The sequence below is a fragment of the Anopheles arabiensis genome, chromosome X (assembly GCF_016920715.1).
Source record: "Anopheles arabiensis isolate DONGOLA chromosome X, AaraD3, whole genome shotgun sequence".
Lineage (NCBI taxonomy): Eukaryota > Metazoa > Arthropoda > Insecta > Diptera > Culicidae > Anopheles > Anopheles arabiensis.
The window spans coordinates 13,584,438-13,817,302 of record NC_053519.1 but is presented as its reverse complement, the minus strand read 5'-3'; the positions used below and the strand labels follow the sequence as shown (position 1 = coordinate 13,817,302).

General features: G+C 46.9%; 17 protein-coding genes and 1 long non-coding RNA gene across 42 annotated transcripts in view; 7 read left to right on the top strand and 11 right to left on the bottom strand.

Moving 5' to 3' along the window:
* Positions 1-5,285: 5,285 nt before the first annotated feature.
* On the bottom strand, positions 5,286-49,636 carry LOC120906754 (signal transducer and transcription activator). Of its 11 annotated transcripts, none has more exons than XM_040318673.1 (10): positions 49,297-49,617; positions 46,947-47,574; positions 23,395-23,821; positions 22,350-23,323; positions 22,160-22,283; positions 20,717-20,840; positions 20,147-20,636; positions 19,729-20,068; positions 19,295-19,312; positions 5,286-11,070 (listed from the first exon to the last, which is right to left on the bottom strand). In XM_040318673.1, the coding sequence occupies exons 3-10, from the start codon at positions 23,520-23,522 to the stop codon at positions 10,992-10,994; spliced, it is 2,277 nt and encodes a 758-aa protein (XP_040174607.1). In that variant the 5' UTR covers positions 23,523-23,821; positions 46,947-47,574; positions 49,297-49,617; the 3' UTR covers positions 5,286-10,991. The 11 variants fall into 11 exon arrangements, with proteins under 11 accessions (XP_040174607.1, XP_040174604.1, XP_040174601.1 ...); XM_040318676.1 differs by lacking the exon at positions 5,286-11,070 and adding an exon at positions 15,056-15,150 and having other exon boundaries at positions 49,297-49,616; XM_040318670.1 differs by lacking the exon at positions 19,295-19,312 and having other exon boundaries at positions 5,286-15,150; positions 49,548-49,636.
* Positions 49,637-52,080: 2,444 nt separating this feature from the next.
* Positions 52,081-54,498, bottom strand: LOC120906568 (serine/threonine-protein kinase ULK3). Its single transcript, XM_040318335.1, has 2 exons — positions 54,188-54,498; positions 52,081-54,090 (listed from the first exon to the last, which is right to left on the bottom strand). The coding sequence occupies exons 1-2, from the start codon at positions 54,272-54,274 to the stop codon at positions 52,645-52,647; spliced, it is 1,533 nt and encodes a 510-aa protein (XP_040174269.1). The 5' UTR covers positions 54,275-54,498; the 3' UTR covers positions 52,081-52,644.
* A 1,780-nt stretch (positions 54,499-56,278) lies between these two features.
* Positions 56,279-64,535, bottom strand: LOC120906147 (mitochondrial coenzyme A transporter SLC25A42). Of its 5 annotated transcripts, none has more exons than XM_040317620.1 (10): positions 64,407-64,535; positions 63,654-64,332; positions 63,478-63,558; positions 61,181-61,384; positions 60,954-61,100; positions 58,414-58,588; positions 58,097-58,282; positions 57,746-58,011; positions 57,467-57,653; positions 56,279-57,390 (listed from the first exon to the last, which is right to left on the bottom strand). In XM_040317620.1, exons 5-10 carry the CDS (start codon positions 61,042-61,044, stop codon positions 57,234-57,236), a joined length of 1,062 nt encoding a protein of 353 aa, XP_040173554.1. In that variant the 5' UTR covers positions 61,045-61,100; positions 61,181-61,384; positions 63,478-63,558; positions 63,654-64,332; positions 64,407-64,535; the 3' UTR covers positions 56,279-57,233. The 5 variants fall into 5 exon arrangements, with proteins under 5 accessions (XP_040173554.1, XP_040173553.1, XP_040173555.1 ...); XM_040317619.1 differs by having other exon boundaries at positions 63,658-64,332; XM_040317621.1 differs by having other exon boundaries at positions 63,820-64,332.
* A 1,892-nt stretch (positions 64,536-66,427) lies between these two features.
* LOC120905529 lies at positions 66,428-67,706 on the bottom strand. The gene is made up of 3 exons (XM_040316387.1): positions 67,071-67,706; positions 66,776-66,996; positions 66,428-66,691 (listed from the first exon to the last, which is right to left on the bottom strand). Exons 2-3 carry the CDS (start codon positions 66,923-66,925, stop codon positions 66,617-66,619), a joined length of 225 nt encoding a protein of 74 aa, XP_040172321.1. The 5' UTR covers positions 66,926-66,996; positions 67,071-67,706; the 3' UTR covers positions 66,428-66,616.
* A 1,214-nt stretch (positions 67,707-68,920) lies between these two features.
* On the top strand, positions 68,921-83,864 carry LOC120905527 (anoctamin-2). Of its 5 annotated transcripts, none has more exons than XM_040316381.1 (7): positions 68,921-69,107; positions 75,205-75,797; positions 80,558-81,524; positions 81,602-81,834; positions 81,909-82,536; positions 82,603-82,808; positions 82,885-83,864. In XM_040316381.1, exons 2-7 carry the CDS (start codon positions 75,447-75,449, stop codon positions 83,515-83,517), a joined length of 3,018 nt encoding a protein of 1,005 aa, XP_040172315.1. In that variant the 5' UTR covers positions 68,921-69,107; positions 75,205-75,446; the 3' UTR covers positions 83,518-83,864. The 5 variants fall into 5 exon arrangements, with proteins under 5 accessions (XP_040172315.1, XP_040172314.1, XP_040172316.1 ...); XM_040316380.1 differs by lacking the exon at positions 68,921-69,107 and adding an exon at positions 72,883-73,612; XM_040316382.1 differs by lacking the exons at positions 68,921-69,107; positions 75,205-75,797 and adding an exon at positions 75,976-78,114.
* Positions 83,865-84,118: 254 nt separating this feature from the next.
* LOC120905528 (phosphoglycolate phosphatase 2) lies at positions 84,119-85,775 on the top strand. The gene is made up of 2 exons (XM_040316386.1): positions 84,119-84,752; positions 84,828-85,775. Exons 1-2 carry the CDS (start codon positions 84,653-84,655, stop codon positions 85,655-85,657), a joined length of 930 nt encoding a protein of 309 aa, XP_040172320.1. The 5' UTR covers positions 84,119-84,652; the 3' UTR covers positions 85,658-85,775.
* A 14,436-nt stretch (positions 85,776-100,211) lies between these two features.
* On the top strand, positions 100,212-102,618 carry LOC120906382 (integumentary mucin C.1-like). Of its 2 annotated transcripts, none has more exons than XM_040317995.1 (2): positions 100,212-100,344; positions 100,440-102,618. In XM_040317995.1, the coding sequence occupies exon 2, from the start codon at positions 100,686-100,688 to the stop codon at positions 101,658-101,660; it is 975 nt and encodes a 324-aa protein (XP_040173929.1). In that variant the 5' UTR covers positions 100,212-100,344; positions 100,440-100,685; the 3' UTR covers positions 101,661-102,618. The 2 variants fall into 2 exon arrangements, with proteins under 2 accessions (XP_040173929.1, XP_040173928.1); XM_040317994.1 differs by having other exon boundaries at positions 100,214-100,349.
* A 2,938-nt stretch (positions 102,619-105,556) lies between these two features.
* LOC120906191 (fatty acid hydroxylase domain-containing protein 2-like) lies at positions 105,557-107,240 on the bottom strand. The gene is made up of 3 exons (XM_040317695.1): positions 106,870-107,240; positions 106,000-106,630; positions 105,557-105,916 (listed from the first exon to the last, which is right to left on the bottom strand). The coding sequence occupies exons 1-3, from the start codon at positions 106,979-106,981 to the stop codon at positions 105,775-105,777; spliced, it is 885 nt and encodes a 294-aa protein (XP_040173629.1). The 5' UTR covers positions 106,982-107,240; the 3' UTR covers positions 105,557-105,774.
* Positions 107,241-107,400: 160 nt separating this feature from the next.
* On the top strand, positions 107,401-113,409 carry LOC120906190 (fatty acid hydroxylase domain-containing protein 2). Of its 2 annotated transcripts, none has more exons than XM_040317694.1 (4): positions 107,401-107,515; positions 111,523-111,791; positions 111,870-112,574; positions 112,645-113,409. In XM_040317694.1, exons 2-4 carry the CDS (start codon positions 111,523-111,525, stop codon positions 112,799-112,801), a joined length of 1,131 nt encoding a protein of 376 aa, XP_040173628.1. In that variant the 5' UTR covers positions 107,401-107,515; the 3' UTR covers positions 112,802-113,409. The 2 variants fall into 2 exon arrangements, with proteins under 2 accessions (XP_040173628.1, XP_040173627.1); XM_040317693.1 differs by lacking the exon at positions 107,401-107,515 and adding an exon at positions 109,726-110,675.
* A 2,741-nt stretch (positions 113,410-116,150) lies between these two features.
* On the bottom strand, positions 116,151-135,358 carry LOC120905622 (adenylate cyclase type 9). Of its 4 annotated transcripts, none has more exons than XM_040316587.1 (6): positions 133,861-135,358; positions 130,873-131,213; positions 124,510-124,790; positions 123,148-124,425; positions 121,496-121,596; positions 116,151-121,408 (listed from the first exon to the last, which is right to left on the bottom strand). In XM_040316587.1, the coding sequence occupies exons 2-6, from the start codon at positions 130,879-130,881 to the stop codon at positions 118,038-118,040; spliced, it is 5,040 nt and encodes a 1,679-aa protein (XP_040172521.1). In that variant the 5' UTR covers positions 130,882-131,213; positions 133,861-135,358; the 3' UTR covers positions 116,151-118,037. The 4 variants fall into 4 exon arrangements, with proteins under 4 accessions (XP_040172521.1, XP_040172522.1, XP_040172524.1 ...); XM_040316588.1 differs by having other exon boundaries at positions 135,059-135,358; XM_040316590.1 differs by lacking the exons at positions 130,873-131,213; positions 133,861-135,358 and adding an exon at positions 127,321-127,468.
* A 20,534-nt stretch (positions 135,359-155,892) lies between these two features.
* Positions 155,893-208,453, top strand: LOC120906335 (uncharacterized PE-PGRS family protein PE_PGRS10). Of its 2 annotated transcripts, XM_040317917.1 has the most exons (6): positions 155,893-157,401; positions 175,689-176,027; positions 192,690-193,022; positions 203,649-203,731; positions 203,829-203,950; positions 205,854-208,453. In XM_040317917.1, the coding sequence occupies exons 1-6, from the start codon at positions 156,194-156,196 to the stop codon at positions 206,109-206,111; spliced, it is 2,343 nt and encodes a 780-aa protein (XP_040173851.1). In that variant the 5' UTR covers positions 155,893-156,193; the 3' UTR covers positions 206,112-208,453. The 2 variants fall into 2 exon arrangements, with proteins under 2 accessions (XP_040173851.1, XP_040173852.1); XM_040317918.1 differs by lacking the exon at positions 192,690-193,022.
* On the bottom strand, positions 193,532-195,242 carry LOC120906337 (cytochrome P450 4d2-like). The gene has a single exon (XM_040317921.1). The coding sequence runs from the start codon at positions 195,131-195,133 to the stop codon at positions 193,604-193,606; it is 1,530 nt and encodes a 509-aa protein (XP_040173855.1). The 5' UTR covers positions 195,134-195,242; the 3' UTR covers positions 193,532-193,603.
* On the bottom strand, positions 195,640-197,461 carry LOC120906336 (cytochrome P450 4d2-like). The gene has a single exon (XM_040317920.1). The coding sequence runs from the start codon at positions 197,195-197,197 to the stop codon at positions 195,653-195,655; it is 1,545 nt and encodes a 514-aa protein (XP_040173854.1). The 5' UTR covers positions 197,198-197,461; the 3' UTR covers positions 195,640-195,652.
* Positions 208,454-209,278: 825 nt separating the features above from the next.
* Positions 209,279-209,977, bottom strand: LOC120906338. The gene is made up of 3 exons (XR_005740075.1): positions 209,723-209,977; positions 209,487-209,519; positions 209,279-209,388 (listed from the first exon to the last, which is right to left on the bottom strand). It is a non-coding gene; the product is annotated as an uncharacterized LOC120906338 (long non-coding RNA).
* Positions 209,978-218,458: 8,481 nt separating this feature from the next.
* Positions 218,459-221,817, top strand: LOC120905969. Its single transcript, XM_040317332.1, has 4 exons — positions 218,459-219,172; positions 220,691-220,914; positions 220,996-221,178; positions 221,254-221,817. Exons 1-4 carry the CDS (start codon positions 219,164-219,166, stop codon positions 221,573-221,575), a joined length of 738 nt encoding a protein of 245 aa, XP_040173266.1. The 5' UTR covers positions 218,459-219,163; the 3' UTR covers positions 221,576-221,817.
* Positions 221,818-224,778: 2,961 nt separating this feature from the next.
* LOC120905970 (BTB/POZ domain-containing protein KCTD5) lies at positions 224,779-227,064 on the bottom strand. The gene is made up of 2 exons (XM_040317333.1): positions 225,910-227,064; positions 224,779-225,809 (listed from the first exon to the last, which is right to left on the bottom strand). The coding sequence occupies exons 1-2, from the start codon at positions 226,126-226,128 to the stop codon at positions 225,360-225,362; spliced, it is 669 nt and encodes a 222-aa protein (XP_040173267.1). The 5' UTR covers positions 226,129-227,064; the 3' UTR covers positions 224,779-225,359.
* Positions 227,065-228,708: 1,644 nt separating this feature from the next.
* Positions 228,709-231,446, top strand: LOC120906364 (translation initiation factor eIF-2B subunit epsilon). Its single transcript, XM_040317974.1, has 2 exons — positions 228,709-228,942; positions 229,051-231,446. Exons 1-2 carry the CDS (start codon positions 228,838-228,840, stop codon positions 230,965-230,967), a joined length of 2,022 nt encoding a protein of 673 aa, XP_040173908.1. The 5' UTR covers positions 228,709-228,837; the 3' UTR covers positions 230,968-231,446.
* A 1,251-nt stretch (positions 231,447-232,697) lies between these two features.
* The window catches only part of LOC120906198 (exostosin-2), a 5,263-nt gene continuing 5,095 nt past the window's right edge, over positions 232,698-232,865 (bottom strand). Inside the window, exon 3 of the mRNA XM_040317703.1 lies at positions 232,698-232,865. This exon is cut by the window's right edge and continues 2,737 nt beyond it. The gene's annotated coding sequence lies outside the window, so the exon portion shown is untranslated.

Below are 232,865 nucleotides of genomic sequence, written 5' to 3'. Positions count from 1 at the left end.
AATGCGAAAAAAATTAAATATATCCACTATTTTATCGAGACAAAATTCGTAAGATTTTAACAAACTCAACAAAGACAACCGCATTTACAAGTATGCACATTATATAACAAATAGTGCATTTTAGACCGATTTCAGTTAGTTTAGATCGCTTTCAATGCTTTCCTGTGGGGAATTGTTTGAAGTTCAAATGTGTTGAAGAGCAGGCCTTGAGTGAAATACAGTGGAACGTCGATTATCCGGGTAGCTCGGGACCGGGCGGTTGCCGGTTAATCGATTTGCACGGATAATGGTCCAAGAAATGTCAAATTCATATAAAAATTAAATAATCCACTAGTTTTATGATAAATTCACCTTGAATCCATCGAAAAATCGTTAGTAGAATATTATTTTAATCAATAACTATAGGTTGAACCACTGTTCATGAACAAAAATAAATTTCGAATACACCACTATACACTACAGAGCTGCACAAAAAACTGGTTGCCCACTTGACTATCGCTGCAAATGTTCGCTGTACGTTTGAACAGCTGTCACATTTATGCGCACGGTTAAGCCGCCCGCCGGTTAATCCGTCTCCGGAAAATCGACGTTCTACTGTAGTAAGTTATGATTATTAATGTAAGGTTCTTAAAATATAGTCGTGTTCCAACCAGCAACCTTTACACAGCTACGCTCTACAGGTCATGGGCACAGATCCGAAAATTTATTAATGATGCAGAATATCGAAGAAGCGTTTCCTGGCTCAATTTCCTCGTTAAGGCCGGGCTACATTGATCGTACTCCATAGCGTAATTTCGATTTTCACTAGCGCATCCGGCGGCGGCTGGCTGAATCATTTTGCCAAACAATTTGTAGCCGCATCAGAAAATATGTTATTTTTCCATGTTTTTTTATTTAAACTGGTTTGGAAAAGCTATGCAATTGATAGATAAATATGTTGTGCAAGTATTTCAGCCATTTTCGCATCAAAAAACGATGAAAAAACAACTTAAATTTGAGATCTGGCATGACCATTCCCTCGACGACCAAAAAAAGCTTCCACCAGCTTCCGCCAGATGCGCTAGTGAAAATCAAAATTACACTACGGAGTACGGTCAATGTAGCCCGGCCTTTAAGTTTCGTTTGTTCGACAAGTATTCCCTTCATTGAACGTCTGCTAGAGGTCGGGAAAATTGGACATCCTGGAAGTTTGCTGCTAAACACATTGTTACAACTCGAAGGACTTGGGGAAGTAGTAAAACCTGCGCAAAAAGAGGATGGAACTTTCGATACGGTGGATTAAAAAAAAAGGATTTGCAAGCCAGATTGAAGCTCATCCTTTTACTCGAACCAACAATCTATGTCCATATTGAAGACGGCGGAATCGGCTCGATCTGCTTGGGACAAATTGGAAATGGCGTTTGAGGATAAAGGACACTCTAGGCAAATCGGCTTGCTTCACAAGCTGATTAAGTCTGATTTGGATAAATGTGGCTCAATGAATTCCTACGTGAATCAGGTAATATCCACGGCAAACCAACTAAATGCCATTGGTTTCAAATTGGCCCGACTTGTGGGTAGGAATGATTCTTTTGGCTGGTTTACCAGAAGAGTATCGACCGATTATCTTGGCTATGGAGAATTCTGGCGTTGCAATCACAGGCGACTGAATGTGAAGACACTTCAACTTCTTCAAGAGAGGCCGTTGCTACGTAACGAAAATGTTCAAGCGTTAGCCACTAACAAACGTCGTGAAGGTTTCAAGCCGAAACAGTAGCCTTCTTCGTCAAAAGGTCCACAATACAGGAAATGTGGCCAGTATGGTCATATTGCGAAATTCTGCACGGATGATCGAAAAGGAGGAACAACGTTGTGTACGGTGCTATCGACATTTGAAAACAGTGAAGCTAACGAGTGGATTTTGGATTCGGCAGCGTATGCACACACGACAAGCAGCAAGGAATTATTGAGCAACCTACAAAACGAAACAGGTAAAGTAGTTGTTGCTAACGGAGGAACTCTGGACATTGTCGCTCGTGGAACTGCTATAATACAACCGAAATGCATGGAAGAGACTGTAACGATCAGTGGCGTAAAGCTGATTCCAGGTTTAACATCGAATTTACTTTCGGTTAGCAGGATGATAGAAAAGGGATGTACTGTTCAATTCAACACCAAAGGTTGTAAAGTATATAACCCTAGCGGCAAGTTGGTGCTAACTGGTATTCACAACAATAATCAGTTCAAGGTGGAACAGGTAACGAACTACATGCAGAAGGCTCTTTCGTGTAACACAGCAGAAAGTTTCGAATTGTGGCATAAACGGATGGGGCATCTGTGAATCTCAATAAACTTGCTGGTGGTTTGGCAACCGGCATCACAAGGAAAAATATGGACGGTGCGGATTGCAGAGTTTGCCCGTTAGGATTGCAGTGTTTGACCGTTTCCGAAGAAAGGTTCTCGAGCTGAAAATGTTATGGATTTGGTTCATTCGGACATCAGTGGGCCGATGGAAACGAACTCGCATGGTCCACATCGATACTACATCACGTTCATCGATAACAAGACAAGGCGTATATTCATTTATTTCCTCAAGACGAAATCTGAAGTAGAAGTTTTCAAAGTCTTCAAGAGATTCCACGCGATGGCGGAGTGTCAAAGCGGAAGGAAGCTTAAAACACTACGTACAGATAACGGTAAGGAATACATGAACAAATCCTTAACAACATTCTTGCAGAAAGAGGGCATCCGCCATGGAACATCGAACGGATACACACTACAGCAAAATGGACTGGCGGTACGTGCCAACGGTACGTGTTCCAAGGAAACAATGACCAAAGGTTTTAGGGCGGAGGCGGTTTCAGCAGCAGTTTATCTTATCAATCGTTGTCCTACTCGTGAACACAGTTTAACTCCTGAGAAAGCGTGAAATGGAAGAAAACCTAACCTTTCACATCCGCGTGTGTTTGGCACGAAAGCGATGTTGATGATTCCGTGGGAGAAGCGACGTAAATGGGATCCAAAATCTGATGAGTGTGTTCTGACTGACTTTGAAGAAGAAACGAAAGGATATCGTCTGTATGACTACAAGAAGAAGTAAACGCCGCGAAGTATTTTTTCTAGATGAAGGTTGTTCAACGGACGTGAAAGGTACAGCGATGCAAGAGCAAAGAAGAGCGTTCGTGCAAATCCCGGTTCCCAATTTTGCATTTGATGCTGGATCAGACAGTACGTTGGAAGAAAATGATGCAGAAACGGATTGTGAACTCGATGAAAGTATGACAGACGACAAAAACAACACTAGTACAGTAACGATGGTACAATCTGAAGGCGATTCGAGTGATTTTCTTGGGTCTTCCGGAAGCGATTTCGATAGCTTTGTAGCAGTTGCATCTGGTATGTACAGTGGAACAGGTGCTGATCCTGTTTCACACCAAGAAGCACTCGCTAGGGATGATAGCAAAGAATGGCGGACTGCCATGCAGGAGGAGTATAACGCTCTGATGGAGAACAAAACCTGGACGCTAGCTCCGCTCACTAGGTAACGCTAGGTAAGATCATTATCGTTGCTATATACGTTGACGACATGATGATCTTTGTAGTTGTTTCCGCATGAAGGATTTAGGAGCAGTTCAGCACTGCCTAGGTATAAGGATTCAACGGGCAAAAGACGCCATCAAGTTGGATCAAGAAGTCTACATAGAATCTATTTTGAAGAGCTTCAATATGGATAAATGTAAACCAGTGGCAGTTCCAATGAATAACAGTGAGAAGCTGACCAAGCAAGAAAGTCCGAAGAGTAACACTGAAACTGCTGCGATGAAAGATGTGCCGTATCAAGAAGCCGTTGGGTGTTTGATGTATTTGGCACAAAGTACTCGATCAGACATTTTGTACGCGGTGAACATGTTCAGTCGATTCAACAAAAATCCAGGACTATCTTCGAGGGAGTTCTAATCTCAAATTGGTTTACAGAAAGAATGAAGATTCGAAAATTGTCGGTGACCGTGATGCTGGTCGGGGGTCTGATCCAGATGAACGAAAATCCACCACTGGCAACATCTTTATGGCGGTAAGGAGGAGCTATTACATGGATGTGCAAAAAGCAACCGACGGTAGCCTTATCTACGTGCGAGGCAGAATACATGTCTGTATCGGCGGCGGTACAGGAAGGCTCATGGTGGCGCGGACTTTCTGCGAAACTGACATTTGCGGAGTAAAATAGTAAGCTATGGTTATTAATGTGAGGTTCTCAAAAATATAGTCCGGTTCCAACCAGCAACCTTTACACAGCTACTCTCTACAAAATGTTCTATATAAATAAGAATAATTTCTTCCAAGCATCCTAAGCACTGCTCGGGCAAAACTGTGAAGAGGTTAACTACAACCGTTTTCGCTATCTAATAGTATTTGTATGTAAAGGAAATTGTTTTTTGTTGCTGCACTTAAAGGAGGCAACATTTCACAATAACAAAACAAACGCTCTGAGCGCGTTCAAATTTTACTTATTACTTTACTCAGGAAGGAGTTTTAAGGTCCTCTTATTTTATCTTTACTCTAGGTTATCTGTCTCAGAAATTTATCATAATTCATTCACATATTTCATCGTTATATACCCAGGCTAACACACACACTCGTTCTCAACTTGTCTAAAATCGCCTTTGAAAAAGAAAAGAAAAGGTCTGTCAATGTAGAGCAAGCTGTACACACACACATTCCTGCTCCTTACAACGCCATTAACCCATCTGTTCGGTGATCCAGTCCATCGCTTTGGCCATAATTCGTAATTCACATAATACTGTAAAAAAAAACAAACAAAAAAAAATGCATATTAGAACCCATCGAACTCCAACCTTGGGGGTATCGTCCACAGCTTACCGAGATTGCGTCCACAGTTAAGAGATATCCTCAAATAATATATATTTGTCTTCAATGTTGCTGAACAAGGGGATGACTTTCTGCTTGGGCAACGGGTTGGCGTTGCGTACAACTGAACCGAGCAAATTGTTGGGCAAGACATTAACACTGGGTGTAACGAATCGTGGCGTTGGAGGGAAAAAAAACCATTAGTTTGTTGAATTTTGATTTTTCTAGATGCCCGCTACAGCATCGAACGACAGAGAGTGTCTGAGGCAAACACATCTAAAACTACACAACAGCTACACACACACACACAGACACATACAAAACTACTACAAACCAGTTCACCATTTGATCTTCCAGACGCTGCCTCAAGCAGGGTTTTCTCAATATTTTGCATGCAACCCACGGTCAGAACACGCCAACGCCGAGAGGACGGCGGATTATACCTTTTTACACAGAATTTATTTTTTAAACAGATACACAATTGTTGGTTTTGTTTGTTTGTTTTGTAGCAACAATTCCAAAGTACACGAGAGACCACACACACACACGCGCACACACACACACACGCGCACACACACACACACACACGCACACCCACACACACATATACACGATCATACGTTTTGCTGCATTTTCCTCCCTCACATCGTTCTAAATCGCTGTTGCATCGTATACCCATTCATTGTTTAGTACAGTCTATTCCCGAGTTACGTGGCTTTATAAATTTTGACAGATCATGTGTCACAAAAATCAGTATACAATTACATAATACATTTTTGCTAAAAAAAATCAAGCTGCTTTAAAGTCACAAAACCTCTTGCTTTCCGCACGAATCGTGTTAAAATAATAAAGTATATAAAAGCACTAAATTTAATCAAAGGAGGAACGCGGATGCCTCGGGAACAGACTGTATTAGGTTAATCTTTTTGCTGCTTAGAATCAATTCTCAACATTCCACCTGCCTCCCTTCCCCATTGAGTGTGCACGTGCACACTTTAGACCAGGCGAGATGGTGATATCGCGGGGATCGGTATGGTAGGGTAGTTGCTTAGTTTTAAAATTTTAAAAGCATTTTGCTCCGAACTAGGAAAATATAGAAAATGAAATACATCTTTTGTTTTTTTTTTTTTTGCTATCTCTTAGTACTGCCAAAGAAACCGATCTGAAGTAACTAGTGACAATTGCATGCCAAACCGGTCCACACTTAGCCTTCTATTGTCGTTTTTTGTAGTTTGCTTAGGACAGAGATCAACGATGTGGAGCCACCAATGTTGTTTGTCTTGCTCGCTCCGCCAGTTCATCCTGTCTGTCTCTCCTGCAATGCAGAGCAGTGTGTATCTTCTGGTTGGTGCGCGAAGAAGGGGCTAAGCGTTGTGAAGATTACATTATTTGTGCTATGACAATCTTGTTTGTTTGAGCGCCCTCCTCTTCCTCTCCTCACATTGATGAAGCGCAGTTGATCGTACCGGTTATGAAGTATAACATTTTACCTAACACATATGCAAAACACCCTGTAATTCCTGCCCGTACACGCAGCCCCGCCCGTTTTACTAACCATAAAGCCCCCTTTAGCTTTTAGTTTGAAACCAAAAACCGTTCGTGCTTTCGTGCAAAAAACCCTAACTAAAACAGCAACAACATTTGCTATAAAACTCTGCTCAATCTAACGTTGAATAATGCACCTTAACAGTGGCTTCGTAATAGGCAATATAAAAGGAAACACTAACTAAGCAGTAGGCAATCTGAACAAGCCCCGCAAAAGGGTCCCCCGCCGCCCCACACAACATCATACCGGTGTGTACGTGTGTGTGTGTGTATAAATAGCAAAAAAGCTCGTTCGCATAAATTGTTTCCGTACATTTGTGTTTTGCTTCGTTTGTTTACTGACTAACCCCTACTAACCACACACTAACTGAAGTAGTTCTGTATTCGTTGCTGCAAACTACAAACAAACCCCATCGAACGGCTGCTGGCATGGCCGGGGCGTGCTGTCTCATGGTCCTCTTCTATTCCTCTGGCGGCATTGACTAGTGCGCGCATAATAAACTTATTTCGTTTCTATTAAAGTGTTTGAATGTGCTATATAAATCAATGCATGCGTATGCGTGTGGTTTACTGGGTTAGCAGCGAACGTTATGGCATTTCTCATATATCTGGCATGCTTACTTGTAGGCTCGCGTTCAAGGTTTGCGTTGTGCTTGTTTTGTAGGGCCGTTTTTTGTTTTGTTTTGCCTTTGTGGCGTCTGCGTAATCTGTGAGAGGAGGGGGGGGGGGGGACTAGGATTTATCATCGTCCATTCTTAAGGGGTAGTATAGTCTAGCGTTTTTTTAAGCCGTGAAACAGCTGTTTGGGGGTTCGTTGCTTACACTCTTTCTCTCTCGCTTTCTCTCTCGCTCGCTCTTCCGATAGCCTGTCAATTCTTTGGACGATACAACGCATTTTTTCATTTTTTGCATTTCATATGCACCCACACGCACACACGCCATTTTGTTATAATTTTTGTAAGAAAGAAAGAGAGAGAGAGAGGGCTATGGAAAATTTTACTTTTGCTCCATCCCTTTCTTTTTTATAGAATTCTTAGCTGTTTATTTTTTCTTTTTGTTGTTGTTGTTGCCTGCCATAACTACATCTAACAGTGTTTAGCTCGCTAAACGGAGAGATCAGTACACGATATCTCTTCCACCCCCCCCCCTTCCGTGCCTTTTTTGTTTGCCGCGAGCCATTAAACACCATTGCGTTTGCGTGTGTATGCATGTACGTGTGCATGTGCATCTTCAGAAGATTGTTCACTTAACCAGTAGGGGGGAAACACCATTGCACAAAGGACCTCCGCACGGGGAAGCGGGGGGCTAGAGGTACACACACTCACACATGTATAAAGCAACCCGAAACATGCTGCTGCATGAACGGGCACACACACACAAATACACGCAGCAGGGGAATCTCTCCAAATCGTTAACGCTATGTGTATGTATGGTTTGTGTGTGTGTGTGTGTGTGTTTTTCTTCTTATCATTCTTATGCTACTTCTTTGCTATTACTATTTCTATTTTCTCTCTTTCTATCTTAATATTCGTTGTTTTTTCTCTGCGTATGCGTGTGTGTGTGTATATCTTTTTGTATTACTATTACTCCTCCTTTTCTCTCACCGTCTCTACTTAAAGAACGATAATTTGCCTTTCCCCCCCTGTTGGCCCGAGCGCCGCGAAAAAAACACTACGCAGTAAAGTAGCAACTACTAACTATGCCCTAGCACTTCCGTGCACAGTGACGTTAAACGCACAACGGCGCCGGATGGACTATGTCGGTATATAATTTGCACATTTCGATTGGACCATTGCAGTTGCATGCCAGGCGTTCGTTCATCCCCCTCTCCCCATTGCAGCGCATGCTAGGGGTTTGTTCGGATTCGGGTTTTTAAATGCCTTTGCTTCACTCCACCTACTTACACCCACACACACACATCATAGTATTCTAGTTTTGACAACAAGGTTAGTTTGTATGAACGGAAACATGTGTACTCAATTCCATTCCTTTTTTCGCTCTTGCCTTCTCTACCTATAGCCTGTTTCGAATAATTTTATTTTTTAATATAAATTTCAAATCTGTTTAGCTTTTCTCATTACAGGGTTTTCCAGGGGTTCTCATAGGAGTGGGACACTTCTTTGACACTTTCCTATTGGAAGCGAGCTTCGTAAGCTGGAAATTGATCTCTATGGCCCGCTTTTTGGACAGACGCCTTGGAAATTCCTATTGGATTTGTCCAACAAGGGTGCTCCAATTCCAATTGCTATTGCTTTAAGTTCATTTCACGTAAGAAAGAGTTCATAAAGAGTCCCACAGCTATGAGAACCCCTGGGGAAAACCCTGTAAGCTTCCCCCTGTATGTATGTGTATGTGTGTTGGTTTCGGGTGTATCCGGCGGTACCGATATTCCGAATACGGGGCGCGCCGGAAGGTAAATAGACAAGTGTAAATAAGAATCAAAGCACAATCATCCTATCCCCAAGTTTGCCACATACGTTTTTTCCCTACCCTCCCTTTGCTTCATCTATCAATAACGGTTGACGTTCTACATTTCGTTGGCTCTAGTTTTGTGTTTGTTTGTTTGTTTTTTTGTTTAAAATTTGGATGAAACCGATCATTTCTGTGAGCATCTCCTTCAGTCGATTATTGAAGCGGGTCGCTCGACCTTGCACAAACGCCCGATCCCTCCTCTACTGTACATTCCTACGATTCCTGTGTTGTTAGTGTGTTGAATAGTGTTTTTTTTTTTAACTTTAATCTACTTGCAGCACACCTCCGTGCAGGACAATCATATACTGAATGCATCTTAATATTGGCTTGATTTCGTTTAACCTGTTTTTTTCATGTTTGCTAGGTTTTATTGTATTTAACTTTTCTTGTTTCTCGTTGAAGCATTTATGTACACACACCCAGTATGTCGCAGGGCTCTGACGTCTGGAACTGCCCTCCCGCCCCCACATTGTTTTGCACTTTATAATTGCATAGCATTAGGCGTACTGTATATGCGCAAGGTTGCATCGGGGAACACATGAAACATACACGGACACCCACAAATACATAATAAACATACGCGTAAACATCATCTAGTACGTAGCAGGAGCGCATAACCTTAGCAGTGGTATTACTAGTATTATAAACGGGAAGTTCGTTTCGTAACGGCTAGACATTGTTGACTCCCTTGAACTCTCTCCTTAGCTACACTCTATACTATACTATACGTATAATTGCGCACAAGCACGCACACACATACATACACAAACACGCGCAAAATACAAGAGACGTACATTGTTTAGCATTAAAATTCGTAGCCTTCGTCTCGCCGGAAGTGTCACCGCTTTGGAAAAGATTCCGCAAACGTCTGTCGATCGTGTTCCTCTCTCTCTCTCTCTGCCCGGCCACCGTGCTGGAGCTGAGAAGAGCTCGACATGTTGTAGAACAGGATTGGATGGATTGTCTCAAACCCAAACAAAAAAAGGCATCCGAAAGCATTTTGTATGGCACAGTATAATAAGCTTTTTGAGTTTTCAATTTCAGCTGTTTGCAGAGATTTAGAGTAAAAAAAAACCCTTTTTTTGTGCTCGAGGCACATGTGAATGTTGGATTGAGGAAATTTCGATAGAAACGCTGTCACTTTTTTATCGAAGCTTGTCGTATTTTTTCACAGTGAAATGTGTTTCGTGGGCACACACAAAACAAGATTACGTTTAGCAATTACTTTTGGTTTTAAAAAGAAAGAAATGTTACAAAAATTCAAAACAGCTATGGCAATGGACGCACTGAATATTAAAAGAAGACGCACAGTAAAACGGAACAAATCAATTTTAGCAGGAAAAACATTGCACAAAGCTAATACTGACTGTGGGGCTGTGACTGCTCCTGACAAGAAAGGTTTTGAAATGCGCCTGCACGACTGGGAGCTGCTTGCACGGGATTACTTTAAACATTGCACCACTCCTTGGGTAGCAAGAACGCACATAAAAAGGCTGATTCGATGTAAGAAGTTCGTATCGTCGGTTTCGAGCAGAACAGGCGAGACACGATTAACGTACGCGCGCGCATCCATCGTTCCACGGTGCTTACCGAGATGAAGCCGGAAAGCATAGAGCTGGCGTGTGTGTGTTTGGCTGCAAGCTGTGTGTGTGTGTGTGTGTGCGTGTGTTTGTTTTATGGACCAAAGATTCCCACCCCTTCTATCCTAACAGACATAGCACTACTACATATAGTGTAAATCGTAACACGCTGCTCCTTAAGCTACAGGTGTGTTGGCTTAAATGTACAATCAAGCTTCGCCGTGTGTTGCCATAGCATGTACCGCGCGGGTTCGTCGCCTACACACCGGGGGCTTTACTACACTCCTTTTCTTTGCATCCCGCTGTGCACCCCCACCCAGAGACACCTACATTCCCGTGTCCACCGTGTCGTCAAACTTGCTTTAGCCGAAGTAGTAGCCGGATGGTCCAGAGATTCAGGGTCCAGAGTGGTCTAGCGGTCTCGAGCATCAACACACACCCGTGGGGGGGTGGGGTACGTGTGGCGCGTTTACTATATCTCAACTGGTGCTACGAGTTGGCCCAAGACACCCGATGGCGGCGCTGTGCGTCGGTTAGCCAGCGCTGGCTTTAGTGGTACTGCGATGAAAACATGCCAATGTTCTCGAGCTCGAAATCGGGCACCTGACCGTAGTTTGTCTGACCGTAGCTGCAGGGGTGTGGGGTTTACGTGGTTTATAACCCCATTTTGGTTGGCATGTGTGTCATACAACGAATCCGCACACCATATTGTCGTGTTGTGTTTGTAGTTGTCGTGTTGTTCGAGTGTTGAAGTGTGTTGGTTTGGGGGGAGATTGGGGAGAACGGCCACAAATCGGTCGGTGCGAGTTTTGGTTGTTGTTTTGTCATAAAAGACACACATAAGAGAGAAAAAAGGAGTAAAGATACAACAAAAATCACATTAAAACATAATATCTCCATCAGGCAATGTAGTGGTGGGTGCGTGTGGATGGGATGGGTGTTAAAGAGAGCAAGAGCGTGCAGAAACGAAAGAAGATGGTAATGTAAGTGACCCGAGCAAAGGGTAGAAGTAGAGAGACTAGATCAAAACAAGGACATGAAAACGTAACGGGGATTGACGGCGCCCCAACAACGCAGGAGACGAACCCGCTCCTGGCGCATCAGAGCCTAAACTAAAGGGAAAGGTAGCAACTGAATACTTACAAACTGTGCTTACGCGTTGATTGTGTAGGTGTGTGTGTGTTAGTACGAGCGGCTGTGTTAGTGAGAAAAGTTGTACGTGTATGAGCGTGTGTTATTTTTTTTTTTGTTTACATTCTACAACGATAGACAAATACTTCTCTCCCCGCCATGGTTACACTACACCGACGTTCACATACGTTCACCGGCAGCAAAGGAAGCTAGCGTGTGCTACTACTAAAACGTTCGTTTTGTGCGTGTGTGTGTTATCGGCTACTTTAAAATTCTCTCCCCACACATTCTTGTGTTTGTGTATATTTGCATTATCTACTCGAGGGCCGCTTAATTGATACCTCAAAAACACGAAATCAAGGATCCAGGATCCATATTAGCTCTACACTATCTCTCTCTCTTTCTCTCTGTCTCTTAAAACTATTGCACCTAGTGTGCTCGCTTTGCTTGCAGGTTTTTTTGAACATTTCTGTTCAAACGTGTGCGCACAAACTAACCAACACATGAATCATTTACTATAGTTTTGTTTTGTTTTAAAAGGTACACTTCATACCGTATTTGTGTGTGTGTGTGTTTATGATGAATGGGGTTTTTTTTTGTTGCTTCTGCTTTGTCAGAGTGCAGTGTAGTGGCGTGTACTGGCGCGCACGTGTGATGGGACACTTATGGTTAAATTCGAATAACAGTCATGTGCAAACTTCTGCCACAATAAGGTACGTTGAAGGACGAAAGCTCTCACATCTGTGTTTGATATAAACATCACAATTAGGTTTTTGTTCTTTTTTTTCTTCTTCTTCATCATCATCATCTTCTTCCTATCATATGCCTCCTCTAATTCCCGCCGGATGCGGAACACATATTATATACGGCTAACACAGTTTGGGGAGACGCCGTCGGGGGTGTGTTGTGATGGGGTGGGGTAAGGCGTATGGTTTAGAGTAAGGTATGGACGCCTTCTTCTTCCCCTTCTTCTATTTTGTTTTATCTTCCCATTTTGTGTTGCTACCTGTCTTGTTTTACAGCCCAACCGACAGTATAGGCGCAACAGACCTTTGATACATTTAAAACATACAGTGTTTTTGTGTGTGAGTGTGTGTTGTTATGTGCTACCAAGTCCCTTGGGAAGAGCGGTTGCACAGACTCGCCCCCCCCCCCCTTGCAGTTACAATTTACAGAGAGTAGTAGTATGTGTGAACCTGTAGGTGGTGCATTACCGACTAGCTAATGGTAGTAGTACGTAGTAGTAGTAGTGGTATCTTACATGATAACATTTGTTTGTTTGTTATTTCCCTTCAAAACCAGCGTTGGACAAACGTTTCCCCCCCCTTGTTCGGTTGAAATGTTTGCTTTGTGCATATGTCAGTGTGGATTGTGTGTATGACTAGAATACTCTTCTGAGCGTCCGCGCCTACGCCCGCACACGTGGGGCGGGCGGGTGGGGCGGTGGGACTATCATAAAATCGGTTTGCCTATAGACTAAGAGTAACGAAGAGAGCGAGAAAAAAGAACAACAACAACAACAACATCCATCAACAGCAACGCAATACTAGCACTATCTTCTGCTAACGCTGTAACGCTGTAACGCGTTACAGCACGAGTTTCCCTATAACGCTAACACAGAGTAGTTCCCCCCGGGGGCAAGGAGTGGAGCAAGTGATGGTTAGGCTATGTCTTTGTATCTTGCTTGTTTGCTAAAAAAAACACCTGGAGCGTACCTCGAAAGAGCATTGACAGTTGGGACGACAGGCACAGAGCTGCTGCCGCTTACTACTTTGCGATGTGTGGCTTATGCTCAATACACATATACTGGTACCGATCATCTCTATATCTTTGCCGAAGTTCTCGGGGTTTCCATGTACAAGCGCAGTCGGCTGAGGGGACCTAGTTCTATCACTGACACCTCCGGCACACAGTTTTCCTCCGGCGACCCATTATTCATTAGACTACGTTAGTAACATTTGTGAACCCGATGGGCGTTGCAAGGGCGGGGTTTACAACACGTAGGTGAAACACATCAACGATACAACAATAAGGAAATTGCATCCGCCAATTCTTCTGAAAACTGCTCCAGAGGGGCTTTGCGAGCTCCTCCAGAGCTCCGGCGAAGGTTGTCGCCCTAACCAATCAATCGGACAATCAATCTACAGCAACGGCACTGTCCCCTCCCTGTGTCTGTGTGTATGTGTGCGTTGCTTCAGTTCTTCCGCTCCTCGTTCCATCCCGCAGTGTGCTCTCCACAAATCCCAGCGCACGCTCATCATGACGTCACCCATTAGGCTATGTTCGGCACGGTGGGGGGGGGGGGGGGGCAAAACAAAAGAAACCGGTGGCGCTCGGGGGCAAAACCGACGTGGAATTTATTTCGAAACAAACTTAACTCGAGTAAGCAGGGTTAACGTGCAACAGGGTGTCCGCGCCTTCCAAGCGACCAAAAGCAAAGGACGAGGCTTCCTAAGTCCGGGGACCTAACCTAACACACCTCGCTTTCTCTCTCGCACTCGCGGGAGCTTCTTCCCGCACTCCGCAGCCGAAACGGTTCGATAGAGAGAAATACCGAGATACAGAGAAGGAGGTAGGCGAACGAATGGGGGGGGGGGGTTGGGGAGAGGGTAAACGTGTGCGTGTGACCGAAAGAGGGACAGAGGGAGAGAAAGAATTAAGGGGCAAACTTGCAAATCACAAAGCGCACAGAGGACGCGGCTATCATTCTTTCGTCCCGCCCGTACCACACACAGCCTCCTTACGATCTCATCCACCCCCTACGAATACCGACCCACCATACATTCCCCCCCGATTCGTTCCCGCTCATGACCAGCTGGTGTTGTTGTTCAAATCGAGCCAGCTGCTGATATCCTCCAAACCGGACAGCTGCTGCTCCATCGCGGTCGAGGCGGACGAGAGCGAGGTCGTGCGGGAGGATGCACAGGAGATACCGTCACCGCCACTGTCCACTCTTCGGCTACTACTGCTGCTGATGGAGGTGGTGATGGCCGCCGGCACCGCTGCCGCCACCGTACTGTTTGTATGACCGGCGGACAGTTGAGGCAGCTGGACGTTCGGTCCGTTCGGCTGGTGCTCTACTGGCAGATTCGGTCGCTCGCTGCCGTTCCCGCTGTCTGCGAAGGGTCGGCCGGTAAAGGAGAAGGCGCCCGGCATGGACGGTAGCGACCGTAGCTCGGTAGTGCCATCGTCACTGAGCGACATCGTCGCGTCGTCAAACTGCTGCTGTGGCAGCTGCGCATGGTTCTGACTGCCCGTTGCTGGACTGTGGTGTTGGTTCGTAATATGATTGTGAAGATGGTGGTGGTGCTGCTGCTGCTCCATCAGCCCTTGGTGCTGCTGGTAGTGGCCGCCACCGGCGGTGGTGGTGGTGCTGCTGCTACAGTTGCTGCTCGTCGACAGCACGCTCAGGGCGGGCGGGGGCCGCACCAAACCGGACAGTGTCGTCCCGGTCCCGGCCGCCAGCACGGACTGCGCGAAGCCGTCCGACTGCACGTACGGCTCGAAGCTCGACACGTACCGGTGCTGCAGGCCGCAGGACGCCGAGGCGTTGCTCGCTCGTCCACTCACCGAGTATCTGCGCTCACAAGGCAGTTCGCGCCACAAGGGTGGTGGTAAATGGTGGGTGTTTTTGGTGCGGGTGCGCAGTGTGTGGAGGTGTGTGGGTGGGGGCAAATTGCACGCCCGACAGACACACACACACAGTGTGTTTGTTTGCATTGGGTGGTGAATGAGACACACCGTTGCGCGTCGTTGCGAGTGAGAAATATGAGGAAAGGAACGAGAAACGAGAAAATTAATGGAACTTTCGTGCGCGATTGGTTATCCCCCCCCCCCTGCTATGATCACATGATACACAGGACCCACACACAAACACACACTTATATTGAACAAAAACGCGCCAAGAAGCGGTATGCCTTTTTTAAGGAAGAGAGATGATTTTGGCGCTCAAATAGGTTTAATGAAGGTATGAGAGAGATGGCACAAAACACGTGAAGGAATGGAACATTTTAATTGTATTTCTCTTTTTTTGCACTGACTGTCCTCCCAATTGTAGTGGGTGGTTGTGTGTGTGTGTGGATGTATGACGAGATAGAGAGAGATAGTGAGAAAGATAGACAGTGTGAGATATAGCGCAAAGGGTGTGCCAGAGAGCAGAGCCGCCGCGTTTGAAAATGGTGGTATGGATTGGACGTAAAACACACAAAAAAAACCGCGACACCACACCACACACACACACACACGAAGCAAAGCACCACACACACACACAGACAAGCGGAGCCGTTACTTTCTTCTCCCCACTCTTCCGGGTGTTTTCCAGTCACGGTGAAATCCGAGCGAGAGCAAGATGAGTGTTTGCAGGTAAACAGTAAGAAACAAGGCAAGGGACATAAACACACACAATTAACATCTTGTACCCGGCGCCTTTTCACCAAAGGGTTTTTTTGTGTACATGAATGTGTATGTGATCATGCACCCTCCCCCCACCAGGAGGACATGGGGACAACGCGTGAAAAGCGAGACACCACACAGCACTCATGAACCTTTCCCTCTTAATGTACTTTCCACAGCTTGTGGTTCGAATAGAGCCAGAGCCAGAGGTGTCGAACCTTTTTGGAGCGTATGTGACGTCATACACGCTTCTTTAAAATGAACTGAGAGAGTACAACAGGTCTGGTAGTCATGAAAAAGCGATTGTCTGCTTGTGTTTTGCGGGGAGCACCTAAGCACAGAACTGAAAAGCCCAGAACCACGCACAGTAACACACATGGCATGTTTTTTTTGTCCTGCATTTTGCACGTTGCTCTTAACGCACACATACACACACACACACAAGTTACTAATTGTTGCGGCGTTCCTATCGAACCGGTCTAAGAGATTTTGTCGCTGCACAACTACAACTACACAAAGCGGTGCTGGCTTGCGCCGCAGTTCTAGAGGTTTTGTAAAACACGACCAATATAAATGCTTATCATATCAAGAGGCACGCTCTCCTCACAACCGCTCGTTGTTTTTTCTTTTTGTTCTTCTTCTTTTGTTTCCTACACTTGCAAAGCTTCCCGAGGTGTCCCATTTACTACTTATATAAGACATATATATATATATAGAAGTATTTGTTTCTGTTCTACCATTAGCTAAGTTTTACAGACAGTGTGCTGCTTGTGTCCTTCTCCGTGGGTTGTATAACAACTCATGCATATAATTTGATGGGGGTCCATGTGTAGGTAACCCGATTCATTAGGCTTCTGGGGCTAAACACACAGTCACACACCCACTCTTCTGTGTTCAGATATAAGTATACATATAATAATAATAATTGTTTCATTTATATCAAGCTCTTAAGAAATCAGATGCGTTGCACTGTTTTGTATGTTTGTTTTCTTTATCGACAAGTATCAACTGTTCTTGAAACCGGTTTGTATTTAGGCTATCATGTGTGCTATTCTTCTACTCCATTTCACTTGAGCACTTCGATACTCTTTCCCCTTCTTTGGTTCGTTCCGGATTGGATCCAATCTACACATCCACACCACACAGTGTTGTTTGCAACAGGACATTGTTTAATACACATAACTGGGAACCATTGAAATCGCATCAATATTGGGTTTTAAGTGTTTTTTCTTTGCAAATCACCTATCCATTTGGTTGGTGATGGCCCGAATGTCGCACACAGACGACAGGAATCATTTATGCATTTCCCTTTAGTACGTTTTTTATCGTTTCTTTTGTTACATAATTTTCTGTGATTTGCGCTGTTAAATACACACTAATTTCCCCTCTCATGGTGAAGGATAGAGAATCATAGGAACCTACCAGCGCAAAAGCGGTCAATTAATTTTTGTTATTTTCTTCTTCTACTTCTTCTTCCTCAGCTGAACTATGGTTGACTTCTACTTTCTCCTGCGCTTTTGGCAATACATCACAATTTAATTGAAAATCGTTTTTAAACATCGTCCTGCAACGCGCCCTGCGCAACACATCTCATGTCCCTACCCGCGTCACAACACAAACCGGACGCAGCACACACTTGGTGGCGAAGGGGTTGAACGTGCATGGGTGGATGAGGTGTGCGCAAGACGGCAGACAACGATCGTGCATATAGATACTTTTCAGCCCCACTTTCTGTTGCTTTCTTGCCGGCTGGGAAGGGGCGTCGCGCGCTGGAGCGCCTCCGGCCGGCCAGCCACCCACCGTTTCACACACTGTTTCTTACGGTCCGTGCGCGCATCCCGGTGCAGTAGTAGTAGTAGTAGTATTAGTATTAGTTGTTTGCGTTAGTGTTAATTGAGGAGCGCTTAGTATAAGTTTAATGACTAAAGGTGCATAATCGTACTGTTCTGATAGCTGTAAATGGAAAGCAACACGAAAGAAATGGTTTGGTTTTTGTTAGCGGTGCCTTGATCGGTGCGGGCCAAATTATATTACGCAACGCACACAGACACAAACATAGACACAAACACACACAACATGGAGGGTACGTGTTAATATAACACCAAACAATACTAATACATGTACAACAACCTACAAAAAGGCCTACACAAATCTCGCATAATAATGTATGAGAATGATCACACCAAACTGCCGCGTAACATTACAGGGTTTTCCAGGGGTTCTCATAGTTGTGGGACACTTCCTCAACTCTTTCTTATGGGAAGTGAACTTCATATGATGGTAATTGAAGTCTATGGCACCCTTTTTGGACAGGTTTCTTGGAAATTCCTATTGCATTTGGCCCAAAAAGGGTGCCGTAGAGTCCAATTTCCATCATATGAAGTTCACTTCGCATAAGAAAGAATCAATAAAGTGTCCCACAGCTATGAGAACTCCTGGAAAACCCTGTATATAAGATTAATGTTTTACTATTTTTCTTCTCTTCATGAAGAAATAAACAAAAATATTTTTTTATAAATAATTTTGAACTAAGTAGAGCCAAGACAAGAATTTCAAGCATATTTATTTAAAAAAAAAAGTTGTTTTGAAGAATTAAAAATAGTCTCTTAAATTCTCCACGTATGAAACTAAAACAATAATGTCACACGTTTTACTAATAGACGCGATTGGTTCGATATGACCAAATTTTGGCGACGATGATTGTGAATATTCAATCACACTATTACTAGATGACGGCTTTTTGCCACAGTAGCATGAGAAAACATTATGTACATTTTTTTATTTCATTGTTTTACAATTTTTATATAAACTTTCGCAAAAAGCTGTCGTCTAGAAACAGTGTTAAAATGGAAGTAGTTACAAACTGAGAAGAAAGTTATATAAAAAAATGTTTAAAATTTGGATAAAATATAAAAAAAAAATGTTGTTTTTGCTTGTTTGAATGGCATACATTATAAAACAACATTTAGCATAAAAAATGTTTTCATAAGCATCAGATGCAGTGATAATGCAGCAGTTGAGAAAGCTTAGAAATAATGTTTGTTAACGGTGCTGCATCAATGTATGAGAAAACTGATATTCAGAACATTGATACTAGCAAACAATAAAAACCAGTCTGCTCCAGGAGTTTCGTCAAAACGACGAGTCAAAAGACAATTGAATAATAAAATAATACAAAGAAATCGTTTTAAAAGCGTGTGCTACAGGAACATGCATCATGCCAGGCAGAATATGTCTATCTACAATCTATCTACAGTGTAATGAGCGGTAGGGAGAACAGCAATGGAGGGGGGAGGGGTTGAGCAAGCACAGAAACTTAGTAATAATACCAATGATATGCTCTCATGCTGAAATGAAAGATGAAACGATAAAACTGATAAATCATAAGGGAATAGGGAAATCATTGCGAAAGAGGAGAAAATGGGGAGAATGGGGATTTTTTTCTAATGGCAACATAAAAAATACAGTTTTGCAAACTAAACTAAACATCAGCTAGCTAACACCCGCGAACCATCTTTTTCTCTCTCGCTCACACAAACATGCATTATGTAGCATCCATTCGATTTCCTCATGCTTTCCTGTCCTTTCTCTCTCTTTTTCTCTCCCTTTTCTTCTCTTTCGCAGGTGAATCTACGCATGCAGAAAGCGAATCAAGGTAAAAAAGATGAAAATGAAGTTCGAAAATGACGTGCCCGTGGAGGAAAAGGCGAAATATGCTTTTCGCTCCCTCCATCTGCGCCTCCTGCCCCGGAGCAGTACTTACCCGGTCGAGGGCGTATCGCGGGACGCATCCGGCGACTGGATGTTGTAGGACGGGGTGTTCGGGAAGCTGTTCATCTGGTTGTTGGTCGGGCCGGGCATCAGTACCGCCCGCACCTCGGACGCGATGTAGTTTTTGTTGCGCGGCGGCCCGGCCGGCGTCGTGTACCGGTCGAACGCTTCGTGCTTCGGCTTGTTCGGGTACAGGTAGAAGAGATCGTCAAAGTCGCGGATGCGGTCGGACAGCGACCGGGTGGAGAAGTCTTTGGCCGTGAACGGCTGAATGTGCAGTATCTGGGGCTGCCCATCGTTGCCCTCGTTCACCCAGGCGATGGTAATGCCACCTGAAATGGGTGTAGAACAGCAAACAAAAGGTTGCAGATTCGATTCCAAAAGCCGCGGTGCGCCGCACGCCCACTTACCGAGCTCGCTGTCGGAGAAGCGCAACAGAAAGGTACCGCGCGGGCACTTGAGCAGATAGTCCTCGGCCTTGGACTTGTGTATGAAGCCGATAATGCTGCCGTCCATCCACGGGCCGCGCAGATGCTCGCGCGTCACCTTCATCGCCGCGTAGAACCAGTCCCAGAAGGTGAACGAGCGGTCCGGGATCGGCTCCTTGCAGAACTGCGACCACATGATGGTCAGATCGTTCGGCACCGGGAACGGCAGGTTCGTTTTGAACGCCTTCTCGCACAGGAAGTGCATATTCTCGGCCGTGAGCGACCGTCCGGTCGACGCGCGGAACTTCATGTTGAGCGCCTCGGCCAGCTGGTTCCAGATCACCTTGTCCGGCACCTGGAACGGAATCCGGTTGATGTCCGCGAACGCATTGTCCCAGGTGATGGTGGCCCACGACTGTGGCTCCTGGTTGCCGTGCACGATCACGACCACGGGCAGGGAGATGGTCCATACCTGGAAATCGTGGGGGGGAAGAGGGAAGGTTAATGGGTAAGCGATGGCTTGCTCCGTTAACGGGCGTGCTATATACAGACCGAAAAGACGAGATCGCCATGGCCAACGGCAAAGCTGGACTGAAACAGGAGCGCAAACTTTTCATCCATCACACACTCGGTGCCCTTCTTCTCTGCGCGCTTGATCTTCTTCAACTGCATGTTTCTGGTGAAGAGATGGAAAAAATGGCGTTAAAAATGTACTCCGTTTACATAAGCCTGTGCGAAACTGGAAGCTTTATTTTGTAATTTGGCAATGCAGTGGAACTCTTCATAACGAGTACCTCTTATTACGAGTTTTTCATAAAATGAGCGAATCTAAATGCTCAACAAATACCTCGCTTAATGAGTAAAATCCAGTGCTGTAAAATGTCATTGTCAATGTCATGCAAAAATCTGACTGAAACCAAATCCATGTCAGCATCACGTACTCAATTGTGATAATCAGAGGTGATACTCAACACGATTGGTGTAACCAATAAATGCTTCGTGACATTTTGGCGACCAACACTTTTTCAGTCACTATGACATGACTTTTTTTTACGGTGATCACTTCTGCAAAATGTCACTGACATAGTAATGACAAGTCCGGATGAAAAAAAATTATGTCATCGTCACGAGCTCTACTGTGATGATCAGAGGTGATACTCGAACAGTTGGTGCGACCATCACACGCTTGGTTACATTTTGTGCAACCATCTTGGTCGTGACATTTTCTGTCGGTGAACATCACGACATTCTTGGAATATACTTGGCGTCCCAAGCATAACCAAGTGAGTGGATGCTAAACAAATTGTCATCAACATTGTGATTGATCAACCAACTGTTTGAGTCTTACCTCTGATCATCTCAGTTGTGTACGTGATCTGATTTGAGCTTCATTTCAGTCATGAGTGTTGGTGACTGAAATGATAGCATTCATTCGGTAGCACTGTTCACAACCAGAAAAAATCATGATTATGCCTGCGCCGGCATTAAGCTCACCTTGTGAATCAGAGAATCGCTTTGGACTCAAGCACTCGCATATCGTGTTTGGCATGTCATGACGCACTTTCATTGAATATCAGCAATGAGCATCAAGCCACCACGGATTTGTTCATTGTTTTCGTTGGTGAACATTTCGTGATGCTCGTAACATTTTGCAGCACTGCCCCTTATTACAAGTTTTTCGCAAAACGAGCAAATCTTAATGCTCAACAAATACCTCTTTTAACGAGTAGAATCTTGAATAACGAGCAATATCGTTTGTCCTGCTGATACATTGTTTGCTGCCGACGTGAAATCAAGTTCACAGTTGTTAGCTTAAAACATTTCTATAATTTTATGTATTGCTGTGGTAAACGATAATTCTAATACTAATTCTAGTTTGGAGCAGTTTCGTATGACTACAAGTTTTTTTTTTATAGATTTGATGCTAATTGATATATTTGATGTAATGGCTAATATTAGGTTTTTTTTTATTAGAAACCGTCCCATTTTGCTTACCTGAAGCTCACCGACAGCTGCTTGGTCGTTTCGTTGTACTCCAGATTGCCGATGTTGTTCATGATTTCGCCACACGACTGCTCGGAAGCTTTGTTGGTCTGTTGCGTCTGCTGTGCCTGTGCCTCTGTAAGGTACGAAAAGCGTTAATCGTAAGGTCGTCAATGGTACCCAAACCCACCAACCCACTCACCGGAAATGATGGACACCTTCACCTGCGGGTTGACCATCTTGATGTTGAGCGTGTTGCCGACGAGCAGGCGGACCGTCGCGGCGAACCGCGTGTTCGTCTTCATCACCTGCGGCGGCTGCTTCTCGATGATGAACGTGTTGGTAATGAGCATCTTCAGCAGGTTGGTCACGTCGACCATCGCCTGCGGCAGCAGGTCCGGCACGTCCTCCTGCTCGACGTGCAGCTTCGACTTGTTCTTGATCGCCAGCCGGATCTGATCCTTGGTGCTCCAGATGATCTCGGCCAGGCTTTCGCACCACGCCTGTATCGTGTCGAGGTTGCTGGCGCTCATCATCGACGCCCCGTTGCCGGCAAAGCCCTGGTTAATCTTCCACTGCGACAGATACTTGTTCAGCACCTTGTTCTGCACCTCGTCCGTGATGAGGATCGTCTTGCGGAAGCCGTCGACCAGCGCGAGCCGCTTCCCGGTGCACAGCTGCAGCCGATCGTTCACCATCTTCTGGTGCTGGGCGAGCTGGTTGTGCGCGTGCGCCCGCATCTCCGCGTTCTCGATCGTCTCCAGCTGGGCCCGGTTTTTCTGCAGCTCGTGCACCTCCAGCAGCAGATGCTCGTACTCCTTCATCAGGTTCCGGTTGTCGTTCTCGTTCGTGCGCACCATGATCTGCAGCTGCTGGACCGCGTTGAACACCTCCGTCACCTCCGGGTCCTGCACGTTCACGCACTCGTCCGGGTAGGCGACGCACTGGCGCTCCCGGTGCAGACAGTTCATCAGGTGCTGGTACAGCTGGGCCGGATTGTGCGAGAACAGCTGGCGGAAGTTCCGGGCCGACTCGTTCAGCCGTATCTTGATCGTGAAGTTGCTCTCCGGCAGGTTGATCGCCGTCCGCTCCAGCTCCATGATGAGCTGGTTGAGAAAGTTGGCCGCATCCTGCTCGTACACCGCCTCCTGGTCGTTCGTGTACACCGGCGCGTTGCTGTGGAGTGGAGAAAAAGGTGAATTTGATCATTTCATATCGAACGCCTTCGTTTCGCAGAGCATGCTTACAGCAATCGTTCCTCGATCCAGTCTGCCAGGTAGTGCCGCACCTCGATCGGAAAGTTGCTGCCGTAGATGAAGCGTATCTGCTCCAGGATCGGCTGCGGCAGCTGGTTCACCCGGGCCCACAGTGACATCTTGCCGGCCGTTGGGGTTTGTTTTTGCTTCCTCTTGCTCTTTTTATGAACGCTTCCTTCCCTTACTTATTGCACACGCGCCCCGCCAAAAAAGCACGACCAAGCACTCACCGCAAAATGGGGGGGTTGTTGCGGAGCGGACAACACCAACGCCACACCAAGCAGGCGGTGGTGGTGAGTGAGCGTGTCGCTGCGGCGATCGATTCAAACAACCGTTCGGTTCTGAGAGCTTTCCGTCTGATTCGCTTTAATTACCGGCACGCCAAAACGGTCCCGCTCTAATGAAGCACGACTGGGCGCTGCAAAGGGAGAATGGAGAGTAACATTAAGATTAGTGTTGAGTGTATTTGCAGCAAACATGCACACAGAGACATATACACACACATATATATATCGAGAGACTCGAGCCTGCACATCCGCCCGTATTTTTTTTTTTCAACTCTGCCCTCCCACCACCTCCCAACAGCTGCAGCAATGTGCAGTGCAAAATACAGTTTAGCACGTCAGCAACGGTCTATCTATCGGGGTGCGCGCATTTGTTGTTTCTTGAGCGAGACTTTCCAGTTTGAACTACATTGGTCTATCCGCCGACTTGCTAGAATGCCACCCCCACCACCCTCTGTGTAGCAGAACGCTCGCACGCACACAGCGGCTGATCGTGGAACCGATAAGTCAACGGCGGAAAGGGTGAGGTGGAGTTTGGGCTGAGGGTACTGCACTTGAACGCCGCTGCAATTATGCACACAGAGACACACCGATACTTGGACCAGTTAGGGCGGAGAGGGCAAGTGTGGCGCGTGAACTATTATTCGCTGCACGAACCGCCGCCGCCTCTCTCCCTGCCCAGCCAGGGGTCGGCAATGTCATTTGACCACTTGAAAGTTGCATCAATCCACAAAGATAGAAAGTGAAGAGAGCATTCCGATATTGAACTGCTTAAGGTTAGAGCCTCACCAAGGAGATATTCTTGTGATTGGCACATTGACAACATTCTTTTTGGTTATGCTACAGCAGAATGCATTGAGTGGAGAAAGCTATTGGAGCACTTGCTCACAAGTAAACAGCTACTTTCGTCATCTGTGTTCACTTTTTGGATCATTTCAACTGTTTTCAATCAATTTGAAAAGACATTCTGACATACTGCAAGTGTCTTCTTGATGTCTCAGTGGAATATCTTCATCACATATCTACTCTGGAGGTCTAACCTCAAATTTTTGTATCATCCCAAGACGTTCGTCGCCTGCGCTCTGGAACGTTCTTCGTCTTTTGCATCACGATTTACACCTTCCAAACTGCACAATTCATTTTGGTTATGCTACAACAGAATGGATTGAGTGGAAATAGCCGTTGGAGCACTTGCTCGCAAGTAACAAGGAACGTTCGTCATCTGTGTTCACCTTTTGGATCATTTCAACTGAATTTAGTCGATTGGAAATGACATTCTGACATACTGTAAATGTCGTCTTGATGTCTCAGTGGAATATCTTCATCACATATCTACTCTGGAGGTCCAACCTCAATTTTTTGTATCATCCCAAGACGTTCGTCGCCTGCGCTCTGGAACGTTTTTCGTCTTCTGCATCACGATTTACACCCTCCAAACTGCTCAAACAGTTCCAAACTGCATAATCAGTTGCTCAGTTATAGTTTGCCGCCCACTGATGTACATGTGTGTGTGTGTGTGTCGCATCAAGATGATCGAAAACAGGCCTGCCCGGGGATTTACCGCACAGTGTGGCAGGGGGGGGGGGGTGCATGCGTGCATTCTAATGCCTGCCGAAGGACCCACACGTTCCAATCGTGTGGCAAAGATCTTACAAGACTCCCAGACCCCCTTTGAACAGTGCTCTCCCGTAGGTCCCACAGTACACGGGTTTGCGTGCAAGGGGGCAACTATATAAATGCATCCTCCTCCTCCTCCTGCTCCTCCCACCGGTTCCGGTTCTCCTTTCTGCACCTCCCCTCATTCGGAGCCCCCCTGCGTTTTGCTAGCGTCCCCGATGCAATTTCCAGGAAGTTTGCGTGTTGTTGTTGTTTTTGTGTCGTTGTTTAGGGCCGCGCGTCACTTATTGATTGCAGCGAGCCCGCGTGTTCTAGCTAATCACAACCCGGGAGGCATGTTTAGCAAACTCTCCTTCCCCTCTCCAACACCCTTCCGGTCCTCCCCTCCGCCCCCCCCTGCCCCCCAAAAGCTGTAAAGAAATTTTTAAAAGGTTGTCGTTGTTTACTTCGTTCCCTTCGTGCTGTGAGTAGAAAGTAGCAAACAACCGAGAAGGTCCTTCTCGTCATCGTCACCTCTCTCACACACACACACTTGACCTTGAACAGCAAAACAGGAAACAGGGTGTGCGCGATGGAGGTAGGGGTAGGATTGTTTCCGGTTTTAAATGGAGCGAGAAAAAAAGGCAGTGGAAAAAGGGAAAATGTGTAAATTGTGTTAGAGAGCGCACCGTTACGTTTAGGCCGCGAACCCTGATGCGATGAATGTTTGAATGGCCACTCTTGTTATTCTTCACGGGGTGTGTGAATGTGTGCTATATGTTATTTTTAGCGCCAGCTCCAAAATTATCGCCCCCCGTAAGACGGATTTGATTTTTATTGGCGAATAGAGAGAGAGAGAGAAATCAGATAATCGATAATTCAACGCGCCTCAACATTACTGTGGTCGTGGGGTGTGATTGTGGAGGGTCTAATTTTGTAACTTCCATCGAGGAATGAGCTTGAGATGGAGAGCTTTTTTTATAGCACTTCACCCCCTCCCCCGTCCACTCTTACGTTGCCAGTGATTGTAATTTATTACCATTGACAGCGGTGCTGGCTGCAATTTTAACGAAGTGTGATTGGTGATCCTTTTCAATCTGTCTCGCACAGAATAGATAAAGAATGGTTCGATTGCTCAATGAGGTTTGAGTTAATTTGCATTTCGGTATTGATTTTGTTTTTTACGCGGTACCTATTGCCCTTTCTTCTTCTCACGTTCATTTCAGGGTGATCAGGCAGGGGGGGATGGCGAGACTCATTGAAGCGTGAAGGAGAAGATTATCTAGAACTAGAGTAATGTGATTCTTCCTGCTCCATCTGAAGAAGATGTTACGATTCTAGGCAGTTTATTGTATCTTTTATGAAGTTTGACATTTGTCAGCTGAAATGACGTCGTCACACGACACATCCGCAGGAAAGCCTCAGGAACTGGAACTGTTTAGCGAATGTGTGATTGATTTTTGTTTTTTTTTTCTGCTAGAGCACACATGAAACATGTGAGATAAAATTAAAACCAACTTGAAACATTAATTTACAAATTTAGTAAATGTATTACAGGGTTTCTTAGAGCTTTTTGAAAGATTTCTCAAAATTTTTTGGGAGTTGTCAAATTATCATTTGGATCATTTGTATTGCTTTTGAGTGGGATGACTCCAAAGGGAACATTAGACGAACCCAACAAATTACGAGAACGTGCCAGTAAATCGTGCGAGAATCCCTGTAAATCCTATTTTCAGCAACATAAAAAAGCAAGAAACACAACTGAAATTAGATTACCAATGTACATTTGATCATAAAAGTGTCGTTTTTGGATTGAAATCTGAGCCTGAGAAGGACTGCTTCTTTATTGCACACTGTGGGCCTCAAGGATGATTTGAAGCTTTGGTTAAACTTATCTCTATTTTTACCAAAACCCAGAGCAGTCATATCTTTGCAACATTGCGGAATACCTCTAAGGATCATTATTTGGATGCCGAAACTACCAAATTCGACCAAATTTCAACATCATAATTTAGTACTTTTAAATGCACAAGTTTAGAGAAATGCACAAACCAAACTCTCCTCTCCTTCTCGATTAGAAACTCTGTGCACTTGTGTTTACAGAAACGGAGCGTGATGTTGGTGCGCCACCCCACCAACTCCACCGCCATCCAGAAGCAGCAGCAGCAGCAGCAGCAACAACAACAAAAACCCACTGGTCAAGAAAATTAAGCCATCGCGCGCGGTTTCATTCCGTGGAAAAGGCTGATGTGTATCGATGCCGTGGTGCACCGTCCTTTTTTCCATGGTACAAGCGTTTGTGCGCGTTTCCACCTCTGTCTCTCTCATCCCCCTCCGTGAATCTGCATCTGTGCTCTAACAAAAACAGAAAGAAGCACCAAATGGCACCACCACCATCATTTCGCTGAGCAGGCACGTTCACAACAAAGGCTCGGAAAGGGTCGCGGCGGGCGGGTCTGAGCGACCGGGTGCCGAGCAAAACACATATCGAATTACGCACATCGGCACACAAACGCGGCATAAATAAAATAGAGAGCGCGCGTGAGCTGTTTGATGTGTGGCGGGGGAGATAAGGGGGGGCGTGCGGAGGGAGTAGATTCTGAGGCCTCTCCCGTTAGGAAGAGAAGTTTCTGGTTGCAGCCGAGCGGGGCTCCCGGTTCCAGAAACGAAACAGGCCAAGGGAAAAAAGTGAATCGCCAGGGGTCAATATACCAGGAATTGTTTATAGAACTGCCGGTACGTATGGGCAGTCCTCCCCCCACACACCTTCACCGTGCAGTGGAAGGGACTGCTGAGCACAACACATAAACACAATAATGCTCTGCTGACTAATCGATAGCACAAACATTGAACCTTTCTTGAAGCTTTGGTAAAAAAAGGCTGAAAGGCCTCTGTGTGTTGGCGAGGAAGGACCTGGGGCTGGGCGTTGACGTGTTGCATTGACGCTATGCTGCGGTGAGAAGTAGACGATGGTTGGCACACAAAGGTAATTGAAAGATACAAACTATGTAGCAGAACAGTGAGTTTGAATTGGAGATTACTGACTGATTATGACAAGGAGTTTTCGAGCAGCAGCAACACGATGTTTGCGAGGCCCTATACTTGGCACACTTCATTAGTGTAGGGTAAATCAGATTCAGATTCATGAATCTGAATGAATCTTTGGAATGATTCAATGAATCTGAATCTCGGTTGGAAAGATTCATGAATCTCAAAGATTCGTGAATCTTCAAGGATTCATGAATATCGAAAAATTCAAGGAGCAAAAGATTCATTAATCTCGAAAGATTCATGAATCTCTAAAGAATCATAGTACTTGAGCTTTTTATTGTCCTTATTGTTAGCGTAACTACCTACGTGGTCATGCCAGCATATACAGGATTTGATTTTTGATAGTTTGTTTTGCTGCGGGGAGATGATCCATGCGAGGCTTGAACCGACAACGGGCAAATTCTACATTTTGGAAATCATACATCCCTAAAGATTCATGAATCCTGAGAGATATATGAATTTTGATGGATTTATGGGTCTTATAGAATCATGAATCTTAAGAGATTCGTGAATCCTTGGAGATTCGCAAATCTTTTGAGATTCATGAATCCTTGAAGATTCGCGAATCTTTAGAGATTCATGAATCGTTTAAGATTCGACTCGAGATTCGAATCACTCATCACTGAAGATTCATATGAATGCATCTCAACGAAAGATTCATGCAACCCAACACTACGCTTGATCACTGGCCGGGTCCAGGTCTTGCACTTCCAGTACGCAAACAAATTTGCTTCTTTGAGCGTGCAACTTTTACCAAGCCACGGCTGGTGGATTGAAACCTCCTTGTCTGTGCAGCATAATCTCTTCGCTCGTAATCTCTCATGTCACGCGGTCACACAATTCTAGATTGATTTCAGTTTAATTGCTAACGCAATCTGACCTAGTAAAAGCCACTTGCCGTGCCGTATGTAATATCTCTTGTGTCAAGTGTCAAGTATTTTTAAACCCTCCCATCGCTTAGGCAGCAATTAGAGCTAGCGTGAAGGTAAAGAATGGGCGAAAAAGTGGCATTTAAGTTTGAATTCTTGGGGGAAAAAGAAAACAAACCATTATTAGTTATCATCATCATATGACAGGTGGCAATGGAATTGTTCGACGTGTAAAAAATCAATTAATTGCATGTCAAAATCAAATCTCCCTCGGAAAGCTCGGTTTTACAGAAGATGAGCGAGACAAAGATTCCCTGCTAACTGAGGTTTTTAATTTCGTAATGCGTCGAACAAAAAAATCCATTAAACCAAGAAGTTCATGGACAAAAGCTCATTAAATAACTCGGGTTTATTTATTCTTTTTTTTTTTCAAAACATATCAGCCTTCATGAGCTGACCGGACAGGACGTGACACAAAAAAGCAAAAAATTCTTTCAAGTTTTGACCGAATCTTTTGCTGTAATTGCGCACTTGGATCTTCCCATTTTGATTTCCAATGACATGTGTGTTGTGTGTGTGTCCAATTACGTATGCACATTAACAGGGTTTGCTACCAATACATTGTGGGGGGTTGTGTGCTGCATCATATTTTGTGCCAGCTAATTTTGGTTTTAAGGCATCAATTTTTGACAGTGCGCATCAATTTTTAACTCTAACTCTTTTGTCTGTAAATCATCAATTATTGACTGTTGTACGAATCATGACCATTTTTAAGATATTTGAGCAGATTTTTGCCGATTGTAATTTTACAATACAAAATACAATACAATACAATACAATATACGATACAATACAAAAACTATTTAAATTGATTGTTTTTTGAGAAACAAAAAATTTAAATTTTTTAGATTCTAAAGCCATTGTTTTACACCTGAATATACATGCCTTTTTCACTCTATTAAAACATCAAAAATTGGCAGTACAATTGTTTCATTTTAAATTATGTCAATTAAATTATTCGCTACTCAACTTAATTTCAATAATTTCTGAACACACAGTGTCAGAAACTACGTCAAATATTGGGTAAAAGTAAGGCTCAGCCCTCTACGTTACACTAGCGTTACGCATTACGCCTGTTTATCGTAAACCCAAGCAGCATGTTTGAACGCCTGTTTTATACGCCGTGGATGAGCACGTTAATAGAAAATCATGCCTTAATTATAATTATTTTTATATGATAATTATAAAAGCAACAATTATTGAACAAACATAAAAAGTACAGCAATCGCAAATAAAAATAAAGTTTATTGATAATTCATGAGTATAAATAAATTATAATATTACTATTATGCTATCATTTTTAACAGCAATCAGAGTTGTAACAACTTCAAGAATAACAATTATAACAATCTAATACATTAAAAAGGATTAATAATAACAAAATGATTATTTATTTATTTACCCAGAAATACATACAAGTATTTATGAAGCTCATTAAACTCACTTTCAAAAAGAGCCCTCGCACCTAGAGTAATTTTTATTCAAAATGGCCGGAAACATAGATCGAATAGGTAATAATTATATTTCATATATTTAATTTATTTATAAATATTTTTATTATTTTATATTTTCTACTCTTAGCAAATGTTACTCGAATTAAAAGCTTTTGGGGTGTTTATGAACTCCCTTCTGTCAGATTATTTTTCATAAACCATAGTGCAACCACTGAAAAATATTAAACCTGTTATTTTAACAGCTTCAATTTACTTTTTTTTCATCGCAATTGAAAATATTTTTTTTTTTTATAGTGTACACTGGTCGGTCGCGTGGACAAAACAGTCAAAAATTTATGTCTTAGAGACAAAAATTGATGCCTTCAAGACAAAATAATAGGTGAGTTAGAGTCAAAATTAAGCGGCAACGACTGTATTCGCACCTTTAGTGAGATAATTAACATTCGTATTTTTTTTTATCAAATCGATGACAATTAGCTACTCTAGGGCTCTTAAATGTGATAAATTGGAGCCATTCTAGCGGCAAGCAGCGTCAATAGCACGGGAGGAGAAGGTGGAAGTAGCTTATCAATTGGCTCGTAAAAAACTTTGAAATGCCAAACTGAGCAGAATAATAAAAAATGATTTAGTCAAACTCATCGAAGGTCGTTTTGACGGGGGTTTTTTCTCCTATTTGTGTATTCGTGTGTCAAAACGGAGAAGAATAGCCCTGACAGTTCAGATACCTTCCGTTGCATTGTAATGTGTTTTTTTGCTTTCCTATCTCAAGCACCACCATGTACGCCCCCCAAACCCCTTCAGGGCAATATTGACGTCTCAATGACACTTACAAAGCTTGCTTTTTCTGTGTGTTTGTCATCGTTCTCTTCCTTTTTTTTTGGCTGTTGTTGCTACATACCTTCATCTGTTAGAATTCGGCACAGCCACAGCATCCCTCCAGGAAAGTCAACCAACGCCCCCGAGAGCAACACAAAACAGCCCCGCACATATATTACGCCGTTACGCGGAAAAGGCTCCACCATCAAACACGGGCAGGATGATTGGCAACCTATTACACCACCACCACCACCAAATAGGCATGGCGAAGAGCAGAACGGAATCGCGGAAAAAAGCGACACCTTCGGCATTTCACGTTGCCATGTGGACGGGGCCAGGGCAGAAAAACCAATAAGCTACAAAGATTAATTGAAGCAAAAAAGACATCCCAACACATTCCCAACCCCCCCTCTTGCTGCCCACTCTGCGAAGTTAATTGAAATGCGCGCTTGATACCAATTGTTGGGCGGCAAGACGCTCGAGCAAAGCAAAGGATAAGGGAAAGGGGGGATGGGGAAAACTGTTACTAATTAGATGAAAACAGATGAAGAAAAGTGCGTGGGAGTATGGGTTGGTATGCTGCAGGCGCCACAAATTAGCGCACTGGCCTGCTTTGTCGTGGTGTTTCTGGGTGTGCTTGTGTTGGTAGACAATATAAACAAGTGAAGAAAACGGCAGCAGACAAGCGGGCAGGGGACACACAGCACCAGCATCAGCGATTTGAAGCGACAGCAGGAGAACAGCAAAAAAAAAGAAAAGAAACCATCCAACCTGTTGCTTTTGTTAAGGATAAATTCGTGCAAAAATGAAGAAGATACAAAACATCCATTTTGCGGTGACAGAGACAGGGGACACGGAGAGAAAGCGCCGAATCCTTGCCGCCCGGCAGCCCTGGGAAGAGCTGCGCTGACCTAAATTCATCAAACCTCGCGAGAGTTCCCGTCTCTCTCTCTCTCTCTCTCTCTTGTATTTGCATCTCGCCTTCCCCCTTCCCCTGTATTGCCCTTTTCCTCCCCCCCCCCCCCCCCCATTAGTGCCCGGGGCACGAGTGCGCGCAGGACACAACCATCAAAAGCCGGACCGGAGAAACATGCAAATGGGGCTTCGATCTTCTTAACAACTCTCTCTGTTGAGTTCCAAAAACCAAAAACCAGAGGGCAAAAAGCAGTAAATCAAACAATCCCGGGGGGGGGGTCGATAACAACACACTTTTGCCTCTCTTTCTCCCAGTTTCTCTCTTTGTCGAACACTCTGTGTGTTTGTGTGTGTTTGTGTGTGTGTGTCCCTATCAGCTGCTGTGTAAAAAGGGCGCATGCTTCCCGGGGCCGGGCCACACAGGCAAAACAGCCCCTCGGAAAACGGAGAACCCTTAAGTTTTTTTTTCTTCTTGTTTTTTTATTACAGGAAATCGACCAAGGTGAACAACAACAACAAAAAAGGACACTCACAAATCGACGACAAGAAGGGGGAGTTCGGTGGGTGCTGTAATAATAGGGCCCGGGCAAAACACACACACCCACACACACACACACCCTACTTGTTAGGCGCGCGAACAGGTTCCAACATTAATCATGGATGAACATGGGACACATTTGAAAAGGGAAAATTATTACCAACATTATTACAATGTATTACAATTGCTTTTTTTATTCCTTCCAGGAGTACCGAGAGAGACAGATAGATTGTAATGCATAGCGAAGTAGACAGAGAGAGAGAGAGAGAACGAGAGCAGAAAAAGTAAAAGACGTAATGTCGTCCTGCAATAAACCGGAACTGAAGTTAGATTTCCCGGGGGAGACAAGAGAGACAGAGAGAGAGAGATCAAGAAAGAGAGAGAGAGAAAGATAAAAAGAGAGTGAAAAAAAACACAAACAAATCCCCAGAACTACTAGGCGTTGTTCGTGGGCTTTTTTGTTTGCCCCCCCCCTGTTTTTTGCTCAACATTTGCTTGCCAGCCCTTCCCCCCCCCCCCCCCACCTATCCCACCGACCGCGAGAGAAGTGGGCTGAATGGTTGTGTTATCGAGCACAAAACGAAAGGGATAATTCGCAGCATCATTCACTAATTGTGCCACTGATGAGAGTGGTGAGAGCCCGCAACGCAAGCGTGTGCGCCACTCACGCCGGCACTCACGGAGGCAAACCACGTTGCGCTGGGCTACTACTACTACCATTACGTTACACGTTAGACAAGCGGAAGAAGGAGGAATGGAATGGATTTTTGTTGAGATTTTTGATTGAATTGTTACGTGGAAGATAACTCAAATGAAGTAAAAAAAAAAGTTAAACAAAATGTAGGGCCACAGTTGCTTGGTGCGGGTTTTTAGCACTAGAACTACTGCCAAGCGTTTTAAGCGTTTCTGGCACAAATTTGCTAGCAATTGTTTCAAAAGACATTTCAACAAGCAGCTTAATTTTGGATTGATTTAAAATACATTCTCATCTCATGTCACTCTTTTGCTAATGAGTAAACACAGCTAGTTGAATTTAAGCGTTACCAGTCACCAGCCACTAATCCGGTAGTTCTAGTGTTAAGCAGCTGCTCTCTAGCGAAGATTCGGGGTAACATTCTGGGGACACAATTGCAGTGCAAAACCAACTGTGGAAACCGATCAGACAGCTCTGGAAGCTAAATCAGGGCACCGGCCCGCCTCCCGTATTACAAGCTCGACACGGGAGCATCGCAGAGGGGCGGCGGGCGGTGTTGGTTGATGGTCGAACGTTTGATGGCCGAAACGGGACCACACGGTTGCATATCCGAGGACCCTGGGCCGTTGTCATGGTGAGCTGCTCTCCCGAGCGCACCGGAGGCATCCGTGCGACACTGTCTGACGTCATCATCAGCGGAGCTCGGTCTGCTCTCCACCTGCTGCTGTGTCAACTACTTACCCGCTCTCTCCGTCACGCTCGCGCTCTCTTTCACAAACCCCGGATGTGGATATCTGTTGCTCAAGTCCGCTCAAGTGCAGGAGCAAATCCGACCCCCCCCCACAACTCCCATCCCCATCTTAAAGCCCTATACAGAGAGCTAGAAGCAAAATAAAAAATAAATGCTCCAGCTGCTGTAACAACACAGCACACACACGCTACTAACCGATGCAACATGCCCCATCACACACCTCACTCTATCTCTTTCTCTCTCTCTTCTCCATCTTGTTGCGCCCCCCGCACAGCAAAACGCCGTGAACTTTATCAATTATGCAAATTAAATCGCATTTTAAACCGCCAACAGTTTAACTGCATCCGTGTGTTCACCAATGCGCACACACACACACATACACATACACAGTGCAGCGCGCAACAGGAAATATGGCCTTCCCCCCCCCCCCCCCCACCGCTGGTTGTGTGTGTGTGTTGCGGCTGGGGCTACGTGTTGCGCTTTTTGAGCGACTTTGGTTCTTCGGTTATGCGCAGGTACACTTGAGAGTGGCCGCAGGAGAGGAGGGGGGGGGAAAGGAAGGGGGAAGGGTGCTGCACAAGCACCGAAAAATGCACACATTTCGACCGTACATTTGGTGTGGAAAATCAACTGGAAAAGAGCACACAAAAGCAAAAAAAAAAAAACAGGAACAACCTTTCCTTGCTGCGGCTGTCTCTGTTTCCGGGCTTCAGTCGAAGCTTGCTGAGAGCCACTGGTCACTCAGCTAAGTGGCAAAACCAATAGGTGGGCGCGTTAAGCTAAGCTAAGCTCGGTGGCTCTGCCTTGAAAACGCTCCGTTTTGCGAGTATGCTAATAATGCCCGGTGGCCCGGAGGAAAGGCAATGTTTCATTTTTTCCGTCTTGTCGGGCGCGAGCCTAAATTTCGGTGCGATTGGAAAACACGCTGTGCAAACCCTTCAAAACACACCACCCCCATTACCCCCCCCCTCCCCACGCCCCCTCATGGGCGAATGGGATTAAGGTACACATACACACACACATACACACACACACGTACAACTACACAAACACACAGTTAGACGGACCTGGCTTTGCTTTGCTTGGTGTGGTTTAGCACGCGCTCGCGACACGCATTTTATGGGCTCGTCGACACACACACGCGCTCACACACACACACACACACACACATACATATACAGCACAGTGTAACCCAGAGTACGCACCGCGCGTCGATGCGTTACAACATCCCGTACCGTACTGACGTGAGCGGCCGGCCGAACAGTTCGCTTTTATACCGGAGCCCGCGCCACACACTGTGGGGCTGGGCTCCCTCTCTCTCTCTTTCTCTCTCTCTCTCACACATCCGCGCCTGCTCCACACACACACACACACGGGGTCACTCACGCACGGTCTCGAGTTTGCCGGTTGCCCGCCAACGGTATTTGGGGTGAACGAATAGGAGAATTGTGCGAACACCACCCGGATTTTGTGTGCGAGCCTTTTCCGGCAAACACAGTGTGCCGGCAGTCCCCCTCCACCGCCTGTCCGGCGGCCTGCTATCACACGCCAGCACTAGAACTACATTATGGCCAGTCTGTTTGACTCGTGACGACACTGGTTAAATTTAGTAATTATATAATTAGTAATATTTTATTTTAGCTTAATTACAAATTTCATGCTAAAAAGAACTCAATGTTGCTCTCAGTATCTACTAAGCTAGTTTTGCCAGAAACGCTTAACACGCTTGGTAGGTCCCCAGTGCTAAAAACTTAGCAGTTTTATTATTCACCAACGCCAGAGACGCTTTCTCTTTATTTGAGTTATTTATTATTGACCTGTCGGCTTTAAAGCGTTAGCGCTACACTTGATACGTTTAGAATTACTTGCACACTAACAGTGAAGCGTCATCAAGCCGAATCTGAAGCGTTTCTAGGCCAAATTTGACGCAACTGTTGCATACCCAAGTGACATTTGCTCGAAATTGTTTTCCAAAATCTGCTCGATTAGTACTCGATACGCTTGAAATTGTGAGTTTGTGTGTGATCAAGTGTGTTGAAAGCGCCAAGATTTGATGAGTTCGTAAACTAGGCGTGCCTCTATCGATAGACGATGCTGTCGAGCACATTTTTAAGAATAAAATGGGAACCAACTGGCCAACTATAACGATAGGAAACATCATTTCCGGGGGAGTCTAGCAGAAAGTAACGAAAAAGAAGCATTACAGTTGATTTTAAAGGACTTTTTCTGAATTCCCTTAAACTGGTGCAGTTTAAGAGAAGGTTAAGGATCCAATTTAAGGGAATTTACTCGAATTTCCGATTATTCGTGCTCGAAAAAGGTCAATTGGGTATATTCAACGAAAAACGCTTAAAACGACTGCCAGTACTAATGTACTGAACAACGAAGCACTGGGAGAATAGGCTTCTATTATTCATCTAGTATGGCGTCTGTCATATCCGGGCGACATTTAATTTAAAAACTTAGTTACATTTCAAAACGCTTCAGTCTTTGGAAGCGAAACGCTTCGAGTTAGCGATTTTCTATCCAACAAAAGCATCATTGGATTTGGATTTGGATTTTTGAATTTTCTCACCCTAGAAAAAAAAATGTCCCAAATTGCCGCCACAACACGCCAACTGTGCGAACAGTTTTCCGTACAGTTACACAGCATGAGTTCTGGACGGTGTAACAAGGAGCAAGAAAAGTGAGAGCATTTTGGAACTCACAAAAAAAAAAAAAAAAAACATAATCCAAGGCATAGAAATCGAAAAAAGAAAACTATACCAAGGGACACGATAACAAGTACTCCACACCTCTCTCAACGTTCCAGACGCCAAACGGAAGACAGTGGCAGAGAGGGCTACATGAAGGGAGCAGAGGCGTATCCCGACGCATACGCCTACTAACAAGGCGGCACACACACACCGCCTAGACGGGACAGTACTGCGCGAGACAAAACAATTCGCTGAACACTGTGTTTGTTTGGTTCGTTAATTTCCCTCGATTTTCACTGCTCTTGCATCACACACTTGTCTAATATGTTGGGTTTGTGTGTGTACCTGACTTTCCACAGGTTGTGGCGCCTAGCCCACACCACCACATACTCACGCGTGAGACTGACACACGGCGCACGTTCCTCCTCCAGCTCTGCCCTTTGGGCGTCGTTGAAACGATACGTCCACGCGGAGGTGTCACGGAGGGGACACGGAAAAGCCGCTCCAAAAAGAAAACAACCTTCCCAAAACGCCCGAAATGGTTCGGTCAACCGTAAAAAATGTGGAGCGAGGGCTATAAGTAAATAAATAAATAACCCGGCAGCAATTAATGAAAACGCTGCGCCTCTGCCCTACCTGTGCTGCTGCTGCTGCTGCCTACGAATTTATTATTTGATGTTGGTTTTTCCCGACTTTTCTGCATTTTTATTTCGGCTAAATAAAACAACCGTGCGCCACTCATCCGGGAAATAGGCAAACAATTAATTCATTTCACTCGGGCTCTTGTCTCACCTCTTAGGCATTAAATTTTGACCAATCTTTGTCGCCGGCGCCACGGCGATTAATTTGCCATCGTGATGGGGACGGACCAACGAGAGTAGTAAAGGCGGAGGAGCGCCACCAAATTAGGGTTGGTTTTTCCGGCTCCAGCTCGGGGCGGGTTTTCCCCGCCCGAAAGCACGCACCAAAAGTAAGTGAAGAAAGAGAGAGAGAGGCGCAGCTTCGTCGAAAGAAAAGTAGCAATTAGCGAGCGGCCCAGGTGTGTAGTGCGTGCCCCCACACCCTCTCGAGTGCTATCCTTCTTCGCTCGTTACAGGGTTTTCCAGGAGTTTTATTGAGTCTTTCTTACCCGAAATGAACTTAATGTAATGGGAATTGGACTCTATAGCACCCTTGTTGGACAAATCCAATAGGAAGTTCCAAGGAGCCTGTCCAATAAGGGTGCCATAGAGTCCAATTTCCTGCTTATGAAGTTCACTTCCAATAGGAAAGTATCAAAGAAGTATCCCACAACTATGAGAACCCCTGGAACACCCTGTATCATTGTTTGGTCCCTTTTCGTTCACGATTGGGCAGTGAGGAAAGTAGGAGCGTGAAGGAGGAACGAAACAAAACTAAACAAATTATGATCAGAGATTGCAGAAAAACAAAAACAAAAAACAAAAACGCGAATCAAATAAGATATAAAAATTGTAAAAAAGCCACACGGCACCAGGACGAGGGAAAGGAAATGTCAAATCACTTCCCCCTCCTGTGCCATTAAGATAACATCTTCCTCCAGATCCGGGAGCTTACTTTCCGCCGGAAAGTACACACCAACAACAACAACAACAACAGCAACAAAAACACTCACAACAGTGGCCTGGGGGGGTGGGAGAGTTCCCCCCCCCCCCGGAGATGGCTTTACAAAAGCGAACGCGCGCTCAATTTCCCGGGCTTTCCCGCTCGTTCGAAGGAGCTTGGCGGGGGGTCCGTCGGGCGGGAGAAGAAGGTGTGCCATCGAAGTCGAAATTCTGAATTGATGTTTTCAGCGAGGGGTAGGGGGCGGGGGGGGACGGGGAGGTAGGCGAGAAGCTGTAAAAACGCCTGTTGCTATTCGCAACCGGAGCGGCGGCGGTACTTACTTCGGAGCCATCGTCGTCCTGTGAGAGAGTGAGAGTGCAATGAGTGACCGACCGGCTGTGAATGGAGCACGGGGAAGGGGGAAGTTCGAGAGAGAGAGAGAGAGAGAGAGAGAGAGAGGGTGGTGTGCGGCACTCTCGCAGCTGGGCTGCTGCTGGGCTGGGAAGTTTGGAAATCGGTCAAGAGGACGCGCCGCACAAACCAGGATACACCAACCAAGGGCTTGGCGCCGCCGCTGCCGATTCGAGCCTCGAGCGAACGAGCGAATGAGAGCCTCTTTCGCACCAGAAATAGAGAGAGAGAGAGAGAGAGAGAGAGAGAGAGAGAGAGAGAACGGAGCTCGAGCATTATTTTTAGAACCATGTTAACAGGAATGCCGGGTGAAGGATGTAATGATCCGGGGAGGAGGCGACGCGAAGGAAGAGCAACACAAACCGGGAGGGGCGCAGAAACGATGTAGTGGGGGCAATGCTGGAAAAGCGAAGAGCAAATATAGTTGCTTTTTAGTGAAGGCGTCATTAATAATTTAAACCGATCCCGGGCGAGCTTTGTTTTCTGTTCGCAGCGCTTTTTATTTATAGTTTCAGCTCCTTCCGCCTCAAGCAAAGCGATAAAGGGATAGGGTGGGGTGGAGGGGAGGAGGTGGAAGGGAGGAAAAACAGCCACTTCCTCTACTGGCAAAGGGATGTTCCCCCATCCGGTGGAAAACCCCTTCAACCACGTACTGGGCAGTTGCTGTAAAAGTGCAGCTCAAGTGTCCACAATACATGTGTAGTAGAGAAAAGGAAAATCACACACACACACACACACACACACACACACAAACAAACGAGCGTGAAGGACTGCTCCTGTGCGATGCCACTCTCCCTCCCTTGTTGTTTACCAGGAGCCAGGACCAATTCCGTAATTGCCGAAGCTTGACAAAGCAGGATGACCGGAGAGAGGCACAACTTGACACACAAACAGCACGGCCCCCGTAAGCGAAGTTGACAACAAGCATGAAAATAACATTTGCTACGGCGCGAGCCTTTTCCTTCTAACATGCGAGCCGTGTTTCACTGTGAGTGGCGTTTTTTCGCCTTTCCCGGAGCATTAAAAACTGAAGAATTGAGACGAATGACTGTGCTCATACGTTGAGCTTACTGAAAGGGAATTCAGGAAAACATTAAACCCTTTGTGCTCGATGCATGCTATCGCTAGTCAAAAAAAAAAACGCTTGATTATTGTGCAGCCCTAAGTAGCCGAGGGTCAGTCCTATTGGGCTGAAATTGTAATATCTAAATTTTTTGATAATATGTGTTTAATCTTAGAAGTTTATTTTTACACCAAAAAATGAAACTAGAACTACCAAGCGTTTTGAGCGTTTTTTTTTCTCTCCTTAAAACAGAATTGCCACTAATTGGTTCATCAAATACTTCAATGACCTGACACACACTGATTCACTGTGTGTGTGTGTGTGTGTGTGTGTGTGTGTGTGTGCGTGTGTGTGTGTGTGTGTGTGTGTGTGTGTGTGTGTGTGTGTGTGTGTGTGTGTGTGTGTGTGTGTGTGTGTGTGTGTGTGTGTGTGTGCGTGTGTGTGTGTGTGTGTGTGTGTGTGTGTGTGTGTGTGTATGTGTGTGTATGTGTGTGTGTATGTGTGTGTGTATGTGTGTGTGTATGTGTGTGTGTGTGTGTGTGTGTGTGTGTGTGTGTGTGTGTGTGTGTGTGTGTGTGTGTGTGTGTGTGTGTGTGTGTGTGTGTGTGTGTGTGTGTGTGTGTGTGTGTGTGTGTGTGTGTGTGTGTGTGTGTGTGTGTGTGTGTGTGTGTGTGTGTGTTAACCCTCCTTTGCTGGTGGAAGACGTTTTCAGACATTCAATCACTGGTCGAAATCTCAGCCAAATGGCGCTAACTCTGCCAGATGGCGCTGCGATTTTAATACACACTATGTTACATTTCTCGCTTCCCGCACAACAAAATCGAGCAGTTTTTGAACTCGATGTCTAGCTCGCTTTCTGCCGAAACCGATCGAAAAAGCGAACAAAAACGTCCGAAGAAACGATTGAAGCTCTTGATCGATTGAAGCGTTTACGGTCGTTCGAGAGAGCGCGCTGTATGTGTTTATCTCTTTCTGACTAAAAAGCTGCGGTACGCGTCCGTGTTGGCGCAAAAATGATAGTGGCCGAAAAATAGTTCACACCCACGTTCTCTTTCTTCCCATCCTTCCCCTCTTCCCCATCCTTTCACTACGCTTTATCATTATTGGTTCTTGCTCTCTAGCTACATTGAGCGGGAGGCTGAGAAGTTTTCGATCGCTTTGCGCAGCGGGTTTATGATAGTGTTGGGTCTACTGGAATCTGATATTCATTTAGAGAAGTAGTGTCAGTCCTGCATAGCCGACATGGCACACTAAAATGTGTTGATTGTTAAAACTATGAATTAAAACGTTCCACACTTAAGGCACACTTATACCGCTTGTAAAGTGTGTCCAATTGGAGCGATTGGAAAATTCTAGTGTAAAACAAGTGCTCAAAACGCTTCCATAAGTCACAAGAAATTTGCCTCCGTTGCACTTAACATCCTACTGTTTGCCGCACGCGAATCGAAACGCTTCACGGCCCACCACTTCCTTCGAATAGTTTAAATGTTTTACTTTAGTAAGTCAGTGCGCGTAGACATCGAATCGTTAGATCTAGGACATACAAAAATTGTGATCCTTTCAAACTGTTACTCACAACGCAAGCACTACCAAGCGTTTGAAGCGTTTGTGATCATTTAGCTGAGATTAAGTTGGCGACGGTCAATCGATGGTAGCGGCTAGCATTGTGCTGCTGTGCAAGTTGAATGCATTTCCATATTCAAATTCGAACTAATATTATCGAATCTCAAACATAAACCAAAGGTCATATTACGAGTCATGCTTACGCCACTTAACCATCAACTATTTGTGGCAGATTTGTGCACCCAAAAAGCCACAGGGTAGTTAGTCCAGATCGTATTCTACGACTTCTTGTAGACTGCACCCCACGAGACCGCCCAAGTACAGCAGTGACTGCGTGCGTTGTGCGTGACTTTAGACAAAAGATAGCAACCGTGTCTTACGAAATCCCGTTTATCAATTTGTTAAGAATTTGATAACGTCGCCTGACACTAATCATTCGGGTGAAAAGTATCAAGTGTGTTGTCAAGCGTTTCAAATAAACTTTGGGAAGAAACGGAGAGGGGGGGGGGGGGGGCTGTTAATCCTGAGTCACAAAACAAAAGACGTGTTATTACCGGGAGCCATGATCAAGCAGTTCTGCACACACGTCATTTTTTCTCCTTGTCAGTAGGCGCAGACTATAAAAAAAAGTAAGAATGCAACACAAAATGGAAGCCAACATCAAAGCATATACAACGACTAGCTGAATTACCCTGTTTCACACGGGATACCCGGGACAACACGGGATGTCTCGTTTTAATTAAAAATAGAAGAATTTTCAATCCGAGGAGTACAAAAACAATTATTACAATGATTACAATGATTTTATCCCAAAGCATCGATTCTTCTTATCTATCATAATAACCGTAGGTAATTAGGATCTGCTATGGGAATTATCCGTTTGGATACCACTGAGTTTTGGGTCTACCAGGGAGTTTATTGGACCCATATTCCATATAACATATACAGGTACTCCCCGATATATGCTATTCAAGCGGACTGGAGGCAATCGCGTACCTCGAATATTAGCGTAAGTATAATTTCCATGTTTTCGGGCAAATTATAGCTAATTTTCGTATCATTCTACTTGAAGGGGGTTCGGTTTTAGCCATTAAATTAGTTATTTGATCTGATTTCAATTAAAAATTTACAATTTTGTACCATTTAAAATGGTTTTTTTACAATTCAACTTAGAGGGAATTTATTTTGAGTTTGACATTTGATGTGTCAAATTAGTATAAAAACTGTCAAATTAAGAAAATCGCGTATACGCGAAATTGCGTACATCGAGTATGGCGTACATCGAGGGATACCTGTTTTTAAAATACGACCAAAGGGAAGTTATTTTGCATTTGATATGCGATGTGTCAAACTAGTACCAAGTTTGCCCTAAGAACTGTCAATTTTAGCACATACCGTGTACCAAAATCGCGTGTATCGGGGAACATCTGTACCCATATACCAGCGCTGAAAAGCTATCGCGAAGGCGAAGGCCTCATGCAAGCTCGCAAACTGCTCGAATTTGCTTGCCGGGTTTTTAACGCCAGTGTAAACCGCACTTCACACCGAGTGCCAAAGTTCTGCGAACAAAAACAACAATCGTGTATGGGGGTTAGCAAATTGCAATTAAATTATGCTAAGTGTAACATTTGAACATGTAGTAAGTCTTACAACCTATTCCCATGCCACCATGAGTGTGTGTGTGTGTGTTTCGTCGAAAATGATCCAGCCATTTCGGCAGAAGAAGAAGATAAAAGGGATTAAACAACGGAACGTGCGCCGAAGAAGATAAGCAGAACGGTAAGGTCTTGGAACGATGTTTAAAAGTTTGTTCGTTTTTTTGTTATTTTGCTTCAACCGCATACAACCGTACAACTAGCTTGATGGATATCTCTCTCTCTCTCTCTCCCCGCGGAACGTTTGCCGCACCCGCACCACTTGTGGCGTGCCCATCGGGCAAAGACACCCGGTAACGTCCGTCAACGGGCGCCACGAAGGAACGGGATATAAAGAAAACGATTGTTTGACGAACCCCTTGGCTTGCTGCTTCCACGGGCCGCGTTCGCATTAATCCTTCGATTTGTGTTCAAACCTCGTTTGGATCCGCGTCCGATTTTCACCGAAAACCGCGCCACCGGGAGAGCCAAGGGGCGCCACGTTTGGCCTTTACAGGGGGTTTCAGGAGTTCTCATAGCTGTGAGACACTTTATTGACTCTTTCTTACGTGAAATGAACTTAATGTAACGCGAATTGGACTCTATAGCATCCTTGTTGGACAAATCCAATAGGAATTTCCAACGAGCCTGTCCAAACAAAGGTGCCGTAGAGTCCAATTTGCATCATATGAAGTTCACTTCCGATAAGAAAAAGTCAAGGAAGTGTCCCACAACTATGAGAACGCCTGGAAAACCCTGTAATTTCAAGTTAAAAATATTTAAAAAAAAATGGGAAAATATTGTAAGATTTATTTGATAAAGTGCGTTTGTAATTAGCATTAGTGAAGTGGTTTAATTAAAATTATAACCAGACATTTGCCGTCGACCGTGTTGCCAGCCACACCACAGCCGAACCCCCCGAGCCCGCTCCCCTACGGTGCACTACCCGGGAAGACATTTGTGCTGCCTGTGTTGGTGGTGGTGGTGGTGGTAGCCAAACAACAAAGTGCATCATCTTGCGCCAAACCGCTCTGTTTGAAACGGAAAAAGCACGTGCGACGTGCAACACACAACACACTCTCAACATTCCCGTATGACTCCCAGGTCCCCCGCGCCGCTCGATGAGGCTTTCTCGCAGCCCAAAAGGCAGTTTAGAGATAAAGGAAGGGAAACAGAAATCACATAAAACCCAAACACCGTAACAAAAGCCCGCCTGGTAGAAGAAGGATCGGGAGTGAAGGACCTCTCTTCTCGTCCCGGGGCAAAGGGGCACGGCACACAGCGGCAGCGTGATCTTGTCCGGGACACACACACACACACACACACGCACACGACACAGTACGACGATGATGATCGACGGTGCAGGGAGGAAAAGCTATAAAAACCGATTTCTTCTGCACTCGAACGGAAAGGCTCGAACGAAAGGAAGAATACAACACAGTACAAAAGTCATAAAATCAGACGAATTGGGTGTGGAGGAGAGACCAAACAGCTAAAAAAAATACAGACGAAGGAAACCCTACGGTAAGGAAATCAACAACAACAACAACACACACACACACACCACTGAAATAAACAAAAAAAAGGGTTTCTCTCCTTGGGTTCTGTGTTTTGCTCTTCTTTCGTTTTCTTTTTCTTTTGTCAATCAGCGGGCTATCCCAAAAGATGTGTCTGTGTGTGTAGCAGGGCAACATGGAAAGGGGGAAGAAGGAAAGAAGAATATGTGGCCCGTGGTATCGGATTACGCCGATGCCACAGCAAGATTGGCTTTCGCTTAAGGCCGCACACACTCTCTCATGACACTAATACTACTACTACAACTACTATTGCCTAAATCGTTTAGTTTCTACTCTACAAAGACAGATTTTGGAAGCCAAAGTCAAAAAGAGCGATAAAATTATTAAAACAAAATGTCTTCTAAAATTAGCTTCGCTTCGTCGGTTCGGTGAGTTATGTCTCACTGCTGATGTATGTGGCATGAGCTCGAGTAACAGCTTTCTATGATCGTCTCCGTTGATACAAGCAATCACAAAAAGGATAACAGCTTGTAAAGGCCATTTTTTGTTCAAAACTAATATTTTAAAAATTTGCAAACAGCTGATCGAACACATGACCAACATTTTCATTGATTGCTCAATTAGATTGAAAAAGAAAGCATCACTTTTCGAATCATCATGTCAGAGATAACAGTAACAAATGAAAGAAAACATAAAAATTGCAATAGACATGCCATAGTTATTCCATGGTCCTTCGTCAAACGAAGTATTCTTTTTAAAAATGAAAGGGGTTTGATGACATAAAAGCATCAAGTAACTGGTATATCGAGTGCTCAAAATTCCAGTAAGGTTGGTTGGTTTGGTTTGTTTACAGAGATTTTGAGCAGTTGGATCCAGTAGGATTTATTGTCTGATTTGAATAATATTGGACTATCAGAGTCAAATACATACAACATTCTTGTTCATATGATCCAGATTTTTACATTAATTTAATGATTTAACCTGCCTGCACTTGGCCTAAGCTTGTATTTAACAACTTGTATTTATTATAGCTCTTCTTATTGTTTGTTCAATTGGAAATTTTATGTTTTTTTTATCACTGGGTTGAAGTTTTCCTCGTCAAATCGGTCTCCGGAAGAAAAAGAAATAATATTGCTTTTGATAATATTCCTCTAGATATTACGAACATGCCGACGCCAATACTGTGCCACAAAACACATTAGGAACGACGTAGCTCAATAATTAATTTATCATTTCCATTTATACCATTGCCACGTCCAAAATTAGCCTTAGAGAGTAGGTGTTGGTAGCATTGTTTTATTCTTTTTTTTTTTTAAGCTGAATTTCAACAGAAAGGATTTTGTTATACATTTTCCCTGCCGCAAGCCCGTTCGCTTCCTCAAGACCGTGCGTTTGCTGGTGCTGGCTGGGGAGAAACCTTCTAAAAACACTTTTTTGGAAAATTCCAAACAATCAAATACGCTTGTCTCCCCTTTCCCGACACCCCGACCTTCTTAACCCACACACACACACACACAGACACAAGCACACTCAAGCATGCATGCACTCTTGAGGATCGAACTAATAACCCACACCCTCCCTTGGCGACGCGGCGCAATTAATGCCGCGCGCTGAAGGCGCAACGGACTGCACACGGGACGGGATCGCTTGGAGAAGGGAGAGACGGGAGGGAGAGACGCACAGGAAAGGGCAGAGCGATCGTTGATCGGGTATTCCTGGAAACTTACTGTGTTTCTTCTTTTGCGCCCCTTGCTCTCGCGAAGGCGCAGCGCACCACACATGGGATGCGCAGCCCCGACACAGCCGCTTGAGAAAAGCGAAGCAAAGGAGCTAAAAAAAAAACACAAACGCACCACAATATGGTGGTGTGTTTTTTTGTTAATTGTTTGAGTGCAGAGTTCCACAAAGCACCCTAAAAAAAGGGGGGGGGGGCAAAAACACTCTCTTTTTGTAACGAGCAATTGTCCCATTGAATGACGTCACCCGTGCATACGCAACAGTTCAATAGCCACACTGTGCTGCATAATCAATAAGCTTGACAAGAATGACATCCGCGCACAATACTTACCAAGAGCAACTACAATAACAATAGCAGCGGTTTGGATGCGCGCACACACACACAAGCGCACGAACGCACGCGCGCACTGTTTCGGTGTTGCGTTCGGGCGCTGCACAATCGTGCGTGCGTCGTGGATTCGTGGAAACGTGTAAACCACCACCAGCGCCGTGCGTCGCCGATGGAGCAGAAGCCGCCTGATAACACACACACGTTGGGCCTCTCTATTGCTTTCTCACTCGCTCGCTCGCTCTCACTCTATCTCTCTCCTTCAATTTCTAACCTTATCTCGCTAAAGCATTTGCACACACAGACACACGAACGTACGCCACCCCAACCAGTAGGTAAGCGCGACAGTGCGATGCGCGGAATAGATCACTTACGAAATAGAGAAGAGCAGCAATTTACAACGAAACAAAAATAAAACAAAAGAACCACCACTGCTACTGCTATTGCCGGAAAAAAAAACTGTACACTCGAGGCAGCTGAACTGAATACACTTGCGGCGCGGCGGCACACTTAAGCAAACATTTGTAACACTTCCTTCAACACACACACACACACACACCCGCACACGGAGAGAGACCACCGGAGCCGTTTGATGGACGTCGGATGTGAAGGAGGGGGCTCTGTCGCCGCGCTGCGAAGATAGAAACGGGGATTGCGTTGCAATATGGTTGATTGAGGTGGCGGCGCCTACCAAAACACCCACACACACACACACACAGAGACACGCGCGCGCGCACACACACTGTAATGAGCGCGTAACATGATGTACTTTCGATTAGGAAAAAACGTGTGTGTGTGTGTGTGTGTCAGCGTGTATGCGCGCGCGCACCCATGTGGGTATTGTTGTGTGCTGTCACCTTCTACTCCATGCGTGCGTGCGTGCGTGGGTGTATTGGGCGATCCTGCGAGTTTGATAGGGCAGACGGGTCGCTGTCACATTGCTGTGTGCGTGAGGGTGTGTGTGTGTGTGTGTGAGGATATTTGTCACGATTAGGCAAGCAAGGGGAGGGGACATAAGAGAGGCGAATCGGCGCTAAGTAACACATATCATACACATATCACACACTCTCACGCGTTTTCTTTCAAGGTTGGTTTTCGTGCTCGCTTCCTTCGTTCTGGAAAGATCACTGCGCGCGGCGCGCGAAATAAACAAATACCCCGTTCTGCCCCCCGTGTATGTGCGCCATATTCGACACATTCGTGCGACACATGTACGCATCTCCTGCACACCCACACAAACACACTGCGCACTGCGCAGGCAAACTAGACCTTGGCATGGGACGGGGCCTAACGTGTCTCGTCGTGTGCGCACGCGGTTTTCACAGCCTTTTTTTTTTACAGCGCCAACGCGCAATAATACAAAACAGTGGCTCCTCCCGCCCCTGGACAAGGGTCTGTGGAGAAAAGCCGGCCGGAAAAGGCCACGGTGTGCGGGTTTTGATGGGCGCTCGATTGCTTGCTATTGTTATGAATTTGAAGTAACAACAATAGCAACAAACAAACAAAAGAAAGAATGACAATGAGCGCGTGCGACGATACTGAAGAGCGCAGATCGCAGCCCTGTGTGCCGATGTGTGTGTGTGTGTTGGAGAATGCGCTACAAAATTCTCTACACATACACGCACAGATGCACACGGAGCGTGTTGATGATCTAGCGGTGCCGCGGTGGCGATCTTCTCGCCACGCCGGAAAAGCAATCAATGCTGTAGATATATCGAGAGGGCAGGGGGGAGGAGGAAGGGGGGGGGGTCATGGTTGCGGGAAATCCAAGTGGAAGGGAAAATAAAAATAAAAAAAGTCCCAAGGTTAAGAAAAGATGCTGCCTTTGGCGCACGTTACGGGAAAAAGGGGGAGATTTTTTTTTCTTCTATATTTTCCTCACCAGGAGGTTTTACTTCTTTTTTGTTTTTTTTTTTTGTTCGCTATCTCTCCAACAAAAATAAGTTTAAAAGTAATGTTCTAGTATTGGGGCGCTCGTAGATAAACGTTACTACTAACGCACACACACGCGCGCGCGCGAAGAAAACACTCGCGCACCAACACGCACAAACCAGCGTGCAGTTCCCCCAACGAGCGCCCCACAGTGTTGGTTGAGTGTGGTGCACGGGGGGCCAGCGGGGGGTTAGACAAGTGGTATCACACAGTTTGCGACCGAAGGGCACGTAAGATATGGCGAACAAAAAAAGGGAGGGGGGGAGGCGCACCAGAAAGATTGCGCCGCGATGACAGTTTCCGGCAAAACCAAGCAAATGAGGTAGGGGAGGGGGTGTGGATGAGTGGTTCTGCAAAAGTCGTAACTACCCGGCGGCAGCAAATCGTTACAAAATAACACTTTTTTTTTTTGGTTAACTACCTCTCTCAGCCGTTTTCACAGAACACGCGCGCGCGATTCACCGACACACGGGGGACGCGACGAACATCGATAAAAATCGCAAACACTACAAACGGTGAAAAACACATGTACAGAGGAGGGTGGTGGGGAGCAAGGCTTTATAATAATTTTTTGTTTCTGTGACCAACACGTTTGCTTCCGCTCGCTTCCCGTAGTTTTCTTTCACTCGCTACTTGCTGCTGCCAACTGGCTGTAACGCTCTACACACTCACACAACATGCACACCCGACGCTTGTGGGCACAGTGAGGCGGACGACGACGACCGATGACGAAAGGGCAAGTGTGCGCGATCGATACGAGCGGTGCACGGTTTCCGGGGTGCGGTGGCGGGGGCAGCACACTGTCTTAACAGACTCACAAACACACGCACACACACAGTGAGCCAGGCTGGACCATGCGGTGTTGGTGGGCTTTTTTTTCATACCGGCGCCATCTTGCGCGGCCCGTAGTATGGCGGACGGGACTATGACAACCGCCTGCACACGCTGCGCTGGATTGTGGCGAAGCCTAGCCAGGGCTCGGCAAACGCGAGCGGTCGGGGAAGGAAGAACTCAGCTTAAACAGATTGTTTTTGATATATTTTTTTCTTTCTTCAAAATGCTACAATCAATTATGTTTCACATCCTTTCCAGTTTTGTGTAATGCAATGGATTGGTTTGCTAGAATATTTTTATTAGTTTTGATCGATCGAAATTCGTTTCACCAGTGCCAAATTTTTTTTTAGTTATTTATTCAAAGTACCAGTTGATTTTATACTTGCAATCACCATCACCAGGTAAGCACAACCAGACTTCGTGGTTGGCTAACAATTATGGCAATTATCCCAAGTGCAACAAGTCCACTAAACGACCACTAAACGGGTTCTAAACTACTCAAGCTCTCAACCTAAACGGTATCTAAAAAGACTTCGTTTAGCAGACGGCAAACGGCATTATAAAAATAGCATAACAGCTGGTGGCGCCATCTGTTGTTGGGAAACCCAATCAGTGAAACTTCCTCGCTTGGAGAGCTTTTCCAAGCGCCACAGATTAAGCTTAAACGACTGGAAAATTGAATATCCATAGAAAAAAATGAAAGCTCCACAGCTTCATTGGTTTGATCAATAGATGGCGTATTACAACTCATCATTATATTGCCATCCTTTTCTTACAATGTGTTTCGACAAGTTTCATCTTATCATGAGCCTTCTAACTTTCTGAGCAAAAATCTATATGAATGGTCGTGTGGTCAGATACGTGGGTATCAACACCAACGACCATTACTCAACTCTCACTTTCTTCAGTGCTGGTAGTTTCCGTTGGAGTTTAGTATTTAAACAATCGTATCGCCGTTCTAGTTCTAGCGATGCATAACTTCAATGCGAAACCATACAATAGTACAGAGGATGGGCCTTTCAAATAGCTCTTAAGCAGCTTCCTTATGCTACGGTGCCAGGGATTATTTTTCTTTATGTTTTATTTTAAAGCAAAGCTTCATCAACCAAATAAACAACACTTTTTTTTTCTTTTCTTTATGTGCATGTTTATTTGTAAACTGTAAATGTTCATAACGTTCATATTATTTTAAATAATTTACAGTTAACTCAAAATCACTCCACTTAATATTATTACTTCAAATAACTAATCTAACTGGAGCACAAACCACGAGACGGCGTCTGTCTTTGACACTTTGACAAGAGCCACATTGTATCGATGTCATACATTAAAAAGCTATGAAGTTCCACCAATTTCGGTACACGTTCTTAACAAGCCTTTAAGTTCCATCGTCAACCCTACAGAGAGTACTAATCAGCAGCAAAGTTCCAAAGTGGATCGTGTGCTTGTTAAAAAGCTTCATAGTTCCGCAAAGTACCGTTTCGTCGCTTAATCACCCACAAAGTTCGACATCGGACCGATTTTTCGTTAAACAGCCCCAAATTAGCTATGAAGTTCGAGCTATTCGGGGTGCGCTTGGGAACTCCAATGATAGTTGTTTATGTTTTGATAGCCACGTATCTGAACCTGTGGCCACACGACAATTCTTTTATAGATTTTGGCTCGGAAAGTTAGAAGGGTATATATGCCATGATTAGATGAAGCTAGGCGAGAAACACTTTGCACGAAAAGGATAGCAATATAATGATGAGTTATAAAACGCCATCTGTGGAGCAAACCAGTGAAGCTATATGGAGCTTTCGTTTTTTTTCTATGGATATTTCATTTTCCAGCCGTTTAAGCATAATCTGTGGCGCTTGGGATGCGTCCATTGGAGCACATTTTCCAACATAATAAAAGATCTTTAATCAACGCTTTCTATGAGGCGTAGTCAATTATATACTAAAATTAGCATTGTTAAGATCGATATTATCCAAAAGTAAATAGCTATTGGTTTAGTGGAGCAATTCGAGGAATGCTAAGAATTTCGTGGAATTAAAGTTGCTATAAAAAAGAAAAATAATAATAAAAACAAGAGGAGGATACCAAAAAACTATTCGACGAACAATAATCATAGCAAAACACTATTATGGTTAACTAACATACCTATTATAGCTGTTTTCCACCGATGGTTTGCAAACGGCACACCATTCGTGGCATTCAGGTTCGTGGAATTTAATTATTGCGCTGATTGCAACGGCTCCAGCCCATGATCGTGATTGGCTTTATGCGCAAACGTATAATTAATCAGCTTACCCGTATTCAGCCCCACCCAATCCCGTCAGCAACATCATCATCATCATCATCACCAACATCATCCGAACCGATCTGATTGTTTTCACTATAGTTTAAATTTTTATTATCACAAAATCACACCGCGTAATACGATTTACGAGTCTGGCCGCTAATCGCACTTTCGCGAGAAATCTCATCGTGTACATAGAAGTGCAGCTATGTGGTGGTGGGGCATGGGGGAATCTTAGGTTTAGTAGGTCGCTGATGCCGCAACCACAGTCGCCACCGGTGGATTAGCAACAAGCCGTGCAAGCAAGGTGCGGTACGCGTTTAGGAACAAATCGGTTGCGGTTTTTGCCGGAAATACTGACATTCATTCGTGAATTAAGCTTTTAAAAATCTTACTGCATCTTTTGGGCGCCAACGTGCACAAACCCACAGAAACGTTGATGAATGGAACGGACTTACGAGTTAAATTAATTCTGGAACGAGTGCTCTGGCCCAAATGCTGCAGAAGGCTGGTAACTTCCTGTATCCGTTTCCATTGCCATGGTGATGTTAGTTGTCTCTCCCCTCCCAAAAGCATACATTGAGAGAGCGTGAAACAGAGAGAGAGAGAGAGCACAATCCGCGGTTGGCGGTAGGTGAAACAGTTCAGCAACTACTGCACGGTACAGGCGTAGTGGTTCGCCTCGGTGCTCTCCATCTCCTGCATGATCTGGGCCGAGCGGATCGATTTGATCTGCTCCGCCTCCTCCATCCACTGGACGACACGCTGCCGCAGTACCCGCTTCTGTCCGGCGGGAATGTCCTGGTGCAGCACGGGTATGAGCAGGCTGAGCGCCGACGTGTAGCTGTCCAGTGCGGCATCGAGCTTGTTCTCGGACGCTTCCTTCGCCGCCTGCCACCCAATCTCGAGCCCGCGGGCAATCGCTTCGTTGTCCCGGGCCAGTTCGGCAATGCCGGGTTCGTGTGCTTTCTCCACCAGCGTATCGCTCGAACGGCCACCACCACCGCCGCCGGTGCCTTCTTTGCTTGAGCTCGAAGAATGTATGTTTCCCGCACCGGAACGTCCCTTCTCGTCCGGTCGTTTCAACACCGATGCAGCTGGCACGTCCTGTTGCTGCTGCTGCTGCTGCTGCTGCTCCGTCTGGGTCGTCGCGTAAATGTGCTGCTTGAGCGCTTCCGCCCGGTTCAGGTACGTGAGGACGCGCTGGCGCAGCAGCTGCCGCTTGCCGGCATCCGGCTCGGCGCGCGTGATCGGCACAAAGTACTGCAGCCCCTGGCAGTAGGCCCGGTAGGCGCCCGCCAGCTCCTGCCGCTGCTCCAGCTCGATCGCCCGGTTGATGAGCGCGATCGCTTTCTCCAGATTTTCCTCGCACGCCACGTGCGCCAGGTCCAGGTACGGATCGTCGAAAAACTTCTCGAAGCCGATGCGCCGGCCCGGATCGCGCTGCAGCAGGCTGACCAGCAGCTGCCGGCAGTCGGTCGAGATGGCCGGCCGGCACGGTATCGCGATCGGATCGTTCCGGTGAATGCGCTCGGCCAGCTCGTGCAGGCTGGTCGAGCTGTACGGGGCCCGGCCGAACAGACACTCGTACAGAATGACGCCGACGCTCCACAGGTCGGCGGCCGGCCCGTACGAGCTGTTCAGCAGTATCTCGGGCGCCATGTACAGCGGCGAACCCTTCACCGCCGTGTTCTCCTGGTTCAGCTTCAGCCGCTGGGCGAACCCAAAGTCGCCCACCTTCAGCACGTACGTGCCGGACGCCCGGGTCAGCAGCAGGTTGGCCGGCTTCAGGTCGAGATGGCTGACGTCGTGCTGGCGCATGTAGCGCAGGGCGAGCGCGAGCTGCTGCAGGAACCGCTTGCAGGTGCCCTCGTCCAGCGTCCGGTGCTGCCGGATGTAGGAGGACAGGTTGCCCGCGTCGCAGTACTCCATCAGGATGTAGATGTTCTCCTCGTCCCAGAGAAAGTCCCGCATCTCGACGATGTGCCGGTGCTTCAGCTTCTTCAGCAGGCTGATCTCGCTGATGATGTTGTCCATCGCGGTGCAGGAGAGCTTGCTCTTGGCCATCACCTTCACCGCCAGTATCTCCTTCGTCGTCTGGAAGGATGTTTGTGTCGGGGGGTTTTGGAGTAGCAAGTGTTAGTCGCAGCGAGCAGGCGTTTAACGGGCGTTTGAACATTAAAAAAAAACTAACCTTCTTCATCGCTCGGTACACGATGGCGTACGTGCCGCTGCCGAGCCGCTCGAGCAGCTTGTATTCGGTAATTTTGGCCTCACTCATCGTTTTCCGGCTGCCCTTCTGTCCGGGGCTCGCTTGCAAAAGGGGGATTAAATAAATATTTACTACTCTAACATCACAATTTTATATACAAAAAAAGTACAGAAAAACAAAACACAACACAACAAATGATTGCTGTAGCTCCTATAGTGTTGTACTGCTATCACAATGTTTTGCATTTGTCGACGGGCTACGAGTGTAACCAGCAGCTACGGCCGTGTCGTCTGTGCGGCACGCACACATTGACGGGCCGCATGCGTAGCGGACACACTGTCAGCTGTCGAGTTCGATTTTTGTAAACATCATCAAGGTGTATGGCATGTTGGGTGGCCGCTGTTTCTATGCACCTTTGCGTATTTAAATTGTCCGTTGAAGACGATGCAATGGTTAGCTAACGATATTCAGACTTGTTCTATTTGATGCAGGAATGAAAATTGTTTGTAAAAAAGTATGCAACTGCAACCTCTCTATCTCGCTCTCTCTCTCTCTCTCTCTCTCTATCTCTCTCTCTACATCCGGAGTCGTTCGGAGTCGTCCGGAATATGTTGGAGTCGGAGTCATCCGGAGTCGGCATTCGAAACAAAGGCCTGTACATGAAGTGAACGCGCAAAGTGAAAGATAATAAAAAAACACAGCGAATTGAAATGCCGGATCCCAAGTACATTGCATGGGCTCCCGTTAGCTCCGATCCACTCTGAAAGACTCTGAATGATTCCAACTCCGGACGACTCAGGCCAACTCCGGATTTTGCCGGAGTCAGAATCGGACTAACAATAGCTGGAGTCGGAACGGAATCGTGGGTGCGCTCCAAAGAGCACGTCACTAGTCTGCATCCTTCGCTCGGATGGTCCATGACTCGTGTCCATAGAGGACCACCGGGCGAATCAATGTCCGATATATCCCACAATTTGTGCGGGCTCGAAGTCTTCTGGATCTCAGCAGTCGGTGCAGCCCATAGCATGCACGATTCCCCTGCACAATGCATCTCCAGATTTCGCTGCTGATGTCGTTGTCCGAAGCAACGACCGTCCCGAGATAGCAGAACTCCTACCTCGAGCTTGTCGCCGTCAACGAACAAGCTTCCCAGATGGTCTGAGTCTCCGGCAAGCAGGTACTTCGTCTCCGTCGCATTGATTCTCAATCCGATTCTTGCTGCTTCGCTCTGCCGAATGATGTCGATGTCATCCGCGAAGCCAAGAAATTGGAGAGACCGGTAGAGGATCGTGCAACGGATGTCGTTGTCTAGCCCTGCGCATTGAATGACAGCTTCCAGGGGGATGTTTGAGAGCAGACAGGAGAGTCCGTCAGCAGTGCCTCAGACACCAGTGAGATTCGAGCGATTCTGACGTCAAGGTCGACACTCTCACCTTGCACTGCACCCCGTTCATGGTGGCATCTAACAGCCGGATCAACTTCCCAGGGAAGTGGTACCGCTGCATGATGCTCCATAGCTCCTTCCGGTCTATGGTGTCGTAGGTCGCCTTGAAGTCAATGAACAGGTGGTGCGTTGGGATCTGGCGCTCTCGGCAGTTCTGGAGGATCTGACGTAGAGTGAAAATTTGGTCGGTGGTGGATTTGCCTCCAACAAACTCAGCTTGGTAGCTGCCGACGAAATTTGTAGCAAGGGGCGCAACTCTGCAAAACAGGATCTGGAACAGGATCTTGCAGGCGGCATTAAGGACTGTGATGGCTCGAAAGTTCGAATCCGGCATGTCGCCCTTTTTGTAGACTGCGTGAATGATACCCAGCTCTCCGGTCCCACCTTGAAGAGTTCGACTCTCAGCAGACTTATTGCTCTTAAGCTGCTTGATGGCGCTGGCAATCTCATCCAGAGATGGCGGTGGAACCTCGTCGTCTGCGCCAATGCTGTCGCTGGTGTGTCTGCTGTGCTGCTGCTGTGATAGTTGCATACGTATGGAAAAGATAATCGAACAAGATATACAAAAAAAAAACACATTCTATCCTTTTCTTCCAGAATAAATGATTAACCCAGATTTGTAACCTAACTGTTGGTTTTTTTTTAACTTTATTCACTACATTCTGTCCTCCAATAAGAAATAGAAAGTGACAAGGTTCTAGTCTTTGCGTGTGAATTTTACCCACTGCCGCCGTGGCGTGCTTAGCAGCGCACGTTGCTCGACCATTACACACTAGAGTTCACTCTCAGCAGCAACAGGAAACAAGAGAGAAACACGGACTCGAAGCTGCAACGGCCCGTGCCCGGCACTAAAGGCATATTGACTCTGGTTAGCTTTATTTCTCGATCATCTTTTTGAAAGAGACACCGCGCCCAAACACAACCCGCCCGCTCGGCGCCTATTTCTGGCGTAGCACAGGTCTGACCGTGGTACGACACTAAAACACCGATTCTGCCTCTTCGTTTTAGTTTGTTTCTGCAGCCCACTCTATTGGATTTGCCCCCTCCCACCCTCCCCATCTCCTCAAACGTGGGCAAGTGACTAAATAACGTATATAGATTCGTTTACACCTAAAATAGTACATGTTACTCTTTTGTGCAATGGTTTCGTAATGTGCTGGCCTGGGAACAAAAAATGTAAAAAAAAACAATGACGACAGCCCGTTGTACCTTCGCTTCGTTTATAAAAAAAACAGGAAAAAAGCGATTGGTAAAACCAGCTAATGGCACTTATCCGATTGACGATTCGTACAATACGCACACACACACACACTCGCACGCTTTCATGTACACACTCACACACAAACACACACAGCCTGTGCTGTCGGGGAAAGGGATGCGAGGGATGTGGGGCTTACTGGCGGGGTGGGAATTTTCATCTTATTGTCGTGTTGTCCTTTTTAAAAGGGGCGGGTGCTCTCTCCCCCTTTTCCGCTTGCCTGCGTTAATCTCTGCCTAGCTTAAGGATATTCGAAAACGAATTCGAAGGGACAGCTTTCGCCTGCAGCAACCCCGACCCGCTCAGCGTGCCGCGCCCACAGACTATTACCGTGCCTGGCCGTCCCCGCTCCGGATGTGTATGATGTCGCGGAGCAGATGCTTGATGTGGTCGTACGTCGCGAAGCTGATGCCGACAGCGATCGGGCCCTTGATCCAGTTCATGCTCAGGCCCTTGTAGAAGCCCTTGACGAGCCCTTCCTCCCTGTGGGATGGGACAAGTGTGAGTGTGAGTTAGTATTTAGCTTTGTGGTGGCCCTATCCCGAGACCAATGACATACCTGTATATTTTTATCAACGTCCGGCCAATCGTAAGGTACTGGTCGGCGCATTGAGCCGTTACACCGGTGGTTTGCATTCGTCGCCGCACAATGTCCAGCGGGTAGCTGGATGACTGGCCGATCACGCCCGCTACCGCACCGAACGTGAGCGATATCACAGTGTTGGGAGATTTGTCTCCCGTCCTTTCTGCGAACGCAAAAACATTTGAAAAAAAAAAAACCGCCGTTAAAAACGTCCCGCAATGCGCAATCCGCCAGCACGAACCCGTCCACACTTACTGTAGTACTCATTTTTCAGCGTGTCGTAGGTGAAGAACGATGTGCCGGCGTACGGTATTACGCCCAGTATGGTCGCCCAGTAGCCGCGGTACAGTGTGCGCGGCCCTTCGCACTGCCAAATTTTCACGAACACTTCGCGCAGCGTCTTGTAGCCGGAGTACTTGTCCGTCACCGCCATGCGGGCCCGGGCCAGATCGAGCGGGTACGTCAGCGACTGGGACGTGATGCCGGCCAGCGACCCTGCGAGGAAGCGACGTACCTCCGTGCTGGAGCAAGGAAACAAACAAAGCACAAACAACAAGTGCAATCAGAGCGTTGCTTCTGAGCCGCTCGCCGTCTTCCACAACTTACTCCGCGTGCAGATCGACCTGCAGTATCTTCTTCCATTGCTCGTGGGCTGTAAACTGGATAGCCGAGTATGGGATGATGCGCGCCATCGTGGCCGAATTGCCCCGCCACAGGGCCAGGAATCCTTCGCGAACGTACGTGTTTCGCAGGAACCCGAGCGCTGCCCGGAACGTGTACGGGACGTCCTTGCTGATGTGCGTGAATAGCGTAGTGGGGTCGGAAGAGAGAGAGAGAGAGGGTAAGCGAAAGAGAGAGGACAGCAATGTAATCCGATTATTGATAGAAGGGCGGTTAGAGAGTTCGGTTGCGGATGCGTTTACTTGATTTGAAAGTTGATCTTTGTTCGGTCGAGCGGAGCGATGGTGGTTTTGGCCAACGCACCGGCCGTCGCGCCGGCAATCAGGCTGGTCACCACGACGTCCCGGTTGTTAAGGTTCGTGGGCCGAACCGGCGGCACCGGTTCCGACGCTTGTCGATTGTTCGTTCGAGACATTTCTGAAATGGAGGAAAGGATTTTTTAGAATTAATTATGCTACAGAATAGCTATCGGCAGTATGAAATCAACACATACTATGTCCCTCGAAGTGATGTTCGAAGTGATGCCCCTCAAACCCCGTTTTGAATAGCTTTCGCTGCGATTTATATCTTAGAGTTGGAATCCAAAAGCAAAATCTTGACTTGTTATCATGATTTAGTTTCACTACAGGAGCACCCTAGTACCATGTATTTAACAGACCGTGTCGAGGTCCCATTGTCTTATAGTTCCCTTTTAAGTATAGATACCTAGATGACAGAGGAAACTAAGAACTACCAATAGAACACCTGATCACTTATACATTTTTACCGACAGCCTTAGCGCAGTTCAAGCTCTCAAAAACATAAAAGCTATACGGAGCAAAGAATACTTCATCCTCAAAATATTGGAATTGCTGGGATCCTTATTCTACAAGGCGTTCAGGATCTCATTAGTATGGAGTCCTGCTCATACCGGTATCATCGGAAATGAGAGGGCTGACATACTAGCTAAAAGAGATGCTGAACTCGAATGAGAGACCTATTCTTGCGCATGAATACTCCAGCACGGTCAAAGATTTTTTGTGTAATGGCACGCTGGCAAAAAGCGTGTGACGCCGATGATCTAGGAAGACGTCTGTATGCAATATCTTCGAAGGTAACCCTTCATTCGTGGTTTGGAGGACTCACTGTGGGGAGACCATTCATTCGCATGCGCACCTACAGCTCCTACTCCCATAAGGGATATCTTAACTAGCAAAGACCTCGAATCTTCTTCTTCTTCTTTTGGCTCAACAACCGATGTCGGTCAAGGCCTGCCTGTACCCACTTGTGGGCTTGGCTTTTACCTCGAATATGTGAGGATTTTCTACAAATTCGCCAGATACTGTGGTTTAGTCGTGCAATTTTAGATGTCCCGATACCAGCAATGGATTCGGTTGATTGTCTGGAGTATCATGGTATTAAGTGTTATTCTCACGTACCTAAATGTACGACGAACACATAACAACAAACTGGAGGCAGAAGACCTTCCCTCGAACAACGTTCTTGGGAAGGAGGATCCAGGCAGTCGGACGAACTTTATCTGCAAAAAGAAGCAGCACAAAGAAATAGCAATAGCACAACAAGAACGACCAAAGAAGACGACCATTCTCTACGAGCTTAGGAAGCTCCGACAACTCACAACACTGCGAATCATCAAGGACAGCTAACAACCGAGAAAGCCCGGGATAAGGCTGTATTGCTGGAGGAAACTCCTTTACCATTACAAAACATTAGTCGACAATACGGCTGGACCGTAAACATTAAATAAATAAATAAACCAGTAATTAGTGTCCAGACCAAAAATGAGTTATTCCATAAAGAGAGCAAACTCAATGAAAAACCTGTAAAAATGAAAAAAAGGCTATCATCAAAAGTACGTAATTAGGTTAGCAATAAAGTTTTTGGGATAATTTAGTTTTTTTAATTGCATTTTGTAACTGCAAAGTGAGTAAAATATGATTGAGTCTATTTCAATAGACTGAAGATATCGACTAAACCGTAAAGTAAATCGTAATAGGATAAGAGTAATGCTGAAGTCAAATATGTCGAACACTGTTCCGTTGACTTTTTACAAGCAGTTTTCATTCACACACATGTTTGAGCTGGTGAACGAGACAAACATCTGGTTGCAGTTTTCCACCACGATTGTAGTTTTACACCACGAAAGCGGAAAGCGAGCATACAATGCTCGATTAAAATGTCTCATCGCCAAACTCTATAACGTTTGTTTCAACAATCCTCAGCAGGAAGAGGTTACTTTTCAGACAAAATATGAATAAATTCGTACGTAAAGAAAGGAAGCTTCATTATGAAACTATTTTTTTTATATAATATATCATTAGACAACTTTAGAATAACAATTTCTAAATGCAAAGTGGTTCGATTGCAACATTGTAATCATTAAGTTATGCAACCATCTGTATAATGTAATATCGAAAGTTCAGCTAAACAACTTAAGGCAGCTTTACCATACGTTTAACAGCAAACCCCGCCGAGCAATAATAGCTATCGCTGATGATAGCGAAATATTAAAACAAAACGTGTAGCAAAACAACCCACTATTGCCATTGCCGAACCCGCGCCCTGTGCCATCTCTGTGCAGCGACCGCCAGCAGCACGTGCCCGACATCGACCTACGACCTTCCTGTCTCTATTGGTAATCGATTGATTACCCAAGCCCCGCACGCTTGATTACCGCCGCGAGCAGGCCGGCCCTTGCTGCTCGCTTTCCGGCACTGCACGTTGGACCTTAAGATCGGCCGCAGATAAGCGGCAGCCATTTCCGCCGACCCTGTATGCATACCTCGCACCGCATCCGCTGCTGTCCAGATGCCGTTACTGCCAGTGTGCGGACGGACGGGAAGCAATTCGCCGCTAAGCGTGGTGGCACGCATGCACTGTTATGTAAATTCGCAAGCCCAAAGCACTCAAGTACTCCGCTCAAGGTGTCCTGGTAGCAAAGAAGAAAAAAAAGAAGCTCCGTGTTAATGCTCTGGATGGGCAAATTGGGACACGGGCGGAAGTACTTACCCCACCCCCGGGGGCCGCAGTACGTGGGTAGCAGACCGGAACAGACTTCACAGCATCGTCAAGTGCGATCGGGGCACTGCTTTCCCGTGGCTGGACGGTTCGCTGCGCATCGAGCCCGGCGCGGACAAGCAAGCAACTCCCAACTGCTGGGGTCGGATTCGCTACTTCCAAAACCTGTTCCCGTGTGCGGGTGTGTGTGTGGATCTGCAAAAAATTAAAAATGAAATAAAATAAAATAAAATATCGTGCAAAAGCGATGAAACCGGATTCCGGACACCACCATGTCATCATCGCCGCCGCAGACACCGATACACATGCGAGAGCTGTCCATTCGGCTCCGCTTTGTTTTAATCATGAAAAGGTGGCGAGGGGGGGGGGGGAGGTCTGAGTTGCAAGGGATGAGCAACGGGGGAAGCAAACGCAAGATGCTAACGGCCTCGCGACCCTGATATCAACAAAGATACACACAATCGCGTTGCCCCTCGCTCAACCCCACCGCAGTTGTAGGGTTTCCACTAGTGATGGGAAAAATGAAGGATTCGTCGGAATCGATTCCGGCTAGCTCCGAATCGATTCCACTTAGTAGGTCCGGAATTGGCTCTGGAATCGGAATTGGCTCCGGAATCGGAACTGTTTCCGGTATCGGAACTGGATCCGGAATCGGAATCAGTTCCGGAATTGAAATCGGTTTCAGAATCGGAATTCGTGCCGAAATCAGAATCGGCTTCGAAATCGGATCCGAAACAGGCTCCGGAATCGGAATTGGCTAAGGAATTAGCTCCAAAATTGGCTCTGGAATCGGAATTGACTCCGGAATTGGTTCCGGTAACGGAACTGGTTCCGGAATTAGAATCAGTTCCGGAATCAGAATCAGTTCCGGAATCGGAATCAGTTCCAGAATTGAAATCGGTTTCGGAATCAGAATTCGTGCCGAAATCAGAATCGGCTCGGAGAATCAGAAATCGGAGTCGGTTTCGGCATCGTCATAAGAATAGACGTTTGGGTCCAATGATGCTACGTATTGATACGTATTGAGCCACAAAGAATCTGATAGTAAATAATCCATTCTCATGGAGATTCCCGGACCGATTTCGCTTCTGAAACTGTTTTATTTCAATTCAAGAACTGATTCTCATTTCGGAGCTATTCTGATTCTGTTATTGGAGCAAATTGCTATTCCCAGATCGATTTCGATTCCGGAGCCGATTCCGATTCAAACATCGATTCCGGAACCGATTCTGGAGTCGACTGCAGAATCGGCTAAGGAGTCAACACCGGAATCGGCTCCGGAATCAGGTAGGTTCGATTCCGTGCTCCCACCACCAGCTGCCACAGCGCACGTGCACGCGTGAGTGTGCGTGTGGAGCAACTTTTGATGCGTGGTGGAACAGTGGGGACATATAAACCCTCCCCCTCCTCCCCCCTCCGCTCTCCCTGAGGGGTTAACGTTCAACTTTCGTCCGCTGTTGGGATTACGATACTGCAAAAAAAAAACGAAGCGCGTCGTAACCGGGCCGCGTCATTCGTCGCGAAGGTCAAATTCCAATTCTCTTCCCGTTCCAACCGCTCATTCTAAGCATTTGGAAGTATCTGTGTGTGTATGTGTGTGTCTCGAGTGTGGATAGTGGTGTGTGGGGACACACATACAAACCCACACACACACACACACATTGGAATGCAAAAAAGCAACACATTGCTTTTTAAACGTACGCTTCATTGCGGAAAGGCGGGCGATATCTGTTACGTGCTGTTATGTTTTCTCCAGCCTTATGGGGTGAAATCACAATGGGGTGGGACGTTATGCTCCGCCACAACAACACACACACACATACGAGTGCGCGCGAAACAAGCTATAAATAGCATTAATAATAATAATAATGAATTATGCTCATCAACGGGATAAACAACGCTGGTTGGGAGGCTGGCTTGCTCGTTTCCTTCGGAGCGCTTCATCCGCTAAACCCGGACGGTGAACCACACTGAAAATATGCATAGGGGGATGATTTCCAGCTACCTTGCTCTTGCTCAACCCCCCTCCCCCCTCCTTCTGCTGTGATAATTTAAAATAATCAAACACTTGCTTTACGCACCGTCGCGCAAGGGGAGCCGTTTTAAGCACATGAACACACACACAAACACACACACACACACACCCGGCTCGTCTGCTTTTGCGAGGTCGCGAATCGGTTGATTACATAAAACCGTCGACCGTTGGCAGCATAAGCAGTGCAGGTTGTGAGGGCGGGAATAGAAAGCTGAGCGCCGAGGGTTTCGCCCAAAAACGTTTCGATACGCACCGTTTTTCTATATCCTTTTGTGTCGTTGCCGCCGGATCCGGACCAGTGGTGGCGGGAGGGGTGATAGAGAGCCGAGAGGAACTGGTTGGCCAATTTAGCAATGAAAAAAAAAAAAACCGGACCGTCACACGTCACGGTGGTGAAGTAGTGAGGTTGTGGGGATGGCTGCCGCGCACCTACTTCGGATGGATGCTGGCCTATCAGCGCCGGCCACTTGACACACTCTAATGTAGGAGCGCGCGACACGCGTTTGCTGCGTCGTTATCAGTGAGGCCGAGTTGCAAACACACACACACACATATACACGACCATACACATTCACACACACACGGAGACACTTACAGTCCCAAATCCCTTTCGTCGTCGTTGCGGGGAGTAGCAGCAGCAGCAGCCCTGCAACGTTGCGCCGGATGTGCTCGGCGTAGTTCAAGGTGGACCCCTTCTTCTACCACCACCCTCTATATCCGAACGCGCGGACTAACGGCGGGTTTGCGAATTGGCGACGCTCCGGTTCCAGCGTCGAAGGTGGGAAACACTTGGGGGAAAGGGAAAACACGGACACGGACGCGCTCAGTGTGCCAATCCCGGTCGGAGGACGTCGCTGTCGCCACCACTAGGCCGTTCCGTAAACAGTAAACAACACACGTCAATCAGCGCGTGTACACATCCACACACACACACACACACATAAACACTCTCCGTCGCTCTTCCGGAATTATGATTGTACCGTCTCTTGGCGCTGCTGTTGTTGTGCTACTGCTGGCCCCTACTGGCTACTGCTGCTTCTACTGCCTTGAGCGGGATTTTTTGTGAGACCGATGAGGGGCTGTGTGTTTCGCCGTTGTGCCGATTTCGCTACAATGAATCGGAGGAAAAACGTAAATAGAAACCCGTCCGCACCGTGTCCCATGCCGGTCGTGTCGCCCCACCTGCTCTCTGCCTGCACAACACACGCTGGCTATTGGCCCGTCCCAAGGTCCGCGGCGGCTACCGCGACCCGACTTGACAGCTGATTTTGACAGTACGTCCGTCGCTACACGTGCTGTGTGTGTGTTTTTGCGCGCGCGTGTGTGTGCACAAAGCAGGGGAAGGCAAATCGTGCCACACAGGAGCAGGTGGATTTTACCAAGAAAAATAAAATAAATATAGTCTATAAATGTTCGCAATGTTCAAGTCCCGAATGGACCGTGTCCCCATACGTAGGACTGACTATCTTGATATGGTAATAAATAAGTCACTGAAAGCCTAGTCCACTACCCAAGTGCCACAAATCCACTAAACGACCACTAAACGGCTTCTAAATGACTCAAGTTCTCTACCTAAACGGAATATAGAAAGACTTCGTTTAGCAGACGGCAAACGACTCATGCATTCTAAAAATAGCAAAAAAAGCTGGTGGCTCTATCTGTTGGTGGGATACCCCAACCAGTTGAGCTTCATCGCTTGGAGGAGAGCTTTCTCATTTCCTCTGTACTGTTGCATGGTTTCGCATTGAAGTTATGCATCGCTAGAACTAGGACGGCGATACGATTGTTTAAATACTAAACTCCAATGAAACCACCAGCACTGAAGCAAGTGAGATTTGAGTAATGGTCGTTGGTGTTGATACCCACGTATCTGACCATACGACCATTCATAGAGATTTTTGCTCGGAAAGTTAGAAGGCTATATAGGTCATGATTAGATGAAACTTGTCGAAACCAATGAAGCTGTGGAGCTTTCATTTTTTTCTATGGATATTCAATTTTCCAGTCGTTTAAGCTTAATCTGTGGCGCTTGGGTAGTGGTACGGGCAGGCCTTGACCGACAGCGGATGATGTGCCAAAGAAGAAGAAGAAGAACTTTTTTATTCTTTTGTCTGTTCTCGAGTTACACGGTTCTCGACTTACGCGGATTCGGAGATACGCGGTTTTCTAAATTTGACAGATTAAATGTCAAATCAGTACAATTTGCTTCAAGTTAGGTACAGTGAGCGCCGTTTATCCGGGTATGTTTTATCCGGCTGTCCGTTTATCCGTGTTGTTAAGAAATGACAGTTCAATATACAAAGGTGACATTGCGTTCTGAGAAAGATATTTGAAAAAAAAAAAACAGTTATCGGAGCACATTGGCATAACTAAAAACAATATAATTCCTGGCAAATTTTAAATATTGTTGGATAATTTTATTAACACATAAAATAGATTTCAGAAGAAAGTTCAGGAAATTGTGATTAAATGTATCCTTTGACTAATTATCCGTGTTATTCGCATATCCGGGCAAGTTCGAGTCTTGAAGAGCCCGGATAAACTGCGCTCCACCATAGATTAAAATGTTTAACCCGATAGTCAGCATGGCATGCCGGTCTTTTAGTGCCATTTTAACTATTTACAGTACATTACATTCATACAATTAAAAGTGACAAATTATACATTAAAACATATACGAAAATGTTGTATAAAAACGTAAAATTAGATTGAAAGTTCGATTTTTTCATGGATAAGCAAAAAAGATTCACATATAAAATGTATGAAATGCACAGATAGGAGGTTATATAAGTGAAGGTGTATTTTTGGCTATAGAAATGAAGGTTAAAGACATCTGCAGAAAGATAAACATTGTTCCACAAGATGTGTAATACTTGTCACAAACTTTGTCATTTCTGAAGCGGAAACAAAAAGATACAAAAAAAAAAATTTAAGCTATAAATTATACACCAGAAATAAACCTAAATTCCATTAGAAAACCTGTTCATCCTGGCAGTACATTGAAAAAAGGTTCAAAGCAAAAAAAAAGATATTCATTTCATAACAATGAGCAGCTCATAGCACTCACTTTTAAAACAGGGCCAAGAATAGAACACACACGTCCCGAAGCAGTGCCGACCACTGGAAAAAAGGGTGTTGCATAAAGACCCGCCAAATGATGGCCTTGCGATAAACACTTGCGGCTAATACTATTTTAACATCCATCCAGCTTTAAACGCTACTCATGCTTTAATTTATTTCGCATACAAGACCGCCCTCGCCTCCGCCAAACGAATCCCCGATTCCGGGATAGTGCTGCCGGGCGCGAGATGCAAAACAACAACGATTCATATACAAAAACGATTCATGTCGGTGCGCTCCTTGGTGTTGGAAGGAGCAGAATTCCATGCACGTTACTGCGATTTGTCCTGCTGCTGTTCGCTGGACTCTGCTTTGTTGGTGACCCGCTCCCATAGCGCTTTTGCCGCCTGTTTTTGGGATTTTGAAGGGGTGAAAAAAGAGCGTTAGGGGATGAAATGGCCATCGGAGGCTGAGGTATGGGTTTCACTTACGATTACGACCGGCAGATCCTTGCGCTCGTAGTCGGACACGAGGGCTCGGTTGTGCTGCAGCGAGTCCCACGCCCAGTGCAGACCGATCAGCGATGGAATCATCACGATCGTCACCAGGTTTCGCTGCACGAACATCTTTAGCTTTTGCATCTTTAAGTGTTACTGTCCGGATGACTGGGGCGCCGGATTAATTGCCGGATTTGGCACGGGCTGTCTTTATGCTGAAACAACCAAACAAAGCACATTTCATTAGTGGAACCAGTTGAAGAAAGCACCTGTACACCCATGCACCTACCGCTAGATCCACCCAGGGCGATTGGGGATAACGAATTTCGCAATTTTTGGTAAGTTTTTTTCCCCCAAGGTTTGGAATTACGTACTGATGGCGTTTGTGTTTGGCGAGCGTTTGATTGTAGTCCCAGCTAGCTGCTTGTGGGTTGATTGGTAGTCGTTCTGCACCAGGCGAACGGTTCCGCAGGCCTACATGCCCCGTGATTTGGCTCTCGATTATGCCGCTTTGCTGCTAATTCTTTTCTGATTTTGTTGTTTATTTTTTCGGCTACCTATCTTTCGAGCTGTCGGAACGGTTTGACGTTTCGAAGCGGAGTGGAGCGTTTATACTCGCGCGTCACAGATTCACCCGTTCCGGGGGAAACGATTCAGAATTTGTAAATTTCAGCGAATCAAAGCAAAAACGGTGCGTTATTGTTCTATTTTTTCCGTTTGCGCCACGTGTTCAAGCACTTAGACTTTTCAAATCAACTTTGTATGAATAAAGCCAATATTCAGTGTAAAAAATGAAGGAACGGCGCTGAAGATTTTAAACGACAGTTGCAAATGAATACCATTTACAGGAATAGTTTTTCTTTTTTTGGCTGAGATATGAAAATATTTTACGCTTGTTCCTAAGATTACTGTACAAAAGAATGTATTTTCCAAAACAATAGATTTTACTCCAATAAAACATAATTCAGCTGCTAAAGCGAATACGGAAAAGGTAAAAAGTGCATGTTATGATTGAACTTATAACATATTGGTTGCATTAATTTGTTATCATATAAAATTTAAGCTGTTTGTTAAATGCAATACATGAAACACAGATCAACTTCATTGAAAATAGTTTTCTAAATTTTAAGCAAACTCGTGAAATGAATTATGAATAAAATCTTCCTAGACTACTTCCAATAAAAAAAGCAGGCCTTTGCATGCGTATAGACTTCAAGGGCAAACTAGCCAAAAAAGAAATAAAAGCGGCTAGTGACTTTGCAAATTGCACTGATTGAATCAAGTGCCTCCCAGATGGCAAACCCCTTGGAGGGAGCCAAAATTGAAAATGATCCAAAGAATACGATGATATCATTGCCCCCACTGGTACATCTTGGCAATTTACAAACACACGTCTATTGGATATAGTTTGCTTGCTAACATCATGTTTGCATCATGGCGCAACTATAAAACGTGCCGTTTTCCAGCTACTACCGTTTTTGCCCCCCCCCCCCCTCAAAATGTATTCGATTCGTCGAATTAATGGCCACGGTTTGATCGGCACATAAATGTAAAATTTACGAGCCAGAGGGAGGCACAACCGAATGTTTGGCCCTGCGCCAGTGCACACGAAACGGTGTGAATCCGAAATCGAGAAGGAGTTTGGTACAGGCGCAACAGGCACTTTTCCAACAGGAATATAAATAAAAATTCAAATATCCAACACGTGTGCCGGAGGCAAACAATATTGACAAGCGCATACACACACACACAGATGACACGCTACACCCGTACGGGATGGCGGTGTGCGTGCGCTGCCGTGCGCCACCACTACCGACGCACTGTCGCGCACGCACACACGCCGCGCCGCGCTGTGTGCGAAAGTATAAGAAACAACAAAAAAAACCGGACCCCGGAGAGCTGGAATGCGCTCCCTTCCATTCGCGTGACGTTTCAGGCAAGGCCGTCAACAGATGACTGTTCGCTGTGCGCCTTCTGACTCGCTATCAACCGCACACCGTCGAGATAATCGGACGCCCGCGGTCCGGATCTTTATCATCGCCGATTGGGTGCCTTATCGCGAGCGGGCTCCGTACCCTCACACACAAGCTCTCTCTCTCTCTCTCCACTCTTTACCCTGCTGCAGCCCTGAGTGTTTGAGATAAAGTGATTGGTGTTCTGTGTTTTGGTGTGTGTGTGCGTGCGTGTGTTTGTGTGTGCCCTCTGCCCTCTGATTACCCCTTGTGTGTCCCGTGTGGTAGCGGCGACCACTCCATCAATCAACGATCTGGACGCAGAGGACGGTCCAAATTACCACCAATCAGCAAACGCCAGGCCGACAGCTCAGGTAGGTCTCAAGGTGTAGGGAAATCGGCATCTCTGCCAGTCCCGGAAGTTCCGGATGGCTCACTCTGCAAACAAATAATAAAGCGATAGCGAAGCGCCAGATGTAAAACCCTGTAACAGTGGCTGTCTTACCAATATCCAAGACGATGTAAGTTCGGCAGCAAAAAAGAAAAAGAAACCAGAATCCGCGATTTCTTGCGCAGGTTGCAAAAAGAGCAAAAAGAAAACCGATTTGCGTACGTCAATTGCTGTTTGATGCCACATCCCAACTCCACCGGGCGGGATGGTGATGTCACCTCTGGATGATTTCTCATCGTTTTTTTCTCATTAACTTAATGCTCGTGTGTGTTTGTGTGTGTTAATTCAGACAGTAAACTACCCCACGGAGGCCGGAAATTCCGTGAGGAATGGCAAAAAAAAGAAGAAATAACCCGGAATGAAATAAAACCAGCAGTTTAAACAAAAGTACCCAACAGCGCTTGGTTGTCTCGGTTGGCGGCGCATACGAAACAAACACTCCCTTTAGCGCGACCCGACTGGCGCCTACGGCCACAAACACCGGAAAGGTCGGATCGTCTCAAACCCTGCAAGGTAGGGAGAGTCATGAGGCGTAGAGCTAAACACGCTGCTCGCCATTTTTGCACACATATCGTACGCTCCAAACCCACCCCCTTCTGGCCAGGGTTGGTTGGAGCTGGTGGGAAGGGGTCAAGTTGTTGAGCGAATTTGAAGTTGCTACATTGAGTTTTTTTTTTTTGGCACACGCTCTGTCCCGTTAGCACCTCGTCCCGTTATTGATTACACACGCTCCGGATTCATCGACAACTCCCCCCCCCCCCTGCCTCTGTTTTGGCCCGATATCTGACCCCATTCCATGCCGCCGCCCGTCTGCAGGCTCCAAAACGCTGCGCAAAATCGCTCTCGTGGAGTGCGCCTTTTTGGGGGGTTTTTTTTTTTGGTTGCAATCTACCACCTCGTATACTCTAGCACCACGCGAGGGGAAGGAGGGCAGGGTGTCCCACATTCGGGCTTGGCAAGGCAGGGAATGGCAACATGTATCTTTGGTGGTTTTTTTTATATCGTTACTGCTACTGATGGTATCAAAGTTCAAGATTTGAAGATATGGGGACCCTTTCGGAAGTACATCAGAGTGTTAGGAAGCAAAACTAGACATTGGAAAACTACGCGTTTTGGGAGAGTAAGATGCTATAAGGTCAATAAGGGCTATAAGGGACAAATCAATAAGGTAAACTTGTAACAAGTGTGTCCAACATTTTGGTTGAAAGGGAATCTTGAATACTTGGGGTAATAGGAACTGCAAAAGTGACCCAAAAATATATAGTTCTACAATCCTAATAATGAGGATGTTTTTGGACACCTTGACACACTATAGAGTTTTTTGTCGATTTCTAATCGTGCGTAAGAATGATTCATCAAAAGGCAATAACTATAGCCTTGAACCTTGTTCGCATCATATGAAACGGAGCGACCGTGATAATTGAAAATAAATACATAACGAATACGGTCTGTTTTTTCAACATAGATTTTGATAAGCATATGAGTTTAATGATATCTTCTTTGGCATTTGGCGCTACAACACTATCTACTTATTTACTTTATATTAGTCAATGTCAATAAGTTAGTCAATGCCTCCATCTGTCTGAACATTTTTGATGATATGGGTAATCAGAATTGCCTTATGGTCAGATCTGCGTAAGCGACACTCCTTCTCGTCGCACTGACATGGATATTCCACTTCCAGGACACTCACATAATGCTTTCTGCCTGCAGTCTCAAATTCGAACATAAAGATCGTTTAACTTTACAGATAATGAGGATCGAATGGCTTAATTCGTCTTTTACTGTGACCGACTGTTCATAGATACGACTCTCCAGAGATAGAATCCTGAAGATCCGAGTTCGTAGAAGATCTTGAAGCTCCGCGATCTAAAGTTTTGGTCAAAACGTCCACAGAACGCACCTATGGAGCTACGTTGAGTGCGCGAAGCTCCAATGAGCATGTAGAGTTAAAATGAGATCTCAATGTAACTGGCTAATTAAGCTGACTGTGTTGCTATTCACCACGAAAAGTTTAAGTTTACACATCACTGGCCGTTGTAAAAATGTACACAGTGTCACGGATATAGGTCACCTGGAAATGGATATTCTATCGGAACTGCTCATCCGTAACAAAGACTAATTATCTTATTGCGTAGTGTTGTATTCCCGGCTGTACGTCTATCAAGGCTACACATGTCTTACTCATACAATAAAATTAACTTTTAATCTAGAAAAAAGACGACTAGTTGAGAAGAGTCTCCGGCAGATGCAAATACGCCAACAGCATTACAGCTGCATGCCTCTGTTCCAGTGAACCGTGAACAGCAAGCGCAACAACATTGCTTCTGATAAGGCATAGATGGAACAATTTGCATTACTTCAAAGCGTGACGTCACCAGCCTGTCTGTAGTTGCCTCCCCACCATCGTTTATCTCCAGCGCGCTGATCTACCGATCCTTAACATGCTTTAAACTGTTCCAGCAATCTAGTCGTTGCGCTGGGATAGAACTTTCGAGCCGGCATGGTAATCCACAGAAAAAAAAGCTCGACTTTGGAATCAGCTTGTAGCATCAAACCACCTGTCAGTTGGCAGCAAGTAGCGCTCTGTGTTCTAATTTGCGTAGCTGAATTTGAGCGTATCCGTTCGCAGTCCGGTTTCTCACCCCTGCTCCGGCACCCTTCCACCCTGCCCGCTTTGAAGGTTATGAGCGACAGCCTCAGCCCATTCTCCCGTTTCCCCCCCCCAAACCGTTCCGGATATTCGGCCCGAAGGGTGGCCGATTCTGATGGAGCAGACATTGATATACTACTACGGCTGGATTGCCTGATTGTTTCTCTCTTCTCTTCTCACCCCATTTTGGGTGTTTCGCATCTGTGTGTGTGTGTGTGTGTGTGTGTGTGTTGGTAGAGAATTTTATAGATGTCCGTGTGAGCGTTTATGCTTCAATTGCAACCAGCATGGCAAGGGAGATGCAGAGGTTCCAACATAGACTTCAGCAACAACAACACGATGTTTCATCGCCTCCTCCTCTCACGCTCCGACACACGCAAAACATTTCGATCAAAACCATAATAATGCCTACCACCCCACTCCCCCCCCCCCACCCAAGAGGATGGATGCGTTTATCAGCGCGCCTCTCCATCTCCTTCACGCGCACGCGGCTGCCGCAACTCGCGCGAAACGCGCGTTTTCCCGCCATTAGGTACGGGTTCCGCGGAATGTGGAGAAATTAACACGTTTTCATGTGCGCTGGTACGGCGGTGTGCATTACCCCGCTTGGGCGGAACCATATGGAAAATGTGTGGAGCGTATTTTTGTTTTTCAATTTCCACACGCATTCGAGCGCACAAGGTAGCGCATTTTTCTGCCTGGGGCAAATATGTTCTGGCACCCACGTGGCGTTGAGCTGGTGCGAGATGGGAAAGTGCCGCAAAGTGCATTTGCAACCATTTTTTGTTGTTGTTGAGGTGGAGATATGTTCGATGAATTATGAATACAACAAAAAAAAAAAGGAACAACACGTACCAACCAACCGACCGCGTAAAACGTTTATAAAGTATCGCCCAAAATCACTCCCTCCATCCCCCCAGGTGCACACTTGTGCACACTTCTCTCTTTCACTCCACACACACCTATACGCAAGTTCTGTAGCTGAGTGAAACAATAAACAAACACAGGCAGGAAAGGGCAGTAGGGAAATTTAATCGGCCCCTACGCGTTAGTCGATGATCGCAGGCAACCCCGCGAGCGTGTCGTGTTTTTGCGCCCCAGCAGTAGGGAAAGGTTTTCTGTTGTGCCGGCAGATGTAGTTGCACATACTGCACCGGCGGGGTGTTGGTGTGTGTGTTGAGTGTGTGTGTGTGTGGGTGTGGAAGGAAACGGCAGACTGGGGACTTTAACTGTGCCGACGGATGTATGTGATCAGTGTACGTGGGTTTGCTGTGTGCGCGAAGAAATTAGAAAAGTCTGAAGTACATCCGGACATTAACCATTGGTCTGGGGCTGGCGGGCCTGCCTGGAAGTGGCCAGCGACCGATGCGAACCCATGGTGTGGTGTACACGGGATGTGATTTTGAGTGAATGTGGTATAGTCTGGACATGATTCTTTAGAAGTTTTGCGGGGCCTCTTGGACAAAGTGTTTCCAGGGGGAATGGTTGCAACTTTCTCTGGTTTTTTTTTGTTTGCACACACGATTTATCGAACCGATTAGCCGATGCCTAAACGCTGCTGATATCGTAGCGCACGGGTCGTGCCACCGGGGTTAACTGGTCGTGTGTAAGTGCGCATAGATAAACGCGGTACGCCCTTGATTAGAGCCGGGTTGGCGACCACGCACGGTCGCGCGGTGAGCGTTGCAACGTGCAAAGGGATTAGTTTCATTACACTGTGCCAGATAGAAGGCGGGCGACTGCAACCACCTCGGCGGCGGCCATGTATCGGCGAGGTACGTTCCCAAGTAACATTTTGTCCAGTTTGTTCGTAGATTGTAGTTAGGACCATATTGAAGATGCGACTAAGGGTCTTATTTAGTGGTGGAAGCTCGGAATCGGAGTTGGTTCCGGAGCCGATTTCGGAGTTGGTTCCGGATCCGATTACGGAGCCGCTCCGGAATCAGAATCGTCTCCGCAAACGGCATCAACCTGGGAATCGCAATTTGCTCCGGTAACGGAACCAGGCTTGGCTCCAGAAATGGAGTTTGCTCCGGAATGAGAATTAGTTTTTGAATTGAAATAAGAAGTGTGGGAAGCGAAATAAGCCCGGGAATCTCCATGTGAATAGATAATTAACAAGTAAATTTTGATTCTTTGCCGCTATCAACACGTAACATCATTGGACACAAACGCCTATTCCTATGAAGATGCCGAAACCGACTCCGTTTCGAAGCCAATTCTGATTTCGGAGTCAATTCCGATGTCGGAGCCGATTTTGACTCCGGAGTGAATTCTGATTCCGGAGCCGATTTCGATTCCGGAGCCAATTCCGGAGCCTATTCCGGAACCAATTCCGAAACCGATTCCGGAACCAACTCTGGAGCCGATGCCGGAATCGATTATGGAAACTGATTCCGAACCTACTATCCGGAATCAATTCCAGGAAACTTCGGAGCTAGCCGGAATCGATTCCGACGAAATCTTCATTTTTCCCTTCACTAGAGTGGTGGTATTGACAAACAATAGCATATCTCTCGTAGGCTCGGAAGCCTGCTCAGCTAAGGAAAACTACTCTTTGTACTATTTTTAAACTATAAAATGTATTGCAAGACAGTCACAAATCTGCAGCTTGTCGTATTGATTTGTTTTATGGCGTTGATTTATGTCGCATATTTTTTGTAAGGTCACCTAAGCTGTCTGTTTGATGAAATTTCCATTCACGACATGGGGTTTATAAAGAGATTCTCACGAATATTTACCTTACCCGGGTCTACAGATCAGTTCTTCGTTGGCATCTTCATAGTTGATGTTATTCATGTTTTGAAACGTCCAACAAAGTCTTTCAAGCAATAATAAACCGCGTGGCGTTCCTAATCGTCTTATAATCGTCTTAAGGCAATGTTAGGACTGCATTTGTTTGTTGCGAACTAGACCTAGCTACATGCTACATTGATGTGGAATGGAGGAGTTTGAAATTCGACTATTTCGACATATAAAGTTCGACTTGATTAAGCGGCATGGATTGGGCTTTTACAAATATTAATTGTTGGTCAAGAAAATTTATTAACAATTTTGGAAGTTTATTGGAAAAAGCCAATTAAACCACATTTGTATTATTAAAATTCAAAGTTATAGATGTCCACAATACGTTTTAACAATCCTGCAACCTTGAAAACTGGGAATAATCTCAAAAAATCATATCTCCAACTATATCGCTTAGCGCATCCATCAAAAACTCTTAGGATGTGTTCCAGCTTAAAATTCATATCAAATGTTGCTTGGGTTGCAAGCAAGCAACAAAAAACTCTGGAACCGGGGCGGGCTACAATAGACAAAACATTGCTCAAGACGAGTTTTACGCATATTTCCCCTTTTCTCTTTCCAGTGAGCTACCAGGACAGTGACGAGCCGGACGATCCGGCCGAGTACCAGTACCGGGACGACGAGTGCTACGATGTGCTGTGCGATCTGAGCGACTTTCGGGATGCGATAGAACCGACCGGGAGCAGCTGGGACAACCGTACAACGCAGCACCTCGCTGAGCAGGCGGACCGGCTGCGATCATACCCACGGTCGTACTTTGACTTTGGCGAAGGAGACGCGGACAGTACCGACGCCCCGGACGGAATGGACGAGCGGGACAGCATCTACCTGGACGCGGTGTCCGTCTACTCGGACGCGACCAATCGCAAATCGCTGCACTTGTCCCGCCAGACCGTCTACCATTCGGCGGAGGACGTGCGGTTCGGCTCGGTCGATTCGGGCAGCGGTTCCGGACCGGCGACGGACCGGCGGCTCGGCGACGACGGTGCCGGGCTGCGGCAGACGACCGAGGCGCTGCTGCACGACTCGCGCTCGAACGGTGGCCTAGCGAACCTGCCGTACGTGCCGCGGCCGGGCGCGACCAACAACGGTGCCAAGGGCTTCATCAGCGGCATCCTGAAGCCGACCATCCTCAGCACCGAGTACAACGAAAAGGTGCCTAGTGCTAGTACTAGTTACTCTAGCTTACCTTACCGTAATGACTATCGGCCCGGTTCTGAGCATGACAGAACCAAACAGATAGTTACCTATACGCAGTGGAAGTCTAGGGTAAACGTATCATGATTACATTTTCTCAAACAAACGGTGTGCTGGGCTTCTGTCTGTTCGCGGTGCTCGGTGGCAGGCCTGCCTGCTGGTAACATCCTCTGCTCTTGCTCTGTTATTGCACTGTGTACTAGCGGCTCGTGACTAATGATTCTTTCCAGTGAGAGTTGACTCAGTGTGGGCAGAGTGACTTTTGGGACTCGAATCGGTGACGCACTCTTTTAAGATTCATGAAGGTCATCACTCTTTTAAGATTCATGAAGATCACCAGTCTTTTGCGATTCAGAACTCACTGCTAGCACTAGCGGGTCGCTCTGAGTGAGTTGCTAATCGTCAAGGAATGATGAGAAAAATGTAGCTTTGATCAATTCCGGCTAGGTCCGAATTTTCCTGGAATTGAATCCCAGAATCCATTCTGGAATCGGAATCGTCTCCGGAATCGAAATCGGAACTGAAATCGGAATCGACTCTGGAATCGATCTCGGAATCTCCTAGAGAATACAGGGTTTCCCACGATTTATTGGTCAGTTCCCATGATTTTTTGGGCTCGTCTCACGATTCATTCATCGTATCCCATAGATTTTTGGCCCGTTCCTATAATTTATTGGTATCGGCCGATTGGCTATCGATACAATTGAACCAACAAATTTTGGGAATCGGCCAAAAAATCGTGAGAACGCACCAAAAAAATATGGGAACCAACCTAAAATTGACGAGAGCCAACCAATAAATCGTGGAAACCCCTGTAAATCGTTTGCAAGTACATTTCAATTCCAGAACTGATTCCGATTCTAGAATCAATTTCGAGTAAGCAACTGGGTAGATTCTCCCACCACTACACTAGTGATTGGAATCACATAAGAGTTGCTAAAAAGCGTCGTAGAAGTACCTCTCCGTGTGGAGTTGAGTCCCTACCATCACTCGCTCACTCACTCACTCTTGCTCAGGGCGCTCTGTACCTCTATCTATCCTTCTGGAGTCGGCTGTATACATCTAGCTTTCTCGCTTTCCCTACTCCGTTTTTGAAAGGTTGCGGTTGGGCCCACTGCTCGGCACTAATCTCTAATCCCCACGATAAGGGTTGAATTTATTAATTTATGTGTTCTATTTCGCGTGCGTCAGATTACCCATCGCCTTCTCGTTACTAATTTAAATACTCCCCCTCAGCCCCTTCCTTGTCCCGTTTGCTCCCTTTATCTATTTTTTACACACACACACACACCCACATACAAACCTCACGCAAAGCATCTATCGCAAAGGTCACAGAGAGTGTTTTTTTTGTTGTTTTTGGTTCATTCTGATTGCATTTGGCACGGCATTTCACGCGCCAGGTTGGCGTCGGTGTTTCTCTGCGTGTGGTACACACACCAAGAGTAGCAAACACACTCGGACACGATTTCCCGCTGCTGATGACCCGCAACACGCACGCTCCCGGATTTTGCCCGCCCAGGTGACCTCTCTGTACACGAGTAGATTCCTCTTCTCCGGCTGTGTCCACGGTTCGGCGCTGTGGAAGATCCTCTCCTGCGGCGAGCAAACGAGTGTGTGTGCGTGTGTGTGAGTGTGTGTGTCAGCACGTGGGAGATGAGCGGCACAGCATCTCTCAAAATCTGTGGCGCCTTTTGCTGCCGCTGCCCAGAGAAAGGGCGATAATAGACACGATGTAATCGGGAGCTCGTGAGCGTGAGCGGGCGCACAGCACACAAACACTGGGCAGGGGAGATTATAGTCGCTAAGAAAATTTCATCCCAAGGACAGCAGTGCTTCGGAGCAGTGAGGGCAGGAGTGTCAGTAGGAGCCAGGCCGGGCAGGCGGGTGGGTTCTGGGGTGTCGAAAATCTAAGGCCGGCTGCTCCGTCCCGTCAGCTCGCGACACTCCCGCTCTGTGTGTCCGCTTGAAACTGCTTGGCTCGTCGACGAAGCAGAATCATACACACACGCGCCGTTGCTTGCGGTGTGGTGTTGGTCGTGCGGTACGAGCGCAACACACATCGCCCGTGTGTCATCCATTGCGCTGGTGCTCTGGTGCGAGAATGGTGAACGGAAACGATCAGCCAGCGGCGGTGGCGGAGACGACGACGACAGTGCCCGACAGCCAGCCGGAGGCGCAGACCGAACCGAACCCGATCGTACCACCGGCGGGATTAGCAGCAGCAGCAGCAGCAGCAGCAGCAGCAGCAGCAACAACAGCACCGAACAGAGCCCAAGTGAGCAGGTGTTGAGGTGGTGCTTTAGTGACAAGCTGGTCGCAGTTGTCGGTGCCGTGACCAGGATGCCGCGAGCAGCCTGAGAGCGCTTGCGATCCCTTGCGTGGTGTGCAGTGTTTTGCAGTGCGGGGATGGGTGCAAAGGAAGGAGGGGGAATTGCACGATGCTCTAACCTACTACTACCCTCTGCTCTCCCGGTAGCCACTCAATCAATCAAAACCGCTGCTCGTGTGGCTTTCCAATTCTCAAACAGCATTCAAATGGCACCGCGAAGTCAACGCCGAGTCCCTGCTCTGCTTTTGGGGCCCGTTTTTTTGTTGCGTTACAAGGTGATGGTGGCTAATTAGCACGTTCGCGGACAACACGCAAACATATGGCGCAGTGGAACCGGGCGCCAGCATCCCTACAGAGCCGCTATCGGTGTTTGCCGATAATTCTCGCACTATCCGCGTTTTTGAAGCGTTTCTGCGGGCGTACTTGCCCAACCCCATATTCTGTGCTGCAACAAATCTTCCCCTTCACACGTAGCCGGTGTAGTGAGTCAGACGACAACCCGGGAAGCTGTACCTGCTGGTGATGCATGGTGATGATGATGACGCGTGTATGACAGCGTTGGGGTTTTATCACTCCGTCCTAGAATTTACCGGGATTGTGCCTTCGCCCTCCCCCCTAGCTCTGTTACACGATCGTGTATGTGTATGTGTGTGTGTGTGTGGATGCTGGTCCGATGGTGTTCGGGTTTTAATAGCTCAACCGCTTCTCGGTGTTGTGGCAGAGCGCCCGGGCAGGGCACATAAAAGCGAAAGACTGGCGCAACTGGCGGCCCAATGTCAAGAATTGCCGCCGTACCGCGTGGTCTATGTGTGTGGTATTTGGTGTTTGGTGTTTGTGGTGTGTACGCGAAACGGAATCATATCCCCTTCACCGATCCCTCCCCCTCCTCCCACCCCTTGGCAAGCCCAGCGCGAAGTGAGCGCGCGCGCGCCTGGCAGAGACGACGAACCGACCTAACATGATCCTAACCCGGCTCTCCCTAGTGCGCTGGGGCTGCCGTTTGGGTCGCGTTGGGCGCTTGTGCGCTACATGAGGCGAGGCTGGCGTGTTAGTTGATTGAGAGCGTACAACCACCCTTCACCACCACCACCACCACCACCACCGCTGCTTCTTCGCAAAAGGTGTCCAGAGGCAGACGTCCGTCACATCCGGTCCGGCACCAGGAGGCGACGACGAAGACGACGATCAGGCTGCAGGTGCAGATAGGCAGCAAAGGAGACGCAGGTTCCCGCTGGTTCGCCCCGGTTCGGTTTGCGATGTGCAAAATCTGCCGTCGAGTGCACGGACACTGTGCTGGGGTAGGGTAGCAGCAGCAGCAGCAGCAGCAGCAGCATTACCACTGTCCCAACCCGATGTTGGCGGGGACGGATCGGCTTTTGCTTATTTTTAGAAACACCCCAATTCACCGAACAAAAAAAACTAAAACCCGCACAAACCACCATCGGTTTGCGCGCACGCATGTGTGTCTGTGTGTGTGTGTGTGTGTGTGTGTGTTTGTGTTTGTGTGTGTATGTGTGCTTATGTGTTTGCACGCATCAGTGAAGATCTTTCGCTTGAACGTTTCGTTTGCAAACTTTAACAACCACCATCGCGACAGCTGCCAGTGGAACAGCCGATCCAACTTCATCAACCATTCGCCTTTATTTGGGGGATGTTGGGGGGGAATAAGGGGAGGAAGGGAGGTCTTCTAACCACATATGTGTGACGACGACAGCCACAACGAGTCGCCGCATACCGGTCCGTTTTGCTGCACTCCATTCTATCCATATCCGCGCGAATGTTCGGCCGAGACGAGTAGGTTGAGGTCATGATAAGAAGTGATCCGTCCCAGGAAGTCATAAGAATCGTATTTTTATGGAGACGATGTGTGTGTGTATGCGTGTGTGTGTGTGCTATTGCTTGCCTGTTGCTAAATGCTTGAACACTTGTGATAAATGGTCTATTCTGGCTATTCTATCAAGAAAGGCCTGTCCAAACGAGATCCAATGAGGTCCGTCTTTTAACTGGACTCTTACGAGACGGCTTCTTGGAGTCCACAGTACACTCAATTGTTCGGTCAGCTATCAGCACAATAGCTGGCGGTTGTTTTCAGTCCCTCTTTTTCTCCCATTCTAACACTAAGCCGTTAACAAACGGTATCATCTCAGAAAAGTCTGACGCAGCGGCCTAAACTAAACTAACGGCAGGGTGTGACGAAGCGCATGCATTTTCTGCAAATGTACTAACTTTTTTTTCCGTTTGGCGGTAACCCTAGCTGTTTAAAACTCTCACGCAATCGGTTGCACGGGATTGTTCAACGTGCTAATGTGATATTCTTTCTTTACTCTCGGTCCACGAAAAAACAAAAAAACAACAACCCAATATGGCACTACAATGTCGACGGGGACAGACATGGAAGTACTTCCAGGACCAGCGGCGCATCGTCGACTACGTGCTCGCGTTCAACGGCGAGGACGAGAATGCGGAGGCGAAGCAGCGGCGCGCCATCTACCAGCGGAATCTCGAGAGCGAGGGCCTCCAGATCGAGACGGAAAACTGCCAGCGCATCCATTTCGTCAAGATCCACGTGCCGGCGAACGTGCTGTCGCACTACTGCGAGATCATGAAGATGCAGATGCCGATGAAGAAGCTGGAGAACCAGGACAAGATCATAATGCGCGACTTCAGCATCCAGAGCACGCTGGTGCGGCTGTTCCGGCGGCCCCTCTTTAACTTTGTCATCATCGACAGGCAAAAGTTCGCGCCGCCCGAGTACCGGCTGATGTACGAGTACTCGCGCGACAAGCCGTACCTGTTCGACGACCGGGAGCAGAACTTTTTCACGCCCAGCATACGGATCGCGGTCGCCCACTTCATACTCGAGCGGACGTACTTTAGCGAGGCGGTCGAGGAGAAGAAGGACATCGGCATCCGGCGGCTGATGGAGGACCAGGTGTACCTCGACGCGTATCCACTGCACGACGGCTGCACCGATCTGCGGTCGAGCTGCCAGCGCGCGTTGCTGCTGGAGGAGTGGGCCTCGATCAGCAAGTGGATCAAGCACCAGCCGCTCGACCACATCAAGGAGTACTTTGGCGTGAAGATTGCGATGTACTTTGCGTGGCTCGGGTTCTACACGCACATGCTGATACCGGCGTCGGTGGTCGGGCTGATATGCTTCTTTTACGGGCTGCTGACGTACCCGGCGAATCGTATCAGTCAGGAGATTTGCGACGACAACGGGACGATCATGTGCCCGCAGTGTGACAAGTACTGCGACTACTGGTACCTGCGGACGACCTGCAACATCTCGAAGCTGGCGCACATCTTCGACAACGAGATGACGATCGTGTTCTCGATCTTTATGTCCGTGTGGGGTAGGTTGGCTGGTGATGGTGACTGTATCGCTGGTCCTAATCGCTCTTTTATTTTAACTATTTCTCCCTCAAAAAAGCGACCCTATACCTGGAGATGTGGAAACGCTACTCGTCCCGCATTCAGCATCGCTGGGGCATCACCGAGTACTGCTCGCTGGCGGAGCCGCCACGCCCACAGTACCTGTCCCGGCTGAAGAACATCAAGAAGATGATGTTCAACATTGCCACCGGTGCGCAGGAACCGTCGCCACCGTTCTGGACGAAAAAGTTCCCCAGCTTCCTCTACAGTTACTCTGTGATCTTCCTATTTGTATGTATCTGGTCGCTATACCGTAGTAGTGCAGCTTGTGAAGCCCCCTTTTTTCCGGTGGTTCTCGTTTGCAGATTTTACTTACGATAGCGGCCGTCTTCGGTATCGTCGTGTACCGGATGTCGCTGATGACCTCGAAAAACATCTACGGCGACGGTGGGTCGGTGTCGGGCAAGCTGATCATCTTTCCGGCGACGACCGCCGCCATCAATCTGCTCGCCTCGACCGCGCTCACGTACGCCTACCAGTACGTGGCGGAGTACATGACGAACGTGGAGTACCGGCGCACCCAGACCGAGTACAACGAGAGCCTCAACCTGAAGATCTACCTGTTTGAGTTCGTCAACTACTACAGCTCGATCTTCTACATCGCGTTCATGAAGGGCAAGTTCCCGGGCTATCCGGCCAAGTACAACCGGATACTGCACCTGCGGCAGGAGGAGTGCAGCCCGGGCGGCTGCCTGATGGAGCTGTGCATACAGCTCGCGATCATCATGGTGGGCAAGCAGGCGATCGGTGCCATCACGGAGATACTGATACCGTTCCTGGTGCAGAAGTTCAAGGAGTTCCGGAGCGTGCTGGGTATCGATGCGGGCAGTGCCGAGAACGGCGAGCGGCTGATCTGCTGCAACCAGTGGACCAAAGACTTTAACCTCATCAACTGGCACGATCGCAGCCTGTTCAACGAGTATCTGAAGATGGGTAAGCTGAGGAGGGTTGGTTTTGGAATGCAGATGACCTGAACTCTTTGTTGTCATCCTGTTGCAGTCATACAGTACGGCTTCATCACGATCTTCGTAGTGGCATTTCCGCTGGCGCCCTTTTTTGCGCTGCTGAACAACGTGTTCGAAACGCGGCTGGACGCGAAAAAGTTCCTACTCTACTACAAGCGGGCCGTGCCGCAGCGCGTCCGCGATCTTGGCATCTGGTACAACATCATGCACGTGGTCGGCAAGGTGGCCGTCATATCGAGTGTAAGTCCTTTTTTTATGCTAGTTCTGTTGCATAAAAGCTCTGTTCTCTAAGCGCTTCCCGCTTCCTTTCCTGCAGGCCTTTATCATCGCATTTTCCTCCAACTTTATACCCCGCCTAATGTACATGAACGTCGTCAACCCGACCGGCACGGACGAGGGCTTCGTGAACCACACGCTCGCCTACTTCAACGTGTCGCACTTCGAGGCGAATGCGGCGCCAGAGAACAGCACCTTCTCGAACATTACCATCTGCCGGTACTCGGAGTACCGGAACCCGCCGGACGATCCGCGCCCGTACAAGCGGCCCTCGATCTACTGGCAGATACTGGCGATCCGGCTCACGTTCGTCGTGATCTACCAGAACCTCGTCAGCTTCGTGCAGATTGTGGTGGCGTGGGCGATACCGGACGTGCCGACCAAGCTGCAGGATCAGATCAAGCGCGAACAGTACCTCACGAACGAGTACATCATCGAGCAGGAAAAGCTGAAGATGGCCCTGTCCGGGACGGGTGGGTGCGGTGGTGCTGGCGGTAGTGTCGCCGGCTCCCGGTACGCGCAGAACGGGTGTGTCGCGTCGGAGGACAGCAGCCCGGACGACGAGAAGGCTAACTACGGCTCGATTGCGGACGACAACGAGTACCCGCTGCGGATGCAGACTGATGACTGCGAACCGTACGCCGCGTACGGCATAGTGACGTCGCGGGTGTAGGGCAGGAGGCTCTAGGAGCACACGGTGAGCACACAACGTTCAGGAGCAAAGCCAATTCGCGATCAAATTACGCACATGCGCCGGTGTGGTGCAGTTACCTAACGACACGGAGCTTGCTGGTTTATTATTGTTTTATGTTTCTGTTTTTATTCGTAACGCCTGACCTCCTTAACGACGCCTAACCTCATCTCGAGCACGTATTTATCTGCGTGCAGTGCCTCTTTACCCCTTGCAAAAGTGGTATGCCTGCCGCAGGCCGCCGGCAACTTTCTCGATAGAAGTGAAACAATTTTTTGAAGAACAAATTAAAATATCTGTAAATAATTGATAAAAAAAAACACACACAACGAGTTGCTTGATGCTTAACCGAAACGGCCCTTATGTCCAAAATAGTGATGGGTAAGGTTGACAAAATCCGACGTCGCCTTCAACAATGTTGGAACCGACTATGGGAGGTATGTTCGAATAGCATTATTCGGAGGCGGCTGGGCAGAATGGGGCGACTCCAACTACGGGTGATTTTGACTCCAGATGGCTCCTAAACTAACTCCAACTCCAACTCCGGACGACTTTGACTTTGGATGACTTCGTCTCCGGATGAATCCTGTTCCGGATAACTCCAACTATGGACTGCTACGATTGATTCCGGACGGCTCTGACCTCAAATAATTTCGACTCTGATTTCAGATAAATCCAAGTGCGACTTCGACTCCGGATGATTCTGACTTCAACTTCAGACGTGTCTAATTCCAGATAAATCTGATTCCAGATATCTTCGACTCGAGACTACTCCAAATCCCAACGATTTAGACATCGGGCGGCTCTAACTACGGGCGTTAGTTTTGGCGGTTCCAAATTCGCCCGACTCGGAATTGAATTTACCATACCCGTAGCTGGTTCGATACCGTGGATACGTTCCACTCTGACTACAGTCTGCCATCGCTAGCCCAAACCACTGGAAGGGTTGGGGGACGAGAAATTCGATACCTCACGGTGGTTGCGCTCGCTCAATCACGGCGGATTAGCGTACCAATGAAGGTTGATTAGGGAGAGATCAATTGGCTACAAATAGAGCATCGCTTGGGTCGGCCCACCGTTAGTAACGATCAAACCGTTCGCCCGGATACAGCAGAGCATGGCCAAGTCACCGGGCAGCAGGCACATCTTGCAGCTCTCCCAGGAGCAGGCTCGCCACTTTATCGACTCGTTCGACACTGTTCTGCTCGATTGCGATGGTACGGCGTCGTCAAGTATCGATGGGTAACTTAGCAGCACAGAAAATCCGCTAAACCGCAGTCTCCTTCCGCCAGGTGTCCTCTGGACCGTGTTCGACGCCATCCCGGGCGCTGACAAAGCCCTGCAGCTGCTTCAGACGCACGGCAAGCGCGTCAAGTTCATCACTAACAACAGTGTGCGGCCGTTCGCGAGCTACCGGCAGCAGCTGCTCGCACTGGGCCTGGACGTGCAGGAGTCGGACATCGTACATCCGGCCCGCTCCATCGTCCAGTATCTCCGGGCGCGCCAGTTCGAAGGTTTGATCTACTGTCTCGGCACGGAACAGTTCAAGGGCAGCTTGCGGGAGGCCGGCTACCAGCTAATCGACGGTCCGCACCAACCGTTGCCCGAGTCCTTCCGGGAGATCATTGCGACCGTGCACGACGATGCACCCGTGCGAGCCGTCATCGTCGACGTTGACTTTAACGCCAACTATCCGAAGCTGATGCGGGCGGAGATGTATCTGCGGCGCCGTGCCGACTGTTTGCTTATAGCCGGTGCGTCCGACAAGACGATCCACGTGCGGGACGGCTGCGAGATCATTGGGCCGGGCTGGTTCGTGGAGATGCTGGAGCGGGCGGTCGGTAGGCGGGCGGTACTGCTCGGCAAGCCCGGCTACCAGCTGCGGGCCGGTGTGGTGCAGGAGTACGGGCTGGAGTGTCCGGGCCGTACGCTGCTCGTGGGCGATATGCTCGCGCAGGACATGCGGTTCGGGGCGCTGTGCGGTTTCCAGAAGCTGCTGGTGCTGTCGGGCGGTACCACGCAGGAGCAGATGGAGCAGGCTGCCAACTCGCTCGACGAGCCGGACTACCATGCGGACAGTGTGGCGGATTTGGTTCGACTGTTTGAACGAATCGACGACTAATGCTCTGCCCTATATAGGGTAGGGAACATTTAAAGAACCATTCTATGTACTGCTGGATAGTTGAAGTTTTTCTAATGATAATAAAAAGAAGCTTTTGAAGGAGACGTTTCCATTGCAAGTTTCGATTGGGTTTCTTTCATAAATAACAATTTAATGCTCGCGGTATAAATTAGAAGCATGTTTAATGATACGTTTAATTGGACGGTAGATCTTGAAATTAAGTTTAACATAGTGGAGTATAACGTTTTTATATTAATTTATAATTCAACCATGAACGGTTCTCTTGTAGGACGGGTTTCGATTCTCTCCTAGATGTTTTGATAATACTGTAAATAATTAAATAACCAGCCACGGAGCCCAGTGAAGTCCCTCTAATGCCCGGATCGTAGATCGAATGAAAGTGAAAGTGAAATTATATTTTTTGCTATATTTCATTAAATTTAAATCAAAACATGGCTTATCGTACACCGTAAGAAAGTAAATTTAATTTTCCAATAACAGTGGAGCGCCGTTTATCCGGGTACCTTTTATCCGGCTATTCGTTTATCCGTGCTGTTGAGAAATGACAGTTCAATACAAAGGTGACATTGCGTTCTGAGGAGGATATTTGAAAAAAAACGGTTATCAGAGAACATTGTGCAAAACAAAAAACACTATAATTCATGGCAAATTTCAAATAATCTAATTGGAAAAAAACGTCAAGGCTATAAAAATTTGCTAATTTATATTAAAAAATAAAATAATTTTCAAACAAAAATCAAGAATTTGTGCTTAAATATATTAATTGACTCATTATCCGTGTTTTCGCATATCCGGGTGGGGTCAAGTTCCGATGAGCCCGGATGAACGACGCTCCACTGTATTGAAACTATAAAACATGGTAACATAATGAATTAAATGCATTAAACCTTGGCGAGAATTCACTGTGCCTATTTTTGCATTAAGTCTTTTTCGTGAGAATGTTGCAAACTGTAAAATGACCGCTTCTATCATTGTATGCTAAGTTGTTGAAGTACGTTTTAAAATAAAATAAAAAATAATTTATTTTTCCAATATCTTATAGACTTATTGCCAGTGCTGCAAAATGTCATGGGTATCACGAGATTTTCCCCAACGAAAACAATGAACATATGTGGTACGTGGTAGCTTGATGCTCATTGCTGATAGTCAATAAACGTGCGTCATGATATGCTGAACACGACATGTGAATTTATGAGACCAACGCGGTACTCTGACTGACAAGCTTAGCTTAATGTCGGCGCAAGCCTAATCATGATTTATTCTGGCTGTGAACAGTGCTGCCGGTCTGGTGGTACAGTCGTCAACTCGTACGACGTAACAACATGCCCGTCATGGGTTCAAGCCCCGAATAGACCGTGCCCCCATACGTAGGACTGGCTATCCTGCTGTGGTAACGTGAAAAGTCACTGAAAGCCAAGCTCACTTCACTAGTGGGTACAGGCAGGCCTTGACCGACAGCGGTTGTTGTGCCAAAGAAGAAGAAGAACAGTGCTGCTAAATGCCACTGTTTCAGTCATCAACACTCATGACTGAAATGAAGCTCAAATCAGATCACTTACACAACTGAGATGATCAGTGACGATACTCAAACAGTTGCAGAATCAATCACATGCTTGTTGACATTTAGTTTACATTTAGCATGTGTTGGTCGCACCAACTGTTAGAGGCTCGCCTCTGATCATTGTCATGACTATGTCAGTGACATTTTGTAAAACTGATCACAGCAAAAAAAAAGTCATGACATAGTGACTGACCAAGTGATGGTCGCAAACATGTCATGAGCATGTATTAGTCACACCAACCGTTCTGAGTATCACCTCTGATTATCACAATTGAGTACGTGACGTTGATATGGATTTTGTTTCAGTCAGATTTTTTTATGACATTGTTAGTGACATTTTGCAGCACTGCTTATTGCTAACCAGACAGTGAAGTATTGCTAGGGAAGAACGTCCCTGGCGATGCAACGATTTACCTTTCGCCTTCTATGGGAATCGTTTCATGGACCAACCACCATTGGTGCCGCAGCAAGGATGTAAACTTTTCGATATGTTATTGAAATTATTCTGTTTTTTCCTATTTCGTTTTTTTTTTGTTTTGTCACTTAAATACTGTCGAGCTTTTCATATCGACCTTACATAGATATCTGCTTGGAAAGCATCACAACTATAACCATGTTTTGGTTTGTCTACTAACTTACATCAGTCCTGAGGGCCGAACCAGAATTTTGTTTTCTTGACGCGCCATGCTAGATATTTATACATGCTATCACATTAGTGGTAAAAAGTGGTATTATTGCTGCTGTTTGCAATATCATTTTCAACAACTAGTATCTGTTTCTACGATACGAACTACACGCTGCCCCCGAGCATCCGAAATCACTCGTGTGCGAAGCATAATGTATAACTTTCAGACAAATAGCAGCAAACGGACGTTATGGTGTTTCTCGATCTTGATAGCAATAAGAACAATCGTATTAAATCTTAACAATATGTAGAGGCACTTAACTTGTACTAGTACTTGTCACAGCTAATCTGTGCGGATGGCAAAGTTTATCTGGGCGGTCAGAGAGCGGTGAAGCTAACATTTTCTGTCAATGGCATTCTGTTATACATTACACTGTTACGGTACGACTGCCTTAACCTTTACGTTGTTTTGTGTAATTATTTGAAATTGTTTTGGTTCTTCGCTTCATCACATTATAATACCGAATTGGCTGTGGTTTCAGGGTATGTTTCCCGTGTTTGCTTGGTTGAGTTGTAACTTAATATTTTAATACTCATAATATCATAAATATAGTAGTAATAATGAATATATAAAAAAAAGTCGCAAGACTGGCACTGGCAACGGATTTGTCTGTCGCTCGAATCGAATTGGAATCTGAATGAGGTTGTTTTTTACACTACGTCGTGCGTGAAATTGCATCCAAATTTGGCACGATGATTATCTCGTGCTTGTGCCATGTGCCTCCCATCTGCCCGTAACATGAAATACCTACTTCAGATCATACGCAAAAAGTGCCTTAGCCTTGGTCCGTAGAACACTGCACACTGATTCGCGCAAATGAAAAATGTACCGTAAAAAGGCATTATTCAGCACACATTTATCAAAACCAATATTATAACCCTTCGTCGGCACACGGGACAGCTGTCCAATTGTAGCCCACATTCCCTGCAGCACACTTAAAAACAAAACAAAAAAAAAAAAAAAGAATCAAAGTTAATATTCAACAACGCATACTCCAGCGTGAATTGCTTACATAGATGGCGACACGGTATCAGGAGCGCGTTCGCCTCCCGGTCCATGCATATTTTGCACAGTAAGGCTGAAGTCTGTCCGGACCGATTCCCTGCGGGCTGGGCTGCGCCTGCGCCTGATGGCTCCGGCTGGGATGGACTGGACTCGGTAGCGACGATCGGTTCATTTTCTATGTAAGGGCAGTTGGGCGACAACTGAGCGTGCTTCTGCCAAGGATCATCGGTCCGGCGCCAGCCGCCGAGGGTTAAGCCGCAGTCGAAGCAGTGCACCTTATCGTCTACCCCTCTCCAGCAGAATCCGGCATTGGCCAAACGCAACGGATTTATTATGTTTCTGTAGGGCCAGTTCCTAAATGACCGTTGACGCCCTGAACGCACCAAGTACACTACTCTGCGGTCTTGCCGCGCCGCTCGTCTGTTTCGTCGTTGGGAAGGCATTTTGTGCGTACGCAGCTCGTTGGCTTGGTGGAGATGTTTGCTCAAGGACTATAGCACCTTATGCCGAACGACGACGGCCCAAGTAGTACCACTGTACGAGAGTGCGGAAGGAATCGAATTTAGTGTCCCGTACGCCCTTAACTCCTCAGCACTGCCTTCCCGCTAGTGCGGCAAATGGCTGCGCAAGTGTGAGCCAGTTGCGATTATTATTATTATTATTTTGCGCAAAGCCATGAAGCCACCGCCCTGCGGAGAGGCTACTTTACGAGGGCCATAAAACTTACCCCAAGTGCGTATCTGTGCGCTTCCGAAGGCTCTCCTCTGCTTTCTCTCGCTCGCGTGATGCTACACTCGGCTGCTTGATCTCGGCGTAAATTTGGATGTTTGTTCAGTTTGATGGCCGAAAGCTACGTTTTATAACGAAAATTTGTTGAAATTTTAGCACGAACGGTAGCTCGTTTGGCAATGCGAGTGAGTGGCCGGAATGTTGAGTCACAACTGTGTTTCAAACCGATTTTGAAGTTTGTCAGCGGTCTGCTACAAACCGTGCTGCCGGTTGATATTAGCTGCTATATATGCATCGCCCAAGATATTGATACGATGTCATGAGTAGATTGTGCATTAAATTTTCATTATTTAGCCGGTTTAGCCACCATGTCTCACCTTAGCATCGTTGTTGAGGATAAAAGCTGGTACAGATTGAGGTGTGGATCAAAATTTAAATTTAATAACTATTTTGTAACCAGCAATCTATGTGTGATTTTTGAACTTTCATTTCAAAATGCTTCTTTGAGGAAACGGACTCTATCTGTGCTATACCTCGTAGCTGTATAAACCGGTTACAGTACGGGGTGTTTCCCAGAAAACCAATTCGCTTTGTTGATGATCGAGGGGTATGAAACTATTTTTTTATTGACGCTTTTTATGGGACAAGCGTTTGTAGTAGTGATGGGCGGGTCGACCCGAACCTATCGGGTCGGAGCCATCCGTAAGCGACCCGGAGTCGTTCGGGTCGACCCGAAAGGTACAAGTAGGTTCAGTGGGTGCAACGACTCCGGTAGGTGCGAGAAAGCATAAGCGACTCCGACCCGTTGGTGCAGCGAGTTCGGGTCGGGTCGGGTCACGGTAGGTTCAGTTTGACCCGAGGGTGCAGCGAGTTCGGGTCGACCCGATAGATCAGTAGGTGCGAGAAAGCATAAGCGACTCCGACCCGTTGGTGCGGCGAGTTCGGGTCGGGTCGGATCAAGATAGGTTCAATATGACCCGACCCGACACGAACTCGCCGCACCAACGGGTCGGAGTCGCTTATGCTTTCTCGCACCTACTGATCTATCGGGTCGACCCGAACTCATTGCACCCGCGGGTCGGATTTGATTCCGACTCCGACCTAGCGCACCCGCTGCACCCACGGGTCGGAATCGATTCCGACTGGCTTGCACCCGACTCCGGGTCGGGTCGTGAAATGAATCGTATGACCCAACACTAGTTTGTAGCGCCTCGGTTAACCTTCAACAGGATATGATTTTCAGTTTCAGGCTGAACATATTTTTGGGGCCCTTCACGATTCTAGTCAGCTTTTTGTATGGAGTTTGACAGTTGGAGGCTGAAATCATGTAAACACTAGTTAGACCGACTCGCTAGAAACCAGACTGCAAGCTGGCATTCCACACCGGCTACGAGCAGACGAAGATGTAACGCTACACCGGCCACGAGCGGACAACGGCGACATGCGCAAGTAATGCGACACGCAGACCGATCGTGAGAACGGACCAATGCAGCCAGCAACCAGCGGCTTCGTTAGAACATTAGCTCGTTAGGTTTAGTCAGTCGAAGTCGAAGTCTAGAGTCAGCCAGATATAGATCATAGTTTAGCTTTAGTCAGGAGTAATCCTGTTTGTGTAAAATAAAAATCTTTTTTTATGGCCAACCGGCCTAGATAAAGATTAACTGGCGCCCGAATAGGGACCTCTAGTGAAGTGAAAATCAAGTGACGAGTAGTGATCGCGAAAGAGCGTAATCACACCGTGCTTAGAACATCTCCCGATCGCAGATTGCAGCCGTGTGTATGAGCACCTAAGTAGCCGGTAGCAGCCAATAACTCGTTGCCGGAGGAAAGGGACAACGCCGACACACCGAGAAGGAAAAATTCACCGGAGGCCCGAGCAACAGAAAACCAACCCCGTCAGAGGAGGTGAAGCAACCAGCCCCGTAAGAAGGGTGAAGCATGAATTTATTAATGTAAGTAAAACTTTCAATCATAGTAAGTATAAACATTTATTAAAGCGACAAAAATATTAAAACATTATAATCAGTGTTAAAGTGAGTGATTAGTGAGTGAAAAGAAAATCATTATCACAAAAGTTAAGTCAAACTGGAGGAATTAGTTCAATCATTACGACAATTCTCAGTCACAGTAAAATCTATAGATAACGAAGAAAAACTAACAAACAAAGATATGGAGGCACTAGCTGGCAGAATTGCAGCTTTAGAAGCACGTTTTAGTGAAAGCAATGTTACAGATGATTTTCAAGACCCACCACTTTTTTTTACAAAACAAGATGGTAGTGCAGTAGATCCCGAATCTTTCGAAAAAATCCCTGGAGTTGTAAAAGATCTCCCAATTTTCTGCGGTGACCCAAGTGAACTTAATAGCTGGATCAATGACGTAGATGGGATAATCCGACTATACCAAACTATATCTAGCCATAGTTTGGAAAAGCAAAATAAATTCCACATGATTTGTAAATTCATACGTAGAAAAATTAGAGGTGAAGCCAACGATGCTTTAGTAGCATCTAACGTAGGGATAAATTGGAATATGATGAGGAAAACTCTCATAACTTATTATGGAGAGAAGCGAGATTTGGAAACTCTCGATTTTCAACTTATGAGTGTCTACCAAAAGGTCGAACTTTGGAAGTTTATTACGACGAGGTTAATAGACTTCTTTCACTTATTGCAAATCAGATACAGACAGACGATAGATTTAACCATCCGGAAGCTTCGAAAGCTATGATTGGAACATACAACAAGAAAGCGATCGATGCTTTTATCAGAGGTCTCGATGGGGACGTTTATAAATTTATTCGTAACTACGAACCAACATCCTTAGCAGCAGCCTACAGCTATTGCATTTCTTTTCAAAACCTAGAGTGCCGTAAGATGCTAACAAAACCAAAACATTTTAACACACCCCCGTCAGCCCCCAGAAACCAAATACCATTGCCCACACCTCATCTACCACCAAGAGTGTTCCAACACCAACAAAGACCAATGACAGCGAACAACGTAAGACCTCATTTTGCGCACCACCCACCGATTCAAAATTTTGCAGGAAATTTTACACAACGTCCTGTTTGGAATCAACCAAATCAGCAAAGACCAATTTTTCAGCGCACAAATTTTAATCAACCAAATCAGATGAAAAATTTTACACAGCAGAGAAACAATTTTCGCCAAAATGGACCTGAACCAATGGAAATAGACCCATCAATTAGGTCACATCAAGTTAATTATGCGAACAGGCCGAACTCCTCAAACATTCGTCCATTGAAAAGACAAAGAGCTTTCAATATTGAAGCAGTTCCGCGACGTGAATTAGAACCGACTTCATATGAAGATAATCTCTACGATGATGATGTCGAAAGTCAGGCGTCATACGAACGATATATGAGAAATGTAGAAAAGCAAGAAAAACTAAATGAAAATTCTCATTACGACGAAATTTCTCGCGAAGCAGAATTAAATTTTTTAGGTTAAAATCAGCTTTACCATATTTTATATACCATGGTAAGGCAGGTCAACAAATTAAAATTCTAATCGACACTGGATCTAATAAAAATTTCATCAACCCTTTACATGCGAAAATTTCTCACGACGTTATAAAACCATTTTTTGTATCATCTGTGGGAGGAGATTTACTCATCACAAAATATTCACAAGCTCAAATATTTGCCCCTTATTCCGATGTAAATGTCAAATTTTATCATTTGCAGGGACTAAAATCATTTGACGCCATAATAGGTTATGATACCATCAAAGAAATGGGAGCATTTGTAGACGCTAAAAGAGACAATCTAGTTCTTGAAAATTTTATAATACCTCTCTCACTTCATCCATTACAGGAAGTTAACAGAATTGAAATAAGAGACACACATCTTAACCACCAAGAAAAAGAAAAATTACATTTATTTCTTAACAAGTTTCAAGATTTATTCCAGCCACCCGACGAAAAGTTGCCCTTTACAACAAAGGTAGAAGCAACCATAGCCACGAATGATACGGAACCAATTTACTGTAAGTCATACCCATACCCTTTGTCCCTCAAACAGGAAGTGGAAACACAGAAAAAAAAAATTATTAAATAATGGTATAATTCGACCATCTAGGTCACCATATAATTCACCTGTGTGGATAGTTCCCAAAAAGGTTGACGCATCTAACGAAAAAAAATATCGACTTGTGATCGATTACAGAAAAATAAACCTGAAAACTAAAAGCGATAGATATCCCATTCCCGATACTTCAACAGTACTTGCCAATCTAGGAAATAATAAATATTTTACAACACTCGATCTAGCATCGGGATTTCACCAGATTCGTTTAGCAGAAAAAGATATCGAAAAAACCGCCTTTTCCATCAATAATGGAAAATACGAATTTTAAGATTACCTTTCGGTCTGAAAAATGCACCTTCGATTTTTCAGAGAGTCATGGACGATGTTCTTAGAGAACATATTGGAAAAATTTGTCACGTATACATAGACGATATAATAGTCTTTGGAAAAACATTCGACGAACATCTGAAAAACTTGGAAATTGTTTTGAATACATTACGAGAAGCCAATTTTAAAATACAGCCAGACAAATCAGAGTTTTTAAGAACAGAAGTTGAATTCTTAGGATTCATTGTTTCAGAATATGGCTTGAAACCAAATGAGAAAAAGATAGAAAGTATCTTAAAATACCCCGAACCTCAAACTATTCGAGAACTAAGATCATTTTTAGGACTGTCTGGATATTACAGAAGATTTGTTAAAAATTATGCAGCTTTAGCAAAACCTTTAACAAAACTTTTAAGAGGGGAGGATGGCCAAGGCCACTGCAAAATTACAAAAAATCAATCTAAAAATTTTCCGATAAAATTAGATGATGATGCCAAACGCGCTTTCAAAACTCTTAAGGAAGTTTTATCATCCGATGATGTTTTAGCATACCCCGATTTTGATCATGATTTTATTTTAACTACCGACGCTTCTGACAAAGCAGTCGGAGCTGTTCTTTCCCAGAACGTTAATGGTGTTGAAAAACCAATAACATTCATATCTAGAACACTATCAAAAACAGAAGAGAATTATGCTACAAACGAAAAAGAAATGCTTGCTATAGTTTGGGCTTTACATTCTCTACGTAATTACATTTACGGTGCAAAAATAATAATATTAACAGATCACCAACCTTTAACATATGCAATGTCACCAAAAAATAACAATGCAAAATTAAAGCGATGGAAAGCATTCATAGAGGAACATAACTATGAGCTAAGTTACAAACCTGGAAAAACCAACGTGGTAGCTGATGCTCTTTCACGCATACAAATTAACTCACTAACTCCTACACAACACTCTGCCGAAGAAGATGATCTTTCTTTTATCCCTTCTACCGAAGCTCCAATTAATGTTTTCCGAAACCAATTAATTTTTCAAAAGGTACTATTAGTTCCTACGAGTTTGTAAACCCCTTTCCTAAGTTTAAAAGGCACACTTTCATAGAACCACAATTTTCAATCGATTTTATAAAAGACAAACTTAAGAGATTCATGATACCTGGTATAATAAATGGCATATTCACTGATGAGCCAACCATGGGGATCATTCAAGAAACCTTTAAAAATCTATTCAATATATCAACCATGAAAGCAAGATTTTCACAAACTCAAGTTCAAGACATTTGTGATCAAGAACAACAGATAGAAGAAATTCGTAAAATACATAACTTTGCTCATAGAAACGCTAAGGAAAATTCATTACAAGCTGTAAAAAAATTTTATTTCCCTTCCATGAGAAACAAGATAGAACAATATGTTAAAAACTGCGAAACTTGCAAAGTAGAAAAATACGAAAGAAGACCCCTGAATACATACCAGTTAAAACACCAATCCCAAAATATCCAGGAGAAATTGTTCATGTTGATATATTTGCGTATAATGCAAATTTTTATTCATCTCGTCAATGGACAAATTTTCGAAATATTTGAAATTAAAACCAATTAAATCAAAATCCATAGCAGACGTTAAGGAAGTACTGCTACAATTATTATACGATTGGAATTTGCCTAGACAAATTATATTTGATAACGAATGTACATTTGTATCGAACGTCATAGAGCAGTCCATACTAAATTTAGGTGTATCAATTTTTAAGACACCAGTGAATAGATCAGAGTCAAATGGACAAGTGGAACGTTGTCACTCCACGATCAGAGAAATCGCAAGATGTACAAAAGGTTTGAATCCAGACATGAGCTTAATTACCTTAATACAACAAGCCGTGTATAAGTATAATAATACTATTCATTCTTTTACAAAAGAGACTCCCAGAAAAGTATATATTGGAGAGCAATCAGAAGAACTTTCATTTAGAGATAGATCAAAATTAAAAGAAAAAATTGAGAGTAAAATTATAAAAATATTTGAAGAAAAAAATGAAAAGATTAAAGATGATAAGTACCAAGATTACGAACCGAATCAATTTGCGTATGAAAAAATAAAACTATGAATAAGCGTGACAGTCGTTATAAGACAGTGGTAGTTAAGGAAAATCATCCAACGTATATAATAGATTCGAACAATCGAAAAATCCACAAAATAAATTTAAGAAAAAATTAATGATATAATTATGATTTAATTAATTTTCTATTACAGAATCGCGTTTTTCACCCTATATGGTGTTCTACAAGCTAGCATAAACATTTTCGACATAACAAACAACCCATTGGCTATTGTTCCGTTAGGACAAGCAAAAATTAGGATCGGATACTTGAGGACGATTCATCCAATTGATCTTACCGAGCTAGAAGAGATAATTTCTAGAGTTTTTGAAAATAGCACAAACAGTACAGGAAAATCCCCATTGCAAAGTTTAATTAATTTGAAGCTCGAAAAACTTAACGCCACAATTTCTAAGATTAGGCCACGTAGACTTCGAACGAAAAGATGGAACAGTATAGGTACCGCCTGGAAGTGGATAGCTGGCAGTCCCGACGCAGAAGATCTAACGATAATCAACACCACCCTGAATTCGCTCATCCTACAAAACAACGAGCAGCTATTAATCAATAATGGTCTCAGCAGAAGATTCCAAGAAACAACCAATATTGCTAATCATGTTATCGACCTTCAGAATAGGATCCAAAGGGAACATCAAACTGAGATACAACAGATCATTAAGATAGCAAACCTAGACGCATTACAAGCCCATATAAAAACACTCCAAGAAGCCATACAAGCCGCTAAGCATGGGATACCGAATAGCGAACTACTATCAATAGAAGACTTAAACACCGTTGCAGAATTTCTGGCACAAAATGGCATTTACTATACATCAGTTGAAGAAATGTTAACACAAGCCACAGCACAAGTTACCATGAATTCAACACACGTGATATTTATGCTAAAGTTTCCACGTCTATCCTATGAAACTTATGAGTACAACTATATCGACTCTATCATACAAAATGATAAGAGAATCTTAATCAAGCATAACTACATAATCCGGAATCTAACCCATATGTTCGAATTACCGCAGCCCTGTATCGATCAGAGCAGCCACCAGCTTTGCGAAAGTAAAGATCTGGAAGAGCCTTCACGCTGCATACGACAACTCGTACAAGGGGAGCATACAGAATGTATGTACGAAAAGGTGTATTCAACGGGATTAGTTAAACACATTAACAATGCGAATATTCTATTGAATGATGCCACTGCCGAAATTTCATCCAACTGCAGCAATATAAACCACATTCTTAATGGATCATATCTCATACGATTTCACAACTGCAATATCTTTATTAACGGAGAACTCTTTCCCAGCACAGAAGTTTCGATAACCGGTAAACCATATATATCAACCCTTGGCCTTATCGCTAAAGAAGACGGCATCAGAGACGAACCTTCAATTGAACATCTTCGAAACATAACATTGCAGCACAGAGAGAAACTACATACCATCAGCCTGGTTAATAATTCACTCACATGGAAACTTCATATCTTTGGGTCAATTGGGCTAACGACAATTGTTCTGATAACAATAGCAATTTTATATTTCATTACCAGTATAAGAAGAACGAAAATAAGCCTCAACATTCCAACGAACAACACCAACCGACAGGATGTCCACCACATAGAAACCTTCGTGAAAAAACCCACAACATTCCATGCTCTCGGCAGACTTTGAGGGCAAAGTCATCTAAGAAGGGAGGAGTTAGACCGACTCGCTAGAAACCAGACTGCAAGCTGGCATTCCACACCGGCTACGAGCAGACGAAGATGTAACGCTACACCGGCCACGAGCGGACAACGGCGACATGCGCAAGTAATGCGACACGCAGACCGATCGTGAGAACGGACCAATGCAGCCAGCAACCAGCGGCTTCGTTAGAACATTAGCTCGTTAGGTTTAGTCAGTCGAAGTCGAAGTCTAGAGTCAGCCAGATATAGATCATAGTTTAGCTTTAGTCAGGAGTAATCCTGTTTGTGTAAAATAAAAATCTTTTTTTATGGCCAACCGGCCTAGATAAAGATTAACTCACTCCATACAAAACCACACACAAAACTAGCCTTTGATTTTCAGTCTAGATTATTCTAGCCTCAAAGCTAGTATTAGATTCCAGTACCTGCTCGAAAAAATGACCGGTGAAGTTTACATTAATTAATTTTATTAATCTTCAATTTTGGTGACACTGGATCAAGGGAGATGTTAAGGGAATAATTTAGGATTTAGGTGTAGGATAAGTTTTAAGTACTTTATTTGTCACAGCCTCAAAAGTGCAAGACACAATGTTGGTAAATAAATAAATAAATAAATAAATGAATAAATAAATAAAAAAAAATAAACAAACAAATAAATAAATAAATAAATAAATAAATAAATAAATAAATAAATAAATAAATAAATAAATAAATAAATAAATAAATAAATAAATAAATAAATAAATAAATAAATAAATAAATGAATAAATAAATAAATAAATAAATAAATAAATAAATAAATAAATAAATAAATAAAAATAAATCAATCAATCAATCCCAAGGTTCATTGAAGAGATCAGGTGATGGAATATATCATCAAAGTGTATGTAGTCCAGGTGGTCTCATGGCATGTTTTTTATAACCACCCTACCAGCATTAAACGGCTTTGAAGGCATTCAGAAGGCATTTAAGGCCTTAGTCGCCTTAGAAGGCGAATAAAGATTTCAACCGAAACTTTCTCGGCTGTAACGGGTTCTCTTCGAAATCTTTCAACTTTTTGATTCAACGAGAACAGATAGCTTGCCGCCATCTTAGCTTGTTTATATACTGGTTTGGCACCCTCACCAATGTAACTGCCAAATAGAGCAGTGACAACGCTTTTGGTTCCAAACTGAGAAGGCGTGTGTTCAAATCCTGATTTTTATGATTTTTTTCTTTTTTTTTAGTTCTTTTTAAATTAATATTTTCTTGCTATAATTAATACAAACAAAATTTTATGTGAAGCAAAAACATATAATACCTTTTAAAAAACATAATAATTACATTATGTTCACCCTTCATTATCAGGATGGGAGAAATATGTATCTCATTTCTCCTTTTATTATAATTATCGAAATGAAATGAGAATTTATCAAATATTAACACCTTTCAACGGGTTGGTCTTTAACAACCGAATAATGCAGACCATATTTAATAAAGTGAAATAGCTCAGAGCTTAACGCAAGAGAACAAATTTGTACAAAAGATACCTGTTTTACAACAAAAAACTTTAATGCAAAACTCTGTGGCGATATTTCCCAAGCACCACAGATTAAACTTAAACGACTGGAAAATTGAATATCCATAGAAAAAAAATAAAAGCTCCACAGCTTCATTGGTTTGATCAATAGATCAATCTGAGATTGCGCATCGTGTACAGCAATTATCCGTAGTACGCGATACTCGATATACGCGAATTCGCAGTACGCGATTCCTCTAAATTTGACAGCTCCATGTGTTTTTTGCAAATATTTTAATTTTTTGAAATATTTTATGCTCTTTTTGAATTTCCTTAATGTTCTTAATGCATTTTGCATTAAATTTGTGCAAAAGATACCTATTTTATAACAAAAAACTTTAATGCAAAACTCTGTGGCGATATTTTTCAACCCTCGAACCGGTAGTGTAAACTATTTTTCCATAGGAATCCGCTATACGCGAACACTCGAGATACGCTATTGCGCTCGGTCCCGTACGATAGCGTATATCGGATAATGACTGTATTAATACGGATAAAATCGCATCGGATGAGCGCTGCCACGGGCCTATCTTTTCCTTTTAGGTTGAGAGCTTGAGTCGTTTAGAACCCGTTTAGTGGTCATTTAGTGGATTTGTGGCATTTGCGATGCGATAATCATAATGAAAAAGCGAATATTAGATCTAATGGTCGTTTGGTCCAATTGCACGACTATCAACACTATCTTTCATTTCCCGTCGGTGCAAGTTTGCTCGTTCATACCGACCGAGATGTGTCTGTCCTGTCGGATAGTTGTCAGAGCGCAGCCTTAGCGGGCTTTTTGCCGCTTGGGGGATTTTGGCCGCCCGCGTGACGTGACGACGTTAGCGGTGTCACAACAAACCAAAAATCCCCGTCTCGTGCTGCCAGCGCAAAACTTCGCAGTTGGGGCGTTTTGGGGGTGGATACACCACCCATCCTCGAGGGCTGCACGTATTTTGTTTTCCAAGTAAGGTGAGCGGGTGGGCGGACAGGAAAGGGGAGGGAGTAGAGAAAAGGCAAAGAAACTAATCCATCCATTCGCTCGATTCGCCCCACCAACAGCCGCACAAATAAAGCTTGCGAGATTGCGACCGTGTTTGCCAACGATGAAGTAGACCGTGCGTGTGTGTGAGTGTGTGTAATAGAGAGAAAAAGAGAGAGAGAGAGAGAGGGAGAGAGAGGGAGAGAAGACACGGTGGTAACATAATCCAGCCAGGCCAAAGGGGCTCCGCCAGCGTTGTGTTGTTGTTTGTGAAACAGTCTGCCAAAAAGGTGCAACAAACACTTGCCAGCAGCAGTAGCAGCAAGATGCGGACGGCGCTCGTGTACTACGTGTGTTTCGGTGTGATCTTGCTGGCCCGGGGCAGTGGAAGCGGTGCGCCACCACAGCACCCCGACGCCCCGAATGTGAACGCCACCGTGGCGAAGGTGATCGGTGCGATGCTGGCGGACGGTGGTGAGCGGGACAACGGGACGGTCAGCGCCCAGCAGGAGCACCACGCCGACCGGGGCCAGCGGATAGTGGCGCGGAAGGGCGTGAGCAACGATATGGTCGTCCCGGTGAGGAGCGCCGTCCCGGAGCACCCATCAACAGTCGGTGCGTCCGGTAACGGTACGGCCCACAGACAGGCAAACGCAACGACCGGCACGACGCTGCACGAGTCCACGTCTTCCTCCGGCGCGCACGGTTCCACCCTACCTGCAATCACCAGTGCAAACGCGTCCTCAACCGCACCGAGCTCAGCAACGTCGGCGTCAGCGGTACAGCCGCCACCACAATCAAGGCCGCCCACCAGTGCCAACGCAACAACGACCCAGCGAACGGTCGCGGCTAGCAGCAGCAGTAGCAGCAGCACAACCACCACCACCACCACCACCACCACATCAACCACAACGACTACAACGACAAGTACCACCACGACCACCACCACCACCAAACCTCCAAAGAAGCCAAAGATCACCTACTCGATCGAGGACGAGCCGAACCTGCTGCAGGCGGCGAAACCGGGGTACGGGGCGGCACCGTACGATCCGCAGGTGGACAGCAGCGGCCGGCTGCGCGTCGACGAACCGCTCGCCCAGTTCTCCAAGGAGTATCTGCCGCCGGGCGGCGACCTGCCGAACGGCCGCCGGGAGTACATCGTCCCGATCGTGACGCTCATCTTCGCCATCCCGCTGCTGCTCGGCCTGTTTCTGCTGTCGTACCGGCGGGCGAAGGAGTTCTGGCTGACGCGCCACTACCGGCGAATGGACTTCCTGATCGACGGCATGTACAACTACTGAGTTGTCCCTCCCCCCTCCCCCGCATTCCCATGCCCTGTGGCCCTTCATCTTCCTTCCCGCTTCCAGCGAAATTGGAACAGCAAACGTTAATTAATGTGCGATAAAGTGCCTTCTTGAAGCCCTCTCCCTTTAACCCTCCCCCCCCTTCTTACTGTGGAATTTTCGGCCGAGCCGACAGAGAATCTTTTGGGGACGTTGGCGATCGCCCCATCTTTAGACTAGCTAGTAGAAACGTACATCCCTCCCATCCTGTCTGTGAGGTCAGGACACGCAACTAAAACCGCTAACATTTCCGTTTAATTTGCCTTTTTTTGTTCAGTAGTTTTAGAGAAATCTTTCGCGAAGGTGTTACACCACGTGCGCTTGCCCGTATAACCCACAAAAAATCCAGAGCTAGACACGGTTAGGATCAAATCCTCTCTCCTTCTCCACAGCAGAGCAGGCAGACACTGTAGGTGTAGTACAGGCGAAGGGTTAACCGGTCGGGATGAGTCCCCTCCCATCCAAGCCGCCAAAAAAGGGAAATGGAAAACGTGAAACTCATAACAAAATCATAAAAATGCGAAAGCAAAGAAAAAACAAAACAGAAAGGAAGCGTTCGTACGTTTCGTTCATGTCTCTGTTACGCTGGTAGTAGTAGTAGTAGTAATAGTCGTACGTACGAAGGGTAGGACAGGGTAAGAGTTAAAATTTAGCGAAACGATATAGTGAAAAAAAGCGATAACAGAAGAAAAAAAATATGAAAAAGTAACAAAACTAAAAGGTAAACCAATTTTTTGGAACTATTACTGTGAGTTATCTCTAGATCAGAGGAAGAGGGAGAGAAGAAGAAAACAAGTATTGTTAACGTATTTCTTTTTTTAAATATTATTATGACAAAATATACTTCGAAGCGAACAGAGGAACACACTAACACACCAGTTAATAATGAAATGTTTGCTTTGCTTTGCTTTCTAAATCTTTAAACTTCAATACTTTCAAAGGAATTCAGTGCTGCAAAATGTCAATGTCATAAAAGATATTCTGACTGAAACAAAATCCATGTCAGCGTCACGTACACTCAATTGTGATAATTAGAGGTGATATTCAAAACGATTGGTGTTGATCCAATGGTATGCATCGTGACATTTTTGCGACGAACGGCTGGTCAGTCACTATGTAATGACTTTTTTTTACTCTGTGAACAATTCTGCAAAATGTCACTGACGTAGTCATGACAAATTCCGGCTGAAGCAAAATTATGTCCGCGTCACGTGCTCTACTTTGATGATCAGTGGTGAGACTCAAACAGTTGGTGCGACCATCACACGCTTGGTGACATTTTGTGCTATCAACTCTTGGTCAGTCGCCTTGGTCGTGACATTTTCTGTGGGTGATAATCACGCGACATCAAAGCTTAACATTTTTCAATTAGTACTCATTGGGGTAGATCCTTACGCCAAGTACGTGGAACGGGATCTATGGAGGTCATCCCGTAACTAAGTGCCCAACTGTGCACTATTTGCGCTGCCGGACCCTTATCTGTGGCTTGGCCGTCCAGTGGGTGTGATAAAACGATAGTCCCTAAGTCTGGTAAGCCCTCTATACGGCGCAGGCTTCATATGCCCGGTAGGAGCGTTGTGCCACCGAAGAAGAGAAAAGCAGCAAGTCAGCTTTTGATACGACATGACCAACATTTCACGCTCAGAGGCGCACACACACGCACACTGCTCGATCTTATCAGTTTCGTAGTTTAGTTGTTGTTGTTTTGAGCAGATGTTGTTGAGATACTGCTACAGTGGAACCCCAAATGGACCAGCTTGGGGCGTTGGTGTACGCGGGCAAGATAGCCTGCGCTTAACCCTCCACCAGTGGTGGCTTAACCGTTTTTAATTGCTTATTTCTTGGCTGATATGAGCTGTATTTGATTGCGTGCTGGGAGTGTGTGTAAAACACAGCTAAACAGTTAAGATTTCCTTTTGCTTTACCTTGAAAAGCTGATAGGCTTCCTTTATGGTTTTAGTCAAAACGGAAAGAATTGTAAGGTACATTTACAACAGTTACGAATTTATAATAATAGATAAATAGGGAGTACTGTCTCTATTGCTTGGGATATAATGATTTGAATAGCTGATTGACGAGATGTAATGAGTACTGCTCGCTGTGGGGTTTTTTTTTGTGCAAAAGCACAATGAGTGCCATTCACTTAAAATCCCTCTTAATCGATGCATTCACTGCTGAACTGCATCCAAAGTCCAAAGGGCTACACACTGCTGCTCAGCAATTTTTAGAGCGTGAGTACCACTCGAAGATAATTAATTTGATACAGAGCGTCAAAGCAAGAAGTATTGGTTGTTGTTAGTTATATTTAAGAGACCCTAAGGCGATTCTAAGGCAGTCAATTCCAGAACTGAGTCTCACTCCGGAGCTATTTCCATTACTGGAGTTAATTCTGACTTTCGTTACCGGAGCAAATTGCGATTCCCAGGTCGATGCCGATGACGGAGCCGATTCCGATCCCGGAATCGGCTCCGGAGTCAACTCCGGAATCTTCTCCGGCATCGATTCCAGCATCGTATCGGCTCCAGAATTTATTTCGAACATTGCCCATTCTTTTTATTGTATATATAAATGATATTAAAAAGGTCTTGAAGAGCAGTGATGTCAACCTTTTCGCAGATGGTACGGCAGTTTTTGTGTCTCATAAACATGTAGAGGTGGCGGGTAGCATGATAACTAGAGATTTGGAGTCGTTGGAAAAATGGTTAAAATTAAAACAAAAAAATCTTAAATTGAATACTAGTAAAACTAAATTACTCATACCCTCGAAAAAACAAGTCACTTTGCCCAATCACACTAGACTGGGTGGTGCGATTATTGAAACAGTCACGGAGATGAAATATCTTGGCGTGACGGTGGATGAGAGGCTAAAGTTTGTATCTCATATTGACAACACCATAAGTAAAATTGCGAAACAAGTAGGAGTGAAAGTTCGGCTTCGCAACGTGGTCCGTTTATCTGGTAAAATGCATCTCTACCGGCACGCCAGCAACCGGCGACAGCTCCTCACCTTGATTTTTGCGATTCAATTTTATTTCTAGCAAATAAGGCCCAGATGACTAGACTCCAACAGCTGTAAAACAGAGGAATGAGAGCTGTCCTTAACTGTGGACAATATACATCCTCTGCACTCATGGCTAAACATCCTTCAAAGGATGTCAGTGAAACAACGGGTGGTGTATCAAACCATGGTGTTTGTGTTTAAATTAATAAACGGAATGTTACCGGAGTACCTGGAGCGTGGCACGGATGTCCACGGGTATGGAACGCGTTGAGCGAATGCACCACGAATGCCCAACTATTTGTCTGCTCAAGCCAGCAATTCCCTATTCTTCAAAGGCATAAGAACATTTAATGCGCTTCCCACTGGAGTTGTCAATCAGAGGGCAATCGCTGGTGTTAGACGGTCCTGTGCGACTCATATAAAGAGTTCATTTGTTTCAATTGCAATATACAATTGTTTGTGTTTAAAGCGTAATAGTTTCTCCGACATCGGATGATGATAGTGATGTTTATTTTTCTTTTCTTTCCAATTGTCTAATTTATATGAATTTCAATTAAAAAAAAAAAAGAAGAATAAGAATGAGACTGCATAGGTATGATGACTCGCGCGCGTAACGTTGACTTTGCTAGTAGTGGATCGGAGGGAAAGCCGACGAACCAATTCCTCTTCCGGGTTTTCTGGCCTTTTCAGCATGGTAACGGGAGTCCTGTGGAGGCTACGGCAATCATCTACTCGACATACAATTTAATTTTCCTTTAACTCTACTTAGTCTACCATTAACTTCGAGCAAGGATCATTTGCTATTTCAGTTCGGGCACAAACTGCTCTCTCGGAGCACGGCGACAGTACAAGGTTTTTGCAAACATTTTATGTTTATTTTATAAAAATATATAGATATGTACTCTCTTTGTAATTGTGTTTTGCTCCTGTTCCGTTGGTTCAAAACAGGTTTTTCGCTGGGCTTGATACCAGCCAAGCTTAGTCATATAGCGGCTGCTCTAACATAACAACATATTAAATGGTCCTCGGAAGACGATTTCCCCTCTGGACACGCTCGTTGCGTTACAGGAGCTACTGATCGGGATGGGTTTCTCGTACCGGCTCCAGGCTGGTCATGATGTAGTCCCGCTTCGCCTGCTTCGACCGGTGAAACGTTTCGCTCGTGCCGTGCAGCCAGTCCAGCACACCGAGCACGCCGTAGCATTGGTTGAATCTTGAAGAAGAAGAGGCGAAAACATGTGTAAAATAATTGTTCTAATTTGCGTTTCCTCCACCCATTGCCATCCGCTAACTAACTTCAGATGATGGAAATCGTGCTGCTCCGGGCTGGGCAGCAGCGGCAAATGGTAGCCGGAGTGCACGTGCAGCGTGTTCGAGATGGCGAGCGTGAACCACAGCCACGCGACCGAGATGTGGCACCCGGTCGTCCACACGCCGACCGCAATCGGCAGCAGATTGCTGAGCACGTTCTCGACCGGGTGCGCGTACATCGCGGTGATCGCGATCGGGGCCGTCCACTCGTGGTGCCGCTTGTGGATGTACCGGTAGATGCGGCCGTCGTGCAGCAACCGGTGGCTGTAGTAGAACATCACCTCCTCGATCAGGATGCACACGGCGAGCTGCCAGACGACGGTCACGAAGGTGGGCAGCTGGCGGATCGTGTCGCGCGTCTGCCCCGGCAGCAGGTAGTACATGAGGAAGAGCAGCGGCAGCCCGGTGCAGAACTGGTTGAACAGCACCTGCCGGATGACGGTGCGCAGCCGGGCCGGGTCGACCGGTTCGTTCGTGCCGGGCTGCACCTTGTACCGGCGCAGGACCGCCGGCCGCCCGGTCACGTCCAGCAGCGTGTAGGCCAGCCCGATGCTCCAGTAGACCAGCGAGGTGTACACGTACGACCCGACGGTCCAAAGGGCGAGCGGGTTATCACCTGTACGGGAGGGAGAGAGAGAGAGAGAGAGAGAGAGAGAGAGAGAGAGAGAGAGAGAGAGAGAGGGAGAAAATGTACATAAATTGGGCCATGGCGAACAAAAATGCGTTTTGAAAAGCGGCTCAACGATAAGATTATTATCGTGTTGTGATCGGTTGATGGTGTTGTTGTTGTTGTTGTTGTTGTTGTTGTTGTGATTGTTGGATGTTGCACACTCACACCCACACATACACACGTACCGGTGAAGTCGAGGAAACGGTCCCACAGCGACTGCCACATGCTGCCGGAAGCGCCCCAAAGCACCCGGAACTGGTGTGCTGGAAGATCGAACAGCTCCACCGTGAGCGACATGATCACATCTGTCTCTGTTTATCCGTGTATGTGTGTGGTAATTTTCGTTTGTGCGCACTTTGCCCACTGCATGCGCGTTCGCACCGTTCAATCGACTCGCACGTACTGATCTGGCCGGATCGTGCACGGCTTGCAAATAAAGAGATGCGAAGTATTGCGCCCTGATCGGTACACGCCCGGCTCTGGGGCTGTGTGCGTGCGCACCGAGAGAAAGGCCTCTGTGTGTGCGCGATGCTGGCGCGGTTCGGTTTGATTGTGAGATTGTTTTTCGGTCGCCGATGGTGGTGGTGGTAGGCAATTGAAGATTCAATTGCTTTACAATTACACCCTCGCGGAGCGTGCGCTCATGTGTGTGTGTGTGCTCTCTCTATCGCGGATGCGCTTTTCGCGTTGCGTACTCGCGCGCGGATTGTTTCTATTGACGCTTGGATTTTTACGCCGTCCAGAGGTGCGCCGTTCGCGTTTAATGTTGACCGCGAACTTGTCCGTCCCCGCTATATAGAGCGCCAGAGTGCGGCCTAAAGATTAAAAAAGGTCAGACCTTCGCTTTTTTTTTGGGTTTAACGCATTCTTGAGCGGTTTAATCGCGGTCGAGATTAGGCCGGATTGCGCGTCAGTCGCCGGCCCAGCATTTGTAGCAAGTGTTTCGCCCTCCCTGCCCTTGGACGAGTGGTGGTGGGGAGAAGTGGTCAGCGAATTTCCTTTTTTTTATGTCATCGTGTGACCCTGTAAGCAGTAGTGATGGGAAAAATGAAGATTTCGTCGGAATCGATTCCGGCTAGCTCAGAAGTTTTCAGGAATCGATTCCGGATAGTAGGTCCGGAATCTGTTTCTGGAATCGATTCTGGAATCGGCTCCGGAATTGGCTCCGGAATTGGTTCCGGAATCGGCTTCGGAATCGAAATCAGCTCCGGAATCGGAATCGGTTCCCGAATTGGCTCCGAAATCAAAATCGGCTCCGATATCGGAATTGACTCCGAAATCAGAATTGGCTTCGAAACGGAGTCGGTTTCGGCATCTTCATAGGAATAGGCGTTTGGGTCTAATGATGCTTCATGATAGCGGTTGATAGCGGCAAAGAATCAAAATTTTCTTGTTAATTATCTATACGCATGGTGATTCCCGGACTTATTTCGCTTCCCACACTTCTTATTTCAATTCAAAAACTAATTCTCATTCCGGAGCTAGCTCCATTTCTGGATTTAAGCCTGGATTTAACTCCGGAATCGGCTCCGAAACCAACTCCGGAATCGGCTCCGGAATTGATTCCGAACACGGAATCGGATAGGTCCGATTCCGAGCTTCCACCACTAGTAAGCAGTCCACATCTGTTATTTATTTGCAATGGCAGGAAATGGAGCAATTCTCAGCTTCCAGTCTTCCAGTCATTATTCCCGCTTGCGCACGCCTTGATAAGGGCTGATGAAGATGGGATGGGCAACGGAGCGGGAGCGGGAAGGGAGAGAGGAAGCTGATATAAACATAATGCTTCAAGGGTTGCAAAGGCTTTTTCGAAGTTGGTTGGCAACAGCAGCATTAGAACGATTCTCTGTTAGCTCCTGTATTTTGCATTTTTTGTACGCTTTCTTACAAAAACACAAAAAAGGTTGAGTCATTCGTCACCCACAATGTGCAGAAAATGGAACAAAATAAAAGAGAGAGAGAGAGAGAGAGAGAGAGAGAGAGAGAGAGAGAGACAGAGGGAAGAGAACAAAAACACAAAATCTATTCACTGTCCAACGCTTTGTTGTCTGTTGCATTTCTACGCAGCGCATGCAACGCTAATTGGACTCTCCTGCCTGGTCGTTTTACGTCGAAGCAACAAAGAGCGCTGGCGTTTTTTGCGGAATTGTATAACAGTGTGAGACATACAACGACGCGCGAGAGAAAGAGAGGGAAACCCGTGAGAGATATAGAAAGAGAAAGAGAGAGTGCCGGGAATTGGGGGAGAGTGCAAAAGTGCATTCGGTAGAGGACGCGCGCGAATGCACTCGGCGTTTGTGTCGGTTGTCGGTGGGAGGAGGCAAGCGAACCGTTCGCTGGACATTGAGTTGTGAGAAACAAAGAAGTATGGTCTACCGTGATCTGTGCTAAAGTACTCTGCAAGGAGCTGCAAGTTTTATGGATCTGGATCATCGGAGGAAACGCAAAATCATATTTCCTCCATCCATCTATCCTATTGAAGTTACTCAAAGGACCATCCAATGCATGCACAACCTCTAAAATATGACAAACGATAGCACAGACCAGGAGTCTGTACGATGAAAGGGTTTCTGATATCCCTAGTATACACTTATAACAAATCCTAACAAATGAATCAAGGTCACGGACTGAATCAATTACAGGAACTAGACTGCCACTTACTCATATCAATAGGTATATGCATTTCGTCTGGAGAAAGATATTGGCAGAATAAACATGCAGCATACATGATGCAACAGCCTTGCGAATAAATCGATGTTCCTGTTGTTAATTGGAGCTTATGGCTGAGGCACAGTCGTCAACGCGAATGACTCAATAATGCGTCCATCATGGGTTCAAGCCTAGTTTCGATAGCCTGTATAGGCCAGGCATGTCCGCGTAGGATGTCACGCCAAATAGAAGAAGAAGGCTTTCCTGAGATGAAGTTTGAACATCTACGCAGTCCACTCCCCGATGCATGGTACGTATGTAGAGTGAAACTTGTTGTTAAGGATGCCCATTATCAACTTGATCTTTGTTTCGTTAATCTGTCAGAAGAGGTTCTTTAGTAGAGTAGTATACTTTACGGTTGATTTAATAGACTTCCACTAGTAATACGAACTGCAGATGATGCATGACAAGTAGGAATTAATGTAGACTCAGAAATAGTTATTAATTAGATGAGAGGATTATTACAAACAGTCCCAGCTTTTGAATATCGAATTATAGCCTATTGAAAGTAGACTGTGTAATCAAGTCTAGACAATTCAAATTAACAAAAAAAATCGAAATCATGATAAGATCCTGGACATCTTGAACTCCCCAGCTCCAAACGGTTGCTCTTCCCTGAGGGAGGGAAAATTGTCGTCAAAAGAAAGGGGAGAACCATAGCCAGAGAACCAACAGAGATTGTGAAAGGATGCAGGGTTTTAGGTTCTATACAGGATCATCTTGTAAAGGGAGAATGAATTTATCCAAATTTATCTAGAAGAAGAGATATTCCCAGATGTACCATAGGCTTTGTTTACACATTCGAGCGCGACATTTGTTTTGAAGTCCCGAAACCACAAATGCTCACCAGCCTTTCCACGCTTTTTCCTCTGTAGCTCGCTCTCGGCAAAACATTTCTCAAATTTCCCACCCAATGTCTCTCACAAACTCTCACTCTCTCTGCCGTCGGAAAAGCTTCGTCTGTGTTGTGGCGCGGTTCGGACGGTCGGGTTTTGGGGCGCGCGCTTTGTTTGTCCAATGTTCCGGCACACCACACAACCACCAAACGGCAAAACGGTCAATCGCAACAGAGAGGTGGAAAGCACAAACGTATGCATCTGTGGATATGTGTGTGTGTGTGTATGTGTCTCTCGCTCTTTCTCGCTGTCGGGTGCGATGTGGTACGGGCAAATTGCGTCGAATATCCTTACAGCCCGTCGCTAGCGCGACATTAGTTCGCATCTGGTGTCTGGTGTACTCACACATCAGCTGTGCAGCAACATTGACAACATTGTACTGCAAGGTAACTATTTCGTTCACTAACCACACGCAGATTTTGGACCCAAACTTCAGCAAGAAAGAAAGTGCAGCGCTACTATCAACACGCCGTTTGTTGGGAAGATCTCAAGTTGTCTGGTCGGGATCCTAAAGGGACCTAACGTCTTCGAACAGAGCTACCAGCTGGTGTTTTGCAAGTGTCCTATTCAAAACGAATTAAACGCGTGCGATGTGTGCCTGGTCCTGGAGTTCAAGCCCTGTTCAAGAACAATCAAAACAGACACTCCAAAGCATTGCCGTTGCATAACTGAAAGCGACGCGCATTTGCCGTCCAAAACGGAACCCAACGGAACGGAGAGCGGGAGAAAGCGCGCGTGTTGCTATCATCCCAAGCCCCTCGTCTTACTAATTAGTGGGAGCAACGGGCGGTTCTTGAGGTGGAAAGAGGGGGATGTTTTTGTGTTGTACAATACACGCACTACCCTTGACCTTCGGGGCATAATTGATTTATGTAATCGCAACGAAACCGACACGGCCGCGCTAGCTGTGGCTGCTGCTTGGTGCGTATTAAAAATAAATGCGTCATTAAAATGGACCCCGCATCAGGACCAGACAAATGCACGGGAAACGGGGTAGAACGGGGTCACCTAACCACACAGACACCTGTCCACCCAAGGGGGAGGGGGAGGTCTGGATGAAAAATCAATGAATTGATTTTTTGGCATCCTTTCTTCCAAGCCCTTTTTATGCGCGGGACAGTGCATGTGTGTATGTGTTGTGACACGCGGTGTATACAAACAACCTGAGTGCCACGTGCAAGTGCTTGTCTCTCCCCGCTATCTAACCGTTTCTCTTCCTTCCAACTCTCCCAGATGGAGAGCAGTTCCAGTAGCCCATTGCCGGCCGACGACTGTGGTTCGTCGCGTGCTGACGAACTGCAGCCTCATGTCGTCCCACCGGACGGTGCCGAGAGCGCGCCGAACGTGCAAGAGGGAAGGAGCACACCCGGCCAGGGCCCGGCCAGTCCGGCGACCACGCTTGAGCCGCAAAACCCGCGCCTCCTTTCCTCCCTGTACAGCTTTCTCGTGATCGTGAGCTTCTTTCTCGTCGGGTTCGCCGCTTTCCGCAACACACTGACCTGGTGGGTGGTGGCGGCGCAGTGCGCGCCCCATAAAAAAAAAACGAGTCCCTCCCTTACACTGTGTGCATCTGTTTGCAGGCATCTGCAGCGGTTCTGGGGCGCCTCCGGTGACTTCTGGCAGTCGCAGTGGGACCGATTCATCGACTTCACCGGCGAAGATCCGGCCCACCTCTGGGTGGCCAGCACGACCATCTTCACGATGGCTGTATACTGGGTGTTCGGGGGCATCTACACCCTGTTCGACGTGACCTGCCGGCCCGCCATCATCCGCCGGTACAAGATGCAGCCGGGCACGAACGAGCCGGTCGATCGGCGCCGGCTCGCGAAAGTGATCGCGACGGTGCTGCTGAACCAGACGGTCGTCGGGGTGCCGATGGCGTACTGCATGTACCAGGCGATGCGGTTCCGCGGCCTGAACGATCTGCGCGAGCTGCCCACCTTTCACTGGGTGCTGGCGGAGCTGTCGTTCTGCATCTTCATCGAGGAGATTGGGTTTTACTACGCGCACCGGCTGCTGCACAGCCGGCGCATCTACCGATACATCCACAAGCAGCACCACGAGTGGACGGCGCCGATCGCGATCACCGCCATCTACTGCCATCCGGTCGAGCACGTGTTCAGCAATCTGGTGCCACCGTTTTTGGGGATCTTCATGCTCGGCAGCCACGTGGCGGTCGCCTGGCTGTGGTTTACGCTCGTGATACTGTCCACGCTGAACGCTCACTCCGGCTACCATCTGCCGTTCTTTCCCAGCCCGGAAGCGCACGACTTTCACCATCTCAAGTAAGACTGCGGGGGTGATTGGGGGACATGTCGAGCTTATGATTGATTGGTGGCTTTTAATTTTACCCAGGTTTAACCAGTGTTTCGGTGTGCTGGGCGTGCTGGATCGGCTCCACGGTACGGACGCACTGTTCCGCACGACCAAGGCGTACGCCCGGCACATCATGATGCTGAGCTTCATACCGGCCCGCGAGGCGTTCCCCGAACCGGCCAAAAAGGCCTTCTAACTGACACATTTTTACACCTAACAGACACACATTGGATGTCACAGCAAATCACCAAGCATTAGCCACACATAGCCCACATGTACGTAAATCCTGGTCACGGCACCAGACTATCCATTACAAAAAGGAGTGCAGCCGGTTGAGCGAGCTGCGTAGGAGGACACATTCTGCGAAAGTGCGAAAAGGAAGTCGCTTCAACGTTGGGTGCTCAACAGAGTGTTTGGTATACTTCTTTTGCTAGGTACTATTCACGTTTCGCAACACAACAGAAAGACACCCAAACGAACCACACTGGACCATCACGCTAGAAGTCACAGTAGAACAACGTTCGACATGGACAGTCGCGGAAATTTCCCCACAGGGCCAGAAAGAGAGAGAGAGAGAGAGAGAGAGAGAGAGAGAGAGAGAGAAAAAGAGGAAGCTCCTATTATTCACTAGTCTGTAGGATGAGCGGATTTGTTTGCGCTCAGGGCGCCACAAAGAGTCGAAAGGATGCTTTAATAAACTTTGACAGCATAATAAATTGAACGTATGATGACGTCACTGATTGTACTACTGTATGCATAAAATAAATGGAAACGATTTTAGCGATTTTTCGTACGATGACACTATTCAACTGGTGGTAAATTCCTACACACATCGTCAATAGTACTCAAATTTATTGGAAACAACCTAAAAGATTCAAGGAAACCAAGATCACAGAAACAAGTTTGGTGGATATCGATACATCCACTTCTGATAATAGGAATAATATTCGAACCTATGCAAGTCTGTAATTTTGGTACCTCTTTTTTGTTATCCAGTTTAAAATCCGGAAAAAATGGACATGTACAAGAGGTTTAATTTGGAGCCACTTGTAACTTGTGTGCTTGTGACAAAAAATAAACCTCAATACAAAGAGCATAGAAACCTATTCTGAATGATACCGACATCTCGGGGAGTCGAGATCTTGCAAAAAACTTCCATCCTATAACTCCAAAAAGAATCTAATATATTCATCGGAGTCTTGTGGAAGATGTTGAACATTTTGGGTCTCTCAAATACCATACATTCCAGCTGGGATTCAGTTTCTTGTTTGGATTATTTAACATGATGTTGATGTGTTGCTTGTCTCTCTGATAACCAAAACCGGATTCAGTGAACAAACGAGGAGTTATTTTGCCTTTCAGTCATGACTAAAGATGCGTCAGCTAGCTTGATGTCGCAGAGAACGCCATAATGGATATCTCATGGTCATCACTTCATGACAATATTGTTTATCTCAACCAAACATGAGCTGCTGCGATGAACTCTACTTCGGAGGTAATTAAACTCAGTCAGTGTCCATGTAAAAATAATTTGCTGAAGTCGCCTTCTTGCGATGGATGTCATCTTTTGAAGAGTCAGAAGGGTCTATGATGTCGTCTACAAGGCAACGATGGTATCATCTGACGAGTCGGAAAAGTCGGGAGGAGGCTGATCTGCATAGCCGTTCTCAGGTGATGGAATAAGTGGAAAGAGTACATAACTATACATCTTTTTAATTCCTACACTAGAATCAGGGATGTTTAAGAAAGAAAGAAAAAAAAAACGCAATAATCCGCCACCAGGTTAGTCGTTGTGGATATATTTAGTTTCTGCAGTTTTTGACTTTGCATTTTCTTTTACCACGTAGCTTACGAGTTACTTTAGCGATGCTTTAGTAGTGGTTTGTTTTAAATAGGACCCTTTTGTAACCTGTCTGTCGCATCTCTCGTTCTCATTCTTTCGTTTCTAACCCATCTTCTGCACACAAACACACACACAGACACAAACACACGCAAACAAACTGAAACCAACACCGGTACAGTTTCCATTAATACTCGATCACATTTAATATTTTTCTGCAGTAACTGCTCCTAATCGGCGTGTGTTTATGCGTGTCAGCGTCTGTGTGGGTTTGTTTGTACCCTTTTGGTTGTAAAGAGATAACAATATTTTGAGTCCAATGTATGTATCTTACTGTACCGTCCAACTCCATCCCGTTTCTACTAGCTGCTGCGCTGCCTGCTGCTGAAATCTGATATTCTGTAAAAGTCAAACCGGTGCCGGATGAACGGTTTAAACAGCGCGCCGGTAGCACATTTAAAAACGACGCTTTAGTTTGCCCGACCCATCGGCCATTCGTCGGGCAATGGAGCCTTCGTCCGTTAGTTAGTTAAACTTCTGGTCGATTGGTTAGTTAAATATGATTTCTTTTTGTTTAGACACGAATGCTGATTGTGTGTGATGTATCCGTGTACTATCAAACTGCTCGAAAACTGCTCGAAACCCATAGTAGTCCGCGCAATCCGCGCCGGATCGCGTGCTTATCTGTTTAGTTTGATTGGTAAGTATTTCTGCAATAGTTCCTCCTTTTATTTTTTATACTTCTTCACCGTCCTGCTTACCAGGGAGCTCCAGGTTTTTGGAGGAACCAGGGCGTGGGGAAGGGGGAGGGAGGTTGGTCCTATTGCTTTTTTTCTGACACAGCGCACAGTTGCGATAGCATTGCGATTGTGTTACGGCCACAACAATTACTACTATTACAATTAAACAATCGCCCGGGCAACGCTCTTCCTCAGGCCTCCCCCCCCCCCCCTCCCCTGCGTGATGTAAAAATCCTGCGCCTGAACTGCTCGGCAATGGTAAAGCGCCAACATGGCGGCATTGGATGCCACAACCGACACTACACTTAGGCGTACACTGACACAAACACATATACGCAATACAGTTGTGATGTTAACGTCATTGCTAACTAAAGAGTACTTCTTAAAAAAGTATCCAACTGAGGCGCTGTTTTGTCACGCCCTCTGCCCCCCCCCCCTACCTCCCCAAGGTTCGTATAAAGGTTGTGATGTTAATGCAGTTCCAATCACATTTTCACTGACTATAAGCGTCTTCTTGCTAGTGTTATTAAACGTTCGATTAATATTTAACAAAATAAAACGCTACATTTTGCCTTTCCATCTTCTAGACACCAATGATTTCTTTATCTTTCTCTCTCTCTCTATCTGCATTCTCTCTCCTGGTCGCGCCATGTGCTAGGAGCACGCTTCCTCGCTAATGTGTTTTGTGTGGTCGTAACGCGTGAACGGGAATGATAAATAACCGTATACATATATATATATATATTATATTCAAATGTAAATTCTAATCGTCTCTCTCTCTTTCTCTCTTTCTTGCTTCTGTTCCGCGTGGCGTAAATACAGGAGAGACGAAACGAAGAAACGAAGAAACGCAACGAACGAAACTCCCTCGTTCCCTACCGCTTTCTCGATCACAGCGCCACTTGTGTGTCGTGACAGGTCCTTTTCTTTTTGTTTTTAAAAATATAAAAAATATAGTAGATAAATATTTTTAAACGTTTAGTGTGGTGTATATCTATGTTGTTTGTAGCGTATATACGTAACAGCAATGGCATTTAATGGTTAAAACACAAACAAAAAACGCACGTACGAAGCCTTACCCAGCTACTACCACCGTCATCGTTCATTTTGGCAAGAATAGAATAGATTGAAATCTTTACAGGCGACGAGTAAAAAACGGTTCAACAGTGGCGGTGCGCACACACACACGTCCAACTCGACTAATATCCATTTGCCACCCGCCAGTTTAAAATAATCCCGGCCCGGGGAGCTCATAAATTACTAAGCAAAAACGATTAAACGCAACGAAACTATGTACAACACCGGTTGGCACGTCCGGGACCGGCGGCGAAAGGCGCAGAGTCGACCTCTACTTTTGCCCTTTTTGGGCCACCGGTTCCCCCCCCTCCCCTGTCCATTTCATTTTTTCCTATCGCTCGCGCTTCCAGCGACGCTATAATATCGAGAAATCGATTCTTAAACTAAATATTGCAAAAAAAACGTTTAAATTTAACCTGTGTTACAGAGCAAGATTCGCACTTTTGTTTGTGTTTTCTTCCTTTTTTTCCTTTGATTTGTTCTTCTCCCTATGGAGCCTTTTTCCCGTATGAAATCCATCCTAATGCACAATCATCTTCCCCCTTTTTTCCGCAAAAGGGACTAGAAAAAGTTGGGTTCGTGCGCGTACGCAGCAAACACACGCCCGCCCCAACACAGCGCAGGGAAGTAAGTTAAAGTATAATTAGTCCAAAGAGAGAAGGCACGTACGTAGTATCCTTGGGTTGCTGTTGTTTTAGTGTTACCAGTTATGTTTTCCTGTTGTTGTTGCTTGGCGCGTTTTGTTTACTATCCCCAGACGCTTCTATCATCTGTCAGGAGATGTTCGCTCTGTCTACCTTCATTACTAGCAAATCCGTGGCAAATAACAAAACAAAAACAGACATCCTGCATCGCAGTGGTATCGAAGCGCTTCTCTACTTTAGTGACAGATAGTGGAACTAACACAGATAGTGTAACTGTCAGCTGACAGCACGACAAAGATCGCGACAGTGACACAAGTAACATATGCAAGCGCTGCACTACTAATTCCTTTTGTTCGTTTGCAGGCACACCCAGGAAGCGACACAGACAGACAGACACACACACACATAACAAGAAGGAATGCAGGTGTGGTTGTAGGCAGGGTTAAACGCAATGTCCTCGTGACGTACCACTGTGTACTTTTTATAAAGGATGGAGGATAGTCGGCGTAGATGATTGGTCAGCTGCATTGAGAAACCATTTCGTAGAGCTTCCTCTTGAGTCTTCAATGGACGAGGAGCCATTGTTATGGACAAAATGTCTACGCCACCGCCTCTCTTATATTGCCGTGCGGCTCGTCCTATACGTTGTAGCGAACTCGTAAAGTTCTTGTCAAACTCGTCGCGTCATCGTAATCGCGCGCGTGTACACCCTTCGTGCTTGTAGCTTGTGCATCCGTTTACATTAGTGCAGTGCAGTACTCGTCCCACCGTTGTCCGTACTTCGTTTCGCCACTGTCCTTTCGAGACCGTAGAGATTAATGATCAGCGGTTTCTTACCTACACCGTTCGCCCTACACTGGACATCGCTTACTCGACCTAGCCTAGAGGAGTTTGCTTTTGCGCACCCGTTTGCGTTGATGCGGTTGTACCTTCAATTTCGTTTTAGCTATTATCCTTTGCCTACTTAGCTATTTCGGTTGCTTTCCGCGGCTGTTTGCGCTCGCGCAATTAAAAACAAAACAATATCGTTTCGATGTACCAGACACATCGCGTCCCCTTGCCATTCGCCAGCACTCTCCCCGCGCGAATGGTATGTAAATGACTAATAAAAAAGCGATGGCGCCATTGTGCTCAGACGGGATCTATATCTAGTTCTGGTGGTCCCAGTAGGTCCGGTTTCTTGCCAACCAGCAGGTACACTTCCATATGGTCCTTGCCCTTCACGTACACCTTCCCCCGCGGCTCGAAGTCGTACCGCTCGCCGAGCACCGGTATGCAGTCGGCACCGACCTGCACCCGGCCCGCCACGCCGGTCGAGTCCATCCGGCTCGCCACGTTCACCGCGTCGCCCCAGATGTCGTAGTACAGCTTGCTCGTGCCGATCACGCCCGCCGTCACGTCGCCAAAGTTGTAGCCGACGCGCATGATCAGGTTAAACTCGAGCAGGTCGCGGTTGAACGACTCCACCACCTGCTGCATGGCCAGTGCAAAGTCGAGCAGCGTGTACAGATGCTCGTACGTTTCCCCGCGGCTGCTCGGATCGAGCCCGGACGCCGCCATGAACGTGCTGCCGATCGTTTTGATCTTCTCCACGCAGCGGAACTCGGGCCGGGCCAGCAGCTCGTCGAAGTCGCCGATCAGCTCGTTCAGCACGCGCAGATACTCCTTGCCGCCGAGGTACGATTCGTCGTACATCTCGTTGAAGTTGACGATGCTCGCGAAGATGATGCCGATGTTGTGGTGGTTCTCCGAGTACTTGGCCGTGTTCTTCAGCTGCTCCGCCACGTGCTTCGGGATGATGTTGTGCAGCAGCATGTCCGCCTGGTTCTTCATGTTCTGCACCCGGATCTTGTCCTGGTTGGCCACCGCGCTGCCGTGAAAGCTGAGCCGGTAGCCGATCTCGAACTCCCGGTTGAGGAACCAGACGAGCACGAGCAGCAGCAGCAGATCGACGTAAATCTCCACCCGGTAGTTGTTGAACCAATCGAACTGTGCGCGATGGAGCATTTCATTGCCGCCGTCGCCGCCGCCCGCAGCGAGCAGTGCCGTCCCGTTCGCACCGAGTGTCGCCGCCGCGGCCGCCGCCGCCGTGGCCACCTCCAGTGCCTGCAGCTCCACCATATGGCCGACGGCAATGCCGACAAAGGCGGCGGACGTGATGCACGCCATCGCGTTGCGCATCCACCAGTTCAGCTGCGTAAAGTTGCAGAAGTGCACGATGCAGATGTACATCAGGAAGCCGTAGTGGAACTCAAACACCCGGAACTTGGTCACGTCCATCATCGCAAAGTTGGACAGGATCGAGATGACCGGCAGGGACATCAGGATGCCGCCGCAGATGTGCCACGGGTACCAGGCGGAGGCGAGCTGCAGCAGGCAGTCGTAGCAGCTGCGGGTGGCGACCGGGCGCGACCGCCGCACCGTCGGTTTGCGCGTCCGCCGGCACACCTGCTTGGTGCAGATGAACAGCGCGAACAGCTGCACCGTGCTGAAGAAGACGAAGATGCACACCCACACCTTGTACGACTCGAGATAGACCGAGGGCGAGAGCAGAAAGAGCGAGGTCGAGGTCGCCAGGTAGACGACGAACGACACGAGCATGTCGATGTAGGTGTTGTACTTCGGGGTGGCGAGCGTGGGCGGGCTGCCGCCCTCGAGCAGGTCGCCGCCCTCGCTGCCGAACCGGTGCGCCTTCGACCGGAACTCCTGCTCCATCGGGCGCGATTTGAAGCGCAGCGAGATGGGCAGAAGCGGCGGCTTCACCAGGTAGCTGCGCTGGGAGCGGGCATTGTCGCGCACGCAGCGGATCAGCTGCAGGTCGGACTGCTTGCGCAGCTGCTGGAGGCAGGCGGCCAGCGGGTCCGGATGGGGCTCTTTCAACCCCATGCAACACCGAGAGCCGGGAGCGGCGGCTGCGGCGCCGCCGCTGTTGGCAGCAGTGCCGATAGCTCCGGGGCGCATACTGCCGTTCGGTTTGTGGGCGGGCGGAACACCCGCCGCCGACGTCACGATCGCACCGGACAGGCTGGACTGGGAGCTGGTGAAGTAGCCGGAGACGCGATGCACCGACAGCGCCACCGTTTGGCTCATGAGCATGAGCTGGTGCTGGATGCTGGACCGCCGGCTGTTCGACCGGATGCCCGAGTCCTTGCGGGACGTCGCCGATGGGGAGAGGCTCGCGCCGTCCGCCCCGAGGAGCCGCGAGGAGCTCGGGCACACCACGACCGAACCGTGCCGGACGTGCTGGTGCGCCTCGCTGCACGTATGATGGTGCGTGGTGGTGATGGTGGAGCTGCGGGGTCGCCCGAACGTGCCACTGTTGCTGCCCCCGGGCGCACCCGCCGACAGCGCGATCTCGTGGATGATGGACGAACGGTCCGCCTGGGAGCGGTAGCTGCCGGTGCGGGCGAACGGCGAAATGTCGCTGCGCGACTGCGAAATGTACGACCGCACGTCGATGATCTCGTCAAACACGGAGCCTTGGCTGGCGTGCGGATTCTCCCCCACCGTTGGTCCCTTGCCACAGTCACGGGACCGCCCCGCGCTGCAGCTGCTGCTCGCGGTCGGTGCGCTGGATGCGGGCGGGGCGGTACCGCCGTTGGCGACGTCGAGCGTGTGGCAGCTCGGGCGCGGCGTCACGATCACGATCGGCACGTGCTGGTAGCACCCGTTGGTGATGTTCTGGTTATTGCTGGCGCTATTGCTGCTGCTGCTGCCCATCCGCTCTATACATGGCACATCGTCGTCACAGCTCTTGCTACTATCACAGATTCTGCCGCAGTCCGGTTCGGGCGCGCCCACCTTCAGCACCCTGCCCGGTGGCTTGCGCTGCGCCGCGCCCGCCTCACCACCTCCCTCCTGCTTTCTTCGCTCGTTGAGCATCGCCAGCGTCGTGGGCGGTGGCGCCTCCTGCGTCATCGATTGGCGCGGGCTGGCCGGTGATCGCGCCCTGCCACGACCCGCCCCACCACCCATTCGCACCAGCTCGTCATCCTCGTTGCAGCCACCGCCATCGCCACCGTCGTCATCGTCGTCGTCGGAATCGAAACCGTTTGAGATCGATTTGGTGCTGATGATGATTTTCGGCTTCTCGACCACCGGCGGCGGGGCGGGCGGGGTGCGCCCCGCGTTCAGCAGCCGCCCGCCGCCGTCCCCCTTGCTGACGGCCGACCGCAGGAACTTGGTCATCTTGGTGAGGGACGCGATGCGGGGCCGCGGCGTCGAGACGGGGGACGCGTGCAGCGAGGAGAAAAAGACGGGCCCGGCCGGGGAGGCGGGCGGGACGGCCGGCTGGATGCTGGACAGGTTGGTGGCGCTGCGCGACAGGCACGAGCTTTCCGGGTGCTCCTCGCTGGTCGCGTAGTCGCGCAGCTCGTCCAGCGGCGACGGGGACGACGCGCCGAGCAGGTTCAGGTCGACCGGCAGCCCGATGCTGGACAGCCCCTCGGTGATCGAGCCGACCAGGTCCAGCCGTTTGCCGAGCACGAAGTACGTCCGGTGGCCTGCGGACGGCAGTTTTGTGAAACGAAAGGAACGGCATCAGCGATTTTTGCAATGGGAAATGATGACGCCAATGTCAGCTATCTTACCGTCCACCTCCTCGCCCTCTTCGATGATGTAGGAATCGCCCAGGAAGCCGCAAGTTTCCTCCGACACGTGCACCTGGTCCGGTTTCCCGCTCGACTCCATGCTGTGCGTGATTGGGGAACAAATAAAGATGAAAATTAGTTTCCAGTCCTTTTAAGGGTTTAAGCGAGAGTTTTTTGGGCACTTTATGAAATCGTTTAAGCCACTATGCAAGGCAGTGATGCATCAAAAAGGTTATCTTTGATAATTTTTTTTATTGAGAGTTGAGTTCTTCGAGAGAACGAAAAGAAGAAAAGAAAAAGAGTAAATTTATTTCCATTGGCATTAATTCTGCTCGCTAACGAGATGATATTTTCATCTAGAATTACATTAAAAGCCGATGCGATAGAATCTGTTCACTTTGTTCGAGCCTGATCCTTCATACAAACTATATGGCAAAATAATTAGTGGTAGAAGCTCGGAATCGGAACTACCCGATTCCAATTCTGAGTTCGGAATCCATAACCGAATCCGGATTCGATTCCAGAATTGGAATCGGCTCGAGAATCAAAATCGGCCTCGGAATCGGAATCGACCTGGGAAGCGCTCCGGAAACGGAATCGAAATTGACTCCGGAAGAATCAGTTCTTAGATAGAAATAAGAAATTTCAGAAGCGAATTCAATCTAGAAATCTCCATGAGAATGGATCGTTTACAAGTGAATTTGGATTCCTTGAAGCTATCCATATGTAGCATCATTGGACCCAAATGGACCCCCCATTCTTATGGATATGCCGAAACCGACTCTGATTTCAAAGCCGTTTCTGATGTCGGATCCAATTCTGATTCCGGAACCGATTTCAGTTCCGGACGAGATTGCGATCCCAGAACCGATTCTGATTCCAATTCCGAGCCGATTTCGGAGCCGATTGCGTTTCGGAATCGTTTCTGATTCCGGAGTCGATTTTGGAACAAATTCCAGAGCTGATTCCGAAGCCGATTTCGGAGCCGATTCCGTCTCGGAGCCCATTCTGATTCAAGAGCTAATTTCGGAGCCGAATCCGTCTCAAAACCGATTCTGGAGCCAGTTCCGATTACGAAGCTGTTTTCAATTCCGGACAAGATTCCGATTCCGAAACCAATTCTGATTCTGGAGTCGATTCCGGAGCCGATTTCGGAGCCGATATCGGAGCCGATTCCAGAGCCAATTCCGGTACCGATTCCGGAACCAATTCTAGAACCATATCCGGTTCCGGAATCGATTCCGGAAACTTATTCCGAACCTGCCGATTCCGGAACCAATTCCGGAACTATATCCGTTTCCGGAATCGATTCCGGAATCGATTCCGGAAACTTGTACCGAACCTGCCGATTCCGGAACCAATTCCGGAACCATAGCCGATTCCGGAATCAATTCCAGAAACTTATTCCGAATCTGCTATTCGGAATCGATTCCGGAAACTGATTCCGGACCTGCTATTCGGTATCGATTCCGGAAACTGTTTCCGGACCTGCTATTCGGGATCGATTCCGGAAACTGATTCCGGACCTGCAATTCGGGATCGATTCCAGAAGACTTTGCTTCCGACGAAAACTTCATTTTTCTCATCACTAACAAGAAAATTCAGAATGTCCCAAAAAAGGCTAAAAAAAAACAAACAATTCCCCCACTTACCGGTTAGCAAGCGTGACGTCGTTGCTCCACACGTCGAACTTGACCCGCTTGGTGCCGACGATCCCGCACAGTACCGTGCCCGTATGCACACCGACCCGCATCTTGATGCCCTCGTTTCGCTGCGCATCGAACACCCGTATCGACTCGATCATGCCGAGCCCCATCTCGACGCAGCAGATCGCATGGTCCGGGCGGGGCTCGGGGCACCCCGACACGCAGTAGTAGCAGTCGCCGAGCGTCGATATCTTCTCGCACCCGTTCACCAGGCACAGGTCGTCGAACCGCTCGAACAGATCGTTCAGTATCTCGACCAGCTGCTCGGCCGTCTTGGTCGACGACATGCGCGTAAAGCCGACAATGTCCGCGAACAGTATGCTCACGTTCTCCATCCGGTTCATGTGGAACGGGCGGAACAGCGACTTGAGGTCGGACGGGGTCGTGCGGCGCCCGCCCGGCGCCGGATACTGGTCGAAGCTCGTGCCCTTCGGCACGCTGCCGCTCTCCTTCAGCAGCAGATCGGCCACCTTCGGCGGCATCATCGAGTGGATCATCTTCTCCTTCAGCTGCTTCTCCATCTCGAGCTGCCGGCGGACGAGCAGGTTCTGGCCGACCTTCATGAACGTGCCGCGCATCCGCACCACCGTCATGATCAGTATCTGGATGCCGATCAGGTGCACGCACAGCTGGATCAGCACCCGGATCAGCACGATCTTGTACACGAACGAGTCGCCCGTCTGGTGGTGGTGGTGGTGCTGGTGGTGCTGCTGCTGCCGCTGGTCGGACCCGGCGACCGCCACCTCCTCGGCGAGCAGCCGGGCGGCGGTGGTGATGCCGGCGGCGAGCGGCGACACGGTCGGATGGTCGCCCGGCCGCGAGTTGTAGTCGTAGTGCGTCTGGTGCAGAAACGAGAGCACCTCGAAGCAGACCGAGTACGCCATGGTGATGGTGCAGCAGAGCCACAGCGGCAGCGGGATGATGGTGTAGATCAGCATCACGATCTCGATGCAGATGGAAAAGTGGCCGAGCGGGCTGAGCGCTTCGCGCGTCAGCAGCAGCAGGCAGAGGGAAAACAGGCAGAGCAGCACGGCGCAGCAGGAGGAGAGCAGGTGCGTGTGGGCCCGGTACAGGTCGGTGCGCGTCACCCACAGGCCGGCGAGCGCGAACAGAAAGATCAGCCCGATCGACACGGTCAGCAGGGTGAAGCTGGTCGGGCCCCCGTCGAACAAGAAGTAGAGCAGCCACACGAGCGAGCAGAGCAGGATGTAGAAGAGCGCGAAGCTGGAAGCAAGAGAGAGAGAGAGAGAGGAAGGGAGGCCATGCAGAGTGGCGATGCGTGGGGTGGATGCTGGGGCGCGAGCTTACCGAAACTTGAGGCGCAGCTGGGGAAACACGCTCGCCTGGTACTGGCCCTCGAGCACCGGCGAGTCGAAGCGCGGATCGCACCAGGACCGGGGGGCGGCCCGCTCGAACGCGACCGGCAGCATCACGCTGCAGCACGAGTGGCGTCGCCCGGTTTGGCTCAGATAGGACTGGATGTACGGTGCGAGCGAGATCTGGATGTCCTCCACCGAGCCCTTCTGGCTTTCCGTCAGCACCGGTGGCATGGTCGTGAACGAGGTCGACGTACGATAGTTGGAGGCCGTCTGGTGCAGATAACGCAACCATGTCGTGAGCATGGAAAAGGAAAGAAAGAAACAAAAGGTCCCAAAAATAGATTAGAGAGGTTTTTTGTGCTACGTCATTGTGGAGGCGCAGGATGGTGGAGGTGTCTGCAGGGCTGAGTATACATTCCCTTCGCTTGGAACCGCAATTAGATTGGAGTAGTGGTGGGAGCTCGAAATCTGACCTACTCGATTCCGATTCCGTGTTCGGAATCAATTTTGGAGCCGATTTCGTTGCTGGGATCGATTCCGATTTTGGAGTTGACTCCCGATCTGATTCCGAAGTTGACTCCGGATCCGATTCCGAAGTTGACTCCGGAGCCGATTTCGATGCTGGAATTGGAATGCGATTACTGATTCCGGAGCCGATTCTGGAGGCGATTCTGGAGTTGAATCCGGAATCAGAATAGGTTCCGGAATCAGAATCGGCTCCGGAATTGGAATCGACCTGGGAATCGCAATTTGTTTCGATAGCAGTAGCATAATCGACTCAAGAATTGGAATTAGTCCCAGACTAAGAATCAGTTCTTGAATTGAGACAAGAAGTTTTAGTAGCGTAATCAGTCCGAGAATGGATCGTTTACAATAGTGTTGGGTTTTTTTAATCATTCGTTGAGATTCATTAATATGAATCTTCAGGGATGAGTGATTCGAATCTCAAATCGAATATCCAAAGATCCACGAATCTCTAAAAACTCATGAATCTTTAAACATTCATGATTCTCTATATATTCATGAATCACTGAAGATTCTTGAATCTCCAAGGATTCATTATTCTAGTCTCGTGAATCTTCCAGGATGCATGTATCCATTAGGATTCATGCATCTCCAGGGATCCATAAATCTTTAGAGATGTATGTATGACTCCCCGTAGCAAAGCAAACTATCCGGGTGATTTATACTTGCCAAGAAGTCTCAATAGCCTATCTAGGCTGGCATGACCACAGAAGAAGAATAACAAGAGGCTCATGCTCTATGAATCTTTGGAGATTTATGAATCCCTAGAGATTCGTAGATCATTCGAGATGTAAGAATCTTTTGAGATTCATGAATCTTTCGAGAATCATGAATCTTTCCAACCGATATTTAGATTCATTGAATAATTTCATAGATTCATTCAGATTCATGAATCTGAATCAGATTATCCAACACTAGTTTACAAATCAATTTTGATTATTTGTGGCTATCAATACGTAGCCTGCTTTCTTCTTATGGAGGTGCCGAAACTGACTCCGATTGCAGAACCAATTCCGATTGCAGAGCCGATTCCGATTCTGGAGCCGATTCCGATTCTGGTGCCGATTCCGATTTTGGAGCCGATTCCAGAACTGTTTTCAGACCTACTAACCGGAATCGATTCCAGAAAACTTCGGAGCTAGCCGGAATTGATTCCAGAAAACTTCGGAACTAGCCGAAATCGATTCCGAGGAAAACTTAATGTTTCCCATCACTAGTTTGGAGTTGCCCCTTTTTGGAACGAGGTTTCCTCGCTTACAGCCCCGGACCTAATCGTCGACGTCGGTCTGGTTCCTCCTCGTGCCATCTAATCTGTCTGACGCCCTTGGCGCAGTCGGTCTGATCACGACTGGCTTGCCCTGAACCAAACAGACACACACACACACACATGGACACAAACTCAGAATTACTCGGCGGTTCGGCGGTGCGAAATGCAACCCGTTTTTCGTCGCCTTGCGCCTGTCTGCTCTGGCGTGCCTATTTACGTGCAACATATTCACATGACCCACAAGCAGCCACCACCACCACCACGGTGACGTGCAAAAGAATATAACGCTCGCAGCAAACTCGCCGCAGCGACCAGAAACCGTCCCCGGGGGGTCGGAACGGGACGGGCAGGAGACGAGCAGCAGATCAAATGTTTGCTTATCACCATCGGCAATGAGAAAATTCCAACCCCGCCATCCTCGGCGGGGTGACACTGAAGACACCGAAGATGGCGCATCTTTCTCACCCGCTTTTGGTGGGGGGGGGGGGGGGTGGTGGTGTAAGGCAGGGCTGGTGGCTGGTTTGCGATAATACACACAGTCGCCCCTCCGTCCGCCCTGGAGACTCCCTGGAGGACGATGGCGCGAGAAACGATATCGTGGGTTTGTTTTAATTTTATCGCCCTTCGCGCCTCCGCGCACGTCCACCTGCCACCTGCACACCACCGCCACACTCCACATTGGATCTACCACCCCCACCCGGTAAGAGCCATCCGGTCACACACACCACGCACCTCCGCCCCATCGAGATAACGGGGTAAAGGGAGGAGGGGGGTTGGTTGGTAGGGTGAGAAAATGGAGGATGGTTTGGTCTATATTTCGCTCTATCACCCTCGTGTATCATGCTTTTCGATATAACACATCCTGTGCCACCCTCCTGCACCCTTCTCTTCCCTCCCCCACCCATTGGGCTAGTTTTCTCTTGCACCCGTGGGGGTTTTCTTTGTCTCGTACACAACATATAATAATTGTAACTTCCTTCGTCAGCTCCAAAACACACACACACTCACGCGAAAGAGAGAGACAGAGAGAGGGGGAGAGAGAGAGAGCACCAGGGCCGGCCGCCGGTCACTGGATGCACCCCGCGACTGAACGACGCGCGGAACGACTGCTGCCAAGCACCGGTGCGCACCCGGGGGCCATCGCGCAAAAACTGCACCAAACGGGCGGCGGCGTGGCAAATAACGACGTTCCGTGCCGTGATTTTTGCAGCGTGTGCGCCGCGGCGGCGGCGTCCGTTAGTGTTTCGGTGCAAATTTCCGCCCGGGCTGGTAATTTATCTCGCACACAGAGCGTGGCGCGGCGGATAGCTGGACACAAGGGGCGCCGCACCCCCCCCCCCGCAGCCACCCACCAGCCTGCTCTGCTAAACCCGCAAGCACGCGCAAACCATAATTGACTCTAAAAGATACACAAATGCTTTATCTTTGCCCGTGAGCCGTCTATTTGCCCCCAAAGGGGTACACACCACGGACGGGGCACGATAAGGCAGGGGCTTCTTGGCGGACGTCACCACGGACGCAGAGGGAGCAAAAAAAAAGGACGTTTTTTGTGCACCGAGCAGTGTCACATGCAGCGCTCGTACGTCCCAGTGACGAGTTTGGCCCGAGATGGGAAGATTTTAGGATTATGAAGCTGTAATGTGCCTTTTCTTACGCGTGATTCGAGCTTTTTTATGCTACAAAAGAAGTGTTACAATGCCAAATGTTGCTTATTTGGACTAGTGTGCATATAATGCATTGCTTCCACCGAGACACTTGATGCCGCCAAGCAACAGACTGTGCGCGATGGCTGCTATGTGACTCTGGCTGGCTTTTAATTTAAATGTTTAGACATTGTGCGATGGCGCAATACGCACCATCAGCCAAGATTTAGTACAATATTACGCGCGCTTGCATCAAGGACCCGGCCGAAAAACTACCCAGAGGGAAGCAAACATTATCCTGGCACGTGTGCGCGAGTTTGATTTCAAGCCAATCAGTTAATTATCAGCGATTGCGCATGACAAGTAGCGGACCCGGCACACTTCTTGCATACTGAACAATGCTTGCGTCGCCCCTCAAATTTGGCGCTGCATCCCTGTATCCAGACACGGGATGAATTATAATCTTGCCCAATTGTAGCTTCACCGTCCAACGAAATTGCCTAAAATGGTAGAAAATAGAGTCCGCTAAATTGCCCAATCGACGCGAAGGTTCGTATCTTATAACTTCCCTTTGCTGATATTTCATTACAAATCATCGACAGTTACAGTAGTGATGTGCGCTTTGGAGCGCACCCACGACTCCGATCCGACTTCGTCTTTTGTTAGTCCGATTCCGACTCCTCAAAATCCGAACCACTAGTTCCGCTCGGAGTCGGAGTTGTCCGGTGTTGCACGGAGTCGTTCAGAATCGGAGTTGTCCGAAGTTACACGGAGTCGGAGTGGTCCGCAGTAGCATTGTGCTTTCTAGAGCGCACCCACGACTCCGAACCGACTCCAACTAATGTTAGTCCGATTCCGACTCCGGCAAAATGGAACCACTACATCCGCCCGGAGTTGTCCGAAGCCTTCCGGAGTCGTTCGGAGTCGTCCGGAGTCGTTCCGAGTCGTTCGGAGTCGTTCGGAGTCATTCGGAGTGATTCGGAGTCGGAGTCGTTCGGAGTCTTCCGAAGTCGTCCGGAGTCGTTCGGAGTCATTCGGAGTCGGAGTCGTCCGGAGTCGTTCGGAGTCGTCCGGAGTCGTCCGGTGTCGTCGGAGTCGTCGGAGTCGTCGGAGTCGTCCGGAGTCGTTCGGAGTCGTCCGGAGTTCGCAGGAGTTTGCCGGAGTTCGCCGGAGTCGATTGGAGTCGTCCAGGGTCGATCGGAGTCAAGATAAGAAGTCCGGTGCAATGTGTTTGTGGTCAGGCATTTCATTTTGTTGTGTTTTGTCTTTCACTTTTCGCGTGCACTGCGTACACAGGCCTTTGATTCGAAGGCCAACTCCGGATGACTCCGATTTCGAGTGACTCCGAATGACTCCGAACGACTCCGGACGACTCTGACTCCAAATGACTCCGAACGACTGCAGACGACTCTAACTCGGTACGACTCTGGACAACTCCAATCGACTCCGGACGACTCCAACCGAATCCGGACGACTCCAGATGACTCCAGATGACTCAGGTCGACTTCGACTCCGAACGACTCCGAACGACTCCGGACGACTCTAACTCGGAACGACTCTGACTCCGAACGACTCTGGACAACTCCGAACGACTCCGATCGACTCCGGACGACTCCAACCGATTCCGGACGACTCCAGATGACTCAGGTTGACTCCGAATCCGAATGACTCCGAACGACTCCGGACAAATCCGAACGACTCTGACTCCAAACGACTCCGAGCGACTTCGGACGATTCCGATCGATTCCGGACGACTTCGGATGACTCCAGACGACTCCGGACGACTCCGGATAATCCCTACCGTCCAGAGTTGGTTCCGAAATTATCGGAGTCGGATCGAAGTGGACCCCGTATTTTTACCAACTTTACCCATCACTAAGTTTCAGTGAAGTCTAGCCAAGCTTCATGGGACAGCTTACGAAGAATTTCATCTTAGGGGAAATACAGGGTTTACCAGCATAATAAACAACTGTCTACTTGTTTATAACAATAATCGTTTTGAATAGACACCGGTGTCTACCACTTGCTCACACGTCAGATGGTGTAAGCTACTCTGTCCAATTCAATAACACAATTTTCGTCTTCGATTAGCAACTGTCAAATTGAACGGGAAAGGCAAGGTTGCTGTTTGCTGCCAAAAAATCAGCTAAACAGAGCTCTTCAATACACCGAACAATTATTATTTTCAAATCTTTTTCTTCCCATTGAGATTGGCTCGAAAGAAGCTGGACGCATTGTAGAATCGTTTTTTTTTTTTTGTTGTAGTGTCAGACTTCAAATACATGACACATAACGACATCCCACGTCACACATTTTCCTGTACCGTACGGGCAAAATAATGAAATAAATAAATACCATTACAACCATAGCTTCTGCTCTCCCCGCTTTGTCACTGCCATCCGATCAGAACGCGGTTCGAGAATTAGACATGAGCGAAATTGATCTGTTTGTCTGCCAACAAGTGGCACCGGGCAATCGGGCAGCGCTAGGGGATTGCAGGGAGGGTTCGGGCAGGATGATATTCCTCAACCGGCCTGCACACAACACAACAGGCCCAAAGGTGCTATTTTCGTGATCGGGGCCCGTACCATTTCTACACAAACACGCACACACACATGCACACACCCAGATATAAGAAGTAATATATCAGGGGATGGTACTGGCGGAGGGGGGAAGGGTGCAAGGACAGCGGGAGATTGGTAATAGTGGCGGTGATTGGCATATGATTAGCACGCTCTTAACCACTCAACCCTCGCCGCGATCTATATCTGTTGCGGCGCCCCGGATGACGATCCCGCGCACATGCACAAACACACACACACACACACACACGCACAAAGACAAGCCCCGTGCACTACCCTTTTTCTCTGTTTCGTTGGCCAGCGATCTAGTACGACCCGATCGGTACTTTACTTACATCCGACATTATGGCTGATCGTTGGTGCGGCGAAGCTTTATCCTTGTTGGTAAATGTTTGAATGGAGCGGCGCTCAAGGCTGATCGACCGAGGTTGGGAATTCGTTTTTTGTGTTCTTTGTGCTGCTTTATCTCCGGATCACACGGCACGGCTCCTCTACAGTGCCACCGGGTCGCAGGATATGGTCCACGTTGGTCGCTGCTGGTGTCGCTGCTGGAGCAGTGTGTTTCGCCCGCGTTGGTCCGGACCCAATTCCGCTATCATGATGCAACAGATAAGCAACAGCGCAGGGCAAAGGGAGGGGGGGAGTTTGAATGTGACTCGTTCAGTGCTGGATGTAGCTGAAAAGAAGCAACGAAACAAAAAGGGAATTAGTGATTTCAAAATTAAAACAAATCATTGTACGCTACTGATAGACTTCTTGCTTAAAGGTACCTTAAATCAAATTTTGCACTTTGTGTAAAACCCAGTACAGTGGGTGGAGGGTGTGAACAAGCATGTACTTACATGTACGATTGCTTGCAGCTAACTGCATTAGAGGGTGGAAGAAAAAACCTCCCCCCGGGAAACCATACCTACACACCAAATTGCCCAAAATCAGTGGGCCACAGCACAACGACGGCAGGCGGAACGGAAAATGTCTCCAAAATAAATTCTTCCCTCCCTTTTTTCCGTCCGTCCGCTTCCACTATCTGCACAGCCTTCCCGGTTTCGAGTGATACGAAAACTCAATTAGAGACTCCCCCCCCCCGACTTCCCCTTCCTTCCCAATAGCGCCACCCAACACAAACACACACCAACAGCCCCCGCGGGTTGGATGGTCCCAAGAAGCAAAGTTAAAGAAATAGTAGCAAAAATAAAAAGCAAGCCACACATCACATGGCGCACTGTATGTTTTGCTGCTTGCTTCCGTGCGTCGCTTGCCTCCTCTCCCTCGCTCCCTGCGTAAACGCTGTTTACTTTGGCGCGGTGCTGTATCTTTCGTTCCCGTTTTTTCCGCATGTGTAATCGTGCCTGCCCCGTGCCCGCTTCGTATTACGATTACGGCAACGGTTCCCGTTGATTTCGGAGGGGGGAGGGGGGAATCAGATAAGCTCCCCGTGGGACAGCGCTCCGACATTTGCTTGGCCGCCGATTCGAGGTCAAAGTTGCGAGCCGCTTGCCGGAAGCCGTGATGTCCAACCGGGTGACTTTTGTCTCCTCCGGCGAATCTCCGATGCTCCACAATGTGTCCGCGAGCGGAGATCGAAGAAGAGCAGCCGATGCAACTAGAAAGCAGTGCTGCAAAATAACCATGAGCATCACGAGATGTTCACCAACGAAAGCAATGAATATATCCGTGGTTGCTTGATGCTCATTGCTGATACTCAATGAAGGTGCGTCAAGAGATGCCGAACGCGACATGTAAATGCTCGAGACGATCACGAGACTCTGACTGACAAGCTGAGCTGAATGCCGTCGCAAGCATAATCATGACTTTTTCTGTTTTTCTGTTCTGTTTTTGAACAATGCTGCCAAATGCCACTGCTTCAGTCACCAACACTCAAAGAGATGGTGGATCAATCGCACGCTTGGTGACAATTTGTTTAGCATCCACTCACTTGGTTACGCTTGGGACCACACGCCAAGTATATTCCAAGAATGTCGTGATGATCACCGACAGAAAACGTCACGACCAAGATGGTTGCACAAAATGTCACCAAGCGTGTGATGGTCGCACCAACTGTTTGAGTCTCAGCTCTGATCATCACAGTAGAACACGTGACGCTTACATGATTTTTTTTTCAGCCGGAAGTTGTCATGACTATGTCAGTGACATTTTGCAGAACTGATCTCAGTATAAAAAAAAGTCATAACATAGTGACCGACCAAGCATTGGTCGCAAAAATGTCACAAAGCATGCATTGATCACAACAATCGTTTTGAGCATCACCTCTGATTATCACAATTGAGCGTACGTAACGCTGACATGGATTTGGTTTCAGTCAGATTTTTTTATGAGATTGACAATGACATTTTTCAGCACTGCTAGAAAGGAAGAGTACATGTGGTTAGCATCACACGCATTGTTTTGCCTACCAGCCTACCTTACTACGCAGTAGGGTCCTGCTTTTACTCCTTTTTTACAACACACACACACAGGCACACACATACCTGCTGTGACAAGGAAGTGCATCTGCAGTGTGTGCAGGTGATGCAACCCGCATCGGTGGCGCTGTGTGTGTGTGTGTGTGTTTTGTTGTAGTGTAGAAATACTAATTGCAACCACCTGTGCAACCACACAATGCAGTACGCGCGCGTGTGTGTGCTGTGTGGTTTTGTCACGCTATTGCAGTGTAACCGGTCATCCGGGGACGGGTTGGATGGGGACGGAAGTTGGCTTTTTGTAGTGCGGTTGTGTTGATCGATGGTACCCCCCCTACAGACACACATACAGACACATCAGGGGATGATTGAGAGGCACAACAACGCCACAACAACAAAAACAATCTGGTTGATTGAGCATGGAAGGGCGAAACGGATCGTGTTCCCGTGCTGGTGTGTGTGTGTGTGTGTGTGTGTGTATGTGTGTGTGTGTGTGTGTGCGTGTGTGTGTGTGTGTGTGTGTGTGTGTGTGTGTGTGTGTGTGTGTGTGTGTGTGTGTGTGTGTGTGTGTGTGTGTGTGTGTGTGTGTGTGTGTGTGTGTGTGTGTGTGTGTGTGTGTGTGTGTGTGTGTGTGTGTGTGTGTGTGTGGCAGGCGCGCATGCCATTGCGTCTTCCGACCTTCCTCGTTATTAGTATCACTTCCGCTTCTCACTCCTTCTCCTCCCTTCCTCACACACGACCAAGTTCGGCGGGAAGCTGCGAAAAGGGAGTGAGGAGGTTCGGGTGTATGTGTGTGTGTGTGTATGTGTGTGTGTGTGTGTGTGTGTGTGTGTGTGTGTGTGTGTGTGTGTGTGTGTGTGTGTGTGTGTGTGTGTGTGTTGTTAGTGCTTTTGCTATCATTACCTTTTAATCGATAATACGCTCAAAAAATCGTCTTGTGGCTCCCGTGCGGCGCCACACCAACCAGTGGCCACGGCTGCGTGCGGTCGCACCGGGTTGCCGCTCCTACTCCTGCTCCTCCTCGTCCTCCTGCTACAGCAGCTGCTGCGGCTGCTTGAACCGTCGGCTGATTGGGTTGGTCGATGGCGGCGGGACGTTTGTGTGGCGCTAATGTTTTGCTCTTCATCGAAACACCTTCCTCGGCAAGGAGGGGACAAGACAAGTCCTCGGCGGTAATGCAGTGCGAGAGACAGAGGAGAGAGCGAGAGCGAGAGCGAGCGAGCGACGGAGACCTTGTCGTTTTGCGTTGCGGTGCCACACGGGGGAGGTGGTTGATTGTAGTGTTGAAGCAACAAATGATTACCGCTCGCTTTGCCTCTCCCTGCCTGCCTTCTCTGTTTCTTCCCTCCACACTCACACACACACACACACACACACGCTGGCGCGCGTGCGGGCGCCCGCGGTCACTTGTGATCCGTTCCGACCACCCCCCCGCACACCCTTTGTCACGGGGTGATGGTTGGTTTCAATTATGGGCGGAAAGCCCCACAAACGGGCGGGATGCGATTGAACAGGTTGAGAGGAAGAAAGTGGAAGCGTACACACACACACACACGCGCGCACTCTACCGAACCACCAAACACAAAACACACATGTTCCCGGGGCGCTGGGGTGGGGTTTTTCGTTGCGGAATTAGAGATAACAATTCCGAATCGGGGGATGGGGGGAGCGGGTTAAGAAAAGCCAAACCTGGCCACACACGCACACTGGGAGAGGGGGTAGGGGAGAGGGAGGGGAGGTGTCTTCACGAATCGCTCCGGAGACGCTTGGGGCGCTGCAACTTTCGCTCTTGGCCCGAGAACAACAGACAACGCGCCACAAAGCGGGAGGCCACCAACACACAACAGAGCCGCCCTTAACGAGACCAAACGAGCGAAAACGGTCAACTATTCCGCGCGTGCACACACACACACACACGGTATGGGGGGGAGCGACCACACACGGCACACAAACACACACACACACACACAAACACGGGTGTAGGGGAGAATGCGCACGGCAAACAGTGCACTCACTACCTGTAGCCCTTCAGCTTCTGTTTCGTATGGGGGCCCGCGAGAGTCGGTGGCCGTGGAGACCTTCGTCCACCGCCAGCACCTACCGTTTCGCTTTTCAAAAAACACCCAACGCCCCAGCGCTGGCGACACCAGCAGTGACAGCGGCACTGACAGCCATCGGGCCGAGATTTGGAGGCTTGTGAGGGTTTGCTCGCCTGTGTTCCCGTTTTTTTTTGTCGTTCCTTCTTTCTTTTCGGCAAACAACGGCCCAACACCTTGTTTGATTGTAGATTGAGCACGGCAAACACTGATTTACACTGCCCACGGAATGGTTGAGTGAAGGATCTGGTGCAAATTCAGGTGAAGGCAAAGGCCTGGCGGCACAGGCCTGGCAAGCAAAACAAACCCTCTCTGCGTGGACGCGTTTAGGCGGCATGGTTCGCTGCTCGACGGGTGCGCGGTACGCGTTTCGTTCGTTGCAGGAACGTTTTGCGGGATGGAGGATGGCGATGCATGAAATCAGCTTAATTTATTATATTACTCATCAACTTTAAGCGGTGATGTTAATTAAAACAAGCCGTGACATGAAGTATTCGTGTTTAGCCGTGAAGCAAATAAAAACAGTCATTCCGATCAGCTGTTTTTGGCTTCTGAGGGGTAGGAATATCGATGGAAAACGATAATTTCAAATAGTTTTTGAAATATGTTTTTGTTTTTGTTATACAAACAGTTTCTTTAGCACAAGAACATTATTTATTTCACTCATTTTATACCTGAGCTTGTTCACCAAATCATCATTTGTAGTTTTTACTTTTTTTTTAAACAATTTCTTCATACGAAGAATATTCTGACCGTGAAGCGTTGCGGCAAGCGTTTTTGTTAAGCGTTTCGGCAGCTGTCAATAGTGTCATCGTGATGTTTTGCCTTGTGTAGAGGAGGCTTCATGAGGGAGCGTTAATAATCTTTTGCGCCGCAATCGTAACATGTTTACAAATTTTCTTTTTATATGTTTTTTTTTCTTCTGAAAACTGCCAGTATGAACCACATTATGGTTGGAAACGCAAGTGTTTTTTGAGGGTTTTCTTCTTCTTCTATTCTATTTGGCGAAACGTCCTACGCGGACATACCGCGCGGCCTATACATGGTTTCGAGACTCCAAAAATCCTTGCTACACGGAGACGGTCCATTCTAGGCTTTAACCCATGACGGGCATGTTATTGAGTCTTTCGAGTTAACGACTGTACCACGGGACCCCCGTCGAGGGTATGAATATAAACGACATTCTTTAGCAACAGTCAACAAGTTACTCCTGCGATTTTTTTGTGAAAATATTCACTTTTCTCAAATATATTGCATATCTGGCCATTTTCTGCTCGTTCTTACTCATCTTTTACGGTGTAACGTTTTACGCGGTCATGCTGGCCTATTTAGGCATTCGAAACGCCTTAGCTATTATTTTCATCTTGATGCGTCTTTCGCCTCTGAGATGTATTAGCGTCACGCATCCGGATAGTCGGTCCTGGCTAGAGGGGGACGATTCAGTTGAACGATCGAAAACTACAACTGCTTATTGAAGAACATCGTTCTGACAATCAGAATCCAATTAGCAAGTTTCGGTTTTCTTTCTAGCTGGTTTTTTGTTCGTCAAATAGAATATTTTCCCTATAATGTATGACTAAGATTCAAAATGAAAAACCGCAATAATTTATGTTAGGTTTTGATTGCGAGGAAGCTTAAAATACTGTTAAACAAACTTAAACCTGTCATGAATCGTAGTAGTCTTCTTCGTAGTATCAAATAGACCCCCAAGGTGTCTCGTTGATATTTATAGATGATATTTGTTATTCATGTTATCGTTTCATTACGGTAAATGGTACAACCTTGTACCTACATTAGCTTACATATTTTTGAACTTTCAAACCCCATTTAATCAAGTGTTGAAAAACTGATCCATCAAACTCATCGAACACTATACTCTATACAATTTTGATTTCATGAATTTCGATTGGATAGTATAGATACACAGTTAATGCTTACCTACTGATGTTGTTCCAAGCTGAGCGATGTATTTCTCTCGTCACTCATCGAATGGATTTTTTTTTTAATTAGCTAAAGTTTATTAACTTCTTATTGCGTTTTGTTATTGAATTCCCACTCTAACCTTTTTCTGGACCTAGGCAGTTGATCTCCGGTTCCGTACACGCCCCGAAAACGAACCCAAAAGCGCACCGCCAAACAACTGTCACCGGTCCGCGATGACTACAGTTTCGCGCTAGGTCGGTAGGGCACTGCAGGCGAGCCAGCATTTCGGGTTCGTTCGGACACGCGCGTTCGGGAGGCAGGAAAACTCGGCAGGCGTAAACAGTGAAAAAACCGTTCTCCTGCTTGTGGGTGCGTGCCGGACCCGTGCGTGCGTGAACAGTTGGCAAACAGTTGGCGCTGAGGGAAAATCTGTCTGCAATCGTGTGCGAAAGAGTGTGGTGTGTGTGCGCGCGGTTTTCTTTCCATTGCTATCTTGTGGTTGGTGATTGTTTGGCCGGATTGTGTTGTTGTTTTTGTGGCGTTTTTTTTCTGGTACTCCCTCCCCCAGTACACACACGGTAAGACATCGCGTAAAATCTACCCGAAATTGCAGCAAAGAACCAGCGCGGCTCACCGCTAAAGAAAACACACATACGCACCAGCAAAATTTGCGAAAAAAAGTTAGTTGTGTAGGGAAAATAAAGGAAAGGAATTATCGAAATTATCGTACAAGTCAAGGTGGAAGGTGGATTTGATTTTTTTTTCTTTTTGGTAACAGCGAATCATATCGTTCATTATCCTTTTTGAATGGGGGTGGAAAGGTTTGGCTGTGCAGTATGTGTGTAAAATCAACTTTGTCGGGTGTGGATGGTAAAATATGGAAAATGGGGTGTTTTTCTGGATTTCCCTTTTTTTTTGTTGGTAAGCGTAATATTTTCATTTACTAAAGAAAAGGGATTAGTAAAGGAGGTCGGTGCGCGCGTATCTCGCCGTGTACGCGACGCCGGAACTTGCTCTGTGTGTGTGTGTCCTCGATTGTGGAGTAGTACCACGATACCACTAGGCACAATTGAAAGAGAAAATAGGGGAGGAAGCGAGAGAAAGTATTCCCGAGGAAATTTCGAACGCAGACAGGGAAAACGGAATTCCTTCCGACTGCTGTCTCTGCTCCGGCAGCACCAAGGAAGCGTAAGGATATGAGCGTAAACAAATGAGAAGACGGCTCTCAGCAAAGACGACTCCGCATTTGCGTACTATTACGCCGTACTCACAATGATTACGTGCTACCGATTATTGGTTTGGTGTGTGTGTGTGTGTGTGTGTGCGTTCCTCCCTGTATCCTGCTTGCGTCAGAGTGTCTGGCAGGATGTGGCAAGCTTTTTAACATTCCTTGCTGCAGCTAACGGGCAAGAGGACGTTGTTTTTTTAATTTTGCTGGATGCTTTTTAAAGCTATTTGTGGTGAAAGGTTCCTTTAAATGGCACCAATTTCATTTCATTTCATTTCATTTCATTTCATTTATTTCATACAATATCCGCCATCAAGGCTAAATATAATAGACTTAAAACTAATTTAATACTAACAAATAAACAAAATAATTCATGAAAAACTAAGCCTAACTAACCTAGTCTTGACCTAGCAAAAAAGAAAAGAAAAAAAACAAGAGTAGAGCGTAGAGACTATCATAAACTTAACTAAAAAAAAATAAGAGAGTAATAGAAAACTAAGGAGAATAATTAAAGGGAATTAGAAGAAAAAATACGGTTACGGAAAGAGTTAAGAGAGGAGTCGAAATCAAAGAGATAGTAAAAGTGGTTAAACAACCTGAAACAGGACAGAAGAGGGTCATTGAAAGTATAAAGAGTATGACGTGCATGGAATTCTGCATGGAATTTATTTTAACAGGGGTGTTTTATTTGAATTCCGCCTTCAAATTTAAAAAATTGAGCTTGTATTTATTCTCTCAATCAGCAGGTTTTGCATCCAAAACTTGTTTATCAAAACATAAAAAAACGATAAACTCACACAACTTCCACCAAAATGTTTTTGAAGGGGCTTTATTCACACAAAATCTTGCAAAACGAGGCTCCAATAGACTTCTGGATAGAAACATTTTTAGGTTTTAAATCTTGGTGGTGAAAGGTATGGAAAACTAAAACCCTTTTTAGACAATTACCTTATATAAGGCATTTAAAAGACGAAAGAAAGATGAAAGCGGTCCAAAACATCCATGAGCCTACATCTCAGGCTTCACCTCTAGACTGAACTACTGAACAACTGTTTACTTTCATTTCCTTTCACAATTGTCATGTCAGAGTTTTACTTGATTCTAACCTCTCAGGATCTATTGAATCCTATGGAAATCTGTTACTAGATCTTTCAGTACTTATATTTCCTCCGAACGTGACGGTTTGCACTTCATAGGAGAAAAACTAGTCCATATTTTCAATAGCAGTTGTTTAAAAATATATCTATAACCTTAATGAAGTGACCTCTGAATGTCTTTGTGGTGTACGAATCGGTGTCTTGATTTAATCTACACCTATGTGCCGTTGTTGCTGCGCTCTAACCACTGTAATATGATTCCAAATCGTAACAAGTTTTTCTTGGATATCAACTCGCCATGCCCGCCCGAACGAACGAACGATCGAACTCGCCCGCCAGCCTAGACGTTACTTTGTGTGTGAACTGCACGGCTAACGTTTACCATATGATGGATGTGCAGTTGGTTCGCTCAAAAATGGCATAAAACGAACGGGAACGAACGTGGTGTCGATGGGAGGAAACGGGGGATCATTTCAAAGCTCTTACCAATTTCCTCGGGACAATAGACAAAAGTCATCGGACGCGAGCGATCATATCCCAATACGCTTCCGCACAATTCCGCGGTGTGTGTGTTCCCCTTTATGCGTACGAGTGCGTGTTGCGCGCGCGTTGCCGAATTGAACCTAATTATAACGCTCGTTGACACACTTTTGTACCCATTTCTAACCCGCACCACCTCTCTCTCTCTCTCTCTCTCTCTCTCTCTCTCTCTCTCTCTCTCTCTCTCTTTCGTTTTCCTTTTTTTCTCCATCTGCTACCGGATCCGCCTGTGTGTAGGTGCCACTGCTCATCGAGTTAGCCAGCGCTAGACCGTGCGGCGGGCAGGCCGTTTTCGCCATTTTCTCCAATCATCGAGTCAACATTTGCATCGCCTAGCAACATCCGACCGCAACGGGCAACACCAGCAGCAACAATCAACCATCGAATCAAGCCGGAACAGGCCTTCGCCGGCGCTGCGGGCACGGCCCGCGAAACGGACGCGGCGTACGCGTACTGTAAATTTGGTATGTTAATTAAAGAATATGTCGTAAAAAAAAAATAAAACAAAAAATGCCACCTCTCTAGAGCGTCTAAGCCGAGCTTCTGCAAATGTGCAAACATCTGGAGCTTCCTTGATGGATGATTTTGCAACCGCAAGGGCCGCCACTTGCCAATGATATCCAATGTTGCACGACGCATAGAATTCATGCGCGAGCGGGTTTTGGAGGCGATGTGGTCGGGTCTGTTTTTGGCAAGGTGACACCTTTTGGTGTCGTTGGACAATATACATCATCTTGAAGAGCTTGGTCATATCCATTTTGCTGCGTTAAGATGACCTGTTCCTGTCATAAGAACGGTGTCATCAATCAGTTTGATGCAAGTCATCGGTGCGACATGTCAAGAATTAAGGGGCTGGAGAGGTTCCAAAGGTCTAAATCCTCTACAATCCTGCCAACAACAGCAAGAACTTTCGAAAATGTGCGCCTCCAACTCATTTCTTAGTAGTGCGCTAAAGATATTCATGGACACTAGGCGTCGATCAAGATCACGCTCACGCCACGTGACTATCGCTCACGTCTTTTGCGGAGTACACGCGTCACCTTGTCCATTGGAGAAAGACTGCATTAGGACTTCTACCTACTTGGCTCTAATCTGGAAGTATGTGTTGCGTTCCGGAGTGGTCCTCCTCCCAAATCTCCCCACGATACTAAACAGATTTACATTAGAACCTACAGTTTTTGGGGATTTCCTCAACGCCGCTACAAAATCTTTGCGCACTTGTGGGTGGCTTTGGAGGTGGAAACTCGAGGACGGAACCGACACATTCCACTTTGTAGTTGGCGGACTTGGTTGGTGTTAAAAAAAAAAGAATCGGTCCCTCCCTACTCTCCCGGGGGATTGGTTTCACATTTCCAATAATCAGACATTCTGTACGCGTTGTCTTGGGCGTGTAGAAAACCATAAAAACAAAGAAGAAAATATGAACAACACAACGTGTGTGTATTTGTGTGTGTGTGTGCGTGTAACGAGCCCCGTGTGGCCGCCTGAGTAGTTTCGGTTTTTATTTTAGAACATCCACAAACAACACACTTGTTCTCCGTTTTGTGTGGCTTCCGCAATCCTGTGACCTCTTCTCACCCCCTCCCAACACATGTTCGGGCAATTCGCGGCAAGAAGAAACATTCGAAAGCTGTTTTCTAACCCAGTTTGTGGCGGATACTTTAACGGCGGCAGCACAACACAAATACCTTCCCTGCGTGTGCTTGTGTATGTTTCGGTGTCCGTAATAGCCGTGACGAAACCCTACAACAGCGCTGGGGGCTTCCTGTTTCATCCGCTGTCACGGAGGGCCACGGTCCCCGGATCCCGGTTATGCATTTCCGTGTATGGTGCTAATAGCATTTTCAACAATGGCACATCAAAAACAGGTTCTGCCAGGTGAAATTGCGCAGCAGCGGTCGTGAGACCCCCCAGTCTGGACACCCTGGAGAGCGTGATCGGATTTGGTAAGGACACTTCCGAAGTCTTAGGTCGGTGGTCGAAGAAAATCTACTGGAACCTCCAACAACTGGGTCCGAACACTTCAAGAATGGGCAGGGATACACCAACGCAATAGACCAACACTCTTCCGACTATTGTTTGAACTGTGTTGTTGTTTTGGATAGCGCCAACTCCAACTTTGGTGAAGCATACGTCTCCAGTCTGATTAATGCGCCCAGCGACCCGGAAGTGGTCGGTTTAGAGCTCTAAGGCCTAGACTAGCTTCTCCCGTTACGCCCGTTTGCACAGACAACGCACTGCTTCGGAAGTGTCTTGGATGTGGTGGCTTAAGCACCGTGTACAGTTAACCGTGCGGAGCAGCAGTTATGCCTATCGATTAAGTACGCATTATTTGCTACCGCGCAGCTACCGTTCTCGGTCGCCAGTACCATTTTGCCTGTCCCGCTTTTTTTTTGCTGCTACTGCTGTTGTTGTGCATCACAGCGCTGGGCCCTCCCCTCGGGGGCCCCCGGAAGCGAACACTGAGCGAATGGAATGAAGCCAAATGGAGCATGAATGAACCCCGCGCGATAGGGCTGCGTGAAATTCCTCGATCGTCAAGCCACGGTTCATAATTTGGGGCCGAAAGTTTCTTTGGCGCGTAATTGAGAAATCCGATGCCGAAAAATTCTACCACTTTGCCCGGGACCGGGAGGGGAGGGGAGGGAGAAACTCTACCGAGAGGTAGAGTTAATCCGGAGTTCGGGTCGGGGAATTGGGCGGCAAATTGGTAAGTAAGAGCGTTGCTTCCGATTTACGGGGTTTACGGGTTTCTCGTCTCTCAGTTTTTGTACCGTCACGCGCTTAGACGCGTTTGGGAATTACCGCTCCAAATTGATATTTATGGCCGATAGTGCGCGATTGTTGCAGCCAAACCGATCGTACCACGGCTGCGTGGGTTTCCACGTTCGGTTTGTGAAACCATGCGCCCACGGAAAGCCGTCCGGCCATTTGCTTATCGGGCTGTCGGGGTCGTGAACGGGAGCGTTAAGAAGCGAACGCAACTCCGCTTAAAAGGCGATCGCTCCTGCGCTACGCCGCCTTAGGGGGCTTAGGGCGCTGAACCACGCGGCAGCTCACCCAACGCTCAATTGCCGATGAAAATGTAATAAAAATCCAAATAAAAGAATTACCATCTAGACGGTCTGTCTTCGCACCATGCTCTCCAGCGCTCTCTCTCTCTATCTTTCGCTAGTTATTCTGAAAGGGGTCGGGAATAGTTGAGGATATAGACCTTTTCCGGGACGCACACTTTAGGGGGTGCGCCTAACACAGCACAGTGGACGGGGGTAATGATCTTGATATTTGGTTCTTGCTGGTGGGAGTGAGTGAGTTGATTGCTTTCTCCGGATTGCCTGCTCGTGGTTGATGTTAGTGGCAGTGCTTCGAAGAGCACTTCTTGCCAGCTCTTGGGGCACTGTGAGAAATTGGACATTCTTGAAGTATGGTCGAATGGAATTCGGAATAGATATCAGATATTAACGTTGGTAAGCCATAGCATCTCCAAAGCAACCATTGTTACACTAATAGATGCAGTTCTACTGACATCTTTCATTCATTCCGTATTTGACTTTAAATAAACTAACATCTGGCTCTTCATTTCGGAAGCAATTCGGACATATCCATCAGATATATGATGTTCAGGAGATATCGAAACTACTCAGTCATCCCCAAGATCTGTATTGTAATTCTTTGGTGGAACGAAATATGGATGTACAGTCAGTCCAAAAAGTATTCGTCTAGCTGAATATTTTGTAGAAAAAGGCGAATAATGGCCGCAATAGACATGGGGTGGTAAAAGTAGTCATGAGGTTTGATAAAGGGACCATCAATACACACGTTTTGCTAAAAAAATAAGCATTTAAATAGTGCAATATCATCCAAAATACATTAAAAAACTAAAAAAAGTCGTTTGATGGGCGCGCAAAAAGTATTCGTCCATCAGACTTTTGGCATAATATGCGTATGAAATCAAAGGTTATGGAATCAAAAAATGTCCTGATCTTGTTTCTTATGCATTTATGACTATTGGTGACTACTTGCACAACGCAAGAACTCATTTGAACCTTTAAAAAGGCGTATTTTTGATCCACTCATCCTACAAGACTTGTTCCAATTATTCTCTGATAGAAATATTGCATTTCCGGACTACGTGGCCAAGTTCCATTGAATAAATGGCAACTGATATCATATTGAGAGTCTACTAAATCATTGTCATCAGTTTGGTTTCAGCTGGTTTGGCGTTTCGGGCAAATGACAATGCCCTGTATGTTCTCCAGATCGACTATTCTTCAAACATGTGATACATTTTAAGTAAAATTTCTCAGAACTGAGACTCAAAGTACTTAAAAACTGCATTAATATGTTTCCCCATCTCGTCTCCTATCATTTTGAATCATTTTTCTAGCTCACCTTACCTCACTGAGCCCTAGTATCATGACTCCATGATGCTACCGTTACACAAGATTTTGATGTTGCATCTTAGTAGACTGTTTTCGCTATGGTAGACGTCGGCCGTATGACCTTGGCAATTTAAACATGTTTTTATATTTTAGTAGAGCCTGATTTGAAATAAATTCCTGAATTATTTGATGCACCTTAACAGATTTGGCCACTTTCTGTGTATGGTATTATTCAAACAAAACATGTTTGTAACAACTCACTCATTCAAGCTATTACATGTCCAGCTACGATGAAATGCAGTATGACCCATCAACCAAATGTGACCCATCTCTTTTCCTGATCTTATTGGCCATCACAAAATGCATTGATTCCTTGGTAAAATTTGATTTTTTGGACATTAAACCGCTTCTTTCGTTAGATTTACCGTCAAGGATGGCTGCTTACATGACAGTTTGTCACACAATTAGTGTCAGAAAAATGGCCAAACTCCGATCAAATGAAGGAACGAGGCCTCCCACACCTTTTGTAACCTTCAAAAATGAGAAGGATAGGCTATGCATAAGTTAAAGATACGATTTTTGCCATCATGCTCCAATCATTTAAATTCCCCACCTTTAGTGCCTCTCTGACCGCTTGAAGTGCAATTGAAACAACAGAAATGCATTAATTTAGAAGGAAGGCACTAGGCAGATTGATAATAATAAATTTAATTTACGTCTACGTAGTGTTTGTCCAGCGTAAATAATTAAAAAGCTAGATGTATGAATACTTTTTGCGCGCTCATCAAACGACTTTTTTTGGTTTTTTATGTATTCTGGTTGCTATTGCACTACTTAAATGTTTATTTTTTAGCAAAACGTGTGTATTGATGGTCCCTTTATCAAACCTCATCATTACTTTTATCGCTCCATACGTATTGCGGCCATAATTTGCCTTTTTCTGTAAAATATTCAGCTAGACGAATACTTTTTGGACTGACTGTATATTAATCTACGATAGAAAGGAGGTTTGAAATGATATTAATCATTCGATATGGGCTATTAAGTAGATGTTGAAACTACTCAGACTTCACCAAGCTACAGCTATCCCTGAGTTCTAGATTGTTAGTCTATAGTAGAATGGAGTTTGGAATAGATACCAGTATCTGATATGTATGAGATCTCGATACCACTCAGTTCTCTCCACTACAAAGAAAGGCCTGTATCTGTATATTATGGTGGAATGAAATTAGTATTGCATATTATATGTTAATGTATTATATACCAAATAATACAAATAAAATATTGAAACTAAGCATTGAGTTCATGGAATTCGGATTAGTGTATTGGATTCTATTGAGGAGATACGGGAACTACTCAGTTATCCACAAGTTGCGTATTTTAATTGTTTAGTGGAATGTATCTCTTTATAATTATTAGATATTAGATATATGATAAGATGTTCATTAAGATGTTCATTAGATGTTCATTAGTCTCTAAGTTCCGCAATGTTATTCTCAAGAGTCAAAATGTTAGGTGGATCTCGCCACTCCACAGTCTTCAAATTAAACCTAACTTCTCTGTTTCAAGGTTTTAGCAAGAAATGATTGAGTAAACACGTATTTTTTTTTATTTGTCACGCTTCGTGAGCCTGATACCCTCTTTTCCGTGTGTGTATGTTAACATAAAACCTTCAACCAGCAATTACATAAAAAACACTTCTTTTAAAAAAACACACACATGTATATCGTTTCCCGGCAACTCCATTACCGGTTGCGTAACGCTTGCCAACCGGCAAAAGAGCGGTGCGAAGTCACTTCGGCCGTTCGCCATGGCGCACTATCAGTCACGGTCCAGTTATCCTGCCTGCTTGTGCAATCTGCGCTGCGCTGCACCTTGCCCAACTACCGAGCGTTGCAAGGTTTTGGTAACGTAAAAAAAAAATCAAAGAAACACATTCACTTCACGCCAACGTACGAGCCGAGGATTTTTGGGGATGGAGTGGAGAAAGCCGACCATGGTCGTACTAGCGACCGTTTTGTGATGTTCTTTCGCCGCTGTCACTTTCCGTGCCGGCCATAACGATAGCAGTGGCACAAACAATAAGAATAACACATACACACATGCACACTCGCCCCATTTGCTCCTGATTTTTCCCGTGCGTTCAGGAAACGTTCAGTGTACAAACCTGAACATGTGGTCGCGACAGGAAAACGTGTGCTGGAAAATGGTTGCCAAACAGTTGCCGAGCTAGGCGTTCGAATGAAATCCCCGGGGGGAGAGGGTGGGAGAGCGGAAGGGTTGGGTGTGTGGTATGCCAATGCACACCATTTCCGGGCACATTTCACATGCTGCCTGCATTTGTTTCTGGTTGTTAGGTTATTATTCCCTCGCTGCTTCACCCACTGGTTGTGTTGTTTCGGTTCGGTTAGGTGAGAAGAATTCCTTGCATTTTCCCTTCAAAACACCCGCTCATCGCTTTGCTGCTCCACATGCGCTTGACAGCTGAACCCCTTCCCTGTCAGCGGTGGATCGATCAGTAAAGGATGTGAACGCATTTCTGTTTGTGCGGGGTAGAGTTTGGAGCTGCGGATGACTTCATGCTGCTACTGCTGCCAGTCAGCCACGCTTGCGGAGTTGGGCACGCTTTCGCACGAGTTAGTTTTTGTTTGAAAACGGCTGCTTAGTTTTCGCTATGCCCATTAGCTAATGCTTAGGAGCGGCAGTGCAATAGCATGCACCATGATGGGTTGTTTGTTTTTTTGTTGTTGTTCGGTATCCACCTAATGCAATGCTTATTGTTATCGTCTTACGTGAAAGTGACTGACACTAGACGAGATAAAGCAATACCCCAACGGCGCAAAGAACATTTGAATTCGTCGTTAATTCCCGCAATTATTATGCAACTCACGTCCCCATGCGGGTGCTTGATGTCGCAGTTTGAATCGATAAGTTATTCCGCCAAAAGAAACGCCACGAAATTGCAAACGAAATCAAACGAAAGCGTTTGTTTTTTGTTATTGCTATTCCAAAGTTTACGCGAATGATCAACTTGAAGTCGTTGGAATGATACTTGCATTGTCATGATAGTCGAGTCTTTGCCGATCAATTAGCGTTGCTTCCAACAACTAAGCATGCTGTCGTAAATGTATTAATAGTGTGTCATGTTCACAAAGTCAACGCAGGTACCGAAGCCATCGAACCGCAGCGTCGGCACACGTTATCATTTTAGCTGTATTGGTCACGCTGTGTGTGTGTGTCATACCTGTTATCTATTGCTATTTAGTTGTCTAGTTTTGATGTAATCTTTACAATGGCAAGCTTTACGATACTATTAATTAACTGGCTGCGACGCAATCTTTTACCATCGTTACGCGATGGAGCAGATGCAATCGTGTTCGATCGAAGTCAGCATCGCTGTATCGCGCGCGCACACACATGGTTTTATTGGGCTGTAAACATGTGCCCCGCTGGAACCGGTACCATAGTGTAGTTGGTACGACCGTTTTTGCAAACCAACCAAACACCAGATGTATAAAAAATCACATAGAAAATGATGAATCATAATGCCAAAGTAATAGGGACCAACTAATTAGTGATGGGAAAAATGAAGTTTTTATCGGAATCGATTCCGACTAGCTCCGCAGTTTTCTGAATCGATTCCGGATAATAGGTCCGGAATCAGTTTTCGGAATCGGTTCCGGAATCGCCTCCAGAATTGGTTCTGGAATCGGCTCCAGAATTGATTCCGAAATCGGCTCCGGAATCGGAATCGGTTCCGGAAGCGACTCCGGAATCGGTTCCGGAATCGACTCCGGAATCGGTTCCAGAATCGACTCCGGAATCGGAATCGGTTCTGGAATTGACTCCGAAATCGGAATCGACTCCGGAATCGGAATCGGTTCCGGAATCGAAATCGGCTCTCGAATCGGAATTGGCTCCTAAATTAGAATCGGCTTCTAAACGGAATCAGTTTCAGCATCACCATAAAAATAGGCGCTTGGGTCCAATCATACTACGTGTTGATAACCGTAAAAAATCAATATTTACTTGTAAAAGATCCATGCTCATGGAGATTCCCGGACTGATTTCGCTTCTTAAACTTCTTTTTTCAATTCAAGAACTAATTCACATTCCGGAGCTAATTCTAAGTCTGGAGTCAATTATGATTCCGTTATAGGGGCAAATTGCGATTCCCCGGTCAATTCCGATTCTGATCGCGGAATCGATTCCTGAGCCGTCTCGGGAATCGGCTCCGGAGTCAACTCCAGAATCGGCTTCGGAGTCAACTCCGGAATGGGCTCCGGAATCAGCTCCGGCAACGGCTCAGCATCAGAATCGGCTCCCGAATTGATTCCGAACACGGAATCGGAATCGGATAGGTCCGATTCCGAGCTCCCACCACTACAACAAATATCATCCCAGTTATTAGTATCATGATGACATTTTTCATTTTTCAAGATGCCTATATGCCTTTCTGTACCACAAAACGGTGGAACAAATCAATTCACTTTTCATACGAATTCTGAGGGAAAGATCTTCTCACACAACGAGTTTTTCGTTTATCGAGTGACTCACAGGATCGGATTAGTCTCTCAGTTCAAGTGTTATGCAATATTCTAAATATGTTTGTACTTACTTACTTACTTATCCGGCACTACAACCGCTTTGTGGTCTTGGCCTGCCTCAAGAATTTCTGAAACCGCTCACGGTCTCGCACCTTCGTCTGCCAGTCCGTTATCCCGGCCTTAATGGCGGACGCCTCCACGCCATCTTGCCACCTCAGTTTGGGCCTACCACGACTCCTCTGTCCTTGTGGACGGCCTAACAAGACTTTATGGGCTGGGTCGTCCGTTTCCATGCGTACAACATGGCCACCGGAACCTGGCGAGCTTGATACGCTGTACGAAAGTGATGTCGCCGTACTCCTCCATCCTTCTGAGCATCTTCCTCTCGAACGCGGCTAAGAGGGTTCCGTCGTAGACGTAGAGGCATATATGAGTACCGGTATTATATAGGTACTATATAGTCCCAGCTTCGCCCGTCGCGACAGGTTCTTTGAGGTAAACTGATTTTTCAGGTTGTAGAATGACCGGTTGGCAGCCAGCATCCTTGCGCGCAACTCAGTTTCTATGCTCTTGTAGTTGCTGAGCTTTGACCCAAGGTGCATTCTGGGACGACTTCAAAAGTGCGTTCACCTATGTGTACGTCACGCCTACGTAGGTGCTGATTATTTATTGGTAGGTCCGCTGATGTTCCCACCATCAGTTTGGTGTTTGCCTTGTTTATCTGTAATCCGAGGCTCTCTGCCGCCTGCACGATCCCTTGGTAGGCTTCTGCTATATAGAAGAGCCGCAGACCAATGATGTCTATATCATCAGCGTATGCCAGGATCTGTATGTTTGTACTATACACACGAATAACGTTGACCAATTCGACCGGACGCATTTTACGTTACATACATTTTAAAAATTAAGAGTGCTCATTTCGCTCCGTGTTCCCCTTGACCTGTTTATGGGGCGTATAAGAACCTTTTTTTATTGTATTGTTTTGCACTGTCGACTCTCTCGCTTCACAAGCCACTTCGAACGAATTTCAATTACTTAGCGTTGAACAGACGGTGGCGGGTAGCATTATCGGCCATTCGAGCCACGGGAACGGACCGGCAACTACCACACCGGACGGGGCATATCTAATCAGTGCAAACGAGTGACTGCGACGATTTCATGCGCGGTAGTAATGTGGTAGCAGTTTTTATTGTTTTGGTTGCATTTAGCACGCCAAGAAAGCAAAAGAGATAGCATGGATGGGTGATAAAAAGATGCTCAGTTTTGGAAAATAGATAGCAAAAAAGAAAGAAAGAAAAAGAGCACGGATGGTGGACAGACACATAAAATCCGGTTCGAAGGGCCGGCTCGAATATTGTCGTGGCAGAAGAGTAACTTCAAAAACAGCTTCAAAACCAGCTGATCCAGCTAAACAATGGACCAGTTTTGATGTATTGTTGTGCAAAAAAAAAGTACATGAAGCCGTAAATAAAAACACACACACACAGAGAAGCAACATGTAAACAAATATGCAATTCCAACTCTCGTTTCGCGTTTTTACACGGCCACCCAGAACAAGCGGTCACATAAATCTCGCACGTTCTCATATCGTTGCTTTCCGTGCGTTCTTCCAGCAAGTTTCATCCGCGGCTCAAAGATTTGCCAAAGCAGATGGTTAATCTATTCGGTAAAAAAAAAACCGAAATCCCCACATCGCACAGGGTGTGCCCGAATGTAGGTTATGCTGCTGCTGCTGCTGCTGCTGCATGCGACCGTGCACGGGTGTCACATGGGCGCAGGAAAATTGGAGCATGGGAAGGGAACCTAACAGGGGTTTCCTTGGGTTGTTTTTATTTTAGAAATGCGTCACTGGTCGTCGTTGGATGATTTACTGAAAATGCGAAGAAAAGGTGCGCGTCTGCGTTGCGGCGGCGAGCTCGTAAAATAATAATTGCCTCATTGCAGTTTGCCGTTTGCGCCATCCATCCATGCCGAGATGTGACTGTGTCTGCGTCTGTGTACGGTGATTAGTTTTCGAATTAACGCGCTTTATTGAATAGTAAAAGCCACAGTTACAGTGCTATTAGCAGATGGGGGAACCGATGCTCATAAAAAATAAAACTTATTTATACACCCAACGTGTTCCGATAGTTTGTGTGTGCGATAGTTTTTCCCATTCACCCCCCCCCCCCCCCCCCGCGTAAACACGCGCGCTCGCTGGCACTGTGCACATGGTCGCCCATGTGGGTGGTTCAAGGGAGTCTTAACGCATGACCCTGCTGTAAAGATAGATTGTCTACATTAAAACACAACCGCATGTTACGCAGGTAGCGTACTAAAAAGCACATTTATTATATATATATAGTTACGACAAGTATCAGTGCTTGTTGATAATTTCGCTTACAAATGGTGCCCCGAAGATGGCAAGCGTGACCCTAATGCTGTACGTGTGTGCTCGCCTGTGTATGGGTGTATGAATCCTTTGGCATGCTGCCTCTGCCTCAATCAAACCCACCGTACCGCAGGGCCCGACTTGGGGGAGTCTGTATTAAAAGGAAATCAATCGTTTACCCGTGTACGCCTGTCTGTATATGAGTGTCTATGGTTGTGTGTATGTGTGTATTAGTAAATCTCTTTCTCTTGTCCTGTGTATGTGTGTGTGTGTGTATGTTGCTGTTAGGACAGGAACGACCTGACTTTATTTTCGTTGGCTTTCGTTGTTTACCGCGCATACGGTCGCCGCTTGAGCGCTTCGAAAAATCAATAGCTGCTTTCCGTTTTTAATAGTTCATCCTGTTCCTTTGCTCCCCATTTTCTGCCCGGTCACCGTTCTACTTCCAGCGCTTGATGGGGTGGGTGGGGGTGGGAGTATTATCTTCCCTCCTATCGGAAAACAGAACCAAAATCAACGTTTCACTTTTTCCCAACAGGCACGGGCTGCGCCTAGCCCAAAAACTCTATCCCGATTCGCTTCGTCACGCTCTCCCTCGTGTGCACGGGAGGAAAGTGGGGGGGGAGTTAGCTGGCGTTAGTGAGCGAAATGGTAAAACTTTTGGTGCGAAGAAACTCTGGGGCACGTGGGCGAGAAAGGGTGCAGCTGCGATAGACGCGGACGATATAGAGGCAAACACACCCAAGCGCGCGAGCCTGGCTTCGCCCTTTGTCCTTGAGGAAATTGTGCTGGAGAGGATGAGGAGCATTTGATTAGTTTGCCAGTCCCCGTCTGGAAAGGCTCCCGCTCATGCATGTGTGTGTGTGTGTGTGTGTGCATTAGTTTCAGCGCTGTATCACAAACACAAACGCACACAACGTAAGGGATAAAGGAAAGCATTGGAAAGGTAGAGGAAACAACCGTATGTCTTCCCTGCCCACCCACCACGTAGAAACACATTTTTACTCCAACACTTCGCCCGAACACGGAGGGGTTGAAACCAATGGGGGTCATCCTTAAGTGCGGGTCATTAGTGTTATTCTATTCCGATAAATATAAAGTACCTTGCCGATCCTGGTTTATTTTTTATGTGTGTCTGTGTGTGTGAGTGTGTGTGTGTATTGGTGTTGCTTTCCTTTTCGTTTTCCGATGCGCAATTGGTGCTGTCGTGCTGTTTCAGGGGGTCCGTTACTACAGGGGGGGGAGGCAAGGGGGGGGGGGTTTCGATTTCGTTAGCCTGTCAGGTTTTGTTTACTAAATTTAATGATGGTGAGGTAGGTGTCTCTGTTCAGAAGAGAAACTATGCACTAGGTGTCCATGAAAGTTTCGTTACCATTGTGTATAATGAAGTTTTTGGGATGTTATGTAGATTTAAGCGTAACAATATGCAGTTCTGTTGTAGAAGTCAGTTCTATTAATTCTATAAATTAGAATGAGGCTACAGGCTCACTTTAACGATATTTTTTAGTGCATTGTTGGTATTTTTACTACCCAATATCTAGTTCTACTATCGTAGTGAGTAAATCAACGATCTTGATCACGGCAGGATCATGAATTCAAATTTACTCTTCAAGCATTACAAGATATCGTTTGTATGATCTTGAAGTTTTTTTTTCGTAAGCTGAAGTTCTCATCATATAATTTGTTGCTATTTGTTTGGTTGTTAGATTTATATCGTGGAATTGAGTTACCCAAATAATTCTGAACGTTCTGGGGCTTCACTTTGACGATATTTCGTTGTTTTTCGTTGTGTTTTATTGAGGTTTTAACGCCCCAATACGTAGACGGCCCGGTAGGGTAATGTGTACGTCGACGATGTTGACCACTTGCAGCTTATGAGTTCAAACCTGATCCTGTACACTGCTGAACATATCTTTTTGAAGCTGTTTGCAGCTGAACATTGTTTGATTGTTCGAGATTCGTCGTTTTTTCGATACAAACCTTGACCTGGCCGATACTTCAAAACATTAAGAAAGGTAATAAAATACCAAAGCCTTCAATTCACACCAGATCTTGGATGTCTGTTGGCGATGAAACAAATGGACATATTCGTAGCGCACAAAGTGATGATTTGGACTAGTGTTGGGTGAATCTGATTCAGATTCATGAATTTGAATGAATCTTTGATATGATTCTCTCGGTTGGTAAGATTCATGAATCTCAATGGATTCAAAAATATCCAGGGATTCATAAATCTCCAAAGATTCATCGAGCTTGAGCTTCTTATTATACTTCTTCTTGGCGTAACAACCTACGTAGTCATGCCAGTCTATACATGTTTTCGAGACTTCTTGGGAAGTACGGCGCAGCCGTAAAGTTAGATTTGCTACGGGAAGTCGGTCCATGCGAGACTTGAACCCACGGCAAGCATGTTAGGTGGGATCGCGAAAACTCAATATTTTGAAAATCATACACCTCTAAAGATTCATAACACGTATGATTTTAACATATGATATGATATGATATGATAATATGTGAATTTAAATGGATTCTTTTCTGTTTCGAGATTCATGAACCCTTGAAGATTCATGGATTTTTTGGGATTCTTTAATCCTTGAAGATTCATGAGTTTTTTGAGATTCATGAATCTTTCAAGAGTCGGTTCGAGAATCTAGGTCTAATCACTCATCACTGAAGATTCATATGAATGATTCATGAAACCCAACACTAATTTGAACGACCATCAGCTGTCAATAACATGACAATAAGTATGTACAGGGCTTACAGATTTGATGTTATTCAACACAGGATGGTATAGCAACAAGATTGTATCATCAAATCAAAGGGTTAGATCGTATTTGGTTCACATTTTCTACATATTTGATGACGCTTGTATGTATCGTAACTAATGTTCTCATTTCTGTTTCATTTCGTCCCACAGAGCTCAGCTACCCTCCCAACGGAAGTCCGTACTTGCAAAAGAGGTACTGTGACAACAAAAGGTCCTGCCCGTCTGAGTGAACCCAAATTCGTCTCACTCGGCATCGGTTGCCGTGTTGCACTCAGCTGTAAAGGCATCACGCACTAGGAAGGGTGCAAAAGACAGCCGAAACAAGATAATGTGATCAAGTGGTGATGCAGCAAAAGTGAAGAGCGCTACAACCAAGTAAGGAAGAAAAAGATAGAGAGAGAAAAATAAGCATAAAAAAAGAAAACAAAAGGAAAATGTGGCAGGGAAGTGCACCGCACTCGGGTTGGAAAATCGCTCAAGGCAACGGCCCATCATACCGCAAAACGATATCCGCGCCATCCAACGCTACGGTACGCGGGTACGTGCGTATTGCGTGTTAAAATTTGTGCCGTGCGTCTCTCTCCCTGTGTCCGCTTCTACTCGCTGTGTGTGTGTGTTTGTGAATTTTGTGCAAATTCTAAAGTCGAACAAGTTTTGGGGATTCGTCAAAACGTACGTCAGTACCCAATCGCGGCTCATCTGCCATCGGTCGCGGGTTGTTTACCGCCGCATCCTGCCCACCGAACGCTCGCACACAACAACAACAGCAAAAAAAAACCGTTCGATATCGGACGCGGACGCGTAAAGCGCAAAACTTTACCGATTTTACAAGCAAAACAGAAAAAGAAACAGCACGCGGAGTGCGCGAGAGCGACAAAGAGCGAGAGTGTGAGTTTAGAGAGGAAGAGAGCGCGCCGTATCCTAAAAAATCGGGACCGCATCCCAGCTCTCGGTCCCAAGATTCGAGAGCGTTCCGGCAGCGTCGTCGGAGCGCAGTTTGGCGGAGAGCTCGCACGCGGCTTCGTATTAGTAGCCTGCCGAACCGGGGGTGGTACAGAAAGAAGATAGAGAAAAGGCAGAAGCAGTAGAAGAAGCAGATAACAAAAGCACCCGAAAAAAAAAAGAAAACACTAACAGCGGCCAGCAGCAAATGTTTGTGTTGGCGAAGCGAGCAGCGCGACCACCATTAGTGGCATAGTCGTCGCGGAGGCGTCAGCTCGGAAAAGGACGCGCGACTCGTCGCACTATCAACCTCAACCTCAAACAAACGCCCCTACCGCCAGGAGCAGTAACTCACCTGGAGAAGCGACTGGCTTGGTTTCTTTGTGGGCCAATCGGGGCAGCGACAGGGTGACCAGAACCCCCCAAAGTCCGATAGCTGTCGTTATTGTTTTTGTTTTTGTTTGTTTGTTTTTTTTTGGGCCAGTGAAAACTTCGTCTTTGTGTACAAGTGCAGTAGTGTGAGTGCGTGTGTGTGTGTGTATGTGAGCTAGAGAGCGTAGCAAAAGGTTGAGTCGGAAAATCGTGTTGGTGTAAGTGAGTGCAAATTTTGACAGGTGCTTCAAGAAAATAGTCTGCCCTGCAAGATATATAGGGCAGCGGACGAAAACGCTGCACTAGCAGTGCTTTCCAGCGCACGATTCCATTCCAGAGCCACCTGTAACGATCTCCCGTATTCACTCTCCTCCCCGCTGTTAACGAAAACTGTTCGGCTTGCGGTTTACACCACCGGACTGAGTGCTTACCTGCGAGAATTGCGTGTTTGGTGCAATCTAGTAACGTTCTGGTGCGAGATCCTGGTTGGCTAGCAAACACACCAGCATCGTCAACATCACCATCGGCCATCATCATTATCACAATCTGGCAATCCGGTGTGTGACGCTAGTAGCAGTGGGGACGCCTTGCTTGGGGACTCGCCTTGCGCGAAAAAAGGGCAGCTGTTGTGCAGCACGGGGAGAACGGTAACTCACTCCCGTTCTATATATACATCGGTGTGCTGCTGTGCTACTGCCGCTGGTAGTGTGTTGTTGTTTGGTTCTCCCTTTGGCTTCGGCTCAATCTCTCTCGCACGCTGTCTCTCTCTCTCTCTCTGTCTGTCCGTTTATCTCGTTCTCTCTCTCTGGTTTCTCTGACCTACTGTCCCGTGTACTATCCCCATCCCGCAACCCCCAACAAGCTGTCATAGGGCACCGTTTGTGTGTGTGTTTTTTTTTGCCCTTGCTGACGCGTGAGCGCAGTTGCAACTGCATGCGAGCGCGCTCGCTCGCTGCACTGCTGCCAACATGCTCTCCTACATGCTGCCAGTCGAGGAAAAATCGCCATCCGCAGCGGCTGCAGCAGCAACGCGTAATCTAAGCCTCAACCTGACCACAACAACCACCACAGCCGCGTCCGGTGGTGTCGGTGTTGGCAACGGCAGCGGTGGTGGTGCAGGTGCGCCAGGCAGTGTGGCCGGTGTAGCGATCGGGCGCGACAGTTCCGGCGGCGCTACTGCGCCCAGCACATCGTCCGCCCAGGTGCGCTCCATCATCAAGCCTACAATCAAACACAGTGGCGGTGGCAGTGCTGCCAGCCATCGCTATCAGCTGATCAGCGGCGGTTCGGGCGGCGGGTCCGATGCGAAACTGGTAGGCGACTCCGGTGCCCCAGGCGGTGCGGCAGCTGCTACGGTCGGTGGTGGTGGTGGTCGTGACGTGCGGTCGGGCCGGGGCCGCTGGCAGGACGAGCCGGAGGCCGATCAGTGCGACGAAAGCACCAACCTGCTGGCCGGTGCGGGCGCGGACGACGACGACGAGGACGACCGGGACGCGATCGACGATCGGCCGCGGCGCGGTGCCGCCGTCAAGAGTGACAAAAACTTTAACAACCTGATCGTGGTGCCGAACGGGCGGCACGGCAAACCCACCAACGGCAACCATGCCGGCCCGCCGGCCAAGCTCGCGAGCGTGCTAAAGCCGACGAACGGTGTCGGGTCGAACGGGCGGTCGGGCGGTAGCAGCGGTGGCGGTGCCACCGGTGGCCACACTGGTGCCTACTACAATGGCTACCTAGCCGTCAGTGGCGACAACGATGACGAGCACCATCGGCTGCTGGTCAGTGCGAACAATCTGCGAAACGCGAGCGGCGACACGCGGCCCGAGTGGTCCCCGCAGGGCCGAACGAACGGGTGCGGCCCGGCCACAACCGAGCCATCGGGCCGGCCGGCTTCCTCCTTCGCTAGTGGCGCGCGCACCAACGGCAACTGCCGCACGATGAACAGTCTGAACGGGAACCTGCTGGGGTCGGACCCGCCAGCCGTCGCCCCGTTGCCCCTGGAAACGACAGACATTGGTGATGGTGGTGGTGGTACCGGGGGCGCGGCTGACGTGTCCCTCGGCAGTGACTCCGACTCGGCGACAGGGGCAGGTGGTACCGGGTCGGCCACCGGCGGGGGCGGCAAGAAGGTGAAGCTAAACAAGCTCGGCGGCAACAAGAACGTCACACTGAAAAGGTAAGCGATCGGGCTGGGCAGGGGCCGATAGGGGCGTACGTCCGATAGCGATCACTGTTTGGCAGGCTTGTCAAATCGAGCGATAAAATAATTGTTTATTTAATTCAATAATACAAGAGTTCGCAGTAATTGAAACGTTCCTTGCAATCAGCTGGTTTTGTGACATAAGTTTGCACGCAAGAATATAGTTTGACACCCCAGCAAAATGGTGTCTCTGAAACAGGATTGTCTTCGAATTTTGCCAATGCTCTCAAGCATCCTTTACAGTCACTGCCGCTAAAGTTTGTCCCTAAGGGACAGTTGGCGTCAATTTTTGCCTTTAAGGCAAAATAAGAATCATGATAATCTTGCAAGGGATTAGAAAAGATTTTTGACAACCATAATTTTACATTTCAAAAACACCAGAAAAATCTGAGAAAATGATTAATGAAATTGAACTAATTCGCAAGACTAAGACTCAAGACGCAAGACTCTAAGCTCTCTTAGAGACAATTATGGGCAGTTTTTTAGTTAAACTGGACTGGAAAAGCTGGTGTAAAAGGTAGACTCACATGTTCTGGAACCATTTTCGCATTAAAAAATGGTGAAAAAACTACTTAAATTTTGGATCTGGCACGACCATTCCCTCGATGATCAAAAAAAGCTTCCACCAGCCGCCGCCAAATGCGCTAGTGAAAATCGAAATTACACTAGCGAGTATGAACAGTGTCCCCCGGCCTTAACGGCAATGACAATTGCTTTGGTTCATAGCTTTATCCTCCGAATAACACCGTTGTTGATCTTTTAATGTTTTATTTGATTAAATTTCCGTCTAAATCAGGGGTCTCCAAACTACGGCCCGCGGGCCGCATGCGGCCCTCAAGAGCTTATAATGCGGCCCACGATGACTTTGCCAGAGTTAATATAAATATTACGTTATTATAACTTATTCAAATAAAAATGTATTTTTTATTTTTCTTAGACAAAAATCAAGCTTTGGTAACACGAAACTGTATTAGTATCGTTAGTATTTTGTTGTAAAAACGATTTAAAAGTTCACTCATCATTTAGCATCAAAGGTAGCGTCAAATGGCCCTCAATATAGTTATTTTTGAAGCAATGCGGCCCGCGAGCTGAGAAGTTTGGAGGCCCCTGGTCTAAATAGATAAAACATTGCGTTGAAAACAAACAATTTCTCAAATCAGCTTACATACCAGCTTCTGAAAATGAGCCCTTTCCCTTTTAAGATCGTAGACTAAAATTTCAGTCAATCAGCAGTTTGCATTGTAAAGCAGTTTTCGAGCAGCTATCTAAGTGAGTATAATATGAAGGGCTCATCCCAAGGTGTGTTACCAGTTACCAGACAGCCTGTTTGAGCAAAAAATTTCACCCGTCCTGTCAAAGAGTGGCATTTGAACATTTGGTTATAAAAACAACCTGGTCTAGATTCCACCAACTGTTCTCTTTAATGAACCTTGAGATAAATGAAAACATAGCCTTGTTTTGACATACTCGAATCTAACCATACTCGATTTACCTTGTTTTGATTTTTTTTCGAGTAGGTTCTCGAAGCTAACTCTTGCTTTGAGGCTGGAATAATCTAGGATGAGAATCATAGGCTAGTTTTGTGTGTATGAAGTGTTGACATAATTTCAGCCGCCAACTGTCAAACTCCATATAAAAAAGCTGGCCAGTATCGTGAAAGGCCCCAATAGTGGGAAATCATTTTGAAGTTCGGAAAATTATAGAAACCGATCAATACATCGTGGGAAACCCTTTATTAGTTAATGAAATGCGCTATGCAAACGATCCCCTTGATACTTAAGAATAATAATGTATTGCAAACAATGAGCTCCTGTAAGTTTTACAACTCTGACAGATATCTATTAAATTCAAAGCAAAAAAAACACAATATTGTGGTGCAGCTTCTGGACGCCAGATAGATTTAACGCGCTGTTGTAAAAGTGAACAGCCGTCGCAAAACGGCTGCCGAGCTGCTGAAGCGGTTAATTATGACAATTCACACTCTAGCCTGCAATGTCTTCCGGGCTATTGCCCTGATGAGATGGGAAGGGGTCAAAATCGCTTGCCCCGGCTCGCGATTCACCGAACAAGTCTTTGTCCATCGATCCCTACCGCCAGCGACGGATCGTAAACTGATCTCGTAAAGTATATGCCAATTTCATCCGGCCATCATTCACAATCATCATTCCCAACTACGCGCACTGCCAGCTCGGTGCGCGCGTAGCGCATCGAACCTTTCCGCAAGGCAGTGGGAGGCCGCTCGATGCAATAAACATAAAAATATAAACGCATGCACTACGCCGTGATGAAGCTTTTTTTTTTCTCTTTTCGAACGGCTTTCATCTTCAAAGAGTGCTGCAAACTGGCGAGGGGCCGCTGACGTAATGCGTTTGACATGCCTGGCTTGCATTTGGCTGGTGCAAACGCGTTCACTGCTGCTCGAAAATCCCGACTCCTGGCAGTGCTCCAAACCATCTACTGCGACTCGAACAATTTTCCCCGAATGTTCCACCCTTATCGCTCTTTTTTTATAGCCATCTCTCGCTCTCTTTCTCTCTCTCTCTCTCTATCTCTCTCTCGTGCGCTCTCCTTCCCTCGCTCTCGTTAATTTTCAAGGCAAACGAGATGTAGGTGGAGGCGCATTAGCACCAGCAAAAGACGAACCACTTTCATCGGGGTGCGGCTGCCAATAAAATGCGCTCGATAAGACGAAAACCTGCATACGCGTGTCCGTGTGTGTGTGTGTGTTTGCATGACGTCCACGCTATCCTGCCATTTCGCCCAGATGGCCACAGTTTTTTGTTTTGTTTGCTTTTTGCTTCAAGGAGTGCTTTCACACGCGTTAAATAGGGCTTTCAAGGATCCAAGGTCATACGGTACCCTTCGCTTGCCTTCCGATTCCGCTCCGTAACTGCACCGGGCGTCGCCGTTTCGTGTACTTGGCACATGGTAAATGCAGCAATCGGGTGCGTCCCAGCTCCTTCTAAAAGGCGAGCTACAGCAACAACAACAAAAAACACACACACGATATTTCACAATCTGTTGGATTTGTGAGTGTGGTTCGTTTGAGGTTTGTTTTTTTTTTTGTACGCCAGTAAGAATGTATTGAAGGTCACGCTTTTTTCTTGTTTGTTGGTGGCATATTGCGCGCGATTGAAAGTTTTTTTTTTTACATTACGTTTGGATTGTTGCTTCCACTGGAAGTCCTCTTCTGTCTACATTATTTACTGGCCCGACTCCACTGCAGATGCAGAATGATGCAGCATGCGGCAGTACGGGATGGGGCGCAAAGAAGCATTTGCGAAATGGGCGGAAAAGAATGAACCGATAATGGCAGCGGTGCTAAAATTGAGGCTTGCCAGCTTGATTTTGTTGTTTTAAGCTGTCCAGCCATTAGCGGGAAGGTGCTAAATAGATGCATCGGACGGGCAAAGGCGGACGTCGTGTGCGTTTCTTTGTGGAAGTTGTATTTTTTCTTCCCTCTCGCCTCATTGTGTCGCCGTAAATGGCCGTAGGGTGACAGTTTTTTTTTTGGTATTTGCGTGAAAACAGCGTGAAGTAAACATTGCTGCCTCGCTTCGTTTGTGTGTACTGCTTTCGTCCTGCATTAGCTACGGTTGGCCTGTGCTAGATGCACTACGGCACAATGCTTACCATTGCACTGTGAAACATTAGTTTCGCCTCGTGGGGAGCGCCTGCTAATCGGCTGCGGTTAATTGAACAGCGCCCCGTACATCGATTCCGATTGCTGATAATTTAGAAATGTAAATATTTGGCCTGTGCCTGCCCTTAAGCTGTTGTTTTTAGAAACGGCTTATCGCAAAACCCGGGTTTGTTGCTGAAAAGGTTGCTAACAAGCTAACACACAAACTGGCCTTGAAAGTTAAGTTGACCGGGGGCACGGGGGGTTTTGAGATCAGTCAAACAGGTGTCGTTAATGTAAGAAATTGTTTCAATTCGATTGGAAATGTGTCGCATGTTTATTTTTGTCGTATTTAGAGCATAATGCATGACTTTCTTGGAAGTGCGTGTTAAACGATTTCGTACAGTCTTAAAAAACACGTACTACGTAGAAACTCTGTAATTCCATTTTGCATGAAATTTCAATTAGTCAGTGGTAGACAATCAATTTTTTTTAAATAAAAAGGCTTTTTAGTATGAAATATTGGGAAATATCAAAACAACATATTTTGTAGTAAGGTAGTGTAGGGCATACATTATCATTTACGTTAAGTTATACTACGTTTAATCAAAAATGTAGTTCTCTTTTCTGTTCTAGATATAAAAAAAGATATGTATAAATCGTGAAAAACACCATCACTTATTTGTTCTAAAATGAAAAAAGACAAATTCTGTCGATGGAATCTGGTATCTTCATTGAAATGAAACACGCAAAACCACTCTACACTTATCTTGCGCATATCAGCGGTGAGTAGCGCCCAAACAAATGGCGCACGGTTGTTTGGAGCTAATTAGTAACCTAACCTGCGAAAAAACGTACGTTGTCGCGCTAGTTGCTTGGTCGGTTGTGAAGGTAACGATCAGGTTACATCACACAGGTGGAGAAGCAGGCAGTTGGAGTGCAGCGCCTTGCAGCACTACCACTGTCCCATGCACCTGCAAACCGCTCGGGGCGGCCGGGTGTTGTGTTTGCTGTGCAAAACATGTGCGCCCTCGGGGCCCTCCACAGAGGATCACGAAATTGTACGCGAATTTGTCAAACGAAGCCAACGCGCGATCATGCACAAAACGAGAATGGTGTGTGTGTGTGTGTGTGTTTTTTTTTTAATACTTTCGCTGGAGAAATAAGAGCAAGAGAGATACAGAGTGATGGAAGGGCGGTGGGACGAGATGATCGACATAACACATTAATTGGAACTAATTTTTTGTTTGGTTTTTTGCTTTTTTGCCGCTGCTCGTCGCTTGTTGGTTGGAATTTTGCATGTTACCCTCATGTCTTATGCGATCCCCGGGTGAACCTGTTTTCAGTCGGTGTCTTTGGCCATATGCACCGTATCCCCACGGTTGGACGTTTTTTTAGCATGTCTAGCGTCAAGCGTTAGAATGACTAATGATCGACATGGAGATTTGTTATGCTTGAATGCATGCTAGGGAAAGACTCACTGGAACGCATGTTTTTAGGTGGTTTTCGTAGCTTTGCATTCGAATTCTCGGCAGAAGACGTGTTTTTGGTGGTGCTTTGAAGGCTCCTAAACACATTGCATCATGTTGTTAGTAGTACCTTCAAGCAAGAGCCTTACCCTGTGGTGTAATTATCGTCTAAAGAATCTTAAGCAAGAACTCAACAAGAACTTGACTCATTAGGTAAATGTCCAGTGAAACAGAAAAACCTACATATAGGCAATTTGGAGCGTGACAGACGTGACGACCGAATTGCTACAATGGTAGACATGACGGCTCCTGGAAAGCTCATCGACGGTTCAATTCCCGTCCAGGTTCCCAGATACGACCTGGGTGACTTCGTATTCGATCACGTGGTATATACCAATCAATTAAAAGTGGCTTAACTTAAGTGTGGATTGGAAAGTCTTTGTTGGCTATAATAATAAGACGAAGAAGAGTGTTTTAAAAACATTCCTCTATTAGTCATGCTACTACTCGACAGATGGCGCTGACCCAGAACAGCTAGCAATTATCTGAAACACATTGAATTATTTGATTAATTGCCACCTAATCGTGCTATTGGATTTCTGCTTATTGTCTTTTATTTTAGTTTCTCACACGGAAGTATACATCATGCGCAATATAAATAAATAAATTTCGTAGAAACTACACAACGGCATCACTTCTCCAAAAACAGTCCGGCCTGTTGGGAAGGTGTACACACACCATTTTTATAAACTGTTTATTTCTCGTATGTGAATACCTTGCCGATGTGTCATGCATGCCCCTCCGTGCGTGGGTGTGCACAGCACAACCACATCCGACCGGTGGAGGTGTTGCTTAGCTGAAAAGGTACTGCGGCTACTGCGCCTCCCCTTCGACCATTTCACCGTTACGCATCGTGGTGTAGCGGCCGGGGTGGCCATTTGCATTCCGAAGTGGTTTGTTGTTTGGGTAGAAGATTTGGGTAGCCCTTCGTCGCTACGCCGTACCGCGCTTGCGGCCCGCTCCGTCCAGCCGTGCTGGAAACAACTAAATCTTGCCACAGTGAAGACATACCTCCACACGAACCGCTTGTTTAAAGGTTGCAAAGTGAAGAAAACTTCACATCTAAGTTTATTGTGTGTTACACCCGATTTTTTTTTTCTTTTTTTTTTTTTGGGAGTCATGGGGGAGCAAATGTGTGAAGTTTGTGCTGATGAGCACTCCGGCTTGCCTAATAATGTTCTGCAAACCGTTCTTTGCCTGGCCATTACGCTCTAAACGGTGCAGGCATGTACGCAACGAGTGGCGCAATAAAGAGTTCCCCCCCCAGCGTGCTCGGTCCGAACTTTAGGCGCACTTTTCCGCATTCCCTCCCACCTGACCCCCCCCCCCCCCCACGAGCGGCCATTCTGTCTGCTGAAAGAGAAAAGTTGCTCAAAAGTCCGAGGTGTGTGTTTGTGTTGCAGCAAGGCGGAGTGGCAGCGAACTCGTTGTCGTTGTTTAGTTGAGGAACGTTGATGAAAGAGAAGCGGCAACCGCGGGTACCGTTAAACTACATGCACACGCGTAAACAACCGAACGTCAGCTTCGCTCCAGGTCAGGTTTTGCTGGCGGAGGATGGGAAGCGAACCACCGTTCACCGTTTTACCTTTGGCGTGTGAACAGGCTAGTCAAACTATTGATTGGTTTACAGGGAGGTATAGATAGGGGAGACCTCCTGAATGGGCTTATCGCTTCTGGGCGGTTTGAAACAATGAAATTAAATCTTCTTTGCTAGAATAATCGCAATCGTTGTATACATCTCGTTTTTATGATTATTCGTATTTAGGGCAGGGTTGTCCGCGTATTTCCTATAGGAATGCCTCAAACATATTTCATACCATCGTTGTGTGTTTAAAAGCCAATCTAAGTTACTGCCTGCTGGCGTCGTACCAATGGTACAGTCGTCTACTCGAACGACTCAATAACATGCCCGTCATGTGTTCAAGCCTAGAATGAACCGGACCGTCCCTCCGTAGCTAGGATTTTGACTATCCGGCTGCGTGGTAATGAATTAAGTCTCGAAAGCGCCTGTATAGGCCTGTATATGTATAGAAATTACTGCAATCCGACGTGTGTGGACATATTGAAAGAAACATCTTCAATGGTAGGTGAATTAGAAGACGAAATTTATATTTTGGAAACGACTACATAACTGTGTTTGACAGCCCTGTCTCGCTTGTTCGCTTCCCGTTTACCGTTTCCTGCTTACCATGTGTGTTTTTTCCTGTATTTGCTTGCGCTACACACGCTCTGCCCAGGTGACTCCCTGCACTCCCCATTTATTATGATGTTGAGTGAAGCGAGCAGCTCCAACCAGAAATGGGTTGAGTTTGGGAATTGGACGTAGGAACAACCAGCAACAACCAACAAAAACACCATTTCATTTCAAGGAAAACTATTTACCCACAAAAAAAAACCCTCCCCCAAGCCTCCACACCACGATGAAAACGCGCATAAGAAATATTGGTAGCCAATTTCGAACGGAGGAGTTGGGGTTCATGAGTTAGAAACGAGGTTGTAATACCATGCCGACTGAGAAACGGCTTTTGTGAGATAAAGTAGAACCAAAAAACCCTCCCTATCCACGTCCAATCAGCTGCTTGGCGTAAACAGACTTGCAACCGTATGTTAATTTGGCAAGCAGAACGCAAAACTATATAAACAAACACACGCGATCCAGCGATGACATCAGCGGTGCGTGGGTGTCTTTAGTGTTAGTGGTCCACGCGAGATCTGGCCTTACACGATCGCTGCTGCCTAAAGCATTCAAATGCTCTATTTATGGGCGGCTCTAAACCTAAGGCAACGAAATGCGTCACGTGCAAGAAGCGATCGTGGTGGCTTACGTGCATCGAAAGGCAATCGCGCACTGTTGCACACTGTTACCAATGGGCACGTACCTGGAATATTCGGAATTGGTTTTAATTAGAGTATTCTGGCAGTTCTGTTCGTCTGTTCCTCCTCCAGTGCTGCCTGGAGCTGTTTGCCGTCGGCAGTGTCAAATGGTTCGTCATGATGGCGTCAAGGTTATGGTTATCAATAAATTTACATTGTCTTTTGTCTGGTGAGATTCACATTTTTGGAGCGCGGAGATCTCGCGGAGAGGTTCGTCTGATGGTTCTTTCAGTCCTCCTATTCCTTCTTCGTCGTTCCAGTCGGAGATCTTTTTTGGAGGTGGTAGACGGCTGCAGGGTGTCAGCGAGTGGTGATGGAATCGTTAGAGTGTATGATTGTCGTGATTTCTGAAGAGCATGCTCCAATCCAAATGCGCACTGCATTCCACTAGTTTGTACTGGGAGCTCTGGAAGTCCGGGCATTTGGAGGTCGTGGACAAGAAGAACCTAGCAAAGATGAGGTAATGAGTTTGTAATTCTTCAGACAGTCTCATCTCGATGCTCCACCGGATACTCCAGCTGCTCCGAATGATAGTTCTGACCAGCCAGTGCAGTGTGATATTAAATATTGGTTTAATGTCGCTCTATCTCTGCAACATGTCATTCACTGTAACAACTTCCGGACTTGCGACCTGTCCCATCGTCTTTTTGAATTGCAAAACACGCTGGACACGGGAGGGGAAAATGACGGGATTAAGGGGTCGCACAAGCCGTTGCACAAGCTGCTACCGCGATCTCTAGCCGACCCTTCGGTTGTTTGCTGCGCAATTCAGCGCTGCCACCCCGATCGATCGATTGTTGTTCACAAGCAGCAGCAGCATCAGCACCTCCAACCAGATTGCACTTCCCCGGGTACACGGGAGAGTTCATCGAGCCGTGCCCGCAGCGCGGTGGGAAAATGGCGCCGCCGTTCCCAGAGCCTGCAGAAGGTGAAAAACGCTTCCCACACACAAGCCTTCACCTTCCCCTTTCCGAGAGAAATGAAGAGAATGGATGTGTGTGTGTGTGAGAGAGAGAGAGAGAGAAAGAGCAAGAGAGCCTGCCACGAGGTAATGGGGCTTTTCCGCCCGGACGTTTATCTTACACTCTGAGCGGGCAAGGGATGGGGAGAGATTCGCGGGATGTCTGCGCCACATTCTACGGCGTGCAGTGGCCTCCCCCCCCCCCCCACCCCTCTCCCCCTCTGATGAGCGGTGATCTGCTTGCGATCGGTTTGTTTAATGATGATGATGACGATGTTATTGCTGCTGCTATTGAAGATCCGTGTGTATTGAGAAGGGGGGAGACCAAGGGTGCGGGACATTAGAGAAAAGCAAAGACGATGAATCTACTTTCGCCCGCTCGAGGGGGGTGGGGGGGGGGGAATTATTGCCAGCATCCACGACGGAGGTGGTGGAAAGAAATGTGAAAGAAAGCAAGCGGGAGAGCTGTCGAGAAGCTTGACGTACACTTTCGCCCCGACAGAATGTCCTGGGACATGCGCACGGCCCGGGCACAGCTGATCGACAGGCACGAGAGGCGTATGATTTAATTGCGGAGGTTGCACTTTTTGCTACGCAGAGACTCCTCACCCCCCCCCCCCCCTCTAATAGTGAATGTAAGCGCTGGAAGTGAAAGAACCACACATCTGGAGCCGGCGCAGGCGACGAACTCCTCAATGGGTCTAGGAGGCCGGCGCTGCACCGTGACTTGGCACGGCTGGTACACGCCGTTTGGGCATAATTACAACGAACGGGGTTAGTACCTTAGTCCCCGTATGCGGTACAGGGGCCGGGGGTTCGGTGACACTTAACGATGTCTCGATAGAGACCGAGCGCGCGCGAGATTGAACGTTGTGCCCGATTAGCTCCAATTATCATACTTTGCTCGCCTGTTTTGCTCGCTATGGTGGCGCTGTGTCGGGACGGGATGGGAAATGGGTTTTTGATGAGAACGAAGGCCTGTCCCACCACCGGCCGGCCGAATCGAAGGGGATCGGCTTGCACCGGGTCGGGTGCAACGATCATGTCATCGCTGTTGTTGCGCATCAATCCTACCGCCTACGCTGGGTCGTTCAGCCTCAATTGATGCACTTTGTGCCGTACGCGATCGGTCAGTGCACATGGTTCGCCCAGCGGCCTAACTATACAGACAACGAGAACGAGAAACGACTCAAGCTGAACTCGAGCTGATTTGTGTCCCTCCATCTCTTGCCCGTGGTGGGATGTTTTTACGTTCGTATGTGTCAGCTACCGAGGAAAGCACAATTACTCTTTCTCGCTCGCGGGTGTTTAATTAACCCCTGCCGGTCACCTGGCACCTCACCTTTCTGTCAGCGGCCGGCGAATCAATCAAACCGCGCAGCCAGTCGCTGTCGAAATGCAAATCGGCATGGGCGGCAGTGCTGCCAGCAAAATTGTATCTTCATTTACAAAGAAAAGCTTGTTGTTTTTTTTTTGTTGTTTCGCCTGTACGCAGTGTGTCTTGCGGTACCGCTACCTCCTTCTTCTTTTTTTAATTGCCCGAGGTCTCCTCCACAACATCTCCATACGCTGCTCTAGCCGTGTAATGGGCGGCCGTTATCATCAAGAGCCCGGATATTGATGATCGATTAACTCGCGCACACAGCAGAGCGATCGGATCGAGCCTTTCTCGGGCCGTTTAGCCGCCCGTCTACTCATTTCACCTCGTTTTTGTTTTGTTTTTTGTTGTTTTCTTGCTTCTCTCTCCACGTTCAATATTCCATTTCAAACGCTCGCGCTCCCATCAAAATTGGTCAACGTGCCAGCTGGCTGGCTTTTCACCGATTATTTTGACGATCTTTGCATCCAATTTTTTCTTCCAATTTTTTTCGTGCGACTTCTGGGGTGCCGAATGCAGCTTCCTTCGCCCTTGCTTCGCCACCTTCTTTTCACGCTCGTTTTTTTTTTGTTTCCCAGCCGTGGGTTGTCGCGCCGGGAACACTTTCAGCCGGGGTGGGCCCCGCGAGAACGTGGCGACAGCGCGCTGGCGTCTATTTCGTGAGAAACTCGGCGAAAAGTGGGCTCGATCGAACGTCTTACTGCCCCGTACGATTGAGTGCGCCATTGCCTGAACCTTTCCATTCCATCTTCCCTCGACAAGCTTACCCGTTCTCTTCGTTTCGTTCCATGCTGCCACAAAAGACACGACGCTCCACGTTCCGAAATCGGAACGGATCGATGCTGCTGCTGCTGCTGCTGCTGCTTGCCCTCTTTCAATCGAGCCCGGCTGTGAACCATTATGTTGCTCGCTGTGTGTGTGTGTGTGTCGGGGGCGCAAACGATGGAGAAAGTTCTGCCCGCCTGCCCGTCTCGTTGATCTTCCCCAAAAGCATTGCTTCCCTTTCATTTCCTCCATCCCCGCCACCAAGACGATTGTGATTTTGACAGACAACAGCAGCAGCAAACAACGAAAAACAAAAACAAAAAATGCACAACCACACACAAACACATATCTATTTATTGGAAAGAAACGATCTACAAAAATAGCCCTATTAACAACTGTTACGAGTTCGTCAGCACTGGTGGAGAGGGTGGACCATTTTCCCCGGGGAAGAGTTGTGTGGAGAGGTTAGGTTTAGGCTGGCTGGTATGCATTTCATGAAAACTGTGTAACACAACAACAGCAAAAAAAAACTGGAACGAGACTCGTGTTTTAAATTAATGCCGTGCCGATTTGGCAGCACTGGCCGTGTCGATCCGCTTCTTTTGTTTTTACAGGGGGGGGGGGTTTGCTCCTCTTTTGCTTCTTCTTCCGTCTTTTCTGTGGTCCGAGCGTGCCTTCCCAATTGGTGTAATACACTCATTGGGATCGTGTTCCCGCAATTGACGAGCTTGATATGCTGCTCGCTGCAAAATGGGTTTCCACCGCTCGCTGTTGCTCCCCATCGCGATGGCGGGCAGCTGTTGTGCGTCCAGTGTTTGGCGAGCGCGCTCGTAGGCAAAGATGAAGAGGTAAGAGTGGCGATGCTACGTTGACCTACGTCTAGGAGATTATATATATAAATGGAAGATATGCACGTGTGTTTATTCCGCAGACGACGACGTTCTTTCGGTGGGCGTTATTTTTAGCTTCCATTTCCTCAAAGCACGCCTCTTCCAAGCCCGGAATGGAAGCCCCCCGGACCACATCCAACGGGGAGGAGATAGGCAGCGGTGTCTATACCGCGGTGATACGATCGTTACGTTCGATGGTTGCGTCCAGTGTTTATGGTACAATGTTTTACGGCTGAAACATGGTTGGGATAGGTTTTTTATCGTTGCGCTTTGTACTGCTGGAGTGGCTAAAGTAGCTAAATAATTACATCTACACATGTCCACCAACTCCCAACTCACGTCGATATGCTCTAGGAGTCAATAATACTTACTAAATATGTTCCTACAAGCATCTGAGCATCTTGTATCATTTATTAAAAGCAAAACAGTAATCTAAGGGGAAATCCATGAATTACGTAATGCTAAAAAAAAAAGATTTTTAAACGCAATGCCCCCGTTCAGCTAAATATCTGTTAGAATCAGCTATTGACGTGAAGTTATCTCTAATGAAAATGAAAAAGAGTTGTTTTAGGGGTCATCGATAAATTACGTAAAGCAAACCAAAAAAAAATCAACATATCCTGCCCCTCCCTGGGCATATCATTCACAGCTCGTTACGTATGTGGGTTAGAAAATGTAGTGACTCGTTAGACTCATTGACACTTTAAAAGACCTATAATATAGATCGAACGACACTCGAATCCGTCGGAAGCACTTGAATCGAACGGGAGAAAATTTGGTATCATATTCGCCGTTCGAGTTCGTTCTAGGTTTCGTCGATATTATTTTCCCAGCGTGTTTGACAGATGGTGGAAGTCATCGGTGGATGGAGTAAATGTAAATGTAAATGAGTGATAAGTGTGTTGGTTTACTACCCAATTGACATTTTCGAACACGAACAACCGGGAATTCGAGTCAATTCCTTTAAACTGGAGCCTTAAACTTCTCTAAAACTGCACCAGTTCAAGAGAATTCAAAAAAGTCCTTTAAAATCAACTGTGATGCGGCATTTCCGTTACTTTCTACTAGATTCGCTCGGAAATTATGTTTGCTATCGCAATAGTTGGTCATGTTCCCATTTTCTACTTAAATAATACCCATTTTTGATTATTTGTCATCAAAAATCAAAGCTATGAATGTAAAATGAGCTCGTCGACATCGTCCATCGATAGAAGAAAGTCTAATTTACGAACACACCAAATCTTAGCGCTTTCAACACACTTGATCACACACAAATCAATAATTTCAGGCGTATCGAGTACTAATCGAGCAGATATGGGAAAACAATTTCAAGCAAATGTCACTTGGGTAATGTAAACCATAATGATAACAATATAAATACATCTCTCCAATATCAATAAAGCTCGATCAAAATATACAGTCCAGAGTTTTGCTTCATTAACTCGAATCTTCCGACAACCAAAATTGAATCCCACAGTGAACAAAACGAACGTTTGAGTGAATGTTCTCGAATGCCGAACGTTATATAAAAGGCCTTTTATTAAGTTAATTTTATGGTGTATAGTTTACGTGGTACAACTTGGAACTCTGCAACTTGCAAATACAGTAGAACGTCGATTATCCGGGCAGCTCGGGACCGGACGGTTGCCGGTTAATCGATTTGCACGGATAATGGTCCAAGAAATGTCATTTTCATACAAAAATTATTTTATTACTAGTTTTTTATTAGTTTTATGATTAATCCAACTTGAATAAATCGATTAATCGTTAGTAAAATATTATTTTAATCAATAACTATAGGTTTAACAACAGTTCATGAACAAAAATGAATTTCGAAAATATCACTAGACACTTTAGAGCTGCTCAAAAATCTGGTTGCCCACTTGACTATCGCTGCAAATGTTCGCTGTACGTTTGAACAGCTGTCACATTTATGCTCACGGTTAAGCCGCCCGCCGGTTAATCCGCCCCCGGATAATCGACGTTCTACTGTATAAAAATATCCCAATCCAACACGAGTTTAACGTAATTTATGGATGGCCCCTCATATTGCATGATCAAAAAGATATCTCAATTGTTGATGCAAATTTGAAAATAACTCACCATTGCTCGTGCGTTAGTAGCTGCGAGGATATCTTTTACCCTTCGTGAACCTTCGTAATCTCCGCAACCTCGGCAAAAAAGGCAGTTAAACGCGCATTTGTTTATCCCCATTTCCCATGACATACCAGCGGTGCTGGCCGTAAAGCAAACGCGAGCGCGCACAGCACAATCAAAAACCTGCATTCCATGCAGTCATACGTGCAAAAGCCATCGGCCCGGGCAAACGGCACATTAAGCCCGGGCATTAATTGTGTGTTTTGATACAAAATAAACGTGCCCGCGCTGTGTGGTTTGGCGCTCGTTCAATCAGCCAGTGTAAAATGCAATTGTAACGCACTATATACCTTAAACCGTGCGTCTAGCAGAACGGAAAACACTGGATCCTGGGTAGCAGGGTGTTGGTAGAAAGGTTTTTTTTCTATTCTTTCTTTATATTTAGACCCAAAAACACACAACGCTCTGCCTTATTTCCTCTTTCTCTTGCAACTGTCAATATCGGGGAGGGTTTCAAAAACCTGCCCCATTCCATTCGTCAGTACGCAAATATTCGTGTTTTAGGACGTCGTCGTGGTTGTTGTTGTTGTTGCTGTTAGATTCGTGCAAATCATTCTGCCACCTTTTTCCACGCGCTTCTTGCCCCTCCCCCGAGTCCTTCGGTTAAGGGGGCACGCGCCAAATCTTTGCTGCATTTCGCGCTGCCGATTTCAATTCCAACCGGAATGCCGCCAGCCGCAAAAGGTTTTTGGACCGAAATTGAATAAAGATAAATTTAGCATCATTGCCGCTGTTGCGCGCTCGTACACGCACAAGGGTGGGGGGGGGGCGCAGGGTGTGTGGACGCAGGGGCTGGGGCAGCACCCGGGGAAATGGAATGGTTTGGTTGCCCCACGGTTCGGTAACTTCTTCGGCAGCGCAGTAAGGCACCCGTCGCGCTCCTCCTGCGCACCATTTTCCCTCACCTTCGGTACAATAATGTTTGGCGGCGCTCTTCTGGCGACGGCACCAGGGCCCCGCTTTTTTCCGTCGCGAAAATCAAAATGTCATAAATGTAAAATTTAGCAAATTGTACTGGAGCGAGCAAAAACGAGATCAACACAGCGATAGATAGATAGAGCGAGAGAGAGAGAGCGAGGGAGCAAGCACGATACGAGAGGGTTGGCGGTTGGCGGCAAGGAATGTAAAAGGATGAGTTTTTATGAGCTCATAATTTGACGCCATCCGGCGAGTGGTTAGTGGATTTTCTTCTCCAATCTGTATCGGAATGGAGTGGAAAATGGGAAAGTAAATAACTTTGCCGCCGTTTGACGTTTCGGCTTGGCGAGCGGGTTTGTGCGGCGGGCGAGGGAACGAAACAAATATTTGCCTGCTGTTTTCAGTTTTATATCGTGTAGGTTTTGAGACGTTTTGTGACGTGTGTTTTACAAAGCAATCATGTTTTGCAGTGGAAATAGTGTTAATGGTTCGCTAATTAATAAGTTGAGCCTTTCGTTATGGCAAGGTTTTAACTAGTGTTGGGTAAATCTGATTCGGATTCATGAATCTGAATGGATCTTTGAAATGATTCAATGAATTCGAATCTCGATCTTAAAGATTTATGAATCTCCAAAGACAGATGAATCTCCAAATCTACATGAATCTCGAAAGACTCACGAATCTCTAAAGATTAATAAAAAAATCGAAAAATCCACGAATCTTAAGGGATTCGTAAATTTCCAATGATTCATAGAGCTTTAGCTTCTCATTATTCTTCATTTTGGTGTAACAACCGCCGTTATCATGTCAGCCTATACAGGTTTTCGAGACTCTTTGGAAAGTACCACGCAGCCGGATAGTTTGTTTTACTACGGGGAGACGGTCCATGCGAGGTTTGAACCCACGATGGGTATGTTGTGAAGTAGGATCGAGTAAATACAATATTATGAAAATCATACATCTCTAAAGATTTATGAATCCCTGGAGATTCATGAATATTAAGAGATTCATGAAATTTTGAAGATTTATGAATCTTTGAAAATTCGTGAATCTGTAGAGTTTCATGAATCTTAGAAGAGCAAGACGTGTGATATACAGTTCTCAAAACTACTAGAGCCATTTTGCTGTGAAAATGTTGTAAAGTACTGTAAAGTACTCAAAACAATATTTTTTACATTTTGTAATTTTTTTTCAAAAAATCCTGTCAACTTTGGAAAGCTATAACTAAAAAACGTTAGCTAGTTGAATCAATCTATGCACAGTTATAAAAACTGCATTAGGTTCTTTACTTTTTATCAGAAAATTGAATTGATATTGGATTACGCATTCAAAAGTTATAAGCCGCCAAAGCCGCTGGCAACCCGGGTAGCCCGGTTGCCTGGAGTAGGGGCATTGCAAAAATTAATTCTTAAAAACAGTTTAATTATACTCCAAAAAATCTACGAAAAATTCCAGATAAAGATGGCTGTGAATTACACAAATATACCAAATTTCAAGTCAATCGGATCGCTAGAATCAGAGAAATGAGCAAACAAAATCGATTTGGCTACCCGTGTAGCCTGTTGCCTGGAATAGGGTTACAGGGTTTCCCACGATTTATTGGTTGGTTCCCACGATTTATTGGTGCGTTCCCACGATTTTTTGGTCATTTCCCATAATTTTTTGGTAGCAACCCACGATTTATTGGTCGGTTCCCAAATATTATTGGTCGGTTCCCAAATATTATTGGTCGTTTCCCAAATATTATTGGTCGGTATTATATTATATTATATTTGGGAACCGACCAATAATATTTGGGAAACGACCAATAATATTTGGGAACCGACCAATAATATTTGGGAACCGACCAATAAATCGTGGGTTGCTACCAAAAAATTATGGGAAATGACCAAAAAATCGTGGGAACGCACCAATAAATCGTGGGAACCGTGGGAACCAACCAATAAATCGTGGGAAACCCTGTAAGGAGTCAATCTTTCAGTGCTTTGCTTTTCATGCTTTTCATTCAACGTTACTTTTGACAACTGCTAGTCTGTTCCATTACGGTAGTAGTACCTCTGCCTTTGACATAACGCCTCAGAACATGTCAGTAACTCGTCATGAGACAGTCCAACACAATAGAGGAAACATAGCACGTATTTCATGTGTTATTACTTCTTTTTGTAAAAGTGTGAAAATAAATCCTTTTTCGTATTTATATTTTTGCTTTATTTCTCATGTCCATGTTTTTGTCATTGGTGTTTGTGTTTGTGCTGTTATAGTATTTGTTTATTCTTTATTCTTATTTTTAGTTTCAGTTCTTCTTTCGTAGTTGTTTATTGTTCTTCATTTTGTTCTTGTTTCATTCTTCCCATATTCTTATTTCTATTTTGTTTATCTTGTTCATTTTCTTTATATTTTGTCCTTGTCTTTGTATTTGTTTTTGTTCTTGTTCTGTTTTTTCGTGTTATTCGTTTGTTTGCAGTTCTTGTTCTTGACATTTTCTTCGGTTTTTCCTCTTCAATCATGATTGAACTTCCCCAATGATTGGTGTTGAGAGAGTTGCCTTATTTTTGTCTATTTTTGTGCACTACTACACCGTCAGCACCATATCCCGATGAAGTGCTTTGTGTAGTATTTATTCAAATGACACGACTTCATTGCTTTGTTTTCATCACTTCATTGCTTTGCATTCTTAAAAAATGCAATTGGCTGCGAATAATAAAACTGGCAATATAGCTACCACCCGATCGTACCATACAGTGATGTGTTTGTTATCGATGGTTAAAAGTTTTATTGTGATTATGATGGACCGAGCGGCGAGATTGTAAAACGACAAGCGGGAATTTTTATGTTACCATCTTCTCGTTGCCCCCGCAAAGCAATCTGTTTACCACTGACATCATCAGTTTTGCACGGTCTGCATCCAGCCGGCTCGGATCGTATTTATGGTTTAAATCAAACTTGCAAAATAAAAAAAAACACACACACACATTAGGGAGAAGGTTAACCTGTGCCCGGCCGTCGTTACTGGCTGGCGCGCCAAACCAAAATCAATACCACCCCGTGCACAGTGCAATAAACGCTGTTCCAGTTTTGTGTGTGTGTGTTTTTTTTTGCAACTTTAACGATCGTATTTTAAATGCGCTTCTGTTTCTTCTCTCCCGTCTCTCCCTCCTCCTCCGCACAGAGTATCGTTCGGCTCGTCCAAAGGTTCGATGGTGGAAACGCTGGTGTTCGAGACGCCCACCCCCCTGCCAGAGCACGCCGAGCGGGAGTTCTTTCAGTCGCCGGCCGTGCTGGCCGGCGCCGGCCACACAACCGTGTACAGCGGGGGCAGCGGCCCGCCCGGCACCACCCTGGTGCACCATCACTATCCGGCCCCGGGGCTGGCGCACCATCCGCATCACCTGCCGCACCATCACCATCCGTACCAGCCGCAGTATTCCGGGGGCTACCACCATCCGCTGGACGGTGGCCCGGGCACAGGAGCATCGCACGATGACAGCGGCATCGAGCTGCAGGAAGAGTAAGTACCGGAGGGGATGCACTTGCACCTGGGGAGGGTTGAACGGGGTTGTTGGTTTTTTTGTTCGCTTTTCTCAATTCGACCTAACACATTCAGCTCCATTTCGTACGGAGGACAGAGCTTCCCATGCGTATCACGTTAAAACATCCACTGATGTGTGGATAGTAGAAACCAAGAAGAGCACACACACACACACACGCTTAGAAAGCATTCCCACCGCCTGCATCGCAACCGAGCATGGCGGGGGAAGGGAGTGGGCACCGAGCGGCAGCGCAAAGAACAACAATACGGCGAAAATGTAACACGGCAAACGAGCGCAGCCCGGGCGAATGTCAGCATAATAATCAACCGTTCGCTCGCTGCTGAATGGCAACACAATTGCACGACGACACGCTGACATAACTCGGGCCTAGTGGACCGGAACCATGCAATTATGTTTGAATCTTTCTTTCTTTTTTTTTGCAAACGGGACAAACCGGACGACGGACGCCCTTCCCACTAGCCCACGTCGCGCTAGGCGGTGGTGGGATAGGGCAACACGAGAGACGAACTCTCCGTACTTTCGTACGGATTAAGCGGCACGGGGAAGCGGCTGGCGAGAGCGCAAGCCACTTGGCAGATGCCTCCGCAACGTGTGGTCGAGCCAGTACCAAGGCACCATCATCGCATTCGCTTCGGCGCTGCCTAAATTTTAACCAATTATGACAGACGGCGAACCACAGTTTGTTTGCACAAACTCTCGAACTGCTGCCTGCTTTTCGTTGTTTTCGTTTTGTGTTTGTCACGTCAAAACATAATACCCGTGAGTAATTCTAGCCAAAAAACCGGAGCACAGAGCACCAAAGATGCATCTCGGCCGTTTCAAGTGGTTCGAGAAACGTGTTACAAGGGGGACCACTGCGGTTCCAAAATAGCGCCCGCGTCGTTCGTCACCAGAAACCAAACGACCCTGAGCCTGCTTTCCCAGTTCATCAATCATGTGTATGGCCTCCCTTTTCGGGGTACCGTGGTGACCGGATACCTTCAAGAATTTAATCATGATTTCATCATTTGTCGCCCAGTCCTGCTATCCCCTGCGTTACTTTGGCGTACACTGCTGGATTGCGGTACAGCTGGGGCATTTGGTGTATCGATTAGCTCATATTGATTGTGGTGGCAACCTTTGCGTGTGCCTGTGTGTGTGTGATACAGCGTCTGATTTATACATGACCTTTTTAATAGTTTCGGGCTTTAGCAATCTAAACAGGAAGCAATATTTCCAATCAATCACTCACAAGTGGATTTGCTTTCTCAAATTCTTCAAACTCCCGGAACACCTCTAGCCGAGCAAAAGCAAAAAAACTGCTATTCGCATTACATAAAATGCAGCGTCATTAATCCGTTGCACGTTCCAGAATTTCGCTCGAGCGCCCATGTGTACGGGCCACAAGGGACGCGGGCCTGCTTATTGCGAACAGCTAAATAAATATAATTCCCGTAATTGACAACAGATGTCTAACCTTGCGCGCGGTGACCTATTATACTGGGGTGGCGTGGAGGGGGAGCGGATGCCCGGGGATGCTTCGTCACATTGCATCCCATTTACTACACACATCCGGTCTGTATTAGATTACGGCCGTCGTTTCCCTGCTGGCTAGCTCACGGTCAGCACAGAACTTGCAGCAGCAACATCAACACCGTGCGCTGCTCCAACACGGCACAGGCAGCGGCTCTCGCGCGCCCCGTAAGATCCCGTATGGCAGCGTGCAGGCGAATTTGCCGGACTACTGCCTGTCGGACAGAGAGCTGCACTCGCTCTTCTCTCTCTCTCTCTCTCTCTCTCTCTCTTTTGATATTTTGACCCGCTGTATGTATGCGCTGTTTTTGCTTGCAGGGAGCAAGCGCATTATGAGGCTACTCCTGCTTAACGTTACTTCCAGTGAGTGCCGTCGCGGTGTACGTACAGATACTTTGGCTCGTAGCGCGTGTGTATTTGTGTGGCGAGCAGGGCAGTTTCGTCTTCACTTTTTACCAAAATTTGGGAAGTGTACCACTATGGGAACGGTTTCCTTCAGTCAGCGGTGGACATGAGTAACAGTAGAACTTACTCTTATCTCGTAGTTAGCGCCCTGCCCTGCGCGCCTGAAGGTATGCAAAGCTATGTTCATTTTTGGCTTGTTTACAATGGCTGTGTGTCAGTTTTGTTAAAATGAGTGGAATAAGAACAATTTTAACGAGTTGCAAAGCCTAAGAAAGAAGGTTAACTTTTCCGCGACTTTTCTCAGTTTGAACAGTGTCAAATTTCCGTGCTCTGTTCTTTGTTGAATCAGAAATCGATAAAAAAAAATTCGTTCACGCTACCAAAAGCTTTGCTTGGTGGTTTCGAGGCGACTAATTCCATTGGAAATTAAAAAAAAGCGTTTAAATATAACTGCTTCAAACTTTGAACGCCTAAACATATGCAATGTATAGTTTGCTCGAATCATTACTGTAAGACAATTTTAAACATACAAAAAATCTTCGTACACTTAATAAATTAAAATTAAACCGATCAGAACAAAATAATTTTAATTAAAAATTCGTGTTTCTCTTCGTTTAAAAATAACATTGTTGCAAAAAAAATTATACTAATTAATTATTTATTATACTCATTATCAAACCAGTTTATTTTTCCCTAATAATTCAACACTTCAATTCGTTGACCATTTCCATGCGGCGGTATCCAACGGTGCCAGTCAGCACATGACATAATCAATTAATCGAGTGACTGTTGCCCGTAGAAACTGTTACTGCGAATGGTAAACAGACGGCGTGGATAAACGCACACCTTCTGGAGGACGGGAAGCGGTAGCAGCTTCCAGTGAGCTCCATCGCCTGCCCATCCGCCCGTGTGCGCAAGGGAGAGCGAGCGCGATTGAGATGGGCGCAACCAGCAAGGCCAGAACGAAAGCAGGGACGGCACTCACTGGAACGGCGCTCAAACGCGGTTCTATCGGGCGAGAGAGTCACATTCGCGCACTCACTTTATCGCACGCAAGACGAGTTTGATGGGAAGTGTTTGTTTTCTTCTTCCTTCTAATGTGATGATGATGCGTGCGTTGTCTCTAACTGCGTGTGTTTGTGTGCGCACTGGCTGAAGCTGTTCACAACCACACTCATACAAACCCCGGGATGGCACAAATACACACACACACACACAGAGACACACATACAGCTGCGAAAGAGTTTCGATCCGCAAAGAGAGTGGAGGGCGCCTCACTCTGATTCCGTTGGGTGGGTTTCACTGTGTTGTGCGGCCGTGTCGAAAGGGTCGAGCAAACCGAACGAAAACACAATCAAATCTAGCGGAATATCGTGACGACGTGCATCTAGTGGTCCGGTTCCTGTGGCGCTCCTGGCGAGGTGAACGTGTGAGTTTTACTTTTACATCGTTGTTGTTGTGGTTCGTGACTACTTTTGTTGCGGTTGTTGATTTCGGTGGTGGCGGTGGTGTGTATATGACGCGCCTGGTAACACCGAAGTATCGGGAAGCTATATACCCCCCAAAATCGAATGCTTGGTACGTACCTAGTTTCGCCTTGTTTTTTCCTTGTTACTGCACCCTGCTTTTTTTTTGTTTGCTGTAGTTTTAAACTGCAACAAAAAAGTGTACAGTAACGACTGCAAAAAAAAAGGGCCAGTAAAGTAACCGGGCTGCTTCTCCTCAAATGCGCCTGGGCCATAATGGTAGGGCAGTCGCGTTCGTCCGGGAACTAACGGTCCGCCAGCCCCGGGAAGTAGCGTTTAAGGCAGCACTACAGCAGCACCCGTCCGGCATTCGTTTGTAGGTTAGTTTCCGCGTGTTTGCCTTGCGCGGACTCGCGCTTTGACGTTTGAAGCTCGCACAGCAGCAGCAGCAGCAGCAGCAGAAGAGGAAGTAAAAAGGGTGCATTTATCCCACGGGCTATGCTTTTTGTGCAAGTGTACGTGTCTGTATGTGTGCGTGTAGACAGTGTGGGAAAGAGGCAAGAAGGGGGGGGGGGGGAGGTGGCAAACGAAGGAGAAGCAACACACCAAAGGCAGAAAGAAAAGAAATGAAAAAAAAACGGTATCGTTCCGGGTGCAGCACCGGGAAACACAGGCACAGGCATTATAACCTTACCGATTTATAAATGGCCCCTAACCTAGTTTGCCATACGGTTGTAAGTAGCCAGTCGTGCAGTAAACCGTGCGTTTGTGTATGTGTGTGTGTGTGAATCTGTACGTGTGTGTGTGCATGCCCTTTCTGGCGAGTCAAACTTCAACAAAATATATCAACGGTATACCTCCCGGCCCGCCCAAAACAGCCGCTCTTCAATCAGCCCGCCCTCCCTGCAGCCGCTTGCAAACGCCACAGTCAAATATTTGGAGGCCCCGATGTACACGCTGGTACATCAGTGTGTGTGTGTGTGTGTGTGTATGAACGCTAGTGTCTGTGTACGGTGGTGGCCAAAGTGTCCAAAAAAGGGAAGAAACACGCATTCACACACCATTCCCATATTAAACGCTAAACAAAGCCAATTAACGGCCACTCACGAAACTGCTCGAACGTCAAAGTGACTCAACCTACGGTGTGTGTGTGTGTGTTTGTGTATGTGTAATGTTTTTCTTATTTATTTAATCGCTTCCAAATCTCCCAACGCTCCTATAGCACATCTCAATAACAACAACAGCATCAACACACACACACACACACAGCTCGTTTTTCGAATGGTTACGGTGTGCTAGGAAGCAGGCAGCGAACCCCTCCATTCAACAAATGGGATGAAAATCCAAGGATATCCACAAGGATATTGGCTAATTGGCGCCATAAATCCTGCTGCATCGTGCGCCTGTCTGTGTGCGTGTGTGTGTGACCTTAGGCATCGTTGGTGCTTGGTTGTCGGTGTATGCGTGCCTGTTTGTTTGTACGCGAGGCTCTGTGTGGGATGGTTTGACATTTTCCATTCTGGTTGTAGACCGCCTGTCTCTGTGCCCCGTTTCACAAGTCACATCCTGCCCGAATGTTCTCTCTGTCTCTCTCATTCAATGAACCGCTCGAATTGAGCCGAAATGGAGCTGCTAACGAGTGGTTGGGGGGAGATTGCACATCAAGTGGATTGTTTCTTGCAACCAAAAAAAAAAAAAAAAGCCAACAATAAAACAAAAACAAGATTTAAAAAAAAAGCGTGGTATTTGTCGTGTCGTGGCTCAAGCTATGGCGCAGAACGGTTGCACGGATAACCACCGTGCAGTGAAGCGAGCCTTATTGAAACTTATGGATCAGAGTCGCTCAGCTCACTACTACCGTGAGAGAGTACGCCCGGTACGCCTGTACTTATGCACTGCCGATGCTGTCGACTGACCTGATCCCTCCACCCCCTATTGCTATTGCACTTACGGCCAAGACACGACCCCACGCAATTAAGGCGAGCTCGCTCACTCGCTCGCCACGGTCCAGCGAGTCCCGTGGCGCGTCCCGTACCAAAAAAACTCAAAACCGCAACTGGAAACCGCTCCGGTTCCGGTTGGGCGCTTGGACACACGGATCACACCGGTCAAGGGTAGTGGAGGGTTGGGGGGGGGGAAGGGGGCAGACAACACGAAACGCTTGGCCAGGCTCGTTAGCAACAACGCCGTAGCTTGCATCCCAACCTGCGCATGGTTGTGTTCAAGGTCAAACAACGCAAAACCAATTGTGTGAAGCCCCTGAGCTTCTGACACACACACACACACACACCCATGCCACTCTCAATTCTGCACCACTCATTTTGTACAGTAACGCAACAACAACAACAAAAAAATTGTCACTTTCAATCGTCCTCATCCCGCGGTAACGGCCAAGCGGAGTCTGTTTGGCCATATAAACACCCCAGCCACTCGGGGTTGATTTGGCTTATCCTCCGATTCACGTATGCACGTGTGTGTGTGTGTGTGTGTGTGTGTGTGTGTGTGTGTGTGTGTGTGTGTGTGTGTGTGTGTGTGTGTGTGTGTGTGTGTGTGTGTGTGTTTCTATGTGGCTGTGCTTTTTGTGTCCTTTGTGTCCTTTGTCGGTCGATGCGGACGACTGGCAATCCTCCGTCCCTTCGTGTTATTGGGCAGCCCGCGATTTGCTCTCTGTAGCGCACTCGCCAGGACGAGCGAGCATGAAACCCGCTGTCACACAGTTACGGTTGGAAGGGAAGCCCCAATTTACCCCCCCCTCCCCCCCTTTCCCCCTCCCTGTGCAATGTGTGTTTGTGTTTGCTTCGTTATCCGTACGGATGAGTTCTTGTCTGCGCTTTTATCGCTATCGCCGTCATTATTTCCTTCCAACCCTCGTCAAATATATATTTATTTTCACTTCTTTTTTGTATAGTTGTTGTTGTTGTTGTTGTTGTTGTTGATGGGATTGTGCTAATCTTATCGCGGTGCCTCGTGCCGCAAACGAGAAATGCCATTGCAATCGTGTGGAACTCGTGAGGGGGGGTACAGTAAAGGGGTTTACAATCCCAAAAAAAGCTTTTTTTTTGGGTATTTGGCATTGGTTTTCAATCGGTTTGGCGTGACAATCGGTCGATCGATGGCAAATCAATAAGTCGAACCCCCTGGGTACCGGGAGAAACCTGCGGTGAGCGACTGCCGGGTGGGTGCGACTGTTGCTCGGCACCCCCGCTGCATTTTTGTCAACCGAAATGTTGTCCAACACACTAAAAAAAATAATAATAAATAATAAAAAAAAAACACTAGATAGGTGCTAGTTTACCGCTTCAGGTACTAGAGATGTGTCACTAGACTATCAGTGAGGGTTGCTATGAAATGTCTTAGACTAACAAATGATAATTTCGGGGCACCGGATACCAACTATTTCTCACCATGTATTTCATTCTATCCACAGTAAATTGTAAATTTCGACTAGTCATCACTAGTAAATAATCGCTCATAGCTAGGTGCTTACGATCCCAAGTGACAATTGCTCGAAATTGTTTTCCAAAATCTGTTCGATTAGTACTCGATACGCTTGAAATTGTGAATTTGTGTGTGATCAAGTGTGTTGAAAGTGCCAAGATTTGGTGTGTTAGTAAATTAGACGTTCCTCTATCGAAAGACGATGCTATGGAGCACATTTTTCATTCATAGCTATGTTTTTTTTTTTTGATGAAAAACAAAAGATAATTTTGTGTGACGTTATTCTACCAAAAATGGGTATTATTTACGTATAAAATGGGAACATGGCCAACTATAACGATAGGAAACACTATTTCCGGGGGAGTCTAGAAGAAAGTAACGAAAAAGACGCATCACAGTTGATTTTAAAGGACTTTTTCTGAATTCCCTTAAACTGGTACAGTTTAAGGGAAGTTTAAGGCTCCAGTTTAAGGGAATTTGCTCGAATTTCCAATTATTCGTGCTCGAAAATGTCCATTGGGATGTAATTTGATATTGATATTGATACTATACAATGATGGGATGTAAACGTACAAAAACAGTTGACAACATAAAATAGTTTTACACTTTAAACATGCTAAACAAGGACCTCATACACTTCAACAAGCGCCTAAAACATTAGAAAAAATTGCAATAATAATAATAATAATAATAATAATAATAATAATAATAATAATAATAATAATAATAATAATAATAATAATAATAATAGTAATAATAATAATAATAATAATAATAATAATAATAATAATAATAATAATAATAATAATAATAATAATAATAATAATAATAATAATAATAATAATAATAATAATAATAATAATAATAATAATAATAATAATAATAATAATAATAATAATAATAATAATAATAATAATAATAATAGTAATAATATAACTAAAGTTCTGAAGCTGTCTAACTGAAGTATCACGTATTGGGAATTGAAAACAGGGTTACAGTTTAGCTTCCATATTTGTTCTTAGAGAGACACCCACTGACAGCAGTCAGGCTGGAAACCATCCTTTGCCCTTAGTAAATCGTCTATCTAGCAAGTCCAAGCAAGTACGCAGCTACAGTTTTCGTAGTTTCTCGCAAGGAAATCGAACTGCTCGGCGCCCGCAATAGAGTCTTTTATCTTTAGACAGATGGAAAAATTATACCCTCAAGCCGGGGGGAAGGAGGAGTTCGAGTGGTGCGTAGGGCTGAGCGCTAATGCTGATGAGCGCACCCAAGCGGGTGTGATTACGGCCTTTGGCAGAGATACCGAAGACGGGAGAGACAGAGAGCACCACGGAGAAAAAAGGGGAACATGGTGTGAGATTAAACTATTTTTAAAATCTTTCCATCCAAACGTCCCCATCACTACCGATACACACACACACACACAGACACAGTTCAAGCAGGCAGTTAAGCGGGATGCGCACACACGCGGGAGGTAGTGTGAACAGAAATGCACACAATATCTCGCTGTCTCTGCTTTCCCTTTCGTCCCAGCATCCCCAGAGCGATGGGGAAACCGGCGGCACGTGCGTCTAATGAAAATTTCCTTTCCACCCCTCCCATCCCCTCCTACCTTTGGCTGGTGTTAATATACACACACACACACACACACACACACACACACACACACACACAGACACCATATGCACGGGGTGGTAGGCCTGGTAGAAATGGCGCATTTTATTCGTCCAACTGCGCAATATCATCATTCCCTTTTCCTGGACTGCGTCGAACCCCTCGTGGCGTGCGGACGGAGGAGGAGCGGGGGGGGGCATAACTGAAGGAAAAGTCGCTTTGTTTGTGTTACGGCGGCCGTTCGGAATGGAAATCGTTCTGTGAAAATGTGTTCGATTTGCCCGCGCGCGCGGATCAAGCACGCTCGATCGTGTTGTTGTTGTTGTTGTGGCCAAAACGTGTGCCTGTCAAAACTGCGCAGTTGCAAGCCGAGCAGCAATTTCTCGGCAAACTGCTTCGCCTAGAGAAAAAAAAGGCTATCTAAATGTGAGCGGAGCGTCGGCAGCGCGGGACGGAGGAAGCGTCGCGTTCGCCTAGGAGGTGCCTAAGAATAGCATTGGCATTGTATGCAGCTTCTGTATGCGTCATTTGGCGCGTTTGTTTAGTTCGGTTCGTGCACTATTGCACTATTGCGGCAGAAACCAAACAAGCAGATAACGCCTTTTTGCTGCCCAGCGCAACGGACTGCCTAGGGAGGCTATCTTGGACCATCATCTCTGCCAGGCATGATAAATTAAACATCCTGGTTGGGAGTGGTCACGTTTTTTTCCGCGCTAGACTGCTCATAGACCGCTCCTTTGCGGTACCAACGTACCGCAGATGTAGCACGAACCTTACCTTGCTTACACCACAAACTCATTGTGCACAGGCGGGGCTACAGGCCCTTTATAGAGCCTGAATATGGGCAGGTAAAGCTAACCCCTCCATTGCATCTAAAGGCACAATGTACACAACCACCTGATAATGCCCATCAATATTGTACGATGTAATCTTGCCGAGCCGAGCGGCAGCCACACACTCAGACGCTGCCATTGTGCGAGAAGCGTCCCAGCAAAGCGTGAGGCGGCATCCATCAACCCATACCCGCACACCACGTGTGTCACACGTCGCTAATGAAGCGCCTTTGAGCGTGACTGCTCACGTAGACGCAGCGCGTTGCTCCCGCTCGCGCTGAACCCAACCGGCCAGCCGAGGAGGAGTGTGTGATAGTGAAATTAAACATCCGCCCCATCTTCAAACGCTTTGCACGATACACTCACCTACACCAGCGCACGTACGCGTTTCCAAAAAAAAAAAAAATGCAATAAAAATGCCACCGAGAGCAACAGAACCCTGGCAGAGAGAATCAAGGATGTTTACCGACTGGCCGACTTACCATTTTCTCTAATCCTCAAGCCGCCGTTATGGGCAAGAAAATTCTCTACGCGCTCCATTGGTCATATAGGGGGGGGGGCTTTGTGTGCAAAATACACTGTATCAAAGAAAGTGGCAAGCAACAACAAGAAGAACAAAAAATTATTAGAGAAATGCGGACCAAAATTGACGTAGATGCTTATAAATAGATCCGCCCATCGCGCCATAACAAAACGCCCAAGACCACTCCAAATGCATATCATTCGAGACGGGCGAACAGCGAACTACCCGCACGTTCGGGCCGATCTCAGGATCAGTGCTGCTTTTGCAACATTCTTTTTGCTCTCCTGTTCGGTTTTTTTTTTTTGTTTTTTTTTTTTGTTTGTTTGTTTGGGATCGAAATATTCTGACCAGCCGCACACAGATTAGCGGCAGGAGCAATGGGCAGCTTTTTGCTTTGCCCCGAGTTTACTGCTCTTCAATGTATGAGGATCGATATTAAACAATAAATTAATTAAGCCACGTTCTGTTGCTGCACTTCCATTAGCGCAACAGCAGCCCGGTGTATCTTTTTTTACGAGCGCTCCAAAACCGCTCGACTTATTGTGCTGGAAGAGATGCCTTTTTACAGACGGCCGCCACACACAGCCAACGTTTCAGATGAACCCATTAAAACAAGCTCCGCACTCCGCGGTCTCAAGTCACCCCCTTTTTTTTTTAGGTGCTCCAGTGCCCATCGTCCCACGCTGAAATGCGGTTGCGTGATCGTCGAATCGGCGCTGAGTAAATTTTTTATTCCGGTATGATTGGTGCGTTATCGGGTTGCGTTCGGCAGATTATCGACGCGCGGCGAGCGTTTCGTCGGCTGGGTTTGCCTCGCACCAACACCAGTCGGCACTAATTCGACCCGTTTTGCATTGCGCTGTCGATCGCGCACTGCATGAAGTAATATTGGAGCGTATGAATTTGTTGTTTTTTTTGTTGTCGGGGTGCGGACAGATCGTAACCACCTCCGCTCGCCCCGCGCACGCACACACACACACACACACACTAGACATTATTTCGGTTGCTATGGAGCGCGCGCGGTTGTTGTCATTACGTAATCGGTGGAGGAAGTTGATAGGGCAATAATGGCACGCCCGCGGCCAGGGGAGCGCAACACTGGGCGAGCACGCGCGCGCGCGCGCACTCCTGCAGGGGCTGGTTTGAGGTAGGTGGGTGCCACATTTTGACGTCAGCTTCCGTTCCGTGGCTGCTTTGTTGCGGTGTATGTTTTTCACAGTTTTTGGATTCTCTCGCTCTCTCTCTCTCTCTGTCTCGCGCTTTGGTTGTCCCCGGGACTGGGAGGAAGCGGCACACAATCACAAGCATGCGGGGGATACCGGGGGGGGGATGATGGGCGCACGCGGAGGGTGCGATACAAAGGTACTTGTCCCACTGACACACGGACACACACACACACACCATAGGACTGTGTGTTTGTGTGTTTGTGGAGAAGCATCAACGTTTCCGATGAGATCATACCAGATGGATGCGCGAACCGTTAGGTTAAAAACAACTCCCTGCCCCTTTACACGTACTCTTCACACATTTAACTCCAGTGCCAATTCCCGGCCAGTTTGAGAAATAGTTGCAACTTTCAACAAACACAAATACACACACACACACACACACACAAGCACACGAACGTCAAAAACAAACAACTTCTTGTGGAAATAAATAGTCTCGCTGGAGCGTTCGTGGATGGTTCAAGCAAAACACTGCTGGTGTGATTTGTGCTACACAAGGTTGGTGGAAACATAACACACGAGTACACCTGTTGTTATTGGCCGATCCGCCCAATAGGCAGATCGTTTCCAGCAGCTCTAACCCTATTTAACCGCACCGTGTTCTGGCTTGTCGGATTTGCTTAACGGTCGTGTGATCGTGCAGCGAAGATGTTGGTAAAGAATGCAATGCTTTGAAGTTGATCTTGTCAGTAACCGAAGCCATCAGTGAACGATAATTCCACTCAAGTAGTGCATACAAAGTACGCTAAAGTGTGTTTTTTTTTCTCCCCTCGGGTCGGCAAAAGGGGCAGAGCAATGACTGCGGGACGAGAACGACACTCTGTTTGCGTAATATTAGCGAACGTTTGCAACCGTGTGCAACTCTCCGTCGCATATCTCCTGGCCACATTAACTGTAACTGTTATTCTGGGCACAGTTACGCAGATTGAAGCAACAGTGTGTCATCCGTATGACGTGCAGAAACGTATTTAAACTACTTGCTTGTGTCGTTTATTGATCGTTTGGGTTAACGTTCGTCTCTCTCTCTCTCTCTCTGTCTCACTCTCCCCCCCCCTCCCCAGGGGGTGGTGCTCAGCGGTTTAGCAGATGTTTAGCAGGGGAGCGCCCTCTGCGCTCCGTGCGCGCTCGCCCAATTAGTCCGCCCGTGAACACAAACAAATAAATTGTCCAAATTATTGCGCCCATCAAGCGCGGTTGGGTCGCGTGTATGATTTCATCTGGCTTGGCCATTTTGTGCAACAATGTTTTGAAAAAAAAAGACTGTGGCAGACTTTGTATTGATTGTTTTAGCTCCAGTGGCTGATAAAGTGGGGTTTTTTTTTTCTTTTGTGGAAATGAAGCCTGCCGAACTGTTTGTACGAAACAAATACAATAAACTAAAAAAAAAAAGATAAAATAAAACTATTTTTTGCTAACCATCAAAAAAACCACTTTCGAATTCTAAAGCGAGCGTAATCGATTGATGTTCCCTGATACATTGTCCCGGACGGTACATTCTGCACATTCGACAAGGGTAATCGAATTAAACAAACGCAACCGTGCGCCAATGTGCGTGTCGAACGTCTGTGTTCGTGCTCGACGCCCATCCCAAGCCACGGCAACCGGCGGGGCACCGTTTACTGTGTCAGCCAGCAATGCCACGAGCACGCTCTCGGTGTGCCGTGCATTGTGTTAGTGGGTCACGCACACGCCGCGGCTCCTGGGTCGCCAAATAGTCTACGCCCAACACTAGCCCGCAACCCGTCTAGGGAGCAATGCGTTACGTTAGTTTGCGAGCTGATTTTAATCGATTTTAAAACATTACAGTGATTACCGTAGATCGTTATGAGGTGGTGAAGAGCACTGCGGGCAATGTTGTTTACAAAATATTGAATACAACAAATTGATCCGGTGACATAATCGAACACAATCCGCTTTGTCCTGCTGTGTGACGTCGCTTATAAGTTTTGCGGTATATCATGTGAACTATTTAGTTATGACATTCGTTTCAGGAAAAGAAAATGAGTTATTTTAAAAGAAAAACTAAGTGAAAAAATGAAATTGCATACCTTCTGGCGCTCAGCAAAGTGGCACCAGAAGAGCTGCATAAAATTGACCATCTTGCTGGGTAGTAAATGTTATGTGTTTTTAATTCATAATTGTCAAACTGGTTTGATATGTTTTTGGGTTTCAACATATTACAGCCCAGATGATGGTTTCAAGCAACAAAATCCGTCTCAAATCGCTTCAAAATAATTGATGTTGGTGACCACATTCTTCCGTCTGTTTTAATATTCGTTATTTGTTATTTATTAATTGAAGTTCACCGGACCGCGAATGGCCCTCTTCAAGCGAATTCGCTTACATTCATTACATTAAGGTCATGTTTCGGTCATCCATTTGCCACGCTTAGTCTTAAGTAAAATAGTTAACACGTAAAAGGTCGCACGACACGAATACTATTTAGCAATGCGTTGCGCGACATGTCAGGTTGCTGACGATCACAAATGACATTAAACTCACGGCACATACGAATAAACGGGTCAGAGGAGCCAAAGCAAGTACGGCGTTCAATACAATAATTTAAAAAAAATATCGAATTACATTAATCAATGCGGCCAAAGAGCGTTCAAGGCAAACGTGCACTACGTTAGATTCTACTAGCAAAAATCATAAATTTTCTCAACCGTTTCGAGTGATGTGTGTTCACTTAAACGTCTCCGATGGGTGCAACCGGGCAGCCTTTCCTTTGAAGCATTGGAACACCCCAGAACCGCTCCAAAACAAACAACCTGCTGCTAGACAAATGCGCACGCACTTTAAAAGGGTTTGTGGGGAGGCACAAAGCGTCCCATTCGGTGCGATTAGTGTTCGGGGCGAATACTTTCACTGGCAGAACGGTCGACCAATCCTGGCTCGCTGGTGCCCAAGCCAAGCGGCAAGTTGAAAGAGTTGCTCCTCCAGCTCGGTCTCACCGCCACATGACCGACCCGCCTGCTCTGATTGGATGACGTAATTTGCCTGACCTTAACAAACATGGGTGCCACAGGCGGGAGAACCGACAGGCAAACAGGGCAAGCTCATAAACCATCGATAATTTTTTTACTGCTTTTGCGAAACTGGCGGGGATTGTCAGTCCAGCAGCTCTGTCAGAGAGAGAGAGAGAGAGCTCTGTGTCTGTGTGTTTTGTATGGTTGCCATACATTAAGATATCGATTCCGTTTTAATACAGTCTGGAGATCGTGGCTCAATCGAGTCCAGAGAAACGGGGGTGCGGTAATCCTCGATCCTCCGAAAAGCCAAAAATAAGAATGCTTGCGTTGCAAGAGATGGAAGACAATAATGTGGCTTGGAACGTTCCTGCCGCTGGCACACCAGTTGGCACATGGAGTGGGAGTTCGTGTATGTTTTTTTTTTGTGCTTGGCATTTTAACACCAACCATGTCCATCTGTTGCTTAAAATGGTTGAGCCAAGTGCCGGTGTATTTATACGGGGTGCACAATTGATTAGCTGTCATTGGCGAGGTCATTCCAACAAGTTACCCGCCGGAGCCTGGGACACCCCCCGTACGCTGAGGCTTGGGGTTTCCTTTGCAATGCTTTCCGTTTCTTTCGCGCGGTTCTTTTGGGCCGCGAGCGTTTTGCGGCAACTTTCAAACTTTTACGAGAGCTACTTTTTCCCGTTGCTCCACTCCAAACACAGTCGTCTTGCATCAACTTCCCCGGGTACCCGGACAAGAACTTTGATTGGAGCTATAAAACTGAACTCCACCGCGCGCCAGTGATTAGATGCATGCTGTTGTCACCCCGGCAGAAAGTGAGTAAGAAGGTGACGCAATCAAATTCCATGTCGTTCAGTAGATGGGGATGGGGGGAGGGCTTCATCAAGATTCCTCAACGAATCAACCAGGTCAAACGTGTAGTGCACATCACAGGCCCCGGAGCCGTCGCCTTCGTCGGCAATATATTGTATCGATTTTATTGCCCAGAACGACGGAGAAGCGAGGAATTCAAACTATCCCACAGCAAATTGCCACGGCTCAAAGTTTGGCATTCCCTGACGGGAGACACACTCAAGACCACTGTGCGCTGCCAGCAGATAGTGCTCCCGATTGTCACACCTCGTACAATCTCTCTCTCTCTTTCTCTTTCTCTCTATCACAGAATTGGTGAATTGTTTACCACTCTCTCTCTCTCTCTCTCTCTCTCTCTCTCTCTCTCTCTCTCTCTCACACACATACACTCTCTCAGTCACTCTCACTCTCCTGTATCAGATGTGGGAACCATTAGCGATGACATCAACCAACCCCCAAGGCACCAGTTGACCACCGGGGTCAACCGGGTTAGTTTGTGTGGATTCTGTTCCCATCGCTCCACACCCCTCCACCGTTCGCCGTCCTTTTCATGGCAAAGCGGGTTGCGGAAGGGGTGCAATGAGGTGCGGTGGAATGCATGCAAGACAGAGTCACCGACCACGGCCGATTGTATCATCTTCCCCGACACATCGGAATCGGTTCGCCTTGAGTGTAGTGTGCGTAGTTTGTGCTGGTCGTGCCGTATGTCTTTCCTTTCTGTTTGCTCTCACGGGATCCATCCATACGAGGATCCGATTTTGTTGCGGGTCAGCCCGGCACATTATTTGGTCGCCGGTGCTGCGAGATAGTGCGGCCTGTTAGGGCCTTGCGAAGTATCGCTGCAAAGAACTTCCATTCTGGTGGGCAAGGGGAAGCAAATTTCGGCTGTTGGGGGGGCGCAGGTGCTGTTTTGGCGTAGTGATTTGCTTGAATATTTTAAACGAACAGTCCTCGCTGTGGTGTTTCTTGTTTTTTACGTGGCAGAGCGCTCTATACTGTTTCTTTCAAGGGTAGAGGGGTGGGAGGCAGATAGCAGCATTTGGCAGTGTAACAGGTTTTTCGTAGTCGGTGATGGAGTTGGAACGGCTAGGCGCTTGTTAAATCGAATGTGTGAATAGGCTCCATTTCAGCTCCAAACGCCTGCTGCAAACTGTTGCTTGTGCCCTCACTCAGGAGACGTCCAAAAGGCTTGGGAGTGGTACTTAGAGGCAGGATTAGAGTGTGTGTGTTTGCAGGCTCGGATGGAACCGTCAATGTGAGTCAGGTGAGATGAGCCTACGGTGACGCCGGGAGCCAAGCTCAAGTGGTATCAAGGACAGCCCCACCGACATAAGCTCACCTTGACAGTAGAGCGTTCTGGAGACATCTTGTAGGGTGGTGCTAGTTGGATTTTAACGCCTTGGAATTACTACCGCTGCAAACGCACTTGAGCGCGCTATGGAATGTGTTGAGTGGGAAAAAATCGGAGAGGACTCCGGACTCCAGACTTTGTGTTTGTTTTGGTACAAAGTCTTGCACGTGCTTTACTGAACAGTAGCTTCCAGCTCAAAATGTCAATCTCAAGTACTTTCCAATAGATCCTACCAACCTTATATTATCGCTAGTAGTATCTCGTCACACCTAAGAACAAGCTCTGTGAATTTAAATGCCAAATTATCTACCTGTAGATAAATCCCAAAAACCCGTAACATAACCTCCTTTTAGCTAAGCTATCGTTCCTCTTTCTCTCTTTCATTTATTTCGGTGTGACGCCCGAAAAAAACCAACAGAGTAGAGCGCTCGAAGGTGCGTGTATCGTTCTTCCAGAGCAGCAAACCGCAATCAATCAGTCCGCCGGAGTCGCTGCACCTGTACGGTGGGCAAAGTTTGATCCATTTCGGTAACGGCGGCGGCAGCGGCGGTGACGGCGGCTATGATAACAACAACTCGCCGCTAGACACCTACATCACCTCGGCCGCGCTCAACCAGCAGTACGACGCGCTGTCCAGCCATCAGCAGCAGCAGCAGCACGCACACTTTCATCCGGACCACCGGGATCCCGACATGGCGGCTGTCTACGGAGGTGCCAACGTGCCGCCAACGGCCTTTAACCGACAAATGAGGTAGGTAGAGGAAGAGTCGTGACGTGTTTTGTTTTAGTGTTTTACTGTTGTTGTTGTTTGCGTGTCAGTAAACCCGATTCTACCAGATCGCCTTTCCACATTTGCTTTCAAGCAATATTCCCCCTTACTCCTTTGCATCCCGCAACGTAGTGCAATGATGGTCCCTCCGTAGGCTTTCAGAATGGGGAATGAACACACGAGAGGTTGCTCACGTCATCTTATCTACTGTATCATCATGGTTGATGTACGATGCAATTTTGTCCCGCTCTGCCCATCTTCAAGAGTTCCGAACAATGATACCTTGGGTGCGGTTTGGTGGAGGTTAGAAGCGGGGGCTTTGAAGGAGTGACCTATGTGTACTCAGCAAAGCCAGCCTACACGTATCTCCTTTCACCCGGTCGCGCTGGTTACTATGTAAACTTCATTGGATATTCATTCCTGTCTCGCAAAGCAAAAAAAAAAACATCTTTCATAAAAAGCAAACGGAGCACGGAGGTTAACCACCTCGGTTGGTATGATGTTTTCTTTTTTATTTATTCAATTCTCCCCCTTCCCTCCATTCTCATTCCTCCAACACCCAATCATGGGCGTGCTACCAGCTTTATCGGTATGGATTTGTCCGGACGTAGCACCAGATCCGTTTTGAGACGAATCTCGTGCATCGTATCACCGGGCAATATCCTATAAAAGGAAATCATACGTACGATAGCGACCTTCATCTCCAGCAGCGCATACCGCTGCCCGATACAGTTCCGCGTGCCGATACTGAACGGGATGTAGTCGTACGGGCCGCGCCGTTGCGTATTTCCGTCCGAGAAGCGCTCCGGATCGAATCGTTCTGGGTCGGGATACACAACGGGATTGCGGTGGATGACGTAGATGGGGATGGTAAAGTCAGTGCCGGCTGGAATAGTTACACCGTTCATCTCGATGTCATCCGCTAGCCGACGGCCGATAAACGAAACGGGTGGCAGCAGTCGCAGCGACTCCTTCACTACCATGTCGAGGTACGGGAAGTTCTGGAGCGTGTTGTAGGTGAGCGGCACATGGCGGTAATCGACGCCGAGCACATCTTGGATCTCCCGATAAAGCTTCTCCTGTATTTCAGGATGCTTAGCAAGTTGATAGAAGGTGAACGCAATGCCGGAAGTGGTCGTATCATGACCCTCGAACATGAAAGTATCAACCTCCTCCCGTATATCAAGATCGCTGAGTGAATTGCCATCCACCCTAACGTTCAGCAGCAGATCCAAGAACGTATCCCTACGCTTTGTGTAAAGATGTTCCTCATCCAGGCACTCCTGCTCGTGAAACACTTCCGAGCTCCTTTCCAACAGCTGTTCCCGACGTTTGTGGATCACGGTGTCCGTGAACGCATGCAGCCGTCGGATCAGCTTCCGCTGCTCCCACGCGTTCGGCATCGTGTACCAGTAGGTGCGCGGAAAGGACGACAGCACATGGAAAATCCGCAGCAGTATCAGCTCGCTCATCCGCTTGACGTCCCGCACGTACTGGTTTTCCGGATGCCGTTGCGCATTAATCTCCACACCCATTGACGTGGTGCAGATACTGTCCAGTGCGTACAGCGAGATCGGCTCGTAGATGTCAAACTCACGACCCGTGTCAGCATACTGGCTTAACTTTTTAATCAATATCTCCGCCTCCTGGTTGAACACGGTCACGAAGCTTTCCAGTATCTTGAAGTGAAAGGTGGGCGTGATGATCTTACGCCGATGGAACCACTTCTCGCCCTTGGAGATGAGCAGACCCTGTCCCAGCCACAGCTCGATGAACTCGTACACGGAGGATTTTTCCGTCCTCTTTGCCATCACTACCTTCTCCACGTTAGCGGCACTGCTGACGGTAATCATGTGGTCGTTTAGGAGGCCCCAGTTGAACAGATCCTTACCGTGACGCTTGTGCAGCGCTACCATCGTCTCGAAGATGCCCGGTATGTCGTTGGCCGGATACTCCATCACGTTCCCCAGCAGCCAGTGCGGCTTGGCACCGTCGAAATGGGCCGCAATGCGGTGCAGCCGGCGTCGCTTACGATAGACCTGCGCCAGCCCGTATACAATCAGAATGACCAGCAGAAACAGTACGAACGACATGTTGATACCGTTGATGCTCTATGTTAACAGGCAAGGTTCGATTGCTCGACCGTTCCGCAGCAGTTCTGTTTTACGTGTGAAAAGCATGCTGCACACGATTGGAGCTTCTGTTGCAAAATTGGAAAGATGAGCACCAGTGCTAAAGTGTTTCGTGGTCAGATTAATCGTGGGTATATTTTAAAAAATAAACACTGTCGAGCCTTATCTTTGTTCTGGCTGGCTTCAGTGTATTTGATACGATTTTACTTCTGATTCGGCACAGAACGTACACGAGGAGAAGCTGAGGTACCCGGCGGCACTCCACCGACCATATCTTTGAGTGCCTGTAGCTGATTAGCGAGGTGTCCAGCATTCTTTTGAGCTGTGGTGAACCACCCTTGGATTCGCACACTATGACTAATGCGCACTGTAGTCTAATGTTGAGTGTTTGTAGTACACGCTCCGATAATGTAACTGATAACAACAGCGGAGTAACATCGAATCGGTAAAATCAGAAACCTATTCACGCATGCTTGAGCATTAGTTTATTGAATCGAATTTTCTACGCACAAGTTTGATAGGAATGCCCTTATCCGGGCGCAACACTAGATCTGTCTTGAAGCGCACCTGGGGCATCTGTTCACCGGGCAAGACGCGGAAATGTGCCAACATCTTTATAACGGCGACTTTCATCTCCAGCAGCGCATAGCGCTGTCCGATGCAGTTCCGTGACCCAGCACTGAACGGGATGTAGTCGTACGGTCCGGGAGGGTGCTGATTGGCATCCGAAAACCGCTCCGGATCAAAGCGTTCCGGGTCCGGGAAAACTGCAGGATTGCGATGGATGACGTAGATGGGGATGGTAAAGTCAGTGCCGGCTGGAATAGTTACGCCATTCATCTGGATATCTTCCACTAGCCGCCGTCCGATGAACGAAACGGGTGGTAGAAGCCGCAGCGACTCCTTCACTACCATGTCCAGGTACGAGAAGTTCTGGAGTGTATTGTAGGTCAACGGCACCTGGCGATAATCTACTCCGAGCACATCTTGGAGCTCCTGGTGTAGCTTCTCCTGTATTTCAGGATGCTTTGCAAGTTGATAGAAGGTAAACGCAATGCCCGAAGTGGTCGTGTCATGACCCTCGAACATGAAGGTATCCACCTCCTCCCGTATATCCGCATCAGACAATGGCTTTCCACCGACTGTGACGTTCAGCAGCAGGTCCAAAAAGCTGGAACGTTGCTTTGCACCGTACAGATCATCCGCGTGTGTTTCCTGATTTCCGACTTCTCCTTCCTCTACCGCAGCCAGCAGCTGTCGCCGACGGCTTTGAATCACCGAGTCCGTGAATGCATGAAGCCGTCCAATCAGCTTCCGCTGTTCCCAAGCGTTCGGCATCGTGTACCAGAAGGTGCGTGGAAACGCTGACAGCACGTGAAAGATGCGCAGCAGCACCAGCTCGCTCATCCGCTTCACGTCCCGCACGTACTGGTTTTCGGGATTATGCTGCGCATTAATCTCCACACCCATGGACGTCTCGCATATGCTGTCCAGCGCGTAAAGCGAGATCGGCTCGTAGATGTCAAACTCACGGCCCGCGTCCGCATTCTGTCCCAGCTTCTCTATCAGCAGCTCCGCCTCGCGGTTGAACACGGTCACGAAGCTTTCCAGTATCTTGAAGTGAAAGGTGGGCGTGATGATTTTTCGCCGGTGGAACCACTTCTCGCCGCTGGAGATGAGCAGACCCTGCCCCAGCCACGGCTCGATGAACTCGTAAATCTGTGATTTTTGCGTCTTCTTCGCCATCACCACCTTCTCCACGTTAGCGGCACTGGTTACGACGACCATGTGATCGTTTAGGAGGCCCCAGTTGAACAGATCCTGTCCGTAGCGTTCGTGCAGCTTCACCATCGTCTCGAAGATGCCCGGAATGTCGTTGACCGGGAACAGTGGCAAATATCCGAGCAGCCAGTGTGGTTTGGGACCCTGGAAGTGGGATGCAATGTGCTGCAGCCGCTTGCGATCGCGATACTCGCGCAGTACCGCTAGCACCAGTAGCGTCACGAGAAACACCACGACAAGCATTCTGAAACACTTCCACCTGGCGCTAGGTTCAAAGGTTTACGTTTAGGGTGCAAGACACAGACTAATCAGATGCTGAACGTTACAGTAATGGCAGGAGCGTTCAGCTGGTCGGTTATATATTTTGTGTCACAGGTCTCGCGACTGATAACGTAACTTTTGGACGCTTTGGGCTTTATCGTAATCTTCATACCACCGGTGCCTTATCATCTTATCTAGAATAAGTCCACCTTAAGGCTACCAGTATCGGGAGAAATCGTGGTTTACAGTTTGATGCTTCAAGATGACTGTACGTACGATAAAGCTGCCCAAAGCGCAACGCACACGAGCACGATGCCCGACATACAAATGTCCCAATCAGCATGAGCCATCTGAATTTCATGTGTTTTGTGATTCTTTCGTATTTTTTGGTAATTTATTTGTATACTTTGGACTGATTGCCTTCATATGTCCAGATGATCTTAAACCTAATCCTATATGCACGGTCTTTCCTCCTTGCTGTGGGCCTTAAAGGTCCTCAGAAATATCCAAGCTCAGAATCTTCCTAAGCTCCTCCAACCATCTTCAAAGAAAGGAAACGCACCACAAGGACATTTTTGTTTGCCTAACTTAACCTTACTGCGACTTGCATCATTCGTACGAGAGGTTGTGAACTACCCTACTCCACTTTCCAGATGGCGCTTATCGCGGCCCACTGCTCTTACACCGCGCCTTACATATTTCATGTCTTGGTTTTCTGCCCAGTCATTGCCGATTTTTTTTTTTTTTTGAAGGGTGCGCTCATATTCCGCTTTGGATTATGACACCCACCGACTAAAATACTCATGCTGTGTGTGTGTTTGCCCTCCATTTTGGCGGCGGCGTGCCGTGGCACGGCGGTGGTGGTAGCGCGTTTTGTTTGCTTTTACTTTCATTTATTTTCGTACTGTCGGTACGGTCTCGAAGTGTACATTAAGCGCGATGAGTCATCAGGTGTGCGGATGCCTCCCCTCCCTCCACCGTTTCGGCTACTAAAATATGTACTGCTTTCTCGGCTTGTATTGTTCTACATTCCTGCACAGCACAACCAATACTAGACAGTGGTTCGATAATGATGTTATCTCAAAGAAAACTTCTTTCCCTGCCTTTCTCTCTCTCTCTCTCTCTCTCTCTCTCTCTCTCTCTCTCTTTCTCGCTCGATGTCTCACACTCTCAGCTAGCCTTTATTCTGTGCTAGAATTAGAATTGAAATGTAGGCAATGAAGTCTGTTTGCTTTCTGTGCGGTTTCGTGTAATTGATATCCACTTCCGCTCCGTGAAGTCATTACCCTGGCCGCACCAATACGTCCCCCCGCTCCCTTACCTCCTGTGTCCTATGTCTTCGAGTTTTCCTGTCTGACCAGTCAAGCAAAAGTAGGCCATTTGTACACGCGATCCCAATCCTTGGACGTTTTGAACACTTACACACACACTCTGACACATGCACACTAATCCTGCTGGGTGGGTAGATGACAGTGATCAGGATGGGGGTGTTGTCGGCGGCCATTGTGCAGCGGGGGTGCAGCGTAAACATTCGTATAAGGGGACTTTTTTTTTCGTTCCGAGTAGGTGAAAGGGGCCAAGCCAGACACTCCTGAATATTTCTTTTGACTGTTTGCGTAAGAGAGTAAAAGTGATGATAAACGTGAGCTCCCAAAGTGAGTGACACTTTTTGGTTTGTACACACATTCTGAAACACAGCGAAATATGACGTTTAAACTGCCTTCGAACGAAATGTCACTTTGACAGATGTCAATTGTTTTTTGTTTTTTTTTGTTAAAGTTGGGTTAATTTTGTTTGTATAGAAACATATTACTCAGGGTCATATGGTATGTTTTAAAAGAATAAAAAAAAGAAGAAGATGGAGTACAAAAACGGATGTTTGAAACAAAAACAAATGTAAAAAAAAAACACAAGCAGCTACTCGCAGGACACGTCCGTGTCAGTGAGTGACGGTGAGTGGTCGCGTGAGCGAGATGTGTGGCTAAATTTTTCGTGCGCGCGCACTCCCCAGGGTGGTGGGTGGGTGGAAAACGCACCCATGAAGCGAACGCGTTACTACACACCCCATGTGTGTGTGTGTTTGGGTATGTGTGTGTATAGTGCTCAGGAGATATGACCCAAGAACTCATCACGCACACACGCGCTCATTCAGGGGTGTATAGGGATTTTTCCCGAATTTCCCGCACACAAAGAGAAGCGCCGCGATGAGAAAATTCAAGAGTGTGTAGCTTCTCTCTCTCTCTCTCTCTCTCTCTCTCTCTCTACCTCGTACACTACCAATACACACACACACGCGCGCGCTCGCCTGCAAAGGGGAGGCACGGATCGCGCCAGTTTTCGCACTGTACAGTCGCGTACCGTATGCAGACGCACGTAGAACAGTGTAAAGTAGGGTAGTGGCACCCCGTACGGAACACACCAAGGTTCGATTGCAGTGGCCTGTCCTGGCGCTAACCGCCGAAGAGGGATTGTTGATTGTCTGTTGATTGTTGAAAAAGGCCACTGTTTGTCGCGGCAAGAGGTCAATAAACACATCCAAGTGGTGTTCGGGGCTTCAAACGTGAGGTTAAGCCGAGACCGTGACCGAACGAAGTGGTGGAACGTGTTGGCGGGGAAAAAAGACAGGAGTAGGCGCCGAGAAGTAATGGATTGGTTGCGGAACGTGTCATCAGGCTGCCAAAAGTGTCACACAAAAAAGAAAAAAAGAAAAAGAAAGTGCGCTACAAAAAGCGAGAATGGGAGTTACTGCTTCGCTCGTGTTTGCGTGCAGGCGAAATGCACCAGCCAACCAGAAACCATACAAAATAGCAGCAGTAAAACACCCACACCAGTGCAAGGGCGCTACAATTTGTTGACAGTTTTGCTCTTTTTAACGGCGACCTGTTTCCCCCCCCCCCACCCCCCTCCGTTGTTGCTTCTTCTTCCACCCATTTGCCCATTTGTCGGTGGAAACTCCGTGACTGCTGACCCACTGCCAAGGGGCGGGGTTGCGCGTACGGCGGTACGAGAGGCAAGGCGGGGGGGGGGGCGGGAGAGGGAAAGAAAATGCGAAGAAAATAGCGCGCCAGTTCCGTTCCGAAGGGGAGGGAGCGAGGGGCTGCTGCCTTTTGGCTCGCATTTTTGTCACCACTGACAGGTGATGTCAGGTTTGCCCGGCATGTGTATTTGCGCACGCGCACGCCACCACTCACTGCTTCTTGCTCGGAGGTTGGTTGCTTCTTCTTCTTTTTTTTTTTACATCTTTAGTTGTTGTTGGTTGGACAGCTCAGCGAACGGGGTGCCTTTGCTCGAAACGGCAAAGGCCGTATTCGTGAGTTACTAACGCTTCCCTTTTCCAGTGCACAGTAGCTTCAATGTTGCCGTTTACATCTGCGGACTGAATGCTGCGGCTCCCATCCGTTTAAGTCAAATCTAAAACAAACAAACCACTAAAAAAAGCAATCGTTGGTATTTTCTTCGATACAGTCGATTACTGCTGGAGCGAATTTGCCTACCACCGGTGAGAGTGTTAGATTTGACAGTTGTGGCGGGTTTTTGTTGTTGTTGTTGTTGCAGGACGCTCACGAGTTCGCTGTGGCGTCAGGTTGTGGTGTTGCTCACGTGGGTGTGTATAGTGTTTGCTTACTATTTCAACCACAACAACAACACCAAAAGTTAAATCTAATTGAAGAGAGCAACATTTTGTGTCTGTGTTTAGGTGTGTGTGTGTGTCTGTCTATATTTTGCGCGAGTAACGCAGTAACTCTTCAGCGCGTAACGATGCACAAAATAAACCAATTTTTTAAAGGTCACCGCCACACACAGACACACGCACACACAGCGACACGCCAGAGAAGAATACAAATGGGGGGAGGGTGGAAAATAGGGCAATAAATCTAGTCTCACTCCATCGGCACCCCTCAAGCTCCGTTTGCCGTCGTCCTCAAAATCGGTTTTGCTCGGTGACCGTCGGGTGGTGGCTGGTTTTCTTTTTCTTTCTTCCTACTACTAATAATGATGAGCACAAATTAAATTGATCCTAATGCGATGTGTAACGGACGTGTGTGTGTGTGTGTGTGTGTGTTGGATGGGGATTTTCTCCCTGTCCGTTCCGGAGCACTTCAATCAAACTCGCCGCTCGCGCGCGACTACGGCGCGCTTTCAAAATGCAAATAATGGCTCAACTCAACCTCCAACCCTTGGGCACACAATCAACCGGCCGATCAGTTTAGCGGACCACCCACCCACCCACCAAAATGTGAACGCAAATCAGCTAGCAATGAGGTTGCCATTCTTCGGACAGTGTTACGGTCCATTTTGGAGTTAAATCGCCTCGGTTCGGGTGGCCCACACGTCACACACCTTGTGTGTGTGTGGCAGTGTGTGTGTAGGGGGGGGGGGGGGGGGGGGTTGGGTGGTCATGGAGACACAAGTTTGACAATGAACGTCAAATTTCCGGTTCGATTCGAATCTAATCAAGAGAGCACCAACAATCAGCCGCGTGAGCCCTGTTTTGCACTAGAATGCGAGAAGTAATTTGTTTGTAAGTGCGTGTGCGTGTGTGTGTGTGTGTGCCGTGTAACATGAATAATGATTCAAGAAGAAAATGCGTTACATTGAGTCACACGTGCGGGGGAGGTGGATGGCCGGAAAAATATCGATAAATGCTCCCGGTCGATCTTTGAGGTTTTCCATTTTTTTTTGTTTAATTATTGTGAACTGGTGCGCGTCCTTCGTCACCTACCACCACTACCCTAAGCGCTTACGACCGTTGGAATGTTGTACCACCCAAACCCCCCTTCCACCTTGAATAATTAATTTCGGAAATGAGTGTGACAGTGGTTTTTTGTTCTCTCACTTTTCATTTCGCACACGCTAAAATGGAGATCGTACAGGTTGGCGCGAATGTATCTCTGATTCTAATGTGTGTGTGTGTGTGTGTGTGTGTGTCTGTGAGTTTGTGGTAGTCTTTTTTGTCATGGGGACACACGCACACAGTCGCTGTGTGCGGAAAGGAAAAAATGGAAACCGTGCGTTTGCTTACAATATTAACGTCGGAAATAGCTAAGCCAGCGACCAGCGGTTGGCACTGCACCGCGCCATGGTCGCAGCTACTCGATCTACTCCCCCCTTCCCCCACCCTTGCAATCTCCCATGTGACCTACTGCGGGTGGCTAAAAATATGAACTGTCCGTTTATTGCGGTTCTCATCTGCTCTTGCTTTCTCTGTGTTTCCTGTTGCTGAGTGGTGGTGCGTGTGCTGCGGGAACTGTTAATAAATGTTGCCGCTCAAGAGCTTAAAGCGTTTGAAGCATTTTTGTACACACAAAAATGACACAAAAACACGCGTGTGAAATGTTTTTGACAGATGTCGCCAAACACCGCGCCAGTGGGCCGAAAATAACGGCTGACCTTGACATTTGACACAACTTTAGCTTTGTGCGCAAGGGGGAACAGGTTTTCCATCTTTTCAAACAAAACAAAATTTCATCCACAGTCCTCGTTTTGTAGTGAAATAATAATTAAAAAAAAAAAAATAAGTTGTATGTGTTAAACACTTCGAACGTGATTTGATATTCCCGCGACACGATGGAGGCGCCCGGTGCCGGTTACCTTTTACCGACTGTGAGTGACATTTCGCCGAAGCACTGTGCTGTGTAAGGGGCGTTAGGTGACCGAGCAAGGCGCTCACACACACACACACGGTTACAAAAGTGCACTGCAAAAACGAACTGTTGCGGCAACCCCATTAACTGACGGCTTGGCGAAAAGCTTTCGCAAAGATCGTACCGAGGGGTTGAACTTTTTCCACCTTCATTCACTCGTGCAGCGGGAAAATATTTCCTCTCAGAACAAACTAAAAAAAAAAACACCACAGCAACTGTGTCAAAAGCGAGTGTGTGCGTGCGTGTATGTGTGTGCGTGTGTGCATATCCGGAAGGGAAAACACGATGGTAAACTCGACGGCAACGACACCGTCCCAGTCGCACGGCGGCGCACTGTACTACGTGGTGGAGGTGCCGCGCGAAGAGTATCTGAAGGAGTGTGCCGCCCAGGCGACGGCGATGGCCAGCGCCGGCGGCTACCCGAACCCCACCTATCAGGCGCAGTACGCCGCCCATCACCAGCAGTTCCAGAACGTACCGAACACGACCATCCTGGCGCGCCTGAACAGGTGGGCACGCGTGTGTGTGTGTGTGCGCGCCACCACCCTGAACGAGGGACCCCATTGCACCCCCTTTTTGCTTCCCTTCCCATTTCTTTCCATCCTCCGATTAACTGTTTTTTATTTTTAGTTCACGATGCGATGCATTTTTCTGTTTTGTTTTTTTTTTTTTTGTTTGTTTAGGGTTTTTTGTGCCCACAATCGAGCCCAAAACACACACACACACTGATGCACTAATATTGATTTCTTGTTTCTCTTCCACGCACAAACACACGCGCGCATCTGCAGTACCGAGTCAGGCTGGGACAATCCATTCAGACCGGGCGGCGACCTGTCGAGGGAGGCGGACGAAATAGTCAATCTGATCAAAGGTATGTTGCGGGCGGGTTTGTTTGCCTCCTCTCCTCTAGAAAGACAGTGTCTAATCGATTTTCCCCGTTGCCGGGTGCCCTTCCCGTTTCTCCGCAGGTGGCAAACCGATCACACCAACCGGCGACCAAAGTTTAGTGAACGGCAGCACGCCTAAGGACAGCCACAGCACCGACGACCCGGACACGACGGTTGTGGACGGTGCGGTAGCAAAGCACGAGGTGCGTATGCATGCGATTGCAGACGCCGTTAGACGCGAATGCCTGGTGCCTGGCGGTGCAGTACAGTACAGGAATGTTATGAAAAGAATGCAGTGTTGCATATCACCTAGAAATCTATCGAAAAGCTTAAATTGTTTGAAGCAAATGCATCAACATAGCATGCCATAGTTTACTGGTTATTACATCAGAGCTAGTGAATGTGAGCTTTAGTAATAGTGGAAGAATGTATGGTTTTTTTTTTTTTCAGAGGCTCTCTACGACACAGCTTTTGGGACAAGCACATTGGAAATTGCTTTTCATTCCAAACAAACCTGTCCAATAAGAATGTCGTAGAGTCCACTTTCCGTCCTATAGGAGTTTCTTGAAGGTTAGACAGGATTTGTATGATTTGGATACAGGACAAGCTGATGATTAGTTATGAGATAATACAGGGTTTTCTGAGCCAATTCCCAATTTCTGCAACATTTGCTAGATGTTTTTCAACAGCTGTCAAATGTTGTACTTCCATCTCAATAACGTTTCAGTTCTTCCGCATGATTTTCAACACACCTCAAGCTGGATTGAGTTTGACAGTTCTTAATGGTGTGTTGAAAATCAAGTGTAAGAACTGAAATTTATTTATTTTGATGCAAATACACCATTTGACAGTTGTTGAAAAACATCTTGGAGGTTGTGAATACAGGGGTTTCCGAGTCAATTTGCAATGTGTACAACATTTGGATTGCGAACAGCTGGATTGAGTTTGACAGTTATTTGTGGTGTGTTGAAAATCATGTGTAAGAACTGAATTTATTTATTTTGATGCAAACACACAATTTAGCCGGAAAACCCTGTAAGTAAGCCCGGTCAGCTTTCAAACCAATTATCTCGAAGACAATTAGACCAATTGTTTGAACCTAGCGGAGATGAACGGCCAAATGTTCTTCCACAATGTTTGGCAATATGGAGCAGAAGCACAACAGTTTTTAGTATGCTTTTGTCATCTTTCCGTAGCACTGCTCTGCCGGATAATGCGATACAGGGTGGTCCAAGTCAGCTTCGAATGTAAACATAGTTATTCACCGCAATCCAATATGTTTTTCAACAGCTGTCAAATGGGTAAATTGTTTCAAAATGAAACTTCAGTTTCAACACATGATTTTCAACACACCACAAAGAACTGTAAAAATCAATCCAGCTTGAGGCGTGTTGAAAATAAATTAAAGTAAAAATTAAAAATTATTGTGATGGAAATGAAACGTCATATCGATGAGGAACAACGTTTTGCATGCGGTGAATAGCAATGTTTACTTTCGAAACTGACTGGGAAAACCCTGTAATGTTGGACAAAATCTCTCGTATTTGTTTTTATTGTAATGCCTGTAAGGCAACTCAAACGTTTGCATTACATGACTCAATTCCGTCAGATTAGAGTAAGGGGATTTGTTTTGTTTTACAATTTTACTAACAGTAGGTAAACCACAGTAATTGCAAGTAATTCAGAAATGTGTCATCATCATGTATAATAGTAAGAAATAGGCAAAACACAAAAAGTACAGGTTTTAGAGGTGTGAATTATTGAAAACATGTCCTAAATAGGCTTTGATGTCTTGTTCGGTTCGTGGCAGAGCGCTGCCTAAGCTGTTAATGCAACTTCTTCAGTTATTCCAGTAGCCATTTGGCCCTACATTTTATTTTACTGCTAGGGATAACTTGTTCTTATTCTTACTATGGCAAGCTATTGGAGATCGATAAAGAAGGTCAAAGCGTGTCGGAAAGTGTTTAGCATTTGGGCATCCATCTAGCATGTCGTTTTAAGCAGCGTAACACAGCGTAACAGCTGACTTCCCGGGTGTGCTCCCTTCGCAAATGCAAACGATAATAATTCCAACGGATTCTCTGCTCTCCTCCATTTGCTTCGCAGGCCTCGCAGCTGCAGGCGGCGGCGGCCCAGCAGAACGGCACCAAATCGCCCCACAAATCGCCCGGCACGGCCGCCGGTGGTGCCGCCGGTTCGCCCGCGCTCGGGGCGAAAAATGGCACGACCGGGGCGGACGGCAGCACGGTCCACAGCAGCACGACACCGATCAGCAACCAGGTGATACCCGGTCCCCAGTCCGCGTCGCACGTCGTGATCGACGAGAAGAAGAAGAAAAAGTGCACCTGTTGCGTTATACAGTAAACAGAACCCCAAACCCCACCCCTCCCCTCCTAGTCCACACACACACACACACACGCAGGAGCACGGGGCTGTTTGGTGGGTGCGTTGCGAGCGCGCGTGTGTGAGCGGGTGTGTGTGAGTAAGAAAAGGAAAAAGAGAGAGAGAGAGAGACAGAGAGAGATAAAGAGAAAGAAAGAGAGAGAGAAAATAGGAAAAGCAACAAACGTGGACGTGACGAAGGAGGAAATAATAACCCGACCCCGTTCTCTGCGCTATATATCGTTATACATATGCATATATATATATATTTATACGACCGCAGACGACGAACGTACGGGCACACTCGATGGAACCCAACCCAAATACATGATATATTAGCAAACAAAAAAAAACAAAACAAACAAACAAACAAAAACAACTCACACTCACGCACGCACGCACACGAACGCATGCACGCACCAGCATCCTTTCTCTCTCTCTCTCTCGCTCTCTCCCTGCAAATGGCTGCGGCAGACAGCGAAAGGAGCCCGCAACGCCCCCATCGGATACCCTAAATTACTACGTCTTCTTCTGCTGTGAGTGCGGGCGCGGATCGAGAAGAGGGTTTTAATGCTAAGAAAAATCACCTTGCTGCTTGTTTGATGTTAGGAAGAGTAACACACACACACCCACACACACACATACCGTGGCTACTAATCGTGCTGTAGACGTGTGAGAGCCCGAGAAGCTGCTCCACCTTGAAGGAAAGCAAAACCACACATAACCACCTGAAGGACGATGAAGGATTGAACGAGACAAGGTGGAGCTTGTAAGGGAGAATGCGAGTTAAGTGTGTGTGTGTGTGTGTGTGTGTGTTTGTGCGTCTGGGTGTGCGCAACATCCCAACACACACACACACACACACACATACATAGGTACGTGTGCACACAGTGCGGTGGCGCTAGATGAAGCCAGGGCAAGGCAGGCGATAGGAGCATAGTGCTAGCGTAGTAGCGCCAAGGAACAGGCAAGGCGGCCGTTCCTTGGCCCATTCTAACATTCTTTGCACCAAATGTCAACCTTCACTTTGCTCTCTTTTTGTTATTCTTCCATTGGATTTCCCCTCTTTATTCTTCTTCCATAACTCGTGCTGCTGCCTACTACTACGCGGTGACGAATGTGGAAGAATTGTAACTGATCATACCTACCCCGTACTTCCAAACTCTTCAGCTGTTTCCTTTCATTGCCTGTCCCGTTTCGCTCGCACACAAAGTGTTTCGCAAAGACGTCTCTTGTGTAGTTCAGAACAACAACAATAAAAACAGATTAATACTATCGATAGAGAGATAGAGATAGAGATAGGGAAAGAGATGCATAGCGACATAGAGAGAGAGAGAGAGAGAGAGCTAGAAAGAGAGAAAGAAAAGGAGAAAATTTTATCGTGTACTCTGACAGCAAAAGTATTTATTTTACTTTTAAAATAAACTTACCCAAAAAAAAACAACAACAACAAAAACAAAAACGAGCCCTGCTATGATACGTCATTCTTTCCTTTTGCTTTCGCGCCTTTCCCGTTGTCTCCACCGCTAGACTAGTAAGTAATGGCTGGCTAGGTGCGAGAAACAGACTGTAGAAAGGGTTCAGAATGCACCGCACTGTGCCACTGCGTGTCTGTATGTGCGTGTGTGTGTGTGTGTTTGTAAGTGTGTAATCTGTGGGTGTATGTGGGTGATTGTGATGTAAAGCATTCATGTTGTAATTAACTCCAACAGTGGTATATCTACTTTAGTTTTCGTTTTAAATACTTTAAACACTTCGTTTTTTTTTTTAAACTGACTGACCCCAAATCACCTTGCTTTGCTTGCGCCACCTCGTGCGTTTGAGGCACAGTGAGGGCTTTTGTACCACCACGCCTGTACCCACAAACACACATGCACACCCTCACACTACTATACCCGGACACTCCCGAAAGAAATTTACAGGGTGTGCTTCCTGAGTAAACCAAACGAGTAACTATTTTTACTATTTAGAAATGTTTAGTATTAAAAAGTGACGGGGAGGAGGGGGTTGGGGGAGAGGAGAGTAAGCCGATGCACGTCCACAAACGTACACCGTCAAAAAAAAAAATAATAATTGCATACTGCAACAACGTGAAGGCGGCGAATGGGGCTATTAAAAAGTAAAAGCAAAGGTTATTTGTAAGAGAAATGCAGCGGATCTAAAAATGGAAAAATGGTGATGATATATTGGCGCGAACAGGCGAAGGGCCGGAGCATCATGCCGGAGCTATTTATTTAACGCAAACCGTAATAAGAAACCCAAAAAAAAAAGGAAAAGGGAAGGCACAGATACTGTTTAGGAGGGGGTGAAATTAAAGATGGCAATAACATATAATCACAGTTGTAAGAAAGCAAAGAACCAAGCAAGTGAATGTGTGTTGCGAAACAGGAAGAGTCATTAGAAGGGAAACTTATATATATTTTTGTCCCTCACCACAAACATACACACACACATATATATATATACACAAAAATTCGCCTTAGCTCTGCGCAGTGAGGTAACCTTGGTGGGATACTCTTCCTCTTTTATTGATATTTTTTTTTATTTAATTCCAAGATCATTATTACCACAAAAAACAAAAACAAAACAAACCTTTATCGTACTCGCAAGGACCCCCTTCCCTTTACCCTGATTAGGCGTTGTTTTAACGTGATATATATGCTATACTAACCGGGTGAGCAGAACGCTGTCCATGTACTGGCGGTCGTGCAATGCAGCGCAGTGTAATGTGGATCGATGAAGGAGTTGCGCTCGCCCCAGGTAGAAGTGTAACGAGAACCCTATCGGTAAAGTTCGGTTGATCCGTTCTGTCTCCTTGCCCGCCCGCCCAAAAGGCGTCCTGTGTTTTAGAACGAAAGTGTTTGTGGTACCAAAAACCACCCCCCCCCCCCCAAAACATAATGGTATATTTTTCGAAACAGATGTGTAATGTACATGATATTGAAACGATTCAGCCCTTCGGCAGGGCGCAAAAGCAGCGGCAGCAGCAGCAGCAGTCAAAGGGCAGCCCCAACAACACACTCGCTTACAAACAATAAGTGTCATTTTTCCACACTGTCTCTTAGTTGACTCCAGCAAATGGACTTGAATAAAGTAATGCTTTCTCTCTGGATGTTGGGGATGTTATTGTTTTCCTTTTCTTTATGTTTTTGTGTGCAATTCCGTCTGCATCCTGCACCATCTCAACCACAAAAACATCCTTCAAATGTAAGCTTCAGTGACAAGAATGTGTTTGGTAGTGTCTGTTGATGATGTACAGCTTGAAAGAAAGACAATAGGAATAGTTGAATTGAACATTTAACTATATGGAGGCACAACCTGTCACATATTGTAGCTATCAGGTCCCCAATCACCCACCTTTATTGAGCATCCTTTCGTTCCTATTCACTACTGTGGGTGCAAGAGAGAGAGAGAGAGAGAGAGAGAGAGAGAGAGAGAGATAATCATACACACTCACACTCTACATGTATGTATTCAAAAAAGATATTAAAGAGATCGTGATTTGCCAAACGAGCCAAACGTTGGAATAGGGAATCTCACCTTTGCCCTAAATATGAGAGTTTTTTTTTTTACTTCAGATTATAAACCCTTACATTTATGGTCAATGCTGTAGTCCGCTTGCGTTGCGTGTATACTGTAGCTAGACGATGTCTGATACCGATACAACTGCGATGTCACTACCACCTAGTGCTGGCATAATGGAATTGTTTGTCAACTTGCAGTACTGCCATCTTTGCACTACTGGAAGCGATTTTGATGTAGTTCAACCATTTGCGTATATTTTCGAAACACACGCAAACACGAACACTCATTTGCACTTTCAAATGATGATGCATCCCCTGCACACTCTCCTGAAATTGTTTTGAAGCAATATTTAAATTGTTTTGAAGAAAATCAGGTCTCGCTGGGGCAAAATAGTGAATAACACAAGTGACAAATAGAGTATATAACTAAACGAAACTAGACTAGAACGGTCGAGTATAGCATAATGTAACAAAGAAGAACGAAAAAAAATAATCAAAAGATGTGAAACAATCTTGTTTACAAAAGGAAGCGAAAAGAGGAAACGAAAAGATGGTAAAAGATTAACAAAACTAAAATATTTAATGTGAAGAAACAAGTTGAAGTTCCAAGCAGATGAAGCAAAGTTTGGAAACTGAAACAAGGTAAAGCAGAACGCCTAACACACAGATGCATATTAACGGTCACACACAAAGCATGCCGGCAAACGATTGCTGTGCTATCGCACTTGAATGTGTGTGTGTGTGTGTGTGTGTAGCCCGTGCCGGAACTGATGTGCACTCACCTGTCGGCGCTGATTGAATAGTCCGATACAATGTCGTATGAAAACCACACACATGCCCATAAACAAAAACATTACTACACACACAGAAACTATTTATTATATTGTAATGAAGTCTAAATCAAGCAAACAAAACAAAGAAATTAGATCGTATAGCAGTGGAACGTGCTACGGCACAAGCAACGGCAAAGCGAGAGAAGCAACCAACACAAACCAATGAAAGTCTAATTAGAAAGTCAGCAAAGCTGTGTGCAAAGCTGTAGTCGATGCGTGTATGATGTATTCGTAGTGTGAGAACGCCCCATTAAATAGAAAAAGCGACCGAATCGATCAAAATGACGTCACCTTGCTTCACTTTTTTTGTTCAATTCTATCGTTCTCCCTTCTTTTTTCTTTCGTAGCGTGCAGTTTCTGTGCTACAATAGTAATATTATTAATAATAACAACAGTAATAATTATAATAGTAATAATAGTGATGGCGTCATTAAAAGGTCAGTGTCACTGCAGTATTGATACGTTGCCTGATTTTGCTCGGCTAAAGAAAGGTTCAATAGTAGTGGTATTACCTTTCTTTGCATACGGCAAGTTCATTCACTCGACGACGGGCTTAATGTAACGGCTGCAATGAACACATCGGGCTGCAGGAGTTTCGTTACAGTGCGTGTGAGCGTTATCGGTATATATTTTCTATTGAAGTGGATAGCGCGCGGACGAGAAAAGTGAGATCAACTGAGTGCGAGAAAGGGATGTCACCCGTGAGAAACGGTTAGAATCTGCGACCGGTGCGTTAAAACTGCACACCGGCAACACCGAAATCGAAATAGATGAACAAAGAAATTAAGAGAAAACAAAAACGATGTTAACTATATGATGATTCCGCTATTATTAAAAAAGAAACAAGAAAAAGAAACATGTATTTCAATAAAGAAGAAGACAAAACCAACTCTAAATGCACTGTGTGCGCATCTGTACCAGCTGGGAACTGTTAATATAGCAGCGATCAGATTGATTCGGAAGGCAGACACTTCGTCTGTGATGATCGTAAAAAAAAATTATCCAATTGCTCATTCCAAACTCTCTCATAATGCTGATGTCGCCTGGGAAGCTAAGATATTGCATCATTCGTAATTTTGTTCGTACTTGAATATTCCGAAAATTGGAACCGTAAATGGAAGCTCCATACATTTCTGATGGGTCTATAGAAGAGTACAGACAGAGATCGGGAGTGAACGCTCTCCCCTCGAAACGAGTACGATTACATTTAGATTTAAGCGTTACTGTTATCAACAGCATATATCTACAATTCCTTTTCACACTTGTCACAGACTAATAAATCCACAAACTGCGCTTAGACGTAGTACGCCCTATCACCCATCTCAATAAAAGGGCCCTGTTTGGGATGTCTCCAAGCGGAAGGATCCAATAATTTAAAGCCCACGCGCGTGAAGCGAAGGAGCAAAAGGTTAATGGCAAAATCTGGTTGAGCACGTTGCTCGCTGCGGGTCCAAATGCGGCCAGGAAGTGCTTAAAACGGCGAGCCGAAACTCTGTACATTAACGCGCAACGCTTTGTTGATTTAGTGCCATACGGTGCTGTGCGAGATTTGTCACGCCCGAAGCGTGTGGAAATGTAATTCGGCTAGCTAATTACTTGATTTATGGTGATGGGCAAACGCAGCAGCAAGCTTCAGCGTATCGGGGCAGGGGAGTTAGCTCTTAGCTCCAAAGCGCATTAAATATTGCCCATCGAAGGTTATGTCTTGTTGTTCTCCAAGCACAGACTGTTTGTAACGGATTTTTAGTATCTAACAACCAAAACACTCTAAATTTTAATCGGCTAAATTATGTGTTAACTGAAACTTGATAGTTCCGAGAGATGACACAATGTATTGAATTCTAAAGCGAAACATTGAATAACTTGCTTGGGACTGCCAAACTAAGAGCATTCCAGTATTTCTCAAATTGTTGATTGCTCCAAAACCTCAAAATATCAACGTTCCAAACAAAACCAGCAATCTACCATAGATCATCATCCCATCTCGGGCTCGTGCCAGATATGTCAGAGTATCACGATTAGCCTTAATCACCAAAAATGCACCTGCATAGTTCTGCCGGCCCCCACAAGACCGCTTTTGAAATTTTCTATTTTTTCGGGGTGTGACGGATAGCGGGGAAAAGAAAATATCCTCCCCGCAGCACGCCCCAGGCGCGTGATGGAGTGCTTCAAATGCCAAGGCAACGTACAGTCAATCATCACACACACCCGCGCGCGCGCGCACGCTCATCGTCAAACCCACTTCTAATGTATCGATATCTTCGTCCAATGATTGACATACCCGACGTGTGTTTGTGTGGCTGGGCGCGATTCTTTTCCGATTTCATTTAAATTTGCTCACCGCGTGAGCGACCTCCGAGTCCCAGCACTACACCCGCAAAATCTATTAGTCACTAAAGCAGTGTGCAATTGTGATGCAAATCGAGTGTGCTACCAGCTAGACCTGGGAACATAATTTTTTCGGGCCTGTTTGTGCCATTCCTTCGATCGACTATGTTTACATCATCTGCTCTGCTACCTGTGTAGGACGTCCAATGCCACTTGATCAAAAGAAGATGAAGAAAAAACCCACATTAAAACAAGCTCAGCTTCTCATTTCTTTCCCCCTCGTCAACCGTCAGCGGATCGTCAACGTTCTGACGCTATCCTTCGGCAGCAGCGGGTGTGTGACATTTAGCCGGGCTGAGACATCTGAACTCACAGTTTGGCGAAGCAGTTCCGTCGTTTAATGGTCCAGGTTCGGGTGTTTTGATGGTGATTGACCAACGGCAGTTTCGGGAATTGGGCAGTTTTGGTATGAATTTTTTGATCGATTTTGGGGCTCACCATGGGCGGATGTGAGTGTGATGATCACCAGCATGCAGTTTAGGTTTGGGGCATTAGATGAATGATATTAAGCGATGTTCTTTGTTGGAAACATCGTATGATCACTGGTATGAAGTGTTTTCTGGAGAGGTCTAAACTATTGCAGGACTTTGCCTATGGGATACATGCAATTTTTAGCGAACAATGTCGGACAAATCCCTCTCATCGTGTTTATTTAGGACCTAAGACATTAGGGACACTAAGTTTATTCCAATTCAAACCATTTTTCATCAATTTTAACCACTAAGGTTTTATAGTGTATTGCGCCAAAACATCTCTCGGCACAAGAATCAGTGCAATGCCAGGGTCCAGACCTGACCGGGAAAGTAAACAATCGTGCCTCAGTGGAAAACAACAACATCAGAGCTTCCAGTGCTCTGCCCATACATCCAAACACTGCCTCACTGTCTACGACTTAGACTTAGAGGCAATAGATATTGACTGATACAAAACGAAAGACCCCGGGGGCTCTCTAGCCGGTTGGACGCACCCCGAAATCCGTCAAGGACAAAACTGAACAACCGGCTGAGCCTTTCGTTTCGCCCTCGCTGGGCAGCGGCTCCCGGCGGCTCTCGCTAGTCTAATTTTTAATTCAAAACTAACTGGCGAGAGCATCACCGGTCGTCAATCTTCGACCGTCCTGGCAGCCCGCGACAGGTAATAATCGTAACGAAATATTGCCCGGTGCGGAACCCTCTACGCAGCTAGATACGCGTGTTTGGTATGTGTGTGTGTGTGTGTGTGTGTGTGTGTGTGTGTGTGTGATTTTTTATGACGTCTGTTTTTGTTGAGATTGCTCCGATATCGGCGAGGAGCCCCCCCCCCCCCCAAGTTCCGAATGACTTATGGGCTATGAGGAAATCAACCGATGGGGCTGTTGCTGCTGCTGCTTAGCATAGCCGGTTCCGGAGGTGGCTCGGTGGAAGATAGATTAAAGGACGGCAATTGCGTCGCTGGCACTCAAGTACTGTTGTCAACACTGACGTGCGAAAAGATTGGGCGGGCAGCAGTGCCTACCGGAAGGGGAATTGATTGAGGGCGCTCGATGGATTCCTTGAGCGTCCTGTGGAGAGTCATCGTTGTGGAGGACGATAGAATGGGAATGATGCCTTTCTGTCGCATCAAAATCTCACCTGACTGACATGACCTACCTTAGGATCAAGTCAGCCTCGTATGTTTGGAAGATTTTTTCTTGTTACTACCACCGTTTGAAGATGACACAAAGCCACGAGTCTCAGCGCGCACAGCTCGCCCACTTCCCACCGGTTAGCTCCCAATTCCGGGGAAGGGGAAAGGGGCTGGGAATATGGCCCGGTGACCGTGAAGATGAGCGGGGACTGGCCGACCGCGAACTGCTGCTAATCCTCGCGCTTGTGCAACCGCACGACCGATACCGGATCATGGCCGGATCGAATGCGCGCATGACATTCAAAGCAAAGCGGCAGGCGACGAACCTGCCCTTATCGTATTCCCGGTCACCCATGTTTGGTCGGGGTTTTTGTTTGGGCGTCGTGCGATGTCGATTACGATGAACTGGAACTGGATGTAACAATGGCGCCGCCGGCCTGCTGCCAGATGGCTTTTAGAAAGGAAGCGTCATCAGCATTCGGTTGACGCTGCGCTTTTGGGGGCATCTGCATAATTCGGCCCGCTATTAGACCTGTTGGGAGTGTCAAGCGGAGCGATAGTGGCAAACTTGATTGACGTGTAGGTTATAGGGTGGGCTGAAGGGTTTTCAGTTTGGTCGACCTTGCACAGCAACACACGGAGCGCATCATAGGAAGACATCTGGGACAACGACCAACCTGATATTGAACTTCAGCGCTTGAATGCTTCAACACCTGCCTGATGTCGCTACACGATGGTGACCATTTGTAACACCTCAGCATCTGTTCGAACTATTGCATCGATTCTCAATCCTAAAATCAAGAGCATTGCGAATTCTGGATCAAATAGCTCCCGAGCCAGCTCGGCGACTTCAAATCCGCCCCGCAGTCGAGGACGCAAAAGGTGCGCAAATTCGCACGCCCCGGTCCAAGATTGATGAATATTCCAGCATATAAAATTTGTACACCGAATGTTGATCGGTGCTTATCGCGCATCGTGTGTTGCTGGCGGGTTTTTGTTTACCTTTGCGTTTGCGACGAACCCATCCCGCACTACCCCACGCACGGGGGTTATGCTAATCTGGTTTTTATTGGCATTGTGTTCAGTTAGAAATTTGATCCTTCTCGCCGAGCCGCCGGGTAGAGCCATCGGCGGAAGGTGAGCATTGGAAAACCGAGGAAACCGTCGCTCATTAGGCACTCGCGCCACGGACCCCTCGGTTTTTTTTTTGCGTGATAGTGCATATAAATGTTGATTTCGAATGACCATCAACCGCCATTAGCCGCCAATGGCTGTCCCACCGGTGTGTTGCGTGGAGTGGCGCGGGTCTGCTGCTGACGAGCAATGAGCACCAAGTTGATGAGCGCGCTGCGCACCAGAATGGGCCCGATAAGTGTGCGATAAGTTCCGCCTTGCGTGCAAAGATTGCGTGCCGAAATGGCGTCTATCGCCATTAATTAAAGCTCCAGCCCAGGAGGATGACACAGGGACGAATGGGGCGGCATCTTCGAGAAGCGAACACCTTTTAACAGCAAAGTCCAACACGTCGTACAATAAATAATCGTCCTTTGCCGTTTGCTGGTTCAGGAAGTTTAAACCAATGCTCTCATCTCTTCCTGAAGCTACCCAAAACAAAAAAATCGACCTCTTCCAGGTGTATGAAGATCTCATCCGAATGTTATGCAACGGGTTTATGGGTGTTCTTAGCCTTTCGTTCTGTACCAGGTTCGCTATAAATTATTCCCAATTCTCGCTAATTAGGGAGTGGATCCGGTTTGGGGTGTGTGCAAAATGGAACTTCCCATGCTATTGGAGAGAAAGAAAAAAAAACCCCCAAAAGAATCTCCACCGTCGCACCTGTGGCCCAACTTGTTCCGTTTCCATTTCACACGTTTTGTTCAACCAATTCGTAATGCCAACCGTGAAGCAGTACGAGGAACATATCCTCATGCGGCATGCAGAGGTGCCGTGTTTTGGGGAATTTTGGTTTTTAAAGCAATCTTAGATTCTCGCACAGAGAAAATAAATGTTAAACGCAACACAACGATAACCTTTTTTTTCCTGGAGTTAGTAAAATACCTGTTCGGACGGCAGCTCCAATATTTTCTACTCCAAGTGGCTTTGGATTTGTGATTTCAACCGTGGCTGTATATTTGCTGAGATGATCTCGCCGAAAACTTTGAACAATTTTAATCAATTGATCACAGTATTGTTTTATAAGAGAGTTCAAATCAAACAGTATAATTGCAATCTGTCCCAATCTCTGTTTGAGCTACTGTCCATCAGATCAGAAGCTGGGCACACTAGTCCCGCACCGGCCCGGAACGGTAGGTAGGGCAAAATGTGCACACGATAGAGAAGAGCACTGGAGCAAGTCAAAGAACCTTTCCCATAGACCACGGTGAGTCAACCTTTGCCAAACCAACGCCAAACACTTCATTCTGTGTCAGGTGTTCGTTCTGTGCCCCGTTCTGTGTGGTATCGGGGCACAAGATCGGGACACGGACCGGTTTTCTAGCGTCGGTCGGAGACCGTATGTGCGTGGGTGTATCTTTCTTTTTTGTTTGCGTTCACCAACCAAAAAAAAAAGCAGACCAGGCTTTGGCTTTGTATGCGCTCACTCTTGCTTTTCTGATTCTGAGCGCAGATCACTGATCTCTCCTCTGGCTGTGCGGGATTCCCTCGTACAATTTGGAACCGAGCGATTTGTGTTTTTTTTTTTTTTTGCTGGGACCTATCGGTGACTCTGAAGCCTGACTGCTACTATTAGCATACACAATAAACGTACACACGCACCCAGGCACAGAATACCGAAATGAAGAGTGGGCTTGATAGTTCAATATGAACTTTAAGTAAATGTGCAAACATTCGCGGTACAGCAAACACGAACATATCTCGCTGGAGCACTGATCGCAGAAACGTAGAAACGGCAAAAACTGCGCTGGACATCAAACGCGCGTGTGCATGCAACGTTGCAAGCGGTTCATTTGCATGGGAAAATCAAGCTAAATCCGAATCAAGCTAAATAGAGCTGATGGATTGGCAAATGTCCTACGTCTACGGCACATCTGGAAGAGACTACACACAAATTGTCAGTTACAAATATCACTCGTTAGCATTCGTAATCTCGCTCATCAACAAACCAGAAGGAAACGGAGAACGCCGCACAGTTGGTAGATGGTGTGTTTTAGTTCACAGATGCAAATCGAATTCATTAAGCATTCTATTCAATTCAGTTGTCGGGGCCTGTTCTTTCTCGCATGCTGTGTTTTGCGCTCTTAGGTCCATCTCATTGGAGATGTGCTATTTTGGGACGATTTGTCCACATAAGCTGTGAAATGTTTAGGAGATGCTCCGATCAATACCACTAAAACCAAGAGCCTGGAAATACTTTTTATCAGCACACGACGTTGTTTGGATAGTTTCTATCGTGGCACCTATTACCCAATGAAGAACTTATGAAGTTATCGGCAAATCGGCAGCAGAGCAAATAGTAGACTGTTGAAGACAACCTGAGGATATTCAAGGCTGGAATACTGTACTTTCCCATGTATGAAAAAACGAAGGATGTCATGTACAGGATTACTTAGGATCATCATCTTTCCAGTTTTTGTTATTTTTTTTTAGGGTTTTTAGCTTCATCATTTTGCTCACCAACGTGCTTTTCCATCCTTTCTAAAACAATTATTGAATTATTGATTTTTTTTCCAACGAAAATTACCTTCTCCTAGAACATAACGACGGTAATTTCCGCATATAATCGAAGCCTGCAAAAAAAAAAAGCAAAAAGCCAAGCAACCAACCCGTCCCCGACATTTGACATCTGCAGCCTATCGCCCAGAAGATGTGTACCGGAGCAGTTGAGTTCGTTGCGATCGCGATAATGGGATTTTGAGCAAGCCGGTGGTCCGACTGTCCTGCCGACAGCTGAAAAGCTAAACGTTTGTGATCCGAATTTCAAGCCGTATCATCGTATCCGTACCCTTCCCCGGCCCCGTTCGCATATTAGCTCCGCCGCTCCAGAACAAGCGGGCACAACCGTGGCAAAGACTATTTCGATTGGTTGGAAAGAGACAAGAGTATGGGGAAAAGAGAGAGAGAGAGAGAGAGAGAGAGAGAGAGAGAAAGAGAGAGAGAGAGATAAATAGAGAAAGAAGGAGCGTTAGGCGGTCGAGTGGCGCGGTTTACTGAAAAGCTCTGCCCCGGCAGCAAAGGTGGGGCGCAGACGACGACGACTCAGGCGATATGGCGCGGTGATGCTCTCGGCGAGGGGTAGTAGAAACGGTTGACACTGCGTGTGCTTTATTTAACTTTTTTTTTTTCATCATCATCATTCGGTTCGCTATACTTTTGGGGCACGTCATGTTTTTGATTCCGGTATAAAGTGCTTATCCGTCCGTTCGGTCTGGTTTAGTTTGTCACCGAAACTGATCCTTCACACATCGCTCGGGCCACGATCGTGCGCAAACGTGTGGTGCGGTGTACAGACGGCACGTGTCCTTTACTTCGAGTCGGGTGTGTCGGCTTCTGTGTCCTGGAGACGTTTCGGTGCTGGCAAGTGTTGGCAGGTTGTAGTGAAGAAGTGTGCGAACGATAGAACATTTTAAGTTGAAAGATATTTCAGTGAATTTTTAATCTTTTTTTTTGCGGAAAAAGTGTTGCACGGTTGTGGTGTGTAAAGGAATAGCAGTTGAAACAGGCAACAATGAAGCATGTAAGTGATAGTCATCTTTAGGGGGTGTCCATCTTTACTTGGAGAAATGGGAGAAGAGTGCTGAGCAGTTCGCGTAGATTCCTCAAACCCCACTGTTTGAATTCTAGCATGCGAACAACTTTTGAAGCGACAACGTCCAACAGAATTCAAAGTTCAATCAGACAATCAAACAACGCCGCCTGGCTCACAAAAATTGAAGATGCCTCGCCCAAGCCTTCAAGATATGTCCATAAGCTGGTTCAGGTTAACGGCGACTCACGCACAGATGAGAGTTTCTCGCCAAATTTCCTTCAACATCTTCCGATGTACCCACCGCCCAACAGCTCAAGAATGTTAGGCATCAAAAACTGAGCCCAGCAAACTGTTTGTCCACAAGTTCCAACAAAGAAAAAAAGCGTCCACCTAAAAATTACAATCAAGCTGCCAAGAACACACGTGCAACGTGTGCTCTTCTTCGGCCCAGGGTCCAAACCAGTTCCACCCTTTTGCTGGTAGCGAACACACACATAAGAGGTTCTCGAGACCGGCGAACGAAGTGACACCGAGAACCTCACGTATTGGAATTAATTTGTGCAAACATCTTCCCGGTATTTTGTTTTTTTTTGTTTTTTTTTTTGTTAAACCCCGCTCCGGTGGACTGGTTTGACCGGGTCAGTCCACAATACCCGGTCGGAGAGCATAATGAGCCAGAATTGCTAGAACGGGGAAGTTCTGATCCACCCCCGGAACGTGGCGTATTAACGAGCGCTTATCCGTTTGTTAGTGAAATGAAGACGTTACCAATTTGTTTATTGAAAGCCAGAAACAACAACGACAAATAGACAAAAGATGATTTCCAGGGAGGGAGGCTAAAGTCTCCCCCAGTGCGGTGATGATTGAGTTAATGAAAAATTATTTTTTTTTTTTTTTTTATTCAGGAGTAAAAATTATAATACCCATAAAATCCCTCCATTCAGCCGGTTTTTATGGATGGCATTATAAGGCGGTGGATGATACTTTATAATTAAAAGACGGCACCCCATTTAGTGGACGCGATCGGTGCGGGCGAGGATCGCAGAGTATTAGCATAATGAGGAAGTAATCGCATCAGCATGGTCTGGTGTCTCAGACCATCGGACCGTTCTGCAGCGCATCTGTGTTTCTCAGACTATCGGGGGATGATCGGGCTTAATTTATGCCTAAACCCCCTAACCCAAAAGTTTGTGTCACAGGTGTCACCGGGTGATTTACCTCTGCGCAGAAGGTGTTTTTTTTTTTTTGTTTTTTGGTTTGGGCATAATGGAACCCGTAATGAAGTTGTTCCGGTAGCGGGACCCAGGCGCTTCGCTTCCTGGTTTGATTGATATCATTTTAATGGTGGGACGACAGATCGCTACAGGTGGGCTGAGTCTCACCAGGGTGTAGAACACACAAACACACGCACTTCTTGGGGCAGTGACCGATTGGGAGATTGTCGATAAAGTTTTGTGGGATTTTTCTGTTAATGAGGTTTCTCCCACGATGTCCTCTGTTTCGTAGCTACTGGCAGGACTCACCGTACTGTGCATAGCGCTGGCAACGGTCCAGGCAGCGCGCATCAAGATCCCGGCCAAAAGCCGCAACGATGATCTGTTCTCCGAGGACGAGTTTACGTTCCCGGCCGAGGATAACAAGGATCCGACCAACTTCACCGGCAACGTGATGAAGGCATCGATCGTGATGGCGGAGGTGCGCAACCAAGGCAAGGGCAAGTTTAAGTACGCGTAAGTATCCGGGTGCAGTAAAGGGCTGACATCCAGATGGTTCTCTCTACTTCACCTCGCATTCGCATTGTACCTTTACAGGGTAGAGACGGAGAACGGTATCGAGATCGAGCAGATTGGAAAGCTGAAAAATGATTCCAAAACGTTCGTCGTGATGGGCTCGTACACGTACACCGGTGCGAACGGCAAACGGTACCGGGTGCGCTACACTGCCGACGAGTTTGGCTACCATCCGATCACCGAGCTGGATCTGGACATTCCCGAGTGAGTGTTGGTTCTGTTTGACAGCACCAGTGTTAGGGACCATTCTCTCATCTCATCTACACTGCACCATTCCAGGCTAAACCAAGTACAACCTACTCAGCGAACGATCAGTCCGCTCAAGTTTACCACCCGACCGACTACGGCTCGGACAACCACCACGACGACGACTACCACCACGACCACCACCACCACCGAAAAGCCGGTCCTGCAGGAAGATGGCTACCATTACGATCGCCCGGACAATGCGTACCTGCCGCCGAACAACGAGTATCTGCCACCGCCCCAGCCCGACATCGACTATCTGCCGCCGAAGGAGGACGGCCCGCGACAGTACGACGAGCCGGCCGATCAGTTCCTGCCACCGAAGTATGACCTGCGCATCGGCGGGTTGGAGTGAGCGTTCCCATCGGCGCTGCCGGGCCAGGCGCCCTGGGCAACAGGAACAGCTACGGACAGTACAACACGTGAGATTAGCAATGTACCATAGGGTGTAGCAGTTAGTTGGATGTAAGAGTTTAAGAGTCGTTAGACCTCAGTCAGGGAGATACTCAGTCAGGCACAGCAGGATTAAAGGGCGCTGAATGTCGGCGTAGCACATGTAGAGCACACATGTCCAATAAATTCTACAGTACAAATTCACCTCCGAAAAGACGCTCCACATGTTATCCACAGGTTGTATGCAGCGGCAGGTAAGGGTCTCCCTACAGGCACCAACGTTCGTTGGTTGCCGATCACTACAAGGGAGGATATCAAGGGACTGTTCAACCAGTTCTGATAGAGTTTTGGAGTCGTTGTACAGCAAGATCTTCGGACCGTATCATCCAAGCGCGACGATCAAAAGGCAGGCCCTCATCGTTTCTGGGAAACATTTAATACAGCATCTTTTTCTTTTTTTCAAATCACAGTTTTTGTTGTTGTTGTTGTTGTCTGCTTTTGTTTCAAACCGGGTTTGCGTGCGTGCTCTCTATCGCTTCTCGGGGGTCTGGAACCTGGTGTAACTGTATGCGTGTGTTAATGTATTTTTTTCGTAAACTCTATGGCTGGTTTTCGCCACTCTTCCTACCTTTTCGCTGCTGCCTAATGACATACACACTGTTTTGGGGATTGTTTTTTTTTGGTTTGCTTATTTTTGCTGATCTAATGCCTAAATCCTTGCAAATCAAGTACAAACACCGTGGTACGATAATATATAACTATATAAGTGTGTATATATATATATGTTTTATTAATTTTCTTGTTTATTACGCTTGTCGGTTTGTCTTGCTTTAAATTTTCTCTCTCTCTCTCTCTCTCTCTCTCTCTCTCTCTCTCTCTCTCTCTCTCTCTTTCTCTTTCTAATCTGTTAAACTGTGTTCGGGTCATTTTGCACGACTCACTTCATAGATTGTTGCGTTTGGTTTTGCAGAACAAAAATTGCTTCAGCAGGTTTTGAGTGTTTTGTTTTCCTCTTCTTCTTCTTCTGATGATCGATCGAACCCATTTAGTAACGAGATTATATTAATTAACTACTTTGTAAGTCTACATCGCTCTTCATTATATGCTCTCTTATCTTTCATTATGTTCTCCTTCTCTGTCTCTCTTACTCTCTTCCCCCTTATTCTCCCAACCATAACTATCCACCATTATCGAAAAGGCTTGTTTTGCTTTACTTTTCCGAGCGAATGCTTGAACACCATCCGCCTTATTCTAAATCCTACCGATAGTAATGCCTAAGTGGGAGAGTCTAGGTGGTGCTGGTGGTGTGAGAGTAGTTGAATATGCCGGTGGTAGTAAAAGTAGTAGTGCTGCTGCTGCTGCTGCTAATAGTAGTACCGCTACTATAAAAAAGGGTTAGGTGCATGCGTCTTTTACCGATTGCTTCAATTCTGTTCTACCTAAGTATCCATTCGACGTGGCATTCGTCGCTGAGTATAGTATACCTTATTATGTCAGACTACTTTCTCCATATGGTAGCTTCGTTCAAGAGCAGGGTAGCTGCTACAACACACGTGCGAAGAGCGAATGTGCATCGTGCCCAGTGCGCCTGAGCCTCTCGCGCTTACACACCCAGACACGCACCCACGCATTGTGGGGTCTTAGTGCATTGCGGGCTTACCTTTTACATTCAGCTACTGCACGTCTACGCGATGAAGCCTTGCTGCGTTGGTTGATGTTTATTTTCATACGCGGTTTTCTTTTTTCGTTTGTGACGCCAAACATTTCCCGATAGTATAAACCTTACAAAGCTAAAACCCTGTCCTTAATCTTCTTTTTTTTTTTCAACGAACAATTCGAAATAATTCTGGCTTTCAGTGGCTTTGTGTCTTTTGATTGCAAAAATTAAAAAAAAAACACACACACACTTTCACGTTTGGCAGGATGTTGTCAAACGCGTTCAAAGAAGCGTAGAAGAAGAAAGACAAATCAAACTAACTTGAAAGTGTTATACGCTAAGATAAAAAATTGAAGAATAAAAAAAAACATGAGGTCAAAGTAGTACGCACCTGTTCGCGCACCAGTAATAGGTTTTATTCCTTCGCCTTCCCTTTCCTGAGCAGGGAATTGGATCAAATTTGTGCGTTTTACTCGTAAAAACAGTTTCAAAATGTGTCTGTGATTATGTGTGTGTGTGTGAGAGAGAGAGAGAGAGAGAGGAGTCTCAGTTGCAGGGCGGCCAGTTGTACCGATCCTTCCCGTGTGTCCAATTGCTATGTGACTATGGCTAAAACAGTAACCCGAAGGAGGAGTTCAAGGGCCTAAAGGAGCGCATCCCAACGACACCCAACACCTCAACGATTTATTCTCCTGTAATCACTTCCCTAGCTTTCGCTGCCTGTCTTTTTGTTGCGTTTTTTTTTTCTTCTCTTTTTGCTTGCAAAGCGCCTGTACGTGTGTGTGTGTGTGTGTGTGTGTGTGTGTGTGTGTGTGTGTGTGTGTGTGTGTGTGTGTGTGTGTGTGTGTGTGTGTGCTATAATGTGGCGTGGAAAACTTACGGTAAAGTTAAGGTGGATGAATCCACGATTTCTAACGCTTCTTTTGTGCCCACCTGGCTTCGGTCTGCGGCACATTAGGGCAACTGAAGATTGCTGAACCGCACAATACACAAACGCGACAATTCGCTAGCAGCTTGTTGTCGCTGGTTGGTTGCGTTATAAAATCTAACAATCATGTGCTCGTCACACCATCCCGTTCGCCGGATCACGCACCGGTAAGTGAGAAGGGGGATGCTCGGGGCGTACTGTGTGGTAGGTCGATCCTATATTGCGTTGGGTGTATGTGTGTGTGTGTGTGTGTGTGTGTGGTTGTGTTTGGCGTGTATATGTTGGGTATATGTGTATGTATATGCTCCAGACGGTCAACACGACGATGTCTTATGCGCTAAAACTTAAAGCTAGAACCGATTTCCGCCCCTTTTCTCTCCCTCTCTCTCTCCCTCTTTCTTTCCCTGTTCCTCTTTCTTAACTTTTACGCAGGGACATAATCGTACCCGCGCGTCTAGGGTTTGCCCTTGTGCACCTAAATGTTGCTCCATGAAGCTGTCTAACTGGGTCTAACGGGAGAGACTCTGAAACTGATGCGGCGTGGGAGACATAGGGTCGAGGAGGGTTTGCCGGAATTCTGTTTTTTTTTTTGTGGGTAAGGCTAGGATCCGAACGGAACTTAGGAGCGGAACATTGCCACTCTCGCTTCCTTTCCATTGCTCATTCGCGGTGTATCACACGTGAAAAAGGGGAGTTGCAACCAACCTTCTGGCTCTCCTCGCGTTGTAGCGTGCTTTGCATGCAAATTGCTGCTAATTACTATGTCCGTGGTCGACAAGTGCAAAGTTAATGGCAACTCGCTCGCCAACGAGCTTGTAGCTTGCAGTCCTCCCAAACCCATGCCTGCCGTGGGTTCAAAAACTCTCCCTAATTTGTAATGGGCGCGCTCAAAACACGAACTCGATGCTATTCGGGATTTCTCTCTTAATATTCGCAGTCGCTCCTATTGTCCACAAAGCCGCCTTCTCTCCTCCCTCTTCATTACCTCCCACACCACGAGGAGGATGATTCATAATTTCTATCTATAATATTGTTTTCAACCGACGGCGAGCTTCATTCACTTGTCTAGGCAAACCGCTCCGCGTAGACCCCGCGATTAAGGTTACAAAGAAGAATATTTCTGTAACAAAACCCGCCTCATCCCCCCCCCTCCCCCCCATCTTACATCCGCGAACCCTTCTGCTGCAGCACCTTGGCCCGATCGTTCGACTCGACCTCGCGCCCGATCAGCGTGTTGGCGCACTCCTTCGACACCACGCACAGAAACTCGGCGTTCTCCTCCGTGCCGTAGTTGTACTGCGTGCCGATGTTGATCAGCTGCTCGAACCGCCACCCGTCCGACATGGTCGACACCATCTGCGTCAGCTCGTTCTCCTGGCACTGCAGCACCCGGTAGACGCGCTTCTTGTCCGCCGCCGGCCGCTGCTCGCGCCGCGCAATGTTGTCCTTCAGCAGGCCGATCAGGTGCGTCACGTTGTAGAACTCGGCCTCCTCCAGCACGCCCTCCTCCGACAGGCCGTCGTCCAGCACGAGCTTGCCGTGGCGCAGGTAGTTCAGCACCGGCGCAAAGTACCGCGGGTCACGATCGATCAGATACGCACCGGTTTCGTCCTAAAACAATCCGTGCAGTAGGAGAGAGAGAGAGAAAGAGTTAGCAAAACGTGCTGTAAGTGACAGAGAGACAGAGAGATAGAAAAGAGGGATCAATTACCCGATCGGAGATGAGATCACTGTCCTCCTGGATGAGCCGTGACAGGAACGAGTTTGGATCGCGGGAGAGGGTCGTTTTGGTGGTGAGGAAACAGGTGCCGCCCACGTTCAGCTTCACCCACTGGTCCTTCCCCTGTATCGAGTGGATGGAGGTGCTGGAGCCGACCGCGGTCGGGGTCGCCGCCGGGCAGCCGTTCGGATTCAGATTGACCGTTGCCATGGGGACGGCCGGGAGGAGCGACTGCGGCTTTGATTGTTTGACGTTGATCGCGATCGGGTTTCACAATTGCCGGAACAAAGGCAAAAAGCAGTTTCCTTGAACTGCCAAACCTGTTACTGAGCTTGCTGAGGGCGAAACTTTGTAGCTGGTGCACCTTCCGGACCGATTCCGAACCACTACACCACTACGGTCACTGCTCCCGTTCCGGTTTCGGTCTTCTGCAACTCAGCAACAAGCACGACGGACACTGAACGGTATTGTTTTTGAGTCTGCCTTCTTCGACACACCAAACGCACGTACAAGAAATAGCCACACACATACACACGCGCGCGCGAGCGCAAACACAAACACACTCACAGCAGGCTCACTCGCGCTGTGTGCGGTGGTAGTACGGGCCGATTGCAACAACAGCACCGACCAGCTTCCGCGTAATCTGCAATCCGTTCCGTTGGTTTTTCATCGATCCGTGAAGTGGAAAATTCAATGCTTCAATGCGTTCCGTACCCGTGCAGCAGCAGCTCCACCACACGACCGATTGAACACACACACACACACACACTTGCTGCCGTCCCGCTTTGCTGCCCTTTTTGGGTGGCGCGGAAGACCACACTGCCACTGGCGAGCCACTCTCGGCTGGAAGAAAGGGCAACTTGCCCCGAGAAGCCGCCTGCAAAGGGCAGGAAGCAGGTCCGGGGGGCTGGTTGTCGAAGGTCGATGACTTCCGCTTGCACACCACAGCAAACCTGCCCTTGCTACGGTAAGGATTGCGCTTCGGCCAGGACGTGCCTTTTGGTTCCGTTTCTTCTTTTCCCCCTGAATGTTTGCTGCGAGCCACGGTCTCGGCCAACACAAACAACCTTTCCAATCACCGTCGAAGCTTTCCGTCCCCGGACCAGCGGATCCGATGCTGCTCGGCGCGATGCTGCTTGGGCGAACGGGGCCGGTTTACGGTGGTTGGTTCGGGTGCTGAAACGGTGCCGTGTGTCACAAAGCATGTGTAGCATGGAAAATGGTTTATTTTTCAAACAATTATCGGTAATATTATTCTGGCTCCTGTTAGGATTATTTTAGTATGATTCGCCGTTTTTTTATGTTATCTTTATTCGAATCTTTTATCGCCAGAAACTATTACCGATAGTTTTAGAGAACAAACAACAACAAGCGAATGGGAATGAGCCGGAACTTGTGTAGCAGAAGGTAGGTCAAACAATTAATTAACAAATACCAAATAGCAATCAAACCTTTCACAGAATTGCCTCATAAAACAGCTTTACATTATGTGTCAGAACAAACGTCAACAATCTTTTTGAACATACGAGAAAAAAATACATAGTTCCCAGCTGACAAATCGACATTTAATCACTTTTAATTTTGCTAGAAAGTTGAAGGTAATATGACAATAATTTTGCGAATATTTTTAGTTAATCAATGAAAGCTTGACTTGAAGCATCATCCCAAGTAACACAAATCCACTAAACGACCACTAAACCGGTTCTAAACGGCTCAAGATATCAACCTAAAGGGATTCTAAAAAGAGTTCCTTTAGCAGAGGGTGACTTTGGCCGACTCTGAGCGACTCCGACTCCAACCGATACCGGACGACTCCGCAAGATTTCGAACGACTCCAGACGACTCCGAACGACTCCGGGCGACTCCGGACAGCTCCAGACGATTCCAAACGACTCCTGATAATGCTGGCCGGACCTACCTTCCGGAGTCCTTTCCGAAATTATCGGAGGCGGATCGGAGTCGACGCCGGATTTATACCAACTTAACCCTTCACCGCAGTGGAGGTTTCCTCGCTTTGAGAGCTTTCTCATTCCCTCTGTACTGCTGTATGGTTTCGCATTGAAGCTATGCATCGCTAGAACTAGAACCCCCATATCTAGAACCTGACCACACGACCATTGATGTAGAATTTTGCTCGGAGTGTTTGAAGGGTATGTAGGCCATCATTAGATGAAGTTAGGCGAAACACATTTTAGGAAAAGGACAGCAAGAAAAAAAAGAGTTATAAAACGCCAGCCATTGGACAAACCATGGAAGCTCTGCAGCTTTCGTTTTTTTTTTCTATGCGTTACAGTCTTTCCCCGAGTAAAGCGACACTCGAGTTACGCGAATCCGAGATACGTAAATTTTTAGTTTTTACAGGTCATACGTCGAATTTGTACAATTTCCTTTAATAATTGCCAAATTCAAAATAAATTGCTTAAGTTTGAAATCGCTAAAAATATAATGAAAGAACCGAATTTTCTACATAGATTGTATGAAATAAGTAATAAAAAAACAAAAAATGACTATATTGTATCATAATTAACTTTTTATCATTCATATTTCGGCTGAAAAACGGGATATTCGACTTACGCGAAAATCCGAGTTACGCAAATGTCCCTGGAACGCACTATTCGCGTAACTCGGGGAAAGACTGTACTTAACTTCACTTGTGGCTTGTGGCATTATAAAATGACTTGCTAAACCCTGTGTTTAGCTTTTTAAACGCTTTTACCTAAACCGTGCTTAAAACCTTACCAACGACTTGTTATCGTGCGCTTAACAAGCTTGTCAGCTGGGTGGTCGCAAGCTGCCAAAATATCGTACACGCTCGCTTCCCACCACCCGAGACCGCTTTACGTTCACCACAACCCCGTCGGGGAAGGGTCTTGATACAATCCGACAATCGACTGTTCCGGTGTGCCGCGGGTTCACAGCATGAGCAAAGCGAAGGCCATCGAAAACAAGGAAATCGTACAGGCGATCGTGATAGCCGACTCGTACAATGACAACTTTCAACCGTTCACGTCCACGAAACCGCTGGTAAGTGCCACGCACGAAATTGCATCACTCGCCGTCACGCACCGAGCTTCACGTTTGCTCTCTCTCTATCTCTCTGTCCGGCTGTGGCCGTTCCGTTCCTCCGAGTAGGCCCTGCTGCCAGTCGCCAATGTGCCGCTGATCGAGTACACGCTCGAAACGCTCAACCGTAATGGGGTGGAGGAGGTGATAGTGTTCTGCAGCAGCCACATCGATCAGGTGAAGCGGCACATCGCCGACCGGCAGGCCGCCCGGTGCACCTGGTCGACCGGCATGCGGGTGTCGATCATCAGCTCGGAAGCGTGCCGCAGCATCGGCGAGGCGATCCGCGACCTGGACGCGCGCAACACGATCCGGGGCAGCGTGCTGCTGCTCGGCGTGGAGAGCGTCACGAACGCGGACCTGGCGGCCCTGCTCGAGGAGCACAAGCGGCTGGCGAAGGTGGACCGGGGCGCGGTCATGACGGTGGTGTACAAGGAGGGCCTGCGGCGGATGCGCACCGGCAACGAGGTGCTGGTGGCGCACGATCCGACCACCCGCCGGCTGCTCTACCATCAGCGGCTGGCCCAGCACGAGCGGGAGCGCTCGTTCGAGCTGCCGCTGGACCTGTTCCTGGCCAACCGGGACGTGGCCGTCTGCCACGGGCTGCTCGATCCGCAGATAGCCGTCTGCAGCCAGGCGGCCCTGCCCCTGTTCGCGGACAACTTTGACTTTCTGACGCGCGACGACTTCGTGCGGGGCGTGCTGATCAACGAGGAGATCCTGAACAGCCGCATCTACGTGGCGAAGCTGGCGCGGGAGGAGTACGCGATGCGGGTGAACAACTGGCAGAGCTACCATCTGGTCAGCCTGGACGTGATCAACCGGTGGGTGTACCCGCTCGTGCCGGACACGGCGATCAGCGAGTTCCGGCAGCAGTACAAACACTACCGCAACAACGTGTACCGGCACCGGAACGTGCGGCTGAGCCGGTCCTGCGAGCTGGACGGCGATCTGGTGGTGGGCGAGGAGTGCGAGATCCGCGAGGGCACCTATCTGCGCCAGTCGGTGGTGGGGCGGGGCTGCCGCATCGGGCGCAACTGTCGCATCGTGAACAGCTTCCTGCTGGAGGGCGCCACCGTCGGCGACGGGACCGTGCTGAGCCACTGCGTGCTGGAGCGGGCGGTCACGGTGGGCAGCCGGTGTACGATCGAACCGGGCACGGTGCTCGGTGAGGGCGTGGAGATACCGGACGGGCTGACGGTGGGCGGGCTGCTGCTGCAGGCGAGCGAACCGGCGGCCGACGAGTGGGGCACCACGCCGGTGGAGAAGATAGCGGACCGGGCGTACACGATACCGGTGCTGGACGAGGAGGACAGCGATTCGGACGAGGAGGAGGGCGGTTCGGGCCAGCCGGCCCTGAACCAGCCGCACGCGATCGCACCGCTGCCCGAGCGCTATCCCGCCTCCGTGTACGAACCGTCCGACGAGGAGTGCGACAGCGGGCCCGCCTCGCCGGTGCCGGAGGACGCGAACATCTTCCTGTCGGAGGTGGTGGAATCGCTCAAGCGGGGGCTGGCGGAGAAGAGCAACGCCGAGTACCTCATACTGGAGATCAACTCGTCCCGGTACGCGTACAACATGGCGCTGTGCGAGGTCAACTACTACGTGGTGAAGGCGATACTGCAGATCATGCTGCAGCAGGACGGCGTGGCGACGAACACGGTCGGCACGCTGCGCCGGCTGCTCGCCTACTTCGGCGTCGTGTTTCGCAACTACATCCGCGACCGGGACGCGATGATGGACTGCCTGAAGGCGCTCGAGGAGATGTGCCCGGCGAGCGAGACGGTGCGGGCCAAGCTGCCCCAGCTGGTCCACTACCTGTACGAGGCGGATCTGATCGGCGAGCAGGTCATCATCGAGTGGTACGACGGGCTGGTGGATGCCGGCCTGAAGGCGGCCCTGTCCAAGCTGGTACAGTGGCTGCAGGAGTCTAGCGAGGAGGAGGAGGAGGACGATGACGACGATGAAGAGGAAGAAGAAGATTAAGGCCATTAACAACCCTGCGGGTAAGGTGGATGGGGCGCGTACCGGTAGGAGTTTGCGTCTGATGTTTTAACTCCCCCTGATTTCGAGTGTTTTGGCCGAGTGTTTCGATTCATTTGCAGAACGGCTGTATTGTATATTTTCTAAAAATTGTTAGACTGTCAAGGAGTTAACATTGTTTTTCGAATCAAGTTTTCGGTTTCCTATAGAGAGCATAGTACAATATGGCAAGCGGTCACTCTCATCCACGCACGGGGAACTTGCCGGAGACGGCAGTAATGGAACTGTTGGGGGAAACATTTTAGTTTTTTTCTTTTAAAGCCAAGCATATTTAACGTTTCACATCGTTTCATCACGTACGTTTTGGAAACATTCGCTAATCGTTGGCTAAACGCTGTCGCGGTACAACAATACAGTGAGCATCATGAATGTACGAGGGTTAAGCAAATTAAAATAAAATAGAACTTCTACTTCATCTTCAACACGACGGTCGGAATTTCCTTTTTCAAACTGAAATAACTCATACATTATGCTTTTGGGATGTTCATTCACAAAAACCAGGTATTAAAACAAAAAAAGTAAACTTAGCTTTAAAATTCAATTTTCTTCACTAAAATAAACAAGCCGAATTTAGTATTCAATACAACATACGTTATTTAATGGGTAAATCTGGGTCAGATTCATCTTATCTCAGATTCGTATCTCTAGGGATTCATGAATCCCATGAGATTCATACATATCCAAAAATTCATACAGCTTGAGCTTCTTATTATTCTTCTTTTTGAAGCAACAATCTACATACGCTATACAGGCTTTCAGCACTTCTTGGCAAGTCCTCGCAGCCGGATAGTTCGTTTTGCTACGGGGAGACGGTCCATGCGCGACTTAAAGCCGCGACGGGTTTAAGACGTTTTTTACGAGTGAGATCGCGCAAATTAACTATTTTGCAAATCATACATCTCTAAAGATGGAGATATATGAATTTTAATGGATTTATTAATCTTTTAGATTCATGAATCTTCGAAGATTCATATAACTTTCGAGATTCATGAATCCTTGGAGATTCATTAATCTTTAGAGATGCATGAATCTTTGAAGAGTCGATTCGAGATTCGAAACACTCATCACTGAAGATTCATATGAATGAATCTCATCGAAAGAGTCATGAAACCCAACACTAGTCTGAATCTCACGAATCTCAAAATATTAATGAATCTCGGAAGATACTGATATCTCGAAAGATTAAGGAATCTCTAGGGATTCAAAAATCTCTAAAAAATCATAGAGTTTGAGCATCTTATTCTTCTTCTTCTTCTTCCTACGTGGACATGCCAGCATATACAAGCTTTCGAGACTTCTTTGCAAGTACCACACAGCCGATGCGATGGTAGAACCCAGGACCGGCTTATCATATGTTTAGGTGGGATTGGGCAAATTCAATCTTTTGAAAATCATACAGCTCTTAAGATCCACAAATCCTTGGCGATAAATGCATATTTATAAATACATGCATACAGATATATGGATTTATGAATCTTATAGATCGAATCCTTGGAGATTCATGAATATTAAGAGCTCCATGAATCTTTGAAGATTTGATCCGAGATTCGAATCACTCATCACTGAAGATTCATATGAATGATTCTCAACGAAAGATCCAACACTAAAATGTTTGTGTGTGTATGTGTGATATTCTCTCGTCGAACACGCAGCAAACACCAAACCAGCAAAAGTTTACAGAGGACGTCCATTTTATTTGGTGGATATAGATATATATATAATTACAGCTATGCTCTATGTGCTACAATATTCTGTACAGAATTATGAGCCCTAATAATAAGCGATCGATTGGGTTCGATCAATGGCCGACGGGAGCTGGGTGAGTTGAACCGGTCCCGTTT

Excerpts from the sequence above, each read along its gene's own strand:
- LOC120906754 (XM_040318670.1), bottom strand. The coding sequence starts at position 23,522 with ATGTCACTGTGGGCCCGGGTGAACCAGCTGCCGCAGCCGATCCTGGAG. Across the intron at positions 22,284-22,349 it reads GAAGGTGTCCATCATTTCCG|AGGCACAGGCACAGCAGACG; the intron begins GTGAGTGGGTTG and ends CGTACCTTACAG. Across the intron at positions 20,841-22,159 it reads CAGCTGTCGGTGAGCTTCAG|AAACATGCAGTTGAAGAAGA; the intron begins GTAAGCAAAATG and ends TCTCTTCACCAG.
- LOC120906568 (XM_040318335.1), bottom strand. The coding sequence starts at position 54,274 with ATGAGTGAGGCCAAAATTACCGAATACAAGCTGCTCGAGCGGCTCGGC. Across the intron at positions 54,091-54,187 it reads TGTACCGAGCGATGAAGAAG|ACGACGAAGGAGATACTGGC; the intron begins GTTAGTTTTTTT and ends ACATCCTTCCAG.
- LOC120906147 (XM_040317620.1), bottom strand. The coding sequence starts at position 61,044 with ATGCGTGCCACCACGCTTAGCGGCGAATTGCTTCCCGTCCGTCCGCAC. Across the intron at positions 58,012-58,096 it reads CAGGTCGATCTGCACGCGGA|CACGGAGGTACGTCGCTTCC; the intron begins GTAAGTTGTGGA and ends TCCTTGCTCCAG. Across the intron at positions 57,391-57,466 it reads ACGTTGATAAAAATATACAG|GGAGGAAGGGCTCGTCAAGG; the intron begins GTATGTCATTGG and ends CCCATCCCACAG.
- LOC120905529 (XM_040316387.1), bottom strand. The coding sequence starts at position 66,925 with ATGCAAAAGCTAAAGATGTTCGTGCAGCGAAACCTGGTGACGATCGTG. Across the intron at positions 66,692-66,775 it reads AGGATCTGCCGGTCGTAATC|GCGGCAAAAGCGCTATGGGA; the intron begins GTAAGTGAAACC and ends TCCCAAAAACAG.
- LOC120905527 (XM_040316380.1), top strand. Across the intron at positions 81,835-81,908 it reads ACTCTGTGATCTTCCTATTT|ATTTTACTTACGATAGCGGC; the intron begins GTATGTATCTGG and ends TCTCGTTTGCAG. Across the intron at positions 82,537-82,602 it reads CAACGAGTATCTGAAGATGG|TCATACAGTACGGCTTCATC; the intron begins GTAAGCTGAGGA and ends ATCCTGTTGCAG.
- LOC120905528 (XM_040316386.1), top strand. The coding sequence starts at position 84,653 with ATGGCCAAGTCACCGGGCAGCAGGCACATCTTGCAGCTCTCCCAGGAG. Across the intron at positions 84,753-84,827 it reads TGTTCTGCTCGATTGCGATG|GTGTCCTCTGGACCGTGTTC; the intron begins GTACGGCGTCGT and ends TCCTTCCGCCAG.
- LOC120906382 (XM_040317995.1), top strand. The coding sequence starts at position 100,686 with ATGCGGACGGCGCTCGTGTACTACGTGTGTTTCGGTGTGATCTTGCTG.
- LOC120906191 (XM_040317695.1), bottom strand. The coding sequence starts at position 106,981 with ATGTCGCTCACGGTGGAGCTGTTCGATCTTCCAGCACACCAGTTCCGG. Across the intron at positions 106,631-106,869 it reads CCGTTTCCTCGACTTCACCG|GTGATAACCCGCTCGCCCTT; the intron begins GTACGTGTGTAT and ends CCTCCCGTACAG. Across the intron at positions 105,917-105,999 it reads CACGATTTCCATCATCTGAA|ATTCAACCAATGCTACGGCG; the intron begins GTTAGTTAGCGG and ends TTCTTCTTCAAG.
- LOC120906190 (XM_040317693.1), top strand. The coding sequence starts at position 110,307 with ATGTCTCTCACAAACTCTCACTCTCTCTGCCGTCGGAAAAGCTTCGTC. Across the intron at positions 110,676-111,522 it reads TGACAACATTGTACTGCAAG|ATGGAGAGCAGTTCCAGTAG; the intron begins GTAACTATTTCG and ends CAACTCTCCCAG. Across the intron at positions 112,575-112,644 it reads CACGACTTTCACCATCTCAA|GTTTAACCAGTGTTTCGGTG; the intron begins GTAAGACTGCGG and ends AATTTTACCCAG.
- LOC120905622 (XM_040316587.1), bottom strand. Across the intron at positions 121,597-123,147 it reads GACGTCACGCTTGCTAACCG|CATGGAGTCGAGCGGGAAAC; the intron begins GTAAGTGGGGGA and ends AATCACGCACAG. Across the intron at positions 121,409-121,495 it reads AGAGGGCGAGGAGGTGGACG|GCCACCGGACGTACTTCGTG; the intron begins GTAAGATAGCTG and ends TGCCGTCCGCAG.
- LOC120906335 (XM_040317917.1), top strand. The coding sequence starts at position 156,194 with ATGCTCTCCTACATGCTGCCAGTCGAGGAAAAATCGCCATCCGCAGCG. Across the intron at positions 157,402-175,688 it reads AAGAACGTCACACTGAAAAG|AGTATCGTTCGGCTCGTCCA; the intron begins GTAAGCGATCGG and ends TCCTCCGCACAG. Across the intron at positions 176,028-192,689 it reads GGCATCGAGCTGCAGGAAGA|AGTAGAGCGCTCGAAGGTGC; the intron begins GTAAGTACCGGA and ends AAAAACCAACAG.
- LOC120906337 (XM_040317921.1), bottom strand. The coding sequence starts at position 195,133 with ATGTCGTTCGTACTGTTTCTGCTGGTCATTCTGATTGTATACGGGCTG.
- LOC120906336 (XM_040317920.1), bottom strand. The coding sequence starts at position 197,197 with ATGCTTGTCGTGGTGTTTCTCGTGACGCTACTGGTGCTAGCGGTACTG.
- LOC120905969 (XM_040317332.1), top strand. Across the intron at positions 220,915-220,995 it reads AAGGGCAAGTTTAAGTACGC|GGTAGAGACGGAGAACGGTA; the intron begins GTAAGTATCCGG and ends GTACCTTTACAG. Across the intron at positions 221,179-221,253 it reads CTGGATCTGGACATTCCCGA|GCTAAACCAAGTACAACCTA; the intron begins GTGAGTGTTGGT and ends GCACCATTCCAG.
- LOC120905970 (XM_040317333.1), bottom strand. The coding sequence starts at position 226,128 with ATGGCAACGGTCAATCTGAATCCGAACGGCTGCCCGGCGGCGACCCCG. Across the intron at positions 225,810-225,909 it reads GTGATCTCATCTCCGATCGG|GACGAAACCGGTGCGTATCT; the intron begins GTAATTGATCCC and ends GGATTGTTTTAG.
- LOC120906364 (XM_040317974.1), top strand. The coding sequence starts at position 228,838 with ATGAGCAAAGCGAAGGCCATCGAAAACAAGGAAATCGTACAGGCGATC. Across the intron at positions 228,943-229,050 it reads TCACGTCCACGAAACCGCTG|GCCCTGCTGCCAGTCGCCAA; the intron begins GTAAGTGCCACG and ends TCCTCCGAGTAG.